This window comes from Emydura macquarii, unplaced genomic scaffold, assembly GCF_026122565.2.
Source record: "Emydura macquarii macquarii isolate MOO-44397 ecotype Brisbane River unplaced genomic scaffold, CSIRO-AGI_Emac_v2 contig_1253, whole genome shotgun sequence".
In the NCBI taxonomy this organism is placed as follows: domain Eukaryota; kingdom Metazoa; phylum Chordata; order Testudines; family Chelidae; genus Emydura; species Emydura macquarii.
Genome location: NW_027131390.1, coordinates 23,220,790 through 23,494,825, shown reverse-complemented (window position 1 = coordinate 23,494,825; position 274,036 = coordinate 23,220,790). Strand labels below are relative to the sequence as shown.

Genomic DNA, 274,036 nt, shown 5'->3' with positions numbered 1-274,036 from the left:
GCTCCAGCCTCATCAGCTGGCCCGTTTTGTTCCCTTTCTTCTCTCCATCCTTCCCTCTGTTCCCTTTCTTCTCACTCCCACTTTCCTTTCTTCTCTTGCACTGACACTTCTTGCTGTCTCTTGTCACTCTAGTGCCCCTTATTCCCTCATATTGAGTCAGCTTCTTATCTTCTCTTGTTCCCCTAGGCGCTATCCAATGCAGTCATATCTCACAGGTGTAACTTTCCTCCAGCCTCTCTTTGTCCCTGCTTTCCTATTTGTACACACATCCGCTCTCATTTGGAGTTTTGGATTGTGTATACGGTGGGATTGTCAAGTTACTTCGTCACCTGCCTATACTACATTTCCTAACTCCCAGGATAAGAGAAAGCAAATGGTGGCACAAGGTACCTCAGCTATTGGCTGCTTCAGCACTCCCACTAATGGCTATCTCCATGCCAGCATGGATGAACAAATTTGGACTAATCAATTTTGCAATATTTCTTCTAAAAAGAAAAAAAAAACTATGTAATTAACATGGAGAAAAGAACGTGTAGCTTCAAGTGAGGTTAAAAGGGAGAGTTGGGTGTGGGATTCAGCAAATGTCACTCTTCTTTGAGTGAACCTGGAACCCACGCCCCTGTGTGCTGCCATTGCACGGTGCAGTGTGGGAGACTTGGGAAGTGGCTTATCTCTTTCTTGTTAGTGATAGACTAATGCCCCTGCACGAAGCTAGGTGGTGCTGTGCTGCAAGCAGTGCTGCAGATGATTCACTACGTGGCGTTGTTGCCTCCAATGATTAGTAAGTCAGCAAGCAGTGTTCCGACTGCTGCTCACAGTGAGATATAAAACTGAAGTCCTGGTTGCTTGTGGTCTTTCAAGATCCGGTGGCACTTTTTACAAGAAGAGGAGCGTTAGCCCTCCTACCCAAATTCCAGTGTGAATACTTATATTCTGCCTGCTTAAAAGCCCCTTTCATTTCACGTACATACAGTGGTTTTCACTAAACTATTGTCAACTGCTGCTGTTTTGACACAGCTTCCACATCCCCACAGAGGTGGGTGCATTTCAGGGAAGAAGAGAAATCGTATAGTCTGATAGGGAAAGTGGGGATGTATAATGGATGAAAAGAGCAATGTAAATGTAAAATAAACATCATTACAAATGGAGCCACCTGCCTCAGGGATTGAGGCAGTATAAATGTCCAAGGCCTTCTGAGCGGTATCAACTACAAAAAGCCACTGCAGCTTGTTCCATGGCCATAATGTAGCCCGCTGGGAAAAGAAAGAAAAAATACCCCAGCTGAGTGGCCGAAGTAGATCTGCTTTTTAGTGGCAGGTAAGTGAGCTCCCCATTACTTGACGGCCCTAAAACTCAGCACCTGTAAAAACTGGGCCTGAATCTTTATACTTAGAAACCAAAACCCAGTGGCCTGATTTCCCGAGGTATTGCATAAACTCCTCCAATGAAAGTCAATGGGAGCTGAGGCTACTCATCAACTTTGAAATCAGGCCCTTTGGCATCTAATGTGAGGTGATGAAATTCAATCAGTTTGGCCTGATACTTTGCCAAGGTCATACAAGATGTCTGTTACTGATCTGCAAATTGAACCCAGGTTGCCTACTACCCAGACTTACACTATAGCCACAAGATCATCTCACACAGTCTCCTTACCGTATAGTAATTCAATGGTCCAACATGTGGTCTTCTAGGAAAAAAGAGACATTCCCAGAGTGTGTACGGTTTCTTTGATGTTCCTGAGGCATGCACCTTACCACAAACACCATTACGGGTCTAAAGGGTCCATCAACTCTTGAGCACTGAATCCAAAAGCGTGAACATATGCAAGCCAGGAATATTTGCTTTCAATTGGGAGGTCTTTGTACTGTTACAGATGTTACATCAAAAGGCATATTCTCTTTCTTATTTTGACCTTTTATTTGAGTCTTCACCTTTGTATTCATCAATATGACAAGTAGTAATACTGTATGCAGTGTAATTATAGCTGTGTCAGTCCCAGGATATTAGAGAAACAGGTAATATCTGTTATAGGACCAACTTCTGTTGGTGAGAGATACAAGCTGTTCTTCAGGAAAGCCTCTCTCACCAACAGAAGTTGGTCCCATAACAGATATTACCTCACCCACCTTGCCTCTCTAATATTCAGGGACTGACACAGCTACAATTAATAGTAAAATTATTATTTGAGTTAACACAGAGAGCGGTTAAAGGAGTAAATTAGACATTGGCAGCAATCTTTACTACACTGAATCATTTTTTTTGCTTAAAGTGTGACTGGACTAGGCCTGATGGCTACAGGAGAGTAGTGGAGGGTATGTATATTAGCCCCAGGATCAACAAATCCCTGTTCCCTGGGTGATCCAGCTGGGGCTACTCCAGGGCAATTAGGCCAATTAGGCCAGCTGAGGCCAATCAAGGAGCTTGCCCCAGCAGTTAAAAGCCTCCCTGCCAGGCAGCTGGAAGGGAGTTAAGAGGGGCAAGGGCAAAGGCAGACACAGTTGCTACACAACCCCACAAGGTACCAGAGACAGGGGGTGCCTGTCCAGGCATGGCCAGGGATCCAAGGCACACAGGCCTGAGGAGAACCTCTCCCCCACCCGGTTCCAGGAAGCAGACCGTGAGCACTGGAGCCAAGGACAGGTGACCCAGGGAAGGAAGTAAGTCATGGACTGAGCAGTTTTGAGACTATTCCACACAGGGACCCTGAGTTGGGGGTCTGAGGCAGAGGATGGGACCGGGACCGGGACCCCCCCCCCCTCACCCAGGCATATTGCCTGCATAGCCGAAGAGGGTGCAGGACCCAAAAAAGGGCAGAACAGGCTGCCCTTGCCACAAAAGATATATATGGACAAGAACTATCAATCCACTCAATAATACTGACCGACTGCCTCCCTGGCCTTTTTCAGTTAGCAATATATCATCAGTAGTGCCAGCCCCAGTATTATCAAAACTCATGAGGTAGGCCCCCACTCCAAAATCATGAGACTGGACTAAAAAATCATGTGGATTTTTTTTTTAAATAGTACATTTTTTGTTCTTTTTGTTTGCCTTCTGATTCCAGAGCTTTTAGGGTGCATTTAGATCACATTTTCAGGCTTTTCGGTGCAATCCTGAGGGCTAGAAACTTAATCTCTTTTTTAATTAAAACTGAGATTCTAATGTAATCCATTTCCTCCAGATGCTGGGGCTTTATGAAAATGTGAAATATCATGAGATTCATGATACAATCACAAGAGTTAGCAACACTGCATCATGGAAGAAGTGGGTCTTGAAGAAGGATTTGAAGGAGAGGTTAGTAGCTTAGAGAGACAAGCTGGGTGAGCTAATATCTATTATTGGACCAACTTCTGTCGGTGAGAAAGACAAGCTTCAAGCTTACAGAGCACTTCTTCAGGTCTGGGAAACTTGAGTGTCACAGCCAACTACAAGGTGGAACACATTGTTTAGCATAAGCACTTAACACCTTGACTTTCAAGGGACTATTCAAGGTGAAGTGGCCCATTAACACCTTAACAGACTAGATATGGGTGTAATTGTACTTCTGCACAGGCTACTCTACACTTAAAACAGAGGCTTTGTGTACACTAGCACTTATGTGGGCAAAACTTCTATCACTCAGGAGTGTGAAAAAGCACACCCTGGAGTGACACATGTTTTGGTGACATAAGTGTTTGTGTAACCATGTTATGTTGACCGGAGAGAGCGCTCCCACCAACATCAAAAAAACACCTAAATGAGTGATGGCAGCAATGTTGGTGGGACATAACTTTGTCCACACAAGCGCTTATGCTGGCAAAATGTATGTCGGTTGGAGGGGTGCAAGGGGTTCACGCCCCTGTGCAACAAAAATTTTGCCAGCATAAGTGCTAATGTAGACCAGGCTTACCTCACAGGGGTGTTGTAATGTTTAGTCAATGCTTACAATTTGCTTTGAGATCCTTGCATGGAAATTGCTGTGTATAGGGAGCCACCCTACCTTTGTGAATACATTTGCTCTAGACCTCAGGCTTACCTGAGGCAACATAAATCAGGCAACCAAGAGAGTCTGTTTAGGGCTCTGCACTCTGCTTTGTTAAATTACATGGCTGTGCTCAAAGAATGGTGGATGGGCATATTCCATCCAGAGAAGAACAATAACTCAATATTACATGATAACAATTGATAAGATGCTTTCAACCAGACTGAGCTCTGAGTTTTACTCTTCCCCCATCTCATGGCTATTGCTCTGGGTCCAGTTACAACTTGGCCAGTCTGTGTATTGGAAGAGTGTAAGATATGGACAGAAAAAAATTAAAAACGTTCTGCCAATCCCAGAGAGAAATTTTTAGATCCTAGTGTCACGGGTTCTCTCTAGTCGCTATTAAAATATCCCAAGAATTGTGGTAGTGGGTGCACAAGTGTCCTATAGCCTGTAGCTAAGTGGGAGAGACTAGTATGGATTCCTTTCTCCCCCATCCTGCTCCATATAGCTCCCCGGAACAAGGCCTATTTTCTTGAAATACAATTTATTTTAGAAAAATAAAAACTCCCAGTGTGAAGTCTTGGGAATTGATTGTGTCCCGTTGATGTTAATGGGAATTTTTCTTTCTCCATAAATGGTGACATGCAAAAATGACCTTTATGTTCATGCAACATTAAGGGTAGGCAGTTTGGCCCACAACAGTAAAGTACGTGCTTAAATGCTCAGTACTTACCATTGCAGGGTTGGTTGTTTTCTTTTTGCATCATTATACAAAATAGAATGAAAGTCTATAGGCTGAACAAATGTACAAAGGGTAAAAATAGACAACATATACAGTGATCATGGCAGCAGTTCTTTGTGTGCTAAGGCAGTGGTTCTTAACCAGCGGTACACGTACCCCTGGGGGTACGCAAAGGTCTTCTGGGGGGTACATCAACTTGTCTAGATATTTGCCTAATTTTACAAACTGCTATGTAAAATGCACTAGTGAAGTTACTACAAACTAAAATTTCATAGACAATTACTTGTTTATACTGCTCTATATACTATACACTGAAATTTAAGTACAATATTTATATTCCAATCCATTTATTTTATAATTATATGGTAAAAATGAGAAAGTAAGCCATTTTTAAGTGATTGTGTGCTAACACTTTTTTGTATTTTATGTCTGATTTTGTAAGCAAGTAGATTTTAAGTGAGGTGAAACTTGGAGTACTCAAGACAAATCGGACTCCAGAAAGGGGTAAACTAGTCTAGAAAGGTTGAGAACCACTGTGCTCAGAGACTGAAAAATGGCATTTCCTAAGAGGGAAAGTATGGCACATTTCTTCCTTCAACAATACAGAGAAATAAATTATGAGTAGCTTCCACGTGTGTGATCAATGGGATTACTCATGTGAGTGTTTTCAGGATCAGCTTCTATTCAGGTGGAGAATCAGTTGTTTAAAACTCTTCATCATGATTGCTAGTGCATGTTTGTGCTGGTTTTCAGAAATGGTCTGAAACAGACACCTGCTGAAAGCCAGGGATTGCAGAGGGGCCTCTGGGCCGGCATGCTGACCACAAACTAGATCTCTGTTTACAAAAATAAAACAATTCATCTTTCTGTTTCTAGGAGAGCAGCACAAATCTTTGTTTCAAATAAAACCAAGCCTTGTCTTCTTTGCACTCCCTTTCAACATCTGCTGAATGTCTGAGTTTCCTCCTAGAAATGCGTCAAGATATCGGGCCAACTTCTGCTCTCAATTACAATCGAGCAACTTTAGTGAGGTTGCATGAGAGAAACAGAGAGCTAATTTGGGCCCTTCGTGTTTATCAGTTCTAGATTTTAAATAGAATGTTTTTGAACATATATTTGACTTAGCATAATTTTTGCATCCCTCAGACAAGTCAGAAGACAGAGAAATTATTTAGGTCCAGATTTTCAAAAGTAACTAGTGATTTTAGATGTCTTCATTTTTTTGATGCTCAACTTGAGACTCAGTTAAAGTTGTGGGATTGCCAAAGGGCGGATGCTCTGATTTTCTGAAAATCAGGTAACTTTAATGTGTCTCTCCAGCTGATCACCCAAAAACTGAACACCTTAAAGTTGCCTGATTTTTCAGAAAGTCCTGATCACCCACCCCTTTAATTGGCACCCAAAATCACTAGTTGCTTTTGAAAATTTTAGTCTTAGTATCTTCTGTGTGTGCATGCATGTGTACACACATTATAGAATTATCTAAAGACCAGTTTAGCTTCTAGTACTTCAGCCTGACATTTCCATCTTGTTTACAAGCCCTCGGTTGATTTGCCTCAGTCCATGAAAACATTTCCTTTTTTAACACTTGTGATATTGTGACACTGTAATGTGAGGCTTTACTACATCTGGTCTTATTGATGCTGAGCCAAATTCCAGTACTCATGCAAGAAAGTCCACAGAGTACTCACAGGATTTCATTATGCTAATTTCATGATGTTTATTTAATGTCTCTACAGTAAAAGCCTTTTATTATATCTGCAGGTCTTGAGAGTAAATATCTTTTTATTTGGCCTACCAAGCAACATACTCCAAGCAATTGTATGATGATGAATGGGCCTGATACTGCACCCACTGAAGTCAATAGCAAATTTCTAGCAGTGCAGAGTCAAGGCCAATGTGCCAAGCATCTCCTACAATGAAGTTAATGGGAGTTGAAGGTGATCAGCACCATGCAGGACTGGGCTCACTGTCTACATGTAATTTTCGTGGTCTTGCAGCAGCTCTCACTGACTTCAGCAGGAGTTCTGCATACAAAGAGGCTGAAGGATCAGGCTCATTAGCAGGAATTACATCCGTGCACCATCCAACTAAATCTTAATTAGCATTATTCCAATTTCTACTGTAGTCTGAAAGCAGGATGGATTTCTGTGCACTTTTCTGTTCTGTTGCCCATTCCAGTACTCTGTTCTCATTCTAATCTACAGCCTGTGCCTAAATCTGCTCAAGCCATTTCTTTGTGCATATTCATTGAGCAGACACAGTATGATATATTATCATTTTAAAACATTGATTGGGCTATTTCAGTTCACTAACAGATAATTACTGGTTCCACTGAAGTCCAGTAACCACCCTTCCGGAATTGGGCAGGACAGTTCTGAAATGCAGAGTTCAAGTCCCAGTCCTAGGCTGAATGACTCCAGGACAGAATTTGTCCTGGATTCCCTGTGGTGCTGCTCCGCACCTGCCCAAGGCTCAGTGGCAGCACCTACCTCTTCCTGGTGTGTGTTTTGGGGGGGGGGGGGGGGAAGGAGGGTGGCTGCGGTGGGCCATAGCTCCCCCTTGCCAAGAGGTCCCGCCCCTTACTCCTCCAGTCTCACCCAAAGCCCTGTCCCTGGCCAGGCCAGGAGCTGGAGCCAGGCAGTAGAGAGAGCTGTCCATGGAGCCAAGGCGGCTGTGGGGAGCCCAGACCCGCCACATGCCCTGGGTGGTGCACCCCACAGGCCAGGGGCTGCTCTTGGGCACCCTCTCCCCCTGCCCATGGCAGGTGGAGGATCCAGGGCTTTCCACAGCAGCCCAGGCTCCCTGGGCAGCTCTTCCCCCAGCCCAGCTCACTGGCCTGGCTGGGCGGGACCTGGGGGGGGGAAGAGGAGGAGCAGGAGGTGGGCCATGGAGGGGGCAGGGCACCTGCACATATCCCACTTTTGCTTTTTGAAAAAGGTGGTCCCCTAAGTGCAACATTCTTAGTCCTGTGAGTTGCCTTGTCATTTCCAGTTTGCCACACAACACATTGAAGATCTGCTATGTAATTAATTTTGGTATAATGCTGCATATTATACAGGAACTTGATAATGATCCTCCATCTTACTTCAGAAGTAATGTCTGAGGCTGATTAGGGAAAGAAATAGCACCTTCTTTATAGTGCTCCACATGGGATAGGTGGGCTTTACATATTAATCATGTAGAAATGAAGTCTCGAAGCCTGAGTCTTGTGTTGCTTGGGAGCATTTTAATATAGCAACATCTGCTAGCAATGTTATAATGAAGGGCCCATCAAACACTCATTTATCATTTACAGCTATGTTCTTTGGGATTAAACTTGGCATTCAAATGCTGTTAGGACATTTTAAATTAAATTCTGCAAACCACTAGTCCATTAAGATGAATGAGTGCATTTGGCTGCTTGAAGTTAAAAATGTAAACCAGTTAAAATATTTCATTCACAAATTTCTTTTTTCCTATAGGTGTGGCATAGCTGTCTCCCTGATATTGGACTGTGTCACTAACAAGGTGGTTCTTAAGATAATTAATACAGTTCCTCCATATAAATATACATAGAACCTCCTGTCCCTTTATTCAGGAAGACTACATGGCCCTTCTACTTTTGTCCTGGTCAATTTAACTTTGTGGTTCTCATTACTGCTGTTTCAGTTTGAGCTGCAGACACTTCAGAGGAAGGTTTCATTGCAACTCCTGCTCTCCATTAACATACCCACTAAAATTGGTGAAGGTGTCCTGAATTCTGCAAGGAGCTTCCAGAGAGCAGAAGGGAAAACAATAGATGCCTTATTTTCAGCTCCTGGAGACAGAAGTTATGAACTGGCCCAAATCTGATCATCTCTTTTCATTGTCCTAGCTGAATGAAAAGTAAAAAGAGAATGAACAGCAAAAATAATGACAAGTAAATCAGATGTTTAAAATCCCATCAGTGTTAGTAATCTAAGATGCTCTTAGCAACACAAAAAAGAAAAATTATACTGGTGGTTTTCTTAATATGTCTCTTTAAAAATAGTTTTGGATGTTGAAGCTAGACGTAGCAGATGGGCAGCTGCTGCCTGCAGTTCCAAAGTTATAAATCCATCTCTTGGCACACACATTTGTAAGTTTTGGAACTGATCTATAGCTCTGTAAAACTATTAATTGTAGCTTTGTGAGTGTCTGCATGTACAAATATTATTCTGAGTATTTGCGAATTTTATTGAGTGCGACATTTCCTCATGTCTGTCAATAAACACACCTTCTTACACTAAAATGAGGCAAGGCTGTCTTCTGAGCAAAGTGATTTTTGTTTGTTTAATGAATTTGTCCCAAATGGAAATTCACCATTTTTTGAAAGGAATGCAACTTTTTCTTCTGAACAGGAACCCAGCTCCCAGGAACATTGCTCTGTATCTCTTCCAAAACTTCTGAAACAAAATATAGTTTGTGTTTTCATTGTACCCTATTGAATATTTCCACTGGTGGTGAAAATGTCTTTACATAACTCCACTCAACACAAGCCTGGATTTTGAAATTTCTGTTTGTCAGCATGTGAAGGTCTGCTTTAATAGCCCGATCCTACAATGAGCTCAGAGAGCAGAAGCCCCATTTTCTTCAATGGAGCTTCACACAGGTGCTGTGGACTGCCCACGCAGAATTTATTGCAGGATCAGGACCTAAGTGAATAAAATGCTGATTTAATCCTTTTCAGTGACATTTCTCCAAAGAGCTGGTTTTACTTTTAGTACATCCAAATAGACTAACATAAACATACTATATATTGTTGGCCTTGGGTCATAACACGCAGCTTCTCCACAAAATTCACAAGAGTGTTTTGTGCAATTCTATTGTCAAGGTGGAAAGCAGAGACTACGGATTTGCCTGCATTTAGTCTTAGCTGGCACTTCTGGAAGTACTCCTACATTATCCTAGGATCAGATCATTCTTTGATTGCACACTGACCTTTCATGACCACCTCAAGGAAGTAGTCTCTAACGTGAAGACTTGGGTCAACGTTATTCAAACATTAGCTGGAACAAGCTGGGGATCAATTGCCCCGGTGCCATGAACATTGGCCTTAATCCTGGTGCACTCAGTTGCAGAGTACTTATACATCACTGTGGACAAGAAGCTGCCATACCCAACTTGTGGATAGGCAGCTAAATCAGCTATGAGAATCATCACTGGAACTTTAAAGTCAACACCTCTACCAAAGCTTTCTGTATTAGCAAACTTCGAACCTCCAGCTATCCATCGAGATATAGCCACAGCACGTGAACTTAAACATGCCAAAGACTACCCAGAACTTCCCATCCAGCAATTACCCCAACAATGCCTGAAATTGTGAAAACACTATGGATCACACGTGACAACTTAGTGTTTCTGAATCTGGCCAGGGAATGGCAAAGTGAACGGACCTCATCTACTCTTCTAAACAAGTCCAAACTAGTACTCACCCAGCAAGCCGCCCTCCCGGTTTTGACCTGCCACGCAGACTTTGGACTGCACTGAACTGCATCCGAACAGCCCATGGAAGATGCCGCTACTTGATGCACATGTGGAAAATCAAAGACTCCCCTTCATGCAACTGTGGTGAGAGCATCCAAACCAGTGAACACCTCATAACAAGGTGCCCCAAATATGGATTCAAAGGTGAATTGGATGATGTCCACAATGTCCCTGAGGAGGCCTTGAAATGGCTTATGGATTCATAGCTGCGTCTATAGGCTGTTGCTCTGCAGATGCCATACATTCAAGAGAGGGAGATTGTATATTGTTCATCAGATGAGAAAATACTATATTAAGCCTGTGCTGTTAGCACTATAAATTGCTAATAATATTTATCTTTTAGGAACAAATATTGCAAAACATGTTTGCATTGTCTGATTCTCCACTGCCTTCTACCTTTGCATAGTCCCTGGCATGGAGCAAAGTAAGTGTAAAACTCTACCAGGACAGAATGGTAGTGTTTCATGCTTTCTCTCCACTAAGTGCTAGGCAGTGAAAATCAGGCCCTACTCATGGGTAATCTTCACTGCTAAAAAGACTGTCAGGTAATATGCTGTCAAATCATAATAAAGGACAATGGTTATCAGAATGCAAGAAGAGCAGATAGCAAATCTTGTCTCGCTTCCTCTCTTTTTCCAGCTGAGGTAGCAGTTGTATCTCTCAGCATACTGCCTTCCAAACGCAGCACTGTCTGAATCGTTAAACAACAAAAACTAGCTACTCCAGTTGCTTCTATTGCTGCCTTTGATGGTCTATTATTACACATATTAACTGTTTTCTTTGTAAAGAGATTCTACCTAAATTCCTTTCCTAGGTCCTGACCCTCCCTAACTTAATTCATACCCCCAGGCTTTTGTATTTTACACAAGCTCAAATAGGCCTGTAAAGTCTATTCTTTTCCAGAGATTTCTGACCTTGTTTCTTTCCTCTTTCTGAACAACTAGGGCTGTGGCTGCACTAGAGAACTTACTTACAGGGGCTCAGCTGCACCACTGTAAGCTCTCTGGTGTAGTCACTCTAAGCCAACGGGAGAGCCAATGAGTGATGGCAGCTATGTCAATGAGAGGAGCTCTTCCACCGACATAGTGATGTCCCCACCAGCATCTAATGTTGGGGAATGGTTTATGAAGTTGTAAATGGGTTTGAACAATCCCCTGTTCACAAATTAGAGGCTAGTAGACCAGACTCCATATTGGATCTTGAATCCAAAATGGAGTCAGACAACAAGGTACCAGGACACTGATGCTTGGCAGAATGCCAGCAAAACAAATCTGCCTGGAGACCGAGCAAAAAGGCGGGAAGCCCATGATTTAGAGTGCCAGGTGCACAAGATTAGTGCCATGTGTACGACCTGGAGAGTGGGAAAGATTCTAGCCACTGATTGACTAAGAAGGAAGTTAGCTGAAGTGATTTAAGGAGGTTAGTGCCACAAATTGGGGCTGTCCATCTGAGTGACAGTGTGGTGAGGGCACATTTGGTTTGCACGGGTATCAAGAATCGAGGATGAGAAGCAGCCGACTGCAGACGAGGTCAAGAAGCCGACGACTGCGGACCTGGAGCCGAAGCAGATGACTAAGACCAGATCATGAAGAGCACTCCTTGGGTGGAGCGAAGAGTAACTGTAAATATTCAAAAACTGAGGGAACCCAGGGTTGTGTTATTGGTTTTGGGCCTGGGGTTCACCCCCATTGTTTTATATTTAACTTCAGTGGTTTGGTGTTTATTTGTCACCACAATAAATTGTCCTTTGATTTAACACCAGCAGTGTGATTTACAGTCTGTCCCCGGTGATAGATCCGGAAGCCAGGGTAAACGAACTTCCCCCTTAACACTAGGTCGGTGTAACTTATGTCACTCGGGGTGGCTTATTCACACCCCTGAGTGACATAAGTTATACTGACACAAGTTGTAATGTAGACCTAGCCTAAATTCTAGTCTACATGTATACTGGTGGAGTTAATAGAGCAAACGTGGTGTACATGAGTGTAGAATCAAGTATTGTGTGTCTGGCCTCTCTGATCTATTGCAGCCCCAAATTGAGGCTTTCCTAGTTGTCCAGTAGTTCTTCTTCCAGAGAAACCAATAAACCCACAATGCACAGAGCTTAAAAAAATGTATCTGTTCTGTTCAGAGTTTCACTTGCACAATGTTAGCGATTATCTTTGAAATGTCTTGGAAGACAGGAGAGATTCCAGAAGACTGGAAAAGGGCAAGTATAGTGTCCATCTACAAAAGGGAAATAAGGACAACCCAGGGAATTACAGACCAGTCAGCTTTACTTCTGTACCTGGAAAGATAATGCAGCAAATAATTAAGCAATCAATTTGCAAACATCTAGAAGATAATAAGGTAATAAGTAACAGTCAGCATGGATTTGTCGAGAACAAATCATGTCAAACCAACCTGATAGCTGTCTTTGATAGGGTAACAACCCTTGTGACTAGGGGGGAGGTGGTAGATGTGGTATATCTTGACTTTAGTAAGGCTTTTGATACTGCCCCACATGACCTTCTCTTAAACAAACTAGGGAAATACAACCTAGATGGAACTATTATAAGGTGGGTACAAAACTGATTTGAAAACTGTTCTGAGACTAGTTATAAATGGTTCTCAGTCATGCTGGAAAGGCATAAAGAGTGGGGTTCCGCAGGGATCAGTTCTGAGTCTGGTTCTGTTCAATATTTTCATCAATGATTTAGATAATGGCATAGAGAATACACTTATTAAATTTGCGGATGATACCAAACTGGGATGGGTTGCAAGTGCTTTGGAGATTAGGATTATAATTCAGAATGATTTGGACAAACTGGAGAATTGGTTTGAGGTAAATAGGATGAAGTTCAATAAGGACAAATGCAAAGTACTCCATTTAGGAAGGAACAATCAGCTGCACACGTACAAAATGGGAAATGACTGCCTAGGAAGAAGTACTGCGGAAAGGAATCTGGGGTCATAGTGGACCACAAACTACAGATGAGTCAACAGTGTAATGCTGTTGCAAAAAACGCTAACGTGATTCTGTGATGTATTAACAGGAGTCTTGTAAGTAAGACACAAGTAGTAATTCTTCTGCTCTACTCCACGCTGATTAGGCCTCAACTGGAGTATTGTGTCCAGTTCTGGGTGCCATATTTCAGGAAAGATGTGGACAAATTGGAGAAAGTCCAGAGAAGAGCAACAAAAATGATTAAAGATCTAGAAAACATGACCTGTGAGGCAAGACTGAAAGAACTGGGTTGTTTAGCCTGGAGAAGAGAAGACTGAGAGGGGACATAACAGCTTTCAAGTACATAAAAGTTACAAGGAGGAGGGAGAAAAAAATTTCTTCTTAACCTCTGCGGACAGGACAAGAAGCAATGGGCTTAAATTGCACCAAGGGAGGTTTAGGTTGAACATTAAGAAAAACTTCCTAACTGTCAGGGTGGTTAATCGCTGGAATAAATTGCCTAAGGAGGTTGTGGCATCTCCATCATTGGAGATTTTTAAAAGCATGTTAGACAAACACTTGTCAGGGATGGTCTAGATATCACTTAGTCCTGCCATGAGTGCAGTGGACTGAACTAGATGACCTCTCATGGTCTCTTCCAGCCCTATGATTCTATGATAATGTTGAGTTAGAACTCAGGAACCTGAGACTTTAAATGAACTCATTCTCCTTCTCAGAATGTGAGTAACACCCACTGATTTCAAAGAAGGTTACTCATATCCTGCTATGGGAGAACAGGGCCCAAGGATGTGAATCTACATACAAACTGGAACCAATGAAAAATGAAGGCCAAAGGCTGTGTGAACTGAAACCATTTTGGTTTACACAGATCTGCATTAACTGGGGTTTAGGCTGTCCTTTGGGGAGCTTGTTTTTCATTCTCAGTTTCTTTCCTCCATTTATATTATATTGTATTCTTTTTCATATTAAAATCAAGCTCACAAAATTTCACTTACTCGCTGTGAGTAATAATTTTGGCCAGTAGATTAAAAAATCATTAGTTTTCTTTATTACCAAACATCACTGCAAGGAAGGGCAAACAGATTTTGTGCTTGGGACAGCACCTTTTCATGACAGTTTGATATACCTTTAAATAATAAAAGAAACAGCTGGTCACAGTGTTTTGGAATCCACTGTGGTTAAAAAGGCCAAACAAAACGTTACATTCTGCTTGTTTCCATTCTGGTGCAGGCACAGATGGATGGGGGTGTTCCAGATAGTAGAGAAGGTCACTGTGCTTTTTGGTTTGAATCTGCAGGCTCTATACTATCAGCTTTCCCACATAAAACAGGGCTGGGCCAGGTCAGATTGGATGTGAGATTAAGAAAATCCTTAGTGCTACAGGAAGTGATGCTGATAATTCAGTAGGTGGCACATTTCCATCTTGAATCTGTTGAGAAGCAAACCCCACCAAAGTGATATGGAATGCTGTCTTTTTGGATGAGATATAAAACCATAGCTCTGACTCCTGTGCTTATTCAAGATCATATCAAACTTTTGTAAAAATAGAGCTGTTGACCCCTGGTGTCATGGGCAAATTCCAATTAATAGGTCTGATCCTGCAGTTGTTGCATTGGGATTTATACACACAGAGTGGCTATATAATCAGATCTATTCTGCCTATCTGAATTCCCCCACATTACTGCTTCAACTGGATACTATATTAATCTTAAACTATTGTGTAGGGTTGCTATATTGTACACTCTTAGGGAGATGTTGTTCATATTGCACTCCAGAGAAAGCTGCATTTAATTGGTGAAGTAAAGTGATCCTCTTATGTCTTTCCTACCTAAAAGGAAGGCTTAATTAGTTAATATTTGTAAAGTGCTTTTAGATTCTGTGATGGAAGGTGTAAAGAAGTATAATGTATTATTAACAATAGAAACTGAAACCCCTTCTCAGTAATACTTTATATCAAGCTGACCAGAATGGAACAAATATGCCAGCTTTGTTTCAAGAGTCCCATATACAATGAAATGTCTTGATTTGTATTTATGTATCTCCTGACGTCTTAAACAACTAAATCCTTAGTAGCAAATATAGGAAATTTAACTAGTGTTAATGGAAAGTTGAGTATGAGAACAAATCAAGTGTTCAAGTTAAGAAAACCCTACAGTTAAAGTTTCAATTCCAGAATTAATGCAATTATATAGAACAGATGTAATATTTTCTATCTCTGGTTTACTTGTTACATTTAAAACTTTACACACTATTAGTTCCTTAATCTAAACCATAAAATGTATGGGGGCTATGCAAAGTGGCTCTGTCAATACAAATCTTACATTTTGGAATTTCCTAGCTTTTAAGTCTTGTAGTTTAATGATAGCACTGCAAAGCAGGGCACTACAACTCCGATCAGTCTCTTCCCCTCTGCACTTCCCTTTTCCCTGGCCAGGAAGTTGTTGGGCTCTGTGGGGGAGTTGTGGCTGCATGGCAAGCCAGGAGCTGTGAGGAAGCTGAAGCAGCAACCACATGGCAAACAGGGAGCAGGAGAAAAGCCCAAGAACCATAAGCAGAGCTGCCTATGGAGTAGGCTGTGATTGCAGGAAATTACAGCTGGGTGCAGGTCTGTGTGGGACTTACAGGGGAGCAGCAGTGGCTGGCAGGAAGCAAGCACAGAGGGGCCGCAATGAGCCTAACTTGGAAACCTGCAGGCTTCTAGTTACTTGAATAGAGACTGGATTGGACAGGGAACGCCAGTCAGTAGGACTGTAAAGCCCTGACTCTTGATTGGATTGCCTCAGGGACCCAACCATTTATTGCTATTGCTCATTTTGAACTGTAACAATTTAAGTTTCTGTACCTACAGTATCTACAACCTTTCCCTTTCCTGATAGGCATAGTAAAATACCCTTTCACTTAACCATGTGTCTGAAGGCATGTCTACACTGCAATGGAAAAATTGTGGCAGCAAATCTCCGAGCCTGGGTCAATTGACCTGGGCTTGCAGGGTTAAAAATAGCAGTGTAGACATTCACACTAGGGCTGGAGCCCAGACTCTAGGACCCACTCCCTTTGCAAGGTTTCAGACCCCAAACTCCAGCCCTAACCCAAATGTCTACACTACAGTTTTTAGCCCCCACAGCTTGAGCCCAGCTAGACCAAGTCACCTGACCGGAGCCAGCTGTGGCCATGCTGTGTGTCTTTTATTACAGTGTAGACCTACCCTACGTGGTTATTGGGACCCACCAAGGTTAGCGCCTACAAGACATAGTTGCTGAAGCATCTAAAGTGCTTGTCTCAGTGTTGCGGTACACTTGGCATGCTGCTGGCCTCTGTTTGTGCATGTTACCTCCATAATTTTGTGGATTTTTTTTCCTTCATTTTTCTTTAAACACAGGTAGTGTTGCCTTTAATACCCTATTTAATGTAAACGTACACAGTTCATGGTCCTTCTGGATGAAGAGTTCTATATTTAAAAAATCACAGGTTTATAGTTCTTTTGCTACAAAATTCTATATATAAATGCAGACTATTTATCCAAGGGCAGTAGGGAGAAGGCAGCTACATTGTATCTGAACAATAGAAGCCAATGTCTGCAAGATATGTTTTCTTTTTCATCCTCTCTGAATACACAAAAGGTCAGTGTTCATTTTCATAACAAGTTCTCCTACTTAGGAATTATGGACATTTTCTCTCTCAGAAGGAGACTTTAAAAATATCTACAGTGTAACCTTTTAATAAAGCCAGGGATTAACGTACCCTGTTGAATGACATTGTGAAAAAAGACCAGACTTTCACATTTTTACCCCTTCCCACCTATCCTATTCTTTGCTAGACAACATATCATCTTAGCCTGATGAGTGACACTGCTATGAGATGTCACAAAGGCAAGTAAAATTCTGACGGAAGAACCCCAGTAACCACAAATAGAGTCGTTGAAAGAGCTACTGTATTAATTTAATGAAACAAAATTCTATATATGTTTTGCAATACACATTCCGTTGGGTTGGTTTGGTTGGTTTTGTTTTTTAGCAGAATGTCTGAAATAAACATTCAGGGCCTGATCCTGTTTCCATTGGGCAATTTTGTCCCTCGCTTCAGTTGGAAGAGGATTAGGAACCAGTCCTACAAATTTTGACACAAGTAACTGTATGCAGGTCATTTATCCCATGGAACTAACTCATGTGTAAATATTTGCAGGATCAGGCCCAGCATTAAAAACGTTATTCAAATTTCACAGCTGCAAAGGACAGGAATCCTAATGGCCCCACAGAATAAACCAGCCCCCTTCTGTCTCTGAAACAGTTTAATTCATATTGCCAACCCCAAATGTTCAAAAATCACGAGTCAAGCTCACCAAAAGTCATGAGATTGTTTTAATAATCATGAGAGTATGTAAAAATAATAGATTTGGTGTTTTTTATTTGCCGTCTGCCTTTTGAGCCTTTAAGGTGTATTGGGGTCACATTTTGAAGCTTTCTCCACAGCCACAAGGGCCAGAAACTTACTTTTTATTTAAGAATGAAGGCTGAAATCATCACTCATGGAAAAAAATCATGAGACTTGACAGCACTGGTAATTGTTTGCAGCTTCCTCCTTTTCTTTTGAAAACAGGACAGCAGCAGGGAAAGGTAGCTATCTCCCTTCTCTTTTCAAACATTGTTATGGCTCAGGTTGGGCCAGGAAGTTGTGCTACTGTGCTATTTACACTGCAGATAAAAACCCCTGGCTGGCCTGTGCCAGCTGACTCAGACTTGCACATCTTAGGCTAAGAGGCTGTTTAATTGCAGTGTAGATGTTGGACCTAGGGCTGGAGCCTGGGTGCTAGGACCCAGCAAGGTGGGAGTGTCCTGGAGTTTGGGCCGCAGCCGGAGCCTGAACAACAGCCCTTAGCCTGAGCCCCGCAAGCCCAAGCAGCTGGCATAGGCCAACCGCAGGTTTTTAACTGCAGTGTAGACATACCCCGACTGTCTTCTGTTTTTCTTCCTCACTCTTTCCATGAGATGAATAATTGATTTGTCCATCTGCACTTCAAGCAATGTTGGGGAATAGATGGCTCAGGGGTTGAGAGCTGGGTATGCAGTCAAGCTTTTAATCACTAGGTTGACAGTTTAAATTTGGCCCCTATTCATCCTGACCAAAATTTGTCACCATTGGATAGCTAGCCAGGGGTGTGCATGAACTGAATTTGGTGTATTTTATTTAAAACGTGCCCATCGCTGTTGTTCTGGGCTGCTAGCATCTAGGGTCTCAAACCAGTTCTCATTGTACATGGTGTCCATATCACAAATCTGACTAGCTGGCTTAGGTACTGGTATGGTCTCCATTCCCGTAGTATCTGAGCGCCTCACAATCTTGAGCGTACTTGTCTTCACAATACCACCTGTGGCATGGAAGTACTATTAGTCCATTATACAGATGGGAAACTGTGACACGAAGGCTAAGGTTCAGAGATTTAAAGTTATTTAAGCGTTGCTGTGCTCAATGTTGCAAAACCTAACTGATTTAGGAGCCTAAATCTCAGTTTCAAAAGGGATTTAGGCACTAAGTTAGGTGTTGCAACGCTGAGCTCAGCAACGCCTAATTATCTTTAAAAATCTGGGCCTAAGTGACTTGCCCAAGGTCGCCCAGAAAGTCTGTGGTGAAGCAAGTAATTGAACCTGGCTCCCAAGTTTTAAGCTAGTCCCCTACACTCCCACAACATCCTTCCTCTCAAAACCACCTTCAGATTGGCACCTTTTTTTTTAGCAGTCTTAGCAGAAGGGCAGGATTGAATGGCTATGGAGAATGAGTACCGCCTCTGGTCAGGGTTGAGGCACATTGGAAAGGCATTGCAGGGAAAGCTTTCACTTGTGCTTCTCAGCCGGCTTTGCTTCACTTTTACTTTTACTGTGCCAGAGCCACAGCTGGTACAAACTGGTGTTACTCCATTGACTTCAATGGAATTACATCAGTTTACATCAGCTGAGGTTCTGGCCCTCGATTTCCAGGACAGTCACTTCAGCCTCTTTCATGAGCACTAAATTCACATGAAAGTCAGATACTTTTTTTTTTTTTTTTTAAACATATTTTCTTGAGAAACTTTATACAGCGTGTATCAAAAACTTCATTTCCAGCAGCAGTAACAGCACTTACAGTGTGCTCACAAGGGACACTAATAGGAAGGCAGCTCAAATGTTTTTATAGCAAAAGAAGATAGGGAAGGCCAGATTCTTCCCCCCCTTTCTTTCCCATACACAAAAGGGTCCTTATTCATGTTAATAACAGGTTCTCTCACATAGCAATCAACTCTATCAGCCAGACGGTGGAGGGAGACTGTGCAGATTCCTCATGCAGAATATCACTGTTTGGACCTTTTCAGCTGTGTTCAAGCATGGTAAGCCAGATTCAGGACAGTCCTCTGTCCCCTGGAGATGATTAGGACTAAACAAATGAGTGGGCTGGTGGTAATGGGTACAGTATATTACTGGACTAAACCATAGCAGCACTCTTGTACATTTCCCCCATACCACAGCAGATCCCAGACATCCCTCCTCCTACTATGGGTTTCCTTCTTTGTATTATTCCTTGTTGTACCTGTTAGCCTGAAAAGCACCCGGATTCTTTATGCTGTGTGGTGCTCTTTAACTGCATCAGAAGGCTTGAGTTACCGTGGCCCTGCATTTTGTGTAGTTTACAACAGTGCAAAGTGGCTGTAAAATGCTACATGCTGATTTCGCTAACCCACTTTGCATCGATGCAAATAATTGCACAAGGTGGAGGGCTATGGTCAGTCAAATCCAAACTTTTTTAATGACACTTCAGGCTGAAAGCAGAGCCCTGATGGAACCCAAACACAGAGAAATGGCCTCCAGGATTAGATCAGTGGAAAGAAAAAGAGATGGGGGCAATGGTGCCGAATGAGGTTGTCCTGGGGGAGACCACTGAGAAGGGACAGTGGGAGACAGCAAAGAAAACACCAAACATGAAAGGACAATTTCCCTGGAAAAGCATTAAAATAGAAAGAGAACTGGAGAGAGGCAGAGGAGGAGAAAGAGGAAACAAAGCACAAGCACAGCAAAGGAAAACTAACATTAAAAACTTGGAGAGATCTGACACAGTTTTTAGGCTGACAGTATTTCACTAATGTGTCCCAGCTTTCTAGGTTTCTGAGGTGTGGGATTGTTGATGGGGTGTAATCTACCTTCTCTGATGATTGGGTAGGTAATTAAGTTAATAGGGCAGCTTAAGGGGTTTTTTAATAGAAATGTCACAGAGGAAGCCGGTTTTTTCCCTACATTTTAAGTGCGGGATGATTCAGAAGACAGGAAGTGGCCACAACAATAGGGGAAACCCGAGTCCCCTGACAAGGTAGAAAACCTGCAGAAACACAGAAAATAGGAAATAAAATAAAAGGAAAACAAAGGGAAGAGCGTCACATTTCTTTTGGCATTAAAATATTTTCATGTATCACTGATGCAATTTCACTGGTAGCTTGCCTAGATTTGAGGCTTAGAGCTGGTTGAAAAAAAGGGACACATTTTACACAAAAATTTTCATTAAAAAATTGATCTTTTTCTTGTCAAATTTCAAATGTTGAATTTTTTTGGCTAGCTCTATTGAGATTATAAATTTGGGTAAGTTTCCCCTTAGCATCTCCTTTCTCCTTCCCCCCTTTCAGAATCAGCTACAGTGCCTTATTCCAGCTCTCCACATGGGTGTTGCAACTGCGTTTCTTGTAAAGCATTTGTGACAGGAAACTAGCTTCAAACCTTGCCTGCCACTGGGCTCTTGTTTATTTTGACTAGACCAAACCTCCTCTTTCAAAATTATCATTATCCAGATTGGAGATACAGTGACCCTAATTTTTCACTACCTTGCAACTTGTGTAATCATATACAACTGTACAAAGTGAATACAAGTGTAAAATATTACCATTCCAGTTTGGTAGCATTTGATTCCCACTTTGCACAGGTATAAATGACTTTACAAGGAGCAAGGCAGTGGTGAATCAGGTTTACAGTTTTCCTTGTTCAAGTCTTTACTTTGATTCCAGAGCAGATCAAAGGTTCTGATTCTGCTTTAAGTCCAAAAGATGGCAATTATGAGTTACGTTCCTCCTGCTCCGTGTCACTCTGGTGGAATAAGCAAAAAGAAGGTGGCTCCCCAGAAATTCCTGGTGTAAGGAGCTTCCCCAGGTGGTATAAAACCAACAGAGCCAGCCCTATGCTACTTCTCACTGCTCCCAGTGCAGGGAAGTGCCTGGAGAGATGTGACATGCAAATATCATGCAAGCCTTGGGGAGAGTAGACTATCATATCTCTGGAAGAAATCTGTGTCTGAAAGAGCCCATTGGAAATGGGCCATTTGTCAATAAAAGTCAGACATCAGGAAAAAGGAAATGGAGTATTGGTGGACACAGGTGAAACGAGTACTCTGAGAAAATAATACTTAATGTCCCTGTGCATATCAGAAACCAGCATCCAAAAGAGAAGGTTTGATGTTGCTGTCAATAAGCAGCCATCACCACTGTTGGGGGAAGGGCTTTATATTTTGGGATTGGAGACTAGACACAGAGGACCAAAGTAGGGGTGATGTAAATGTTAGTTTCACATCAGTAAGTGGGTGCAAGAGAGTCTATATTCATGCAACTTCAAGGGGAAGAGGGTGTAAGTAAGAGTTGCCTGCTTTAATTTTCACCTTCTTACCCTCCCTGTTACTTGCTTTTCCTCCTATCTCACTAACTTCCAGCTGCTCTGCGTCTACATTACACCCACTTTGATTCCCTAAGACTCAGAACTACTGGCCAATGTGTAATTTACACATCACTTGTGAATCTGGTCCACTGAACAAAAGTCACTGCTGGAGTAAGTAAGTGAGAATATACTGATTTCAGTGATATCACACCTCTTTATAACAGTGGTGACTTTGACCCAAGTACTCTGGGCCTGATTCTGAGCTCATTTGAACCCAGTTAAACCAAAATAACTCCACTGACTTTAATGAAATTACTCATGATTTACACCCAGAAAAAGGAAGTGTGATTCTGAGACTGGCATGCTGCAGCTAGCTAGAAAGAGGTCTATGAGGCACTGTTTTACTCTGTGCCAAAAGTACAGTGCCAAGTTAGCCATCTTTCCATAGTCTTTGCCCTACGCCAGTCTGTTTTCATTTGTCTTATATTGTTTTTCTTTGTTGTAAAGTTACCAATAAACACTGGCTGTGTTGGAACTAAGCTATACTGACTCTTATGTGGGACAGTTGCTGGCTGACACTTTGGGAAGCGGTTTCCTGTCCTGTCAAAAATGTTGAGATTTCAAAAATCTTGCAGCCTGAACCAGGCCAAAAATTTGAAATGTCAAACATTTTCACAAACCAAAAGTCTGAAAAAAAAATTTCAGTTTGGGTCAATCAACATTTTTCATTTATTATTTCAAAATGATTCATTTCAATGTCAACCATTTTTATTTTTTTACTATCATTAGATTAAATATAAACAAAAATTACCAGAAAACAGGCATTTTTCATTTTGACAATTTCAAAACTTTTAAAAAGAAATGTTGAAGTCCAGAAATTCATCAAAACCAAGCCTTCCCTGCAAAAAGTTTTGGTTGCAACGAATAAGCATTTTCCAATGAAAAAACATTTAATTGAAAAATTCCCAACCAGTTCTACTTTAGAGTGCACCATTCTATTTGGCCAAAAGCCTGGACAGCTTGTAGCACTTCTCTATTTAAGTATATACACATTTGAGGATCTGCAGAGACAGAAGAACTGATTATTATGAGTTCTCTCACAAACAGCACTTTCCCCTGGATACTGGTAAGTCTTCTCAGATAAAAACAAAAAGAAGTTAATGTTGTAATTATAAGGATTTATTTCTGTAAAAAGTAAGATTTGCTGCTAAATACATGCAGCTGGTCATTCAGATAAATAGCTCCTGCTAGCCAAACGCTCGCAAACATTCAAAAACAAACACTCAATCTTGATCCCACAGGGATCCTTTGTGTTAAGACCGTCGACCCACCTTTCTTCCATCATTTTAAAAGCTGCTATGGTTTAATTAGTTTACTGGGACTGATTGGCAGATCTGTGTCCGAAACTTCAGAGGAAACACTCTGCCTTAAGCATGCTTAGCAAAACTGTCCATCGTTATTAAAAGAGCATATTCCATATGTGAGATAGAAGCTTTGGCAGCTCCAACTTCTGTAGTTACAAAGGTCTGTAACAAAGAGTGACAAGGACAAACTTAGCTTGTGCTTCTCATGCTTCTTTGGGGGAAGGATGGAGCTGCTGCAAAGAGCCAAGGTTTAATTCACCAAATGACTTTCTCAGACAGAGCCTGGATAAAAAAACTATGGCTTTTCAGTGGGACTCATTTAAGATTGATGTTCCAAAATAAAGAACACGGGGGGTGTATTTATGTTTTTAAACTATTTGCAGCATATATATTCAAAGTCTAGTCTATATAATAAACTAGTTAAAGAACAATAAAGCAGATGCTGTGCTATTCCCTTCCTGCTGGCTGCAGAAGGGAGCTGCTGCCTAAGGACTAAGATGGAGCATGTTCCCATGGGTCAGTGCAGGCTCCTTTCTGCAGCCGAGGGGAGATCAGCGTTCCCCTCTCCCTGGCTGTAGCGGGGAGCACGGCAAAGTGCTCTGCCTGGGTCCCTAGGCGCTGTGGTCCCTGCTGGAGCTAGAGGGAGGGGAGCACTGATCTCTTGTTTCCCGGCTGCAGAAGGGAGCCACTGCCTAGGGACCCAGGTGGAGTGCACAGGGCTACAGGACGCATGCAGTTTCCCTGCTGCAGCCAGGGGGAAGGGAAATCAGTGAGGAGGGAGGCAGCCTCCTCGCTGAACTCCTTCTGTCCAGCTGCGGTGGCAGGGCAGGAGGAAGGGTTGCTGGTGGAGACTGGTGGCCCAATATCTGTGGCCCTCGAGCTAAGAAGGTTGGGAACCACTGCTGTATATCATGTCCAAATGTTGAAATTTGTTCTTTTCCATTTATAATAGCCATAAATGTAGGAATGTGTCATGCACATGGTGGCTCCAGCTTTAGTGCGGTTAGAGGTCTTTGAACAAATGGATAAACTGAACAGTATTAACTCACAAGGCCCCGATGGTGTTCATCCAAGAGTTCTGAAGGAACTCAAAAATGAAATTGCAGAACTACTAACTGTAGTATGTAACCTTTTGCTGAAACCAGCCTCTGTACCAGATGACTGGAAGGTAGCTCATGTTACACTGCTTATAAAAAGGACTCCAGAGGCAATCCTGGCAACTGTGGACCAGTGAGCCTAACTTCAGTATCAGACAAATTGGTAGCAACTATAGAAAACAGAATTATCAGACACATAGGTGAACACAATATGTTAGTAAAGAGTGAAGATGGCTTTTGTAAAGGGAAGTCCATGCCTCACCAATCTCTTAGAATTCTTTGAGGGAGTCAGCAAGCATGTGGAGGGTGATCTGGGGGATGTAGTATACTTGGATTTTTAGAAAGCCTTTGACAAGGTCCCTCACCAACAAGACTTAAGGAAACTATGTAGTCATGGGATAACAGGGAAGGACCTCTCATGGATCAGTAAGTGTTTAAAAGATAAGAAACAAGGAATAAATGGTCAATTTTCACAATGGAGAGAGATAAACAGCAGGGTGCCCCAAGGATCTGTACTGGAACTTGTGCTGTTCAACATATTCATTAATAATTTTGAAAAGAGAGTGAACAGTGAAATGGCAAAATTTGCAGATGATACAAAATTAGCCAAGATAGTTATGTCCAAATCTGATTGCAAAGAGTCACAAAACTGGGAGACAGGGCAACAAAATGACAGATGAAATTCAACATTGATAAGGACTAAGTAATGCACACTGGAAAAAAATAATCCCAATTACACATCTATAATGATGGATTCTAAATTAGCTGTTACCATTCAAGAAAAAGAACTTGGAGTCACCTTGGATAGTTCTCTGAAAACTTCAGCTCAACATGCAGTAGCAGTCAAAAAAGCTAACAAAGTTAGGAACTATTAGGAAAGGGACAGAAAATATCATAATACCATTATATAAATCCATTATGTGCCCACACCTTGAATACTATGTCCAGTCCTGTTGCCCCATTTCAAAAAGGATATATATAGTGCAACTGGAAAAGGTTCAGAGAAGGGCAATAACGATGATCAGTTTCCATATGAGGAGAGCCTAAAAAGAATAGGGCTGTTCAGTTTAGAAAAAGGATCACTAAGGGGGATATGATGGAGGACTGAAAAATCATGAATGGTGCGGAAAAGTGAATAGAGAAGTGTTATTTATCCTTTCCCACGACTAGGAATTACCCAATAAAATGAATAGACAGCAGGTATAATACAAACAACAGGAAGTACTTTTTCCATACATTATACATACACAGCGAAATGGAACTTATTGCCATGGGATGTTGTGATGGCCAAAATTATAACAGGGTTCAAAAAAGAATGAGATTAAGTTCATGGAAGATAGGTCTATCAATGGTTATTTTCCAAGATGGTCAGGATCACAACCCCATGCTTAGGGCAACACTAAACCACTGACTGCCAGAAACTGGGAGTGGAAGATGGGAGTGTATCACTCCAACTGCCCTGTTCTATACATTCCCTCTGAAGCTCTGGTTCTGGCTATTGTCAGAGACAGGCTATGGAGCTAAATTGGTTTAACCCAGCATAGCAGTTCTTACGTTCTTATAATTCTGCCTTGAAAGCTTTATTGAATAATGTATTGTTTATTTTCTGTGAGTAGCCGTATACAATAATGGAAGCTAAACTAAGAGAACTTCACATAAAGTCCTGTCATAGAACTTCACACAGGACACTCCTGGGGAAAACACTCCAACAGTTGAGAGAGGGACCAGGATATCCCACAAGCTGAACCTCATGGAGTTTCTGCAAATGTTCCATCAAAGAGAGGCCTTTGGGAGTTCTGGAACTGTGTCTGTAGCCCTCAACGGCTCTGGGGATCAGCAGTGAAAGTAAGCTCTAACCCTTTGGAGGGGCTGCCACTCTTTATTACTCCCTGTGGCCCACTCTACATTGCACCATGAGTCCCTGAAGTGAAGAAACATGCTGCCACTGGCACCTCCCAGTGTGCTAGGTAACAGCAGCAAGAACGAGTTAACACTGCACATCCATTTCCAGGCAGAGTTCTGCTCTGGAGGGTTGGGTCTGCAGGAGATTGTGCTGCAGACAGGCTTCGGTGCACTACCACAGAGGGGCATTCAGGCAGCGGAGCCTCTGCTTCCTCACCCCACACTCCCTGCCACACTTCTGACCCCATTTACACCCTTCTACCCACATTGGTGCTGACAGCCTACATTACTTCTCCTTAGCACTCTTCTCCTTTTTCCTTATCAATAAAATAACTGCCAACCATATCAGGATGTAACATGGCTCTGATGTAACCAACTGAAAGCACAGCTCACAGAGCCAGAAGGGTAGTAAATGGGATAGGCCTGTTCCTGGGCTCAGGCAGAGCACTGTACTTATGTTTAATCTTTTCACTAAAAATTATATTATTGGACAGTGATACACTGACCAACACCTTGCTCCACATTGGCAAGAGAGCTGGAATGATTGCTCTGCTTCTGATGCAGTCACCTCTTTCTCCCTGGATCGTGTTAAACTGTGCAGAGATGACTTACCTCTGGGGGGGATCCCTTAATATGTGAACAGCAAATTGTTTATCTTTGGAATGGATCAGATTGCACTCAAAAATAGGCAAATTTCAAAAATAATTTAGCTGTGAAGGAAGCGCCTAAGCATTCATCAAGGTCATTACCTTTACCTTTACCTACCTTTCAACTTACACACAGTGAGCATCGTTTTTTGTATCAGTAAGCTAGAGCCTCAGCTGATGTAAGCAGATGTTCATTCCCTTGAGGTCAATGGAACAATGGTGATTTATAGCCGCTGATGATCTGACCCACTATATATACCCAGTTTATTTTAAGGATGTACATGTTTCCACAGTGTGGATTAATGTGTGTGTTTGCCAAGTGGTATTGCCACCTGCCTTCTTTTATGGTTTAGGAATGAGTATTTTTGTGGAGGTCAGAAAATAAGTGAATAAATTCCTCACTTCTCACTACTTGTCTTTTTAGCACTGCACACAGTCCTGGTACACAAGTTCTATCACAGACTCAGGAGACGGGAAAGTTTGTTTGAGATCCTTACTAAAATATTGGCATCACCATTACTAAAGATATGCAAGTGTTGAAAAATGTTACTGCCATGTGCCCATTTCCAAGGACTTGAAATTCAAAGTAACTAATGAATTTGTAAGTAACTAATTCATTATTAATTATTTCAACATGCAAAGTCCACCAGAAAAAACAGAATTACAAATAATTCAATTTCAGATGCACAGACCCCCAGTCAGCATGACAAGTGATTTTTTAAAAAATGTGTGCCGTGCAAACCCAGTTAGTTATGCACAAAAATGAATGTAAGTAGTTATTTTTAACCAAGTCCCATCAGCACAATATCTAGTCACGCCTTTCTGTTCTCCCCTCTCTTTCCCAGAAATTTAGAATTGTATCCTGGCTTCTAGGAAAACGCTAAGAAATGTAGAAAGCACCATGAATTACTAATTTACTTTATGCAAAGCTTATCTCACTTTCTTTTTTCCCATATTTTATCCATTTCTTTATTTTATTATCACTCTTTTTCCCCTGCTCTTCTTTCTGTTCTGTTTTTTTTTTTAAATGCACCTTTAATCTTTCATTAAACATTAATACTACTGCTGGTAATATATTTTGAAATTTCAATATTTGCTGATGAAAAAAGGGGATTTCCCCCCCTTTTTTTGAAAACCTTTTTTCCATTTTTGACTGGCTGTAAATAACACCCACATTTCCCACCCCACCCCCATTCCCATTCTTTTACAGGCCCAGCCTCCTGCTTTGTTTTCTTCCTTTTTCTCCCAACCCCTCTTTTCCATTCCCTCTTTGATGTTTTCTCCTTTCTCTCCCCCCCCCCCCCCTTATCTTTGCCAAGTTATGTTTCTCCTCCCACCATCATTGGTCTGATCTTAATTCTGCTCCTTTCAACTTTTCCTCCCATCCACAGATCCACTTCTGGATCTAATATATCCGTTTTAGTGCCCCCTGTGGTTCTGCCTTCATTCTGAAGTACCTGAGAATGCTCTGTGCATCTGAAATACTCCCATGGTGCTTTTGAAGCTTTAGAAACATGCCATGGAAGAATTCCAATTACACTAGGCAACAGAGTATCAGCAAAACTATAAAGGACACAAGAGTCAAATACTGGCACCAGCTTGTGGATGAAGTGAGAGAATTGTGGTCTTTAAGTTGGAGTGGTGGTGCTCAACTCAGATAATAAAGTGATGGGTGTGTCTCCTGCTCCTGTAATTTATGTCTCTGAGCTCAAGTACAGCAAGTCAGTAACCCTCAGATTCTTATGCATACCTTCATCTCCTCTCACCTTGATTAAAGCAGTTTCTTTGGCTATAATTTCCCTAAATTCCAGCTCTTCAGATTCCAGCAAGCATAGACTGGTGTTGCCTGCCTTCTCATGTTCAAAGAAACCTGATCATTGGTCCTGTCCTCACACAAATCGACTGGCTCCCCGTTAATTTAAAAATCCAATTCTCCTTCCTTGTTTTCAAAACCTATATACTTTTCCATCCTATCTTATGATTCTTGTCCCATCTACCTTAATATCTAGCACTAGCCTCCTCTCAATCCTTCTATGCAGACATGCCACTGTTGGTGCCAAACCTTGCTTCCGTGCAGCTCTTGCCATCTGGAACAGACTTCCTGTATGCTTTAGCCTCACTGACTCTCGATATAATTTCCAAACTCTTCTGAAAACTCATCTTTTTCTCCCTTGCCATTACCCCATAATAGTTTGTGTATAAGATGCTAGGCAGCAAATATGCAGTCATTTAATTTCTGCCGCATAGGAATAGCTCTGTTAGTGTTCATACTTGAAGCAATTTGAATCCTAGAGGAAACCTGGAGCTTGTGGAATGTTGGCGGGTTTTTAGCCCTTTCATCCTAAGGCTCACAAGCAAACAGCAGTGATTTTTGTAAGCTTTTCTGTGAGTGATGTTGTTTGCTAGAGTTTGAATTACCAGAGAACACCTTGCTATGCTATAACCCATATAAAATAAATGTAAGGAGGTAAATTAAGACAAAAATGATTTAATCCAACAACAAACAAAAAGGAAAAGGAATTTCCACACCCCTACTAAAAGATAGGTTTATTATCTACAAGAGGATCCTTTTCATAATCACTGTGGAGCTCTGAGACCATGTAGCCTTCTGTGCAAAGAATGTCAAGTATTCACCTCCAAAGAACTTTTGTACTCTGCATATCAGCTCCTCTATGCTCTATGAGGAATAAGACACTACACCAGTACCCATCACTTTTAATGTCAAGCAGGTAATACTTAAAAAGTTGGATCTTGGGGAAATACTTACTGTGAATTCAAAATAAAGTATTGTGAATTCTTCCTTGAAATTGCAAAATTTATTTAAACAGTGCATTTTTCCCATTAATAATCTCAAATTTTAAAATAATACCAATGTACCTTTTTCAGAGAGTCTCCTACAAAATTAAGGAGATATCTTTCACTTAGAAAATAAAATCCTTAGGGCAGCAGATATGCTTCACTGTAGATTAGTTAAAGCCTGTGGAGTAATAAGATTCCTGAGACTGAGAGCTGAAGATTCCAGGAATTCTCTCAAAGGTGAAATGATTAACCAGTCTTTTGTTCGTAGTCAACAAACACATCATGTTAGCAAGGCTGTTTTCACTGGATGCTGTGCTGGACTCCCTCACTATCTTTCTGAAATATATAAAGGGCTTAAATCTGGTATAGATTTATGTCTGCTCTTGTGGATATTAGACTGGCCAGTGAAATAAACAAGTTCTACTTAAGTTACGATTCAACATTTAATAGTAGCTTAACTTTCCCTCCAAATCCTTTTAATTGATATTTTAATCTATTTTAGATAGATATAAATGTATGTACCTTTTAAATGGTATGATAGTGAGAGGTGTTGACTGACAAAAACAGGAACAGCTGGTGCTCAGCACCTCTCAAGATAATGCTATTCATTGAGAGAGAGAGAGAGAGAGAGAGAGAGAGAGCTCGTCAAATCCCTGGAGACAGTGTAAGCGGGAGGAGAGCTCTGTATGGGATTTCTCACACATCGTTTTATCAGGAGGCAAAATTTCCCCCATTTCTTCCCCACCTAGAGTGTGATATGGGTCCAACTACCAAACCCCGTGGGCTTCTTGGCATCCATCAGAGGCCAGGATATCCAGTATCGGTCAGGGCCATTCAGATCTAACCCATGTGGTATACCGGTGCTACAGGACTCTCATTGTTTTTGCTGTATACAGACTAACACGACTACCCCTCTGGAACTTTTCACTGGGAGCTGGGGGTTCTGTAGGTAACCAAGTACTAAGGAACCAGCACCTTAAATTACAACCCAAAATAAACAGGAAGACAAACAAAGATCACAGAGTGTTCCTTGAGTAATGTGTTCCTTGCAAGAATCACACATGCAGGCACCCTCATTCTGCACCAGCTGCAGTTGTTTCTCAAAGCTGTTAAGGAATAAAAAAGAGCACAAATAAATTAAAAGGAAGTCACAAATTCACTCCAAACTTCTGCTGAAGTTTTTCAGTACCTACTTACATATATGCAAACACATACAGAGAGAAAAGGGTACCGCTTTAACAACTTTTCAAATGTGCCACATTGTGCATAAATTTAGAGGAGATTGTACCGATTCTTTCATCACATTATTAACCTTTTTTAAATGCAGTTTTCAGTGGGAAGTTATTAAGTTCAAAAGACCAATATGACTAGAATTATTTGTAATGCTGTTTTTTTCTGATGGACTCTGCATGTTGAATTAATTAATTAATTAGTTACTTACAAATTCAGCAAACTATAAGAGCACCCCAGACCTTCCTTCACCCTGACTGGCTGTTTGAAAGGTGCCTAGCTAGTTAAGGTAGTTTATGTTAGTGTTGATAGCTTAGTACATCAAGCTGATCACTTCAGCCAGCAGTGAGATTCCCTCTGTACAGGGGTTTCTAAAACACAGAAACAATTTCCCTTATTCATTAAAACAGTGATATCTAAGGTCACTATAGTGGAAAACACATGAATTCACTCGTCAAGTGTCACTTATACATAATAGACTTCACAACTATCTATGGATACTCAATTAAGTTACAAGGGAAAAAATCAGGATATGCGGGCAGATATGCATAGAACCTTGTCTCATGTACAACAGTGGAATGACAGACCTAGACAGAATTTCACCTACCTATTTTTATTTTTTGCATAAGCCTCTAATCACTGCTTCACAAAATGTACCTTGAATATCTATGATTTGGAAGTATGAGTTGTCAAGTGGAAGTAGGTAGGAGAGAGCAAAAATCATTGCTGCAATGTTTGTGAAGTAGAGATGAAATGCTGAATATTTTCTGAGGTGCTCCCTTCAACAATGACTCTTTCAGAAGTGAACTTACTTGTGTAAGTTTTCCTTAAGTAACATGACTGGGGACAAATCATTGGAGGTCTTCATCAGAGATCTAACTGACTGAGGATGGAAGTGAGTGTGATTAGAGCATGGGTCTGGAAGTCAGAATGCCTGGGTTCTATTCATAACTTCTTCATTATTATTGTGTGACTTGGGAAAGTTATAGGACTTCTCTTTGCCTCAATTTAACCAATTGTAAAATGAGTGTAATACTAGTTAACCCTTGTAGGTAATAATATTAATACTACTTATTCCTGTTAGGGAGGTTTACAATGTTAAATTCTTTTGACTTTTTTATTGTTATATGTAACCCACCTGTTCACTTAATTGGTGAAGAAGATAAAATATACTAAATTCCATCCCTGTTCATCATTTTGATAATCTGTGATGGGCAGAAAAAAAGGATATGTTCTCTGTCTCTCAGTGGCCAGAGTCTATAATCAGTGCCAGATTATGTATATATTTTATGTCTATCTGAATGTAGGGAATGCTGTCTGGCAGAACAGCATGTGAGATGAGAATTTGACTACCTAACCTTCTCCACCTTCTGGAATTATGTCATTCAACATAGTACCTCCCAGGAAAGTGTGAAATGTCATATCATAGAGTCCTAGCTCCTTTTTTTCTTAGTGTTAACCGGTCCTTATAAAAAGCAGCACATCTCACAAGAGTGGCAAAGAATGAGGAGAACTGTAAATTGGCCTGCCAGGTAAGTGACAAAAAGAAAGTGTTTTCTTTCCTCAAGTGAACAAATTGTCAAAGGGAGGTGGTTAAATTACACGTGGCCAAGGTCAGCTCCAATTTTCATACGCTTCACTTTCTTTCCATTGTACTAGACTAGAAAGCTCCCCTGCCTTAGGAACTGCAGTCTATTCATCTGCTGCTTCCACAGTACACCTACCTAAGCACATCTACAGTAGAGTTCAACAGGACTACTCATAGATTTTAAGGCCAGATTCCCATCTAAGTATTTACAGGTTGGGGCTTTAGGCCACTATGCCCTGAACAATTCCACATGGAAAGACTCCCACTGGGGTCCAATTTTAACCACTCATTGGCCTCCACATGGGCACTCATGCAGAGCAGTTTGCAGAATAGTCTCTGGCACCTGCTTCGTAAATTCTTCCAGGCAAGGACCTTGCCTTCATTTGTCTGAAAACTGCTTACTGCACGGGGTAGCTATACAAATAATTAATAACATGTCAACTGGCTCTTCTTATCGACCCACATTTTCCTCTATCCTTCAATATTTTTATTTTATTATTGCTTTTAGTTTTGCAATAATCTGCCTTTGAATTTATAAGTATGTATACTCAAAATCTCTGATTATCGTCTCATCTACTTTCCCATTATATTCTCAGTTTTTTACTATAATCTCGTGTGAACTATGGGTAACAGAAGTCGTTTTCATTTGGAATGTCCCCCTCCCGAGTCTCTTTTTCCGGCTTGAACGACTCAAGCTGGAGTGCTGGTGTCATTACATTGGTGGTCGCGCCCGGCCGCTCCTTGTCCTGGCTATCGCGCCTGGCGCCGCCTGCAGCAGCTGCGCATGCTCAGTGCCCGCATTCCATCATGGCGGAGCCGTCTGGCGGTGTCTGTGGAGCTTGACAGCGCCAGCGCGGCTGAGGTTGGGCAGTGGCTGCGCCCGCGTCTGACCCGCTGCAGCCCCGCCCCGCCCGGCTCCGCTTCGTGAGTGCCGCTACCCCAGCCCGCCTGCCGGAGGGACTCCCGGCCGGGCGCTTCGTAACCCCGGGCGGCTGGGGCAGAGCTGGAGCTGCCCAGTCACAGCGGTGCGTGTGGTGCCAGGAGCCGGGGGATGGGCGCCATGGGGCCTGCTGGGGAAGGGTGTGCGGGGCGGGGGGCGCTCATTGGGGTAGGGGGTAGGGGAAATAAGGGGCGCCCTGCGGAGGTGGGGGGTAGGGGAAATAAGGGGCGCCCCGCTTAGGAGTGGGGGGCAGAAGGGGGCTGGGGGCGCCCCGCGGGGCAGTGGGGGGGGCAGAAGGGGGATGGGGTAGGGGGCGCCCCGCGGGGGAGGGGGAGGCAGAAGGGGGATGGGATCCCCGCGGGGGATCAGTTACTGACATTTCTCCCGTTGTGGGTACCAGTGTCCTCCCCCTTTTCCGTGGGGTGCTGGAATGAGATCATAGTGAGGTGGGTCCCCCCCGGCTCCTTTGAGGGGGGAGTTTATTCTCACGAGCCCACCTCCTTCTCCTCCTCGATGTGTGCCATACGAAGGCAGCTGGACCATAGTGAGCCTTCCTGTTGTCTCCCCTTCCAGGGGTGGACTATTTCCAGCGTGACCCCCATATTTATGTCCTGCTATTTTCTGTTTGTTTATTTGGGGGGGGGGGGGGTTCAGAATTTGGAGTCTCTCTCTTCCCTCCCCCTTTCCCCGGCAGCCGGCGCTGCTGCCTGTTAATGCCACGTAGCCTTCTACTTGTTCCCCTTGACTGGAGTGATCAGCAAATGAAAGACTCACTCAAACCTCTCTCAGCCTCTTTCTTCGCGGTGGGAGGTGGGTGGGTCAGTTTTGCCATCCGATCTATGGCTAGTGACCATGTTTTATCCCTGCCCTGTCCAAGCCCCCTCCTGCTAGGAGCAGCGTCGAAGGTGGGTATCCTACTGTGACTGCTTTCCAGGGTGATCCTGTTATTGGCGCCTAACAAAAGGCCACTGCTGTTACTTCGATGTGTAGTGGTGATGCTTGGGATTGGGGGGCCTCCAGGGACCCCCGTCCCACAGTATGCAGTATGGCAACTTTTCTTCCTAACTGTTTGAGCAGGCACTTCATGAAGTGTGTATGCTATAATCTCTTCAGCTAGCTCTGGGTGGTACATAGCTGGCAGGTGTATTAGCTCAAACTCTCATATATTTTCTGTTTATAGCTGTTCTTTATCTGCTACCTGCCTTCTTATTCCTGGATGGTTTTAAAACTGAAGATAGGTTCATCTTTTGTTTTTAAACTTGCTGTTGAGGCTCCTATCTCTGAATGATGGAGACATTATATGAAGTCAATGTTTGTTGTATTTTTAATAAGGTCTAGAATTTTCTAGTTTCCAGCCAGTTCTTTGTGCTTTTAAAATCTTTTTTTTTTCTACAGCATTGAGATTTTGCGTATATCAGAAATAATTGCAAGCTTTGCCCAAAGCCTAAGTATTAACAGTGACACAGAAAACAGCTAAATTTGCAGTAGAACTACAGGGTCATGTCTATTTTAGGTACTTATGTAGTCTGCAGTATCAGAGGGCTTCATAATCTTTTAATGTATTTGTCCACAAAACACTCTGTGAGGTAGGGAAGTGCTGTTATCCCTATTTTACAGATGGGGGTGGGAGAGGGGCGAGGCACAGAGACATTTGCTCAAGATCACAGGAAGTCTGTGATGGAGCATGGAATTGAATCCTGCTTTTCTGAATCCCTCATAGTCCCCTAATCATTGGACCATCCTTTCAGTATTTTAAACCAGTAAAATATCTTTGGAGTTATGTATTAAAGTCAACAAAATAGAGGTAGTTTATATGCTGTCCAGTGTCTTTATTTTTTAAAAAAATTCCCTATTCCTGCCTTCCAAACTCCTCAAGTAAAAGGCAGAAAGGAAATGTGTGAAAAGGGATAAATATGAAGAACAGGAAAAATGATTGCATTTCGTGAGACTTAAAATCATAATAATACAGATTTTTGTATGTACTCTTTCCTTCCAAGACTCTGCCTCACTATGTTCCGAGTCTTGTGGTCTGTGGGATTATTGCATTGCCTTGAGATCTCTTGTCATTAGATTGGATCAAATTAATCTGATATTTCATAATACATAGTTGGAAGGTCTCCCACCAGTTCCTTCTTTCCAATATGCTAGGGAAAAATTTAGGGAACTTCTCCCTTTTATTTTAACCTATATTTTTTTTTAATTACAAGATTCTGTGAAAAGATCATTGTATTGACCATCTTAATTTCTTGGAACAAGCTATGACAAGTAGATCACTCACTTGTAGGTTCAGGATTGTTGCTACAAGTTTTTCTTTTTCAAAAACTTGGCCTGGGCTGCAGTTAGGCAGCAACTTGGCAATGAATCTGAATAATTATAACTTCTAGTAGCATATCTGTAGATATGCATATTTCAAGTAGTTTTCATTTTTAAAGTAATATTAGGATAGCTTATATCTTGTAATGCTCAGCAATTAATTGTACAAAAGCATTATACCTACCAACATTTTTAAAGAATGGAATGTTGTAATTGTTTGGAACAGTAACTCATAATATGCACTCTTAGAGAGAATAAAGATAAACTGTGTCTACATAAATGTGTTTCCTGCCACAGTCCTTGATCACACACTATGTCCTTGAGGTTAAGTTGAAACCAACTTTGCAACAAAGTAAAGCAGAATATTTCAGTAGGACATTTTAAAGTGGTTTGGGGTTTTTTTGTTGTTGATTTTGGAGGGGGTAACGTTTTGTATCCTGTTGACTGTGTGTGGGTCTGTCAATACTAATATTAATCTCTTATATTTATTTTTGGAAAACTTATGGTGACACCTTTCAAACCAAAATCCTGTCGGCACTGTGTAGACAGTAAAAATTCCAGTGCACTTTTCATGAGATAGTTTGTCCTGTTGGCCTTGGCAATGCTTTTCTCTTTCCCCACACACAAACTTCCACCAATTTTGTACATTCACTGCATTTCAGTTATACTGTGTGTTCCTAGAGTATATGGTTGTCTGTATGTACGTTATTTAAAATGTATTTTGGGATCCTTCAGGATGAAATGTATTGTGTGTAAATAAAAATATTCATTTTTTAAATTCAGAAAATTGGAACTCTGACCCTAATACAACTATTATTTAGTGACCCTGTGATTCACAAACTTTGAAAACTTCTCAAAGTAAACTACAAAAAATACACTTGTGACTTTAGTATGAAAATACTTTTTTGATATAAAATCTTAATTCCCTGTAATTAAGGGAGACTTAAAAATATGCCTCTGAAATTAGGTGAGTGTCCTCATAGTAATAAGGTTATGATGTAGTCTTAGAAACTTCTGAAGAGAATAATCTTCATTTTAATTACGAGTAGACTTATAATTAAATTTCAAATTATGAATACCAAACGATCAGGTCTTTGAATCAAATTATTGCTACTAGAAATGTATAATGTAATTGGTGCAAAATTCTGAATCCTGTCTAAATAACTTTAGATTTTTCTTTCACCTGCTTTCTAGTGTGTAACATAAAAGGCAAATTCTGATTTAAGTTTGCCCAGGCCAAGATGGTTAGTTTTCAGCTGTTATCTTTACTGCAAGCCAGACTTTAACTGAAAAGTTTTGGATTCCTGAGAGAGGAGCACACACTGAACTCTTTATTACATTCTTGAAGAGCTTATTGTAAAAGCAGCGATAATTTATTCTTTCCGTGGTGCTAACACAATCCTTTCTGTGTATCGACCAGCATAGACAGACCACTGGCTCAGAGCCCTAAGTCTATTTCCAGTTTTAATGTAAATCTACTATTGTTCTTTCTCTCTCAGTTGATACGGAAACTGCCTCAGTTTGCTGAGGATTAATTTTTTCAATATTTAGACCTGGATCTTAATCAGTATATCTGACTAAAATTGGCTTACTTTAAGAGATCATATTAGTAATGGTCTGGTATTTGCAAAGATCTTGAAGTGCTTTGGCTCTTGTCATTTACATAAGGGCAGGGAAGTTTAATCTTTTAACATACATGCTCTTTGGAGGTTGGAACTTGGTGCCGGATCCATCACTTTATTTTATTCCAGGTAAGAAGCAGTTTCTTGTTTTGTAGACTAACCTGAGTTAGATGATAGTTTTAAATTTAAAATGACTTGGTTAGACTTTATTAGATATTTCTGAAAGTGTGCTGTCAACTTTGGTATAGTGCTTAATTTTTGTTTGTAATATTCTGAAGGGAAAAATATTTTTTTCCTTACCAACTGTGTCAATTGACATTCGTTGAATACTCTTCTCCATCTTGAATGTAACATGTCTGCTTTTAACAGCTTCAATGAATGCAGTATCTTCTTCTATTAGAATGCTTTTAATAGAGCAATTTTTGAGTAAGATTTTAGTTTCTAGCACGAAGAACGTGTTTTCTAGGCCACATAAGTAGAGAAATGGTTGATTTTTCTTTACATTTCCTATCAGATAAAATATTGTCAAGGTAATTCAAATTTGGAAAAATTTGCCTAACTTTTTGTAAATTGATTTTTAATCTTTTCCAATTTTTTATAATCAGACAGCATCTTTAATGACTGGGCCTTAATTTCCGAAGAATATATTGTGTACTGGAACCATCTTCTTTGCATTTGAGTTATTTTTCAATACTTACATGATACTGAAACTCTGCTAGCTTCAGAACTGAGCTATTGACATGGACACCATGCTATTACATGAACGGTATATGTTTGTAAAATATATATATAAAAATACACAAGGTTGTAGTGTGTCATTCTGTACACACTAAATATAATTTATATTCCTGAGGGAATTTTGCTCACAATGTTTTAAAATTCTTCGTATTTTATTTGTCAAAATAAGACGTTATGATCAGGCCATTTTCAATTACTTTTGTAATTTATTTCAAAATACCTGTCAGCATTATGTCTGTAACAATACAGATGACAAAAAGATTCAGGAAATGTTTTTTGACAAATAGATTCCTTACTAGACATCTGTATGGCTGCACAGAGTGGATGGCAATACTAACATTTCCATAAAAAAACAAGAGTCCTGTAGCACCTTAAAGACTAACATATTTCTGCAAGCATAGTAGTAATAAACTTATGCCTGCAGAAATTTGTTAGTCTTTAAAGTGCTACAGGACTCTCATTGTTTTTGATGTGTACAGACTAATACGGCTACCCCTCTGGAACTTTAACATTTCCATGTAGACCAGCAAAGAAGACTTTAAGAGTATGTCTACACAGCAAAGAGAAACCCATGACTGGTCTGTGCCAGACAAGTCTGGGCTCAGGCTCTGGGGCTGTTTCATTGCTGTGCAGACTTTTGGGCTCAGACTAGAGCTGAGCTCTGGGACCCTCCTACTCTGCAGGGTCCTAGAGCTCAGACTCCAGCGCATCTCTATACTCTCTGGATGGTGGACAATGGGGCTTGATGGGATGGAGGTCTGGGTGCAGCAGATTGGGGCTTGGTGGGGTGGGACGTAGCTGGTTGGGGCTTGGCGGGGGGTGGAGGTTTGAGTACAGGCTCCTCAGCAGAGGGTGGAGATCTGGATGCAGGGGGTGAAGGTTGACAGGTGAGTCTGTGTGATGGGGGATCTGGATGCAGGGAGTGGGGCTTGTCCAGGGAGGTTGGGTGTGGGGGGACTCCAGATGAATGGGGGTTGGGTAGATAGGGGACAGCTCCCTGCACAGTGACCTCTCCTCCTGAGGTTGGGGAGTGATGGGGACAGGAAGCTGTGTTGGGTGGTGTGGAGCTCCCTGCAGTCAGGGGAGTTTCCTAGGGGTGGGTCTGACCCGGCCCAGAAATGGCCTGTGCAAAGAAAGAGGAAGTCCCACCCTTCCCCAGCCCAACCAAGACTAGCAGCTGGAACCCAGTGCAGGGTAGGAGCCACTGGCTGGGGTATCCCCAGCCCTGCCCCTCCTGGCTCTGGGCACACTGCAATAGCAAGCAAGAGGGACAGTCTCTCCCATGCACACCCAGCCCCGTCCTCTGACGTGGTGATTTACGTCTCCCCTGGCTGCTTTTGATGCACACGCTTGGGACCGCTGGGAGGGGTGCGTGAATTAATTATTCTGTGGGGAAAGAGTAAATTCTGCAGGGGACATTAATTCTGTGCTTGCGCAGTGGTGCAGAATTCCCCCAAGAGTAAATTTAAGACTGCCTGAGTACTGAGAGTTATTCACTGTTTGACCAGCCTTGAAATGTATTTGCTAGTCTTATTGGAGTTGATCATTGGCTGCCTTCTGGTGTCTCTTTCACCTGTTTTATCAAATATATGATATGTTTCATATGCTTTTTTGGTGGCAGGAAGTCTTCAGAGAAAATAGGGCTACTTTCATCTTAATTTTACCTAAGAAAAAACTGAAGTACATTATAGTTGTGAGTTGCCCAAAGTCCCACAGGTGCTGACTGTGCACCATTAAAGATAATAGGAGCAAGATGAAGTCAACAGTAAATAATAGTAATCAGAAACCGAACCCTCCTAGTCTCATGCCCTATTCTGTGAATCTTAGTCTTCCTGATCATATGGAGCTCACAGTTTTCTTTTTCAAGTTGTTTAGTAACATTTTAAAGTGAAAGAACGTAAATGAGTGTCAAAACTTTTAAACTTGGCACTCGAATATTTCTTATTTGGAAGAAACTTGGATGAGTTATAATCCAGAAAGTAAATGGAAAAAACCATAAAATAAAACACTGATAGATGGAGAAGTTGAAATAAGAGGGCATTAAATGTTTCCATGTAAACATTGATTCAGTAGTTAATAATTGAGACTGTTTTAATAGATTTTTTTTTCAATCAGCATTGTGACTGATACAGAATAGATATTCAAGGTTAAATTAGGAGCAGTGCAGACTTATCTTGTTTATGTTGGCGTGAGGTTCACACATTTTTCTTTGCTATGGCGTTATCTTACTGGAGACTTGCATAAGTGGCATTTTGATACAGAAAACAAGTTAAAATATGTAGCAGAATCTATTTACCTGCCTAAAGCAGAAGATGTGCTGATAAACAGCTGGGAAAAATTCAGCCCTAATCAGGCGTAATATATTGATCAAATAACTAACAATGACATTTTAGACTAAAAAAAAATTTCTAAATAGTTTTGGGATTGAAGGTTCCAATCAGGTTTAAAAAGATTATTAATCTGAGTAAATTCAGTTTGATGTCCGGTTTGTTTCTACTATAGCAGGGTTTCTCTAGCTTTCATAGTTTGGACGATCTTTTAATAAAGATTCTCATGGATTGCCTTCTCTCTTATTGATAAAATCCCTGTAGAAACTACAGCAATTGTTTCATGAAAAATCTATTGTATTTGAAAAGTATTTAGAGATTTTTCTTTTTAATGTAATTTAACAGTTTGAAAGAAGGATAAGGTGCATGGGCCAGAGTTTGGGAACCTGTGAGCCAATTTTTTTTTAATGGGTGGAAAATATGTGACTGCAGCATAAGAAGTTTTTGTGAAATATAAAAGAGCTTTCTGATATATACTGTAATTTCTTAACTCTTTGTGGAAAGCTGAAAGGAGTATGTTTTGAATCTGTCATCTAATGCTTGAAAATGAGCTTTAGCTTCAAGATACACTTGCTTTGTTGGTGAGAATCTGAGCCCTAAGAATTTTTGCTCTGAGGTCTGAAACTAATTTTCTGTTGCTCTAATTGTTATAAGCACAAAAGTGGATAATGGGAGAAAAAGACACTTTTAGAAGTGCTGTGCAAATTAACATCCACTAAAAAGCTATACATCTATACTCTTATATATCACCACTTGTAAATACTGTGCTCTTTGATATATTATCAAGCATTTCTATTGGGTACATAGTGTTGGCTGCACACAGCTTACAGTGATGGATTTGATTCTCTTGGCTGGTACAGTTGTATAACTTCCTACTCCTCCCCTAGCCTCAATCACACACTTTTTTCTTGCATACAGTGAATCGACATCTTTCAATAACGTATCACAGCTACTATGTGCTGTTTGTTAAAGTGAAATAAAGGCAAAGAAATTTTCTATTGTGATAGTCAAATTATGGTAGACTTTTTGTTTCATTTTAAGTCTTTGATGTACATTTGTGTTTTTGTTGAGTGAGTAGTATTTCTTGAAACTTGTATTACAGCTACACATCAAAGCCACACTTCATACTTTGTGACATGCCATTACCCCAACCAGTGTCATTTCTTTCATTACCTTCCAAAGCAGTAGAAAGAACTGGGGAAAGAACACAAGTGTGGCTCACGGAGGAAGAGAGTGGTAGGTTGTAGGAAACTGGGAGACTAAATAAAAAGCGAACACCTGGGAAGAGGTATTTCTGTTATGGAGAATAGTTGACTTCCTCCTTAAATGAACTGTTGGTTGTGTAGGGAGAGGGTCTTCTTGAAATACCCACAAAAGAGATTTTGTGTGCTGTAAGAAATCTTTGGCAGCCATGCCTTGGTATACTGTCCTTGGACTAGGTAATTATTACTTTATTTCAGGAGAAAGACATTGTTAAACCAGATGTTAAGCGGACTGTTATAAATAAAGTGACACATTGATTATACATATCTACTGCTTAATGCCCTATAGTAAATATCTTCAACACTGATAACTGTAAAATTAGTTGCTTTATTTGACTCTGCTGTGTGGAGGAGTTAAGTGAAGTCAACTATTTGGTTAATCTCTACTGTAAATGTGTGGCTTTAATTAAGATTACTGAAGGATTGTGATACTATAGTTATTTGAAGGAACAGGAATCAGATAGCGTTTAATATTTACAAATACATAAGGATATAAAGGTATTAAAACTTTTTTTTAACCAGTCAGGGATTCTAAATATTAAGTAGAATGGATAAAAAGAAGTACAGAAGTATTTTTGTTCAAATGTATTTATTTATATGTTGCTAATTCTTTCCTTTCTTCTCATTGATAGTCTTAAATGGTTCCATACTGACATTGTTATCTAAAAGATTTATCCAGCCATGGAAATCGTTAAAACGTGGAACATCTATGAAAATTAGCTTTCTGATATGGGTACAACAGCAAATAGCCATACGTTTGCCATTTGAGGTCCGCGTATGTTAAAATACAAGATTTAAGATTTTAATATCATTAACCTATTAAACATTATGTTCGGAGCAGAGCAACCCCAATTTTTCTGCACAACACTTCAGATGTATAGCACTTAATCTTTACTAACGTGGAAAGAGAAACAAACAAAAATTGGTCATTGTCAAGAACATTTTCTCTCTGTTGATTTTTAGGAGAAGCAGATAAAGAATGGAGATTTCAAGTGGGACATGTTTAGTGGAAATTGGGAATGCTTGCACGTTGATAAATCCTATGTGCTGTTAGATTTAAGGCTTGCCTTCCCACAAAGTTGTACTGGTTTAACTAAAAATATAATTACATGATATAAGAGCATCCACAAACAAAACTGCACCAGTTTATCCAAGTCATTTTAATGTTATACCTTTAGTTAGATTGTGTGTATATAGAGCAAGCTTTAGACTGACTTGCTGAACAGCTAAACTGGGACATGATACCTTTTTGTTAAATCTTTGCAAAAAGATGTGTGTATGTGTTTTCTTTGTGTAGTGTAATACTAAAATTTCTCTTAATTTGTAGCTATGCTTCTAAACGTCTTTATTTTGAAGCATGAAATTAAAGCAAATCATGCTTTTTAAATGAATTCTTATATTGGAAAACTTTGCATCCGTATAATAAATTGACAGTGTACTGTAGATCAAACACATTTCTGATTCCCATAGGCAGACAGACTCAGAGCTAGCGGAAAATGAACCTTTGCTTTTTTAGTGCAGATGGAGGCCTGAAAACCAACTCCTGATTCTATTAAAGCTGTGAAGTCCTGTATTACCATTGTGTTGTTTGGTTGGAAAAGAAGTGACTTGTCTCACCAGTCTCTTAATAGAGAACATTTCCTGGAATGTGATAATTTTTAATGATCTGGATGTTTCCTTGTTCCTTATTAGACTGCTGCGTCTCTTTAGATTAAAAAGTAAACAAAAAGTTTATTGAGTTCACATTTTTGACAGTTTCATCTGAAAGCATTTACAAAATAGTTTCTTGTCCTATAATTTTTAATCCTCAAATAAGGTATCCATATTAATATTGTCCATAAGATAGAGGACAAAAATCAGCCACTTGTTGGGCTTGAATTTGCTACCTTGCCACTTGGGTCTTCAAGTTAACCACTAGTTAATGCAGCGCAAATCTCAGAAGCAATTCCATGTATTTTCTGTACAATGAGCTACTCTGAAGAAAGCTGATGGCTCACTGACTGAGCAGCACTTGGTTCTTCTGAATGTGAATTACTTTAGGATCCAGTTTTACCTGTGTTTCTAATGAAAGGAGTTGCTAATTCATTCTGTTTTTCACATTAAGATCAAATGTTTCAAACATGGGTGCCAAAAATTAGTTATGTAGGTAAATAGCCTAGACTTCAGAAGTTGTGAGCACATGCAGCTACTATTGAGATCTTACAAAGGATCAGCATTGATCCAAACATTTTGCTTTTGCTGCAGAAACCTGTAGCTTCATGCAGAGGTTAAAAACCTGCTGCTATTTTGGTGACTGAATAGGGTTTGTTGTGTTGGTGCTGCTGTTTGTATTATGGTAGTAGTCGTGGACCAGGATCGTCTTGTGCTAGGCACTGTAGAAACACGTGACAAAAAGACTGTCCTTGCCCCAAAGAGCTTACAATCACATTGCCTTGTCTGTCTAGAGATGCTTTAATTTTAGATGCAAAGCAAGCATCCTACCAGTTTCCTAAGAGTTCTCAGCCAATGCTGAGTTTATGATTTCAGATGTAGTAGGAGTCTTTACAAACATTTTCATAATCTTTATGCTCTATTTTCTGGGTTCTTCTTTCTCACCTTGTGTCTCAAACCTTGATCTGTAGCAATGGTTCTGCCTTTGTGATGGGAATCTGCAGTTTTCTAGACCAAGTCATTCATTTACTGATCTTTGGACCCTTTTATCTGTTTTTCTTTTAATTCTTAAGGCTGTTTTTTCAGATTTAGAGATGAGATATAAATGTAGGATTTCAAAGTACAGTGTTAACATACAAATAAAATTACTTCCTTCAGGCCCTAAACATCCAGAGCAATGCTTTGAGATGTAATTCGCATATTTTCAATATGAAATTACCTTTTTGTGTTAGTACATTACATTTAGGTGTTGAAGCTATAAAGCATGATGGAATCTTCAAGACAGCATTAAACTGAACAAATTAGCTGATGCCAAAACACCTTGTATTTCCAGCAAGAGGAAAGAAACAGAGTGTTGTGCACTCATCTGCTTAAACACACACACAAAAACCAACAAAAAACACTTCTAGCTGGAAAACATTTTAATCTCAGTGCTCCTTATAGTTGAATGGAGAATTAAACACTCTTAAGGCCCAATCATGCAAGGAGTTGAGTATCCTAATTCCCATTGACCTAATTGGAAATAGCAAATTTCAGAAGCCACTTGGCTTCTTCACAGTATTGTGCTCTAAGGATGGGATCCACAAAGGTACTTAAGCACCTAAATCCCATTTTTAGGTCACTGCAATCCACAAAACTCCCTCTCAGCTGTCTCCTAACCCTATAAATAACTAAAGTCTCTTCGTGCCTAATTTTTTTCCTCTAGGCACCCAGGCACCTATCTCCTGCCTAAGCCCCAGAGCAATTCACAAACTGGGAAAGATAGGCATTTGGCTGTCTGTCTTGTGTGGAAGCCGGATCCAGTAGGTGGTCTCTGAGCATGCCTAACAGATGGGACCCCTCAGGCAAATTCACACAAAACAGCTGTGTGTGTGGGTTGTGGGGGAGGAGGAGATCCAATTTAATCTTTAGTCTAGTGGACAGGGTACTCTCTCAGGATGTGGGAGACCCCTAGTTCAAGTTCCTCCACCTTCTGAAAGGGAGAAGGGATTTGAACAGGGATAAGCCATCTCTCACGTGAGTGCTCTAATCACTAGGCTATAGTAATTCTAACTCTTTCCCTGGCCAAAATAACATTTAAGTATTCCATTGTTTAATAATGTGGAATAACTTCAACAAAAGAGATTGAGGGACATCCACATCAGAATACTCCATAGCCTAATGGTTAGGGCATTCGCCTAACAGTGGGTAGTTCCATGTTCAAATCCCTTCTTTGCCCTCAGCTGTTTTGTTTTGGGTTCTGTATGCAACTTAGGCAGCCAAGCTCCTGTCTTCCCCAAGTTTGTGGACCACTGGCAGAGCTAGGCACCTCCATGCAGCCTGGACTTTAGCGGCTATCTACAAGAAAGGGGTGGAGCTTAGCATACACCCTTTTGGTCAGCATCTCCCATTGGCTAACTTGGGTGACTCCCTGTCTAACATGCTGCCTTTGAGAATTCCAGTCTAAGGCACTTCTCTCCAAATTCATCTTAACTTTAGCTTTGTGTATCAGTGTTGTTCCTTGATTTTTTTTTCTAGGTGCTGTGACATTCAGCATTGAATGCCTAAGTCCCTTTGTGGATCCCACCCTAAGAAAGCAGAGGGTACTGACACACACATGCTTGGAATGAAGGGGAAATTGGCAGTAAAAAACTTATAAACTATGCATGTCCAAATGCCAATATAATAGATGATTACATTATATAAGTTGTATAAATGAGCCTGATATGAAGTAAATAAACATTTAGTTAAAACATATGGGAGTGAGCCTGATGTGGCAAAGCTTTGGTTAGTCAACTGACAACCTAGATCTAACTAAAAAAATCTAATAAACTTCCAGCATCAGTTTGCATTTGTGCCTCAGTTTCCCCATCTGGTGATATTTACTTGCATTGTAAAACACATTGAGATTTACTGATCAAAAGCAATATTAATATCTAGCTCTTATATATTGTTTACTTCCTCCCTATAAATTGCTTCAGTACCCTTTGAAGCCATATGAATGCAAAGCCACAGTATTCTTATCAGCAAGTTAAAGTAGTATGGGTTGGATGAATGGTCTATAAAATGGATAGAGAACTGACTAGATCATTGGTCCAACAGGTAGTGATCAATGGCTCCATGTCTAGCTGGCAGCTGGTCACAAGTGGAGTGTCCCGGGGTAGGCCTGGGCCCGGTTTTGTTCAACATCTTCATTAATGATCTGGAGGATGGGGTAGATTGCATCCTCATCAAGTTTGCAGATGACACTAAGCTAGGGGGAGTGGTAGATACCCTGGAAGGTAGGGATAGGATACAGAGGGACCTAGACAAATTGGAGGATTGGGCCAAAAGAAATCTGGTGAGGTTCAACAAGGACAAGTGCAGAGTCCTCCACTTAGGATGGAAGAATCCCATGCACAGCTGCAGACTGGGGACCGACGAGCTAGGCAGCAGTTCTGCAGAAAAGGACCTTGGGGTTACAGTGGATAAGAAGCTGGATATGAGTCAGCAGTGTGCCCTGGTTGTCAAGAAGGCTAATAGCATATTGGGCTGCATTAGTAGGAGCATTGCTAGCAGATCGAGGGAAGTGATTATTCCCCTCTATTCGGCATTGGTGAGACTGCATTTGGAGTATTGTGTCCAGTTTTGGGGAGCCCCCCCCCCATTACATAAAGGATGTGGCCAAGTTGGAGAGAGTCCAGCGGAGGCAACAAAAACTATTAGGGGACTGGAGCACAAGACTTATGAGGAGAGGCTGAGGGAACTGGGCTTGTTTAGTCTGCCAAAGAAAAGAATGAGGGGGGATTTGATAGCAGCCTTTAACTATCTGAAAGGGGGTTCCAGGGAGGATGGAGCTAGGCTGTTCTCAGTGGTAATAGATGACAGAACAAGGAGCAATGGTCTCAAGTTGCAGTGCGGGAGGTCTAGGTTGGATATTAGGAAAATTTTTCACTTGGAGGGTGGTGAAGCACTGGAATGGGTCACCTAGGGAGGTGGTGGAATCTCCATCTTTAGAGGTTTTTAAGCTGCGGCTTGACAAAGCCCTGGCTGGGATGATTTAGCTGAGGTTAGTCCTGCTTTGAGCAGAGGGTTGGACTAGATGACCTCCTGAAGTCCCTTCCAACTCTAATATTCTATGATTTTATTAAATTAATTTCCTTGGATTGGAGCTCTCAAAAATGTCAAGGGCATATTCTAATTGCAAAAGAGTCTTTCTAGTACTAAGGCCATTGCTAATATTATCTTTCTCTGCTCCTGTATATACTACAAGGAAATCAAATTAACCAAAACAGGTTTTGAACATAGTTCTTTCCAGAAAGGTGCTAACACTACTCTTATGATGGTACAAAGTCTTGAACATGGCCCATGTAAGGGTTTATAACACGATCAGCCTTCTGTATATTGCCTAAGGAAAATGTTTTGGTACCTTTTTGGAAGAACAATTAAAAAGCAACAACAACATTTTCTCTGTCATGTGGATGAGTTTCTGCATCTCCAGGGACTCACTGCCACTTGTTTAAAAGCCTCCAACAAAAGAACATTTATCATCACTATCTTGGATATGTTTCTGAGCAGTAGCACTTCTTATATGGCTGCAGGCTCAGTAAAACTCTTGAACTATGGCTGGCATATGTTTCATATAGCTTCTAGTACTGTCATGTGGAAAGTAATTCTGCACAGGAGCATTAAATTATGTGGGTTTCTGCTGCTTATTTGGGTATTAAGGGAGGATGAGAACAAGTTAAACAGCAAGGTTCCCCTGTGAGAACGTACTTAATATAAAGCACGTTAGTCTCTTCTGTAAAGAATTTTATATTCTGTCTCTGGAGTTAACTTTATCCTTTTTTCCTAACAGTTTGTCCCCACTGAGGTCTCCCAGCCTGGGAACTGAGTCACACAGGGGCCTAAATTATATGTTTTTTTCCCGGTTGCAAGTATAAAAAATGTTTGACTGCACAAACTTCTTTGGTAAGCCCTAAAGAATATTTTCAGTGTTGATTCAACTTGTGGTGCCTCTTTGGCTAGAAGCCAAACTTTATACAAGACAGGGTGCAGACGGATTCACTTGGTATCATTGGTATCATTCTGACTTATTTCCAAAGATTTAGTAAAAACATATATATGTAGTTTTGAACAGATTAGTGTTATGGAGAGACAGTGGTCTCTTCAGAACTAAAATTGCAACTAGGCTTCTGTTAAAAGCCTGATTTTAACCCCCTCTCTGATTTTGCCATAAATAAACCATTCTGCCTAAAATTTCTCTTGTGGTTTTGTGACACAAGACAAATATTTTAAGATGAGGGGTAATACGACAGAGTGTCTGAGATATTACTGTATGTTTGAAAAACTGGGACTGTATTGCAGTTCGTGAAATGTTTCCTATCTGAAAATGGCCTCCTGTATGGACTCCAAAATTCTTCTTTTGGTCTCACTGAGGACTGATGTTTGACCTTTTTTTTTTTTTTTTTTTTTAAGTTTGGGCTTGTTCCATGGCTTGTGCAGGTATGGAGTTTTTGAATTTATAATCTCCAGAGGTCATAAACTCTGCTGGCAGGTTATCCTAGGTTTACGATGTTCAGAAGTCAGGATGCCTCAGTAGGAATTATCATGGGGTCCTGTGGAATCCAAAGCAATGCAGAAATCCCAGCTCTTTATATGCTTCAAATGTAGCAATATCATCTACATAAAATTTTTACACATCAAAGTTTATAAAAAAAATAAAAATAAAAAGCTCTAACAATCTTTGAATTAGTTATAAATAGATCATTAATTTATATTAGAACATGATAGTTATTGAAAAGGGAGGAAACATTTGAAAATCAGAAATATAAAATATTGTAAGCCAAATTCAAAACAGTATACTCCAAAAAAAATTTAAATTCTAGAAAAGCCTTGAAATATTTATTTGAGGTATCAATACTAAGTATCTCTGTCCCCTTACCAAATTTGGTCATTTGATTTTTCAACCAGATTCCAGCTACTTAAGAAAAACTCTACGTATCTGCATATAAATTGTGGTTTCCCTGCTTTTAATTAAGGACTGCGGAAATTTTCCCCACCATCTGTTACAGCCCAGAGACCGCATCCTGCTTATTCACATCCACACGTGATCCGTGCAAGACCTTGTCTCTGTCCCTCACTGCACAAAGGGCTGGGTAGCTAATTTAGCCTCCCAATAAGTCAGAGTCCCCACAATACAAATACAGATTGGAGTTCAACTTTCTCACAGATATCTGGACATAAAGGTAAAAGTAGGTACTAATTAAGAACCTTGTACCTAGGTTAAGAACCTTAACCTTAAGAACCTAGGTTACTAATTAAGAACCTTGTTACCTGCTGAATTCTTATCTCAGATGTTAAGCTAAAAGTAGATTTTCAAAAGTAGCATGAATGTTCATAAAAATAAGTAAAATTATTTCCATCATCAGGAAAAGTCTGGCTCAAAATACAGCACAGACCCTGATAAAACAGCAGTCAAAAAAACACTACTGCTTTTCTGTAGAGTGTTTTTTACTAGATGTTTTATTAGCTGTCATTTCTTTTAGTGCAAAACTCACTGTACTGCTTTCTTTAGACTATTAAGTTGTGAATATAAATGACTGAATTTTCTCTTTTACAAGTCTGCCTAGAACTTCATAATATCCACGTTTTTTTCCTTAGAGATTTATTTGACTAGAAACTTGTTAATTATTGTAAATTGTTGCGGTACTGTTGGTGTTTTATACCACTTGTGATCTTTTTTATATGTTGAAAACAAATGCAATTTTTTGCATAAAATAAGAGATGTAATATCTTGTCGAGGAAAACTAATAATGACTTCATATCATAGCTTCTTGTTAGAGATGTTATGTTAAAGTTTTGATGACGTTTCCATTATATATTCCCAGGGATAATGTTTTATTAGCTTGGTTGTTAGACTTTCCTACAAGCTGAAACTTGGCAAATGACTCAGTTGATTTTTTTCCTCAATCTTAAACACTGCCTACTAAGCCGAGAAACTGATACCTTCTGTTAATTTAAGTAAAAATCTGATAATTATCACTTCCTATATATTAATATTATATTTACATTTTACATGTTGATTGAAGTAAAATATATTTGAAGAACCTTATTTTTTTATAAATTAAGTGAAGAATTTCAAAGTTGAGGAGCAAATATCTGATGTCACTTCACTGCTACCCATTTCTTGTTATATATGTGGTTGCTACATTTTTCTGTTTATAAAAAAAAACAAACAAAAAAACCCAACCACACACTTTTGGAATCCTTGTTTTCATTTGAAGCACCTCGTGATACTGACCCCAAGTCAATGGGAGTCCTTGGGAATTAGATCAGGTCCATAATGATAGCAGCAATGTGTCAGAGAGTTTTGGGAGCAGAGAAGGAAAGGCTGGTGTTTCAGCCATCAGAGTGTCTGCCTTTTTACTGTGTTTGGAAGTGAGGTCCGTCACAACTACTGTATACAGTATTTGTTTTGTAGGAAATTAATCATAGAGACCTCTCTCTGTTTTTGTTCGAAGACTTTGTAGTAGAGACTTGTTGCTTTCTTTTGTGATTTTTCTTTTTAAATATGATTATCTGAATTATATCATCAGAATATTGAATTACTCAAGTGTACTTTAAATATGAAGCATATTTTATCTACCTATTTTTTACATGATAGTGTGAGATATGAATCTTTATATATTATGCATACAACACACAGGGTATCTAAGCATAGCTGCTTCAGTTCTGTGTTAAAAGTGATCCAGTATTCTAGAATTCAGCTCTTGGGAGATTATGGGAGTATTTTCCTAAATGTTAATTTGGCTGTCAGTCTAAAAAATGCCATTGTTGAAAGGGATTAAAAATTATATTAGAACAAAGCAGTGTAATACAGAAGCAAATATGACCATAAAGTGTTCGTATTACACTGCACTTAATCCAAATAGTTAAATGTACTCCTACACAAGATTGAAACAAGAATGTGAGGCTTGCCAGTGCTTGTTAAAATACAGTATTGTTGAATGCAAATATAATCAAGTTTATTCAGTTGTACGTTCTATAATAAAGTTTACCAAAACCGAAGGTGCTCAGATAGAATAAAATTGAGCAAGGTATACATTCACCGATACAATTAAATTAAATATTCTGTTTTACTATTTTTCACTTTTCAGACAAATTTGCCAAACTAATTTTATATGCGGTTGTCTTCAGATACTGAAGTTTAAAAAGAATATGTACTGAAAATAACTACTTTTAGGAATGGATGATGCATTTTGATGCTATACTAATTATAAGATTGTTACCAAAACCATGCTGTTGATGGCTTGTTTTTGGGAAGCAACTGCAGATTGATAGGGTAAATCAAGACTATGTATTTCTTATGGGTATCAAAATATACAAGCCTTGTTTTTTTATTTAAACAATAGCAGCATGCAGCTTATTCCAGACTTTAATTCATACTCCAACTAAAGAAAGGTTTGGAAATGGATCCTCCAATTAGTACATCATTTGCAAACCTCTGTAGAGAAATGAATCAGGCAAGAATTACATTTGTAAAAAGTCCCAGAAAATGTAGTTACTGCCCTCCTATTAATTAATTCTCAGAATATGCTTGTGACATTCCCAAGGGTACAATCTAGACTGCTGAACAGTTGTCGTCTCAATTCTCCAACATGGGGTGCCTTTTACACTGCTTTACTATGAGTGCAGCCACTTTTGGTATGCTGTCACACAGCCTCTAGCATGTAAATTAGTTCCTGTTGTATTATATGAATCCATTAGCCAGCCACTCCTGAATTATATTACAGAGCAACTGAAATTTTCAGTTTCAGACTTTTCCTTGAAATGTGCATCTTGTACTGCCCAGTACCCTTCTGGACAATACAAGCTTATAGAAAGTCTGTTGTTTTATTAATAGAAAATGATGTGCACAAACCTTGTTATCTCAAATGGAGTTTCCCAAACACTTCAATCCAAATGCACACTGGCTTAGATCAAACAATAAAACAAGATTATTAACAACAGAAAGATAGATTTTAAGTGACTACAAATAATGAGGCCTTAAAGGCTGAATTGGTTACAAAGAGATAAAAGATAAAACGCAAACTAATACCTGACTTAAGCTAAGTAAATTCAAAGTGAAAGTTTTTCTCACCACATGTTCTAGCAGTCTTACTGGCTGAATCTTCCAGCCAGGATTCTTCTCAGCCAGCAATGACCACCGGTGCTGTCTGTACTGCCTTGGGGAAGCTCACATCGTGGTAAGGTGCATTATCTGCCGATTGTTCTCCAGCCATACCTGAAAGGAGTATGAACTTTATGTCCACAGATACCTCAGAGTGAAGGCCAGAAGGCCCCAGTTGGACCCAGGTTAGGAAATCACCCCTCTGTATATCAGCCTGATTTGGCAAGGAGTGTGCCGTGTCTCCTGCTGTGAAATCCAACTCTTGTGCAGGAGAATATACCCCCAGAGACTCCATGGCAGGGTCTTGTTAGGAAGCAGTCTCATAAGCATGAGACTTAGAGCTTGTCTACAGTCATGCTTATGCCGGCAAAAGGTTTGTCACACAGGGATGTGAAAAAAACACCCGCTGAGCAATATAAGTTTTGCCAGTATAAGTGCTAGACTAGCTACGTTATGCTAACACTAAGCGCAACACCTCTTCTCCCTCCCCTCCACCACACCATTTTGGTGTCACCTAGCTGTGTTTTTCAACATCTGGAGCATGAAAACAATGGACAGGTGGGTGCTGAACGTCATCCAGTCAGGCTATATCCCAGTCTCCTCCTCCAGTATCCTCCTCCTTTATCAGTATCAAGCGAGTTTTACTCAACCTACTTTCTGATACCCAAAAAGAAGGGTGGTTGGAGATCAGTCCTCAACCTCTGCCATCTCAACCTCCCCATTCACAAACCCAGATTTTTGATGGTCATGTTGGTAGCAATAATTCCATCTTTAGAAAAGGGCAGGTGGTTCACGGCTTTTGATATGAAGGACGCCTACTTTCATGTAGGCATTCATCCCGCCCACAGATGCTTTCTCAGATTCTTGGTAGGCTTCGATCATTTTCAGTACAGAGTGCTCCTCTTCAGAATAGCAACTGCCTCCAGAGTCTTTACCAAGATATCCTCAGTAGAAGCGGTGCATGTCAGACATCATGGTATTATTGCCTTTCCCTACTTCGACAACTGTCTTCTTGTTGCCAAGTCTCTCTGGGAAGCCTATGTGTCAACTTACATGATGCTACATCTTCACTCCTCGCTGGGAGTCATTGAAAATGCTGAAAAATCTGTTCCCACCCCCACACAATCTCTGGACTTCATCAGGGCAACCTTGAATTTTGTCACTGCAAGAGCTTGCCTACCCAAGGACAATTTCCAAACCATGAACAGTATCACAGCTCACCTCACAAGCAGCCCTCAAGTACTGGTCAAGACATGTCTCTCCTAGGTCATTTGGTCTCATGCACCTATGTTACCTCCTTAGCAAGACTCCACCTTTGTTGGCTTTAAATTTGGTTGTAGTCGGTATAATCCCCAAACCATCATTCCAGGAACCTCATGGTGACAGTTCCGGCCAAGGTAGTGTCTTGCCTGCTGTGGTGGACAAATCCTAGTCAGGTATGCATGGGTAGCCCCTTTCTCACTACCTCTCTGTACAGGACCATTGTTACAGACCACATCCCTATTAGATTGTGGGGCCCACGTGAACAGCTACACAGCTCCAGGTGCCTGGACATCTTGAGAGTACAGGATGCACATCAGTATCCTGGAGTTGCGAGGAGTCCAGAAGGCATGGGTCCTTTCTTCCATTCATCCACACTCACCATGTCCTTGTAATGTCAGACAACATTACAACTGTCTTCTACATCAGCAAGCTGGGGGAATGAGATCTGCCTCCCTGTGTGCAGAAGCAGTCAGTCTCTGGAACTGTATCAGTAATCAAATCACCCTATTGGCAGCTTAAGTTCCATAGAAACAAAAAGCCTGTTCCAGTGCTTAGCTATCCTTATAGTTAAAGATATTGATAAAATCGTACCTAAATCTCCCTTGTTACAAATTAAGGCCATTACTTCTTGTCCTACCTTCAGTGGCCATGGAGAGTAATTGATCAGCGTCCTCTTTATAATTGCTCTTAGCATATTTGAAGACTATGGTGGGGACCTGATAAGTCTTCTCAAGACTCAACATACCCAGTTTTTTAACCTTTCTTCATAGGTTAGTTTTCCTAAATGTTGCTCTCCTGTGAACTCTCCAATTTGTCCATATATTTCTTAAAGCTAAGCACCCAAAACTGGACACAGTACTCCAGCTGAGGCCTCACCACTGCTGAGTAAAGCAGGACCATTACTTCCTGTGTCTTACATAGAACACTTCTGCTAATACACCCCAGAATATTTGCCCTTTCCCTGCTACATCACATTGTGGCTCATATTCAATTTCTGATCTACTCTAACCCCCAGATCCTTTTTTTGCAATATTACTGCCTAGCAATTATTACCCATTTTCTAGTTGTGCATTTGATTTTTTTTTCTTCCTAAGTATAGTATGTTGCACTTGTCTTTGTTGAATTTCATCTTGTTGATTTCAGATCAATTCTCCCAATTTATCAAGGTCCTTTTTGAATTCTAATTCTGGCCATCAAAGTGGTTGCAACCCCTCCCAGTTTAGTGTAATTTGCAGATTTAATAAGTGTACTCTTCAAACCATTATCCAAATCATTAATGTAAATATTCAATAGTACAGATCGTTGTGGGACTCCACTAGATTTGCCCTCCCAGTTTGACAGCAAATCACTGATAACTACTCTTTAGTATGGTCTTTCAACCTGTTGTGCACCCACCTTTTAGTAATTTCATCTACAACATGTTTCCTGTGTTTGCTTATGAGAATGTCATGTAGAACTGTGTCAACAGCCTTACTAAAATCAAGATATATCATGTCTATTACTTCTCCTCTATCCACTAGGTCAATAACCCTGTCAAAGAAGGTAATTAGGTTGGTTTGGCATGATTTGTTCTTGTCCAAACCATGGTGGCTATTCATTAAAACCCTCTTTCCTCCAGATGATTACAAACTGATCATTTAATAATTTGTTCCAGTATCTTCCCACGTATCAAAGTTAAGATGATTGTCTATAATTCCCCAAATGCTCTTTGTTCCCCTTTCTAAAAATAGGTACTATGTCTGCTCTTCTCCAGTCCTTCATGACGTTACCCATCCTCCATGAGTTCTTGAAGATAATTGATAACAATTCTGAGATTGCTTTAGCTGGTTTCTTAAATACTCTATGATAAAGTTCATTAGGCACTGCCCACTTACATACATCTAACTTATTTAAATATATTTTAACCTGTTCTTTTCCTATTCTGGCTTGTTCCTTCCCTAGCATAAGCTTTGTTTCAAACTCCTAATGCAAGAAATGCAAAGTTGCAGCACTTAGGGCCTTAATTATAACTGGTGCCTCTAGACACCACTGTAATATAAGTAATAATAGGGCTATGAATTTGTACTATATACAGTATATAATCCTCAAAACAGATTTGGAACACTACAAGACATAAGTATGAAGCTGAAAACTTGTATTTTACTAGGTTTATTACTTTCATGCTACAATAATGTAGCATTTAAATATTGTTGATGATAGCACACTTCCAACATAAGATTATTCTGAATTAAGGCTCCCACAACGTTTATTTATTTCTGAATTTATTTATAGCTGAATGTATTTATATCTGAAATTTCCTTGAGGTTGTGGTATTTTCAAAAATACATTATTTTATGTTAGAAGTTTGAGACTGGGATAGAAACTTTAAACATTTATTTGAAGTTACCTGTGTTAGGCTAATTTTTAATACATGTTTTCGCAACTTGATGTTTTTAATAGTTAATTATTTGAATGTCTATTTAATATAGTTGCTGTTTCCTAAAGGGTTTTTCCTTAGCTATTAAATGTTTATTTCCATCTTTTGAAATGATTGATTCTTAGATCAAAAATACTAAGATGGTCTTGCAAAATTTTGAACGACTCATATGCTAAATTCATGCTATGGTTAATTTTTGTGGTTTAGCTTTAAATAACTAAAACCATCGCATAAACCATGTGACTTTTTTACTGTTAGCATTGCTGATGACAATATTACAATACCACTATTTTAAGTGGAATAATTATATGCAATCAGATATGAATACATTTAGTTTGCAGTGGATCAAAAATGTCAAAAAGTGATTATTTTATTCAGTTCGCAAGTAACTTGCTAAAATAGGTATGCTTAAAATAAACTTGATAGAAACCTAAACTTCATGGGACAATTTCTGTCCTCACACTGTGTGCAGCCCCATTTGTTCTCTTAAAATTCCTTTGCTAAAAGCAAAGCTAAAAGGTGTTTGGTGTTCAGTGACATTATTTCTTTGTATTGGTGGTGTCTGATATTTCATAATAATACTGTGTTGAGAAGTTATAGTAAACCAAAACGACTACTGTATAATTTATCGTGAGAACTTCCTCTAAGTGAAGGAATTTTTTCAGTAAGATGCTGTATATCTCTTTGACCTTGTCTGCAGCAAAGATTTCAGGGATTTCTCCCACCTTTATTGTAGACCTGCTCTGAAGAGGCTCAGATAGCATGATGACAAAAACTATATCAGTCACATTAGCGCTCCCCCCATTTTTAGCATGGTGTAAATGCGTTGTTAAATATTGGAATATTTTTTTCCCAATGTTGAGTCTGATGCAGCAGACTAAAAGAGAATTTACTATGTTACAGAGATAACTCAGCCTATGCAAGATTGCTAATTTAATAAACTGAAATACTGAAGGCTGCATTGTAATCTTCTGTCTGGACTGTAGAAGACGATGGAGAGGGAGAAACATTTAGCTAATATTTCTAACGTAGCACTTCCTGTATCCTGTTATCGCATGCTTTTCAGGGACATTGAATTACTATCCATTGAAGATGCAGCAACAATTGAATCATATTAAGTATGTCAGGGACATCTTGGTACAGTTCAAATTATAGATGAGCCCATTGTCCTATGCAGCACATTAGACCTGAGAAATATACAGTAGAGACCCCAAACTATGCAGCGCTCCTCTTTCCTTCTATGATGCACAGCCTCTTCCCCTGCCTCCAGTTAGTAGTCTTTCTTCATATTAATTTTTATACTAGCTTTTTAATGTATTTAATTCTGCTACTAAACTTTACATTTTCAATGTGTGGCAGACTTTTGTACTGATAATAAGCAACTGCATTGTAAAAACTGCTAGAGGTTTGTATCACCATGTGAGCTAACCATGAGCTTAGAAACATGATTCTTTTAAATAAGCATTAAAATACAGCAATTTAAAAATAACCCACCATTATGCAGTAATTTACATGGCTGTGTAATTGCATTACACATAGGTTCCTGATTAGTTATCATTTACTTCTGATTTCTCTGTGATAGTGCTGTTTTCAGTTTAGAGATGCATATAATGAATTTCAGGAACTTACTCCCAAAGGGGATTCAGTATAGCACATATCTGTTCCTTAGAATCATACGCAAGAAAATGTTTTGGGTTTTTAGATGTGTCTGTAATATAGTGGGCCTGTATAGACACATAATAAATATTACCCCAGATTCAAAACTGCTAATTATCTTTGAAATTACCATGAATTTGTGCAATTTTTTGAAAGTTGCAGTGTTTTGAAAGGGGCTCTTGTAAATTTTGTAATTTTTTTTGTCTCAAATTGAAATAATTTTAATCTAAAGTCTCTGGGATAATTGCTTTTTCATGGAATAAGAAAGTTTGATTTCATTTTGTTATTGGCCTTTCAAAATATCAGTGAGTTGGTATGAGTGGTATAAGTAAAGGAACCAATTAATAAAAGGAAATCTTTCTTCTGGAGGAGAGAATCTGTGCCATTTTAAAGCTGCTATATATTTTTTTCAACGTTTGTTTAACATATGAAGGGCAAACTTCTTTAAAAGTGAAGCTAGTGAGAAAGGCTGTTTAAAATAAAAATAGCTCCCTGATTTTGATTCTGTATTTTCATTTCAGCAGGTGGCTGATATGCGACATTGTCAATGAATGGTCATTTTAGCCATGATGGCCGACCAGCCGCCTCCGTTAGAAGCCACACCTATAATGAATGAACTGACACTTCTTCCTCATATGGTTAATGGGGACAGCATGCAACAGGCAAGTACATCTGTAAAACTTGAATGCATAATAGTCAGTTCAGGCTGTGCCTACTATGGCATTAAAGGAATTAATTGCCTAAGAAGCTAATTGTAGTGCTTCATATTTTAATAATGCCCATGCTATGTGCTTTATAGAACAAATAGAAAAACTGAGCTTGTACTACTAACCATTCATGTCTGAAAACTCCTCGAAAATTGGGGAATTACCAGGAAATGGGAGGAAAGTAAGTGTACTACTGATACTCAAAGTCAGAAGACTGAGATTTTTCTGTTGCTGTGGTTACTAAAATAATGATACAGCTATGGAGAATGGAAAAAAATCACTTAAGTATCTAGAAGATAATGGAACAATGAAAATAAGCAATAAAGTGTATAAAGAACTAGACCAACTTCATTGCTTTGTTATAGAATTACAAAATCAATGGATCAAAGAAAAGTGTTGTAGACACATGTTTGAATTTAATAAAGCATTTGATAATTCACAAAATCTTTATGCTTATAACAAACTGTCTTGGATAAGAACACCACTATGGATTAGAAATTGGCTGCAGTACCATAAACAAAGAATTATACTGGAGGGAGTTGTAGTAGGACACAGTAAGGACCTGTTTGGTGATATTAAATATCTTCATTAATAATCTACAGAAAGGAGTTCATAGCACACAAATGAAAATTGTTCATGCTAAATTGGAAGGAGATCAGAATATCAGTGAGGACATAGAAATAACACAAGTGCCTAGTGAGATTAGAAATATAAGCAAAATAAATTTATATTCAGCTTGGTAAAGTGTAAACTAGTACATCTGGGGAACATTAAACTAGAAGGGAGTTTGCAATTGGATATGGCATTCTGAAGGTTACAGCATTGTATTAAATATAAAGAGGGATTGTTATGTGACCTGGAGATTATAGTCTCTCTACATTTTTAGTGTGACCGCATTGGGAAATGCTATATTTGGTTCCGGACACCTCATTATTATAAAGATATTGATAAACTAGAAAGTGTTCAGAGAAGAGTTACAAACATGCCAGAAGCCTAGAGGGGATGATAAAAGAAAGATTGCACTAAATATGTATATGTTAGCAGAGATGACAAAAAGGGACAGGGACAAAGAAATATTTGAAAGATGTAAATACAGGATAAAATCCTGCCTCCATTGAAATCAAAGACAAAATCCCATGGACTAAAATGGGGCCAAGATTTCATCTGTGAGGGAATAGGAAATATGAGATATAATTTCACAAGGGATAAAGACATGAATCTATGAAAGGGAAAATGTAGGCTGAAAGAACTTAATGACAGTAAAATCTATTTTTCTATGGAGTAGTCTGCCAAGTAAAGGTGTGGAAGCCCCATTGCTTACCGCAATTAAAAGTAGACTAGATAAAACCTTGCATTCATACAGAGATAGTCATAGGTGATTTAATAGGATTTTCAGTCTCTAGATACCATAAAAGTGACATTTATAGTCATTAGATATCATTTAATTAAAACTTTGCTTTGTTCTAGAATTATTATACTTGTTTTCCTCATTCACTGCTTTAATTATAATCCGTGTTTTACTTTCTCGCCAAAAACTACAGTCTCTCTTTTTTTTTTTAAAAGACTTCTGCTAGTCGAGGAACAAGCAAAGGAGTATGTTATGCTTTGTACTTTTACTAGCAGAATTTAAATAGGGGATGTGGATTTGGGGAAATTTTAAAAGAGATGATGTATCCCAGAATAAACAAAAGCCAAAAAGCATAAGAACTAGCCTCATCTAGCATTTTAGCAAGGTGAAATACCTCTTTCTAGATACTCATAAGCTGAGGGAATAGTCAAATAGCTGATGCTTCATGTTACACCAGGCAAATAGTAAATGGAAATTGGTAACTGATTTGGCAGCTCTGTTTTTGTATGGATTTGTGGGGACATGGATGTTAGGAAGACCATAAAGAAAGGGAAGTTGCAGTAATTGAAGTGAGATGCTGAGGACCTAGATGAGACTTCTTGCTGTCTGAGCAAGGAAGAGTGGAATCTTGGAGGTGCTTAAAGGAATAAATGAAGGTCATGATTTGAACATAGTGTGAATGTGAAAGTCAAAGATAATTACCAAGATGTGGCCTTAAATGACTTGTAGGATGGTGGTTGTTTCAGCAGTAGCAAATGGGAGAGAGTGGGAAAGGTTTTGGAGGAAGAATGACTTGTTCAGTTTGAGCCATGTAAGGTTTTAGCTGACAGTAAGCTATCCAGGAGAAATCTGAGATATAGGATTGGATAGAGGAAAGATAGGTAGATTTGTGAATTGTTGACACAAAGCTGATAGCTGAACTTCTGAGTGGAAGAGATCACCCAAAAAGGGTGACAGCTTGCTTGTCAATTACCCAAAAGGCATCCTAAAACAGCTGTGAAATGACAGAGATACTAACATGGTTGGGGGCAAAGCAGCCCAGTGTCATGTCTTAAATTATGTAAAGATACCTTGGCCAAAAAGAAAGGCAGGGCAGGGTGCTGCAGAGAAACCACTACTCCAATAAAGGCTGCAGTTGTCATCTTCCCTAACTTGTGGCAACCATTTTCCTAAGCCCAGAGTCTTCATGCAGCATCAAGCCATCAGGAAAATAAAGAACTTCAGTAGGGTCAAAAGCTTCATCCAACTGGAATTTTAACCTGATTTTCAGAATTATAAAAAAGATAACCAGATTATTGGAGAACTTCATTGCAGCTTCTCATTGGTTGAGGTACCCATGGTACCTGAAACTAAAGGAAGTTTCATTTCAGCTGCCAATTTTGGAGAACCTGCTGACTGTCTGATTTACTGAGACCTGGCATGCTTTGGACTTATGTCAGAGCCATTATGTGGGCAAACCTCAAGAACAGACTCTCAGACATAGTTACTTCAGCAGTGAAGTATTTCACATATGTATTATGTTGGAATGAGTGGAAAATATTTTTTGGATAATGTCGCAAGACTGTTTAACCGTTCCAGCAGCGACTGACATCTGGCATGCCTTAAACTGGAGTAGACAAGAGGCAGAATGCTAGTACTTAAAAGTCTGGTTTGCAGTGGACCCTGCAGAGAAATGTGTCTTTGTGGGAGCTTCTGCATGGATTATCCCAAGTTCCTGAAAGCACTTGGTATATAGAAACCAGTTTAATTTCATCTTGAATGCTGTCAAGTTCCTCTCTCTGTGTAGGATATCAAAAACTTAATCTGAAGATGCTCCTGGTAGCCACGTGCTTAGAAAAGTGAATGAGAGAACTGAGTGCTGTATCCTGCAAAGGAACCTTATGCTAATATTTCAACATGTTATAGTTGTTCTCTGGATATTATCTTCTTCATTGTCCCATAATAATGCAAACGAGAGCAGATTATACTACTTAGATAGAGCTCCACAGATTTGTATTATAAGTACCTGGGATATTAGAACCCTGATGTTCATTCCCTCTGCATGGAAGGCTTAAGAGGGAATCATCCATCTAAAGAATGTAGAGTTGGAGAAAGTCGCTCATTGGGGAATCTTCTTTTTAACAGTGATAAAGTTCTAAATTCACTTATGCAACTGATTTTGCAGTGGGCTTTCACTGGGGGCAGCAGGGGTGATTGCATCTCTGAAAATCTTGAAGATGATATGCCATTTTATATACCTACGTTCTCTAAATATTACAGAAATAACATACAGTACAATATTGGGCTGCTGCAGTATTTGGCAGCATGATTATTACAGAGGACAGATAGGTATTATTTCCATCAAATGTATATTGAAGTACTATTTTTCAAAGTCCTAAGTGTCTGGATGATGTTGAGAATAAAGAATTTTCTGTAGCTAATTCTATAAATTTGTCGATACTTGTCTCTGCTTCCTCGAATATTAGCATACAATGTTGTAGAGTAATAGTTCTAAGGTTACTGTTTGTTGTTAGTTATTTATTTCAGTTTCAGCTGTGACCTATAAGCCTGCAGTTCCCTTTTTTAATAGGATAATCTCTTCAAAAGAAAACAACCTCGAACTTGAGGTTTAGAGGTAAACTTTGCGGCCCAGGCCTAACTCATTTGGATTGTCGTCATCTGTTAGAAGGTTGAACTACACTTAAACATCTGAACTATTATGCATATGAAACTAGCCACAGTGTAGAAATGATTATTCCCTCTTACATCTAAACAGGCCCTGGATGAAATTGTTTAAATCATTAATATTCAACTAATTAAGATGATGCTTGTTCTGATTAAAAATTAAATTTCCAAATTACTTTCTGCAATGCACCACGAAACCAAAACTATATGTGAGATATATCAATAATATTTTCATTCTCTGGACAGATGACTTCAGTTCCCTCATAGATTTCCACCATAACTTCAGCAACCACCACCATCCATTAAACTCCCTCTGGAACCCTCCCACACTAGCAACAACTTCCTGGACACAATAATCAGCTTCAGCAATGGAACTCTACAGGCAACTATATACAAGAAGCCCATAGATCCACCATTCCTACCTTCATACATCCAATAACTGTGTCTAAGGGTATGATTTTGTCATGAAAGTCATGGATACCCTTGGCTCCGAGCGCCTAGCTGCCTCAGGGGGAGCTCGTGATCCAAGCTGGGACCCTGCAGCTCCTAGCCATCACAGGAGGCAGCGTGAGCCTGGAGTGCCGAGCCGCCACAAGTGGTGGGAGGACCCTTGGGCTCCGAGACGCACAGCTCCCTGTCGGTGGGGGGAGCCCAGAGCTCAGCTGGTCCCTGCAGATCCTAGGTGGAGCCCCACAGCTCCAAGCTACCGCAGGGGCAGGTGACCACACAATGGAGCTCTAAGCCTCCCCAGCAGGGATGCTGGTCCCACCCCCTTTTACTCCTCTCCTGCAGCAGGGCTTGGGCTCTCATCCCCATTAGCCCCATTTTGTCATAGTTATTTTTAGTGAAAGTCAGGGACAGGTGAATTTTCTGTTAAATTTTGTTTACTATCCATGACTTTTACTAAAAATAACCATGACAGAATCTTAACCTTAACATGCCAAACACACCAGGAAATCTGATATCTGTAGCCAGGCACTCAGAAACCACAGAATGTGCTCCACGGAGAAAGTCCAGAATATATACCTTAACACACTCAAAGCCATCTTCACCAAACAAAGACACTCAACCAGAGAAGTAGATCACATCATGGGATGGGCCACCCAAATACCCCGAGAGCCTGCTTCAGTGCAGAAATAAAACCCCCTCCCATTGCATACCCCAATTGTCACCTGCCACCCCACACTGGAACCCATACAGGATATCATCAAACAAATAATACTCATGCTCGATGAGGACCCCAACATGAAAGAAATTGTTCCTGAACCCCCTCTTCTGGCCTTCAGACAATCCCCCAGCCTCTCCAAGCTCATCATTAGAAACAAGCTCCCCACAGACCAAGACATACCAACTCAAGCTGGTATCAGAGCCTGATAGAAAAACAGATGCCAAACCTGCAGACATATGTCCACTGTTACGATGATCAATGCCCCCCAACACACTTTTCAAGATCCAATGGTTCTGCACATGCCTATCACAACATGCAATGAACCTTATCCAGTGCACTAAATGCCCCAATAACTATGTAAGTAAAACCAGACAATCACTAAGCACTTGAATGAATTCACACAGGAAAATTATGAAACACGAAAACATCATATCACCTGTGAGTGAATACTTTTCACAAAGCAATCACTCTATATCTGACCTGTCAGTCCCTGTTCTCAAAGGAAACCTGCACAACAATTTCAGAAGACAAGCCTTGGAGATAATATTAATAACTTTGCTAAATACTAAAAATCATGATCTTAATAAAGACACTGGATTTATAGCTTATTACAACCATCAGTAAACCCATTAACCCCTCTTTTGTCCTGTGACTATAGGGGTGTTAATAGGCCACTTCACCTTGAATGGTCCCTTAGTTTAGCATAAGTAGTTAGCACAAATTCTATGTGTTCGATCTTGTATTTAGTTGTGACACTCTTAGTACCTTTAACAAACCTGAAGAAGAGCTCTGTATATAGCTCAAAAGCTTCTCTCTCACCAGAAGAAGTTGGTCCAACAAAAGATACTATCTCACCCAGTTTGTCTTTCTGTAATTAAAGTTTGTTGGAAGTAAACCAGTTTTTTCTAAGCCCCAGCAGTTAAAATTTCACTCTTTGGTTTAGTGATGAGAAGGCTAAAGCTGAAGAACAAAATTCATTTTTAAAATAATTAAACCTATAAATAAGTAGTATCAAATTCCACAATAACAATATCATGCTATGCAGATATGGAAGTCCTCTGCTGATAAGGTGTTGGGAAAATCTTGAAATTGACAAAGAAGATGTCATATGAATTTCAAGTTTTTTTTTTTATTTGGCAACACTATTTTTGGCAGTTCTGAATGAAAGCTTTATTAATTTATCAGGTGGTCGTCATTAGATGACACTTTTCTCAGTTCGGAAGGAAATTGCCATCCATTAGGAAAAGCCATACTAGATTAGACTCACTGTCCTTCTAGTCTAGTGTCCTTCCTCAGACATTGGCCATCACCAGATGCTTCAAAGGAAGGTGCACGAAATGCTTCAGTAGGTGTACATGTGGGGTAATCTGACCTGCTGCCTCTTCGCTCCGCCTTGGTAGTCTCCTCCTAACTCCTGTTCAAGACTGGTTTAAGCTCTGAAACAAAACTCTTACTTTAGTTTTAGTAGTTTTAATACTGTGTCCACACCTTCTTGGCAACTTCAGACACCAATTCAACATCTGTGGTGCCTTCTTTTGACTGGAAGTTAAACATTCTTTATGGCATCTCTGTATTTAAGGCAAGTATCTATAATGTTGCTCAAACTATTGGCTCCCAAACAGTCTAGGCTTAGATGAAAATGATACATGATAGCCTTATGTTGCAAAGGATGATTATGGCTCTTGAATGGCAAAATATCAGTATTTTTTCTCTCAATTATCAGAAGTTCCAGTGTATGAAAGACTAAAGTATTTGGTGGTTATTCTTCTGCGCACATTTTAGTAGAATGGAATAAATGTATGAAGTGAATGTATTTTGAGCAGGAATCTGGGATGCTATCTTTATTTTCTTTTTGGTGATTCCCTGACTTGTGCAGTGCAGTTATTTGGGAGTGACTGGCACTGTCTTTCTGTAAGTAATGTTGAAGTTATTTTACTGTTATTAGCTTAATTTTGACCCTAATTTAACTTTTTCAAAAGCAAATGAATCTACCTGAAATTTCACATGTGGTTTTTTGCTAGAATAAATTTTTTTCAGGAAAGTTTGAAGTAATTGACATTTGAGTTCTCGGGAGGTAAGTTGTGTGTCAGTGGCTTCCCACAAGAGACACTTAGATGGGTTTCCTGCACTGGTGAGCTGAAACAGTGAAAGGGTGATGAATTATGCTGCAGCACTATAAGAGAAGGCTGTCTTACCAGCATTCTCTGAAGTGGAAATTAGGTATAGAAAGGCTTGAGACACTATTTTGGGAAGCAGTGGGGGTGGCAGTGCCATCAAGGATTCTGAAGCAGTGAAAGAGTTCCTTTTCTTCGGGCTTGAGGTTCCTTAAGATGACAGCTTTTTTCTTGCTATGCAGTTTCTAAGTTTCTGTGCAGCTAGCAGTTCAGCAACAGTTCAAAACAATCCTGCAGGAGTAGAATTTCATTCTTTTGGCTTTAAGAGTGCTAGATGGCATTGCCACTCCCTGGAAACCACTCTCACTCCATCAAGACACTGTTTCAGCCCATTCTGCTCCTCCTACTGCTGCGTAACTGTAGCTAGCTGGGACAGCAGACAGTTCAAAAAGGCTCCCTTCCGCACAACTCATAAGCCCAATTGGAGTTGTTTACCTCTGCTAAATGCAATCATAGATTTGTTATAGAGGGAGGGTAAGCAGCTGCTATCATTTAAAGTTGCATAGGAATTTCTACTCTAACCTGCAGTTTTCAGTCACTCATAATTTTCAGAAACTTTCACCTTTAGAACATAGTTGTTTGCAGTGGTATTATAGCCGTGTTGGTCCCAGAATATGAAAGACAAGGTAGGAGAGGCAATTTTTTTTGTTGGACCTATTTCTGTTGGAGGGTACAAACTTGTACCCACCACCAGTAGAAGTTGATCCAATAAAAAATATTACCCTACCTACCTTGATTCTCAAACAGATTTTCCATGCTTAGTCTCTGCCCAAAAGTGAATACTTTTGAAAGTTTGAGCAAAAATGGTTGTCACTTGTGTCTGAACAAGTGTACTTTCCCAATTATTTATTTAAAAAAAAAATTTTCAACTGCCTTACAACAGAAACAGCTGGAGGTAGAAATTAGAAGTTTGGCAGAACAATACTCCTAAGAGAGAGGGGCTTTTGAGTGTTCCAGTAAATTTATTTTGATTTGACAGGGTTAGAATCTTTGAAAATGGCATTCTGTGTACACACAAGACTTCGGCGGTGTTTTCATGCTAGGCTCAAGGGTTTATTGAAGGAATAATGTAGCATGTGTATGCACGCATTTTGTGAGGTGTATGAGAGTGAGGCAAGGCAAGGGGCTAAGCAGCTGTTGCAAATCTTTGTAAAGTTTGCAGATGTTGAAGCAAGGTGTTCATGGACCTTCTGTATCAGCATCTACTTACCTTATATTTAGACTTGAAAGAATTATGTTTTAATTGATAAATGTCAGCGTTTTAATTTTTTTTTCATACACACAAACCAATGAAAAAAATATTTCTATAGATCTGAATTTGCAGGTAGATTCAAGCAGATTTTTCTTTCTTTAACTTATGAGAGTTTGATTTAAGGATATTGACTTGTGATGTAGACTATTTGTTTGAATGGTTATAAACTTTTATAAAGCTTTAACTTTTTGAATCTTTTAAATAATTAATTTCTCCCTCCCTCCCCCCCATGCTTGCTCCTCCGTAAGTTCCCACAACTGTGAAAATTTACATCAATAAAAATTTAAAAAATGCTTAAAAGCCATAATTTGGCACAACTGTAAAATTTTAAATTGATAAAACTAATTCAAAAATAAACATCGATATTAACCAAAATTGTTTTTAAAATCAAATTCTAACAAGCTTACTTACATTGCACAGCAAGAGAGTAAATCCATGTGCGCCTTTTAAGAAATGAGAGGTTCATGGTTGGTTGCTGCACAATGCGTGAGGTGTGCAGTCGGGAGAGCACTCTAATGCATTCTGCTGTGGATTTTCCACCTACCTAATATGCCTCAGCATTTTCTATCTTCTTAATGTGCCTCATGGCAGACATTAGGGATTTAACTATTTGAACCCTTTTATATAGACAATGATTGGGATCCCTGTAGTTGCAGGCATGGTAAACCCAGCATTCTTTTGTGGTTAGGCTATATATACTCTGGTCTATAACCCATTGAAAATGTAGTTTGAGATGTAGGTTGAATCACAGGCAAAACTTCACTATAATACATGGTTTAAATTGTCTGCCAGCCATTCTGGTTCCTGGGTGAATTGTCAGGGTATCCAGAATGGAACATCAGGTAGATGTGATGCTATTTATTTTAAGGCAAATTATAGCTCATTGATCAGTGTAAAAAATTAGTTAAATGGTGTGAAGAAGTGCTTCCTCTTGTTTGTATTAAGCCTTCTGTGTATTAACTTCATCTGGTGACCTCTGGTTTTTGTGTGGTGGGAAAAGGTAAATAACAGTTTTTTAATTCACTTTATCCACACCATTCGTGATTTTATAGACATCTATCAGATCCCCCCTTAGTTAGCTATTTTCTAAGATGAACAGCTCTAATCTTTGTAGTCTCCCTTCATGGAAGCCGTTTCATACCCTTGATCATCTTTATTGCCCTTCTCGAAACCATTTCCAGTTCCACTATATCCTCCTTAGGATGGGGCAACCAGAACTGGACACAGTATTCAAGGTGTGGGCGTGGATCTATATGGTGGCAGTTATATTTTCTGTCTCATTTTCTATCCCTTTCCTAATAGTTTCTAATGTTGTTGATCTTTACAATGGGATGTAAAAAGGAACCACAAAGTAAAAAATGGCACAAGTAATCCTCAATGAGCTCCCTCAGGTTTTAAATTGAGTGGCCTCCACATACAATTGTAACAAGCCAGGCATCTAAAATTTTGTATGTAGTCCATTAGGCTGTTAATTAGAACAACTTATATCATGACACTTAGCAGCACAGATAGGCAAAAATGTTGCACGTCTTCATTTTAAACTGAATGAAACCATATTAGTTGATCCCTGGTTAAATGTGTTTGTGTCATCCTTTAAGACTTAAAGCATAGATATAAGATACTTAGCTTATTTAATCAACATTGAATTTCCTAGCTTTTGACAGAAACTTAAGTATATTAGGCTTCTAGAGTTTTGTTTTGGAAGTAACAGAGAAGCCTTTTGTGTGAAAGGGAAGGTTTGTATTTCTCTGTATTTACTTTACAGTGGTGGTAGTGTTAACATTTCAGCATTTCCTGTCCCTGTACATGTGTTCAAAAGGTTGTAATGAGCAGTTGTCACGTTGCCACTGTTAGGTTGCATAAATTGCTGTCCCCATCCCTTCTGATGCAGCTCCTCCAAAGAGAAGCTATTACAAACCATACAGCCAAACACACAATTGTAAAAACAAATTTAGAATTAACTTAAAGCTCAAGACAATTTTTAATCTTTTATTTTATTGCTGTACAGTGGCACAAATAATGGATTATAAAAATAGGTTCCATATAAAATATAATACACAAGGATTTTGTTTTCAGAAATAAGACTGAAAAACTACAACCAGAGGCTTTATCTCTTTCAAACAGTCAGATACAAAAGTCGGTACATTAGATCTATTTGTTTATAAAGCAAAATTTAAGCAGGTTAAAAGTACTCAGGAAAATTATAGGCTTCTCATTCTGAAAAAGACAAGTCTATTAGAAACTATTAGTGACCAGAAGAAAAATTAATTGGTCTTTGGAGAACTCATCTTCAAACTATATTTTAATGTATTTTCAGTGAGAAAACTCTTAAGTAAAAAATCCTTGGGTTAAAACATGCTTGATAAATATTCTCTCTAGATACCCACTCTTGTCAATCTTATTCTGAGATTGCTGAGGTGGTATCATAGAGAAGTGTTTATTTCTTAAATCATGTGGTGTTTAAGTTTAAAAAAAAAAAAAAAAGGAACTGGCATGGAAAACCAAGTTGGCAAGGAAAAGTAAAGTATAGCTAACCTTTCAGATGTAACTAGGGAAAAAATGACTGATAGGTATTATTGGAATAATTTTGAATGTTTCAGAATAAAGAATAACTTTATAATTAATTTATTGAGACTGACGGGAATTCAGCCCACATTGTCAGTGTTTCTAAATTTGCCTGCCCTATTTGCTTCTATAAGACATTTTGTAAGATGAGACTAGAAAGTTTTTTTTGTTTTTTTTGTTTTTTTTTTAAATCTCTAAAATATTTAAAATGTTTGTTGAAATTAGAAACTTGTTTTGTTTTGTTTTTCAGGTTATACTTGTGCAGGTAAACCCAGGAGAAACTTTCACAATTAGAGATGAAGATGGACATATCCAGTGTATCCAAGGTAAAAGAAAATTCTACAGAGTTCAACCAAATGTGTTAAACGAGGGGGATGGGGAGGGATGGGATGGGACTTTTTTAAAAGATTCTTCATAAAACTATTGCTATATGATTTCCACTACATAGTCCTAGGTATGTTTACACGTTTTTAGTCAATAGTGAATGAGTCTGTTCAGTCTGTACTGTAAGCATGAATAGAAATCCACAGGAAGATATTCAAAATGTTAAGCTTGAAAAGAGTAAATATCTTGGATATATTACATCTTAACAAACTTTGCTGGCTATTTATAAAATATAGTGCAAGACAATGTGAATCTGATTTTAAACCTTAATTATATAGAACTCTTTTCTTGTTGTAATGATCTTGTCAGGATTTTAATTTACTGAGGTTTTAGCTACACAACTCTAAATACTTTTAAGTATTGTACGAGAAAATCTTGTAGCCTGTTGCTGTTAAGAAGTAGATACTAGTATCCATGTGGTTATGGAGGGGTTCTTCCATAGTAGCAAAGGGAAAATGTGCTTCATATGATTATATTATTTTGCACAATAGATACCTATTTTCACCTCTCAGAATGTTTGCTCATAAAATTTGTCTACTCTCTCTTCATTTCTCTAAGCATTTTATTAATTTTTAGTGAGATCAGCTTTCTGAAAAGTAACTACATCTTCTTAACACATATGGTTGCAACTTTTTGCAAGTGCAGATAGTCACAGTAATGTAAGTAATGTTACTGCTAATCAGGAAGTTAAGAAAACCAGCATTATCCTATACAGATATTTAAATAATATCCAATATGTGAGAGCTTAAAGAGGTTGATTATTTTTTATCAACAATTTTTTTAATAAACCCAAGTAGTATATCCACAAGGAGAACACTTATATAGGGCAGCATAACAGAAAAGTTTCCAAACATGTTAGTGAGACATTAAAATTGTATTCCATGCACTGTTTTTAGTGACAGCGAATCGCTTCTGCTCCTGCTGATAGCAGTGACTTCATAGCCGCTGATGAAAACATATGAAAATGTTTTTAATGGAAAATTACACACTAAGATTTCTTTAAAATTTTCAAGTCCAGTTTTTAAATTCAGTTGTCTGAAGATGGTTGCATAAATATGGATTTGCAGCCGAAGTGACTTAGCCACATTTTTTAAATGAATGAGTGCTTACCTTTAGGCCACCAAAGTAAGTGGGGGGAGGGGGGAGAGAAGGGGGTAAGATTTGTGACTGTATAAAATTTAGAATACCCACTGTAGTAAAAAGTGTTAACATTTTTAAATCTTACACTTTTTCCTTTTTGAGGTCCAGCACATGTTCCTCTGGTGTCATCAAATGGTTCTGTGCCTCCAATATTTGTGCCTCCTGGTTATGTATCTCAGGTAAGCATTAATTTACAGTTGTTTGTGCTTTTGCATCAAAAGTTGCTGCTTATCACATCCCTTATAAGGCAGGGTGGGGATGGAGTGTGGGCGGGGCTGCGGGTTGAAGAGGCAGGACGGGAACTAGCTTCCCCGAGGGGAAGCTTCACCTGCCGCCCGTGGTATCTATCCCATCCGCCTGGGCCCTTTTAAATCGCTGGGCCCCTGGGCAAGTGCCCCCCTTTGCCCCTCCCCCCTGTTGGCAGGCCTACTCCCAACCAACATGATTTTGATCTTGCCCAGATTTAGTTTGAGCCAGCCGTTCTTCATCCAAATTCTTATCTTTTGTAGGCTTTGGGGTGTCTGATATTGGCACCTGTAGAGAATTGTATACAGTTGGATGTCATCAATGTATTGTTGGTAATGAACTCCATGTTGCTACCACATCTCCAGCAGCTCACATATAGGACAAGATAGATCTGGGATTACACAAGTGAGGGCTATGGGAAGCAAGTAGTTTCCCATCAGTTCTCTGGGTCTGGCTGGAAAGGAATGATCAAAGCAGTTGTACCGCTGTACTCACTACTTCAGCTAAGTGATGTAAGAAGGCCAGTAGTACCTTGTGATTGACTGTGATAAAAGCTGCAACTGTGTAGAATGATTGAGGTATGGAATCTCTCTCTAGCTATTAGGTGGTTATCTTTTAGTTCTACTAAGCCTATTTGTCCCTATGCCATGAATCTGCTTCAGTCTTAGTCCTTAAGTGGTAATACATGTCCAGGTGATGTAAACAATCACAATAGGCACTAGACTAGACTACAAAGAATGAAAAGACTTAATGAGCATGCTCTGCTTTTCCTTGAAGTAATTCCTCTGGAATATAGCTGACGCACATTGTTTGCAGCACTGTATTTAAACTTGAGCTACCCATAGTGTGGATAAATAAGACTTCTGTCTGCAATAGTTTTTTTTTTAATACTGGTCTGTGATAATGTAATTCTCTCACCCTCATGTGTTTTTTCCCTGGCCTGTGTAAACACAGTTCCGTAAATATTTTCCTCAAGTCATATTTTCTGCACTTGCATAGTACCTCCCAAAAGGATTTCAAAGTCCTTCTCTTTATCGGTATTTATCCTCTTAACATTTCAGTATGATAGTTAATTTTATTCTTTTTACTAAAGTGTAAGCTGAAACAAGATGCAAGACTATTTGGTAAGAAAATAGCGGGAGTCTTTACTACTTTTCTTCCATTCTGAGCCTTCTATTTTACACTTTTCTATGTTTTTCCTAAACTGTGGAGATCAGAACTGCCTGCAATATTAGAAGTAACACCAGAGCTATTTAAATTAGCACTGTTTTTCCCAAACTAATTAATTTCAAAAATCAATTTTGTTTAAATAGCATGTTAGGAACTTCTTTAAACAGCATTTTTAAGAAAGAAGTGCTTTGGTTTTCTGCTACCAGGGGATGTGTAGAAGGGTTCTCAAGCTTGTTCAGAAGAACCCATCATCCTGCATGGTCAGGTTCCCCCCTCCAATTGTCTCTGTGTGCATACCTGCCTCTAGTGCCTCTTCAGTTTCAGTTTGCTGCTGCTGTTACAGCAAAAGACCCTCTTGTAGGACCTGGGGGGAAAATGTAGTTTTTAGCTCCAGAGATCACTTCAGAAGTGATGTTGATGCATGGGACTAACAGTGCATATTACTACATACAGCACTGGCAAATAAACAGCATGAACAAACTGGGGAAAAAAAGACTTGTTTTCAGTTATAGTAATCTTGGAACAATAGCAAAGAAAAAACTATCAGCTGTAAAGGGGATTCTGTTTGCTGAGATCCAAAACTTTTACTGATTTAAAAAAAAAAAAAAAAGACCTGGTGAATGTTCATTATTCTAAATCTTTCAGAATTAAAACTCCTTATTTAGTGCCTTGAAATTAGTATATTTGGACCAAAAAGTAATATCAGAGTTAAATAGTTCCTAGACCATAGGGAACTCATGCCTTGACTCTAGTGGAATAGGAATATATAAATACATCAGAGGGATAAATACCAGGGAGAGAGAGGAATTATTTGAGTTCAGCGCCAATGTGGACACAAGAACTAATGGATATAAACTGGCCATTAGGAAGTTTAGGCTTGAAATTAGACACAGGTTTCTAACCATCAGAGGAATGAAGTTCTGGAATAGCCTTCCAAGGGAAGCAGTGGGGGCAAAAAACCTAGCTGGCTTTAAAACTGAGCTTGATAAATTTATGGAGGGGATCGTATGATGGGACAGCCTAGTTTGGCAATTGACTGGCCTTTGACTACTGATGGTAGATATGCCAATGGCTGTGAAGGGATGTTAGATAGGGTGGGTTCTGAGTTATTACAGAGAATTCTTTCTTTGATGTCTGGCTAGTGAGTCTTGCCCACATGCTCAGGGTTTAACTGATCGCCATATTTGGGGTTGGGAAGTAATTTTCCACCAGGGCATAATGGCAAAGGCTCTGTGGGGTTTTCGCCTTTCTCTGTAGCATGGGGCACGGCTCACTTGCTGGTGGATTCTCTGTTCCTTAGTCTTTAAACCATGATTTGAGGACTTTAATAACTCAGTCATAGATTAGGGGTTTATTACAGGAGTGGGTGGGTAAGGTTCTGTGGCTTACGTTGTGCAGGAGGTCAGACTAGATTATCATATTGGTCCCTTTTGACCTTAGAGTCTGAGAATCATGTGGAAATGGTATTTAAACACTGTCCAGCAAAGCTGATTTGGAAGGGCTAAATAATGTTAGAAATCAAGTTTAAAAGGGTTTTTAAACCTTTTTCTCAGCCCAGTAAAGATGAGGGCTCAATTTTCAGTTCTCAAAGATGTACAAAAGTAAACAAAAGGTGGTAGTGCTGGCCTCTACTTTAGTAGAACGAAATACAGTACTGGAATAACGGGCCTTGTCTAGGTGGCAATACCAAACTATAAAATTGTAGCTGAAACCCGTGTTGTACTCATTAATCTTCTTTGTCAAATTGAGTGTGTTTTCCTAATTAAGTTCAGTAGATCCATGAAACTTTGCCATGACTTTTAGATTTAGTTAGCTTTAGTGGATATACTTAGTTCATTTGATGTAGAAAATGTATTTCTAGAGAGAAATTCGCTCATATTTTAAAACAGAAATTCAATACTCAAGCAACAGGTTTTTTATTATGTTCTTTTAAATTGAAGACACTAATCTATTCTCTCCCCCCCCCCCAAAAAAAAAAAGTCCTAATAGTCAAATGGCAAGATAATTACAACTGACTTAGAGGTCACATCACAGTAGACCTTTATCATCATCATCCATAAATTGACACATTCTGTTAAGAAAATACTTTCTAGTCAGTTTGCTTTATCTTTTGTTGAGGAGCCTTTCAAAATATTTTTGGCATAAGTGACAAATCTACCGCTGCAATTTCTACTTAGTCAACTAGGATATGCTGATGACTTCTTATAGCCCACTCTTCTATTAGAGGATCTTGGCGGACCTAGCAGGACAAAACATATTCTTTGTGAAACTGCTTTAACTGTGAATTGTATAAGTAATTTTACAGTAATATCGATAATATATTTAATTCCTTCTCAAATCATGCATTGGGTGTTAACAGAAGCAACTTTATTTAATTTTGTGTAGGGCTTAGAATTTGAAATAGGTTCACAAAATAATACATTGATTTGTGTAGGTTAATATGTAATCCGCAAATGTCTGCGTCATATATTTTTAGTAACATGGTTTAGTTAGAAATTACCTTTTAAGAGCAGTGTTAATTTTGTTTGACTTACTTTGAGGATTGTATATAAGAAGCAAATCAGTTAATGTCTCAGTTTTGCCTTTGCCAGTATTGTGTGGGCTTTTCTCCTTGTATCCATTGATAATCAGTACTTGATTATTTTATAGCACTCAGAGGTGTACTAAGCACTTCTGTCTGTGTTGTCATATGAACTTTTTGATGGAGGTGGCAGTCAGTAGAGGGATGAGTAGAGGGATGAGGTTACAGGCAAATCTAATTTTAAACCAATCTAAATCCTCTGCTTTTTCTACTTCTTATGTACCTGTTTTGCCTCTTTCATCAGAACATATATTCTGTCATATAGTGTCTCTTCTATCGTTTCACTCAGCAGCTAGTGAAACTCTTCATGAAGGGGTGGGGAAGAGGGGAAAGGAAGGTAGTTGATTGACTTGAATAGGGTTTCAGAAGATCCACCTCATTATCCCTTTATTAACTTCTGACTAGATGCAATCTTAATTTAGAGTTAGTGGCATCTATATCTTCTGTTTTTGATGGTGGGAAAACAACTTTACTACCAACATAATTCATGTGACAATAATAATCCCAAAGGCCTTTGTACCAACCGGAAGAGTGAGTACTGAAAAATTTAACCCCTTGGATAACATTTCCGTGGAGCCTAAGAGATACTGGATTTACTTACCTTCAGGTACCACAAGAAGGCTACAGATTTCTGCATTCATTATCAGCTAGGATCCTTCTCTGTGGATAAGTCCTGAATTTCAGCCTATGCCTGCCTCTGGCAGATGGCCTAAAGATCTGGCTGGACAGGGCATTGCTTATTGTTTCAGAGTTGGTCCTAGTTGTCTGATGTATTTCTTTGAGTCCTTTCTGTTCCTGCTTAAATACCTTCTCTCCTAAAATGTTTTTCATCCTAAATTCTTGCCTAAATTAGTTTTTTAAAGGTATGTTAACTAGCACATGCACATTTTAAGTCTAGCATAGACAAGGCAGTGTATATACATCAGCATGTGCTAAGCCAGTCGAGTTAGAGCCTAAAGCGAGCCTAAATTTTAACTCAACCAGCCTAGCACATGTTAACAATGTAGACAATGTAGTATATACTTTCGCTTATGTTAGCTTAAGTGCTGTCACATTTTTTTATCCTAGTCTAGACAAGATCTGAGGTAGCTCATGTCAGTTTTGACATAGTTGTTGAGAGAACTAGGGGTGGCACTTATAGCCAGTTCTGGTTTACTTGTAGTCAGGTATTTGTTATGTGTACGTTCTGGGTTACCTACCACTTCTGATCTCTGCCACGCTCAGCTTTTTTAAAAATGGGCACACTCAGAAATTTGGGATTTCTTGCAGTAAAGGCTGAAGAGTTTGAATTTACTGAGGTCCATCACAGTGGGAATTTTTCTCCCAGAGCTGTACACATCAGTATCTGATTATAAAGATAAATGATTTTAAGCTAGAATCTAATCTTAAATTTTAAGGAATGTATAGTAATTTTACAAAATTATTCTTCTACTGACTTCTTCTGTATTTTACATTGTATTACAGGTGGTAGAGGAAAATGGAGTACGTAAGGTGGTGGTGTTACCCCATTCGTCTGAATTCCATCCTTCCATGCATCCCCCTTCACCACATGTGCCACATTACATGCATCCTCACCCTGCTTTGCTTCCCCATCCACCTCATCCAGTGTACTCTCCAGTTCCAGGGACAGGTGAAATACCACCACAGTTCATTCACCAGCCTCCTCCTCCACCACCACCACATGTTTATCAAGAACAAGGTAAGACTTGATAATACTGTGTTTTAGCTGACAAAGGGGTCTCTTGGTTGAAGCACCAGGATTAGGCATCAAGAAACCTGCTTTCTATTTGCCACTCTGTCACAGATTTCCTGTGTGACCTTGGCTAAGTCACTTAGGGGCTAGATCCACAAAGGGACTTAAGCACTTACAGCCCAGATTTAGACACCACTGCAGTTTACAAAACCTCCCTCAGCTGTCACCTAACCCTGTAGGTGCCTAAACTCAGCACCTACACTTTCATTGTAGAAGTTCCCTTGTTGCTCAACTTTTTGCCCCTGGGAAGGCACACTGCTGCCTCAGGCAGGCATTCAGGTGCCTTTCTCATACCCAAGTCCTAGCACAATTCTTAAACCAGGGAGAGATAATGGAGGCCTGTAGGGCCTGATCCAGTAGGTGTGCTCTGAGCACACCTAACTCCACACACAATGGCTGGGGAGAATGGAGGGAGGTTTGAGAGGTTATGGGATATTGTGCTATTAAAGCCATTCCAAATTAATTAAAATAATCAAATATTAATTGGGCCAGATATAGCGAGAGAATCACTCTGTAGTCCAGTGGTTAGGGCACTCACTTGACAAGTGGGAGATCCCTTCTCATCAGGTAGAAGGGGTAATTGAACCAGGGCCTCCCACATCCAAGGTGAATATACCCTAACCACTGGGTTAAAGGTTATTGGGCAGGGAGCTCCCCTTTTAGCCATTTTGTTTTGAGTTAGGCAGGAGCCTAAGCTGTCTAGCTCTAGTACCAGGGTTCCTGGCTGTGGTTTGTAAGGAGAGGTAGGCGCCTCCTTGCAACCCGGGCTTAGGGTGTCAACTCCATGAGAGTGCAGTGCTTAGGAAACACCACTTTTAGTCAGAATTTCTGAATGGCTAGAGCTCTTTGCCTAGCGTGTTGGCTTTTGTGAATCCTATTCTTAGATGCCTGTCTCTTTTTCCCCCTTCATGGTATAGGAAACCTAGGTACCTAACTTTAGCAGGGGGTTGGACTAGATGACCTTCTGAGATCCCTTCCAACCCTAATCTTCTATGCTTCTATGATGCAGGACTTAGTTTCTCTATTTGTACGTAGGGGAAGTATTTGCCTTAGAGGGATGTTGTACACTTAAATTCCTTAAAGTGTTCTGAAATCCTCAAATGAAAGGTGTTATGGATGTGCAGGCTCACAGAGTAAACTTAAATTTCCTTTAATTCTGTCTTTTGGTTGGATAGCAATGTAAAAACTGTACTTACATTAGAAAAATTCTAAGGTCTTATAGATTAGATGTAATACCTTTAAATCTCAGTCTTTACTACTGCAGATTCCATAATGATCCCATTTTAGAAATTGCTTCTGACTTTCTGAAAAATGTTCTGCTGATGTCGAAACTTTGTGGTTGATCTCAGCCCAAAGGTGGATTTTTGGGGAAGTTTGAGGAAATTTTCAACTTCTTTTGTCTTACGGGGAGATTTTATTCAGGTTTTTGTTTCCTAATGAAGTCCAATATGGCCTAAATTAAAAAAAAGAAGAACTTTGGCACACATGTCTGCTCCTCCAAGTTGAGAGTGTTGGGGAGTAGATATACGCCATTGAAAAGCTGCTTGTGAACATACTTCATGTACATTAAAGAGCCTAATGACATAACCTTTTGTCACATAGCAGGTTTACATAATTCTCCTTTTATGAGCAATATTAGATAAGAGGATATTTAACAAGACGATGCTATGCAAGAACACACGCTGTCATACTGCATGGGGAGCTTGATTGATGATGATAGTGGTGTCAACTTTTTTTTTTGGGGGGGGGAGCCTAAATTTTTTAAAAGCCCCTAAATCTCATTTTCCAAAGTGACTTAAAATCCTAAATCCCTTACGATCCTTAGGCAATCTTGAAAATGTTACTTCTGGTGTTTGCACTTCTATGTCATAGGAAGGAGGACTGCTCCAATCAAGAGGCATAGTTTTGGAGGTGGGGGGTATTAGGTAAAGACTAGCAAAAAGGAGAGATTTAACTGTTGGGGACATGAAGGATTAAAAACAAAGAAAATAGGAAAAGTTTAAAAAATTGTTAATGAGAGAGGATCAAAAATAGAAAAGGGATTTGGGTTCAGAACTGTATCTCATGGGCTATGGGTAAAATACAATGAGAAAGGTAAATGAGCATAATTAGCAATAGCATAAAACCAAAATAAACTAAACCTTGGGATGCCTAGCTTTACCACTATCTCTCCATTATTTAGACAACATCCATCTGTAGCGTAACATCCTAAAATATTAAGTGGATTGCCTGCAATCATGGGAAGCGCCTGCCAATCAGCAGCATGAAATTCTTATTAGTTCCACTGTTGCCCACAGGCATCTGAGTAACAGTGTGAAAATTGTCAAGACTTCAGTGTTCGTGTTCACTTGGGTGGAGTTTATCACAGCTATGAGCAGCACCATATCTGTCCACTTACAGACTGTCGGATAGCATTGCACTTTACACTTAATTCAAATTTGCAAGGTTTTTCAATGCCTGGCTGTGTTGCAGTTACATTTTTAACTTCCAGAGTGTTTCTCAATAGCCAGATAAGCAAATTGTATGGAATAATAAAACATACACATTTTGTTGTCTTTTAGAACCTCGTTCCCATGGAAGGACAAATTTTATTCAGCGAGATGAAAGGACTCTCAAAATGCAAGAACATCTGAAGAAAAGACTTAAGGACAGACAAGCTAGCGGGCATACTAATAATAAAATTAACAGCCCTCCTTCACCGCATAAAGTTCACAATTCTTCCAATACAAATGTTCAGAATGGAAATGGAAAGGTACAGCAAGTGGCAGGAGGGCTAATAAAACAAAAACAAACAGGAAAAACGAGAGCAAGCTCACCAGCAGATGCAGAGATGGGAGGTAAGTAGTAGCTGGCCACGTTTGGCATATAGGCTTTTTGATCGAAATAGCTGAAGGATCTTACAAGTCTTACTCCTGGGAGAATTCTGTGCCACTGTGCACACACACACTTCATGACCCTGCAGATTTTTTCTCCTCCCTGCAGAAAATACATTCTGCTGGGAGGGTGCTGCAATTGTACCTTTTGCCCACCAAGGGCTGCTGTGGGTCCAGAAGAGAGGGCAGCTTACTCAGCCAGCTGCGGAGAGGGAGTTAGGGAGGCAGCATTCCTCACAGCACTGTGCCTGTGGGGATGGGTGAGGAGGCAAGGGATATATGGGGGATGGACACAGCGGGGCACATGGAGGCTGCTGCGGGGTCATGCAGATGGGTTCAGAAGGGCTAATAGGGTTGGGGGAGGGGTGGACAGACTGGGGCAGGGGCCCAGGAGCTAATGGGGGACAGCATGAACCAGGGGTTGAATGGGATTGGGGCTGCAGGGACATATGGGGGTGGGGGTTCAGGGAAACAGGAAGGAGAGGTGGCTGAGTTGAGGGTGCAGAGACGCATGTAGACAGAGGAGGGGGGTGTGCAGGGACACACAGGAACGGGCAGATGTGCCTGAATTGGAGAGGCTAGGGGTCAGCCAGGGTCTGCATGGGAGAGGCTCCTCAATTTCAATCCCACTTCCACCCTCCTCCCCCAACCCAGAAGAAAACAAAACAAAAAACCTGTTGCATACTTCTCTTACTGACATCCAGCCTCCAAGTTGATTCACAGGCTCCTTCCCATCAATTACTTTCTCTCCCTCAGCTCTGTTATCCCCAACTCTTCTGTAAGCTTTTGCACTGCTTCTGAGGCATGCAGGAAATATGTTTGTATTGTAGTTTAAATGAATTATTACCCAAAGTTCTGCATTAAAATGCCTAGTAAGGAATATGTTTCTCAAAAAACACTTCCTGAATCTTTTTTATTGTCTGTATTGTTACAGACATACTTGCGACAGGTATTTTGAATAAATTAACAAAATAATTGAAACTGGTGTGATTATCATATTGTTATTTTGACAAATAAAATATGCAGAATTTTGAAATATTGTGTACAGAATTTTTAATTTTTTTGGCACAGAATTTTTATTTTTTTGGTGTGGAATTCCCCAAGGAGTAAGGTCTCTTGCAGCATGTATTTTTTTTAAAAAAATGCAAATTTCTTTGCCTCTTCAGGATTTATAAAGAAAATCAAAAAGGTTTTTAATTGTTTTGGATTTTTTTTTACCTTAGAGATATTGGGAATGTCAAGTCTGATAGTCTCTGATTTTGTTGGATTACCTTTTGGGAGAGTCTGGGAGCATATTTATTATAACCTCAGATGACTTAATTGAATTGGAAGGGTATTGAATCTTCCAGAGATATCCTTTCTCCAAAATGTCATAATCATTGAAATTCAAACTGTATTAAAACCAGTTTACGCCCTTCCGACTAAAATTCTGTTCTCTCAGTTGCTCAGCTTTCAGAGACACTGATGTGATTTCTTCTGTACTCAGTTTTACGTTTGACTTTTCAGAGTCTGACACAGAATCCAAAAAGTTGTACGATCTCCACTTAAGTATTGGTAAACCTGTAGTAAGTATCGTCTTTAAAATATTATATGTAATTCCTTTTTGTATACTTTTTATTGAGAAATAACAAATATTATAAAAAGTGTAAAAGTATTTTCTTCAATGATCTCTTGTTTGAAATGCTTTCATTCTTTTAAATGAAATGCACATCCTTTAGTGGTTGGATCTTGAGGCCAAGAATGAGGAGCTCTGTTCTCCATGTCCAGCTCTGCCACTGACTTGCTGAGACACTTGGAGCAAGTCACTTAACTTCTGTGTGCCTCAGTTTCCCAGTCTGTAAAATGGGGATAGTACCTGCCTTTGAGGTTATTTAATGTTCGTAAATGTTTGAGATCCTGTGATGAAAGTCTCTCTGAGTCTGATGTAATCTGTCCACTGACTGACTGGGTTTTGGACCGAGCTCAGTTGAGTGCAAAGTATTTAAGAATAGAGGTACTTACAAAAAGTAGTGCGTCATTGTCTGTTTTATTTAAAATCAAATTGGAGCATAGATTCGAGTACTGTATTTTCAAACAATTTGGGACCTTGGAATCTTATGGTGATATTTAAATACATTATAAGCTAAAATTGCAATCAGTTACATTCCTTTTGTGTATCAATTGTACAGAATGTAAGCTGCATTCTTTTGCTCCAGCTTTCCTGTCATTCGTTGTGGTAATGTTGCTACACTGCTGCTACTAATATCCTGTGGGTTTAGTGCCAGAAAAAGCTAGGCATGCTTTATTTTGGAGGAAATTTGGAGTGCTGTGAAGAACTAAAACCAAATGGCAAAAAAGCTTTTTAGTACTTGGACCAAATATTTTAGACTTGGGCAGCTAAAATCTGTACTGACAAATCTAAACAAGTGACCAAAAATTTTCAGAGGTGCTGTAGTCAGTAGGAGCTGTGGGCACTCAGCTGGAAAACTGAGCCATTTGCTTGTGCCTAGACACACGTCTGGCTACCTGATTTTAGGTCCCAGATCTGAAAACTTTGGCCTAAGTACTTAATCCAAACACTGCAAGTGTAATAGAAACTTCACTTCACATCCCAAGACCATTTAAATATGCCTGTCTGTTTATATAGTGCCCTTCATATGAGCACTATACTGAGTAATAGTAAAATCCTGACTTAAAAAAATACTCAGCACTTCCACTACTTAAAAGTAAAGAATTCCTCCAGTGAGAAATGTAGTGGGCAAATGAACAAGTACCATGTTAATGACTAATATACCTTTTATTATAGCAAGCAAACCTATTTGCATTATTTATGATTTTAAAAGGTTTCTGATATACAAGCAAGATCAGCTGTTCTGTCCTGGAATCTCCCATTTAGCTCACAGAATGGAGAAAGTTCCAGTCTCACTCCAGCAACATTTATATTTGAAGTAGCAGTATCCAACAGCGGTAAAAATGGAAAATTTAAACCGGTGTATATGTAAGTCTAGTTTCTTAATTTAAGCACAATATATATGTTCAAATACACTGACATAGATCAGCAATGGTTTTATCAGGAGACGTATGTTGTCTTACAGACCTACTTTCTTCACATGCAAATAATTTTTAGTAGTATCAGTAGGCATTATGTACAAAGGAGCTAATGGACACTTTGAAACTAAATGTACAGTATATGGTTTTACTTTGCAATAATCCTTTGTTTTGAAGTACATGGGAAAACTATCACTTTTTGTCCCCACAGAGGAGAAGAAACAACAGTTACCCTTCCTGAACTCAGACCAGCAACGGATTACCATGTCAGGTATGTACTGGGAACTTCCCTAACAGGACTGGAATACCCAATAGTCTTATACATGAGAATTATTAAATGATTTCTCCCTTCTTGAGATGGACGTGATTATGAACTATTTACCAAGGTTCTATGTAAAATATAATTGTGTCCATGCACTGTTGTTGCCACTTGTGTCCAAATATTGTCTTATGTGCAGTGCCTAAATTGACAAATATCCTGCCTTCTGCTTGTTAACATTTTTGCCTGCCCTCGTCCCTCTGCCTGTCTCCTCTGATTTCAACACAAAAGGAGGAGCGAAGTAAATTTCCTGTGCTTACTTCTGTGTTACTGCTCTTAAGGGTAGAGCAGGAATCAGCAAGAGGGAGATTCTTCTAAACTAAGGACAGCAGCAAAGAAAAGAATAATCATCAGCCCTCCTGGACCTTGTTCACATGTCTAGCTCAGAGACTCTTTCTGTTCCCCCTAATCTGTGTTGAGGGAAGGGGAGACTTCCAAACTGCTCACCAGTGAACCTGAGTAGCACTAGAGGAGGGGAAACTGAAGCTAGTTGGAGTAGTGGCGGAGTAGACCCTTCAGTGGCTGAAGAGACAATAGAGTATTTGTGGAGAAAAGGAGAGGCTTGCAAGAATCAGCAGCTGCCATCCAGAGTTTTCAAGGCCCATCAGAGCAAACAAATCCTTGCCCTTCCAGTGCTTACATATGCAGGAAAGGAGACTGGCTGGAGTAGTGAATTTGTGGGCATCCAGAAGCAGAAGGAAGCTCCAATATAAAGCCCTGCACAGGACCAGGATCCCACAAGACCAGGATCCCACAGGTTCCGCAGGACCCACTGCCATAATAGCAGAAGCGGGACTAAAAATAGTCCTGCACAGGGCTCTATTCCAGTATTTGTTGGTTACAGGAGGAGCCAACTCTTAAATCCTAGTGCAAGAGAAATTCCACTCCTATTCTGCAACTTATGTTTCTCTGCGTGCTATGTAATTCAATGCAGTCTTGCTATATAGTTTAGGTCTAATGTGCTGCATAGGTCATGGGGGCCAACTCCAATCTAAGCTATATGAAACATGCATACAGTGTGGCAGATGAGTAGGTATGGTGGGAAGCCTAAGGTGGTTGTCTAGATGGTCTTGATTCTGTATTTACTTAATTTCTCGTCTTGTTCAATATAGCATTATCTTGGAAATCTTTGTCTTTCTGATTTTTTGAAGAGCTATAGTATTCTTGAATGATTTCTTTTGTGGTTCTAAATATAGTGGTTAATTAACCTCAGTTTAAATTAGTAGTTTGTATAGGTGTTTATAATATGAATTTAGCTGGAAGATTTGTACCGGAATAATTTGAAAGTTTCATTTAACCTATTCATTTTCTATATGCTGTAGTCTCAATTTCTCCTAGCATACTTGAATATAAAGTAATCCCCTTCTATTATCTCATCTATCTGGTAACATTCTTTAATATAGTTTTGATCATGAATCCCCATATTTATTTCATTGTTTACTTTGTCACAGAGGTGGTATCCTGGCAGTCTGTCAACTGGGCATACCTTAAATATGCTGCTTGAAAAGGGAATTCATTTGAAAATTGGTTAGCATGAAGTTGTTTACTTTTCTCAAGGGTCTATAACAACCTATTTAAAATGAACTTTTGCTTCTAGCTTGAAGATGAAGCTTGTTAATGCTAAGCTCCAGAAATGCTGAATTATTTCATTCAGAGGAACGTCAGCAGTTAGAATTGATTCTACAGTCATTTTCATATTTAAAAATGTAAATGTAGAACTCAGGAAAGGTGCCAGATTGACAGCCCTCAAGACCGAGCTTCTCCCTACTCCCAAAATGGTTAAATCCAAAGGAACTTCATTGTGAGCCTCTCCATGCTGCTCCTCCAATATGACTTTATCTCCCTGACACTGCCAACAAGAGTGGCATTTGTGATAGTGATTTTTGAGAAATGGATACCAGTTTTCTAGGAACTGAAATAGTATATACTCCCTTCATTAGGCCTCTCTCAGACAATTACAGAACTATCAGTGTGAGCTCTACTTGAATCTGTGGAAGAAAGACTCTGTATTACATTTCTAATACAATAAGCCATCTGCTCTTTTCTCTGCCCTCTGCCTCTGATTAAGTGCGTTTCTCAAACTGGTGCTCCATGTTATAAATTTTAGGATGTTCATGTGATGATATTCATGGGACACTTCATTAATTGTCCTTTGTCATTCAGAGTTTCAGCAACAAGCAGTTCCATAAAAGAATCTGTTTCTGAATTGGTGAGTTTTACTACAGAAAGTTGTGAACCAGACGCTCCAGCTGCACCTAAATTAATCAACAGAACAAAAAACAGCTTGAGTTTACATTGGAAGGTAAGTAACTTGGCATGTTCATATACAGGATGTTTAAATTCTTAACAAAGAAAACGTACTATTTCTTTTTTAAAGTTGGATTTGAAATTGCTCAGTGAAGATTATTACTCTACAATATAGCTGAAGTCATATTACTTCTCCATCTCCAGGTCATGGTCTTTTCTTCTGTTACTTACTCAACATCCTTTGTATGCCATTATATGTGAGCTGGTAGCATGCTTCTGTCAGTATAAAATATGTATTTTTGCACTGACAAGACATGTATGTGACCTAGAATATTTGGAAAAATTCTCTTCTAAAATGATTGAAAGTGAGAGAGGGGAGCATCAACACCTCTAATGCTTAGGGTTCTGGATGGTAAATTAAATAGCATAGAATCTCAAAAATAAGAACTCTGAAGCTGAATTCTATTATTTTAGCTTGTTTTACGCAATGTGGTTCCCTTTGAGTAATCTGAAAGCTAACTCTTGAATATACCATGCAATGTATTCTGTATTGAATTATTACAATACATTGTGTGTTTGTTAGGCTGTTGAGTTTTGTAAGGATATTCCTGTGCATGTATTTGACTGAAAAATGTCTTTGCAGTTACATATGGCTCTCTGATATAGATTCACTCTCAATAAATATACATTGTCAACCTGATTTTCCAAAATACATACAAGTAGGTGCCTAACTCACTTTCAGTTATACATGCTATCATAGCATGAGCAAATGCCCAGTTTGTGAGTACAATTGTGATAACTTGTGTGTAAAGTAGGCAAGTGAAAATCCGAAATCAGTGTCACAACCCTAGATGAGTTGCCTCTCCTAGATGCTCCAAGCTATTATATAAGACCCAAACAGAATCAAGTCCCACATGCTCTTGGCTTGCTAGAGCTGGGCAGAGTTGAGGCACTGTCTCTCTGACTCTGGGCCTCTAGACACACACTCCACGTTCAGACCCAAGGTCAGACCCTTCTGTTCGCATTGAGGACTGCAGACCAATTGCATTAGGACCTATGCTCTCCAAAGCTTCCCCAGTAGCTGCTGTGTAGTTCCAGTGTACAACTAAAGCTATGGACCCTCTGGCTTACTGTTACCGTCTTTGGGAACTACATGATAATGTAACAAAATAACACAGACTGCAAAAGAATTTCTAAACCAACACATACAAGATACACAGATCTATAGAAAAATAACAAACACTTGCATGCAAGACCCTGTCTCCGTTTACTCACCCTTCTGAAAGTCCTTTTGGTCTAAGGCCTGGTCTACACTAGAGTGTGACTTTTGTCGACAAAATACTCCTGGTGTACACACTGCAATGACCCTTTTGTCAACAAAACTGTCCTGTTTTGTTGACAAAATAAAACCACCTAGATGAGAGGCGGAGAGCCTTTCAGCAGCGCTTTTGTGAAAAAGCACGTGTGTGGACACTGCACTTAGATTATATCGCTGCAAATAGCCTCCTGATTATCCCAGCATGCCATCGCAAGTGCCGCTCTGGTAAGCAGTTTGATGTCGGCAGCCGTCCATCTCCGCACCCCCCCTTTCAAAGCCCCAGGAAGTTTTCAGGGTAACTCACCATGGCGAGTCACTCCACGTGCAGCAAACGGCAGTCTTATCCTGCCTGCCCTAAAGTACAGGGGAGGGGTGTAACTCCTGATGTGCTGTGCAGAGCCAGGGAGGGAGGTGTGGGGGCTGTATCCCTTTCTCCGCCCCCTCCAGTGTACCAGACTGTCTCTGCTGAGGGAGGTGGGGAACGGGGGACACCAGCTATGAGCTGTCTGTGTAGCTGCTGCTGTCTGAACTTAGAGACAGGACAAGTGCAGATACACTCACTGTCCCCCAACATGCACTGTCTCTCTCTCTCTCTCTCTCCCTCCCTCCCTCTCCCTCCTTCCCCCCTGCTTCTGTGGGCTTCTGTGTTTGTGTTCAGCATTGTCAGCTTGGCTGACAGGGCAGTTTAAAAGCAGCTGTCAAACTATTAGGATGCCCATGGAATGATGGGATTCAGAAACCTTCATCATGTGACACTGTGCCTGTCCTGTGAGGCATTGCAAACCCTTCCCAAGCACCCTGCCTGCAGTTGCCCAGTGGGATAGCTGCCCCCAGTGCGCTGCTCACTTTGTTGACAAAAGAGCTGATAGTGTGAATACACTCCACTGACAGAAGACACACAACAGCGATTTCATTGCAGCAGTGGCTGTATGCTGGCAAAACTTTTGTCGACAAAACTTTCTAGTGTAGACAATGCCTTAGTGCTTTCCAGGGAGTTAGGGATTCTTCTGCCCCTCTCCTCCTCCTGCCCAGTCTTATCTTCTGGTTTTGATCTCTCTGATTGAGCATGCACAAAAGTCCTCCTGCTTATAAGCACAGTTTTGGTCATGAGTCCCAGCATAGGACCTCATGCCCAGCCCTTGCTACATTCATATACACAGCCCCTTTAACTCAGGGGGAGTGGTAAAGTGATGGGAATCATTAGCAGATTAGTAGTCCTTCCAGGGAGACTCCATTGTCCTGCTAGTGTACATTTCATCTAGTCATGATGGTCCTTAATATCTGTCACATTCATTGGCAGACACCCAAATGCCCATCCCCCTCTCCTTAACGCAAAAGGTATAATACAAGTAGATAGTGCAAGACAACCAAGGGGATATAAACATAGAGTTCATAAATTAAAGTGGAATTCATAAATTCAGATGGACATATTCCCGAACTGTCGCAATCAGGTCTGAAATGATCACTGAAAGTGTGCTTAAATATAAGTTGTATCAGGAGGGAAAGATGGGGTATAGTGTGGACTGTACATTTAAAATGAGTTTACATTCTTCTTACTTAGGTATGTTTAACTAACAGAATTGTAAACTCTGTTAAAATCTTTCAGTTCAACATCCAAGTGTCTGTGTAAACTAAAATTCCACTTTTAAACGTTTGATTTTAACTTTTTTTTGTTTTTCTTTATTGCAGTCTTCAAATGACAATGGTTCCAAAATAACTAACTTCCTTTTAGAATGGGATGAGGTAAGCCCTTTATTTTTATGATTAAAAAGTTGTTTGCAAGTATGAATGCTTTGCAGATATGAGTGAATATGCTTAAATAGATCAACACTTTTTTTGTGGCTAGCCAACTTTAAACAAACAAACAACTTGGACTGGATCTATAGTACTACAGCTATTTCAAACAGATTCCTCTGAGAATACAGTGTTAAGTTGTAAATGGTCTGATTTATTTGATTTTTGCCATTTTAAGTAATTTTCATATTATATCCATTATTAGAGGACAGAGTATGATGGGTCCATTTTATTAAGACCGTCACAAACGTCATTGAAACTTTTTGAAGTTCTTACAAAAAATGTGTTCTGTAGTGACTGGACAAATTTCAAAGGATTAGCATCTTAGTTTGCATTGGTATCCAAGAGAGTCTGGATGCTCATTGCTACCTTAATTAAGTCTCAGATTTTTGAGTAGCCCATCTTGTGATCTTTTGTTATTTCCCTGTGCATTCCAAACCCTTTCACCAGTAGGCCTTGGTCTTTCTAGTTCCAATGACCTTCCTCCACGCCAGTAATTCTGCATGTTGTAGTCCATCTCTCCCCACCCACACCCAGTAGTGGCAGATCCCTGTTTGGTTGGTATCTGGCATTGGAAATGTCAGGTCACTGGCCTTCTGAATTGAAAAGTGGTTCAATATTAAAAATAAAGTTTGGATAAGATCACAACCTGTTCAAATGGGATAACAACCTCCTCACAAGTAATATTTTTAGGTTCAATGCTTTTATTAAAATTTTGAATTAGTGGAGTAATAGAGAAAGGTGGAGAAGGGAGGAGGTTAAATTGAACCTTAAAAATAATCCCTATGTAAAAGTTACTTAAGTGGCTTGTCTATCTTTATTTTATTTGTTTAAAGGGAAAGAATGGAACCTTCAAAGAATGCTACTATGGAAATCTAAAGCAATACAAACTAACCAAACTCTTTCCTTCTACAAAATACTTGTTCAGATTAGCTTCTAAAAATGACATCGGAATGAGGTAAAATGTGTTATATAGTTGTCATTTTAATTTCTCAACAGCTCAATCTTATGTTACTAACCTTTAAATTAACTTTTCAGTGGGTTTAGTGAGACAGTGATATATTATACAGCAGGAATCGTCCCTTCACCACCACTGCCCCCTCAGTTAACTCAAGCAGGAGTAACATGGTTATCGTTAAAATGGAGCCCACCTAATGGCGTGTCTTCAGATGACTCTCTGACTTACACTTTAGATATGGAAGAAGAAGACTCTGTAAGTTTGGGTTTTCTTAATGTTTTGAAAAGTCTGATGAGTAGTCTGCAATTTTAAGTGTAAATGTAACTCGTTGAGATTATCCCAACTGTAATAATATGGAACAGTGCACTACAATTAACAGTTGATAAACACTGTATAATTAATAAAACAACCTTTTTAAAGTGGAAATGCTAAAGAATGTAAAGGCCTTTGCTATCTAATGATAAAAAAATTCAAGCCCAATTGTTGAAGTCATCATACTCTTCTGCTTATGAAGTAATTCACTTTATTAGAGACTCTTTATATAGTATAGAACCATATAGATTTGGTTAGAAGTGTCCCAGGGGATTTCAAGTAGTTTAATACTTAAGAAATTTTAGAAGAGCAATTGTTGCTCTTATTGTTTTACCAAGAGAGTTGTTTGTGACTATGCCTGTTCTTAATTTCTGTGCTTTACAGGGTTATGGTTTTCAGCCGAAATATAACGGAGATGAACTTTCATGCACTTTAAAAAATCTTAGGAGGAGTACTTCTTATAAGTTTAGGGTATGTTCTAAAGTACCTATTTGATTTCCTTTTTTTCCAGACCAATATTGTATTTCTGGGGTTATTTGCTATTCGCACTTGGGAAACAACATATAATAGCAGACGAACCTAGCAGTAGTAATTTTTCAGTAAGATTAGATTTTAATTTTATTATGGTATCAGAGAAATGTTTTTAAAATAATTGCCTTTCTCTTTGATCTTTGTTTGCCTGATATTGTCCATGGTAATCAATCAATATGTTATATTTTGTTCATTCTTAAAACAGCTCTCTGCCTGCAACAGTGAAGGAAAAAGTAACCCTAGTGAAGTAGTAGAATATAGTACAATTCCTGATAAACCTGGACCACCAAGTAAACCAACTGTAAAGGGAAAGCTCCATTCACACGATGTAAAAGTTACATGGGGTAAGTGAACTTGTGTTCATTTTGTCTTCCCCTGCTCCTCAAAATAGAAATGAGCCTATAAGGTATCAGTAAAACAAATATAAAACAGCATCGATAATTGGTCTAAAAATAGACTATAGTCTGTCTCCACATAGTTGTTTTTTCTTCAGAGAAACATTTAGGTTTGTATTTTTAAAAGATTACATTTAGTCTTTCTCCTAATCCCATATCTTTTCAAGATGCATTAATGACCAGTTATTACTTCAGAATATATTTACCAACTCAGATTATTTGTTTACCCTACTCTTAACTTTGATTATGGCTTCCCAGAAAAGTTGTAATTTACACATTAAATCTTAGTCTTCATGTAATATATAAGTAGCAAAAATATTTATTTCCTTTCAAAAAAGAGTACCAGAACTTCAACAGCTGGCCTAATATCTCCTCGTACTCTTACTGTGGAGCCCAACCCACTCTACTGCTGTCTTAAAATATGTATAATATTTCCTAAAACCAGATTCTTATAGAAAGGAGGCTTATGCATATATTTCATACCCTTTCTGAGCATGAAGCTCTGATATTTCATCTTTTATTGCAGTACTATCCCAATTCCAGTTTAACTTCCCATAGGAGTATATTCCACAATGAAAAATACTGTTCTGAACAGTTGATTACAAGATGATACACAAACATCAATGTTTTTTCTAAACTTCCAAAATACACTATAATTAAAATGTGGCTTTCTTTCAGATCCACCAAAAGATAACGGAGGATCAGACATTTCTAAGTATTTTCTAGAAATTTCAGAAACTTTAATTGGTAAGCAATCATTGTAAAGGCCTAATTCAAATCATTATTCACTTCTGTTTGCATATAAGTATGTATTATCATTACTGTAGCTATTAGAATGTTCATTTTGTTGTAGATGGGAGTATTAGGTAATTATGGTGCATGCTGTCTATATGCATAATGGAACCAATCCATGATTCACTTTTCATTCTGTGATTTGTGTGCCTTAAATTAATGTATATGGGAACAAGGTTCAGTATGTTAATGTAACAAAACTTTCCCTATGGATTGTAAATTGATATTCTTTCCTTCTCCCACAGGAACTAAATGGAAAATAGTATATAGTGGTTCCGTGAGAGAACATGTGTGTGATCATCTCAAGCCTGGTACTTCATACAGACTGAGAGTTTCCTGCATCAGTAAAGGAGGTGAAAGCCCGGTGAGCCAAGATGTCACTTGAAAAGAACAAACACATTAGGCCTTTTAAGTAGTTTTATTTCTCCTTTAGTAAAAGAAAGTTCTTCTTTGAGTAGTGTCCCTGTGGGTGCTCCACTCTAGATGTTGGCGCATCCTAGCATCTTTGATCAGAGATTTTGTCAGCAGTGCCGTCCCTGTCTCGCAGCAACCCAACCTCCTCAGTTCCTTCTCAACAGTCCACGGTTCAAGACAGAGCCCTCAGCAGCTCTTCGCAGCCCATTTGAGAAATCTTCAATCTGTTTTTTTCCCGTACAGTTAGTCAGTTTACCTGTAGTTCAGACTAGTTTACCTCTATCCTTCCCTGTCCAAAACAAAAACAAACAAAAAAAATGTTTTTCCCCCTTAGACTTACCCCTTAGTGAATAGAAATATCATGCCGGGCTCTCCCAGCTTCAAACACTGTGCCTCATGCAGGGACACTTCAGATCGGCACTCAGAGTGCATCAGATGCCTAGGTGAAGGGCATATCACCCTGAAATGTGTCCACTGTAAAAACTTGAAATCTAGAGCCAGGTATGACAGGGACCTCCTCCTGAAGCTAATACTTATGGAGAGGTCTCTTGAGCCCTGCCTCAGACCCTGAACAGGGTAACACCTCCTCATAGGGTAAAACTAGAAAGAGGCACTGTACTCCACCGGCAACAGAGCAGACCAAGAGAAGGAGGTCACTAGGAATGAACAAAGGATTTGGTACCAAAGAAGTTCTAGGCTCCTCTGGTACACTGACCTTCACAACAATGAAAGACTCTCACCACTCCACTAAAGAGCTGAGAGATAAAACAACCTTGATCTGAGACGGCACCGTCAAAAGTAACAGTCCGCAAAATGGCGGTAACCACCACAATATTGACACCAACACAGACATCGGTGCCGACAAGTGGCATGGCACCAGCACACAGAGCCGACGGCATCGGCAGCAGTTATGCCTGTGGCACCTACAGCACCGAGAACATCCACAGGGCCAACCACATCAACAGATATGTCCACACCAAAAAAGGCTACGGCGCCGACTTCGTCACAGACCTTAACGTCGGAGCCGACAGTGCCAGCCCCACAAAAGCATGCTGAAAGGTGCAGGCACCATGAGAAGGAGAAAGAATTCTTAACATCTTCCCCACTATCACTACTATATGGGACTGACACACCTCCCCAATGCAGTTCAGTCAGGAGGAGCCCATTTCTCCCATCTCCTTCTCCAGTGATGAGGAGTATGCAAGTGAACAGGCTACTTCCCCCTCCGTCCCGCAACAACCATCACCTGGGGGCATCCAGTTTAACACTGTCCACATTCTAGACGTTCATCATATCCATGGTTTGGACCTCCATGGTTTACTCCACCAGTCCCATATCACATGCACTGGCTTGGATGGGACACCTTTCTACTTATTTGACATTGCACAGTAAGCCATCAACCTCCCAGAGATACAGGGAAAGGTCACCTAACAGACCTACTCTCACAGGACCCGAAAAAACTGGTCTTGTAGAGGAACAGGATGAGAGTGCAGAGCAAGAAATAACTCCACCTGCACACAACTCATCCTCTTCACCCAATGAGGCCATAGTTCCCCCACCTCCGACGACTGCAGACAATTTTAAGCAGTTCCTGGAATTGTTTAAGAGGATGGCTTACAGCTTGGAGATTCCCCTTCAGGAGGTTGCAGTTCACAACATAAATTACTGAGAATACTGCAGACATCAGCTTCTAAAATTGCCCTTCTGATTGGTGATGCTCTTATGGAGCCAGCAAATAATATCTGGCAAATGCCTGCCACCATTCCTCCTACTTGTAAAAGGGCTGATAAAAAGTATTATGTTCCTGCTAAAGATACCGAGTTCCTCTTCACCAGCCCAGATCCTAACTCACTAGTCATGGAAGGTGCTAACCAGAGAAACAAACAACAAGATCACAGATCAATAAAACACGTCAAAGACAAAAGACTGGATTTACTTGGCCGGAAAGTCTACACGTCAGCTACCCTACAATTAAGAGTAGCAAATTATGCTGCATTATTGTCAAATTATGATCACGACAATTACACAAAGATGTCTGAATTTATTGAATACATCTCTGAGGACAGAAAACAATTTCAGTCTCTGATAAAAGGACAATTGGTTGCAAGAACCATGTTGCAGACTTCCCTCAACGTTGCAGACACTGCAGCCAGAACATGCCATCGTCATGCATAGGGGGCATCATGGCTTCACTCTGCAGCCCCTCCAAAACAACTACAGGCAATGATCGAGATCTTCCCTTTGACAAGGTGAAGCTCTTCGCAGATAACACCGATGAAGTAATGCATACTATGAAAGATTCTAGGGCTACGCTCCGCACACTTGGAATTTACACACCTCCAACGAGAAAGAGAACCTTTAGGTACCAGCCATATAACCACAGGTACCAACATTACTCACAAAACAGACGATATGAGCAACCATGCTCCTGACAAAGACCCCTGCGACACTGACAGACAAACCAACAGCCATCAACATCTCAGGCTGCCCCTCCAAAACAACAATTTTGAAGTCTAGGTCGAGGTTCTGTACAACCACCCCCGCCTGCCACAGCCAGAGCCCATAACATCCACCATCTTGTTCAAACATCGTCTACTCCCCTTTTACCAACAGTGGGCAAGCATAACAGACACGTGTACTAGAAATCATTTGATCTGGGTATACTACCCCTTTACCTCCATACCTACAATCCAACCCCTTCCCCGTCCCTCTTCAGGGACCCATCTCATGAGCACCTGTTGCAACAGGAGGTCGAACATTTACTCCAAATAGGTGCCATAGAGCATGTCCCCTCCCAACACAAAGGCAGAGGCTTCTATTCCCATTACTTCCTCACCCAAAAGAAGACGAGAGGTTGGAGACCCATTTTGGACTTGAGAAAACTGAACATATTTATAAGGGTACAAAAATTCAGGATGGTCACTCTGGCTACCATATTACCAGCACTAGAACAGGGGGACTGGTTTGCAGCCCTTGACTTGACCTTCAGGATGCATATTTCCACATTACTATTCACCCAGCCCCCAGAAGTTTCCTAAGATTCAGACTAGGCAACAACCATTATCAATACACGGCATTACCATTTGGCCTTTGTACTCCCTCAGGGGTCTTCTCCAAGATACTTGCCATCGTAGCAGCCCACCTTTGCAGACTAGGGATCACCATATTCCCCTATCTGGACGATTGCCTGATAAGGGCACGCACATACATGGGGGCGGTTCAAGCAATTCAGATGACATGGTCATTATTTCATACACTAGGGCTGATGATAAATGACAAAAAATCCATCCTACAGCCTGTACAATAACTAGAGTTTATAGGCACGCACCTGGATTCTCTCGCTGCCAGGGCGTTCCTACCAAGAATCAGATTCGAGACCATCGTGAATCTGGCATCTGTAATAGAAAATAGTCCAACCTTAACCATCATATGCTGGGTCATATGGCAGCCACCATCTTTGTAGTACAACATGCACGATTGCACATGCGAGCCCTCCAAATGTGGCTCACGGCAGTTTACAAACCACACAGGCAAAACTGTGGTAATGCCAAAAAAGATCAAACAATCATTAAAATGGTGGACAGAGCCCAATAACCTTCACACAGGAATTCCGTTCATACGGGAAACCCCTCTGTCATGATCCCTATGGATGCATCCCTAATTGGATCAACGCACTTACAAGAACACACCGTTCAAGGAAAGTGGTCAATACAGGAACGAAATTGCATATAAATCTACTATAGTTACGTGCTGTCTGCAATGCCTGTCTACATTACCTCTGATAGCAAGAAAAACTGTAAAGCTAATGACAGACAACATTGCATGTATGTTCTACATCAATCAGCAAGGAGGGGCAAGATCCAACTCCCTATGCTCAGAAGCAATAAGGCTATGGAATTGGTGCATATGCCCCAACATCCACATTTCAGCGGCATACTTACCCGGTATTCAGAACACCACCACAGACAATCTGAGCAGACAATTTGGCAACAATCACGAGTGGGAATTACACAACAAGTCCTGGAAAACATATTTCAACCATGGGGGTTATCTCTCAATCGATCTATTTGCAACAACAATGAACTTCAAGTGCCATTACTCCTGTTCAAGAATGGGTCTGGGCAGAGGCTCGATGGGAGACGCATTCCTTATCAAATGGAATACAGGTCTCTTTTATGCATTCCCACCCATCCCCATGATATCCAAAACCGTACACAAAATATGCAAAGACAAAGCAAAGGTGATAATGATAGCACCAGCATGGCCCAGACAAACGTGGTTTACCTACCTGATATAAATGTCGACTCACACACCAATCTCTCTCCCGCTATTTGAAGATCTGTCCCAAGACAAGGGACACATCATCCATCCACATCTGAAGAAATTACATCTCACAGCATGGCTCCTAACTGGTTCCGACAAACTGAATTACAATGTTCGCAACCAGTAAGGCATATTTTACTGAATAGCAGAAAAAAGGAAAACTTACCTTCAAAAATGGCGTAGATTTTCCTTATAGTGTCAACAGAGGCAGATCAATGCAGTAGTAGCGCCAATCCCCATTATATTGGACTATCTCCTGGAAATAAAGAAAGCAGGATTATCAATTAACTCAAAGTACACCTAGCTGCTATTATCACCTTCCATGATCTCATAGATGATATCACAATCTTTGCACACCCAATTGTGAAACATTTAATGACTGGTATACAAAACGTGTATGCAGACATACGTCTGCCCAGAATAGCTTTGGGACCTCAATTTAGTACTAAGGACCATCACTGAGCCACCGTCTGAGCCCTTAGCGACTTGTTTCTTGATGTACATGTCGATTAAGGTATCATTTCTAGTGGCAATCACATCGGCACAATGTTTAAGTGAGCTCAGCACACTTATGTCCCATCCATCATATAGGATATTTCATAAGGATAAGGTGATGCTACGACCTCCAGAATTCCTCCCCAAACCGACATCAGCATTTCACCTTAATCAAAGCATTCATTTACCTACATTTTATCCGAAACCCCACGCTAACGCACGGGATGCAGCCCTCCATATTTTGGACGTCAGGAAATCTCCTAAACTTTTTGTCTATTATAGAATGTTCCAAAGGCAATGCCATATTCACCCAAAGGCTATCAAAGTGGATTTCCAGCTGCATCCACACATGCTACACAGAGTCGGGGGTAACACCACCCCAAAAGGTCAAGACACATTCAACCAGATCAGTCTATACTCCCACACCTTCTTACATAACATACCAATCACTGAAATATGCAAAGTGTCTACCTGGGCTTCGATCCACACTTCCATAAAGCATTACACAATCGATCAGGCATCAAGACATGATGCAGCAATCGGACTTGCAGTACTCTCCTCTATTTAACCTAACTACTCCAAAGTTTCCTCCACCAGCTGAGGGCACTGCTTGAGAGTCACCTGGAGTGGAGCACCTGCAGGGACACTACTCAAAGAAGAAGAGAGGGTTACTCACCTAGTGCAGTAACTGAGGTTCTTCAAGATGTGTGTCCCTCTGAGTGCTCCACTACCCACCCTCCTTCACTCTACTTCAGAGTCAAAGGTTACAGCTGTACGGTAGAGAAGGAATAGAGGGGGTCAGGTTGTGTGCGCCGAAAAAGGCACCGACGGCACCGCGAGACGAGGACAGCGCATGCACGACCCGGACGGGCACTGCTGACAAAATCTCTGATCAAGGATGTGAGGACACACCAACATCTGGAGTGGAGCACACACAGGGGGACACATCTCGGAAAACCTCAGTTACTGCACCAGGTGAGTGACCCTCTCTTGTGCCATGTTTCACAGCTGTAACTTTAAAATAATACATGTATATTTTTGCTAGGTTTCTGATGTTCTGACTGTACAAACATCAGCTGTTCCTCCTGGACCTTGCCCTATGCCATACCTCGCTAGCAAAGCAAAGCCCAGAGAAATAACTCTACAGTGGGGTAAGGACCAGTGTTTCTGTAGTTAGTTTTTGTGTTTAGCGTGGAAAATGTCTATCCTGTGTATCTCAAAACTAAAAGTGAAATATCAGTAGAATCATTCAAATACTTGAAAGCTTATGTAATTAAACTCAGTCAAAAGAAAAAATGTAAAAGCTATAATGCACAGCTCTTCAGTTATACTTTGTTTACAGCTTGTGGGGGCAAGTGGTATATTCCTTATAGAATTTTATGGAGCAGCCTTCACAGAAGCTAGGGACCAGTACATTATGGTTGGTTTTTATCCTTCACCCATTTGTAACTGGTAATTGAAAGCAAAAATAGAAGTTGTTTTTTTATTTTTGGCCCTGTAAAGGGGAGGAACAAGAGATAATGTGCTTAACTCTAGAAAATTTGTCAATAATGCCTGATCAAAAATATTAATATGAATCTTTTACTAACTGAGAGATGTGGTTTTTAAAAGGATTAGAGACTTGTGAATTGTTACAGCTCAAATAGATACTGAAGCAAACATCTGCAAATTTATTTTTAGAATTCCTCTAACTTTTATGGTTTCATACAGACCATCTTGAAACTGTTTGTTAAAATTAGTTGTTTTCTGAAAATAATTACTTGGTTTTGTATTAATGCAAGTTTATATTTCATAGATCCCCCTTCCACAGATGGGGGCTCAGAAGTAACAGAGTATGTTGTGGAGATGGCAAACTCTGAACAAGATGAACACAGACAAGTGTATCAGGGTCTGACATTAGAATGCACAGTGAACAATCTACATCCTGGGAGACTGTATTGCTTCTGGATAAGAGCAGGAAATAAAGCTGGGGTAATCAATCTGTTTATATGATGATTTTTTGTTTTGCAAATAACTATAAAGGTGCTACCACTAATAAGCTAGCTATATATATTAGGATCCTGGTGTTTTTTTGTTTGCAGCATCTCTACAGCTTTCCATATGAGTCCCATTGAAAGACCAGTTTGCAAAAGTCCTTCTGGCAAAGACAAGACAGTAAAATTTATGTGCAAGATCATCAGTGGCTCAAAGAACAGTTAGAAGCCCAAATGTCCTTTATGCCTTTGAAAAGTTTCCCATAATTTTGCAAGTGGGAAATTTTGTCGCAATGATCCCATTTCTGTTATGTCCCACCTAGATTTTGCAGGTCATTTGAAATTTACAGTATGTGATGGATGGGGTGGGGATAGTGGTAGTGTCAGGCAGAGAGAGTACCGCCAAACAATATTGGGTTGGAACAAGGGCTGGGAGCAATGTCTGGGCCCCTCTGAAGCAATGCCACAGGCTTTTGGAAGCAAGATGTGACTGCAAGAAAAGGAAGATTTGGGGGGAGGAACCATATATATGTACAGAGTTGTGGGAGGCTCGCCCCCTATGCAGAACCATATGAGTGGGAGCTTGTAGGAGGTTCTGTGTGCCCAAAAAGCTCCAGTAGGAGTTGTGAAGTTAGCACTGAGACTTTGCATCCCAGTCCCTATCAAGATAAAACGGCATCTTTTATTTTTTCAACATATCACTGAGCATATATGCATTTGCTCTTTTTTTCTGTCATTGCCACACTCTTGTAATTGTATATCCTTACAGTTAGGCCCTCCCTCTGAAAAAGCAGAGATTTCTACAGCTGCAGGACCTCCTGATCAGTGCAGTACACCCCTGCTAACCTGTAAGGCTGCCACCTGTGTAGTGGTCACTTGGGAGGTAGGTTTTTAAAATTTTTCATATTAAAGCTTTAGAATTCCATGCATCATATGTCGTATATAAGTAAATTCACAAAGGGAAGAATTGAGTATATAAATGGAACATTTCAAATGCTTCCCCCATTTTACCAGTACTCCGGAGAAGTCAACTTTGAATAACTTTGTTTTGTAAATGTTCTCAGCTACAGATTTTGTTCTTAAATTGAACAAACTGAGTGATATTTAAGCCCTTCTCATGGTATGGCTGGTTATTTGCTATTAGCACACTTACCTGAAATAGTGTAGACACCACTGTTCTAACTAGATACTGGACAATTATGGGACCAGGTAGGAATTGCAATCTTTGTGAAAAATGTTCCTGTTTCAGTCAAATGGTTAGATGGAGATTTTCTGACAAGCTGTACTGATAGCCATGCTGTTGACTACCTGGAAGGTCTGGGCGTTAATTTATGGAATAGTTTTCAAACTGAAAAACCTCCATTTTGCATGCTAGGCCTGTTCTAGCAATACAAGAGTTCTGACACCATTGTTTACTAGCATAGTTTCAACAGTAGTGCCTTATATGAAAGAATACTACTGACAGTCAGATGTGGTGTAGGGTAGATACTGTGCAAACTTTTCGATGCAGTTCTGTTAAATTACACCTGTTTTATTACTTGTGTTTCCTGGAGCAAGAAGTGTCATTTGTGCAATGGTTTGAGGAGGACAAATATCCTTTTGGGACTAGGTAGAAACCATCCAACTCATTCCACTGATAACTTTAGTGAATCCACACTCTCCTCTGCCCATTCCCCATTGATATAATCTTAAATATATATTTATAATTACAAATCATGAGCTATCTGAAAGCTAATCTTTCGCTGACTTGCATCTCCCAGAGTCCTGCATGCAATGGTGCTGAAATCTCTGAGTACAGGCTGGACTGGGGACAAATGGAAGGATCAATGCGTGTCATATACACTGGCCCTTGTCTGAGCTATGAAGTGAAAGGTCTTACACCTGCAACCACGTATTATTGCAGAGTACAGGTATGAGAGGCTTGCTTTTGTATGTCACTTTAAAAATCAAAACCTAAAGATGATTAGCAAGCATCTGAATAAGTACTTCAGCTAGAGACCGAGTATAAAATTCTGGTCCATCTTGTACAGATGCATTGCACAAGGAAAAGGGTGCGGAGAGAATCTTCTGTCACTTCCACCAAAGTGTATACACCTAGGAATAGGATAGAGCATAGACCTGGTGTTCTATTAAACATAAGACACTGTCACTTACTAATGTCTTCTGCATCTCTCCATAGTCCCAAATGGTTGTGGTCAGCCATCTTGGGAACATGTCCAGGCCCATTATCCCCATATGCCAGATATCCTTATTGGAAGGTGCTCAAGATCAGCAAGCTACTGCTTACGACATTTTAAAGGAACAACAAAAAGCGCTCCAGAACAGATAGATCTCTGAGCTATCATGAAAACAGAATGGTTTAAGGAACTTATATACTGCTGCTATTCTCATTTCTCTCAACCTCCATGTGAGCTTCACTCATTAAAGTGGAATTTTGCCTTTAGTTTGGGACTGATAAGTTTTCATTATGTTTAGGAAAATGCCATCCTCTTGCAAATTTCTTTAACAAAGCACAAAATCAAAGCAGTAGTTTTCTCAAAGACCAGATAGAAAAATGTGGACTCTTTGAACACTATGTAGTCTCTCTTTCAGGCTGTGAATATAGCTGGAGTTGGATTATTTGGAGATACTGGGGTGGTAACAACGCCAGCATCAGTGCCTGCAGCAGTGTCAGGACTACAACAACTTGAAGAAGATCAAATAGAAATTCCTCTTCCCTTGTCAATGTGCCTTGCCATTCAGTGGGAGGAACCATGTTGCCATGGGTCAGATATCATTGGATATAATATAGAATATGGGGGAAAGCAACTTGTAACTGTTGGTAGAGTTACAAGCCATATTCTGGAGAATCTGCAGCCTGACACTTTGTACAGGTGATTATTCCTTATTTTATTCTGAAATCAGTCTTGTAGCTATTTTACTGTGCAATGTTCTGGACTATTTTTTTTCAGGTTTTTTTGGTCTCCTACTCCACATCATTAAGTTGAACATGCTGTAAGCCAGAGTGTGCATTTGTGTAATGGGTTGTCTTCAGTGTGGTTGACTTTTTTTTTTTAGGAAAAAAGCCCCTGAGTTTTGGAGCCCTAAAATATAGCAAATGTTGTAACAGTACATTGCCAAAGTCACAGCAAAATGAAGGTAAACAGGCAAATATATAGATTTTTCTCTGTTTGTCTACAATGTTATTAGTAAACACAAAATGCAGAAGCCTGATAAAAAGTTTGCCTCTGAAGTCAACTCCTTCCTGCGATGGAATCCGCCCTAGTTACTTCCCCTAACGTTCTGAGGAATCCTGTGATTCCGTTCCAACGCACTAGATCAGGATATTGAAGAGGTCACCAGGTCCACTGGTTTTAAGGAAACTAGTGTATAAGTGATTCCCTCTTTTGCACGAAGAGCAGCAGCATCCTGTGTATAGCAGAGCCTTGTAGTTAATTATTTGGGATCTGTTGGAGTAACTCCAAACACCAAATTTGAGTAACTATTTAATTTTTATATCTCTGTCTCTTTAACTACCCTCTTGCCAGCACTAACACCCTCCCTCCTCCACCAACTCACACCCCAATGCCTTCAGAAGTTGTGACAGTACAATCACAAAAAGCAAGAAACTTCACAGGAAATCAGGGAAGGAACAAATGGAACATGATTGTAGGTTGAATCTGACATGCAGATACAGCAGTGAAGCTTAAATTCGTAACTTTGATAGACCCCAATAATCATGGACTGAATAGAGACACTGGATTTATTTCTTATCACAACAATCTATAACCCACTAAATAGCACCCCTCCCCAGCTGCCTTCTCTCCCTTCCTTTCCCCCTCTGCCCCAGTGACTGGAGGGGGTGTTAACAGGCCACTTCACTTTGAATGGTTCCTTAACATATATGTTAACTACTTACGTTGTTCTGTGTAGCTCAGCTATGACACTCTTAAGCCTTGTCTACATTAGAGTTTTCTGGACGCAAGTTATGCCGGCGTATGGCCACCACTGTAATTAAACTGCTGTTGCATGCCCTCACTGGGGTCCTTGTGTCAGTGGAGTGCATTCACACTACCAGTTCTTGCATTGATGCTGGGAGCAGTGCACTGTGGGTAGCCATCCCATTGTGCAACTGCAAGCAAGGTGCTTTGGCAAGAGTATGCAACGCTTCATGGGGCAGGCACAGCATCACGTGGTGAAGGATTCTGAATCCCGTCGTTCTATGGGCATCTTACTAGATTGACAGCTGCATTTCAACTGCCCTAGCAGCCAAACTGACATCACTGAACACAAGCATAAGAAGCCCACAGAAGGGGGGATGAGTGACTGAGACAGTGTGTGTTGAGGAACAGTGTGTCTGCACACTCTCTCTTAAGTTCAGACAGCAGCTGGAAGCAAACAATCCTGAGGCAGAAGCTGGTGCACAGATCACTAGTATCCATCTTTCCTCCGCCCTCCCCCCCCAGCTCAGTGGAGACCTGTACATAGGTGGGGGGAAGGGAACACCCCAACATCAGCCCCACCTCCCTCCCTGGCTCTGCACAGTACATCAGGAGTCTCTCCCTCCTCCGCCCCCAGCAGCAGCCCACGTTGTCTGCATGCCTGCCATAAGAGAGCAGGCTTGATTCCCTCTGAGTTCTCCCACAGCCTCGTCTCCCCCACAGACCCAGGAGAATGATCCACCCCCTCACCTGTAGTCCAGGCAGGAGCCCGTTTGCTGTCGGGAGCCGGCCTACTCAGCTGGGCAGTAGCTGTGTGAGCTCTCCAGGCTGAGCAATTTCAAAACTTCCTGGGGCTTTGAAAGAGGAGGGGCGCTTGCCTGTGTAGCTGGAAAACAGGGCAGTGCAGCAGAGTTCAAAACAGTGATCAGAGCAGTCAGGGTGGGCATTGTGAGATAGCTCCTGGAGCCCGTTACGGCACACAGCATCTACGCTAACACTTTGTTGCTCCAGTTTTGCCACAAAAAGTTTTGTGCTGCTCGTTGAGGTGGTTTTATTTTGTTGCCAAAGCAGGGGAGTTTTGTTGGTGGGGGAAGCATTGTAGTGTGTACACCACTAATGTTTTGTCACCAAAAGCTGACTTTTGTCACCAAAACTCTGTAGTGTAGAGCAGCCCTTAGTATGTTTCCCAGACCTGAAGAGGAGCTCTGGCTAGCTCAAAAGCTTGTCTCACCAACAGAAGTTGGACCGATAAAAGATATTACCTCACCTTCCTTGTCTCTCTAATATCCTGGGACTGACACATCTACAGCAACACTGTATCCGATTGTTCTGTCCTTCCTCTCTATTACCCATATACCAGTTGCAGCTACAGTCAGATGGGTCCTGAGAACTCTTCAGGCTCCTGGGAGGGCAAAAAGTCATCTCTGCTTTTATTGCCACTGTGATTAGCTAGTCAGTGAAGATGGCCTGTGTGCCCAGTTGCCATGGCACCCTCAAGCAGGTAGTGGCAGCCCATTGCCATTGTGGTCCTCTTCCCACAAGATGCACCACCTGCCCCTGGAGCTCTGACAGCTAGTGAGATTGGCCTGCATTCTTATTTGCTGCTACATCCCAGCCATTTCCTCGTTTGGCTGTAGTACTGAGCTGAACTCACACTGAGTGTGGTCTGTTTTTCAGCTTACTGACTTTTTTTTTTCAATCCTTCCAGGACCGAATAACTTAAAAAATATTATGGGACCTACATAAGCATATCAGAGCTGTGATAGTGGGCAGCCTGGTAACATTGTTTTAATTGAACTTCACTGAAGAGAAGTCCCTTTGGCCATTAGCAAGTCATAGATTCTGTTTCGGATACCAGGAAATGTTACCAACTGCAAACTGTACTGTAGGTATTAAAGAAACAGTAGGGATGCTTAATCAGGCTAGTTGTCCACATCTAGTCCTGTGTCTGGTTTGTGACAGCAGCCAGTACCAAACATTACAGAGGAAGGTGCAAGAAACCTAGTGGACAATTATAGAGTAATCTGCCGATGGTGGAGTTTCTTCCTAACTCCGTGAGTTTATTATTTGGCTTATGCCCTAAAGCATCTTTTAAAAAACAAAAAAACAAAAACAAAAAATTTTGAATCCAGCTAAGCACTTTAGCATCCATGATATTTAGTAACAATGAACTTCAAAAGCTAATTGGATTTCCTTTAAATCAGCTTTAAATTTGTTGCCTCTCCTGTTATGAAACAGCGAACAGGAATAACCGGGTGACCTTTATCTATGTGCATCTGTCATGTCCCCTCTTGTCACTTCTAAACAGTACCAAACTGTTCAAGCTGTCTTCATATGAAAATCTTTCCATGCCTCTTAATCCTTTTGTCACCCTTCCAGGAGTTTTATTTCTGCTATCTTTTTGAGGTAGGTGGGTAGAACTAGGACTTCTAAGTGCTATGATAACACAAATAATAGACCTGAAATAATAGACCCAAACAGAGCATTCTAGGTGAAGGCATATCACTGACTTCATAAGGGCATCTCAGTATTGTTATCTAGAGCCCTGCAAATCCACAGATATCCACAGACCATTTTTGCAGATTGCAGATTGGATATGGATACACATTTTGTATCTGCGCAGTGTTCTAGTGTCATTTTTTTGGTCCCTGTATATCCCTTGTTTACTTTTTTGTTGCCATGGGACAAGTGGCAGAGGCTTCATTGAGCAGTCCACATCAGATGGCTTTCATGGGAGGTTGCAGTTAAGAGTCCAGCAAAGTGTACTACTAGTTCAAATTCTTCTTTTCAGCTTAGTTTTTCCTTCTTGGTAAAGAATATTTTGAAATCCACATTAAAACGTTTATTAAGTCCAACTTCAGATACACTGTAAAATGTCATTTATGATTGGCTGTGTAGTTTTCTATTAGTGGTAGTGTTTCCAGAATGCCAGCAATGTGGTAGGTGTTTCTACAACACTGGTCATGGACCTTAGCTTGAAGAGCTTGGACACCTTAAACGTCTGGGTGTTTCCTTTGTTTTGCCTATATAATTATGGACGTTTGTCCTAACAATAAAACAGACAGCACTTTGAATTCTGGGACTGATCTTTTATAACTGTGGCTTTAAGTCATAATATTTGATTTGGGGTTTTTTTGCTGGAAGCTTCACAGAATTCCACAGACCTTTCCAAAGAAATGTCCACATACAAGAAGAAAATCTCTGCCACAAAGCCCTTATCAAAGAAGACAAGCAATGTATCAAGAATAAATCATGCCAAACCAATTTAATTTCCTCCTTTGACAGAATTAGTACCCTCGTGGTGGGGAGGGACAGCAAACATGATAGATATATCTTGATTTTAGTAAGGCTTTTAACACACTCCCCCACGACACTGTCATACACAAATCAGGGAATGGTGGCCTAGATGAAATTACAATAAGATGTGTGCACAGTTGATTGAAAGACCATAGTCAGAGTAGTTATCATTCAGTATTTTCCTTAATTGCTTGGATAATGGAGTGGAGAATATGCTTATTAAATTTGCTTGTGACACCAACAGGAGCTGTTTAAGGACAGGGTTAGAATTCAAAAGGACCCTGACAAATTGAAGAGTTGATCTGAAATCAGTAAGATGAAATTCAGTAGACACACGCAGAGGAAGGAAAAATCAAATGCACAACTACAAAACAGAATAACTGGTTAAGGTAGTAGCACTGCCGAGAAGAATCAGGATTATAATAGATTAAATATGAGCCAACAATGTGATTCATTTGCAAAAAAGTGCGTCCCAGAACATTAGCCTATCAGGAGTGTCATATGTAAGACAGGAGGTTAATTGTTCCATTCTAGTCGGCACTGGTGATGCCTCAGCTGGAGTGCTGTGTCCAGTTCTGGGTGCCTCACTCTAAGACATATGCAGCCAAAGTGGAGAGATTCCACAGGAGAGCAACAAAAATGATAAGGTTTAGGAACCCTGACCTATGGAAGAGGTTAAAAAAACTGGGTATGTTTAGTTTGAGAAAGGAAGAATGAGAGTGGACCTGATGATGGTCCTCAAATGTTAAGGACTGTTATGAATAGAACAGTGATCAATTGTTCTCCATGTCCACTGAATGTAGGACAAGAAGTAATGGGCTTAATCTGCAGCAAGAGAGATTTAAGTTTAATATTTGGGAAATACTTTCTAACTATAAGGATAATTAAATACTGGAATAGGTTTCCAAAGGAGGTTGTGGAATTCCCATCATTAGAGGTTTTTAAGAACAGGTTAGACAAACACTTGTCAGAGAGAGTCCCGGGGACTGGACTTAGAGGATTTCTCAAGTTCCCTTCCAGCCCTACATTTCTGTGATTCTATATGAAGGCTAGAGGAAAGGGATAAAATAAAATTCTATACATTTTTATGTGCATTCATGTAAATGATATTTTTTTGATATTTTTAAATACAAATATATGTAACTGCCCTTCTATCTATTTTTAATTAGGCTAATAAAGGTTAAAATATCCCATCTGTAGGATAACCTGTAAAACTCAAATGGGGGAGGGAAGGGGAGAGAATACCATAATGAAGGCAATCATACTTTCATTAGTCATTACATTGTGCCTGTGTTTTACAGTTTTTGTGCTTTACTAGAGAGGGAAGGGGAATTATCAGATGAGCTGAAATACCCAGTCAAAACAGGGTGAATTAAGGCGAGTTTCCTTGCTTTGTGTTTTAAGATTATACCATAACCTGCTTTAATTCTGAATTCTTAAAAATATTGTAACTTGTATGGTTTACCTTCATGAACGTCTGCAGCTGTGCTTCCATTCTGAGTATTTCTCAGTATTGTTGAGGACTATCCTGTGCAAAATTCCATTGAAAATCTTGTAATATTTGTCTCGCTTGTATTCCAGATATTAGTTCACCTTGACAGAGGAGATTTTAACTCTTAAACTATTTTTTTTTAAACCTCTGAAATTACTAACTGTAGCTTTATAACTATTGTGGTATTTGGTTCTTTGTAACCAAGTTCTTTGCAGATGACAATTGACATTTTGCTTCAGTACAGAATATTGTCAGGGACTTGTATAAAGATTATTTCAGTACATCAGTAAATTTACAATCAATAGAAATAGTGACTTTTAGTAGATTATTTAAACTAGTAGTAAATTAACAACAAACCTTTTTTCCTCTCTCACATGAAGAATTAGAATACAGGCCATAAACAACTTTGGAGTTGGTCCTTTCAGTCATTCCATTAAAGCCAAAACCAAACCACTACCTCCTGACCCGCCTCATCTGGAATGTGTGGTCTTCAGCTATCAGAGCCTTAAACTGAAATGGGGTGAAGGTCCTAGCAGAGCTTTAATTACCAATCCTACACAATTCAACTTGCAGATGGAGGATAGGTTTGGCAGGTGAGATCATTATTTCCTCACTTCTGTTAGTAGATATAATTTACTGGATAACTAAACACGGAAAAATACTTGAGATTAGCAGTGTTAACTTGAAAAATTCAGATGCTTTAGCCCATTTGCTGTCTAGATTGCATTTGTATGTTTCCTTAACTCTCAGGGAGGAATCAGATGTTCAGTTTCATTTTCCAGTGAAAAAGCTAAATTGGGTGTATCTGATTCATTGTATGACATGAGAAATTAATATTTAGCACTTGCATAGCATCTTTTATTCAAGAAAGTTGTGAATTTTTACATTGTAGTAATGAAATACATTAACCTATAAGTACATTGTCAGTTTTCTGTATTTAAAAAGTACAAATACAAAACTGACAAATAGGGTAAACAATTCCTTTTTGATTTAAGATTATAAAAGTGCCTGAACCTTTTTTCAGACGTTCTCTATTCCTCCAAATTAAAAATTAAGATGTTGGGAAAGAGAGTGCATGACTAACTGTGTAGCAACCACCTGTGTAGCATTCCAGCCTAGTGCACATCTAGATTTTAAATGGGGGAAGGGGGGAAGGCATTGGCACTCATTGGTGCTGACAACTGTTGTTGTAAATGACACTAATACACATAATGAGGTGTTCTTGCAATAGAAGAGGTCTGTTTGGTCTAACACCCGTGTAACAAGCTTAAGAAAAAGTCACAATTTTTGTAATAAAATTTTGTAAGAAAATGTCTGTCAACCAATGTTTAAACATTAACATAACAAATTACCTGGTTTGTGTAGTTTTAACCTGTACACATCTGTAAAATTATTTTTTTAGATTCGTTACGGTTTATAGTGGACCTTCTCATACATACAAGGTGCAGCGACTCAATGAATCCACTACATACTATTTTAAAATCCAGGCATACAGTGATGCTGGGGAAGGGAAGTTTTCTGAAGTTCATGCTTTCACTACGGCCAAATCTCCACCAGCATCTCTCAAAGGTGAGCATTCATCATGCAGCATTCTAAGAGCTTTGTAATTCTAGTGAATAAAAATCAACAGTAGCATATTTGATGATAAAAACAGATTCTCTCCCCAACCTGGACCCTTTGTCAAACACAGGCAGTGTAGATGGGCTGAATACTGTGGTTGTATCTGGCCAGCTTAGAATTCCCCAACTGGGATGAAGCATTCTGCAGCTGTAAAACCAGGGTGCCCAGCTCCTGCACCACCATCCTTCTAGCCCTGGCATTGAGGGCATGCTCCACCAGTTCTCAGCTGGTGCAGTCTCCTGGGGACCTTTGCCAGCTGATGTAGGTTAGAGTGGTCCCTCAGCAAGTGAGAAAAGAAAAATATACGCATCAAATATTCTTTACTCTAAATGAGAACTTTAAAGGGCCACATAAAAGCAGCTCAGTCAGGTAATATTCTGACTGTCAGTCTTGTAGGAAAGAACAGAATTAAGTAGGCTTGTTTAGTTATATGTAGTTGCAAACCTGGAGATAAAAGGACCTTACTGCTCCTCCCTAATTACTTGAAGATAATTACTGAACAGTTATCTGACCAGACAGGCATTCATTTTGGAAGCCATCTTTCCAGCATAACAAGCAATTTTGCAGTCCTCCTGAGATCTGTTTACAGAAATATAACCTAAATGAGAAGAGAATATTTGATATAAACGAAGGTCAAGGAAAATAGAATTTTATAACTACTTTGCACATAAAAGTAATGTAGTGTCATTTGATTTAGGGATGGTCTACACTGAAAACTTACATTGGCATAGTTATATCTCTCAGGTGTAAAAAGTATGCCAACCTTACACCCTGGTGTAAACAGTGCTAGGTTGACTGGAAAATTATTCTGTCAATCTAGCTATCACTTCTTGGGGAGGTGGATTAGTTACAGTGATGGGAGAACCCCTCTTGTTGCAGTAGTATCTACACTGAAGCGCTAAGCGGTACCTCTGTAGCATCTTATGCGTAGATATACCCTTAGTGAAATATGAGGCCCTATATCCCCTAGATAGCTTTGACTATCTCTACTGTGACTTTTAAGGGTTTCATGGGAACATTTGAAAAGCCTTCTTAAAGGATACAATTAAACAGTTGTCCAGTCATTTGAATTACAACTGATGCATTTTTAAAATAAACTAAAAGTTAATTCAGCTTTGCTTTTGTGTATGCGGGTTCTTATGTCATCTTGAAGAAAAACAACATAATTGAAATAATAGTTTTCTATTCCCAAGTGCAATGTTTGCCTTTAAAAAACTTTTTTTTAAGTGCTAGTTCTTGGTTCTCCAAAGTCTTGTCCATATAAATATGAGAGAGTTGCAGTGTGACTAAAGGTGTGATTTTTTTTAACTGCTTTGGTTAATCCAAAACAAACTTGTGTGGACACTTATTTCATTGTAAATTAGGCTTATTTGAAATTAGGTTAAATTAGATTAGTTTAAACTAAACCAAAATAAACCACTGTTAGATAAAGTAAGTGTGTCAGCACAGAAGTTCGCAGCAGTTTAAAAGAGTGTTTTAAAAGATCTAAGTCAGATTGGTGCAACTTTCCCATGTAGATAATGCCTAGGATAAAAGTTGTGATGTTAACGAATTAGCGAATACATGTTAACACTCTTGAAAAGTACGCTGCCTTATCTACATTAGACTTTTCAAATGTGTGGGTTGGAGTATTTTTGCTCTAACACAAACTAACGTCACACTTTTAAATGCTGTAGACAAAGCCTTGGAGACAATTTATTTCATCTGGCACATCACCAATGATTAAAGATTCTTCAAGCCAAATTATAGTTTCAGCAGCTCCTTTGTATTCCCATTAAGTCTTGCAAGAGAGTTGCACAGGTGTTGAGAGCATAATTTGGCCTGCAAAACTTAATTAGTGAGATATGCAACATGGAAAAAATCCTGACTCAGGTTCAGTTTTTGGGGCTAGCAGTTTAAAAAAAAACCCAAAACTTTTACTACCAAATTGTAAGCAAGTTGTATGTGGAAAAACTGACACAATGGATATGGAAGCCCATTACGCTGTCTTTACTAAAGTACAGAACTACTTTTTAACAGATCATACCACCTCAAAATTGAATACGCTTTTTCCTGAGCCCGTTAACTGCCCTATTCTGAATCACTTCTTCACTAGTGGGGAGTGAGTTTACTAAAGCCATGTTCTTAGTCATGTAAAAAAAGGAATACAGTGGTTTCAGGTTAACCATGAAAAAATAGGTTTTCTAAACTTTTTTGAAAGCATGTGTGGATTCCCTTTTTTCAGCACCCAAAGTAAATCAGCTGGGAGAAAACATCTGTGAAATTACATGGGATCCTTTACAATCAATGAAAAGAGATTCTATTGTTTACATTCTTCAACTTGCCAGTGGGAGAGAAGTTGATCAGGTAACTTCTAAAATTTCATTTGTTACTCTTTAAAAATTATTGTAAGGATATTTTTTTCTTTAAGAAAATCAAGTCTCTGAATGTTACTAAGGCTGGGTAGATTTAAAGTTAAAATAGTTTTAAAGTTGTTCCAGTACATACTGCTGCTGTTCAGCATTCTTCAAATCAAATGCACTCAAAGTAGTACATTTGAATCCCCTAATCTTGATTCATAAATTTGTAATTAGACCATAAGAGGCACAGAATTAAAGTAGCGTATTAACCTAGGAGGCTAGACAGAAGTGATATGGGTTTTTCCCCATTGACTCTTGGTTTTTAGATTCGCCAAACTTTCTTGTGCCCACTTTCTTGGTCACTAGTAAAACCAGGCTCTATAAACCATCCTTCCTCATGTTTTTTAACCTTGAAAAATCTGGTTGCCCTTTAATTTTAAACAAATTGCCTCAAACTATTGTAAACAGTTGTTACAATTAAAACTGGAGCAGCATGGTTTCAAAAGGATCTTTCATGTAACACTGTCATGCTCAAAGCTTTATGGCAGTACTAATGATACCACTGCAAATATTGAATGTCTTACATCACTGAAAACCTTCAGTGTGTTTTGAACAGAGTAAATTTCAAAAAGCTAGATTTGTTTCTGCTCCATCCCACATGTAAAGAACCTCCTAACAACCAGGGGTGTACCACCATTCACAGGAGCCACCTGAGGATTTAGGGGAGGGTTAATGAGATTCTTTGGCCCTGTTATCTCCTCCCAAAACCCACTTGTACTATGAAATTAGCCAAATAATAAAGGCAAAGTTGGACAGTTGGAGATTTGATGTTTATGTGGGAGGAGAGGGTTAATTGTATGTTTTATCTCTCTACCTATTCCCAGCACTTCATTTGTTGCTTATCTTAAATTGTAAACTCTGGGGCAGGTACTGTCTTACTTTATGGTGGACCTAGCACACAGTAGGCACTACCTATGGCTGTAGGTTTTTTTCAGAGGCCAGGCTTGCAGGGACTGCGAATAACTTGTCACCTTTAGGAGAACATCACTGGCAAAATTTTACTCCTAGTGACCTCTTACATTTTAAAGATTTGCTAGGAAACTCTTTAGAAATAAAAGATTTCTAGGGTCCTCAAATTGGATTCGTGGGGGAGGCTTCACAGACCCTTGCAGGCCTGCTCTGTCTGTACTTGTGGAGTCAAGCACTGCCTATTGTGTCTAATGTTAGGTATTGGGAAAGTGAAATAGATGAATGATTTGTTTCTTCTCTTTATTATTTAGGTATACAAGGGATCAGAGACTTCATTCCGTTTCACAAACTTTCAGACAAACTGTGAATATCGGTTCAGAGTCTGTGCTGGACGCCGGTATCAAGATTCTACTGGATTGCAAGAACTGTATGGACCTTACAGTCCCAGTACAGTATTCTCATCTCAGAAACAAGAGTTGGTTCCGCAGTGTGCTGATTCTATAGCTGAATCTGCAAAGGTTAAAAAGCCAAGTGACGAGCAAATTGCTGCTATTCTTCTTATAGGATTTGCGGTGGTTGCTGTTTTGTTTGCTTCTGTTGTTCAGTACTTTGTAATCAAGTAGACTGTTTAAACCTATTCATTACTTAGCTTTTTGTATGAAAGTTATTCTGGGTATTTATGTTGGTAAAGTCTAATTAAAATCCTAGCTGGAAATGATTGTATAAAAGATACATACGTTTCCATCTTTGCCACTGACCAACATTGAGGCTGGGTTTGCAGAACCTTTCCAAATAATGAACATACACCTGTCATAGAACGGGTAATCCTGGATCTTCTGTAACCAGGGTTAGCTGTTAATAAAACAGCAAAAAACTTCCTTAACACACACACATTCTCTCTTTCCCCCTCGATATTCAATGCCTCGGCCATTTGGCCAATTAGAGAAAAGGCTTTAGATAAAGTCTTTTAAAGTACAACTAGGCAAGTGGTAGTGGATCAGCAACTTTTAATCAAGTATTGTTATAGTTGGTATACATGAAATACAGCAGCAAAAATGCTTGAGCTTAGAACAGTACTGTACTGCAGAACATTGCTAAAGCATACCACATTTAATATACTGTAGAAAGAAAACAAAATATGATTTTGACTTAGTGATATTACTACCATACAGTTATTTTAATGTTTGGGATTCAATAATTAATATTTCAAGTGTTAAAGTAGGGGTGCCAGCATTTTTAGAATTGTAATTAAAAATGCTAGAGGGGTGTAATGGACATACAGAGTGATTGCATTTGTATGTAATATTGCAAATTGGTCCCTTTTTGTACTGTACATTTCTGAATGAAATGCTTTCAGCTGTTGGTAAGCAACTGTTGGCCCAATCCACATTTTCATTCTCAGTGCCTGAGAGAACAGTAATTTTCTGTGCTTCTGATTAAATCTTTTCAGCGTTTTCAGAAAAGGCACAGATTTTGTCTTTAAGGAGAAAAAGTGCATTTATGATAAATGTTTCACTATTGGCTCAAACTGAGCAAATGTTTTTGTACTATTCTTAACCTAAAAATAAAAAGTTCAAACTGATTTTGGATGCTCTTCCATCCTTATCTGAATTAACAAACTGTACATGAAATAATATTTTAGATAACATTTATACAATGTTTTAAATAAATTGCTATCACAATGGTGGCAGTTCACATTCCATTGTGTTGTAGATGAGAATTTTGCTATGAAACTTTTCCAAAATTTGTCATGCTTGTCTGACTATTCTGAGAAATATTTTTTGTGAATACTATGCACTACATATGACTGTTCCTTGTCAAACATTCTGCAGATAGTTGAAGATAAGTCAGACAGCTATTTTCTTTACATGAAATATTTTGAAAGCTGGAAGCCACAAATTTAGACATTTGTTTCAGAATGGGTCTCCCTAATTATTTTGGAGTTTAAAGAACATGCCATAGAATGTTACAGATTTAACATATTCTAATACTACAGCTACACTTTATGGACATGGGGGCACTGCGATTGTATGTGGGATAGTACTGTTGAATACAGGCTAATTCTTTCAAAGAAAAAACATCTTAAGGACGCTTCTCCAGTGGCTGTTAATAAGTTACAGTTTGAGGCATTGTGTTGCATTTCAAATGTGGAAATCCTAAATTATGACATAGTATCAGTTAATATTCTTAAAAGTAGATTTATGGTGCAATTGGAAATTAACCTTTTCAAAAATGTACTCTTCATTTTGTATTCTATTTATTTTGATTAAAAAGTCCTGGAAAATGTATGTTTGAATGTATTGTTCTACTTGTAGCAGAACTTTAAGTTAATCATTTATATCATGGAAATCTCTCTTCAGTGTTGGAAAGAATTTTATACAGATATTAGTGTCTTTAGTTTGCGGAAGAGTTTACAAATATGCCTTCTTTATTTCCTTTCATATTTTACTTTAGAAAACAATAGCCTGCCTTCAGCAAATCTCTTTTGCCAAAGGATCTTTTCTTCAACTCTTAGACAAACAGAGCAAAGCATTTAGTGATTTATTTGGCAATAGCATTTCTGATATATTTTTTAAATAATCAAGTAGGTTTTCAGAATAAATCTTAAATCATGACTTCCTAGAAAATTAAAAATAAAATGCTTCTGAATTGCCACAGAATGTTCATATTTCCAGGAAATATACTGGAAAGTATAGTGTAATGTAGATTTTATATTGACTATTATACATTCCAGATTGGTATACCCTAGTGGCATTAACATATTAGGTATCTTCATTTTTCTTATATTGTAATTTTGAGATATCTCAAACTTATGTTAAAGCTGCCATGCATTGTATTACTAAATTGTAACTATCAAATAGATAATATATTTAAAACAGCCAATAAAAAATAAAAAATTGTTCAAATTTGTATGTGTTTGTGTGTTGAATTTATTAATAAGAAAATAACTTCCTTCTGGGACAATCCTGTCATCTGTGTAGTATGTAGTTTAGGATGAAGGAAACAGCCACATGGTTTTTATAGCCTCAGTGGGCTATATCTTAAACTTGCAGATGGGGAAGGTGCTCAGTAAGTTCAAGTTGAAACTTGTGGTGTTCCAAAGGTGATGTCTCCATGTGGGAGGAGGACTGTGGGTTTGTGGAGGGGATGTAGTTCTCCAACAGCACAGATTTCCCAAGTTCCATAGGCAACTACCAGTACTTCTGTGCTGCTCACCATGCCTCCTCAATCTAGTGCTGTGTTAGGGATTGTGCTGCCATTTGTAGTCCCCCGACCCCCGCAGTGCAGTGGAAAGAGCAGGACTTCAGGAGTTAATTCCAATGGGTTCACCAACTGCAGGGAATCATCTAAAGGAAACTCACTGATATTGCAAGGGGGATGATACTGGGTAGATCAACTGTTCCCCAGCTCTGCCCAGTGACAATATGTCCAGGAAGAGAAGGGATTACTCCAGATTGGCTTCCTTCCCTTCCCTCAAACTATTTTTGGCCCAGTTGCAACGGAATTGCTACTGCTTTGATTTCACATGTCTATCTAGTGGAGAATATGGCCTATTATTCCTTATAGAATTAGGCTCCCTTTCCTATGCAAGGGTAGGGAGGATGCAGTGAGGGCAAAAATTAAACCTTACAATATGCTAATGAAATTAGTGAACTCTGGTGCTGGTCTCTTTGCTACAAGCTGACGGAGACAATCCTGTTGGAACCACTGTGTGCTATTCTTTGTAATTCTTTGTTTCCAGTTATTTAGATGAGAGGAAGCATGTGTAACTGAAAGTGGTGTTATAGTGCAGGCGGTTGAAAATGGCTCATTGAGAGTCAGCTTCTCCAGCACTGAGTGACATAATAGCACTCCTGCGGCGGCGTGTGCATTGTCAAAACAATAGCAAACAACTTGTGAAATGGTGCCAGAGCAACCAAGGCAGGATTACTTGGTAGCTTTGACATAACCTTGATTTCCACCAGGGAATCTGAACCTTGAAATAGACTCTATCTTCTCTGTACCCAACATAGTCCTTTGCCATTAATGCAAGTGCAGTAATACGACTGCCCAAAGAATAGAGTTTCATTAACCCCATTGGGTGATAGAATGGTCTGGGGGGTTAAGGCACTGGGGGCTGGGTTCCATCCCTGTCTCTTAACCTTCTTGTGGAAATTAAGCAAGTAACAGTCTCTGCCATCCCCACCCCCTATCTGTAACTTACTTTCTTGCTTCCCTTTATCAGCCTTTGTAAAGGACATGCGGCTCTCCAAATCATAACTCTAATATTTCTTTCACTTTTCTTTCAGGTTTGCCTGATTAGTAAATACATTAAGATGAAGAGAACAAAGGCAGTTTGATTCAGTCCAGCTTATCTGTTTTGATCAGTTTTCATACATCAAATAAATGCTAAGAACTTGAATGAGGCGGTTGAATGGCTTCTGTATCACCCTAAGCAAAATCCATGATCATGTAGGGCTTAGAACACATTCACTAGCGAATGAGCGCTTTGTGGCTAGTTGGAACTGCGCACGCAGACATTGCAACGCAATTGACTGATGTTATTGGCACTTTGAAGGGTGTTGTGCCACTACTGGCTTCTGAACATAGTTATGGAGATAATTTAGCCAGGATCCTGACTGCTTAAACTGTATAAACAATGCAGGAAATAATTGCATCACCCTGAAGCAGGAGTGACAATGGGTAATGGAGAACTTTGTGCTCACTGACAGAAGCAGCAAAGGTTTTCCATCTAGAGAATGATTAAAAGCCCCACCAGCAGGCAGGCACTAGTGCCAAAGCTTGATATTAATGTATAGGTCACACGTATAGTGAACAGCTAAAATCTAGATGTAGAGGACACTATTTAAGTACACACTTAACAGTTTACATGACAGAACTGACTTCTGTACCTTCAAGAGAAGTCCTTTCACTCCTTGTCAACTTTCTGAATTGCCAGACCCGCCTGTAGTTCAGGATTTTGCTCATTGCTTTTCTGTATTTTTGTGACATGACATTGTAAAGTATAGGATTAATAGATGCTCCAAGGTAAAAGAGAAGCATGGAGATGAGATTGAAGTACTGAGTGATGTCATACAGGATGATTTTGGTCTGGGCAAAGAGGATTCGACCTACGTGGAATGGTAGCCAACACAGCACGAAGGCCAGGACGACTACTGCTAAAGAAGGAAAGGAATATATTTTAGTACAATAATTTTGAAAAATTCTTTGTTCCGTCGCTTTAAACTACATTGTGGCTGAGACCTTAGACTACTACATTTAATACGACATGTACTGGAACCGTGCTACCACATGACGTGTAAGGCCATTTTTCCTTCATGTTTGCAGGTAGACATAAGCATTAGGCTTAAAGTTTGCCTGCTGCAGTGCTGTGTCCAGGGTTCACATAAAAGACCTTTTATGTGTCTGTAGTACAGTGATGAGAAAGGAACATGATCAGGCTAGGTTACAGCGACATTGGTACTTCAGCTATATGTCTTGCTGTTAGTGTTATCCAGAAATCTGCCTCAGGCGTCAGTGAAATATTGCCCAGGAGAGGGGCAGGGTTGCAGATTGGGAAGAGTATGGGATAAGAAGAGGAACAAAGAATCTGGGCAGCCCCCAGAACATAAAGTGATGGAAAAGGGGAGAGAAAGAAAGCTGGGCAATGAATGGAAGAATAAAAAAGAGGCAGGGGAAGAAGTGGGGCGAGGGAAAGTTGGGGAAGGAAGCCACTGAGACAGAGGAGAGACATTTTTAGAAGATGTAATAAACAGGGAAATTGAACAAACAGTTGGAGAAAATAAGTTGAGGGAAAGAAAAGGCACAGCCTTAAAGTTAGTAGTTCAACGTCATGTATCCATGTTCCTGCATTTCACTGTTTTTCCTGCAGAACGTGGGGAAGCTGAAAAGAGGCAAGAGTCCACTTTGAGCTTTGGGAGGGGGCAATCTTTGAGTCATTCACAGCCACTGAGGGCAAAATAGAGGCACTGCAAGCAGACTGAACCCAGGCCATCAATGCTTTTGCCTCCACTGCGAGCACGGGGAGTTGGTACTTGAACTCTCAATTTTGCTGCTAGCCACAAGCAGTGGGTATTTTGCTCATCTGAGATGAGTGAACAATCTGAGTAAGGCCTTACATGTTATGTTAACCCAAATAAATCATTTTGTTTTATCAAATTGTGATGATGGCTATCTTAGTTGTGACTAGGGATTACCCAGTGACCTTCAAAGCTAAAAGGATGAGTCACTACAGTACTAAATGCTGGCAGAGGTTTAGATTCTTACCCTCTGTCCCTGCACCACAGAGGATAACACCTCACAGATTGACCAGCAGGTTCTGTAATGAGGCTACTAAAATGTTAGTTATAATTTCAGAGGAAAGAAGCCAATGTTTAAATAGGTCTGGACACATAATTTTGTTCAGATTGTGGACCAAAGCAAACGCTAACCATGTTAAATTTTTCCTGGGGGAAGTGAGAGTGGCTGACTTGAAGAACTAGCTGTCAAACCATGACACACACAAAAAATCAAGGTTGCTCAGATTTGTTTGACAAAAAAAGGGTCACAGCAAGTTTCTTCTTTGCTGCTGGTCTAACTTTGCATCAGTCCAGCGCTACCTAAGCGTTCAATTGACCAACAGACACAATTCAAATTGGAGGGGGCTCTATGTCTCAGTAAAACCCAGGAACATGAGTCACTGAAGTAAAAAATGTACTAACCTTAAATCTGTATGGGCCCATCCTTGCCAGCTCCACCCTCTAACCTAGTGTGATTTAAAAAACTGCAGCAATTTAGATTGCGCTCAAACCAGATCCTTACCTAACATTTTGACAGTTTGTTTGTGGTACTTGTCACGGCTTGCAGCCTGGAGTCCTCTCAACTTGTGCCTGGTTCGCCAAAGCTTTCCACAGATGAGTCCATAAAGCAGAGTCAGGCAGAGCATTGGAAGGAAAAAATAAATGGTGGAGACCCAAGTCATTGTTTCTAAAAGCCCTGTGCGGGCTGAGTGCGCTATGGAATTGCACTCCTTGGCATCATCCGGCAGGCTTCCATTGCGGTGTTCCACACCAAACAGGAACAGAACTGGACCAGCAGTCAGGAGAGCCCACACCCACAAAGAAAGGATGACCCCTTTCACCCGGCCTTTAGTGATGGTTGTTTTGGCTTTCAAAGGAAAGCAAATAGCAAAATACCGCTCTACACTCAAAGTGGTGATGTGCAAGATGGTGCAGTATGTGCAGGTTTCACTAAGGTAAAATAAAAATTTGCAGAGAAAATCCCCAAAGACATATGGTTTGTATTTCCAAATCCTGTACAAATCAGAAGGCAGACCAAGGAAAATCAGAATGTCTGACAGCGCCATGCTAGATAAATACATGTTAACTGTAGTTCTCATTTCCTTGTATCTTTTGAAAATTAATATTGTGATCACATTCCCCGTGATACCCAAGAAAAACAGGATGATGGAAATTATAGTCACAGGCACAAGTACATGAATATCAAATAAAGAAAAAGACTGCTCTTCAGAGTAGTCTGTGTCATTCTGGAAATAGCTGTAATGTGAGACGGAATCCATTTCTGGTCCCAAAATAAATGGTAGTGGTGGCTTCTTATCACTTGATTTAAAAAAAAAAATTCTTATCCTGATTGTGATATCAGATTCATCTTCATTGCCTTTAAAGCTCAACTTTAAAACAAAAAAAATAATGTTCATAAAAATATTAGTTGACTGTAACTAAATATGGAAATAGCCACTGTTCTGTTTCAAGAGAGAGAGAGAATATTAATTATTATACCCAACGTTTTGGAATTTAGAAAAAAAATTGAAAATTTACTGTTTGCTTTATTCACACTGCTTCAAAATAGCATTTGTAGCTTGAAAATTCCACCAAAGGTATTTCTTGAAAGACGAATATGGAGCCAATGTAGCTACAATCCATATTAAAAACGCAGCGCACCATGGACCAATAAAATCATTGTTTAACCTCGCCAAACGTTTGCTAGATCTTTAGCATGTGCAAAAGTTCAGATCCTTTTTGGCAGAGATGATTCCCTCTCTAAAGAATCCTCCAAACAGCAGTTGGAGTTATAGGTGGTCTTTGTCCGTGGCAAAGAGAAGGTACATATCATTTGCAACATGGAAAATATTTTTCACCTTTAATTACTCAGAACCTGAGCAAAACATGCGCTTTGTACGAGCAGGTCCGCAGCCAAGCGTAGACTCCTAAAATGTGCCACAATTTCTGAGGAAAGCATTTGGGGGTACTTTGAGCTTTTCGTGTAGTTCCCGTGGAGCACGGAGATTATAGTAATCCATCTTCCTCCTCTTCCACCTACCTACAGTTAATGACACATCATTAAATACTTAGGGAGAACAGTCCAATGAAGCCTAACTTGTGGACAGTATGCTCAGTTGCCAGGGAGGTTAAAGAGCTCTTTGATATTGGAACCTTAATTAGACCACTCAGGACAATTATGTAATTTTCCATTGACCTGTAGATAGAAATGCTGTGTTTATTTAGGGCTTTTTCCCCTACATCTCCTCCACAACATATGCTGCAGTGTGAGAAGTCTGGCCTGAACATGGCTTAATAAGATAATCAAGTTAAGTGGGAAAATGTTTGTTTGGACATCAATTTTAAAAACGAGACAGTGTTGCTTTGTCTTTGATTTACTTTTCACTTTAGAAAAGCTCAGTAATTATTTATTAAATGATCTGGGTGTGTGTTTGGTACTGTACAAAACATAAAGGCAACATTAGCTGCTGACAGCGAGACTTTTTAAAAGGTTTCATTCTTCACCGCTGGAAGAAAGCTATTATGCTAAATAGCAGAGCTATAGCACTCTCCATAAGAAAACAGGGTATGACACGAAGCAATCCTAGGGAACTCCTGTATTCCCTGCAAACTCAAGATTTGGAAGCCAGGAAACAAGAATCCCCGAAGAAAATAAGTCTGTTATGTTCATTGTCTTCAGCGTTTTATTGTTTTTTATTTGTTCATGTCCTAAAGCCTATTAAAGTGTGCTATTGAAATGTACTGCACACTGTTTCAATGCCCAGCATAGCTAACTCCTTAAAACTGCAGCGCTGTGGGTTTGCTCACAGGAAGCGTTCCATTATGAAGTCAGCGAGAGTAGGCACAAAGAGTAAAATTGTTAAAGGCATTTAGATGCCTAAAGATGCATACAGGCACCTACTGGGATTTTCAAAAGTGCTCAGAGCCCAGATCCTCAAATGGATTTAAGCGTCTAACTCCCACTGTGAGTCAAAGGCCTAAATAGCTTTGAAGATCTGGGTCTAGGCTCTAAATGGCCTTTTAAATCAATGGGAGTTAGGCACCCAGGCACTATTGAAAAACCTTACTAGGTTTTCTGCATCTTTAAGCATTTAAATGCCTTTAAAAATCTGTTCCCAAAGCCCGCACTTCTTATGCTGCACCTACTACACTCACACGAATAGGATTTCTAAAAACAAACCACCCTAAAGACTGAGCAAAGCCTGATCATTAGCAACACTGCTGAGAGCATCTTACTGATTTTCCAAGCTGCCAAGCAGTGATATTTTGACTGTAGCTATGTGCTGAATGGAAAGTCTTCACTATCTGATCAGCTCTGCAGATAGGGTACTTTCCACATTTTTTCCTCACCAGTTGGCAACCAGTTGCCTTTGGTGAATGTCCCAGTTCACTGGTGCCAGAATTAGCTGTGAGCCGTGCAGCCCCTCTCTATGTAGCAAGACCCTGGCTCCTGTTTTGTAATTATGAATGAAACCAGTGTCTAGAATAACATGCACTGTGAAGCTTCTTTTCATCTTCCAATACTTACAGTACCGCCACGTTAGGCAAATACATTCACTGATAGAACTATCAGGCGGAGCGGATGGGTAATGGCTATTCTCCACCTTTCCTGTCCAGGTAATCAGCCTGAATCCAGCTCAAGCTTTAGGAATCAAAAGATATAATTCGAGGGATGTTTGGTTGCTTATGTAGAAGAAGTTTGTGGTCTTTGTACCAGTAAACCGATAGCTACATTGTGAAAAATATTCCCAAACTCTGTCCACTGTTGTTAGTCTCCACGGAGAGAAGCAGGTCTGATTGAAAAGTGAACAGCTTGTTCATGCTTAAAAATGGTCTTTCCAGAACAGGCTTGGCCTCCCATGGTCAGAGGGCTTCGGGTTCCAGGGTTGTTAATGTAGCCCCTTTCACCAATACAAGATACATGCTATCAATTCTTTCTCATAATCTGTCAGCAATGCATTCCTGTCTTTTACAATATGTCAGGAATGAATGGCACCAATGGCAGATGGCCTGATTGTGTCTGCTTTTGATATAATCCATTGTCTGCGGCCCTGTGAAAACACTGCTCAGGTTTTTGGTGGCGTAGATCCCTCTTTCCTGAGAGACATGTGCTGGTTTAGCTCAGTGTCTGGAATTAACCTTCAGACTCATAGAATCATAGGGTTAGAAAGGACTGCAAGGGTCATCTATTTTAACCCCCCTGCCAAGATGCAGGATTTGTTGTGTCTAAACCACCCAAGACAGATGGCTATCAAGCCTCCTTTCAAAAACCTCCAGTGAAGGAGCTTCCACAATCTCCCGAGGCGTCTGTTCCATTGTCCTACTCAGGGGCAGCAGTATAATAGGCCAAGGGAGGCTAAGCCTCCCCAGCGCAGCTGCCACCAGACTCCTGGGCCATAGTGGTTCCACCTCTTCCCCGAGACCCCACCTGCCTGCTGCTGCCTGGCTGCTCCACTCCACCCTCCCTCTCCGGAGGTCCCCCCCACTCACCATGTGCATCCTTCCTCATCCCTCCACCCCCACAAGACCCCCCCATCCGCCTGCTGGTCGCATCCCTCTGACAGTGAGGGGCAAGCGGAGGAAGGGTTGGGGCCTGGGGCAGAGCAGGGATGGCGTGTGGGCGGGCCATGGGTGGAAGAGGTGGGACAGGGAGCTAGACTTCCCCAGGGGAAGCTCACCCACTGCCCATGGTCCTACTCTTCTTACAGTCAGGAAGTTTTTCCTGAGATTTAATCTAAATCTGCTATGCTATAGTTTGAACCCATTGACTCTAGTCCTGCCCTCTGTGGCAAGAGAGAATAACTTTTCTGCAGCTTTTTTTCTGGCAGCCTTTCAAGTATTTGAAGACCATGATCATGTCCCCCCCAATCTCCTCTTTTCCAGACTAAACATACCCAGTTCCTTCAGCCTTTGCTCATAACTGGCATTCCATCCCTTTGGTCATCTGTGTCACTTGCTTCTGGAACCTTCCCGGTTTCTCCACATTCTTTCTATACATTGGTGACCAAAATTGGACACATTACTCCATGGTACTAACCAATGCCAAATAGAGCAGTACTATCACCTCCCAGGACTTGCATGCTATGCATCTTAATGCAACCTAAAATTGCATTTGCTTTTTTTGCAACAGCACTGCATAGCTGTCTCTTATGGAGGTTGTGATCCACCACAACTCCCAGATCCTTTCCAGCAATGCTGCTGCCAAGCCAGTTATCCCCGTTCTGTATTTGTGCATTTGGATTTTCTTTCCTAAGTGTAGCACCTTACATTTGTCTTTGTTGAATGTCATTTTGTTGTCTATAGCCTTTGTTGTCTTTCATCCCATCCAAGGAGGATGTTTTTCTGCAATATACTATGACTCATGAAATACAAATTTCTTGGACTACGATATAATGCATCAACTCAAAGAATCTCAGCAAATGCATTCTCCTTTGTTTGTTCATCCAGAACTATTGCTGGCTTATACTGAATACAGGGCTGGCCCTGGAGCTTCTTGTGCCCCAAATGAGACTAGACTGCAGTGCCGTTGCCCCTGTGGAACAAGCAGAAGATAGATATTGACAGACATTTTCACTGACAAACTTAAAACAACAGCTCCCAGTTGTATCACCACCCACTCTGATTTCCATGAAGAAACTTGGGCTTAGAGCACCCCTAGCTGCTCTCTCTGCTTGGCTCTCCAGTGGAGGAGTCTCTGTATGGGGTCAAGGCAGTGATGGGAGAGAATAGATGCTGTATGAGAACCAGATGGATAGCAGAACTGAACTTGCATGGATTCTTATCAGGTTGTTGTTTCCATGCTTTGAAAGTCACACATCATTTGAGATGAGAACATTCATTTTGCATTGAAATTAAAATGATGGCCACATCTGAGTGTTTTGACTCTTGGTGACAACTTAAAGTCCTTCCTTCCTTCCTTCCAAGGATTTCCACAGCAATGCACACATTCTCTGCAGTTTAGTTCCTTTCTTTAACTTAGTTTTCAATGTCAAGAATATGTTCCAGAGCAAAAAACTGTCAAGACAGAACATTGTAAGTGTATGGGTGCCAATGTGCTTTCACCTATTGCAGGGGATGAAATGAGATCAGTGCAGGACACAGGGATCTGACTGTGCAGAATGGTTTGTAAGATCAGGATATACGGGTTTAATCTTGCTTTCACTGAAATAATTGGGAGTTTTTACATTGACTTGGGAGTTGATGGTTTCAAACACTGACTGGGAGGGGAAAAAGATGAGGGTAACAGCAATAAGATCATGATGCAGCTCATGCTCATGTCATGATCGTATGAACACAAAACCGTAAAGTAATGCCTTAAGTACAGTTGCATTTGTTTAAAACGAACAAACAAAAAACCAACCCAAGATTAATGTCACCATTTATAGCTGTCACCAGTACTAGTAATGAAATATCATGTACTACTTTAACATACAGCAGACCAGTGGTCCTGTGGTTAACCTGCTAGCCTGGAACTTTAGAGACCTTTGTTCAAGTCCTTGCTTGGCCACAGACTAGCCTGTGTGATCTTAGGCCAGTTAATTAGTCTCCCTGTGCCTCAGTCCTCTCTGTAAGAATCGTAGGGATGGTTAGAGGTCATTTAATCTAGCCCCCAGTGCTGAGACACAAGTAAACTCATCACATGGATTCCACAACCTCCCTTGGAAGCCTATTCCGGTACTTAACTTTCCTTATAGTTAGAAAGCTTTCCTTAATATCTAATCTAAATCTCCTTTGCTGCAGGATTAAGATGATTACTTTTTGTCCTGCATGAGTGCTGTGGAGAACAATTGATCACTGGCTTTTTTCAACAGCCTTTAATATAGGGGAAGACTGTTAACAGATCCATCCTCACTCTTCTTTCCTTAAGACTAAACATACTCAGTTTTTTAAAAAAATCTTTTCTCACACATCAGGTTTTCTGAATCTTTTATCACTTTTGTAGCTCTCCCTTGGACTCTCTCCAATTTGGCCACATCTTTCCTAAAGTGTGATGCCTAAAATTGAATACAATATTTCAGCTGAGGCCTCATCAAGGCTGAACAGACTTGGACAATTATGCCTTATATACCACACACTTGTTTATACAGCCCAAAATACTAGCTTTTGTCACAGCTGCATCACATGGTTGCCACATATTCAATTTGTGATCTACTCTAACCCCTATCCTTTACTGCAGTATTACGGCTTAGCCAGTTATTCCTCAAATATGGGGATACTAGTTCTTCCCTACCGTATAGGGATATTGTGGGGTGCTCAGATGCTACAGTAATGGGGTCAAATAAGTATCTAAGATAGTCCAGAAATGAGACATCCAGCCATTTGTCTAATAGGAAAATGTCTTCCTCAAAGTAAAGAAAAAAGCAAGATGAAAAGCATATCTAAAGAGAGAAGGGGCTGAGCTATGGAGGAAATTGATAACGCATTCCATTTAGGGGAAATATGTCCCCAACCCATCTTCCTGTTCAGAATCATTTTCTATGCTTTCCAGGAGACTGCAGCTCCAATTTGTACTTTGGGCCACTAAATTTCATATGGTTGTTTGCTTTAGAATATAAATGAACAGACAGCAATAACTGCATTATACAATAGACATGCTGTCTCCAGGATACTGCCTCTCTTCTTCATACCAATCACATCATTTTCCACTGCTCGTACATAATGTAAGCAGTAAAGGTGACTTTCATGGAAAATTATAAGATAATTACCACAGTTTTGGCTCATTTCTTCCATGGTGGTTCTTTCTTTCTTTCCTGTTAAATTAATACATGAGAAATTAATTAATTAATGTAATGAGGCATCTGCAAATTCTATGAGAGAGGTGGCCCTGTGCAGAGCTCCACAATGATGTGCATGGCATCCCTCATCTTTAATATAGAGCTACCTGCTCTGCCTAAATCCACTAGGCTAATGATGGAACCCTGCATGGTAGGATTTATCATCTCCACAGACTCAGCATGAGGACAGTGGTTGCAGTCTTTCCTATTGCCTACATATTAGGTGTGGGTCTTGGGTTCCTCGTCAGGCTGCCAACTAGGAAAAGTTTGGAGCCGCCAGTCATGTTTTTGTAGGGAAATATTGTTACCCCTTTTGATCTGGGCAGTTAGCCAAAATTAGGGTCTACTGGGTTGTTTCCATTAGGAGAAATTGATGATTGCATCAGGTATTTTGCTGATGTCATCCTGTTTCCCTGACCACAGTAGACATCAAATGGCAGGAGACAGTTTATTTGCTCATAGTTCCAAGCCTCTTTCCAACCAGCCCTATACCCAAAATCTCCTGCTCTAGGCTTTTCTCAGGGTCACACTATGAGGGCTTCTCTGATTTAGTCTGGGGCTTCTTTGCTACTTCTCGGCATGCTCCAGTGGTATTTCTGCTTTCTTACACACACACACATACGCAGCTGCCATCAAAGCAGTCCCCTAACCTGTATTTACATTCAGCCCACAGTGAAACACCGCTGCCCACATAGTGCAGATTCCTGAACGGCCTTAAATGCAGCCTGTGCTTTGGGCAATGGCAACTATTGTTTCAACTACAGGATCTCTAAATTAAAGGGAATGTAATTGTTCCCACCACAGTGACCACATCCCCCTAAATTGTCCTGGGGTAGCCCATCTCCACACCACCTTGAATGTGTGGCTCCATAAAAGCTCAGCCTGATCATGGACCATGCTTACTCCAACTTGATTCACCAATAGATGGTCCTGACCCAAACTGTTGACAGTGACTTGGAGGAGCAGCATCCCCAGGTCACTTCCCCTCTGAGCCACAGACAGTGATTTTCCCCTTCCCTCATTCCTTCAATGGTAATGTGGAGAAGGGAGAGCAAAGTCTACATGGTCCCATTCTTCCTCCATGCCCCCGGAGAGGCTCTGAGGGGCATTGGTAACCCTCTTAAGATGGTGGTGAAACTTGGTCCATAATTCCTGCTGAATCAGGCACAAAAGCAAAAATATGAAAGTGCCCCATATATTCAGTGTGGTGCTTCAAGTTTCAGAGGACATGGGAAGCTCCTCACAATGTGCCCACCTACTCACTTGCAACCTTTGTTTGAAGTAGGTTACATAAATCCAATTCAGACCGCCAGTCTGGTGGGTGTTATACAAACACATAAACTTCAGTCCCAATCCTGAGGGGCCTTGGATCCTGCAAACCTATGGATCCTGCAAAAATATGGTAGGCGTCCAGCTTGGCTTAACAGAGATGTCCTTGGCGAACTTAAACGCAAAAAAGAAGCTTACAAGAAGTGGAAGCTTGGTCAGATGACTAGGGAGGAGTACATAAACACTGCTCAAACGTGCAGGAATGAAATCAGGAAGGCCAAAGCACAATTGGAGTTGCAGCTAGCAAGGGAAGTGAAGGGGAACAAGAAGGGTTTCTACAGGCATGTGGCCAACAAGATGAAGGTTCGGGAAAGTGTGGGCCCCTTAGAGAATGAGGGAGGCGACCTAGTGACGGAGGATGTGGAGAAAGCTGAGGTACTCAATGCCTTTTTTGCCTCTGTCTTCACAGACAAGATCAGCTCCCAGACTGCTGTACTGGGTGGCACAGAATGGGAAGGAGGCGAACATTCCGCAGTGCTGAAGGAACGGGTTCAAGACTATTTAGAAGGATTGGACATTCACAAGTCCATGGGGCCGGATGCAATGCACCCGAGGGTGCTGAGGGAGTTGGCTGAGGTGATTTCAGGGCCATTGGCTATTATCTTTGAAAGCTCGTGGCAACAGGGGAGGTCCCTGAGGACTGGAAAAAAGCAAATATAGTGCCCATCTTCAAAAAAGGGAGGAAAGAGGATCCGGGGAACTACAGACCGGTCAGCCTCACCTCAACCCTGGAAAAATCATGGAGCAGGTCCTTAAGGAATCCATTTTAAGGCACTTGGAAGAGAGGAAGGTGATCAGGAACAGTCAACACGGATTCACCAAGGGAAAGTCATGCCTGACCAACCTGATTGCTTTCTATGATGAGGTGACTGGCTCTGTGGATGTAGGGAAGGCGGTGGACGTGATATACCTTGACTTTAGCAAAGCTTTTGATACTGTCTCTCACAGTATTCTTACCAGCAAGTTAAAGAAGTATGGGTTGGATGAATGGACTATAAAATGGATAGAGAACTGGCTAGAGCATAGGGCTCAACGAGTAGTGATCAATGGCTCCATGTCTAGCTGGCAACCGGTCACAAGCGGAGTTCCCCAGGGGTCAGTCCTGGGGCCGGTTTTGTTCAACATCTTTATTAATGATCTGGAGGATGGGGTAGATTGCACCCTCAGCAAGTTTGTGGACAACACTAAGCTGGGGGGAGTGGTAGATACCCTGCAAGGTAGGGATAGGATACAGAGTGACCTAAACAAACTGGAGGATTGGGCCAAAAGAAATCTAATGAGGTTCAACAAAGATAAGTGCAGAGTCCTCCATTTAGGAAGGAAGAATCCCATGCACAGCTATAGACTGGGGACCAATGAACTAGGCAGCAGCTCTGCAGAAAGGGACCTGGGGGTAATGGTGGATAAAAAGCTGGATATGAGTCAGCAGTGTGCCCTGGTTGTCAAGAAGGCTAATGGCATATTGGGCTGCATTAGGAGGGGCATTGCCAGCAGGTCACGGGAAGTGATTATTCCCCTCTATTCGGCATTGGTGAGGCCGCATTTAGAATATTGTGTCCAGTTTTGGGCCCCCCACTACAAAAAGGATGTGGACAAGTTGGAGAGAGTGCAGCGGAGGGCAACAAAAATGATTAGGGGGCTGGAGCACAGGACTTATGAGGAGAGGCTGAGGGAACTGGGCTTGTTTAGTCTGCAAAAGAGAAGAGTGAGGGGGGATTTGATAGCGGCCTTTAACTACCTGAAAGGGGGTTCCAGGGAGGATGGAGCTAGGCTGTTCTCGGTGGTGGCAGATGACAGAACAAGGAGCAACGGTCTCAAGCTGCAGGGCGGGAGGTCTAGGTTGGACATTAGGAAAAAGTTTTTTACTAGGAGGGTGGTGAAGCACTGGAACAGGTTACCTAGGGAGGTGGTGGAATCTCCATCCTTAGAGGTTTTTAAGCTGAGGCTTGACAAAGCCCTGGTTGGGATGATATAGCTGAGGTTAGTCCTGCTTTGAGCAGGGGGTTGGACTAGATGACCTCCTGAGGTCCCTTCCAACTCTAATATTCTATGATTCTATGCTTAACTTTGCATGTGTGAGTAGTTCCACTGAACTCAAGACTATTCATGTGCATGAATTATGCATATGTATAAGTATTTGGTGGATCAGTACCTAAGGTAAGTGAATCTACACAAACCTATGCACATCTAGTTGCAAGATTTGGACCTATAAAGAGAAAGCCAAAAAGCAACAGGCAGAAATACATCATAAACACAAACCAATCAGCGTTGTGGCAGACATGTCACGTTACCTCTCGATTGTTCTTTTGTTTACATTTTCTGTACAATGGCCCTTGCTGATATGAATTTTTTAAAATCACTTTTGCCTATTTTCTCATTTTTCAAGTGAATGGTATGCAGTAAATGTCCTTAGCTGGTCCATATTTAACATTTGTCCAATTCCTCTTTCAGAATTTCATTAATCACTGTTGTCTGTTCCATTTGGTAATACCTTTGCCTATTTTCTAGCATATCAATGTATTTTATTCACCACCCTTGCCCGTTGCATGCCTGGGAATGAGGAAGGCAGGTATTTATTTGTGTTATTTATTTATTTTTCCAGCCCTCAGCCTAGATTTAATTTCTCCCCTAACAGTCTGCACAATCTCCTCACTGCATTTCACTGGGTGGTAAGAATCCTGCCCCTGGTCTGGCCGCCCCACACTCATGTTCTCTGGCAGGGCCAACTCTTGCGCTGGGATCGTAAATCTCATGGTGTCCGGCGTATCTCCGAAAGCCCCAGCTCCTGGAAGCATGGGACTGGCTGAGAATCCCGACGTCCCTGTGGAGGGAAAAGGAAGGTTCGAGTCCTCCTGGCTGTGGCAAACAACTGGAAAACGGGACACAGCCGGGCAGCGCCGCCCAGGGGCCAGGCTACATGAAGCCCGTTTGCTCGTTTTAAAATATCGGCGTTTGCGGGCCCGGCTCGTTATGTCAGAGGCTCGCGGCGGCCCACGCACTAGTGCCAGCCGCAGCGCGGGCAACAGCCCCGACTCGGGCGCCCGAAAGCAGGAGCCTGGCTGTAACTAACGCACGCGGGGCTCCGCGCCTGAGCCTTCACAGCCCGGCCCGGCTCGGCCGCCCTCCGCGCCACGAGGCTGCACAGCCGCCGAAGGTCCCGCGCCCCCGCAGCTCCCCGGGAGCGGGGTCCGCCAAAGCTCCCGGCCGCGTCACGTCAGGCGGGACGGGGCTGCCCCGGGACCAGGACCCGCCCCCGCCGCGCACCGAGACACACGCGCGCGACCCCCAGCTAAGCTGCCCGCGCGCCTCGCAGAAGCAGAAGCAGCCGCAGGAGAGGGGGCGCAAGGCCCCCCCGCCCCGACTAGTCACGTGGCAGGGCTCCAGCTCCGCTGCGCATGCTCCACGGGAAGCGGGCGGGCAGAGTGTCGCTCGCACATGCTCAGTAGCTCACGTGGGGGGGGGCTCCTCCTCACATGGCAGCCCCGGAAATGAGCCGCTCTCAGCTGACCGGAAGCAATGGAGCAAAGCAAGATGGCGTCTCCCAAGAGCGCGCCTAAGGATGCTCAGGTAGCGGGGGGCGTCTCCTGGCTGTTCCCGCTGCAGCCGGCCCGGGGGCTGGGCTCGGCTCGGCTGCTGCTCACGGGACGGGGGCTGCTGAGAGGGCGGGGGCGTTAGCCCTAGAGCAGTGTGCGCCCGGTGGGGGGCGTGGCAGGCGTGCTAGGTGTGCTGGCCGGGGGTGGAAGTGCAGGACGCCTCAGACTCACGCTGGTTTCTCTTCTCCCAACGCAGGTTATGGCCCAGATCCTGAAGGACATGGGGATTACCGAGTACGAGCCCCGGGTCATCAATCAGATGCTGGAATTCGCCTACAGTAAGTTGTGGAAGTGCTAAATACAGAAGATACGAAAGGGCCATTATAGGTTTGGCCTCACCTAGGATACGGTGTGTGGTCCTGGGCACCTCCTCCCCCCGCAAACAGGTTATTGCAGAAGTGGAGGGGCTTCAGAGAAGGTCGGTGAGGATGATCAGAGGTCTGGGAAAAGGAGACCAGTAAGAGGGAACGGGCTGGAAGTAGATACAGTTATGGATGGTATAGAGAAGGCAGATCAGGAGTTTCTGCCTGACTTATAATAGAACAAGTGGATGTTCAATTAAATTGAAAAATGGAAAATTCAAAACCAGTACAAGAAAATATTTCGCACACAATTTGTGATTAAATTGTGGAATTAATTGCCATGGGAGACCATTGAGGTCAAGAACTTACCAAGGTTCAGAAGGATATTTATATGGGTAGAAAGCATATTCGGAGTTCTCACTGACAGTATAAATGTAGGAAACAAAGCTAAATCAGGGCTTAAACCAATTTCTTATTAGCAGAGATCAGGATGTGACGTGTGAGGTTCTTATGCCATTGTTTGAACCATCTGGTTCTGGACACTTGTAGACAAAATGCTGGACTAGATGGACTGCTGGTCTGATTCAGTATGGCAGTTTCTGTGTTCCTAACTCTCCACCGTATGGCACAGAAAAATACTTGGAAGTTTAGAAGGTTTGTGGCACAGTGTTTTATTGCTGTAGATTTTCACTTGTGAAATTTTTGGCTATAATCTTAACATGAGAACAAAAATAAAAATGAGTCCATTCCTATTTTCTTATACTTACATTAAAAACTCATCACATTTGGTGCAGTTTGCAGCTTTTGCTGATGACATGCCCTGGACTGTGGCAAAAGTGAGAAGGATATTGCATGCCAGGCTTGATATACATAAACAAATGCTTGATAGAAAAACTTGTACAAGTCATTGCTATTAGCTTTTCAATAAGCATGATTGTTTTAAAAATATTTTGGAGGAAAAGGGGAACTCTTGGAAATAAAACTAGATGGGTATTTAGGGATTTATTTTTATCATACCTAATAAATGTATCAGTAGTTTAATGCTGTGACAATACAGATGATTGATCTTTTGTTCACGAAATGTGGATCAGGAAATAATTTTCTTGCATAACTTCCAGAAAATGTGTAGGGTACATGACCGCTTACTAAAATTTTTGTGAAAAGAGGTTTTTTTGGTTTTTTTTTTACCCATGTTCAATGGGAGATATTCTGTTTCATTCTTCAAAGGGTATGTGACTACTATATTGGAAGATGCAAAAATGTACTCAGCTCATGCTAAGAAGTCCAGTGTTGATGCAGATGATGTGAGACTAGCAATTCAGTGTCGAACAGACCAGTCATTTACCTCTCCTCCCCCAAGAGATGTAAGTAATGCTTATTCAGAGAATCATAATATAACAAAAGAACACGAGTATTGACATAACTATTTCCCCTTCCTTTAGTTTTTGCTAGATATTGCAAGACAAAAGAATCAGACCCCATTGCCACTGATAAAGCCGTATTCTGGACCTAGACTCCCACCTGATAGATACTGTTTAACAGCTCCAAATTACAGACTTAAATCCTTGCAAAAAAAGGTAAGAGCTTTATGAGCTAAATGGGATTTTTGTTTGATAATGACATTTTATTAAACATGATGCTAAACCTATTCAGTTTTTCTCAAGGTACAACAGTAGATGCGCACACTAGTAGAGATATACTAGAGTATACTGAAATTAATTCTGGCAATTGCCTCAAATTATCTGGTGCCTGCAAATATTCTTTCCACCAATTATCTTTGAATATAGTGTGTGAAAGAGGCAATGTTACCTAATGGTTAGCACAGAGGACTTCAGGTTAGGTGTGTCCTCGTGGACTATTCAGTCAGCTCATCTGGAGTATTGGGCGAAAGGCAAAAATGCGTTAAAAATCAGACACAGAATCTGAACAAAGTTTCCTGGGTAAACACATGCTAAAGTGAAGACTTATTCTTTGGTTGGATTCTTTTTGCATTGGCCAGAGTAATGGTTTACTAAACTGAAAGAGCAAATCAAAACAAATTGTATTGCTGCTTATTAATGGAATAGTGTTATTGGTTGGTCACATATATGCAGTGAATAGTACAATAATTTTCAAGATTCCTCGAAACTAATGCAATCATTTATACTAAAATTGCATTGCTAATGACGATATTAAAATTTGTTAGTGCTACCACAATATTAACACTGCTACAACTGAAGATATGGCAGCACTTCTCTTGTAAATGCAAGAGTTTGTAACCCAGCTAACAAATTTCATGCTGAGCCAAAAGAAAGTTTAGAAGGCCTTTAGTCTGTAAGTGGTGTGTTTAAAATTAAATCTTCGATGTAATTTTTAGAGGCTTCTCCTACACTTGTATAACTCAAACAGCTTCAGTTTTTAAAAGATACTTTTTAAATTACTTTTGGTAGTGTTTGAAATGGTTAGGAATCTGTTCTTTGTGCATAAACATGGCGGATTAGTAGTTCCACAAAGCTTTCTGCTGAGACGTAGATCACAGTGAAGAGTTTGAGAACCTCTGTCCCAGTAGATAAATTCTGTGACAGTGTTGCATTGCAATAGGTTGTGCATGATCACATGTTGTTACCCTTCCATGTTGAAGGAAGGTACTATGCTATCAAAGAAATAATCAATGATTACTACTAAAATGGTAGTTCTAATCTGAATGCCTGTTCTCTCTCTACAGGTCTCTTCCTCTGCAGGAAGAATAACAGTACCCCGACTGAGTGTTGGTGCTGTAAGTAGTAGACCTAGCACTCCTACTTTAGGTAAGAGAGAGCTCAATTATGGTTTGTCATATTGAACTTGTTTAGAAAAAAACTTGAAACCTACGGAACAGTTCTGAAGTTTGAATACTCACATGTTATATCTTGGAGTAGATAACATCCAAACTCACCATTTCAATTAAGTTTGATATCCTAAGAACCTTTTAGAAAAATACAGTGGACATTAAATGAAAATAAATTACAAAAGCTAGACCATTTTTATTTAGTATCTAGGTATGATGATACCCTTCCATATTACCGCTGTTGTATTTCTGAACTGTTCTACAAAATGGAAAGTAACACTTTTTCAGGAGACAACTATGAACTAGTTGAATGATTTTTTATTTTTTTTTGGATTTTTTTTTTTAAATACAAACTACATTCTGAGTAGGGCTTACACCTGAACTATGGATTGAAATAGATTTTATTGACTGCTATTTTGAATCAAAATTTAAGTTGGGCATGTACAATTATATGCATGCAAGTGTGTATGTTAGTATCTCTGTGTGTGTGCGCTTATGGCTAGCCTGGAGTTTCACTGGTTGTGTTCATACACAAATGTATTCATGCTGTTGCACACAGCTTACTCTGTATAGCTGCCCATTCTTAGGATCTGGATCAAACCTAGCTGTGAAGTATCAATGTATATTATTATTTAATAATAAAGACAAATTCTCTTTTCTATATGAAAGCAGCAAGCTCATTTTATAAAGACATTTTATGTAATATAAAGAGTTGTGTATTTACCTGCCCTGAGTCCTCTAATTAAATGATTGTGTATTTCAGGTACTCCTTCAGCACAAACAGTATCTGTTTCAACAAAAGTTGGCACTCCAGTATCACTGACTGGTCAAAGGTTCACTGTACAGATCCCATCCTCTCAGACAACAGTCAAATCAGGTATAACATGAGTTATAAAACACTGATGTCTTGGAGCCCTAAAAACCACTTCTTTAAAAGACCACATATGTTGGTTGTTTTGATTTCTTTTGTTGTTGTAAGTGTAAGTTTTGTCAGTGTGGGAGAATTCCATCTGACTAGTTAACCATGAATTTTTACTTTCTCAGTCTTTGTAAGGAAGATCTAAATGTTGGCAAACTTTGCAACTGAAAAAGAGAACATTAATATAAAATTTCAAAAATATTACCGAAAAAAGTGAAACCAGAATACAGTTTTAACTAGTCAAATCAAATTCTTAATTTTAATTCAAAATAGAAGCACAGTTACAGCAAACATTAATCTAAAAAACAGACATTTGCATTTCTACAAGAAATTTCTGGGCAACAAGCCCAGATTCTTTCACCTAGAAGGAAAGTGCAGCAGGCAGTCATAAACAGGTGTCCAGGAAATTTAACTTCAGTAAAAAAAATAAGTTTTAGGAATCTTTTCATCCAAAATTGGGATGAAACTCAAATTTTGGAGGAACTGAAATCCCATATATCTTGTATTGGAAACACTGAAACATAGTGTTTCTGAAACGAAATATGCTCCCCGTCTGCCTGTCTGGTAGGCTGCATCAGAACTAAGCACCCTGAAAGCCCTGGCAAAGGTCTGATCAGGCTTTGTTGCCATTATCCAGTGGTGAACATCAATAAAACTGACAAGAAACATCAGTTTTGGTCCACAGCTTCCTGGGTCCCCGGCTCTGCTGCAGCCCCCCAGGCAGGTTGCTGGAGAGCCTGAAAGCCTGGGAAGCTCTCGATCCTCATTAACCTGGCAGTTGGGCTGACTGAGAAGCTAGAAGCCCTAAGAGCACCAGCTTTGCTACATTTCACCAGGTGGGGTGCCAAGGTGCTGGTTCCTTGGGAGCCAGGGCTTTCATCGCTCTCACCCAGGTCATCTGGCTCCCAGGCTGGCTGAATCGTGGGACAGATAGTTCCCCCAGAAGCCCTCAGTTCCCTGACTCACAGGCAGTTGGCTACCCCAGAGCAGGTCCTGTAAGCCTGGGCTACAAGGGTATCCTGCAAAGTATCCAAGTGTGTGAGCTGGCAGGAAGCCAGTCAGGATTTCATTGGAAAGTCATCGAAATCTAACCATTTCTACAAAACATTTTGATTGCTGTACGTTCAGATATTTTTCAGCAGTATTTTTCTCACCGGCTAAAATCATAACTTGCATATGGGCACTAGATGGTGCAATTGAGACAAAATGGGCTTATTTGGAACAGGAAAAAAATCATGTTTGACGTCTAGGTATGTTGTCCAAGTTTAGCTTTTCTAATTTCAATCTCTTACAAAATCTAAGACCAATAGAAATTTGTTTATTTTAAAAAAATAGCATTTAAAAATAAGTGTTTGCAACCCAAATGTTGTAGTATTGTATAAATGGATGAAAAGGTGAAATTCATTTGAAAATTACTATTGGAAAGAAGTGAAACTCTCATATTGTCTTTGTCCAGGCTGAAAGAAGTGCAAAAAGTAAACATTACATTTTTTTTAATTATTATGTTTAAGAGTTACTAACAAGGATTAATAAAATATTTTTAAAGTGCTCTTTTAAAAACATGAATGTAGGCCCACATTTTCAAGCCTGCGTGCCTAAAGTTAGACTTCTAAATCCATATTTATAGACTCAAATTAATATTTAGCTATAGCTTTAGGCATCTGGGTTTGAAAATTCTGGCCATGATGTTTTCCATAATGGGTAAGAGCTCAATATAGGTATGTTTAAAAGTGTATTTAGAAAAAAAAAAAACACACTTATTTAAAAATATTTGAAAACCTTTTTCTTGTGGTTAAAAACTCTCAACATTGCAGTAACATTTAAGATACAGCTTTGGAACATAAATGTTAACAGTTGTTTATACTAATGTGGGTGTGGCTGGTAGACTGCCTATTACAGTTGCCCAACACTTCTTGTTGTAAGAGCCTCTTTTTATTATAACTTGGCCAAACTTTAACTGTTCATGCTAAAGTTTTCTATGCAGGGTGTCTACCTCAGGCTGAATTATTTTTGAAAAATTTCTGCTTAAATTATTCAGCCATTTCAGAGAACAAAATGAGGGGGAAAATGTTATTTTGCCTGTGTTTAGAAAAAACAAAAATTTCTGGTGCCTTTTCTTTGGAGCAGGGACTTGAAGTCTGACAGAGGAGAGGCCTTTGTGTCAGAGATGTACCTTGTGCAATCCTCATGAAAACTTCTCCAAATTTAGGCAAGTTACAAGCCTCTGAAAAATTGCAGTTTACACATGCTCTGTAGAGGCTTCTTAGATTTTTAGCAGATAGAATCTCAGGAAATGTATCTGCTCTAGGCATGCCCCAGTCTGCTAGAAAGCAGGACTCTTCCTGAAATGGCTGCTCTGGGCCATGCTGAAGTTGTATTGTTGTGTGGGGTCATCTGCTGTTCTGTACACACAATGGCAGCTAATGAAAGCTTTCTTTTTTTTCCTTTAAATACAGCAACTCCTACTACACCTACGGTTCAAAATGTTCTGATTAATCCTTCATTAATTGGATCAAAAAACATTCTTATTACCACAAATATGGTATCATCACAGAACGCAGCCAGTGAGGCAAATCCATTGAAAAGGAAGCATGAGGATGATGATGATTATGATAATTTGTAATGGGACATAGTCCATTCTTCCTAATTTTTCAGAGGTGTGATTCATATTGAGTCTGATGCCGAGTTGGAACTTGCCAAAATGTTGTTCACAAAGTGTGACAGAAAACATGTAAATATTCAGTTAATGGAATCAGGAGAATGATATGCTAGCATAACAACACTGCAGTAAGAGCTGTTTTTAACCTTTTCTATGATCCAAAATAGCATTGTGAGTGAGCGGCAAAAGATAAGTGTTCATTATTGTTCAGGATTTGTTTTGTACCACAGTTGTGTACATCTTTCCAAAATATTGTTTCCCCCTCCTTGACTGTCTCTTGTAATTTAAATAAATACTTTCAGCTTAGAAGAGTGCAGTTTCTGCCAGGTGCTTTTCTTAAGATACTGTCTATTAAGAGATTTTTTGTTTTTAAAGACTTCAGAGGTAGGTGTAGAATTTGAAATGACAACTTTTTTTTGTTTTACTAGGTTTGAAGTCAGTTTTTAAATAACCACTACCAGAAAAAGCCTGGGTTTAATGATCATTGGCCAGTTCCTGAGAACTTTTTTTGCTCCTGATCTGCCCCTTCTAATATGTCTCCTTTAAAGTAAATATATATCTCTGCAGCTGAAGTATGTTCATGCCACCCCAAATCTGGAATACCATAATTTACTGTATGGCATAATTGTTTTCTTTATGTAGCCTCTCATTCAAGTGCAGCTGCATATTAAGGTTGTCTGCAGTGGCACCTAGGTTCTCCAGTTGCTGAATTGATTCAATCCATTTAGAACATCATGGGGCAGGAAGTACATATATAATGTCAGTGGCTTTGATTACCTACCTTGCTGCTGTTCACAGGATCCTAAAGTATGTTGGGATAAGAGCCTAACAAACTTAGCCTCTACTTTAAAACAGATGAGCAACTAGTTTGTTTTATTGTCAGTATTAACTTTCTTTGAAAAATAGTCACTGTTGTGTTGTACTGTTATGCACATTGAAGGTAGTTTCAGCTAAATTAGCCCCCATTTTTCCTGGAAAAATAGCCCAGCCTTTGTTGCTGTGGAACTGCTTACTCTTAAGCTATATGTAGTGTGGTATTATAACTGTGTTGGTTCTCAGGATGGTGGAGAGAGAAGGTGGATGGGTAATACCTTGTATTAGTCCAACTTCTGTTTGAGCAAGCTTTTGAGCTACCTACAGCTCTTATCTCTTTCACCAGAAATTGGTCCACTTAAAGATACTACCTCACCTACCTTGTTACTTTTAAGCTAGGTTAGTAGAGTAGATTTGTTTGACGACTATGAATGTGCAACTTGTTCTGTTTACCAATAAAGGTGGTGAGAATTAGGATAGCAATACTGTGATGGGGCATATGAAAATTTCCAAAAGAAGAATGTGCTACATGCCACCCGTGATTGGACTGGGCTGCTTTCAAAAGGGGCATTTGAGCTTTTATAAAATAGATTGCTGGTAATGTCATTTTTAAAGTGATCATGGCTTGAAAGAAAAGGGGTTGAGCAAGTTTTTTCCTCTAGCTTTTTTAAATATTTGACAGTCTAATAAACTCTAACAACTTATCCTGCATCTTCGGTTGTGTATTTTTGGGCTGATACTCAGTGGGAGGGATGTTTGGTTTACTACACTACCTGTTTTGGAGCAAGACACTCCATATAAAGTGGAGAATCTCAGCATAGGAGCAATTAGCAGGTAGAGGCACAAGCTGGCAGTTAACAGTGTTGATGCAAGAAGCTTCTCTGCCAGTAGCATAGCTGCAGCACTGGGAAATGCTGGCAGCTCATTCAAGTTGCTTTATTTAATCTTATGTCAGATCCTGAGCCTGTTGTAACAGTAACTACACAGCATCCCACATGTCACTGTGCTGTAAACTAACCACCCCCCAGGGTGTAGCTTCTGGATGGTGGTTTTAATACTATAAAGCCAGCTGAAAATTCAGGTCAACACAAGGAGCTGTTCTAAAGAGGAAGAGTAAGGATGAAATGCTCAGCTTAGCACCCCCCTTCAAGTGGCAAAAACCCTACCTTTTCAAAGGTATGAATGGTGGGAAGTTATGCTGCTGACAAGAAAATTGAAACTTTTTTAAACGTGGTGGGGATGGTGACATTTCCATATCTCAAGGATAAGTAGAGAAAAGCAGACTCAGCTGTCAGAAAAGCAACATATACTTTGATCAAATTATGTGGAGAGATGAAATAGTGGAGGACCATCAGTGAATGGATGGTGCACTGCAAATCAGTGGAACATCAGCTGCTGTATGTTCAAAGTTAGAAGGCTTTTAAAAATTCTGTTATGTGGATTTACTAACTTCAGGTGAAAGTTCAGAATCAGACTTGAGCTGTAACTCCTTGCATCACTGTTTAGAAGTCTTGAATGCTGCTATTCCAGTCAAGACATGCCCTCAGCTCTAACCCTCACCTCCTCTTTGCTATTCAGTTCAGATCTTACTCACCTGATGCTACAGGGATGAGTGCAGTATAGAAATAAAACAAAAAAGGGGAAAGGGGTTATTGCTCATGTTTTCCACTCTTCTACAGCCTTATGCTTTTGAGATATAATATTCTCTTTCCAACGATAGCTGTGCTGATCTGAGTCCATGCAGTCATCCAGCATAAGAACTGCATGTGCAATAGATTAGCTAGCGCATACTGTACTGCCAGAGCCTCATAGGACCCTGTAGTTTAGTTGTTCCTGGCATGGACAGTATGAGAACCCTTCATGTGCTGTAGTAAATAGGGAAAAATATAGGTGGCAGTACTTTTTCCTTGTACATTGAGAGGAAGACTTACACAATGGCATTGGTGTTTCCTGTTCTTTCAAAGTAAAGCTATTGAACACAATGCAACCTAACAGCAAGCCTTGGAGGCTGTGCTTGGTTGGTGCTATTGCTGAACATTTTACTAACTATCCATTGCAGTACAATTGGGCATGTAGTCAGAAGAACTTTGATAGCTGCAGTTATCCCACTGGCATCATCAAACCCCATCATCTAATCAGATCAACCTGGGTTACAAAATTACTGAGGCTCTGTAGAGCAGGTTAGAATCACTCAGGACAAAGCACTGGAGAACTTATGCTTTTTTAGCATTTCCTTTATTAAAGCTACAAAAATTAAAAAGTTAAAATTACTATATTCACAAACATGAGTCATTTCATTGAGACCAGAGGCCTAGAGGGTGCACACCCACCAACAAATTTACTAGGCTAGCTAATTTTAAGACTACAAAACAGTGCCTCCCCACTGAGATTCAGCACCATGAGGACTCACATGGTAACATGGGCAGGAATTCCTTGTGCTGAATTTGAAGGAAGGGCCCAGTGACTAGTGCAATGAACTTCTAAAAGCAATGCAAGTAAAAGTTATTCACAGTTCAGGAATGCAGGGGCTAGGTGAGTCTACTCTGCTCACTAAATATCCCAAAGAGAAAGTAGCTCTTCCCTCCCTTCGTTCTGGGATAGCCAACATCTGCTTTGGCAGATCTAGACACAGCCCAAGGGGAGCTACTGTCCCAGCATACCCATATCATTGCCAGCAGCTGAGGCTTCTTTCTTCTGAGGATTTATTTTGTAGCAATAGATCCTGTTAATCATTTAAGAGTTAGTGTCGGAGGTGGGAAAGGAAGTGCAGCATCGTAGAATTAAGTCAGATGTAGAGGTTATCCTCCTCTTTGATGGGGGTACAGCCTGAGAAGAAGCTGGTGTTACTACTCAAAATTCGCTTTTTCTTCTTTAGTGGCAGTTGGTTCTCCTGGGACGCTACATCTCCAATGATTAAGAGTGCAGCAGTATTGGGCTTCTTAAACACAGCCTGCTCAGTGATCTCTTTTAGGACCTGGTAGGAAAAACGAAGCTATTAGCTTGAGTTGCCAAAACAAACAAACACACACACACGACCCAGCTATAATGGTAATCCACACAAGCTACTCCAATTTTCCTTATGTTAAAACCCTAAGGAGATTTACAAAATGTGCAAGCAAGAGAAGTTGGGAAAAAGCAGAGTCCATTGTACTTAGTTGACATAAGAAAACTGGGAAGCAGTTACAGTGAGACAAACATCTATGCTGCCAGCCAGGTGAAGAGCCAAAATGTCAATGGCTTATTCAAGAGCAAACAAAGTGTAACAATGGTGTTTTGCTTCCCCACCCCAGATGGAAAGGTACCCATTGTGTTTCACTACCAGATGGGGGCATGTCTACAGTGGCCCCAGTATAGCTTCCCTTCCCCCAGGCTGCTCAGAAGGTTGGGGATAAGCAGGAGGCAGTGAAATTCTCAGTGAATTTTCTCCTGCTTTAGTGTCCAGTGCTAGCCACGAACAAGACAAGGCAGCCAGTGGCTGGAAATAATCAATTCCACCCAGGCTCCCCCCATCTCTGATTTGTACCTTCTTGGTTGGAGTGATACATATTGGCTCGAAGAATGTCTCCCCAGCAGTCACTTCAGTGGGATCTTCCAGTTTGAAGGATCCTTCAGAATCCCTTGTTTGGTCCTCACTGATCAGACCATCCTGAGCAACAGACATGCATTCTAGCTTATTCCAATGCTGCTCCATCATTAAATCTTATTCAAGAAATACTTATGGATCCTAGTACTGTACTTCCCCTAGCTGTGGAACAGCAGCTCTGGAGAAAGTGGTATGGACATTAAGAGGCTTGTGTTCTAAGGCAACTGGTTCTTCAAGGTGTTAAGGGATTAAAATCAGCTAATTTTGCTTCTAGGTGACCAGGGTGGGAGGTTTGGAGCAGAGGCCTTGCAATACCAGAATGCTAGTCAAAAGTCAAATGCAAAGAGCAGACGGGATACTATTCCAGTGAGTGTTTCTGGGATCATAAATGATCAGAGGTCCTGTCAGGTAGCTAAAACCAGCTATGTTCCTCTTCGGATGTTTTTAAAAAGCCATGAATAAATTGAGTGGAGTAAGCTTTTTGCACAGTTTGGACCAAAGGCACAAGTTCATATCAGGTACCAGGCAGAATGGATTGCCATTATCTGTCCTCTGACAAGCATGTGGCAGGTTGCACCAAGTTAACCCAAAAGACTGGAGACCAGTAGGAAGACTCCCACATTCATCTTTAACCCTGCAAGCTGGCAAAGCAGATGGAGGACTACTGACAGTTAACATGGCAAGAGGCACCAGCTGAATGATACTCAGACATTTATAGTTGTTTTTAATGTAGGGAGTTGCCAACGTGTGTGCATAGGCACCACTAGTTTGAGGATGCCTATGTTTATCTTTCTAAATTTGATTATATGAAGTTATCAGGTAGCTGCTGTGTGCATCCAGCACCGATGCTCAAGAGCCAAATGCAGTAGTACTCACCAGCATGCCAGAATCACGATTTCTACATTTTGTTGCATCACAGTTGCAGCCTACAGTACAGCCTAGCTTCTGCTTCCTGCAGCCACACTGCCTGTTTCCACATCGGCCCCTACAGGAACACTTGTAAGAGAAGAGAGCTCGGTATAACAACAGTTCCACTGCTGCTGGGCAGTGTCTAAGATAGCCACAGCAGTCAGAGGGTCTCAACCACTGGTGCTAGTACCGGACACCATCTTGCATAAGCTACCACGACCCTCATCTGACTACCACCTCTATCCCCAGAAAAGAGATGGAAATCATCATGTGACCCACAGGGCCATCTCCTGGAGTAAATGTGCATTCTGAATATTGGTGTTTCAGTACCATCAGAATAACTCACCATCTCGCCAGGCCAAATTCAAGCTTGAGACCTCTCCATATCCCCATTACACATGCCAGCGACAACCAGTCTCACTCAGAGGTCTCAGTGCATGAAACTAGTTTCTCCCAGATAAAACGAATGCACATCCCAGTTCAGGAGCAAGAGGGCTCCATTGGTTTTGTGGTACAGAGTTTCAAATGCTAAGTGTGAAGTACAGTCATTCACTCTCACCCCTGCAATGGAAGTTCTGAAAATGCACGGTTTTTAAATGGGGTTTGAGCACAGCAATTGAGTTACAAACTCCTTTTAATGCCAAGCAGCAATTGCAATGCAATGTCCCCCACCCTTTATGTCAGTTAAGGGGCCTGCATGTAGCTTCAGATGTGTCTGAGTATGGATTTTACACAAGTGTATCTGTAAAAAAGAGATTGAGAAGGCAGTTAGCCTTCACAAGGGATTAGAGCTCTGGCTTTGGGGGAGTTCAAACTTAGAATGGCCCATTGGTTCTTATGGACTTATGTGTTCAGCACATGCAAGTTCTTTCCACACTGCCTCTTCCTCAAAAATCTTAGTGAATAAATGTCTGGTATCACTATGGGAACCAGAGAGGAAGGGGAAGTTTAACGCATCTCTCTACTTCCCAAATGCCATTCCTTAGTTGGATGCATGTGTTTCATTTGGTACTCACCACTGCTCGTGGAGAAAGCTGTATGGTACCAGTGTCACCATTATTTTTGCCTCTTTATCCTCTCCCACTCTACCTCATCCATCTTCTATTCCATCCCGCTTAGCATTCCACACCCTTCTACTGCTCACAGGGTCAGCAGCGCTATACACATGGAAGCTGACTACTCAGCATCCTATGCATCACACTACAGTTGAGATTGCAAGTCCCCAGGCAGACAATCCTAGCCAGTTTCCCTCTGGAATAGCCACATGCCCAAGCACGACAGTTCAGAGAGTTACAAACTACTTTTGACATGCAAGAAGTACAGCTGCTTTGGAGCACTTGCTACTATCTGAAGTGTTCATATGGGTGGCAGACAAACTATCCAAAGCACTATTGGCCACAACTAAATACCTTCCAGTGCTATTGGAGTAAGCTGCTTTTGCTTCAGAATGCCAATGCAAACCCCACAGTTCAGCTGTGTTTCATTCTGCATGTGCCTGGCAGCATCATGACACATGTAAGTAGTCCCCTCCGTCACAGCTAGTAACCCAAGCCAGAGGCAGAGAAAAAATAACTGGATCATACCCCTGATATACTTTTCTTGGATCCTTTGGCTACTTTTATCGGCACCCACTCTTCATCTTCCATCTCTCCTCCAGACTCCCCTGATTCAGAGAACAGCTCTTCCACATCCATTTCTGGCACCTGTGTATGGGGTTTTGCGGTTGTCTGACGTCGAGCCTTTGGCTACAGACAGAAATTGAATGTTTTGAGACCTCCGAAGGCCAGATAATGAGTGTGTCAGAATTTGGATTGCTTCAGAGTCCCAGCAGCATATCCCACCCAGCTTACTTGAACAGCCAAGAGAACTGCAGGACCAGGAAGGTGTCAAGTCATCAGATTGAACTGTTAAGAATCCTTGCCAAAGTAGCAGCTAGTTTAGCCTGTTCTCTTTAAACACTCTGCAGAACTTTGGTGTGCTGGCCATGCTACACAGCTATGGCAAGTGATCCTAGACTACCACATTATTCCTCCCAATGGCTAGTGGTTAGCACATTGGCAAGCCATAGGCTGGTTATACTGAATTTCTGGTTTCTTGCTCCCTAACTCAGCAAATGTTGGCAGTGTTGCAGAGGAAGCAGCCTGCTCGCTAGGGTGGGGACAAGATAAACTCCATCAACATACAAGGTGTGACAGCTTGCTTTAGACAGAAGAGGAGCAGCAGTGCCAACCAGTTCCAAAAGGATTCTAGTTCTTCGCTAAAAAGGAGGGGCGGGGAATCCTTGGGGACTGCCTAGGGTGGATGATGTATCTACATCAGTCTTCAGAGCAAAGGTGCTTAATAAAGCAACTCTGGTGTAAGAGGGAAGTCGGAGAGGTTTGTTAGCCAGTCTCTTTATCCATACAGAGGCCCACCAACCACAGAGAAGTCTGGCAATTAGCACACAGCAGCTGTTTACCTTGGGTGGAATATAATCAAAGGGAGAGTCTGGGGACTGAGCCGGCATTTGCTGAATGTGTCGGAGCTTCTGTCCACTGGCAATTTGGTGGAGTATTAATTTCTGATAGAAAAATCATAAGTGCATCATTAGTAGCCAAGCCAACAAATCCTGCCACCAATAAGTCCCCATGTGGCTGAGCAGACTCCCCCTTCTCTACCTGTTTGAGGGACTCATTCTCTTGGAGAAGCTCTTGGTTCTTCTCACAAAGCTCCCTCATTTTCTCAAGCTCTTCATCCTGTTTACAGAAAAGGATGAAATCTGTAGGTTATTTAGGGTCTGAGAGGTAGAAACTGCTGCCAACAGATTGCTCAGGTCAAGAGGAGGTCTTGCTCAATGCCGAGGAGTGTTCTGCTCCTCCACATCCACAGAGGTGGCCTCGTCTCTGTTTTCCAACATGAGACTGGACCTTCACTTCTGAGGTCAGGAGGAATAAAAGCCTCACCTGTCAGTAACTTCCTCTGTCCCACCAAACAGGCCAACAGTTCCTTCTCCTATGTTACAATCTCCCAACTTTTAACACCATCCCTACCTTCACAGACAATCTCTGAGCCAGGCTAGAAGAGGTCTGCTTCAGTAGCATGGCCAACTGTCTCCTTCCCTAGCAATTTGCTATACTAAGCTCTCCTAGCTTTGAGGGAGAGGGTAGTATCCCACTGCTGTTTGCTACTGCAGGGCCCATCCTGGAGCTGGTGTTTTCAACATTCCCACTCGGGATTTCACCCACCCACCCCAAAGGCAAACTGATGCTGCACTCAGCATGGAGCTAACAGTATTCTTTTGGCTGGCCTGACTCAAACGTTTTGAGCATGCAGAATCTGGACTGGTCTTCAAGGCAAGTTTTTTGTCACTTAGTTTGCTTCTTTGGTAGGAGCATTTACATATGCAGACTAGATGCCCAATATTCCAGCCAGCTGCTAGCTAGCAACTATCCCCAAAAGCAGGTGAACCAAGCAGTCTGATCTATAGACAGAGAGCAGCATGAACAATTTCCATGGTTACTCAGCCTTTCTGAAGCCCCACTTCCAAGGCAAGGAGCTGGCATTGCTATAGCGGGGCAGTGGGCTGACACACATATGCAAAATGCACCTGCACCAGGGAAGCCCTTCCTGAAGAGCAAACCTGCCATGACTGATTCCACCACCAGCCACTCTACCTGGAACTTGAGCCGCTCAAGTAGTTGTTGCTCATGTTCGGTTAGAGAGTGCTCCAACTTCTTCTCTGCTGCTTCTTTCTGCTGCAGTTGACTAAGCAGGTACAGAACCTACAGGCAAATTAACACAGCATAGATGAAAAGGATGCAGACAGTGACAGAACATAAATCCGTAAAGCATGCAAGGCAGTCTTGACATTCTCAGTGGATTTGAAGGTTTTGGAGGAGATGAAGAAGTGGTGTGGTGGGCAGTGTCCAGTAGGTAGACAGATTGCAGAGACCAGTAAGCTAGTTCTTTGCCAACTGCAGCATGAAAGTAGTTTGGGTCCACTTGAAAACAGCACCTTGTGTTCAGATGCAGCAAAACTGTGCCTTTGAGTGCAGCTGAATAAAATGGTTCTGTTTTCACTTCAGAGAGACCAGTTAGCACCATTAAAACTGCTGTAACTTTAGAAACAGATCAGAAGATGGATGAGGGAGACTTCCTAGGGCTAATTATGTGACCTCTGGCAGGAGACCAATAAAGCCTCATGAAAATAAGTTTGAGGTTTTGTTTATGTTATTTTTAAGACAAGTTGCAAATTGGTTTTAATTTAATTTAACCTCTTTTCTCCTAAGGAAAGAGGCACTTGGATCTAGGATCATGCCCTTAACTCTTCTCCCTGGGCAGACCTTTGGGAAACTTGCTGCAGAGCAGCTCCAAGGCATTTGTTTAACTCCACAGGAGCCATGCAGTGGTTTTCATGGTACCTCTTTGCCCCTGGGTTTTACCTTTTCCTGATGTTGCTGCTCTTGCATCACCAACTGACTTTGGAGCTCAGTCTCTATCTCTGCCACCTGGTTTCGCTCTTCAAGTAGCATTTTCTGCATATCTGCACAGTTAGCTTTGCTCTGTTCCAGGCTGCTTTGAAGTTTGCTTTCTTCCACTTTGGAGGAAACCAGCTGAAAGACATCAGTAAGGAGACTACTGGGGAAAATGGGTGCCATCCCCCGCAGCCTGTGAGTGGGACTGGACATCAGCAACAAGGGAGTTGAAGTCAAATTTAGAGCTAGACACACTTGAAAGCCATCATCAGGCACTTGCCTCACACACTTTACTATGGAAACAGACAATATAGGCAGCACTGACAAAAGTTCCTAGAATGATCCCATCATTGTCAATTATCTTTGTTTCTGCATTTCAGTATGCCATTGTCTCCTCCAGTGCTCAGATATCTCTTGATTCCACCTACCTCATTTGTCTCCAGGCTTCTTGGACTTCCAATCTACTTCTGCTACGCTGGGTCTCTAACCTTCCCCTTGATCCTCTAGATCAGCGGTTCTCAACCTTTTTTTCCCCCGAGTACCACTCGGGCCAGGTACAGTCAGGTCAAGTACCACTTGACCCGACTGTACGCGACCCGAGTACCACTCGGGAAAAAAAAGGGAGGGGACTTGCGGCGGGGTTTCGCGGCGGCGGCGGGAGGGATTTCCAGCGGGGTTTCGCAGCGGCGGGGAGAGACGGGCAGCGGGGTTTCCCCAATTTTCGGCGGCAGAGTTTCGCAGGGGCCGGTGGGAGGGCCCGTCCGGCAGCGGCGGATTCAGCGCCGCATGTACCACCCAGCCCTCTGGTAAGTAGAACCCCTGCTCTAGAGGTCTGGTTTTCTCCTCCTCCACTCCATCTAGGCTTCCTTTACTAGTGGCCTTTTTTTGGCTATGTCTCTAGGTCTCTTCTGTTGTCCCTCAAAGTTACCCAAGTCATATGGAGTCATTGACTCCCTATCACCACCTTTATAGACTGCTTCCCATTGCTGATTACTTCAGGGATTCTTTTTATGCTGTTTTCCCCTCCTCCCTCTCACTCAGAGTACCTCCAGAGGTCTGTCCTCTGCCCTCACTGCCCCTGGACAAGCTCATCTGATCACAAAGATCTGATTAATGTCTCCAGATCAGTGCCTCCAAGATTTACTTCTGTCCAGTTATTTTTGTTTATTTTTTTTAATACCTTTTTGCCTGGGTGTCCTTGTGCCAACTCAAGGCAGACCATCTTGTCAGAGACTGAATGAGTTATCTTTCCTCCTAAATCTTCTCTATCACCAAACCATAAACATTGCTAGTAATGTCCTATTTCTCCACAAGCCATCCTTCCAGTTATTAGAAGTCTCAATCAGCCTTTGACTATATCAGACCTTTACTTATGCAACCTGCTCCTTTCTGGCCTTCCTTATACACTTCATCCCCCACTCCCAACCTTCCAAAACTCTGCTACAGAAAGTCACATACCTCACTTGTAGCTATGACCATGATCAGCTCTTCCCTGAACACCATCATTGGTTCCCCCATACCTCCTGTGTCAGATTCAAGTTCCTCCTTTTCAAGAATGGTGTCTTCCCAGCTTTTGTCTCTCTCCCCTCCCAAACCACCTGTCAGCATGCATCCTGTGTGTCTTTTCCCCCACGCTTGCCTCCATGCAGGTTCCCAGGCCAGGAATCTCATTCTGACTCCATCCAGCATGCCTCTTCCCTCTCAAGACCACCTATGTAACCCACTTCAAGGAGAACAACTATTGTTTTACTATTAAAACTACCACCTATGTAACCTTCAAAATGAATGCACTACTCCCCGATCAGCTACATGATTTTTTTATGACCCTTGCCACAACTCCTTCCTGTCATGTATCACCACTTTTGTCACTTCCTTCTATTCTTGTCTGAGATTATGAGCTCTTTGAGCAGAGCTGTCTATGGTTATAGGTAATAAATACAGTGCAACAATCCCAATCAAATGGTTGTGCCACAATGCAGAAAGAATTTACCTCTCCAATCAGGTATTTCAGGGCACACTTTGCCTCTAGAATGGTTGCAATAGTTTCCCAGCGTTGCTTCACCCGGTCTCCATTATCAGCATCCAAGAGCTTCTGCTGCAGATCTGCTATCTGGGCACTCCTTTGGAAAGAAACACTTTTGAGCTCTCCACAAGGAAAGAATTTGGAGTAGTTCTTGGATAACACTAGTGTCATATCCCCACTTTGGAAAGCAGCTCCAGTTAAAACTTGATTGTTTGCATGGTGGAGGGGTCTGCAAAGCTGCATTGGTGGCTCAACAAGAAATTAATTCTCCTGATTCCATACCAAGCCACTGTGCCAGCATCATGCAAGTAGGTGTTGTGCTGCCATCTCTCAGATGAGCAAAACTGACATAAGATGTCTCTTACATGAGTAGTGTTTCCTAACCCCAGTATCTTGGGAAATTCTCACTTGATAGCTACGATCTGTCTGAAACTACCCAAAACAAGACAGTGGTATTTGCTACGCTTCACTTCTCCCATGCCTAACAGAAGGGTTTCAATGGTAGAAGTGCAGAGTATCTTGGGATGATGATGCTATGGAAATGAGGGCTAGTTCTGCCTGTTAAAAGCTTCATGACACTCCCTTACCTGAGCTCCATCTCTGTTTCCAGGCTTTCTATCTGCTTTGTGATGGAATGGTCTATTTCTGAAGCCTGCACTTCTGCGATCGAGTATGTACGTCTCTGAAAAGAATTGCAGCAACAGACAATATGAAATGATTGGAGGTTGGGGAGACAGGAGGGAATGAGAACATCCTAATGCTGGACTCTGAGCTTTAGTTTAGAGACTCTCCAAACATCTTAAAATAGGGGTTGCATTACCAGGAAAGAGGTCTACACGTAGTTCTCAGATGAAACCCCACCCTCCTTCCCAATTGAACAAGGATTGTACATGCAACCTTTGACTGGGGCTAAGGCCCACTCTGATGACAGTGATGCAGACTAATTACTTTGGAGAATAGAACCATGAAGATCCAGATCCCCACTACCTCTTGTGCAACCAACTCTTCACTGCTATTCCTTTCGTCAGCCCGGGCTGGTGGGGAGTGGGGGAGAGAGGGAAGGAAGGGAGTTTATGGAAATGTTCATCTACTCTTCAGATGAGTTCACTAACCTCCATATATCATTCCCAGGCCCAAAAAAGGGAGAGCACAAGTGCAGTAGTAACAGAGTAAGTGTAGCTCTCAGCTGTCTCCCCCTGTGTGTCACTCACCCGGAGTTTTGGAGGTGGAATCTCCCCAGTTTCCCTCTTTTCTTTAAGCTGCAGGAGCTCCTGGGCCAAGAGCTTTCTGTCTTCCAGAAGGTCAGAGAGGTGGCGCCGGGCCTCTTCAGTACTAACCAGAACCTCCACTTCATTTGCAAGCCAGCTCTGGAGGAAGACAGGACAGAGATGATAAACTCCACTGGACATCGCAACAGTGGGACTCCTTTGGAAACTTTCCTCTTCCCCTTCCCCTTCTGAACTTTCCTCCATATCTAGGGGAAATAAGCTATGTTGCCTTTGTTTACTCCTGTACAGGACAGGAAATTCTGTGGCCCTTCCCTGCTCTCCACCTATCAATCCCGACCTCCATCAGTGAGCTTCCAGGCAACCTTTGTGCTAGCTCATTATTCAAAGGGGTGCATAAGGCAGTGCACCACCATACTATTACCCACCTTTACTCGAGCAGCAGTTCCTTCCATTCCTCGGTTTAGGCTCTCTTTCCGTTTATCCTCTACTTCACGCTGTTTCTGTAGAGCATTCTTCAGGCGCTTGTTAGCAGCTGCTGCCTTTAAAAAAAAAAAAAAGATTTAAACGCACACACAATCCCTAGCACCTTGGAAATTATTGGGCTGCTTAGCTTAGTTTGATTCACAGCTCTGGATGCAGGACTCCATGCCGCTGAAAGGCAGTCAGGAGAGGCCTGCACAATGGCACGCCAACAGAAAATATTGCTGCTTTTAGCTGTGGAGTAGCATACCTATGTTTATAAGAATCCGTTCTTCCTTCACTGAGCACTTATAGAGGCTGATATAGATGGGATGTCACTGCATGTAGGGCAGTGTTAAGAATGAAGGGAACAGGTAACTGATCTGCTTTTGATATTTATGTCAATAGCAGCTGGAGGAGAAAACCCCTTAATTAGGGTCTTAGTCAGATTACAAGCCTCTTGGTTCCCATTTACAATGCACTTTTACTATTGAGTCCATATGCTGGGTATGCTATTTCCTGTGATTCTGCAGCCAAGTTGTCCCCAGAATACACCTACTGAAGTTGTGCACCAGAACTGAAGCTCTCATTTTAAAAGCATTTTTGTGTCAAAGCATTTCTGTTTCTAGACCTTATGGTTGAAGAAAATCTTCAAGAAGTGGATCTAGAATAAATTGATGCAGTGCGGTCTTCTCATCTGCAAACAGCCTGAGACAAGCTCTGAACAGTGTTAACTGCCCCCACTCATGTCAATGAGAAGTCAAGCTTAATGTCAACACTTTGAATGTTAATGATCTCATTGATGATCATTTTAGCAGATCCAGCTAGTGTGCTTATCCATCATTATTGGAACAGGTGGTGAATACTGGGGCAGGCAGTGCTACTAAGAGTTACTGGGTTTTGGAAGGACACACAGTGAGAATTAAGAGGAAGAGTCCCAGAAATTTTCAAGGAGAGAAAGACATAATGCAGCCCCTCTGAACTGACATCCTCAGTTCATCTCCAACCCCCCAAATTGTTTCCTTTAGTATCAAGAGTTCCATCTGTCCCCTGCCAAAACTCCAGTTACATCTTCCAGACTTTGGGGGATTGATCAAGATTCCCTAGCAGATGCTGGCTCCTTACCTCTTCTGTTTTGCGCCTGATGATATTGGCCTGCTTCTGGAAGTCTCGTTCTAGCTTAAGTAGCTCATACTGCCTCTTACGATCCTGAAGGGAAACAAACTAGGCAGGTCAAAAAGTTGCAGGTCACAAAGACATGTTTTACAGTGCAATTTTTAGTCCAGGTGAAGCATGCAATACACATCCTATGTGCTCTATGACAGAAACATTGATCACTAAGCTTGAGCTGACTTCAAATTAAAGTAGCTCTTATTGCGCTAGAATATGGTCTCCTACATCCTTTCAAGGCTAGAACCATTCTGCTCACAACACCCTAAGATGAAGACTCAAGAGGCACAGAGGCCCTATTAGGCCTGAATGCCACAACCTGATTTGATTATGTTAACTACTGTAATAGTAATAGCTTTAACAATTTGCTCACATGGTGTGTTCTCAATACACCCTTGAAAGGGCAGATGCCTCCTACTTCTATTTTTTGCTAAAGATCCCCTTAGCTACTAAAAGCAGTGGTATTTTTTTCCTTCTGCTTTAGATCTGAGTAGTGATAACTCTGCTGGCAGGCCTAGGAATCTCAGATATAAGCAAATCGTCAATCTGCCCATGATTTGTAACTAGTGAAAGGTGACAGCCTACCATTCCAACATATATGGAACAAGAGGCTTTTTGACCTATTGGTTTGTTATTTTCAAGGCATTGTAGAGAGATGTTATGTTTTCAGATCTTTATTTGTAAGTAGAGCAGAGTTTTGCAGCCAACTCCTTATGTATGTTACCTGATAGGCCAGCAGTGGCTGTTCAGGCGATTAATGGCTCACTTACCCGTTCTTTCAACTGGATCACTTCCTTGTCCTTCTGCTGCTTCCACTGTCTAAATTTCTCAGCATCCTCTTTCATTTGGCGCATCAGTTGTACCCGCTGATTTTTCATTTCCTGTAGGAAGTGGTTACTCCAATACATACACTTTGGATAGTTTTCCAAAGTACTCTCAACAAAAGGACATATTACAATACTTTGCCCGCCCGCAGCACCAGGCTTTTGAGGATCTCAGTGCTTGAGACTAATGATTTCATCCCCTTAACCCCCACTTAAGGGGGTAGGCAACCATCTCTATTCTACAGATGCAGAAAGTAAGGTACAACAAAGTCAAGTGACTTGCCCCAGGCATGGAGTGAATGAGTAGTATAGCCAGATTTGACTCTCAGGCCTGTGTTTATACCATAAGAGCCTCCTACCCACTCCATCATTAGCAGTGCTAGTCACATAGCTACAATTACACGAGTCTTGTAATAATCAGGATGATGCCAACCCAATAAAACTGAAGCTTTCACTATCTTCTGGCTGGATGTTGCTCTGGCTCCATTAGGTGGAGCCCAGAGGCTGCAAATGGCAGTGTTACTTACCCGGATCTCCTGGTTCAGTTTGGAGACTGTGCGCTCTGTAGATTCTTTCAGCTTCAAGAGCTTTGACTGTTCATTCAATTTCTTCTTTAAGTCATTCATTTGCCCTTCCAATTCCTGGAGTCTTTTCCTGCGGCGCTCACTCAGCCTGCAAAGAATCACCCTATAAATATAGGCCTAGTAGTGCTATTCTTCAGGAATAGTCTCCCCTTCTCCTTACTACGAAAATAGATCCAGGACCTGACCATTGTGTAAAGCAGAGTTTAGACACTCCCACTGTGCTTCTCAGCAACTCATTCAATCCAAAGGGCAGGTTAGAGGGGAGATGCACACTAGAAATCTATTTCCCAGGGTATAAGTAGAATGGTCCTTGTAGGATTCTGGGCAAGCTAAGAGATTAGCTCCCTTAAGATGAAAAAGCTGATTGCAGTGCAGACATACCTTAAAATTCCCAGAGCGACCAGCAGCAGCAAGCCTCAGAGCCTGGGTTAAAGTGACTGGAGCTCACAGGGCTCATGCTACAGTGCTAAAAATAACATTGAGACCATCCGGGGTTGGGCTGGAGCCCAGGATTTGAGACCCTCCCTCTGGAGCCCAAGCTCTGAAAATGGGTGAGGAGAGGGTCTCAGAGCCTGGGCTCCAGTCCAAGCCTGGATGGTCTCACTGTTGTTTTTAGCGATGTAGGGCAAACCTCATTCATTGGATCCAGGCTCTGAGTCTTGCTGCTGCAGTGTTTTTTGGGTTTTTTTGCAGAGTAAACATACCCTTAAAGTCTAGAACTACAATACAGTATGCTCCCACTTAACTAGAATTTTCAGATAAAGGGAATTTGGTTATTTGAATCCACAGCACATCCCCCATGTAGTCCACTAGTAACGTCTCAGTTAGCTTAGTGTTAAGAGGCTAATATATAGCAGTGTGTATAATTCATGCTACACCAGTGCAACAATATATCCACTCACATTGTGGTTCCTTGGCTGCAGCATTGTGCCATTCAAAAATGCAGCCTGTAACTAGTTGTATCCACAGCAGCATCTCTAGTCAGCACTCTTCTCCCATCATGGAGCCCTGCAGCCCTGGAAACAGCCCCTCCCAGTGACCAGCAGTGTAGGAATGTCACTGACACTGGAATCATTACTGAGGGGCTGTGTCTAGCCACAGCCCAGGGTAGGCAATGTGTACAGCAGAGGGGCTGACACAGGGCTCATAGCAGAGGCAATAGCAGCCAACTGGGTAAAGCAGCTCCCCAGAGTGACTTCAGCCTGCAACTCCCACCTGAATCCAGACCTTTGTCTCCCAGCCTGAATGTAGAACCCAGATCAAAATAGTACTTCTGTTTATCTGAATATCTGGTTATCCAAAAGTTTCAGCTGTCCCCCAAGAAATTTGGATAAACAGAAGTATACGCTAGTTCTATTCTTATCTCTAGCCTCTTCAAATCAGCAAAGTGCTTTAAAGATAATCAAGTCTCAAGTCCTTCCCAGCAAATCAAATCAAGTACAGTAGAACCTCAGAGTTATGAACACCAGAATTACGAACTGACCGATCAACCACACACTTCATCTGGAACCAGAAGTACACGATCAGACAGCAGCAAAGAAAAAAAGAAAAAGAGCAAATACAGGACAGTAGTGGTTTAAACCTAAACTACCAAAAAAAAATATAGTGAAAGCAGAATTTTTCTTCTGCATAGTAAAGTTTCAAAGTTGTATTAAATCAATGTTCAGTTGTAAACTTTTGATAAAACAAGAATGTTTTGTTCAGAGTTACGAAATTCAGAGTTATGAACAACCTAAATTCCCAAGGTGTTTGTAACTCTGAAGTTCTACTGTGGGCATTATCCTCATTTTATTGATGGGAAACAGAGACACAGAGAAGGGAGAGAACTGTCCACGGTCACAGTCTGTAGCAGGGCTGGGCCTTAAGTCTCAAGGACCTCCCTCCTTCCTCATTTCAACTCCTAGCAGGGTGCACTACGTCAGAATAGATTCCCTACAAGAGAAACTGAAAATGTACTTGTTCATTCAGAGTATTTCCCCTCACATTTTATGCCAATCTGTAAGGTAAAAACCTGATACAGTGGGCCCCTTCCCAGTGCCAAACATGAACTCTTCCATAGCCTCAAAACAGTCTTGTTAAACCCTAACTTCTTCACTGAGAGGACTGGCACAGGCATGAATGCAGTTCCCTAGCTTGGTTCATTGTGTCATATAGTGATAAACTACACCCAGCCACTGAAATGTGCTGAGTTAGCAGATTTACCACCTGAGACATCAGTCATGAAGCATACAAGTCCATTCATTGCAACACAGTTTGAAATTTAGGATTTGATGTTTTATTCCAGTGGTAAGTATGGGCAACAATGGCCAGTAGGGCTTCACTTGCCAGGCCAAATGCCACTGATTAGAGAAATGAGCACCTACTGGAACCAATCTACTTGGCCTGTCTAGCCAGCCTTACTTTGCTTGGTTAACATCTTTCTTTGCAGTGTGAAGTGCAATGATCAGCTCTTCCTTCTCTTTTTGCAGGCTGCTGACCTCCAACTCCAGGCCCTTGATATTAGTCTAGAAAGGGGACAAGAGCAGAGAGTTTCAGTTTACAAGTCTTGAAATCCTAACTAGGGATAAGGCTAGATAGGGCCTTGAGGAGCCATGTAGGTTGGGGTCCAAAAGGTTGAGGACACTTGCGCTGATTACTTCACTGTTGTCAAACGGATCAAAAGACCTCCCCATGCAGCAGCTGCAGGAGCCAAATCAAAATATACACCAGTGATTAGCCTTTTAGTCTAGCAGTCACGTTCCAACTAATAGGTCAGGTGGGTTCAAAGATGATGGGATTCCAGCAGTTATGGGAAAGAGGAAGCAAATTCTGTGGCAGCACAATAGAGGTTAAGTGCAAGACTTGCACCATGGCCAGTGGTGATGGAGTTCCATGGAGGCTAAGTAGCACCACATCAGAAGTGCAACTCTCAGGAGTGGGGAGACTGGGACTACATGAAACATTTAATGGCCAGTGTCCTGTTCAGAAGAAGCAAGGATTGTCTGCTTAGTACAACCATGTGCAGAAATTTAGGCACAGTAGTACTGCCACCTATGGGCTCCTGCATCTAGATGACCACCACTCCAGAGATAGCGTCTGTGGCAGGACTCAGCCCCCTCAGTGCCACACCTCAAGGTAAATATGGAGTTCTTACTATGAGAACCAACATGGGAATGCTGGTGTTCTGATGAATCCCTTCCCCCGCCAGCTTTACAAAACATGCACATGTGGCATGAAGGAGAGGACGACACTGGACAGATACTTCCATGGGACTTCATGGAAAGGAGCATTTACCTGGTATTGGGACTGAATGGGCTCCAGCTGGCTGTCATTCTGGGTCATTTTCTTGGCCAGGGCCTCTTTCAGAGCCAGGGCTTTATTTAATTCTATCAACTCTTTGGACATCTGTGCCTGGCGGAGTGCGTGCTGAGTGCTGAAAGCATCTGGGGATCTCTTGCTCTCCTGGCTGGTTTCTGCTTGCTGGAATATAGACAACTATTAGCCAAAGGAAGCCAATTCCAAGGAGCTCTTCAGCTCTTGCGTTGGCAGTTTGAACATGGAGTTAGCAGAACAGCTGAATTCTACTGAAGAGCATATAAAATATTGGTTTGAAACTTTTTACACATTTTCTCCATCTTAAAATTATAAAATTAACAGGAAAAGGTACAGTAAAGAAGAAAGGAAGGATGACAGGAAACAACTATAAGTGTTGGACACATGGAAGTAGGAAATGGGAAGAAAAAAGAAGATACTAGCAAAAGGTAATTACTAAGTGAATGAGAATATTTATATAGTCAAGATCTGTAGCATGTCAGACTCCCACTACTTACAGCGTCATCCTCCTGCTCAGAGTTTGCCATCTTGGCAGCAGCTTCCATGGATGCCGCCACACAAGCAGCACTTTCATTCTGTGTAAGGTAAACAGAAAACTTTAAGGAAGAGCAGAACCCTAGGAAACAAACTGCAGTTAACAAGGGTTCCTTGCTGTCCACTTAGAGCAGCAACAACTTCTCTAGATCCTCTCCACTGACCTGAAAAAACTCTATTCTCTGGGAAGAGAAGGCCACTGGCATCTCATTTTAACAGCGGCAGCTAATGTCTCTTCTGGACTAAGTTTCAATTGACTAGGGAAAGTTACTCCCTACAAAACACTTCATGCACTGCACAGAATTGGCAGGCAGTTCCTTATAGGGTGGGTGGAACTCTGAGGGAAATCTAGGAAGGGCAATATGGGAGAGTCGTACACAAAATGTGGCTTTTAAGTTTCAGCAGGAAGTCTATATTAAAAGTAACTTGCCAAGAACCATTTAACAACCACACTCCTGAGCAGAGGGCTTATTTAGCAGGGCTATGAAGAAAACACTGCCTAGCAGAGCGGCAGCATATCACTGAGTTCCTCTCAGTAGGAAGTTCATTTGGCACATGGATCGTCCCATTCCCAAGATCAGTTCTTACCTGCAACTGGACTATCACTTGCTGCAGATTACGAATCACTTCTATGTTCTCTTTGAGCTCCTGATCCTCCAGAGTCTCTACCAGCTTCTGCAGATCAAGTTTGCACCTGAAAAATTCAGACATGCAATTGAATCCACAGGTGTTACTTGGCAATTGTATGTCAGACTGCTCAATAGATAAAAGTATTGCCAACATACTGTTCCAAAATCCATCTGTCTGCAGGGATGGTGATTAAATGCAGAGCCAATCAATGAAATGAACAGTGTATGAAACTGGATGGGACTTACGCAGCATGCTGCCAGAGTTCCTCTAGTTTGGTATTCATCTTTTCATTTTCTTGTTCTGTCTAAGAAAAGTCAATTAGATACTGAATGTTAGAAGGGAAGGCAGGAAACAGTTACCGTCTTTGTAGCAATAGCTGCTTCATCATTCTGTACTGAGTCACAATATGAGTCACTTTAACAGGTTTCTGCATAATCAGGGGAAGGTTTATTCCCTTGAAGTGCAAGGAAGTCATAAGTCTGGACTTTTCTCCAAAGCCAACAAAAGAGGTTTTGGCAAAAGTGGTCATGCAAGGCACATTTTGACTTATTTAACCTTTAAATCCCAAAGTTTGGTAACACAACCATTGCAGGCAAATGGACTCAAAATGGACAAGCCATACAGAGCCACAATGACTGATGGGAGAATTTGGAAGAGATAGAAAAGTTGGTATTCAGTATTGTATTCCTGTGGGTAACACATTTTCAAAGCAAAGTGAGACATTCCAATCCTAGTGCATTTGAGTCAAAGCCTGTAGGCTTCAGAACCAGATGCACCTTGTAGCCAAATGTCATATTGTTACTAGATATTTAACATGCTCCCTTCAAATTCAACTTTAGTCCTCCAGAGCCAGGTGTTTCTGAATACCATTAGAATGCTGTTAGTAGTCCGTGTCGAACAGGTAGGAAAGAGTCATATGTAACAAAGTTCTTCATATAGAATTTTGAGCCTTACCAGAATGATTCTCTCCAACATCTGGGCTGTTTGACCAGCTGCCTCACTCAGACCTCTGCTCAGCTTTTCATTTTCCTCCATAAGGGACTGGTTCTTCTCCATGAGGGACTGCAGATTCTCAGATGGCTCCGTACTAATTTAGACAAGTATTTATTATTTTAATGCCAATGAGGTATTTACTGTGAAAGACTAACAATATCCTGAATGAACTTTATTGAATTAGGGTTAATACCTTTGGGAAACATTGTATTGGAAATGCAAATGTTTGTGTACTATTATGAGATTGTATGGAACTTCTTTAGCAGAAAGACAAGATTACTGCAATCTCTGGAAGATATGAGGAAATTCAAAGGTCTTGGAAAAACACATTTGAAGTGGATTTCCTTAGGAAGTGCCTTGAGGTGAAAGGAATGCAAGTTCTGCTCCTCTAAAGCCAACTTTTTGAAGACACACCCTGGGGAGAGACATCCATTGTATACTAATTACCTGCTTCTGGAAATTCCAAATCAAAGACCCATGGATCTTATAAAGGAGTGGCCTAAACTTGTTATAAGGATGCTTGCTCTGAGCTGAAACAGTGATGAACTAGTAACTACAAGGAAGTACCGAGGACAGGGTGTTGGAAGACTGCTCTTGCCAGAATCCAGTTAGGCTAGTCTACACTACACAAGTAGGTCGATGGAAGTTTACATTGACCTAGTTGTGCACATGCCTACACTTTAAAAAAAAAAAAAAAAAAAAAAAAAAAGTTTCACAGTGTTGTAAACACCCTGTTATGCTGACATAGTAACACCACTTCCCCAAATGGCATAGAGCCACAGTCTATGTGCTTAGGTCAATGCAGTGCAAGTGTAGACAGTGAGTTACTTACGTTGACCCTGACTGTCCTCCAGCAGCTGTCCCACAATGCTCCATGCTGACCACTCTGGTCACCAGTATGAACTCCTCTGCCCACTAGTCACTGAGACCTAGGAGCCCCCCTTCTTCAAAGCCCCACAAATTCCTTTTCCTGACCACTTGGGTTGGCGAGCACATTTATCCTCAACAGTGCAGAGCTGTTAACTGCTCAGCTGACCATGCCAGCTGCTTGCTTCAGACACCCTCCTACCTAGTAGACAGGAGACATTGGATCTCCTGGGCCTGTGAGGAGAAGAGGCTGTGTAGGCATTGCTACGGACAAGCCATAGAAATATCGACATCCACAAGCAAAGTACTCAGGGGTTCAGAAGGAGTATGACAGGAACCAGCAGCAATGCTGAATGACAGCCAAGAAGCTGTGGCAGGCATAGCAGAAGGCCAGGAAGACCAATAATCAACCCAGTGCCAAGCCACAGACCTGCTGCTTTTATGAAAAGCTGCATGACATACTCAGCAGAGATCACACCACTACTTCCAGCAGCACTGTGGATACCTCTAAGAAGCCCAATTCACAGGCCTCTATTGTGAACAGTGAGGAGGTGGTGACGGTGGAGGATGAGGAAGAGGAGGAGTACAGGGGACAGGCGACCAGGGGAAATCAAGCTACGCAGCAAGCCAGGACTGCTTTTTGATTCCACCACAGTCCAGCCAGTCGACCATGAGTGAACCTGATACAGGGGAAGGAACCTCAGGTAAGCATGTAGATAAACGGTCAATTACAAGGCATCCCCTTCAGAGTGATGGCATCCTTAAGAAGCAAGACACATATTTTGTCTTTTCATTAATATACTTGTGATAGAAGCAGTAGTGATACAACCAAAAAAGACAGTTGCTATCTGTTGTTCATTCCCCTCTAGAGTTAGACGGGGAACCACGTAGAGCAGTTTATGTACACAAGGATGGCCCTTGAATCCTCCTGGGAGATCCTCATTAAGTATTCGGTCAAATGTTTCCAGGGAAGGCTGCCTTATCTCTTCCTCCACAGTAGGACATTTTCCCATGCACTCAGCGATAACTTCAGCAGACACTATTACAGTACAGAGGCTTGCAGCATACGGACCTGGGTGGCTTCGAGACACAAGTACCTGTGTTCTCTGCCTTTGCTACCCTCAGGTGTGAGATGACAGCTAAAATCACCACTGCCTGTGGAAAACGGTGCCAGTGTTCAGTGCCATTGTTTTATACTACTAGAATAACTCAATGGAGAAATTCCCTTCTCATTTCCCCACCCTCCAGTAGGCCATACTCACCATGGCTGGTGCTACGGCTGGCACCATGCACAAGCAATCTCAGGCAGAAGTGAGAATGTAGTCCTTAAAACTTTAGGGGAAAAAGGGGACTGAGCATCTGAAGTTTCGCTTTTTGTAGCGAATATGCTGATAATAGTACCTCTGTGGCAGGCTTCAAGGTGTCCTCCTCCTTGTGGAATGCTTGAGCCAGATAAGGAGGAGAAAGGAGGATTTGGGATGACATGTTCAATGAGATCCCGCAAGCCAGTACTGCATCATCAGACTAGGCGCACAGGGCCTGAGGGGTTGAACATTGTGGGCATTCCGGAGAAGGAAAGAGTGAAGAGGAGAAAGATCCCAGGATCCAAACAGGAAAAGGAGAAGTTGATGCTCCAGGACATACTGGGGTTTCTCAGACAGCAAAACATAAATGTTGCAGATTCTGTTGGACCTGCAGGTTTGACAATCCCATGCTCTCCTCCCTCTGCAGCCCATTAAGAACTCAATATTGGGTCCTCATTATGCACTACTGCCCCCAACACTCCATGTTGCATCAGGGGCTGCTGCTCTGTCCGCTCCATGCAAGGGAACATTAATGACAATCACAGCTTCACATACACTGACCTGTGAAAGCCACAGCTGGTGCATGTGTAGCTGAATGAACATGTTTTTTTCCCTTCAGACATTCTGTTCTCTCTTTAATGTATTTGTTTTAAAAGTGCACAATATTTTTTGCACTGATTTTCTTACATAATAAAATTATTTAGAACATAATTAATCTTTATTAGTTCACAGCATATGCTGCCGAGTGCTCAGCCATTCTGAAAACAGCGTCGCACAACTCATAGGATCATTGACAAACAAAATTAATATGTACCTTGACCATGTTATATTCTTACATGTACAGCAACCACCATGCAATTCTTAGCATGCCTCAAAAGAACAGTGTAGAGCATACTACAACACCACATGCTACTCTGGCTCTCTGTTAAAAATGGTCTTTCAAAACATCCCTAAGCCGTATAGCTTTGCACTGAGCTCTTCTAATAGCCCATGCATCCGGCTGTTCAAATTCAGCCGACAGCCGCTCCACCTTTTACCTCCATCCTGGTGGAAACTTTTCCCACTTTGCTTCACATATTATGCAGGACACAGCAGGCAGCTATAACCAGTAGGATACTTTTCTCACTGAGGTCCAATCCAGCGACCCTTCAAACAATCCAAAGCACATGCAGCTGTCATTCTGCACCTGCTGACCTGGTAGATGAATCATTCCTTGGTGCTGTCAAGCTAGCCAGGGAACAGCTTCATGAGCCAGGGAAGCAATGGGTACCCTGGACCCACAGGATCACGATTGGCATTTGAACAGTCCCAATGGTAGCCCATCAGTCGGGAAAGAAAGTCCCTGCTTGTAGCTTTCTGAACAGTACTGTGTACTTAATGCAAACATCATGCACCTTCCCTGACCAGCATACAAGGATGTCAGTGAAGCATCCCTGGTGATCTGCCATCGCTTGCTTAACCATAGAAAAGTAGCCCTTTCTGTTGATGAACTCGGTGTCAAGGTGGTCTGTTGCCAAAATAGGAATGTTTGTCCCATCTATTGCTCCACTGCAGTTTGGGAAGCTTATTGCTGCAAATCCATACACTATGTCCTGCACATAGCCCAGAATCACAATCCTGCATAGCAGGAGGCAATTAATGGCTCTGCACACTTGCATTACAACGGCACCTGCAATGGATTTCCCCAACTCCAAATTGATTCCTGACTGACTGGTAGCAGTCCGGCATAGCAAGTTTCCCTAATGTGATTGCCACTAACTTCTCCAAAGTCAGCAAAGTTCATTTTGGTATCCCTGTGCTGGAGGACTGGGGTGAACTCAGTGCACAGATCCAGGAATGGGGCCTTGTACATCTGAAAAATCAGCAGCCACTGCTGGTCATCTCAAACCCACATTACAATGTGATCCCACCAGGCAGTGCTTTTTCCCTAGACCCAGAAACAGCGCTCCACCAGCTGCAGCTGCTCCATGACCACTACCAACAACCTTGAACTGGTTCTCACTATGTCACACAGCAATCTATCCTCCAAGGAATTGTCACATTCCCATTCATTTGGTTCTTCTTATGGCTCTGCAAATACTTCAGAATCACATACCCTATGCTTGCAACACTCAGGACAATAGTGCAGAGTAGTGCAGGCTCCATGCTTTTGTCAGAAACGGCAGACAGTGAGGAGGGTTATGCAGATTTTTGACAAAAGTCACCACAATTATGGGATACAGATAGTATTATTGGAGACAATTGCAAACTGGGAAGTTGACCCTATGCTCCCAGTCACTCCTGCGGGACTTGTTATAGCCACATCATGCATTGCCAAAACTTTCCAAAAGACAGCATGCTGGATGATGGCGAGTTGCACAATGGGTTACCTACCAAAGAGCACTGCACTCTGCATCAATACAAGCACTCGTGAGTATGCACACTGCCAACACAAGGAGCCAAGTATGCACGCACATATGCGATCTAGTAACTGTGGCAGCTGTATGCCAACATAACTTGAGTCAACGTAAGTTTATAGCACAGACATGGCCTTAGGGCTTTTGGAAAGCTTATTAACATATGTGTAGATTCTTTTATTGTTTTTAATAGGTTTTCTTTGTAATGCTTTTTATCTTAAGAATAAAGTAGGCTTGCTTAGAAAAAACTGTATAATGACATATCTGCAGCAATCATTCTGTTATCAGTCTCTGAAGAGAAAGCAAACAGATCTGTTTAGGCAGACTGTCTTTGCTGGGAAATAAAGAATGAAGGCAGGGAACTGTAAAACCTGGAAATACCCTGTTCAGAAGGAAAAGACACACGTCTCCACCCGAGAGAGGCAACCGAGAGAGCAGCGCTCTCTCTCTCTGGGGAGCTGGACACTAGAGGGTGGAAGCCCTTGCTGAAACTGAGGGAAGATACAGTGCAGTTGCTCTGAATTGTGACAAGAGGGAGAAAGAGCCGTCAGCCAGCGGGGGGACCGGCAGCTCCCTGCCCCTGCGGGCGGGGGATAAAGGGGACCTGGAGCTCCCTGCCACCATGGGCGGCCAAGGCTCCCAGCTAGAAGAGGTCACGGCTTCCATGCATTTTTGTTTGTTGCCTGTGACCTCTCCCCCCTTTTTTTTTTTTTTTTTTTTAAACTAAAAATAACCATGACAAAATTTTAACCTTAACTATAGTGCACAAGACCAATTACGCTCAAAGTTAAACACTTACTAAATCACAAAGGTAAGTGAATACTGTTTAGATAGCATCACTATGGCTGGTGTTAAATCCAGAAATGGCAGTCATTCAGTAGGTGCACCTTCCAGAATAGACCCATACACATATCATTTCCACTCTGGATTTGCTAGTGTTTGCTTTTTAAGCTAGAGAGGAAACAAAGTCAGTTGATCACAGTGTTTGTTAGCAGCCTCTTGGAAGGCTTCTATTTAACTACTAAAATGTTACCAATGTTGACCAAGTTCCTCCCTCTGCCTCTACTATAGCTAGACTATTGCATTCTTACAGAGGGTACTGCTGCACATGGAAATGAAACATTGGTGCAATTAAATTTAGTGAGTGTGACAAAGGAGTGAAAAAGAGGACTTGCCAGATACTTGAGTGGCAAGTTATTTCCTCACTTAGCACCAAGTGCAGTCTAGTGCCTCAGTACAACAGGAGATCTAGTCTCAGCCGAGAGGAAAAGAAAAATCAAGGCCACTAGTCACATTAAGAGTTATCAGTCTACAGTTCTCACCTGATAGACACCGGGAGCGTCCCTCCATGGGCCTGCAACAATAAGACCTTCAGCTGTTGTACCTAGAGGGAAACAAACAGTTACCCAACTTTGAATCTAACTCCTCTATAGTAAACAGCCCAGCACACACTGATCTCTAAGAAAAAGCTGAAGCTGCAGAAATTAACATTAATGACTAAGAGGGAGCTCTTCTCCCTCTCAGTCAATGCTGCACCAATGCTCTAGTGTTATCTGATGGTACAGTCTGCCTTTCATATGATACACAAAATAGAGCTATCATGAGCACATCATTGAGGAGCTACTGGCGTTCTTGTAGGGGCAATAGGGTGCAGCATTAGCTTTTATGTCTTAGCCAAACTAGAATTTGATTAACTAGATTTGTCTGCAACTGATTGCATGTGGACCTTCTTCACTTCCCATCCTAAGTTTGTGCAGCATAGCTGTATAGTGTTAGCTAGATGTCCTGTTTCACTCCAGAGATGTCACTCCCACCAAAGCACAGCCATTTCTTATTGTGTGTCCAGTGCACAACTCATGTGAAATGTAAATTGTGATTGACATCAACCCATGACCATGACTGGAACGTGAGCTTTAATGCCCACCTGAAAGTGGGAGAAAAGAAATGTTCCAATTCCAGCACACTTACAGTGGAGAATGTCAAATAGCATGTGGCATTAAAGAAGAGGCCACTGCATACAGACAAAAACATTTAAGGATTTTCTTTAACATGACCCATAGCTAAGTGAGTTCAGGGTCTATTTCTCTTTGCTGCAATGAGAATTTTCTCACTTTTGCTATGCACAACAATGCCTTCCAGCCCCCAATTAAAGGAGAGAAGTGTCCAGTACCTGCTGCTTTAGATGATTTAGCTCAGCTGCCTGAGGATCAATGTTGATTATCGGTTTGTTTTTTATTTTTCTCGCCCTGTCAGCATAGCGCAAAGTGTTTAGAGTTTCTTCTAGGTTGGAATCTGCTGGGCTCACACAGGCAATCATGAGAGTGTGGCTATTACCACCCAAGGAATCTAAATAGAAGCAGAATGGGACAGGGCATTAATGCTTTGAGACCGTGAAAATGACCTAGTGGGTTAGTGATGGGAAATAGATGTTAGAGCACATTATGCCCGTAAAACACAATAGCCAACACAGACAAGAGAGTTGGATTGATATGCTATTGATGTAGTACCCAATAGCTGATTTCTCCCATTACAGGCAACACTGGTAAGAAAAGCAATTTTCCATGTTACAACTAGTAAGAGCCCTGCTGAAATCAGTCACCCCTGTCTACTTTCTTCCTGTTCCCCGAGAAGCGAAAAACACTTTTCACATTTCAAACCTGCTATTTTGCCTCCTGTTTCTGCTCCAAATGCTAGTGGTTTGGCATCACAAGCCCCTGACGAGATTCTCATGTCAAGCATTTACACAATTCCCTGTATCAATTTGTCAGGTACACTTACTTCTGCTCACACCAGTTTCCCTGGAAGCAGAAATTTCATGGATATTCTTGATAGCCCAACATCAGATCAGACTTCATTCTCCTTCAATTTGAAGAAATATTTGATGATCTGAACAAATGTACTTTCCCTTAGCACTGAACTGCCCACCATGGCTTATTACCTTTGCACCCAGAGCATGTATTATCCAGCTTTGTGCCATAAGTCTCCTGAGACAGGCACCAATGGCCCTACTCAACCCAGCTGGGTTTCTTACTAAGAATATATGGCACCTTATAGTCCATGTTTTGAAAGATATAAAATACCATGGGAAAAAATGGGTATATATAGCAGGTTATTGCACTGTGAAAAGGAAGACTGAAAAACTAAATTCAGTAAGTTGAGCTATTTCTTTTTCATTCCCAGACTAAAGTGTCAGTAAAATTAAGTTAAGACTAAGATTCCATATCAGTACTTTTCGGTAAATGACAACATTCCTGTAATGAGTTTATGCCAAAAACAAGAATTATAAACTCAGAAAATTCAGAGTTAGGGTTAAACTTAAGAAATTCAAAACACACGAAGGTATAAATGTTCTGTTAAGGGGGACACAATCTTTTAGCGCTGCCCTGTACCAACGGTGCAGTAACCAGTCAGTTATGATTCTTTAATACTAGTGATTGTATCTCAGATTAGAGTAATGTATTTTTAAAAGGCAGTTTCTCATGTTTTTTCCCTTCTGATGTCACTACAGGGCAGAGTTAGCGTTGTTTGCCTCCCTAATCCCAAAGCAATTGCACTTGAAGTTAAGGCAACAAAAATACAGAGAAGGCTTAAAGGTCATGCATATGAAGAACAAAGTACAAACAATACATTTATATCTGGTCAGTAGGAACAGAACACACTTAGACCAAGGATTACACAGCTTGACATATTTTGTTATATATTTATTTTTGACTAGAGACTAGAACTGCTATGGGTCTGTCTCTTACCTTGCAACAGCCGTGTTAACTTGGAGTCTCTGTAAGGGACAAAACCGCTCTTTTTATTTTCATCACCAAGAGCACTGATTACATTCCCCAGGCATAGGAGGCCTCTGTTAATGTTGATTCCTACACACAAACAAACCCCAAAGTGAGTAAGAGCTAAACCAAACAGAAGTTTGATTTACTATTGTTTATGTCCTATACTTGCCAACGAAGACCACAAAATGTAGAAAATGAAGGAAGATTTAGTCCTTGTAGAAAAGCCCCAATCCCCAGAAGGAAATCCCTGAACCCTATGCCTTCTTCCCACAGGTTTGCATAAGAGGTTTAATGCAGAAGGATATGATCATGGTTACAGTACAGATATGCTGTGTGGAGCTATATGAAGCATAGCAGGTTAATAACCTTCAGTGTTATTCTAGCGAGGGTGGCAGAGGAACTCTTCTTTAAAGACCTGCTCTTTGCTCCAACTGCAAACGCAAGCCAAAACAGGGTAAGAACAGGTTAAAGATTATTTAGATAAGTTAGATGTATTCAAGTCAGCAAGGCCTAACGAAAGTCATCCTAGGGTTTTTAAGGGTACTAACGCAATCTCTAAACCATTAGCAATCATCTTTGGCAATTCTTGGAGGATGGGTGAGATGCCAGCGGACTGAAGAAGGGCAAACATAGTACCTATCTTTCAAGAAGGAACCAAAAGAGACCCAGGGAATTATAGACCAGTCAGCCAAAACATGATACCTGGAAAGATACTGGAACAAATTATTAAACAATCAAATTGGAAGCATCTACAGGGTAACAAGAAATAGCCAGCAAGGATTTGTAAAGAACAAATCATGCCAAACCAACTTGATTTCCTTCTTTGACAGAGTTACTGGCTTAGGAGATTGGGGGGCGAGAGGGAGGAATGTGGCAGGGTAGATGCAATGTTCCTTTATTTTAGTCTGGCTTTTTGACAGTCCCACATGACATTCTCATAAGCAAACTGGGGAAATGGGGTCTAGATGAAGTTACCATAGGATGGGTGCACAACTGGTTAGAAGACTGTACTCAGAGTAGTTCTCATTGATTTGCTATCACAGGGGGAGGACATATCTAGTGGGATCTTGTAGGTGTCAGTTCTGGATTTGGTACTGCTCAGTATTTTCATTAATAACTTGGGTAATGGAGTAGAGATCATGTTTATTAAGTTTGCACATGACAGGTTGGTAGGGATGCAAGCACTTTGGAGAACAGGATTAGAATTTGAAGTGACCTCGACAAATTGCAGAATTGATCTGAAAATCAACAAGATGAAATTCAATAAAGACAAGTGGAAAATACTACACTTAGGAAGGGGGAAAAAAAACCACAGCTACAAAAGGGGGAATAACTGACTAAGCAATAGCATTGCAGAGAAGCATCTTAAGGCTATAGAGGATCACAAACTGAATATGAGCCAACAATGTGACGCAGTTGCAAAAAAAAAAAAAAAAAACACACAACCACCCCAATATCATTCTGAAGTGTATCAATAGGTGCGTCATGGGAGGTAGTTGTTCTGCTCTCCTCAGCACTGGTGAGGAGTCAGTTGGAGTACTGTGTCCAATTCTGGATGCCACACTTTATGAAAGATGTGGACAATCTGGAGAGAGTCCAGAGGAGAGAAAAAGGGATATAAGGTTTAGGAAATCTGACTATGAGGAAAGGTTAAAAAAACAGTTATATTTAGTCTTGAAAAAAGAAAACTAAGGAGAGACCTGATAACAGTCTTCAGATACATTAAAGACTGTGATAAAATGGATGGTGATCAATTGTTCTCCATGTCCACTGAAGGTAGGGCAAGAAGTAATGGGCTTAATCTGCAGCAAGGGAGATTTAGGTCAGATATTAGGAAACTGACTACACAGGATACTTAAATTCTGGAATAGGCTTCCAAAGGAAGTTGTGGAATCCTCCTCAATAGAGGTTAAGAACAGTTTGGACAAACACCTGTCAAGGATGGTCTAGATTTAGTCTAAATGCAGGGGACAGGACTTGATGACACACTGAAGTCTCTTCCAGCCCTATATTTCTAATTCAATGAACATCAGAGTCTCATCCTATTAGATTTGGGTATTTTTAAAAAAAAACTAGAGCCAAGGATGAACAGTATCTGCCCTTCTCACTTCCTACCCCATTATCAGAGTGCAGCAGATGTCTTATTTTAGGACAGTCAAAGGTTCGTAAAGAGCGTAGCAGGCAGTGATGTTTTAGCATATTGGACTGCTACCTTTGTATCTTAAATCCATTCTGTCCATGCTCATCAAGAGTCAATGCTCACATCAGCTACAGTGTGATGACTAAAGTGAAGACAAGGCACATTTTCCTTCCCCACATTTTGCTCCTTGAGCACAGGAATGTGGTAACTGACAATGTGCCTCAGACAAACGGCCCATCTAGTCCAGTACCCATCTCCGATGGCGGTCAGCAGCAGCAGCTTCAGCCGAAGAACCCTGTAGTGGGTAGTTATGGAATAACTTGCTCCCAGAGAAAGTTTCAGACTAAACTGTCACTAAAAAGAGGCTCATTTGGGCTCATGCCCAAAGATTGAGGGTTTATATTTCTTCCATATTTCTTGTTTATTTTTTAACGTTTACTATTATAATTCAAGATATTTTGTTATCCAAGTAAATGTCTAACCCTTTTTGGAATCCTGCTAAGCTAATGGCCTCAGCAATATCTTGTGGCAGCAATATCTCCTGCATTGTGTAAAAAGCTATGTATGAGTTTTGAATTGGCTGCCTTTGAATCTCATTAAAATGTCCTTTTGATTAAAGGGGAATTGAAGTTCCAAATCTACCTAGAAACCCAACTCCTCTTCAGTTCTAGCATGAATTCCTCCCAAGTTTCCCCTTCTGCTGCACCAACCCTAGGAATCTTGTTCAGATTTTAAAAAGTGGCTGCAAAAAAAGAACTGGTTGAATCCTCTAATGAATAAAAAGGAGAAAAAAAATGTTAAATGTGGTGCAGGGAGATGAGGGAGTAGGAGAGAAGAGAACAGAAAATATAGTTGTCTGTTTTTGCTGGATTCCTCGGAGAATTGCAATGGGAGATCAGACCTCAGCTGAAGGTATATGAATCCTTCAGAGAGCTTTTCTCCCAAAGCATTTTGTGCACTTGAGCTAAATAACTGGATAATACAGTGTTTGATAATCAGACCAAAATTCCCACCCCACCAATTGCATGTTTCAGTCACTTAGAATGCCATGATCCACCTAGTTCTTCAATCCTCAAAGTTCAGAAGACAAAGCCTGATATACTCCTGATATAAAAAAAGTCAAATAGAAAGCTTTACTAGAGACTGTTCAAGCTCTCCTTATACCTCATAACCCAGCAAAAACCCCAAGTATTTTTCCCTTTTATATGTCACCTTTAAAGGTCGGGATTTCAGAATGGTGTGCTATATTTTGTCCTTTCCAAGAATGTCAGATGTGAAGAGCACAAGTTTGCACTATTGAAGCAGTTTGAAGTTCTTGTGCTTACTTACCTTCCTTTAGTCTGTCTCCCTCGGCCTTGGTTTTCTTTTGCCTTTCAGAGCCAGCAAGATCTACAAGGTGTAGCTTGGAGCGAAAGCTGTTGTTCCTGCAGCAGACAGAAAAGTTACATTCCTGAACCACAATATGGTTAGAATGGGAGCAGCAGGCAGATTGAAAGGAAAGTCACATCAGAGCTGATCCAATGGGTTTAAGAGTGCATTTCACAACCAGTAATGGTTAAAAATGTTACCTTTTGATATACTTATGTATATTTCATAAGTATGAAATCCCAGACTGACAAGAGACAGGGTTGAATTAGAACTGTTACCTAAAGAGTTCTTTCTTTCTTACTTGTCACTTTTCTTTCTCTGTTCGATTGAAATGGTGAAGATTGCATGGGACCGTGAGGACTGAGAGTTCATAGCTGTAGAAGCCACGGTTCTGGAATTGTTTCCCTGCTCCAGACAGAGAACAGTATCTTGGGCGCAGACCACATCCCGTTCTGTTAATCCTACAATCTACACCAAAATGAAGAATCTCGTTTCATTTTCTTTCCCTGGCTCCCAATATTCAGAATTCAGTTACTACATCACAGATATGTTGTCTCACGCCAAGTCCCTACTTATATGCCTGTGTGACCACAACTAGCAAAGCAAAGAAATCAAAGAGAAACACTCATTTGCACTCTGTTGTAGTCTAACAGACTTTACAGAAAGATTAATTCTCAACAAGGGAACCAAACTTGGGCCAACTAAGAACTGTATTAACAGCTTAATTATAGTAGCTGCAGTAAAGTGTTAGTTACCTAATATTCACTCAAACCCTGATTTTATTTAATCAGTGCACTAAGAGCTTTAGCTAGCTGGGGTCTGAAATCTAGAACCTATCGAAGTTACCGTAGAGCAGGTTTGAGAATCACCAGACAATTTAGAAAAGAGTCAGCGTGCTTTTGTATCAGTGACTAGCATGAAGCATAGGAGAGTCAAACTGCAAGATCATGAACTGTGAAAGCTGGCGAGTCTGGATTTGACTAAAACATTTGATTCTGATCTGTGTCCATCTCTGTGGGAACACCACACCTTTATGCCTTCTTTGGGGTCCTCCCGAATGCTGATTTGCGAAGATCTTTCTCTAGATGGGGACAGCAGGTCTAGAATATCCTCATTGTAGATCTGAAGGTATTTGAACAGAAACTCAGAACAAATGATTCAGGCAGAAGTGGGCATGCAGCATGAGGAACAATACAGGGTTAGGCTGACACCATGCTAACTTTGCAACAGATTGCACACATCTTATTCACTAAGACGTGCGGACTTAACTTGGCCCCATTTCTGTGAGTTGGAGTTATGTTATCATTAGAGTTTATTTCCACATATTTGTCCCCTCTCTATCCCCCATGGTCTCCTCAATGACAGGAGTTCCACAAACCTGAGCACCCCAACTCCTGAAAGAGAAGAGTTTGGTCCTAGAGATGCTCCTTGATCTCTCTAGGATAAAGTCCAGGAGTCCTATCTCCATTATAGATTCTAGGAGCTGTGGTTCCTGGTAGCATGCATATAAGGTTAGCCTTAACAGCCAGATCTGCACACACATGAGGAAAGGATGCAATCCCATCTGCTACATTGGCTTTCCTTCATGGAAAGTTATAGGTCCTTTCTCAAGTCCTTTAGATTTCCCTTTATACCAGCTCTCCTGGTTTAGCTGCTACAACCCTACTCACTGGAGTGTGACAAAAGAAAAAAGAACAAGACTATTTAAACAACCACAAGGAGGAAGCTTTATGATTAGAAAATAAAAAAGACTGGGAGCCTACTGGAATTTGGTTCCAGTCTCAGTCAAACCTCCAATATAATGTGCGACTTGAGGCTTGGATTTTAATAAGCCTGACTGCCTGAAGAATTTGACCTATTTAAGCCTCACTTTATTACAAAGCTTGCTTTTCATTACAGTTTCAAAATACCTAGAAATAGCTTTTACCTCCAAATAAGAGACTTTCAGAGTGAATTCCCATTCCCGTCTCTGTTCTTTTTCCTGAAAGAGCAGTTTGATAACACGAGGAATGACCCCAACAGTAGGTTCATGCTCTTGGTCAGCAGTGTAAGTCCCTCCCATAGAATACGTTTTTCCAGAGCCTGTTTGTCCATACGCCAAGACAGTAGCATTATACCCTGAAGAAGCAGAGAATGCCTGGAATCAGGAGGAGGATGGGATCATCTGAGAAGAGACCTTGTCAGATTGGAGTATCCTCATATGCCTCTCTGAGAAGTGTCCTCAGAAGCCACACATCTCCAATTCAGAGGAGCACTGCCAATTACCCTCTCAATTTATACAGCATTAATGCACAATTCATAGTTGGCTGAACCAAAAAGAACCAAAAGCTGAACAGAACCAGGTGCCTTATCTGGACTATGAAATATGAGGTAAGACTTATTAATTAAAACCAATTTTATGTCTCTGATTTAAGATACCAGAAACAGTTTTAAACTGCTGACATCCTTCTCCTCCCCACCAACATCTTAAGTAACAGATCTCAATGTTGAAGTGTATAACATTCAAATGTCAGACTGCAGTTCAAGCAACCATATGGTTCTTAACATAGCCCCGGTATTTTAAGTCAGTCCATTTTTGCTTTACTTGAAGCTCAGGGAGACCAAACAAGTCATCTTGCAGTAAATAGGCAGGATTTAGCACTCTCCACTGCAACCTGGGATTGGTTTCTAATCAGAGAAGCATTTTGCTTACATGGAGAGGTGGGAGGGTTATCCACTGTGATCAAGTGATCTTTCCTGGCTGCTTTTGCTGTTTCTCTTGACTTTGGGATGCCACCGTGACCCCAACTGATAGAGTTGACACTATCTTTAAAAGGAGTCTTCCCTTAGTTACAATGACCAACCCAACAGGCTTGCTCACCTTTGAAGATGCCTCGTATCAGAGGGGCAACACACGTGTTGAAGACTTCCTCCTGCTCAGCAGATGGGTCAAACACAAAATCATATGTGAAGGATTTGTCATTGCCTACAGTCACCTGTGGGAAAGGTGAGAGAGCAAGTAGTGACATACACATTGTGGTTTATGGGTTCATTTACTTGATACTAAATTCAACTCATTTACAATGGTGCAAGTCTACAAAAACACCACTGATGTCAATGGAATGATTCTGGTGTAAGTGAAAGATTTTGACCCTTCTGAGTCAAGACGTCATTTACTTACCTGTGGCTCCTCAGGCACAAAGGAGAGACACATCTGGCACCCCTCACTGATCTCTTTAGGGACCAAGGGGCGGCAGCGGAGTGCCACACGCACGGGAATCACTTTCTCATCTTCTTTCATCATTTTAGATTAAGATAGCTTCCCTAAAAAAATCCCAAAGAGACATAAAATTAAGTGTCTCTCACTGGAAATATCATCAGCTGGATATCCTTTATCAGGCTTGACAGCTGCTCTAGGCATTAAGACATATTCAGCTTCCACCCTGTCTGCATTGGTGTTTGTTTATAACTGGCACAAGTTGGAAAAGTCTGTGGTTCCATTATATCACACTCAAAATGCAAAGAAAGTTTCTCGCTATAAAGTGAGAAGCTCTAAACTATCAGTTTCACACACACACACACACACACACACACAAAAAAGTTTTAGGATACAGAGTTGTGAATAAAACCTGCTGTATGGGGACTTGAAGCAGTATCATCTACCCAAGCACAGAAACATACCTCCAGGGCCTCTGCTGCTGTTGCTGCTCAAAGCTTCCCGAAGGAGCAGAGTAACTAATGACAGCTTGATTGGTTTTATAACAGCCATTTAAAATTTCATGGCTAGCCTTGAAACTAACCAGAATCAGGTCATTTCACTTTGACAATGCTGGGGAAAAGAATGAACAGTAACAGAAAGAGCTATACATTCGAAAGGAAGATCAAAAACACTAAGGCTAGGACAACAAGAGTTCTGTGGCACTTTAAAGACTAACAAATTTAATATTTGTAGACATAAGCTTTCGAGAGACTTCAGCTCTCTTCTTCAGATGCAGCAATACAGAAAATAGGTAATCTTATAAGATGCCTCTGTGTTACCTATTTTCTGTATTACTGCATCTGAAGAAGAGAGCTGAAGTCTCTCGAAAGCTTATGTCTACAAATATTAAATTTGTTAGTCTTTAAAGTGCCACAGAACTCTTGTTGTTTTTGCTGTATACAGACTAACACGGCTACCCCTCTGGAACTAAGGCTAGGGAACATGTGGAGTAGTGAAGACCCCTCTCCCTCCTCAGCAGCAGCTGGTGGCTAGGCTTCTGGCTAAGGGATTGGCCTAGGCGTTGCAGCAATCTCTCGCCACTATTCTGCTAGTAGGTGTCTGCAACAGATGCAGTTTTTCTGTCTGAGAGGAAAATAGCACATCTGATAAAAATATCAGTTTTAACAGGAGGAAAGAAGCATTTTATTTTACTTGAGGCTTCGAAAAGATATAAGCAGCTTTTTAGTCTCCCTAGTCCCAAAGTGATACCGACGGGCTGGGCAACCTTCACTTCGAGCCTCAGGTTCTTGTACCCGTTCAGTGTCCAGCCGTGACAAACCGACCGTAGAGCAAAGCTCAGCCACACACATAAAACGCTCCTTGGAGGAAAACTAACAAAATCCAGCTTGGGGCTAACTCGGGCAGCGCAAACGCCTGCGGGGAGGCCAGAAGGCTGCACTCCCAGACCCGATGCGTCGCCAGCCGTGTGGCGAGGGACAAGGACGAGACGCCAGTGCATCGCTGGGAGGGGACGGCGAACCACCGGGGCCGGGGCTCGCAGCAGCCCAGAGACGGCACCGCGGCTGGAGCGGGACGCAGCAGGCAGCTCGCTCCTTGTCTACCGCAGACGGGGGGAGGGGCGGGCGGCACCGGCGCCGCTTGGCCGAGCCGGGGAGGCGGACGCTGCTCCTAGCTGCGCCCCCGTGTCTCTAACCCCGAGGGGAACACGCCCGAGCTCTGGCCCGGGAGCCCTACCCAGCTCTGCCAGCCTCCGCGCTCCGAGGATCACGGGGGCGCCAACGGGCGGCCCAGGCCCCGAGACATCCCCCGGCGGGGAAAACGGGGGGGGGCGGGTCGGACGCCGCCACTCGCGAGCCTGAGCGGCTCCGGAAACAAGCCGAGCCTGGGCCCACCGGGTCGCAAAGCCCGGGGCAGCGCGGGGGAGAGATACCTGCTTTCGCGGGCGCCCCGCCCCCCGGACCTCGAACAGGCGCCCGAATCAGCAGGACCGCGGGAAGCTCGTGCGTGCGGGAAGGAACCGTCGCCCGCGTGAGCTTCCCCCCAGCCACCGGCGCTTAGCCTAATTCTCCCCTTGTCCCGGCCAGACTCTCCCCCCTGCCAGAGCTTTAACCGCCAACATTCAAACCCGCCTCGTCTTCCTCCCCTACCAATTGCAGCGCAGGGGCACGACGTGATACGTCACCGCGTAGGGAGGAAACGACGTAGTGGCCCCCTACACGTAATCGGGACAGCGGCACCTACGAACGGCGTTCGCACGCTTTGTGTCACGTGATTGTGGTCCGTCTCGGACCCGATCACATGATCGTGCTGTGGGCGCGGCGCGAAGACCTTCGGTTGGGACGGACGGTGAGGGGGGTGGTATTGGGAGTAGACGGGGTCCGCTGTCCGACTCCGGGCTACGGAGTTACCGACTTGGGGCCGCGCCGTGGGGCTCCGTGGTCGATCTAGGAGCGGGCTTCTCCGCCGTCGGTTTGGCGGGGCCGGGCCCCATCAGCGGAGACCGCGGCCTGATCTCCCGGCGGGCTGGATTTAGTAACGCCTAAGAGCCCTAGTCGGAGCAGGGTTCCGGAGCTCTGGTCCCCCACAGCGTATGCCAGGATCAGGGGGCGGGGTACTCTGCTCCACACCTTCTCTCCTCCGTGTGAACGGAGTTAAGTGGGGGAGAGACCGAGACCGAGCCCTCGGGGGGGTCTGAGGTCTCTCGCTGCCCTCTCTTCTCTGTAGCATCTGAATGCAGAGGGCTGGCCCTGGGGTGGGGAGGGGACGGTTTGGGGCTCATGGGAGGCCACGTTTTCTCCCTGCAGAGCCGCTCCCCGGGATGGACAGTAGGATCCCCTATGACGATTACCCTGTCGTCTTCCTGCCGGCCTATGAGAACCCGCCGGCCTGGATCCCTCCCCACGAGGTCAGTAATGTCTCCGCGCTCTGAAAAAATGGGGTGCTGGGCCCTGGGGAAACAGCGATACCATATTTCTGCTAGGCTTGAGCTGGAAGGATGGTTCCTCTGAGAGAGAGCTGGGGACTGGTGAGCTGCCTTGGCTTAGCCTGGTGGCATTAGGGACCCTCTTCAGAAATCCCTTAAGCTTTTACAGCTGTAACTGGTGCTAGTGATTCTCTTAAAGTGAGCTAAGCATTTACCTTTATCAGGGTGGGTAGACTGAGTTGCAGAGTGGATGGAAAATAGCTATTAGAATTGTCTGGATTTTTTTTTATGTAAGCATCTTAACTTTTTGTGTTAAATATTTTATTAACTCATTTTAGACCAGCAGCTTACTCTGCCTTACAGACCAGTGCTTTGCCCAAGGCGCATGCAATCTAAGGTCCTCATCCTACAACAGGCAGCTGGACTTCTGCACATAACTTAAAAATAATGGGGGTTCATATAAGTACAGAGGTACACCCACACTCATTGCAGGACTGGGACCTAAATAAGAGCTAACCCTTAGATAAATCAGAAAGCTTAACTAGAACTTACCTTATAAGCCAAAACTTGATATTGTTAGAAATTCCCATGAAATCAAATATTTAGTGAAAGTCATGTTTTGTTTTAAAGCTTGTTCTGCCGTGTTCACAGTATTGGGCTAGTGCAGGAGAACTCAAAAATGAAATTCATTATAACCACAAACTGCGTACTCAGATCTCTCCATCTAAATAGCAAAAAGTACAAAAAGTAAACAAGATGATAAAGTTTGGCTGTGCTAGTCATCTCAGGCATAGTGACAGAAAAAATCTGTTTTAAAAGGAAACATTTTAACTCTTCCAGTAATCCTTTGAAACTTGCCCATCTGTATGCGTAGTCCTGGTCTCTTCCCTTCTGTTTTAATGGAGTGGTGGGAATGCCCCTTTATTACCAGGGTAGCAACTGCTGGGGATTGTTTGAGTTGATTTGCTCAGATTTCTGACCTACTCTGGGCCTGGCTATCAGAAGCATCTCTTGAGTAAGAATGGCAGTCCTCCGCCTTGCCTGGGGCTACCACACCCAGCCTCCCTTACTAATGCGAAGAACCTGTTCCAGCCACAGTCATTTCTTCCAAACTGGGCCAAAGCTTTTCCTGACTACTGGGCAAAGGAACCAAATGTTTCAGCCTGTAGGAAGTGTTCCTGTGTCAGTGTGTTATAGGTGAAAAAGAAACCACGTGTCATACTGTCTTCCCAGGTCACCCATCTAAACTAGTCACTGTATTTTTCTATGGCAATTATTGGGCCATATCCAGATACAGTTTGTTGTGCCCATGAAAGGAGATGCTGAGTTTACAACTTTACATGGTTTTGGCCCACTGAGCTAGACACCTGGGTCTTTAGGTTTCTTGGGTGGACCAGGAAGCCTAATGTTTGGGATAGGGATGGTGCCTTTTGTGAGGAACTGGCTGAGAAGATATGTGATCTGCTTAGGGGCAGTCAAAGCCCTGCAGGGTAAGGGTATAACCCCCCTGATTCAACACATGCTTTAATACTGAAATATAGTGGTTTATTGTGATGCATGCCAGGTTGATGCTGACTTGTGGCTGGAACTGCCCTCCCCTCACAGCCTGCATCCTCAGGCAGAGATTCTTGCTTGTCCCAGATGGAATAAGTCACACTATTTGTAGTGTGGTAGCATTCACATGCTCAGTCAGGATCAATTCTCCATTGTGTTGGATGCTGTACAAAAACATAGGAAGAAATAGACTCTGCCCAGAAGAGCTTACTTAATAACACAAATGAGAGTAACAAGCAAATGGTGGTGTGTGTTTTGGGGAGGAAGGGAAGGGTGAGGGAAACTGTGAGGGGATCACATGGTAATGTAGCCTTGGCTTGTGCAAGTTGGCTTTGGGATGGCTATCTTGTATAGCTGGACAGAAGCACTTAATCAATGATGTGAGAAATCCCTGCTGGTCCCTAGCCTGGCCCCTTTTACTTGGCAGCATACCATAGGTGTGTCACAGTATATCTTGAGCTGCTATAGTGTGGAAATCGTGTCTAGGGTGGCTCATTTAGGGGATTATGTTCCCTGATGCTTTCATGTCTCTTACAGTTACTTGCATTTTGCAGAGAGTTTACCACCCTGACTACAACAATGAGTTGACCCAGTTCCTGCCTCGCACCATTGTGCTGAAGAAGCCTCCAGGGGCTCAGGTGAGAACTCCTAGGGCATGGCACAGCACTAGCCTCTCATACTGGCCCAGGTTGAGGCCTGGCATCAGTGTCTGCAATCTCTGCTACCGGACTGGGCTTGAGAGAAGCTTGGAGTGAATTCCAATCTGTGCCACTGACCTCTGCCTCCATTCCCCAGCTATAAAATGAGGATGATGCTTCACAGAGGTGTGCAAGGAGTTCATGTTATGGTGATGGTTGCTATAAAGGTACCTAAAGAGACTCTGAATGCTTCAGGGTGTCTGCTGACCCCATGGGTAACAGCTAGAGGCTCTGAAGGCCCTTTCTCTGCTGCCACTGGAGCAGAAGTCCCAGTAGCTGGCAGGATCCCCCACCCAAAGGAATGTGAACTACACTTAACTGCTAATTCTATTTTCTTCTCACAGCTGGGCTTCAACATTCGAGGAGGAAAGGCCTCCCAGCTGGGGATCTTCATTTCCAAGGTGTGTCAGTCTTTCTGCCATTCTCTGACAGTTTGTCTAGCTGTCGCTAGTGCTTTTTGGACAAGACAAGTCAGCAGAATTTACCCATGTGGATTTGACTCAGATGCTGCATGCAGCTCCAGAATCCATTGTCATGAACTACTGACTGGCGAAGGATCAGCAGTTGGGGACCACCTTGCCCATAGTACCCCTTTGATTTCAACACTGCACTCTTTCCCACCCCCATACCTTAGTTCTGACCCTAACCTTGCTATTTCCTGAGTGGAACGGAGGTGGACACCACAAAGGGAAGGTACTACAGCTCTATGAATATCTGACTTGACTTGTCTGTGGGACGGAACAGGGCACTGCTGGTTCTGCGTACAGTCTGAGATGTTGGTTTGACTGGCTTTGCCATGTCTTCTCTTTCATTCTTAGGTGATCCCTGATTCAGATGCACACAGAGCAGGGCTGCAGGAAGGAGACCAGGTCCTGGCAGTTAATGATGTAGATTTCCAGGACATTGAGCACAGCAAGGTGAGAGCTCTCTCAACTGCTGCAGTGAAGGATTTTATGCTGCTTGTGTGTATTAGAAATGCAGGAGAGGGAAGTAAGTGCAGTGAGAAGAGCTGACACTGCCCTCTCACAGCATCACCCCAGGCTGGACACACCTGCAGTATTGTGTTTACTTGAGACAGCTTTGTCCACTGGCTAGAGCATGTCTAGGAGGCACACACCTGGGTTCTATTTCTGATGACTCGGTTTGTTCCCATCTCCACACTTACAAAATAGGAGAATGATCTTTGTCTGTCAGATTCTTAAGTAAGCAACCCTACATGGGAAAGAGCACAGGATTGATAATCACAAGCCTGATGCAGGATGGGAAGGGGAGAAGCCCACTATTCCTTCCTTAGTGTGTTAGGGTTCAGGCCTGACCCATAGGAGTTGATTGCATGCTGATGCACTGCATTTAACTTGCAGTGGGGTTGGAACCTCCAGCTGAATTTAGGGGGTGGCACTGGGTCAGGCCCTTAGAATTAAGCTCTGTCCAGCCCAATCTGCTAATGTAGTGACTCCCTTGCTGCTGCTTGTAGGCGGTGGAGATCCTGAAGACAGCTCGTGAGATCATCATGCGAGTCCGTTACTTTCCCTACAGTAAGTGCCTGTTAGTTCCCTCTCTAGTGACTAAGTTACTTCTGGTCTCAAGAACCCTGATTTGCTATAATGCAAAGCATCAGGCTCCACAGAGACTGCTGACTCCAGCTAAGCAAATATCACAAATCTAGAGTCAAATGTAGGGTTATAGTAGCAGGCTGCCCATCAGAAACAATTGCTTCTTTGGTCTCTCTCAAGCCTATGCACTAAAGTCAAACAACAGTAAAAATAAGTGACCAAGCACCTGCATATAAACTGATCATTCGCTAGCAGGACAAGGTTTAAACAAACAACTGAATAACTTAAACAGGTTCTTGGAATGTTAGTTTTAACTCAAAAATTGGTTCAGTAGGTATAATTGAATAACTTTGTAATAGCGGACACAACTGTTAAATGTTCTCAAGGGAGGAAAGGTACCAATTAGTGGTAGCTCTTTAGAATGGAGATGCTTTCTTAAAAAGGAAGCTAGCCAACATGAGCCAATTTTAAAGCCTTAGGACTCTGCTTGCTAAGCAACCATAAGGTGCAAAGATGCAAGAAAAAACCCAAGTGGTAAAATGACAAGTTGAGGAGGTTGTTTGAGCCAAACTAGTATCCTTCAGAAAATGGAAATCCAACCCTAATGAGGCCAACAAAAAGGAGCATAAACTATGGCAAGCAAATTGGATGGAAACTAGGATAATTAAGAGGGAATTTGAAGAGCAAATAGCCAAAGACAAAACTGGTAAGACATTCCTCAAATCTGAGAAGTAGAATGCTTGAGAGAATTGGCAGGTCTAATAGACTATCGGGAAATAAAGGGAGTAGCTAAAGAGAATAAGGAAACTGAAGTGAAGCTAAGTAATTTCTTTGCATCAGTCTTTACTAGGAAGGTGGTGTTGGATAGTGCCTCATCTTAGCTAAGATCAGGTATCTGGACCGGAATGTCACAGGAAGTGCTAGAACAAGTTGACAAATCAGAGCACCAAATCCTCAGATTTAGATCTACTTCAAGACTCCTGGAGGAACTTAGGAATGAAGTGTCCAAGCTGTTAAACATCCCATCTCATTAAAATCAACTGCTGTAGAGGCGGCTGAGTGTTTGTATCCAGGCTGATCCTGTACTTTAGATCTGTCACCCCTATTGTAGTAGCATCAGATAGTTTCCTCACTACCATTGACAGGGCATTTTTCCATACAGAGCAAGGACTTTGATGCACTCAAATAGCAACACCTGAGCCCAGTCCCTCCTGCCTGCCTTACCCTGTCAGCCTTACTGATGCCTGCTTTTCCATTCCAGACTACCAGAGGCAGAAGGAGAGAACTGTTCACTAGCAGACCAGTCCCTGATGGGGTCCTCTCCCGTAATGGCTGCTCTGCCCCAAGATTCGTTGGGTCACAGCAAGAAGTCTCCACTAACTCTGCTCTCCTCAGCATTGGGGAGAGTGACACTAAACTAGATTTTCCTTCAAGTTTCAGCTTTGGGCAGAGGTGCAATTGTCCTGCTACACCCATGGGCCTCAGCTCCCACAAAATCCGAGCTCTGCTCCCTGTACTGATGGACGCAACCTCTTCTTGCTGTTTGCACATGGAGTCAAGGATGTGGTAGGACAGGGAGCTGGGCTCTAATCTGCAGTTTCTGGCTCAGGCACTGAGTTGAAGAGATTGATGGAGAAGTGGGTATGGAGAATGCTGGGGAATGAAGGGTGGCTTTTCTGGGCAGATCTGTACCCATGGAGTGAGTGTCTGTTCCAGTATGTGATTGCTTATGGGGTGTTGCTCTTGCCTTTCTTACTAATGAGGTGAGGCCAAAGAGGGTGGGTCTGTATAAACACACAGCACACCAAATCTGGTTTAGTGCACAAGATGATGGGGGTGTGGTGCTGAGTTTAAACCAAGCATTTTTCCTTCCAAGTTGGTCTTGAATGTCTTTTGCCATATCCAGCATACACTGTGCTTCAAAATTCTACAACCCTAATGAAACAGCTCGTTTGCTATGTTGGAGGGAGACCGTAGCTGGCAGAACCTAGCATGAGGCACATCCAAATGACTGTCTGCCATTGTCATGGTCTGTGTCCCTTTGCACATGATTCACTGTCCACTGAAGTATCCTTTAAAAGTAGGCCCTGTACTTTGTTCGCAGCATGGTAGCCCTGAGGAGGTAAGAGGAGCAAATGTTCTGTAGTAAAAGAATGGGTGGGGCCAGTCACTGCATAGGAGATGGACTCTGCCTCATGCTCTGTCTGTTGGCCACTCTTCCCAAATTTTAGAGGGTAAACAATCTGTTCAGTCCCTTTTGTGGCTGTGGCTATGGCTAGAAATCGTCCCCATCATCTCCCCTGGCTGCTCCTTTCTAGGGCAATGGAGTTGGTTAGGATCCAGGGAAAAGAGGTGGTAACTCTAGTGAAGTGTATGTGTCTGCCTGGATTGTAAGAGATGGGCATATTATTGTATCCCCTCATGACTTAACACCCCCAACACGGGAGTAATAATCTTGATTTGTTTCCAAATCATGCTTGTGGTGGTCTAGCATCCCTCACTTCCGCCTTCCCCCCCCAACACACACAGTTGCTTTGCTAGGCTCATTGTGTGGCTGTGCTGCTATCATTGTTAAACATTTCCCACTGCTGCCATGGTAGATATTATCTACTGAAGGCATGTCCTTCATTCTGCACTATCACGCCATTTCTCCCCTTTACAACTCTTCCTTTAAGATTCCCTGACAGTTGTGCAGGGGAGGTACCTGCACACATCCTTCATGCTACATGTTCCATCCCAGTAGGCAAGTCATACAGCTGCTACTGATTTAACTGGATGTTGGCTGTTTATGAATGGAAAGAGAACCCACCCTGCCGCCCTGTGCAGCAGTTTATTCCAGTTCCTTTCAACAGCAGACTTCTTGGTAGGAAGCACAGCAGTGAGATGGTGTCATTATCCTCAAAGCTTTTTTGCTTCTACCAAACAGAAGCTAGCTCTGTCTTGCAGGGCTGGGATTTGTTCTATCACTTTGTAGACACTTAACTGTGTGAATAAATTTACTTTTGAAGTGTGGTTCCTGTGCCATGTTTTAATTCCCTCCCATCTCAGGGAAGGAGGAAGTACAGTGAGCACAGCTCAGTTGAAGTCAGCATTGGAGGCTGTAGTGATGCATAAGACGGTCCTTAACAGCTTCTGCAATGGCAGGCACTGAAAGGAATGCTGGGCACACATGGAGACACTTTCTAACAAGTGCCCACCATTGTTATGGTTCAGTTCCAGAGGTGGGAACCCTAGTTTAAGCCATGCCAAACACTGAGTCAGTTTGATTTTCTTTGACAAACTGTGATGTGCCTCTTAACACCAACAGCCACAGAAGGGCTGTCTTGCCTCCACTGGAAGTTCTAGTAAACACTGCTGTTAGCAACACAGGGACTGTGTCTTCAAAAGTATAGACAAGGTCAAACTGCAAGACGAGCAGCTCTCGGCCCAGCTCTCACACCTATAGGCCAGGGTTAGCCAGTCATCACCCCTCCACTGCTTTGGACCCAACCCAGGGAATAAGGGGGAGAAAACTGAGGACAGGACTAAAGCAATAATTTGTTCTCAGCAATAATCTTCTACTAGAAGAATCTAACAAGAGCTGGCAGCTGCACTGCTACAGGCCAACTGCTGCAAATAGGAATAGGGCCCTGAGGTCAAGAAAGTAATGGCACAGCCGACACAGGTGAAAGTAGTGTGCAGGGCCCATGCCCTTTCCTAATACTGGCCTGCTTTTAAAGTACACACATGGACACAGTTCCACTGGCTTAGAGAAGGCATACATTGTTATAATTACAAGCTAACCTCAGACCCTATAAATCCAACAACTGCCTGCAAATTTGTTGTACCTTTATCTTCATTTGTGTCACATGCTTGAGAAGGGCAAACATCCTGGGGGAAGGTTCAGTAAACAGCTACACACCCAGTCTCTCAGAGCCAACACCTACCATGTGCAGCAAAAAGAAGAGTGCAATGAGCAAATAGGCTTTGCAGGATTAAGCAGTGCTCTCAGGACAGAGACAAGTGTATTTAAGTAGAGCCTTTTAACAAGCAACTCCATGAAGGGTCTATGGGCTGGTCCCATAGGTGATTACAAACACAAGCCCAAAGACAAACCCTAAAAATTCTCTCATCATTCAAGCAGCTCATCCTATTGGTTAAGAGCAAGACCCTCAAATGCAGTGCTAGCTCTATCCATTTCTCAGCTCCAGGACTCAGTCAGCCGTATCATGCTCTGGGTGTCCCACAACCTCTGACTGTCTAGTCCCACCTCCTAGCAACGGGATAGATCACTCAATAAATTGCCTTGTGCTGTTCATTCCTTCTGAAGCATCCAGCACCAGTCGCTGTCAGAAGACAGCATACTGAGCTAGATGGACCACGGGTCTGACTCAGTATGGCCACTCATGTTCTCACCATTCCAAGGTCATTTCCTGTCATCTGGGCAACAATCTGCATTTGTCTCTTTCCAGCTTCACTGCTGCTACAGCTACCTCTCACATCACCCCATCCAATACAAGCGTGCTTTGCTAGGGTCAAGTTCAGTCCTAGGGTAACAGGGCAACATCCCTGAGTTACAACGGGGATAAACTTGGGTCAGTCTTCAAGGTCTTTCTGGGGCACATTCCTTCTGCCTGCATTGGAGTTGGATTCCTCAACTCTGAAAGGGATCACATGAACTCTGGGATACTAATGTGAATAGGCAAACATGTTTACCCTCCCCAAAAGGTGGGGATGTCCATCCATCCCAAACTCACTTCTGCTGTTGCCCATTTCTGCAGGAGGGTACTGAGTCTAATGTCCGATTCTTAATGGCATACAGAATACACAGGCAAAAACTCTCAGCCAGGGGCAGCGTTAACACAAGGAGGATTCTCCCACTCAGAGGCAGCATGGCACAGTGGGCCAGGTACCTTATGGGTATCTTTACCTTCCTAGGAAGCAACAGATTTTGGCCACAGAACAGGAAGGATCTTTGAGTGGAACCAGAAGAAATTTATACCATCCTATCAGGTGTTTGACAATTCCCTGAGATTTACCCTGATCACTGAAATGGCTATGTCAGCACAATGGGCCCCTGGTGCTCCAAGCACCCCACTCAGCCAGTCTTCTGTTCCCATCATGATGGGAAGAGACACTCCTCTGTGCTTGAGGCCTCCACATGGTCACTTGCCTCATGACAGGAAGAACTATAAACCCTGGTCATAAAAAATACATTTCCCCCTTTAATGTAAAACACCAGAGTCCAAAAACAGTCTAGTGCAGCGTTCCTCCTCGAAGAGAGCCAAGCAGCATCAGTTCTCAGAGCCACTGTGCTCTCTCTCATCCTTCACCTCTGACAGGCTGCTCTCATCAATGTTCTCCAGAGATGCAGCGTGCTGGAGCGCCAGGTCTGACAGCACCATGGTGGGGAGTTTGTTCTGCTTAGGGTATAACCAGGGCTTCACACTGACATTGTGCTGCTGTTTCCAGGAGGGGTATTTCAAACAGGCCTTGTACATCTTCTTCAGTATCTGACAAAAGCAGAAGAGGAGGGCAAGAAAATGGAAGTAGCCTAGAATTTGACCACTATCAGACCTGCATTTTCTTACGGACTTAATGCTTTGGAAAAGGGTGGGGGCTAAGCAGTAACCTGAGCCTGGTACAAGGGGGCAGACCTGAGCACACAGATGGACAGACTAATACTATACACTTCCATATAGGAGCATTTTCCATTTGCTTGGATAAGCGATCAGCATCGTCAATAGATCTAAGGATCTCAGTGTGCTTCAACTCCATCTTCTCTAGAAGGCAGACAGCTATTATCCCCATTTTACAGATGGAGAAATGGAAAAGACTCATTGTGTCACCTAGGTCAAGTCAATGACAATGCTGGGGACAGAATCCAGGATGCTGACCCATGCCTCAGTCCTGTGTTTCAACTACACCTCATGCCAAACACGTCCCCCCTCCCCACTAGTTATGCCCTGCAATCCTGACTTGTGCCTTCCCCACTATTCCAAGAGCTCAGAGGCGGCTGAACCTCAGAATGCAGAGTCAGTGGGTCACAAGCTGGGGACCCCAAGACAAAGCATTGTGCACAGGTTTTTCCATCTCTCTGATGTATTAGAGGTCAGTCATTGTCAGATGTTGGACTAACTGAGTCAGCACATTTTAGTATCAAAGCCAAGGATAGTTAGGATGCCCCTTCCCTCACTGCTCAGGTCTGTGCTGGGAAGTTAGAGGAGCTGGAAGTCTAAGGACAAGTTAGTAGATCTCCACTGACTGCCAGCCCTATCCTCTAACTATGAATGATGTTGATCCTTATTACCCCACTACTCAGGAGTGACTTCACTCACCCGTGGTGCCAGGTACTGAGAAGCTTTATTCACAACCCACTTTGGCAGTGATCCTAATGCATAAGGGAAAGAAAGTGGAGAAATAGAACCATTAGTGAACCATGGCAGAAAAATGCTGCATTTGTGCCATGGTGCTGCTCCAAGCAATGCTCCTGTCCATCACTAGGGTACAATTACCAGGCTGCAAGATTACCTCCATGGCAAGTTGCAAAGTGATCCTAGGTGGATACCAAGGAGGGAATTGTGTGGAAAGAAAGCAATACAATTTATGCCCTGTGTAAGGGAGCAGAATTTCTGTTCACCTGACCCAGAACTTGCCTCACCCTCTTGTACACCCACAAGGGAGGCAGAGCGAGACTTACCTTTGGGATCCACCTGAGCCAGGTAAGTCAAGGTGCAGCTGTCTGGTCCAGTTGACTGCACCAAGTATCCCGCCAAGATAGAAACAGCCCTTACCAGGTCCTTGCGGGGAGGATATTGCTGTATGGTGAAATCAGAAACTCAGACCCTGTCACATTCCCTGGACTCTCTCAGTCCTGGTGCTATACACACAGGGCAATGGGACTAAACTAGAGGCTCAGACATAGTACCTGGTTTGCAAGGAGTTAGCTGTATAGTCCATATCCCACAACAATAAAGGTCCCTGCAACCCAAAGGCACATAGGGTCTGGCTACATATACACTAAGATGTCAGTAAGGAGGTGGCAGGTAAACAAGTGCAGCTCAGGTTAATGACAGCCAGGGTCATATTCTGCTCGACAGAGCATCCTTAACTGTAACCCAGAAAAACCCACCCAGCTCATGACGGGGGCTGTGGGGTGGAGTCATTCATCAAGAAGGCATCTGAGCAGGCACCATGGAGACTCCCATGGGAGGATGGGTCCATGTAATTAAATTCTCCCTGCCCCCTCACTCACCAGGTGTTTGACAGAGAAGTTGATGATCATGTAAGATTTATCCACAACCTGCCAGGATCGCAGTGTCACCACATCTCTGTTCTTTAAGGGCTTTGGACACTTCCCTAGCCAAGAAGGAACCAAAGTCACTTCAATTCACCCAGTGATAAGAGCTACAGGAAGTGCAGTCACCCTAGGGGCTTTGAACCTTTCCTGCACCTGCCTTTCGGGTGAGGTTAGTGATCTCTCTCTACTCTGCCACCAATGCCTCCCCTCATCTCCTATGAGCCCAGCTGACCCTTTCATTAGCAGCCTCAACAGAGGTTCCAAGGATGAAATGTGCTTGGGGGAGTGAACTCCCTTCTGTTAGAAAGCCCAGTGGGTTGAGGCATGTTGGTGTGTGGGAAGCTTGCTCTGCTACTGACTAGACTATGTCTATTCAAAGTGGGTTTAATCTTTGCTCCTTCCTATTCAATAGGACTGGATGGGCCCTCCCCACTTGTTTAACTCAGGATTTCAATTCTCTGGGGTTAATTGCACTACTGCCATGCTCAGCCAATCAAAGCAGCCCCCAAGCCATCACTCACAGGCATAGTAGCCCACATCAGCATTGTCAGTAAGCCGGGCAATGTCATGTGTGTCAATGACGCTCATGTCCCACTTCCTGCGATATTCAATGTCATGCAGCACATCATATACCGTCTCCGCTGGCACATCTTGGATATCAATGCGGCACTGCAAGCAGGAGCAGGACCACAGTCAGAAACCGGCTGGCTGCACATACCCCTCTACCCTGCAGACCTCCCAACTGGAGCAGCTGGCTTGGTCCATATGTAGGGAAGAACTCTTTATTCCCAGCTGGGCTCCCACCTGTGGGGAAGTGTGTCAGCCAGGCTACCACCACCCCTTTATCATTCGCTGGAACCCTCCATCCCCAACATTTCAAAACACTTTGTAAATATCAACCCACTTGGGCAGAAATGATGCAGAGAGGGAAGCAATTCACCTAAGATCATAAATGTGGATGAAGACTGAGAATCCATTCCAAAGTAATAATGCTGAATGATTCAAGGGCAGTAAGTAGAGACTAGAGCTCAAACATATTAGCAATTAACAGCCCCATCCCATAGACAGACAAACCCAGTCCACACAGTGACCAGCATCATGAGCAAGAAGCAAATGAGACAGACTTCCATAGGTAAGGTACTATCACACTTGCCGGGACAGATGAAAGGAGGGGGAAACTATCCTAGGGAGCAGAATGAGTCAGAGTTGGACACTAAGTTCCAATCTCCAGATAGAAGCAACCAGGCAGACAGTGGAGGTGTCCAATCTTAGACAGATAACACTAGCCTGCAGATGAACAGTATGCCCCCTCAACAACTTGTGGCAATGACCAGAATACATAGGGCAGATTAGTAGGTCTGAGAGATCCCAGAAAGAATGGCCTTCCTGTTACCGGATCAGAGAAGCTGCACTTCTAGCTCTGATCCCATCATCATCTATCCAACTTCAATAGGTGTTTGTGAATACGAGTCAATGATTTACAAGGAAAGCATAACTCAGACTGCACTCTCAAAGCTGGTGCAACTCTGCCACCACTCACTATGTTGCTCTACACCATGAGGGTAGAGAAGACTCCTGTGGGGAAGGAAAGCTGTTACAGGGCAGATTATTGGATATGAAGGATAATTAATGCATCTCACTGGCCACTTCCTTGGGAAGGTCACAGATCAGATACCTGGCCCTAGGACACTGGCACGACAAGTGCCTCTGGGTCACAGATGTGTCACATGGCAAAACTGAGGGCCATGTAAATCGCACACCAGGGAAAAGGGACTCCAGGCCGGTGTCAGACCGGATGGGGCTCCACTGCACATTTTAATCATGTGCTCTGACCCCAACCCAGGCAGGCACATTCCCGGGCAAGAGCCCAGTGACTCCACTGGTGCCCAGGTCCCGCCCAGATTCCCGACCCCCTCCCCTTGGGGTCCAGGCCCAGGGTACATTGAACCTCAGTTTGCCATGGGGAGCCAGGGCTATAAATAGCAAACTCCGGGTGGGTGTGTGTGTGGGGGGGTGGGGGGGGAGGAGAAGACGCTGCTTGCGGTGCCAGGGCTGGGCACGAGACCAACCAACAGCTCCCACAGCGGAGCCCCAACTCCCAGGGGAGCCGCCAGGCTGCTGCGCGTGCCCTGCCCTGCCCCCCGCACCCTGCCGCGCCGTGCCGTGCCCGCCGCTCACCTTGACCCTGTGCACGGCGGGGCCGGCAGGCGGTGGCGGCTGCACCCAGACCCCGACGCCCTCCCGGCTGTAATTGCTCTGCCAGCCCTGCTCCGCCTCGCACTGAGCCTGGAAGGCCCGGAAGGCGTCGGCATCGGGCACCTGCACGGGCTCCATGGGCGGCGGGCCGGCGGCGGAAGCGGCCGGAGGCGGAGGCGGACGGGTGAACACAACTAGCCAGACACAGGTGCCGGGCAAGGCCCCGCCCCCTCCCGGCCCCACACGCAGTTGGCGTAACAGCTCCACTCCCCGCGTGCCGGTCCCGCCCCACTGCATCCCCGGGCAACCCCGGCTCCGCCTCTTCGAACCAGCCGCCAATCAGCGAACGAAGCCGGCCAGGTGCGTCCGCCTGCCCCGCCCTACCTGCTGATTGGCCGCGATGTCCGCGGCCTCTTTTCCTGATTGGACTGCCCCTACATAGACCGCGCCTGCCGCCTCGCGAGTGGTGTATTTTAAAAAACAATGGCGGGTTCGAACAATGCGTGCAACGTGAAACCAGCCGCGCTCCACGTGGCTAAGAGCTGGGAGGAGGCTGAGAGTGGGATTGGGTATTGACCCGGGCTACTGGGCTAGCTGGCTGGGGAGTCGGGCTCCAAGCTTGGGAAAAGCCTGGGAGCCTGTGCAAGGAGCAGGGCCCTCCCGCCCAGGCCCTCTGGATCTTGTTATCTGTCTGTGTCCCAGGACCCCACCTTCCCTCTCAGCTGGCCCCTCCACACACACCAAGCCAGAGCTGCAGCTGGTTTGTTTGTGAACCTGTCCAGGGGCACATTTGTACGTACTTGTACGCCAGACTCACTATTTCCTCACCCTGCTGTCCCGGCCTGCCACTGAGTGGCAGGATGTTTTGCCACCTGGCGAGGGTGAGGAACCCCTAGGGACCAGTCCATCTTGGGCCCAGGGCCCACAGGGATATCAGCTGGCAGCTCCTGCAGGGAGCCACAAGCACTGGCCTGTACCTGGCATGGGTCACCCCTTTCCCTGACACCTGCCCGTTCTGCACCATGAGGGAGACCCTGGTGCACATCTGTACCAGGTTGCAGCCCCTTTTCTGGCTCCTCCAGAATCTTCTCCTGAGGTTCTGACTGCACTTTTTCTCCACACCCCATGATGTTTGCACACCCCATCCGTGGCCCCACAAAGTCACAGGACCTCCTCGTCAACCTCCTCCTAGCACTGGCCAAGGTGGCTATTTACAATACCAAGGAGAGGAGGATGGCTGAAGGGGTGCTCTGCCACTGTGGGGCCTATTTCCGTTCCTCTGTCCGATCATGCATCTGGCCAGAGTTCCTCTGGGCCCTGTCCACTGGCTCCTTAGACACCTTTGAGAAGGAGCAGGCACTATCCAGCGTTGTCTGCTTGGTATCCCCTTCACATTCCCTACTTTTGACCCTTTGAGCTCCATGCCTGTTCCTATTTTTTTGTTTTTTGTTTTTCATTTGTTGCCCCCTGAACTAGTTGAGTCCAGGCTCAGTAACTCCTCCCCTTAGGCTGGTACCTAATAAAACTGCATGGCCTGTCTGTCTGCACAGCGGGCGGGGGTGCTCAGCTGCTGGGCAGAGCTGATCGCAAGGAGCCCACCTGCCCTTGCATGACGACTCAGCACTCCTGGGTTCTCTGCATGACCTGCTGGGTGCTCACCCTGAGCTTGTTTCTTCGCTTTCCTGTGTCCTACAGTAAACCAGGACACGGGGCTGTCCCACAAGGCTACAGTACCTGGTGCCAGTACCTGCAGACACTCTAGCAATGAGGGAATTAGGCACCTGGTTGGAGCAAGGTGTTGTGTTGTAACTCTTCATATGGGGGGTGGGCACTCAGCAGTAGGGAAGGTGCCCTAGACAGAGCTAAGAAAACTGAATAGTAATAGAAATAAACAGGACGCACTCCAGGCAGGATTGAAATGCAGCTGCCTCCGGGGCAAAGGCCAGTGGCTAGGCATTGGCACACAATCAGCCTGCCACTACCCCTCACCCCTTGCCAGTGAGACTTCCCACCACTGGGGGAAGAGGGGAGGAATCCAGTTCAAGTTGAAAATCCTTTTTGATACAACAAGCTGTGTTGATGTCACGAAAGTTAAGATACAGACAACAGGCTAATTCTTACCCTGAGTTACATTTCCATCTAACCTCACTGAAAGCATTGGGGCTTGGCTTCAGAGCATGTAAGTCAGAACAAGATAGGTTCATCTCAGGTACATTTACACCAGAAGCTCTCCCGCCAACATAGCACTATCTACACCAGTGCTTAAGCCATTATAATTTACGTCACTTGGGTGTGGATTACTCATACCCCTGAACGATGTAAATTATACCAAAGTAAGTTCTAGTGTGGACAAGCTCTAGCGCAGAGCTCTATGAAAGTACTTGTTATTTTATCCCAGGAGCCCATGTGAGTTTATTGTCCATTTTTTCCATATCTGACTCAGTCACAGGCTGCCTTCTCTCCCACCCTTCTTTCACTTCTCCTAAGGTTAAGCACACTTTTTCTTCTTCCTCTTTAAAAGGAGAACCGCTTATGCTTTGAAAAAAATTCTTACTCATGCTTGTTCCTGGTGTAGAGACACAAAAAAGTATGTTTCAGTTTTTGTCTCTCCTCTGTGTGAGAGCAGGCATGGAGAACTAATAATTAATAATTAGTTCATAAGAACTAATGATTTGTAATTATAAAAACAAAACAAAAAACAAAGAACACACCCAAAACACATTAAAAGAATATTTTGAAGATTGCAAAGTCAGAAAATGCCAAAATTAAGATTACCTGTGCAACCCAGCAGCCCTCCCCATGTGGGAGTGGCGGGCCACTTTGAAAGCCCCCACAGGCCAAAAGTGGCCCACAGGTCATAGGTTGGGAACCACTGCTTTGTATGTTCTAAGCACAGCTCCCATTGATCTCAGCTGGAGCTATGAGTGCTCAGCAAATCAGGTATCAAGTCAGGCACTAGACAATTAAGAACACAATTAGTGAGTGACAGCTTGAGAAAGGTTTGGTTTAAGTGACTTGCCAGTGTGCTGAGAAATTTACAGCCTGGTTCGTTGCCCTGCATAGATAAGAAACCCACATAGGAATCCCGGACAGTCTCCAAAAGTTTATTCTGCAGAAGGTCAGTCACATAGCCACAGGTGGCCAGTGAACAAAAAGACCCTGAAAAATAATTGTTACTACATTTTATACAAGCATAAAACAGAAGACACCCATGCGCAGTAGCTTAACTTACATAAGCATACTTGGCAACCTACAAGGCTACAAGAAGAAGATAAGACTATTTTGCACGAGGTGATTGGTCCCTGTACTAGTTCATTGTTTTAATTTTGCTGATACTTTACTTTGCCTGCTAACTGGAAGTATCCAGATCTGGCAGGGCAGTTCTTCTTTAGCTGATAACAGGGGTTTTCTACAATCCTGGGTTACTTGTGGACAGTTAGACAAAATGGAGTTACTTAGACTAACTGAAAAATCATTGCTTACACCAGCAACACACAAGAACTCTGCAACAGAGAGAGGGATAGAGTCCATTTCCCCAGGACAGCATTCAACTGCAACACCATTCTTCCTCTTCTTACAATTCCCCATCTCATTCCTTGCACTGCTGTCACTCTGTGGTGGTGCTTGCCATTGCTGTTGCTAGAGGAGGAGGATGCTACTGAGGTACCCCTTCTACTTTAAGGCTGTTGTTGCTGCTGCAGGGGGAGGAAGATCGGTTTGGTGTCCTCCCCCCATTACTCTACCACTGCTCTTAAAGACCATCTACCTGCATGCCTGCCTGCATCTGCCCACCCTGAGATTGTTGCTGCAGAGACTAATTTTGCAAGTACAAATTCCCTCTCGGACTTCCCTCCCCACCTTTCTTCCCCTGTTTGCAGTGGGCTGGTGGGCCTCCTCCCCCTGCCTGCCCACCAGCCCTCCCTCTCCTGGTTTGCAACCCCCCCAGCCCTGCATCTCACAAGGCCCCATTGTTCACTGCTGCCCACCTCGTGTGGTATGCAGTTGTAGCCAGATCCATGCCTTCTGCCTTCAGAGACTCAGTGGTAATACAGGTAGTCTGGCATGGAGTGTGCTGGCACACGTCTTATTCCTCCATCTCTGACAACCAGCAACTCTTTTGTCTCCACTGAGACCTCTCTGAGCTGCCTGTCTGTTACCTAGCAGCTCTGTGTTCTTGGGGAACCAGGGCGCAAAACCCCAACTCTCTCTCTCTGTCTCATCTGAATTACCCCTCCCACCAGCCCATGCTTGAACCAGAAACCAAAGGCATTTCAATATGAAAAGGCAGGAGACACAACTGAAACCCTCCCATCAAGGGTGAGACAACTCCCCATGCCTCATAAGCATCTCAGTTAGCACATGAATGGAGAACAGAAGCCTCATCTACATCGAAGATGGAACATGCACTGAACTCTGGGATTGCTGAAGCAGGGAAGCACTGCATGTTGGGAAATCCCTGCTCTTGATGTAAATGAACTAACACCTGCACACATCCAGCTCCACAGTTATCAGACCATTCTAGTTATTGATATGTAAAACACTGAAACCTGGTTGCATTGTGAGCCCTCTCTCAAGAAAAGACGCCCTTCCAGGAAGGATCAGCTCCTTATGGATAAACAATGTCTGGACAAAAACAAACCTGGCATCTACAAATCCCCTATCAAAGCTCAAACCTCTGTTCTGATGCTTGAATCCAACTTCTGCATCAGTTCCACTGTAACCTGTCTTCTCTTCCTGACTGATCGTGCTGGGGGCTCTGCCAGACTCAAAGCCCTCCAGACCCCAAGATGACAAACCTGTTCCTGGAAACCTCTGAACTGCATGGAGTGGTGAGATCAACCCCACCCTTCTTCCCCCAGCACACCTTTTCTCTCCCCCCCCCCCCCCTCTTATTTCAGGTATAACTTTCTACTTTTGTAATCAAACCTGGGCTAGCTTTCTCCAATACCCCAACTGTAATTGTGTAGTATTGCAAACATTTGATTGTTTTTCTCTCCTTGTATGGTATTACTATTAGTATCATAAGTTTTATACACCTAGCAATAAAATAACTGTTATAATCAAGCTGGTTGCCACTTTCTCTCTCCAAACTTTATTTTGTTTCCTTGGTCCCTATCATGCTCTGTAGCAACGCTTTTCTTATCTAAGCCAAAGAGCACTGGAGTGCCCAAAAATCCTATGGGGTTTGCTCATCAAGGGGTTACTGCTAGAACAATTGTGGTGTAAAGGGGCATATGAAGGGGACAGCCAGGAAGTGCTACTCTGCCTAGCCTCTGGGATCCAGGGGCAACTAAGGATGCAGCTCAAGTGCTGTTTGAACCAGTCTGATTGAGTCCAGGGGCAGATAGATGGGAGTAGACAAAAAGTGCTGTTTAGACCCAGCCTGCTCAAGAAGTGTGCTCTATTCTGGTATGTGGCAAAGGGGCATATAAGAGTAGCCACTGAAAGTGTGGTGTCACCCAGCCTGCTGAGTTCAGGGACAAATAAGGGGTCAGTTGACAGTGCTGATAGCCCGGTCTGCTCAGATGCACTCAGTTAATCTGAAGTATGTGTGTGTATCTGTGGGGGGTTTATTTGAATCTGGTGCTGGAGGAACCCAGCCCTGAAAACCTTAGGTCCTGCAGGATAGCTCCATTGGGAGGGGGCTTGTAGCCCTATGAACACACAAGTAACACAAGCAGTACAGTATTAGAACCACACCCCTAGAATCACACCCCCCTTCCAGGAAGGTAACCCTAATAAATGAGCATACCCCAAGATGAAGGGCAAATCTGGTAACACGTCCTTTATCAAGACCACTTCAAGACCTGGAAGCTAATTTCAAGGGCCAGGTCCATAGTAGCTGTCAAGTGGGAGGATCTCCTCATAAACACCGTGCTACACAACCTCCATCTCTGCCTGCAGGTGGTGGAGTCCCCATGGATGCACTGGAGGTTGGTCCTGGCTGGTGCCACCAGAATTGAAGACCTCCCCCAGGGTTACGATCGGAGGGATTGAGTAGACCCTGTAGTGCTCAGTCAGTGCATGAGCTGCCTCCCCCTTCCTCCCCTGCAAGTTCCCCACCACGAACCCAGGAGGTAAAGCCAGCCTTGCCTCTTGTTTCTCTCATTTTTCTTGAGCGGGTCCTCTCTGCTCACCCCTGGCCCTCCAGAACTCACCGGGATCCTGTCCCATAAACCATCCTACCTCCTTCCTCCCCCAATGCCACCTAACTTGGCTGAAGTTTGTCCAGCTGGTCTGTCTCCAAACTGTGCCCAGAAAACATGTGTAGACGCTCCTGCTTCACACCATCCACTTCCTTGCCCTTATGTCCCACCCAAACACTAAGTGCGGGGGAGGGTCTGCTGCCAGCTGAGGAGGGCAATGAACCTTGGTGGGCTAGTACTCCACTCTAGTTCCACAGACTGCTGGGGATAGTAGTTAACAGCTCTTCCCTGAAGCCATCAGCAGGGTGTATACCTGGCCCAGTTCACAAATTCACAACCCGTCTTTTCTGCAGTGATGACACCCTGGTGCACATCCACGTAGGGTGTGTCAGATTGCACCCCCTCTTCTAGCTCCTCTAGAACCTCTGACTGGTTGCACTTCTTCCCACACGTCCTCATTGATGCACACCCTATCCATGGCACCAAAAAGTTGTGAGACATCCTCATCAGTAAGAATGCCTAGACCAGTGGCTCTCAACCTGCAGCCCACGGGCCACTTGCAACCCAATCAACATGTAGCTGTGGCCTATGTGACATCCTCAGGGCCATATAGATAGTATTGGATGCAGCCCACAATGGTAAATGAGTGGGACTAGGCCAGCAGTTCTCAACCTAAGTCTGCAGCAGCCCAGATCTGCAATTGCAAGGAAAGTCCCACTGAACCTCAGGTTGAAGCATACCTAGTGCAGCTGCAGTTTTAACTGCTAAAAATACATGTGTACCAAGCATGTGCAAACTGCAATTTTTCACAGGTTCATAATTTGATCAAATTAGGATAGATTTTCATGGAGACAGCAAAAGGCACATCAGTGACCTAAAGGTCACTCTGTCAAATTTCCAGTCCGTACTACACAGCTTTTAAGAGTCACCAGAATATATTTTTTAATAGGGCAAAACATTTTTTTAGCCTAATTCTTGGAAACAGCTGAACTATTTTGGCTGAAATTTTCCAAAATAATTGAAAAATAATTCTGCCTGATAGACACCGAACATGGAAAATTTCAGTCCAAATGATTAGTTTGGCAAAGTTATAAAGGAACTGAAAACAGAGTCTTATAATGGGAAGTATCAGGCAACCTTATTAACAGGAGGTGCTATCAGCCCCACCTATAATGCTAGCCCACTTACGCATCTGACACAGGCCCCTGAAGTGCCATCAACATCCTTCTTCAGGAAGTGGATTTACAAACACAGTGATGTATCCTGGTTGTATATAATGCAGACTATTCCATGTCCACCAGAAAAGCCCTGTTTCTCATGTTCATGATGATAATGTAATGACAGGCAACTCCAGAGCTGGCAATTCACTGGTAGGACCTGACATATGGCTGAAAAGGATGACTGGTTGACACACAAAGTTTGATTTCTGCTGTTCAGAGAGGTATTTCCCTCACTGTGTGGGTGATATTGAAATGCATTCTCCAATGCTCCCCATCACTCACTAAACTTCAAGTCTTGTAAAAACAGAGTAAAGGAGCTTCTCAGAATACGTTAAATCTGTTCAACTGTAACTTCCCCACGGGAGCAGCATCCCTCAGCTAGGCGTGGAAATACCAGTGAAAGTATCGCATATTCAACAGTAAGCAACCTTGCAGCAATCCCTTCTTCTATGTGAGTTTCGCTCATTGCAAGTACACAATTGACCCCATAGGGACCTAGCTGTTTACATGGGCTCTGGTAAGTACTTTAAAAAATTCCTGTTTGTTTTCATTCTTCATGGACTTAATCGACCTCAGGGCACGATGGAAGACACTAGACTAGATCAGCAGGCTTCTTACAGTGCCAGCAGCAGCAGCACCTGTTACTGCATGTGGGCAGCACCCCTCTACTCTGAATATCGTGGGTCACTTGGAAATGAGCAAACCACAGTTCTGTCCCTCCTTACTTTGTCCTTTGGCAACTGGCACAGATGAATTTTCTTCCCTAAAATGTGTAACATACTGGTTAGAGCAAGAGACAATCAGTGTTGTGGCTGGGAGTCAGGACTCCTGAGTCCTAACCCCAAACCTACCACCAACTCACCATCGTTTTAGGGCACTGTATTTTTCTCTCAGAGCCTTGGCTTCCCCTGTAAAGTACACAATACTTTCTGTTCATAATTGGTTTGTAAAGTGCTTTAAAGCTGTATAACTTCTAGGCATTCTTTGGGAGTTCACAAAAAAAGTGGATGAAACTGCTTCATTTACTTTTTGGATGCACGTCATCAGTATGAGCAGAGTTATAGGACTTAAGCACATTACTGACTGTACAACTTCCAGGTAAAAACAGTGATTAAAAAATCCAAAGGCCAAAGAGGTAGGTTCCTTGTGAGATACATTAAGAATCCAGAAGACATTTCCCAGACACAACCCCTAAACATGACAGAGCATCTATAGCTGAGGAATGTATGTATTTAGATGGGACAACCTGTTTCCTATTTCTTCCACAGATAAATTGGTGTTGGCCTTTGAGGGGCCTCAGGGGATCTGAGTAAAGTGAACGGTGGCGGCAGCAGTCCCCACCCCAAAACAAACATAGAAAAGGTGTTGGTGAAATAACTTTATTTAGTGTGATACACGGCTGTGGTCAGACAGTCGCTATTCATATTAATAGTCACACTTGGCTAACAGCTAGGAGACAGCAGGGCCAGAGACACACACTTACTATTATGCACATTTATAGGGAAGGCAGTGGGAAGTGAACTATTGTATACCTTCCCAATTACTTATCCTCCCCTTCCTACTTCCTTCCCCCCGGAAAGAAAGTCCAGTGACTTGAGAAAACAATACAACACAGTGGCAAGGTTTATCTGCCAGTAAGAAGGGGAGAGCAAAACCTGTTCTATTGCAGACACAGACACACTGACAGAACATCAGCAATTCCCACACAACAAGGAGTATATACAGGATATGGGACAGAACTTTATCCTGGGGGTCTAAAGGTTCAGACTAGGCCATTGAGGGCTCTGGATAGGAAAAAGGGGACACTCCAGAATAAGAAGGAGAAAAAACAAAACATCCCGGCTTCTCCCTGCAGGTCAGCTCACATGGAGAGGAAGGGACAATGCTGACCAGGTACCAAATGTGTGCTATCTTAACAACCACAGCTGAGAGCATAGCAGGGTGCTCCATGGCCATTAAGTGAACACAACCAGAAGAGCCAGCCCTGGCATCATAAGTTGGGTGCTTCCCAAAAGGGAAATCCCAGCTACAGGGTTAAAAAGTTAGTTCATCAAGATAACAGTGACAGTTCTTTCCTCTCCCTGGATAGGGCCACAGGATTCATGCAAAGCGCACACAGCTGAAGTGGTGACCAACAAGGCATTATTTTACCAGGGGAAATACAACTTATGCTATCCCATGCTGCCGCACCCCTTCCAAGCCCCTTTTCTACTGCACTGTCTCTCCCCTCCCTTTCAGATGTACCCTGACACCACTACACAGACCAGGTGGTCAAATGGATGATCTAACAGGACTTCTCCATCTCTTCCTTTTACACTCCTCTCAGCCAATGGACAAGCCTGATCACAGCAGAGTTGTGGGTGGGGACAGACAGACAAAGGCAAAAATCACTTTTAAAAAAAGTCCCCTTTAAAACAAGCATAAGAGTCACTAAGAGACGTTCCCTCAACCCAGGCTGGAGGAACTGAAGCAGCCACAGAAAGCAACATCTCCCCTCATTTAACAGCATCCTGTTCTAATCCCATCTTCCCCTCCTTTGAATGTGGGAACAAATCCATTTTACTGCTTGTGTCAATGTTGGGGATGTTATGGCCTAGCATCTTCTCCACATACTGGATTGGGGAGGTTTTCCAGCAAAGGCAGCTGCAAGGTTGAGGGTAGTCATGTTCTAGTTCATAGGCAACACACTAGATAGCTAACAGAGTAAAACTGCTGTCACCCACATTCAATCTAGTGGAACATGAGATATCCAGCTGCCCTTCCACCACATTGGTTGGAGCTGCAGGCGCTGGACTTCGGCAGTGCAAGCCCCATTTCCGCATAACTAGTAAATTGTAGCTTGTATCCTATGTCTGGCTAGCAGACACAGTAGGCTGTGCATGTTCCACAGAAAAAGGAGATTCCCAGCATGTCTGCAGGTGAAGAGAACCAGAATGGGACCTGGGATCCCCAGTCCTAATGCTGCCACATCCTAGTGATAAATTCTAGATTCCATTTGCAGCCTGCAGATAGAGCTCAGGTCATCAACAGATGAAGCCAGGCAGGCTCCCCAACAGAAACTCAATGCTGCAGCAAGCCTGTCTACCCTCCTCCCCTGCAGCTGACAGCATTCCCTGGGTAAAGGCTCCAACTGAAACCAGTGATCCTAGGGAATTCTACCCACCACAGGACAAAGGAAGCAAACAAGATCAGTGGCTTGTGTTAGAGCAGACTGGGGAGTAGAATGTCCAGTGCTCAGATATCACACTGATGGGTGAAGTGAGGACCAGGAAGTTCTTCCACCCAAACCTCAAAAGAGAAGATGCAGGAATTGGCTAAAATCAGCCACAGGAGGGAGGGACTGGGAAGCTGGTACTGTGCACCCCCTGCAGGAAGCAAGACACGGAGAACAGATCACCCCTAACTGTCAAAACCAAGTCAAATTGTGACTAGTTTTAAAGGAGAAGTCTGGAGGGGTGGGGAGGGAGGAAGTGGGGACATGGGAGAGAAAACATTACTGGAGTGGAAGGAAAACTGGTTCAGATGCAAGGCAATTGGGGAGGGGAGAACCCATCCCCAGCTTTATTTTTGTTTTTCCCTAACTTGGCAGCTTTTCTGTTGCATTCACAGGAAAATACACCTGAGCAGATAGGCGCAAAGTGTGGGATGGAGTAAAGGGCACCATGGCACCAAAGTGCAACTAAAAGAAGACAAGACATTCATTCTGCACTCAGGGCTCATACCATGCAATAGGAGGGGCAGCAAGGGCTGCTCCTACCAGCTAACAGTGAGCTCGCTCGCTTAGTAGATTGATTAGTTATTTCTTCAGTTCACAAAAAGTAGGTTTGCCTAGCCAATGAGAAGTGATGCTCTTCAGTGAGACTGGCCTATCAGGGAAAGTGTTGCTATACAATGAGCTCTTCAGCAGGAGCAGCTGCTCTCCGTTACTGGCTGCTCAGGAGGTTTCTCTAGCTTGATGTCGATCACTGGAGAAGACAAGTTAAGGAAGCCACCTGGCCAGGGTCATCGGCAAAACATCACAATACAACTCAAGCCCAGTAGAGCACACAGGACAAAGCACAGACCTTACCTAACACAGGAGTAAAGTTGTGGGTTTCCACAGTCAAGAGCTGGGTAACAAGTGCAGCCTCCTAGGTGGCTTGGTACATAGGCATCAAGGCCAGGAACTATGAGGTTTGTTTTTTGAAGCAGATTATCTCCAGAACTCACAGCTGGCTGAACGCACTGGTAGGGAGCTGCTGCCTGTGTGAAAGCTGAGGCTGAGAAGTAATACTGAAGTGGCAGCAAGAGATCTTACATCTCACAAACTAGGCTGCTGCTGCTATTACACAGTGGAACCGGTATGCACTGCCCAGGACAGCATCTACTCTCCCCGATAGAGGCCAGCACTTTGGTTACAGCACATTAGCAACTACCTGTAATTTTAAACTGGTGTAACCTGGGATTTGAGGCATTTTTTTCTATAAATCTGAACTGGCCTTTCTCCATAAACAGCTTATGGCAACCCACTAGCCCCACAAAGCCTGCTTCTCAAGGACAGCTGACCATCTCCACCCCACACTGTATTACCAGGTTTGTGCATGTATGGAGTCACCAGTTGCTGTTAGAGCATTAGCTGGATACACAGGCAATTAGTTTTTTCTGTGGACTGTTGCTTTGGCAGAGGCTATGTTCCTATCCCTCAGTCTGAGCAATTCATTTAAGGGGCGAGTTTGATGGGCTCTTGCTAAGCCTCACTTGGCAGTTCTCTCTCCTGTAATTCTGAATAGCCTTAGTCACCCTTCCGGAGAAGGGAAGATGCATTAGCAGAGCCTGTACACTGAACAGCAGACATGATATGCAACAACAGTTGGGGGGACTGGCTTCACCCAACACTTTGAGGGGACAGACCGATCAGAAGGATGCCCCAGGCCATCTTGCATGCAAAGCACAGAATCAGAAAAGATTAGATCATACTGAAACATTACAAATCCAAATACATTTCACCCCAAGCCTACATAGCAAAAGCTCAGTACTGGCCCCAGGGGGCCAAGTGGCCAAGACACTTGGCTGCAGATCCTCAATTTACACATGCAGGTGAGCACCATACTATAAAGGCTACTTATGGTTTGCAGAGATGAACTGAATCAAGGTCCATGCCTGTCCTCAATCTGTCAAGGACAGCAAGCCAGACCTGGCAACAAGGAAACCTGGCTAACTCTTGCAAAAAGAAAGCTACTGAATAGCAGGTAAGGATACTGTCTTCTTTGCTCTTTTCAGGTGTACTATCCATCCCAGGTAAGGCAGCAGCCACACGGCGGAAAAGCTGAAAGGCAGCGACAAAAGCAACAGGTTAATGCAGAGCTTGCCAAAAGCAGTAAATGATTAAAAACTAAAATTTCTCTCTCTGCAGCTGCTGTTGGAAAGTCAAGGTTTTGCCAAGAGTTATATATGCATTTTAGCCAGCACTGCAGTAATTAACACAGTCCTCATGAGAATATCTCTAAGGACTTTATTCAATCCCAGTCCAGAGTTTAGAAGCTACTAAATATCTACAAAGCACACCTCTGATGCAAAATTTTGCTTTAGCTGTTTTTTACTTCTTTAAATGTACCATACCATTGCTCCACATACACCACAGAATGCCAGGATGTTAAGAGCAGGCTGGCTAATAATTCCATCCTACACTTAACAGAGATGTAAGTCAAAGGCAGCAATTTACCTTTCCAACCTTCATTGCTTCTGTACATAGCTGTTTTTGTTATTGGACAGTGTTACCCACCACTAGATTGATCTACTTTGTTCCAGAATGAGCTAGGGAATGACATGGTGTGTAAAAATCTAACCTTCAAGTTATGGGACTTCATGTGGGAAAATAAAGGGACAATGGGGGTAGGGAGAAAATGTCGGAAGGAAATTCCTTAACACTCCATTGCAAAAAAAAAATTACAGGGCCCATGGTTAGTATATGATTCTCTGAAATCATTGTTTGGAACTCCTGCTGGCAATGATGCAGCAGTAAACATTCCTGCCAGCAATACTAGTGCACAATCAATCAAGTGAATGCAGCAGAATCAAAGCGACTTTTGCTCCTGTCAGAACATAAGCTGTAAGGGGAGGGAAAATGTTCAAGTTTGGCACATGGGAAGTATCAGCATCCAGCTTTACAAACATTACAAGCTATTAGAACTGGATGGTTGTCCTTTTAGTTCTCTTTGGCAACTGGTGAGGGCAGTGTGCTCTGGGTCCAATGCAAGGGTGGAGACCTTTCCTCATCCCACTGAATTGAAAAGCAGCAGCATAAGATAAATTATTCAGGGGAAACGCAGGTACTATGTAAATACAGCACAAGTAGTCCCCCCTGGGAAGCCTGCCACACAAGGAGTTTGAGCCAGATAAGGGAACATTGACTGGCAAGCTTCTTATCAAACAGGGACACTTTACCCAAACAATATGAAATTCAACTACAGGGAAAGACAGGTGAGAGCATCCATAACCTATGAATAAGTGAAGAGGAGAGGAAGATGAAGCTTACAAAACAAAAACACAAACACCAAGAAACCCATCGCTATCACACCAGGCAGTCAAAGATTTCAGCAATGAGTTATCCCTCCATGGGAAGGATGAAGTGAGAGGGGTATCTGGATGGATTGAGAGATGGGGAGAAGAGAAATTCTTGAAGGCTCAAACAGAACTTTTGAAAGCTCTGAGATTCAGATGTCATTTTACTTTGGGACTCAATGGGATAAACTTCAGGACACTTGGATGCTATAGTAATGAAGACCAAATAGAGGGAAGGAAGAAAGATCACCAGAAACCAGAGGCAGTTTTTAAAGTGATTTAAAAAATAATCTGAGATAATTTTGCCTCCTCCATCCCTAGATTAAAAACCTGTGTCATCCCATCCACTTCAACAGCCCACTATTCTGGGAGGACAAGGCTGATGGAATACCCACCACAGCAGTGCTGACAGCTTTTTCCCCTCAGTCTCTTTGCTATCAGTCCATGTTCTTCCTTCCCTATCTTTGGCAATGACAAATAGTGCCTCAGGCACAAGATGGCAATTGTGCCAAGAATTCACAAAGCTCAGTTACCTTGCAGCAATGGAGAATCACAGAAATTCATGCATTACAAATTTCTGCTAAGCAAATAAAGCAATACTATCAAGTAGATTAGGTCCAGAATTTTACACTAGTGCAGAGTGATCTAGTTAAAGACTAAAATGAGAAGTCCTCAAACCCAAGTGTGGGGTCCTCCACCAAACCTATTGCTCTGCAGCACGTTGTGACTAATGCAAGTCAGAGATGAGGAGTTTCCTGAAAGCAATGATGTTGGATGTACTTAAAATAAATATGGAACAAGGTTAAATTTTGTCCCAGCAGAAACCACCATCTGGCGAGGAAATTCCAGAGGACACTAATTAGCTGTGATTTGAAGGGAATACAGGTGGCTTTGTTTCTAAAGCTCTGACATGCTTTGGCATATCAGTATATGCAAACAACATTGTTGGTGTCACAGGTCTGGCAGCTGTTGACAAGGTCCCTTATTCCATCTGTATGAGCCACCTTTGGCTTGGGAGGAGAGGGAGACTCCTCTACTTCAAGGACACATTGACTGCCTAAAGGGAAGAATTTCAGAGGCTGGGAACACAGAGGCAGGGGGCGAAGTGGGAAGTGAAAAGTGCAGAATTTGCATCCTGAGCATGCAGTGCTGCTCTACCTGTTTCACATTGTATCCAGTCTTCGCACTTGTCTCAATAAACATCACATTCAGTTCTTTGGCTCTCTGCTCACCTTCTTCTGTAGTGATTTGCCTGGACAGACAGATGCAAACAGAAAAGAACGAGAGCAAGAGAAGGAAGAATAGACAGGAGAGAGAGAAGGCATGAGTTAGAGACTTCTGTGACTGAAACGCTCTTCATTGAAGAGTTTTAATAGTAGAGCCTTGTCCAAGAAGGGAGACAGAAAGGCTTCTCAGCCTTTAAGCCCCGCCCTCCCTTTACTTCCTCCTTATGCTCCAGCTAAGAAGGGAATAACCCAAATAAGCAGCTCAGAGAATACATAGATTATAATAACCAACAAGGATGAGTCTGCACAGGGTGAATTTCATGTAACAACACACTTAAGTCTCATTCATAACCTTCTTATGGAAGAAGGAAGGGTCCCCTTCAGCTGTACCTAATGCAACAGAATCAGTGTGCAGCCATGCAAAAAGCAAGTCCCCAAATCAACAGAAGGAAACTCCTTAAGGTGATAGGAAGGTCTCAGAAAGGCTCCAGCAGGAAGTGAAATTCAACAGCAAATATTGAGCTGCTGCTTGGGAGCTAAGCACCTGAAAGAGCATCTCTGACCAACGCCCTATACATACCTGTTTCATATTATATCCTGCTTTAGCACTGGTTTCAATATACATCACATTCAGTTCGTGGGCCTTTCTCTCGCCCTCCTCTATAGAAACCTGTCTACAGCAATGAGAACAAATCATAGAAAAGAAACCAAAACAAAGGAAAACTAGACAGAAATGATAGTAGAAATTAAAAGAAAACCCCAAAGGAACTGACCAGCAACTGAAACAACATTAGCAGGGAAGGAAAACATATAGGCCACACAAAATAAAATGACAAATTAAGTAATGGTTCAACTCTTCAAATACATTTGACATGACAGCTTAAAGGACAGCATCTGGTTCTTCTCAAAGGGCTAACAGTTTCCTAAGGGCTTTATCAAGACACAGAAGTCATAGCCAGGCTCAGACTGATACTAGGGTTTTGTCTAGACTAGGATTAGAGATGCAGTATTTTAACTAGTCAACATGATTTAAACACCTTCTAAGACTCTAGACATGACAAGGCAGGTTCTTGTTTTGACCAGCATTTTAGGTGTTAAATTGATCTGAACTTGATCATTTTGATCTAGCTAACTTGACAAAGCATCTGGTACAACCTCGATTACACCCTTGGGTGGGAATTTCTAATGCCATGTGCACTTCTACTAAGCTATACTGCAAGCATGGCATAGTCTCTGACTTTTTTGTTAAGGATAATACAAATGATGAGCTGCTATACACAGGGTGCCTTGCACTTCTGTCCCATCAGAAAATATTATTCTGGGCAAGGTGACAGGTGAGGTACCTACTGTATTTTCCAGTGCTGGAAAAAGGCAAGAGTGACAGCTTCCACAAGTTTGACAAATATTAGAAAGTCCAAAATCTGAGAGCCAGATGAGTGATGTATGAGGCCAGAGTTATTTCCAGCACCGAGGAAGGACCTAAGATACTAATTGCTCAGACCATGGTGTTATTGTGGATAGAGAATGGCTCTCATGTTTTATCTAGTCACTTTCCCTGGCCGATTCAGAGTGAGGCAGCTTGGAATCCTTGTCAGCCAGATATCTTAGTCCAGATCATTTGATGTATGCTTATTACAACCTAGTTTAAACTGTTGCTGGGTGGGAAGAGTTTTCAATGTTTCTGAAACATGTGGTAAGACCCCATTTACAGTGGTGTTCACTGAAGCTGCGAATCTGTAAAGTAACCTTAGTAGAAAGGAACTTTGAAAACAGAAATGAATTATAGCAGCTACAGGGGAATGAATTAGCATTGCTGGCATGAAGTAAACACTACAATGGTTCTGGTTCAGTAGAGTAGACAGAGCATCAATGTCGGCAGCCCAAGTAGTAAAGTGGCATAGTGAGTAGGAGCCTAGCCTCCGTTTGAGAGTCACTCACTGCTAGATGGTTTAACACAACTGCATATGCTCTTTCCAGTGGGTCTGGAAAGCTGAACACAGCAGCATGGCATGCTCTCCCTTAGTGAAGGGGAACTGATAAAGGTAGACAAGAGTCAAAGAAAAAATGAGACTCTTCTGGCAGCAATATGCACATACAATGTTTGAGTATCATGTCACATGAGCAGTTGAGTAACAGCAACACAACAGGGGATGCAGAGAATGCATGCTGTAAACTCTAATGTGATTTTTATACTTCATGGAAATGGTAAAATAAAAAGCAGATTTAAGTTTTAAAATATTTTTAAAAATACTCCTTTCAGAGAGATCCATGTTGGCAGTTGAACAGTCAGACATCTTGTTGAGCCTCATGTCAAAGCAGAGGAAATTAACAGCCAATTGACACTGTTTGGCTGAATGTTTACAAGTGCTTCTAGCATGGCTACCACACCAGTGAAAGAATATGTTTGACAAAGCATTTCTGTTTAAATTCCTCTTATGGCTTGAAAAAATCACCCACTTGACGGAAGTATCTTGTGTGCAGCCTGGGGTGAATTGTTTTAATTTGGTAAGACTGCATTTGGCCATGAGAGTTCCAAGTGTTTTCTTCAGTTCAGCAACTTAGATTTTTTTTTACTGTACACTAATAACTTAAATAGCTTAGCCTGAAGCATTCAAATTTTCCATGGACTAGAACTCAGTAAAGTTAGTGCTTTTGACATTATTAATTTCAAAATGGATACCTTCAATTGAGTTAAAAAATACTGTGCAGTCTAATTTTCCCCTCATTAACAATGTGCTGAGGTGCCTAACATTTAATATACATGAGCAGACATACTTAGGAGGTTATACACAATGAAATAAAGGCACAGTAGTCATTTGTGTCTATAGTATTTCTATCGTGCCCATCACAATGGTACATATGTGACATTTTGAATCTCAATGCACTTTATCCTTTATAGAAAGTAAATTTCAATCAATGCAATAAGCTTTAATCAATATTAAGGATGAGAATCTGAAGTTAAAAGATTCAGGAATGCTAACCTCTGGTCCCCTAGGATGCTAACTACAAACTGCACGTTTTGAAGTAGCACTGTCACATTAAAACTGTTTTTTGAAAACTGAACAACTGTCTTCCTTAACATACTAGTAGCACTTTGAATTAGTAAACCTGAATGAGTGTGAAGAGTCAAGTTTATTTTTCACATCTTATTTTGGACTGCTCAGATAGACCAGATTCACTTTTGTTAATTGTTTCATTTGCTGGTTCCAAACACTGCAATGCTGTGCTACTGCAGAGAATTACGTTTTGTAGGAAGCCTCTCTGTTGATCTCAGATTTGGTAAAATTTGTTTTCACATACCTGCATCTGGTGCCAAATTAGACTTGACAAGGGCCTCTTACATTTGCCAGGCACAAGGAACCCACTTAACGTTGCTGTGGGAACCAGAATTTCCTGATTTTTGCAAAGTTACTTTTTCAATCTTATCTTCCTATTAGCAAAGTGTTTGGTACCAAACAGTGAGGGGGAGGCTGTGTAGAGTGGGTGCTTGTTTTTGGTAGACTGAGCAGCTTTTTCAGTTTGTTCTAACCATGATTATTTGTATATTCTATAACAAAAGAAAACACCTTGGGCATTTTGTTACCAGATGTTATGGAACAAACACCAAGGAGAGTGGAAATTTCACTCATCATGGGCCAGTCAAGCCCCAAAGGGCCATTGTAGTCTGGCTTCAAAACATTTAGTCCACTTAAAAAGCAAACCAGCCAGTTTCCCAGCACCTGCTGGTCAAACTGGCAATGACACCAATTCCCCTCCATTACCTCTTATCTGCCAAGTCAGTTTTATTCCCCACCAACATGATGATGACATCACTTCCTCTCTCTGTTCGCACATCATCAATCCACTTGGAGGTTTGCTGGAATGAATTCAGATCTGTGTGAAGAGGGGAAGATTGAGCATGTTGACAAGCTCTTTCAAACAAGGGGATAATCAAACATTTCCAAAAGGGCCTCTTCTGAGACTAACTGTGTCTTTACCCCTGTGCTTTGCAAAGTCCCCCAACACTGCACAGATCACATCCTCAGACAGCTTATTATCCACTCAGAAGGGAAGAGACAGTTATGTTTCTAATATTATCTTCCAGTAATAACTCATGACTATACACATACTAGCTGTTTTCTCAAGCGTAGCATTTCGAACACAATGAGACATCAAAGCACCACTCACTTGTAATGTCATAGACTACCACAGCAATGGTGGAGTCGCGGATGTAGCTGGGAATGAGGCTGCGGAAACGCTCCTGGCCTGCTGTGTCCCAAAGTTGTAGCCGAACCTGCTGGTACCAGGCCAGGGAGAGCAGAAAGAGCAAAGAGAGAAAGAAGAAAGGAGGAAATTGTCCTTTAGAGAAAAGGCTATTTGCTAGAACTAAGTGTTTATGTCTCTCAGTCTAGGAGCTAGACACTTGTGCCTTGCTGACCAGCCCCCAGAACACACAAAGGCAGTGAACCTAGGTGTGCTATCTATTTCAGACTGTAAGAAGGACTATTTTAATTACTCTCTGTTTGCCTGGGAGTCCCATGAAGTTCACACTCTCCCGATCCCCATCCCAATAGGCCCTACATTGAGGTTATTGACATTCCAACCAAAAAGAACTCCCTTTGGCACCCAGTGCTATTTAACACTGTGACAGATGGCTAATAAGTAACCTACCACGTTGGCCTTCCCCTCCAAGGGAGGAGCATGCTGCCTCCACACTACATTTAGCCTAGAGAGCCAGAATCTCAGATCTGAGCTCGTTGTACAATGCTTACACTTATTCTCAATGCAAAGACACAGGGCAACCTCTTCAGGAGAGTCATACAAGGTAGCGAAATAGCAGCCACATTCTCCTCAGCATCAAGCATCCAAAAGAGGGTAATGGGGGTTTTCATATAAGCAAGAGGTTTCAGCAAGAAAAAAGCATGTGCAGCAAACCCCAGCCCACAAATGGCATTCGATGCTCCCTTGCAGGAAAACACGAAAAGCAGAAGAGGGCAGTTTGGTCTCTAGCACAGCAACCACATTAGCTTAGTCAGAATATCCAAAGCACAAAAAGAGCTACAGGAGACACCAGAATTTAAAATGTTATTTCTCCCTCCCCCACTCACTCCACTTTCACATCCACAGGAGGTTTTTGGGAGGTCAGAAAGAAGTAGTGATTATGCCCGGTTGAAGGTGTGTCCTACCTACATGAAGTGTCAGGGCTCAAAAAAAGGCCCCCATATACTGCAACAGTGAGTGAACAAATGCTGAATAAAAACATATCAAGTAGCTTCACCTCAAATTTCCCATTCCCCCTCCCTAAAAGATGCCAACTGTAATCCCGTTAGCAGCACTGCTCTGCTAAACAGTCTGAAAAGGCAAGAAAAGGCTGCGTCTGTCATTCCCAGTGATCTCGTTTAGTGTGAGCTGGAGGAAAGGACCCAGTAGAACTATCTGAGCAGGCTAGACCAGCTCACAGAGGCTAATTGTTCAGCAGTTTGGGACAATGGCTATTCTATGCCTGAAGGAGGATGTTAGTTGTAAGAGCTTGCAGGTGCCTTATACTAGCTACAAGATGAAGGCGGCAGTTTTGTGAAGGAAGGAAGGAGGGCAGACTACCAAATTCTGTTTAGGAAGAGATTTGTCTTGGACCACACCTCTCCAAATGTCCTACCACAGCAGGTCCAAACCCCTATGGCACCACCACTCCATTGCCCTGTGGCTTCAGGAGCGTTAGGGTGTAACCTTAAGTGTTCACCTCCTCGGTGCCGTCCGCTCTCCTGTAAAGGGCATTACTTTGTGCTAGTGTCCCCCAGTCCCACAGGAAATCCAGGATAGTGAATCCCAGCCACTACGTTACACTGCATACCAGCACGCATGATACAAATTTGAGACTTGTATCCTAGGCCCATTTCTTAGCTTCATAATACAGCTGCATGGTGGGACCCACATCACTGTTGCTGCTGCCCATCTCCCATTCACCCATGCAGGCTCTAAACAAGATGGAGTTTAAGATGCTCCCAACTTCAGCCTCGTGATTGTAAGCATAGCCAAAGGATACATCACTGAATGGAAGGTGGAAAGCATTAGATGGCACAGTCAAGATCTCATTCCAGTAAAGCAGCACTGCTGTTTGAACAACGTGCCGATGGGGAAACCACTGAACGAGCAAGCAGTTTGTGTTTGACCAAGCACAAAAATTCATCAACATCGAGCCAAGGTCTGACACTACAAAGGCTCTTGAGACTGCTTCACAACCTTGAGGTGATGGAATAAGAGGGGGATGGGGGAGAACCCAAACAATTTATCTGCAATACCCTATTAGCCTGGCTCCCAGAAGTCAAAACTTCCACTCAGCCAGTCTCTGGGGACAAGTAGTACCACAAAACCCCAAGCAGTACTGTGCCACAGAGAGAGAAGACCTTTCCCTACTCGAGAAGAAAGGGAGGTCTTCAGATATTTCTTTCATCCAGTTTAGCATCCTGGTATGCACAAGTTGTCTGGTCTTCTTACAGTACAAGGTAACAGACTTCAGAAGGAACATCACACTGTTATGGAGGAAATGGACCTGCCTGAATGCACAAAAGCCCCAAACCCGGCAGTTCTTCACTTACCTAGGAACATGAGTGGTAGCCAGTGTATCTGGAAGGTGGTACTGAGAGGTTCAAGCACTCATTCTGGATTTATTTCTCACCACTCCCCCAGGGCCAGATGAGCTCCTGCTCTGCCAGCTTATCTCAGCAGGCACCCAAATACATCATATGGGGCTGCCACTGCTGCTAGACTGTTTTGACTTACTGGAGGCTTTCTAAGGTGTTTGGAGAAGCTGAAGTTGCTATTGGGACAGACTGCATATATCTATTTTTGTGGGGGGGGGGAGGGTGTGGGGGGGCGGGGGGGAATTAGGGAAACAATTATAATGCCCAACCTATCCACAACCATCACTGTTTTGTTTGTGGCCGGGACAATCTTTTACTCCAAGTCCAAACAGAATTGCAAGCTGCCCATAGCCTGCAATTCAGCCTGGTCTGCAGCACATGAAGGTTAATAGCATATTATGCGCCCCGCACAGAATCCATCCCTGGAAGAAGGGGAGAGGGAGAGATGTCACGCCAGACTTGCAGAGCGGGCATCCTGCCTCTCAAACTCCAACCTCAGGTAGGCCTATTCCCAATGTATATCAAAGCATGTCCACATCTGTGTGCAGAAGGCAGACTTGTCTTCATTTTTCCCTCAAATTCCTGTATGGCGCCCTATAGCACATTAAATTTGTATGTTCTGCTACCCCAGAAGCCTTTCCCTGAATGACGTTTCAGACAAACATTCCCAAAGAGAAGTAAGCTTGGAAATTACAGAGACATTAATTGCTTTTCATGGGGGAAATTTAAACAGAAAAGCAATCTTACTTGTATACGTGCAGCACATTACAAGGCGAAAGTAAAGGCAGTTCCCACCCATAAATCCTTAAAAGTTAGACTACTGTATCCTAAACTCTAGATTAAACATACCCAGCAAAGAAAAAACTGCTGGAGCTGTGGTTTTGGGTTTTTTTATACTTAGGTCTCATCTATACCATATAGCTATACCGGTATAACCCTACATGTGGACACTTACTCAGATATGACTTTTTGGCTTCCTAAGTGATAAACTAAAGCAAAAAAGGAACTCTAATACTGGAATAAGTGTCTACCAAGGGGTTATATCAGTACGACTGTATCAGTTTAAATTTACCCCTTAGTTTATACCAAAACCCCTGCCATATAGACCAGACCTTCCTTTTGATTTAGAGAAGGTTAGAATGATAGGTGTTTTCCCTTCAAAGTTGTTTACTCGTTAGAAATGCCAGGACTATTAAGTCTTGCCTTTCTCTTTTTGTTGGAAGGTGCTTTGAACACCTCAGATGTGTATTGTACAGTGTTTTAAGTAGGTGTTATCCAGCTTCAGACAGTTTGGGGGGAAAAAATTACTCCCCCAGTCAGGTTTCACTTCTTTGGTATCTTTGTCATATTCCTACTAGTTCTCTACTTGTCCAGAGAAAACCTATAGTTCTAGTGTTAAAAAAAAGTAGACAAAAAGGTTTTTCCGAAGCTTTTAAGGCCTTTTTTAACACCACATAGGAATATAAAAAGGCATAAATCCAATTCAAAACATGTACTCACCCTTTGCAGGTCACCTTTAAGGTTGGAGATTTGAGTAAATAGAGATCAATGATTTCCCAATTCCCCAAGCAGATGGAATTACTTTTGGAAGTGGGAGAAAAGGAGACTTTGGCTACCTCCAAGAGGCAGCAGATCCATCCACAAGACACCTGCAGGCCTCTGGCTATGAGCCTAACCACACCCCATATGGAAACGAGACCCATCCACAAGCAGAGCTGTCTCCTCCACTTAGAGGGCACCTATTAAAAGCAAGGCCCCTGCAGGAGCTCAGGCTTAGTACCTACTTGTAATGTCAAAGACAACGATAGCTGCAGCAGAGTCACGGATGTAGCTGGGAATGAGGCTGCGGAACCTCTCCTGGCCGGCTGTGTCCCACAGCTGCAGCCTGATCTGGGAAATGGAAAAATGTGGGGGGAGAGGAAGGGGAAAAGCAGGAAAAATGGAAACAAAATAAAACCAAAACCTAAGTGAAATAAAAAGAAAACTAATTTGCAAGGCAAAAAATAATGCAAACAAACATCCAAAGGAAAGTTAAAATGGAACAAAAATGCAGTGAAGAACAGTGAAGAGTGCTGAATGTACCTCTCCATCTCTTTCATGTAATGGCTGCAGCTAATACGGCAGAGCAATCATTCAGCCTCCATGTCCACACCAACCCGCTGACCTGTCAGACACACCCCATTTTGGTGAAAAACCAAAACATCCCTCAAATCAAACAGCATCCACTAGAGATGAATCAAGAACGTGCACCTACCTCATTGCATCCTGGCAGTCAGACAGGACAGGGCTATCCACAATGCTTGCTGCTTAATACGGCTGTACGTAGTCACAGCCTAACACACAGGGACTAAATCACCCTGAAGCCTGCCATAGATTAGCTCATTATGGAGCCTAGAGGGACTTTGCTTAATCTTATTATAAGGTCTAAAGTGAAAAGGTAGGATAATGCCTGAGGCCCCAGCCACTTCAACTGGAGCATCTCATAACACTACCAGGAGAGCAAACATCCTCCAAACTAGCTTGCTGTTTTCCCATTCTCAGAACAGAGGATCCCACAGTGGAAAGATGGAATACAAACAACAGATGACACTGGAAGCCATTACATCACAGCCTAAGAAGCAGGACCACCTGCAACCCCTCTGTGCTCACTCAGATGTCACACGTTCCCAAGATTATTTAGTAACAGATGACATTGCTGCCAGAGAAAAGGGTTCTTCCTTACCTCCTGATGAAGGTCGAGCCATCTGGGACCAGTTTTCATAAGAAAATCCCAGCCCTAAAAAACTCTAGAAAAACCAACCAGTCATGCTGACTTGGGAGCTGCACCCAGACACTGTGATGGCTGAGGGCAAGTGGAGCTTCAGCTCAGGCCAAATCTCTCCACACCCGAGCAGCCTATTCCTCTCTTCTGTTCCAGGATCAGACAAGATTCATAGTACGATGAAGAATAAAGCCCCAAAGCTTTGAACTTGTACTTGAGAATTCAGCTTGTTAGGGAGCAATACTGGGAGATGAAGTTCCATCCAGTCCTCCTAGCCTGAAGTTAGAGCTGTGACATGGAGCTCTGTCTGACAGTTATAGGTACTTATTAAGGTAAAGGTAAATGAGATTCCTAACACTCCATTTAGTTTGGTGCATCTCCCCCACGCCACAAGCAAAGAGCTGTTAGCAGCATGTGTGTGTTCTATCTCCCACAGTCAATGCCTGGGGTGTATTTATTTGGCAATTTACTTAGGGTACATCTACACTGACGGCAGCAAAGTTGCCATCATCAGATCGACCTATCTGGATCGATTGAACGGTCAGTGAAGGCCTGCTCAATTGATCCAGAAGTTGCCAGAAGTTGACTCAGTAAAACCACCCCCTAAAGTGGCACAGAGCAGTGAAGACGCCGCACAGAAAGGAAGCACAGCAATCAACGGGAATTACACAAGCTACTCTACGTGGCTTGCGTAACTCCCGTCGACTGCCACCGAATCGCCAGGTAAGTGTAGACCAGGCCTTAGGGTTGATTTTGAGAATGAAAAGTTCATGCACTAGGGGCTACAGAGTTGTTTCTTCTATTCGCTGTACAGGCAATGCAGGACAGATTTACAGTTCAAGAATCTGGCACAAGAGTAGCTCTGAGGGTAGGATACATCAAACATGCCAAACCAAAATGTTAATTAGGCCAGAGTGCAAGCATGGCAGCCAGAATCTTGTCTCAGACATGGTTAGCCCTGGATTTTACAAGGCCCTGTAAGAAGAGACATGCAAACAACCTGAGAGCAAGTATTTTTGCCCCTGGCTGTCTCATCCTCCTCTTGCCATCTTTGCCCCCATTTAACAGACTTTATGGCCTCTGGTGGTTCACCTACATCACTCAGAAAGCTAACAGTGGAGATAATGTGAGAGGAAGGCAGTTAGGAAATTCATTATCTGCCACAGCAAACCAGGGAGAGGGATGGTGCTCTGGTTTGAAGATCAGGTGCAGAGGCAGCATGCCCAGTGCTACCCAGCTGGAAGGGTTAGCATCACACCACTCAGGAGCAGCAGTAATTGGCTTCAAAGGAAGGCCATTTTCACCTGCTCAACCAGTGATGAGTAGTCATTTGGGATTCAACAGGTAGATATACTAAGAGGAATAGGAGAGGACACACAGGCACAGAGGACCTCATAAAGCCTACACACAACTGTACTGCTTCACTGAACCTATTCCTTCCTTCACTGACTTGATTCAGATATGTTTCCGTTATCCCAGTGTTGTAGGTTAGAATTATGTTACTGACTTATCCAGCCATCTGCCCTGTGAGAATTGGCCTTGTTATCCTCAGAAATCTTCAGTGACTTCACAGAACAGAATAATCTCTAATCTACTTAGATCCATTTATACTGACAGTCCCATAGGCAGCGTTGCAGTCACTTATGAGAATGAGTAAATTATGCTGGTGATATAGCAGCAACAAGTACAACACAGAGACAGCCATTTTCTCCAAGCATCTGAATTTGTCAGCTTAACCCAATTTTGCATAATGCTTTTTTGACCTTCCTCTGAAGCACCAAGTATTATCGCAAGTACCAGAAACAGGACCAATGATTTGAGCCAGTACAACAGGAAACAGGTAAGACATGCAAGACAGATTACTAGCCTGACCAGGTCTGGCAACTCCTGTTAAACACTGTCCCATGGAACGCTGCTGTGGGGTTTGGAGGAATGGCCATTGCACGAAGAACCATGCAGACACGTCATGTATGTGGGCAACTGTGGCTCCTGTGACTGCATTTGCTAGGTTTATTACAGAATCCACACTCACCGTGCGGTCTTCTAGATACATTGTCTTTGACAGGAAATCAATTCCAATGGTTGCCTAAAAAGAAAAAAAAGCCTTTGTAACCTGCAATTTATTCCCTAACACTGGTTTGTAAAGCGTTATATTTATTATTCTCAAAAATCTTCATGAACTTCCAATTAAGGCTGTTCACGAGCATTTACTATCACCTCAATCCATCGACGAAAGTGTGTCTTACAAAGTGCGACAGATATGGCAGTTTTCTGCAATATCTTTGTGAGATCTTATTGAATTAAGTTTAAGTAGCTTTGGAGTCCATTGTATTATAAATGCAAACCTTATGCCTTATTGTGGGATTGTATAACTTCTTTAGGGAGGAGATATGACCAATGTAAACCTGAGAAGCATTCTGAGCTTCAAAGGACTATTTTAAACATAGTACCAGACAAGAAAGAACTTCTGGGACAAACAAAGATAAGTGGGTTTGCCTAGGAATTGCTTAGGAGGAAGTGAACGCAAATTCCCACCTCCTGATCCAAACTTTTGAAGCTATACCCTGAGGAGAAACCCTTTGTCTGCAAATTTCAGGAATCGGTAATCTGATCAAAGCCTTGAGCTACTGATTTATGAGAGTGCTTGTTCTGAGCTAACAGCTGTTATGAACTGGTAACCAGAGAAAACCCTTGGTGGGGTTTGAAGAACAGATCACCTGCCAGACCCCTTGTGGGAGTTGAGGAGTTCTCTCTGGTAAACGTATTAGCATGTGTGTAGGCTCTTATTGTTTTTAATACATTTTCTCTGTAATGCTTTCACCTTAAGAATAAGTGTGTTTGCTTAGAAAGGGCTGTGTGGAAACACACAACTGTGGGCAATTATGCTGTTTATAGCTTCTAAGGAGAAAGCAAAATGCAGATGCTAACCTGTTTAAGCAATTTGATTTGCTGTGGAACTCACAATGTAGGCAGAGAACTGTAGCCTCTGTCAGAAGGGAGAGTTATGCAGCAGGTTCCACACCTTACTTATCTCCATATGGCACTAAGATGACAACACCCATCTATATGAAATGTCATGCATCTAGCTTCATATAAACACAAGAACCAGGGGGCAGCCAATACATTTAATAGGCAGCAGGTTTAAAAACAAACATAAGGAAATAGTACTTCACACAACACAGTGTCAACCTGAGGATCTCATTGCGAAGGGATGTTCTGAAGACCAAAAGTGTAACTGGGTTCAAACAGAATTAGATACGGTCATGGAGGATAGGTCCAGTCACGGCTATTAGCCAAGCTGGTCAGGGATGCAACCCCAGGCTTATGTAGCTTCTACCAGTTCTTGAAAGGTCAATTCTGCCCAAACAATTTAGGAATTTGATGTCCTTTGATAAAACAAACATTTACTGGGCTCCCACTCACCTGATAAGTATTGTCAAAACTGTCATACATAAACCTGGTGATCAGAGAAGTCTTCCCAACTGGAGGAAGAGAAGAAAAGAAACAATTACTTTCAAGTAGCAAAAAAGGAACAAGGATGCCACCAGAATGCCATTCCCAAAGTACAATTTATTCAAATGATAAAGCTTACAATCTCATAGTTAGTTGTTCTTCCTGCTACAATCTTCTTTGGCCTGTAAGGATTGCCTATACTACAAAACATCTATATAAATAACCTAGTCACAACATGGTTAAAATATAGTGTTGAACAGACCTAACCAGGTCATGTGATATTTTCAAGGTTTTACTAGTGAAGTACTCAGTATACTATAACTTGATTCTCAACTTAGTTCTACCTGAAAAGTAGATGGGATCTAAACATTACTCATTTTGTTCACCCAAAACAATGCCAAATCTGCGTAAGTTATTTGTATTGTAACACTTAAGAGCCCCAGTCACAGACCAGGATACCATCGTACAAGGCACTGCACAAACAGAACAATTAAATCATTTGTAAGCTATTTGGGGCAGGGACGAAGTCAGAGACAAGTGGATCCAGACAGAGGGGGGAGTACAAGGAAACGGTGTGACAGTATTGGACAGCATGATAGGCAGTTGCTTCAACACACTAGCAGACTAACCATTTTTGTAGGCATCTTAGAAAAGGAATTTTTTAAGGAGGGATTCAAAGGTGGATGATGAGGTAGCTTTGTCGATGTTTATGTCAACTCCTCAAGCATGCGAGGTAGCATGCGAGAAAGCATGAAGCTGCTTTTTGGAAAATTTAACAAGTGAGGCTGGCATCATCGCGATCAGAGGCAGGAGCTGATATCTCAATAGCGAATGAGGGATGATAGGTAGAAGAGGGATAGGCCGTGAAGGGTCTTGAAAATGAAGACAAATAGCTCATGTGTGATGCAATAGGGAAATGGGAGCCAGTGGAGGGGTGCAAAGAGAGGAGTGATATGGTCGAAGTGATGGGCTAGTGAAGTGATCTTTGCAGCAATATTTTGAATGGATATGAGTGAGGCAAGTCTGTGTGGAGAAGATCTAATAGGGAACTGCAGGAAGTCACTGAAGAATGAAAAATAGTAAATGTAGTGAAATCTCAATGGTTTCCATGGGCAGGATGGTTAGGATAATGGAAGACAAACAAGCAAAGCATCCCCAGGAAGGTCATCCTTATGATATACAATGGCATGACTGACCCAAGAAGATGAAGGGATAATATTGAGCAGCCTAAGAACTCTTACTGGGACTTACCATCAATGGGAAAAATATGCCCTGAACAGAAAGAGGTGGGGCTAAATTCTGAGCTTAGCTAAGGACCATTCTGCGGTCTATAGAAACAGGGAGTGAAGTAAAAGTTTGCATCTGTCAAGGCCAGAGAAAAACATATTGCAATAATCAGGATGCAAGATGAGAGCCTGGATGATACTTTTAGCTGTTTGGATGGATAGGAAAGGCCATATCTTAGAGATATTAACAGAAGCAATCAGTAACATTTAGTCATATTCTGCATATGAAGACCTAGAGAGAGGTCACAGTCAAAGATGATGCACACATTATGGGCCTGCGAGACACGCAGAATGGTGCTTTTGTTCACAGTGATCGAAAAATGAGGTATTGGGGAGGGAAGATCAAGAATTCTGTTTTAGCCATGTTGAGCTTATGGCTAGACAACCAGAATGAGATGTCAGAGAGAGGCTGAGATGTTAGTTTGGAGACAGGTCTGGAGAAGAAGTAGATCTCCAAATTGTAAGCATGGAGATGGCAGCTGAATTTATGTTTGCAGATGAGATAAACTAGAGATGGAGAAGAGGACCAAGAACAAAGCCTAGTGGAACCCGCACAAATAAGCTGAAAGGGGGAGGATGAGGAGAATCCTCTGAAGAACATGCTGAAGGAGCACTGAGAGGCAGGAGGAGAACCAGGAGAAGAGTGTGTCACTGAAGTTAAGGGAGGACGTAATTTTAAGAATAGCATGGTCTATGATGTCAAAGGTGGCTGATAGGACAATGAGGATGGAGTACTGGTTCAGAACTTTGACTAGGAATAAGTCATTAAAGACTTTCACAAAAGCAGTTTCAGTGGAAAGTAAGGGGAAGAAAGCCAGACTGTAAAGGAACTCTAGACAACAATTGACTGCTTTGTTTACAATGAGCTTAGAGACAAAAGGGAGAAGGGGTGGTAGCTGCAGAGGCAACTGGGGTCAAGGGCTTTTTAAGATGGGAGGGACTGACACATGCTTTTATTGTGAGGGGAAAAGCCAGAAGTGAAAGATGTTAAGGAGATCAGCAAGGGAGATGACAGTGGGCTATGTAAGTTACACTATTATACCACTTATTTGTTTTCTGACTATTTAATACCCATGTGCAACTTGTATCCCATTTACATCATTATGGAGTTTGACCTAGAGATGTGTATGGCAACTGCATCTGCTTATACCAGGTATGAAATCAGGCCCTATGTTTCTTCACCTATATCTACTTTTCTCAGTTGCTCCACAGCTTCTGTGTACCCTCTCTTTCTGCACATCCCTTCCTTTTTCTTCACAGGAAGAGGACGTACTTTTCTGACAGGAGCTACCAAATGGTTTCATAATGGGGTCCATGTTTTAATATGGATCCCTTCCCATCCATTCGTAATTGCTTAACATACCTGTGGAAACTACAGCCACTGCCAGCATAGATAGTAACATTAGGAAAACAATATATATTTTAGCTTTCCTTAAGCACTGGATGGAATGGAGAAGGAGCCAACACTATGTGACTAATCAGCTCTCCATGGACAACCAGGCACTCCTCAGACCACTGGGAAATTTGCCTTATGGGATCATTCAATGTTTTCACATTCTCCTTTACCAACACCCGCACCCCACTATGTCAAGGCCACACACTGCAGTGACCCTCGCTCTACTGCCTTCCCAAGCTAGGCCATGCTCCCTCATGGAGCTTCTTAACGCTGCATTTTCAAGCCTAGTTTATGCTGAAAAATAATTGCTTAAACACATTTGGGGATAACCATATTTTGCAATTGTGTTATACCACGCTGGACAGAAGTCACTATTAAGTGCTTTTACCATATTTTGGTGTAGATATCTAACAAACCAGGTTTAGTTACAGGTCAACACTACTTACACAAAATGGTCATTTCTGTCCACACAAATCTAAAACAGCAACATTATAGCACTTGGATCATAATTAGGCCTGATATAATTCCATTTTTATTATTTTAAAATTGAAATGACCACTCCAAAGACCTGGAAAGACATTGTTGTGAAAAGGCATGGCCACACATGGAGAAGCAAGGCCCGGATAAGTGAAGAATGGAAGACATGTTGTGATCAGTGCAATCTATAGGAGGGCTGAAGGACCAATCAATCAAGGTGATCATTTTTATAATTTGACTGGCAATATCAAAGTTTAATAAACAATTTTTTCTATTTTATCAACTTCAGTTTTCAGAGTTGTGGGAAATCAGGGAGGGTGGTCAGAATCTTTAAATATTTATCCTTGCAACGCTTCTGTGAGGTAGAGAAGTACTATTATTCTTATTTCACACAAGGCACAGAGAGAGACTAAATGACTTCCCAAAGGTCACACAGGAAGCCTGAGTTGGGGCAGGAACTTGAAACAGTCTCCTGAGCCTCATGTTAGTGCCATAACCACTGGACCATCCTTCTTCATAAATGTGAGCTTTCAGCAGAGAAACAGTAAAAGCCCTTTCTGACTGCTTGCACCTGGGCATGGTGCTCCCCCAGTGGGTCTAGGCTGAGCAGTGGAAATCCATCAAGATCATGCAATTCCTCCAGAAGTGCAGAGAGTGATTCCTGAAATCTCTTTACCCTACTCAGTAACACCTGCCGCATGCAGTTTACAGAAATTCAGCATTACACTCCATCCAGTAGCTTTCAGTCTGGGGGGGAGGGAGAGACAGATTTCTCACTAAAAACAACAGCAATCTCAGTGCTCTATATATACATGCACATTTGTTATTGCAACTTTAAACATGTTATGGAAGTTAGCCAGCCAAGGCACACAAGTTTGCTTGCATGCCCTATGATAAAGAAAGGGAGCTTTTTAAAAAATTCATCTGCCCAACAGTGAGTGAGCAGAATTTCACAAAGCTGGATAATGCCAACAGCAAGCACAGTGGACAAATGAACTGGTGGGACAGAACCACCATTAGTATAAAAAGTTCAGTGTACCTACGCTACCCACACAATCATATTTTGAACCAATGCACTCTTGTCCCCCATTCACAGTAGGCCATTTCTAAAGCCATTTCAATTGCACTACTCTCTAGCTGTCCATCCCACAGAGTTCTTGACACAGCTGCCAGAAATCATGGATTTGGGGAGATCACAACCGGTGCACTGCAGAAGACTAAAATGGAAGAACTATTCACAACAGTCGTACTGTAACACCAAACACCTCCATCCACACTGGCACCAAAATGGCAGAGCCTGAACTGTGTTTGGGCCAAGTAGGTTGTGGAGGCATGTGATGATCTGACTGGAGCACTTGTGCCTGGTCACCCGGCCTGATTCAATATGCTGATGGCAGCATGTCATTGTCAGAACAGCAGATCTGCTCAGTGCAGACAAGGTCTTATCCCTGACTAAGGACTGGAGAGCTGATGGCCTGGCTGAACACCCCACGCACCAGCCCAGGGCAGCAATGGCGGGGACACAGCCAGCCACCACCAGGAACAGTGAACAGGGCTCGGATTTGTCTGGCCTTGTGCGAAGAGCATCAAGACAGCGGCACCCCACCCAACGGAGAGACTAACACTCAAGGAAGGAATGACTGCAGCTCCGCCGATACCCACGGGTGGCAGACGGTGACCTGGCCACACCCCGGGACCCTGCCCTGATGCAGCCACCGACTCCGTTTCTTCCACTTGGCCACCTCCCACCCCATCCCGGGTCTGCCCCGCCTCAGACATGGACCCCCCCTGCCTCCAGATCCGCCCTATCTCCGGGTCCGTCCCCTAGCCCTGGCACGGACCCGCCCCTCCCCGCCCCCGGGTTTACCTCACCCCAGGCACAGACCTCCCTCGCTCCACCCTGCCCTGGGTCCCCCACGCCGCAGCCATGGACCCGGCCCGGCCCGGCCCGGCCCCGCTCACCGCTCTGCTCGCCCAGGAACACCAGCTTGAACTTGCGCAGCGGGTTCCCGAACTCGCCGCCGCTGGCGGGCGCGGACATGGCGGAGCGGGGAGGCCGAGCCCGAGCCGGGACTGGGGAACGGAAAAGAAGGACTCTCGGTCTCCGAGACACTGCCCGGCTCTGCTCCACCCGACCTCCGGGGTCCACCCACCGCCACCGCGTCGCCGTCGGGCGTCACTTCCGCAGGCGCAGGGAAAACGTCATCCTCCCGGCGCCGGGGACGAGGGGGGCTCATCCAGGCGGGCGCGTGAAGCGAGCGACGTCCCCACCACGTGACCTACCGGCCTGTCAGTTGTTGCCGCGTAACGATACCGGTCACGCGCTGGTGCTGATTTCGGGCGCGAGGGCGGGGATTCATGTCCCAACAAAGTAACGCCTGAGACGCACCAATGGGACACCTTCCCCCAGGCTGTTAGCTCGCCCCTCCGGCGGGATCCCCCGTGAACCTGTAACAGGAGCCCCCAGCAGATGGGTAACGGGGAACCCAAGGAACCCTGTAACAGAATTTAGATCTTGTTTGCCACAGACCACTAGACATCGACTGTAATGCTGTCATGGGGTTTTGGTCAACTCTTGTCATAATCACAGTTAAAGGTTGGTGGCAAATATGATCATGCTGGTTCCATCCTCTTCTGCAATTAGTGCCAAATGGTCTGGCTGAAATGCAGTCAGCACATAATTACCTAAAATCTCACTTTTATGTTCTAGGTCCTGTGAGATCCATCTGTGTCTCATCAGCTGCCAGCGACTGCAGGTTCTTTAGCAGGTGCAGTAAATACAATTTCCTTATGTCGGTCTGCATAAGCAATATGATGCAGGCTGGGAATTTGGGATGAGAGGAGAGCACCCAACCCCCCTGGGATCACCTGATTCCAGAGCAAGCAAACTAATCTTATTGGACTGTGGCAAGTTGAAAGGGTTTTGTGTGTAAATCATAGACTCATCGACTTTTAAGGCCAAAAGGGACCCTCATGATCATCTAGTCTGACCTCCTCCACATCGCAGGTTACAGAATCTCACCCACCTACTCCTGCAATAGGCTTGTAATTTCTGGCTGAATTACCGAAGTCCCCAAATCTTGATTTAAAGATTTCAAGAGACTCCACCATTTACTCTAATTCAAACTAGCGAGTGACCTGTGCCCCACACTGCAGTGGAAGGTGAAAACCCCCAGGGTCTCTGCCAATCTGACATGGGGGAAAATCCCTTCCTGACCCCATATATGGTAATCAGTCAGACCCTAAGCGAGACTCACCAGACAGACACCTGGGAAAGAATTATCTGTAGTAACTCCGCATCTAGGGTCCCATCTCTCACTATTGGAGATATTTGCTAATAGCAGTCACAGGTGGGCCATATGCCATTGTAGGCAACCTCAACCCACCATCCCTTCCATAAACTTATCAAGCTCAGTCTTGAAACAAGTTAGGTTCTTTTGGTTCCACTCCTCCTCTTGGAAGGCTCTTCCAGATCTGAATCGGTTACAAGAATAGTATATACAACATATGCTGAACCCCTTTTCACTTAATAACTTATTTATAAAAACCCTTTTGTGTGGACTTGACAATTCCCTGTGGGGTAGATTCCACCCAGTTGGTGCTGTTGTGAAAGAGACACAGGGATTTGTGCATCAACTTTGCCTCTAATTTGTAGGCTCTTCCATGACTTGTGATCATATTAAAACCAAAACCAAAATAAATTGATTCTAGCACATTTGTTTATATAGTTTTATTTATAAAGAAATTGCAGAATGTTGCAGAATTCAGAGAAGTGGCATAAACAGAATGTAACATATTTCCTTGACAGCATTCCAACACTTACAATTGCTAACAAATGGTGATTGTAACTGCCCACTTCACCCTGGGACTTTCTGACATTATCCTTCAACTGCCCTGTGCTGTACATGTCAGCTATGACTCAGATCACACCCAGACTCTCCTATAGTCATATTTCTCTGTCACTCCTTCCAGGCAGTAATGCTTCTGGCTAAACCCAGCTCATTTGCCTAAAGAGGTAGGAGCAAGGTATGTGTTATGTACTATGCTTACTCAATCCTGGAGTGGCGTTCATTTATGTGTGTTTGACACTGCTATCTTCATTTTGTTGTACACGGGTAGGCTCTTACATTCCCACCTCCAGATATTTCTAACAAGAGTATTTTTTAAAGAATAAGTCTTTACATTTGAAAAACAAAGGCAAAAAAAAAGGAGTTTGCACCAATCAGTTGGCTGAAAGCTGACATCCCGTTCATCTCCTGTTCCAATGCAGAGATCTTAACGAATCTTTCTGGGAGAAAAGTGCTGCCTTTCACTAGTGGTAACTGTTTATGAAAACAAGCTCAGGCATAATTAAGAGCTATTGTTCCATGTAGAATGTGATCCTGCTGCAGTAGCAAGGACCAGAAGACAAATGGATACTGTCCAATGACCAGCTGTCAAGAGCCAGTCCTCATTTCTTATAGGAAGCAGGCAGCTCCCTCCACCCCAACAGAGCTCTGTGACCTTCTAATTTTCCATTTAGGGAGCCATTGGTCTTTGTCTGCTATTATGAAAAATTGAGAAAGAGGAAATATTCTCCATCTGATGCTATCTTCCAAAATATAAGGGGGAGAGGAAGAGAGGGACATGGCTGTAACAGATTTGGAAAGCTAGTAGTTAGAAGATGCAGAGGTACTGTTATCAGTAACCTCGTGAAAGCAAATCTCCTGCTCTGGCAATGAGGAGGTGGCTGGGCCTGATGCTCCACTAGATGACACTACATCCCCTTCAACAAATAAGTTACCAGACTGGAGCCTCAGCGTTCAGATGGGCCTTCCTTCAGCCTGGCCCTGGAGAAAGACCAAATTTAGCCAGAGACCACCATGTTGTATGTTATCACTATTTTTCACATTAGTTTCCAACTTGTTCAAGTTACAGTTTGCCTGAGGGAGGGAGGAAAAAAGAGAAGGGGAGTAGGAGCCCTGAGAAGATAAATGTAGCATTCCATTTCTGAATGAATTTTGCAGCAGCTGGTGAGATGGGAATGTCTGAGGCTCCCATTCTAGTAAGATTTGGTGATTTCACACATGCAATGTTAACATTATCACCAGTAAATATATAGTTGTTTTTTGCCATTGGAATCACGACAGTGAGTCAGTGCAAGGATTAGTTTTTGGTGGGGAGGTGGGAGTGGATTTACAATAATTTATCACACCACAAATATAAGACTGGTACATCAGAGATTGCTCTACAAAAATCTATGTCTCAAACTCTGATGCATTGGGGTGGTCACTACCGTATGTTTTGGCTGGGGTGGGCTGGGCAGCAGATTAGCTTTCTTCTTTGTCGGCTTCCTCCTTCTCATCTTCGTCATCTTTTTCCCCCTGGAGTTTTTGGCGAGCAAATTCCTCAATCACAATGTCCTCCTCACTAGAGAGAAGAAGACAGCATTGTGAGGTCTCAGAACAGGGACTTTAGTGACCATACATATCATCTGCCTGGGAGGAAGGAGGGTCACAGTGTGAAAGTCCCAAAAAGGTGAAATCCCTGCTTAAATCAGCAGGACCATGGAGACAATGTTCACTTTCTGTTGACACCCCAGCCTCACAGGACCCCTCAGTGCACATGCTCTGCTGAGAAGCAGTGCTTTACCTTCTCTGCATATTTCAGCCCTGCCCCAGCGGGCTCTGAGTGCTAACTGGTAAGGATGGTGCAGTGGGGGACATTTACTGAAGGAAATACATAGGATGTGCTGATGAATAGCAAATAGCTGCTCAAGTGGCTGAGACTTTTACCAGCAGCAGCAATGCGATTCTGCCCAGGACAGTTGGGTGTGTGTATGGAGAGGGGAAACCTGCATCTAAAGAGATTTCTGAAAACAAAGTTTTACACAGTGACAAAAAAAATGGAGACAGAGAGACATAAAGAGGGTTAGTTACCTCCTTGCAAGAGGGAAACGCAAATGACACCAAGAAACAGAAAGAGCCACAAGAAGGAAAAGAAGGAAAAAAAGAAGAAAATTCAGCTAAACAGGTTCCAAAATTTCAAGAATACAAAGTGCATGTATCTATGGAACCAAGTCACTGACAGCAACTCCTTCCAGAAAATAATGAAGTAACATTAAAATAGGCAACACAGTTACATACAGAGGCCAGGGTGATTTCACCAAGGGGAAGCCATAAAATAAACATAACTAAGCAGCCAAACGTGCCTCTCCCCCAGCTTTGGTTTCTCCTCCCCCTATGACAACACTCATTTTAGTGGTGACATAACATTGTAATGTCATATTGTTTGTTGTGATGTAGAGAGCACAAGTTTGTGGGGCTTGAATCTTTTGGTCCAAGACACCCACAGGAGGCTCCATAATTGCATTTTGAAATGGAAGCAGGTTTCTTAGTATTGCATCTATCTCCGATGAGTTTATATAACATGTATCATACAGAAAGTGTTGATGTAGTCTGAGAAACCTTTTCCTTACCTTGGCTTGTCTATAGTCCATTTGTAAACATGTCATGGGGAGGCAGAGAAAGATTGAGAGATACACACAGAGGTTAGTCTGAAACAATCATTTCAACAAGAACATGGTCTTACTACTGGGATATTTCTATTGGAAAGACAAATTCTGGGGCAAATAACTGAAAGGAATTGTGCATCTGACGAAGTGGGTTGTAGCCCACAAAAGCTTATGCTTGCAGAAATTTGTTAGTCTTTAAGGTACCACAGAACTCTCATTGTTTTTGCTGTATACAGACTAACATGGCTACCCCTCTGAAAGGAATTGTGCATTTTATCTGCATAATTACTGTGGAAGGTCAGTACTAGATATGTGGCTAAGACACCATGCAACCTTGTGAATATATCTCACTCTAGATCTCAAGACAAAGTCAAACCCTCCCTCTCTTAACACATGAGACTCTTTTGAGTGAGGTTTACGGTACGGGGATTATTAATGGTTGTTTGGCCATTACACACATGGAGTTTTGTGTTTATTATAGAAGTGACTAAATAAGCATCAAACACAATTCACAGCTCTCTCTTATGTGTGTTGAGTTTAGTGGCTCAGACCTGCAATTGCAAAATGGGATCTTTGCTCCAGCAGAGCATTAGCCTCAAGTCTTGGCTGGGTGTGAGATCACCACCCTTAAAAAGTTGTCCTCCACTATAAACCCATGACATCATGAAGTTGTGATGTTTGTGCCAGCACAATGCAGCATACTGGTGTGATGATGTAGTTGCATGTTCTGCAAGAGAAGTTTGCTGGAAACGAGATGGTCCTGTCAAGATCTGGACAGGTGGCAAACTTATGAGAGACCTCCCCTGAAACATTTTATTGTGTGTCTGGTCTGCAGCACAGTAGGTATGCATGGCACGTCATAGACAGAACATGGCTAAAATGAAAGTGTGACCAGCTCTTACTGACTCAGAATCAATCAATGGACTCTGTAAAGCACACCCAGTGCCTTTTTCACGTTGTTGTTGGTATCATTGGCATATTGTACAGGACATTATGGGAACCCACTCAGAAAGTGTGGAAGCTCAGTTTGGAGAGAGAATAATACAAGCCTCTCTCTCTCTCTTTCTCTCTCTCAGGGTGCATTGGAGCTTCCAGGCCTGGCCATGTCAGAAGGTATAAAGCCACAAGGAAAAGGGCAAATGAACTGATCTCACCCCAGAAATGCCCTGCAGTTTGTTTCCATCTGAGTCGGGTCTTCTCTGAGCTGAATTACTTCACTTGGCCTTAGGGATAACCAATGTCACTAGTGTTTCTGGCACCTTTATGAATATGAATGCGTTTCCTCCCTGTTGCTTCCCTAGTGAACATTGTATCCCAGTGTGATCACTTACCATCAGTGGGCTTTGGGTGCATCAGAACAAGAGGCAGCTCAACACCAACGTCGCTGGAAGGAAAAGCACACATCTCTTAAAGGGGAGAATTACATAAAGACAGTTGTGAGAGAAGAGCAAATAGGGTGTTAAATCCCGCTCAACCACCAGACTTCGCAATGGGCATGAGTTCAGGTCTGGCTCTCTCTGCTTAGGTTTGCTTATAGCATCCTGGCAGTCATGGAAACATCCCACAATGCTTTGCAACAATCAGATAATGAAAATGATAATTAATACTGATATGTGTTAAAATGTAACCTTAACTTTTGTGAGCCAAGGACAGGGTGGGGAGCAGCTGTGTGTTCTGCATAAGGAATACACCATCCAGCTATTTGAGTTCCAGTACAAAATACAGCTCAGAGAGTGGACTGGAGAGAGGTCAGGCTGCATATTGTGGTTTGGGCCAGAAAAGGCCTTGGATCTTCTACTTGATCCATTCCTTCCTCAACTTTGAGTTAAGTTCTCTTAGCACAAGTCATCTGTTGGGTAATTGCACTAACAGCTGAGCAGGGAATCAGAGAGTCCAGAGAAGAGGAGCCACACACTTGCAGGACACAGGAAAGTGTCACACCGGCTGCATGGGGTTTGACAATCACATCTTAATGCAAGATGTCTGAAAGTGTGAGTGCACGTGCGTGTGTTTGGAGGTACGAAGGTGAGGAGGTTGCTTGACATTCATCCGCGTTCAACCACAGCAGGTTTCATTGTCTCTGGGCCTCATGCACTATCCTATTGCAAAGCTCCATAAAGAGGGACACCATTCCTGATAGACACCTGCCAATTGACTCATTCTTTACCTTGAAGTGAGATCTCCCAGAATGCTGTGGGGAGGAAAGAAAGAACACAGAATTCAGCTAAAAAACAATAAAACAAATACAAATATAATGAATGCGTGGGAAATGTTCCCTTATGGATAGTGAGGTTTTCTTTCGTGTCACTGTTATTTGGGTTAGGTGCGTGACACCCTTCACAGGTCCCTACTGTCATGGCACCCAGTTGTCCTGTGGTGATGTGTCAAGAGTCCCAGCTGCTGGGATAACCACCAGGAGGTGTGGCAGGGTTACTGGAGATTCAAGTGTAGGGCTAGAGTTGGTCCTTTTTTTCCAGGCTGACAGAGGTTGAGTGTGCCTTGGAAGAGACTCTCTCGGGCTGTGGGCTACAGTGATGGCTGACATTTCTACAAGCTCCCTGCTGATGCATGGAGTGTCATGGGTATCTGCCTCAGAGGAGGCTTTTGACCAGCTTTCCTGCTTTGAGGAAGAATCATAGAATTATAGAAAAGTGGAGCTGGAAGGAACCTGCGCTGAGCCAGAGCCAAGTGAACCAAGACCATCCCTGGCAGGTGTTTGTCTAACCTGTTCTTAAAAACCAACAATGATGGGGATTCCACAGCCTTCCTTGGAAGCATATTCCAGAGCTTGACAGGAGTTGAAAAGTTTTTCCTAATATCTAACCTAGATCTCCCTTGCTGCAGATTAAGCCAATTACTTCCTGTCCTACCTTCAGTGGACATGGTGAACAAGTGATCCCTGTCCCCTTTGTAACAGCTCTTAACATATTTGAAGACTGTTATCAGGTTCCCCCTCAGTCTTCTTTTCTCAGGACTAAACATGCCCAGTTTTTTAACCTTTCCTCACAGGTCAGATTTTTAAACCTTTTATCTTTTTTGTTGCTCTCCTGTCAACTCTCTCCAATTTGTCCACATCTTTTTTAAAGTGTGGTGTCCAGAATTGGACACAGTATTCCAGATGAGGCCTCAGTACCAAGTAGAGCAGGAAATTTACCCCTTGTGTCTTACATACGACAGTCTTATTGAAATACCCTAGAACAATATTAGCCTTTTTTGCAGCTGCATAACATTGTTGATTCATATTCAATTTGTGATCCTGTGTAACTTCCGGATCCTTTTCAGCAACACTGCCACTCAGCAAGTTATTCCTCGTTTGGTACTTGTGCCTTTGATTTTTGCTTTCTACGTGTAATACTTTGCATTTGTCTTTATTGATTTTTATCTTGATTTCAGACTAATTCTCCAATTTGTCAAGGTCCTTTTGAATTCTAATCCTGTCCTCCAAAATGCTTACAATCCCTCCCAGTTTGGTGTAATCCACAAATTTTATAAGCATACTCGTCATTCCATTACCCAAATCATTAATGAAAACACTGACCTGGGACTGGACCTGGGACTGACTCCTATGGCACTGGACATGCCCTCCCAATTTGACAATGATCCATTGAGTACCATCTTTCAACTAGTTATGCACCCTCCTTACAGGAATTTCATCTAGACCACAAAAACAATGAGAGTTCTGTAGCACTTTAAAGACTAACAAATTTATTTTCTGCAGGCATAAGCTTTACAACCCATCTGACGAAGTGGGTTACAGCCCACGAAAGCTTATGCCTGCAGAAAATAAATTTGTGCACTTCAAAGTGCTACAGAACTCTCATTGTTTTTGCTGTATACAGACTAACATGGCTACCCCACTGGAACTCTTCATCTAGACCACATTTCCCTGGTTTGCTTATGAGAATGTGGGGCATTAGAGAATGTTCGATAATAAAAGTGAGGTGCAGGGGTATAAATGGGGATGTGATCCGTGAGTGAAGGGTGAGAATCATTGAGAATTCAAGGCTCACATCTGGAATGGATGCCATCAGGATGACTCAATGCCTGGATGCCTTGAGGTGTTTGTAGGGTACAGCGAGGGTCTCAAAAGCAAACTAAGAAATCCAGTTATTGAGCTATTTCCCTTACCCTCTGTTTCGTTATCATCTACATGCTGGTATTATAATTATTAGCTGTAGTAGTATTGTGGCAGTGCCTAGGAGCACAAGTCATGGATTAGGACCCTGTTGTGCTAGGTGCTGTTCAAACACACAACCATAAGATGGCTCCTACCCCAAAGAGCTTACACTCTATGTATCAGAGAGATGCTCACCCTCCTCTGGATACCACCAGGTTCACCTTCACTTTGTAGGACACCAGGATCCCCAATACCTCTTTGTCCATCCCAGGTCTCAATCTACAAGAAAAAGCATAGAAAAGAGGTCAGAAGATGACCTGGGAAGAGATACGCCATGTGATCAAAGTGGACCGAGTTTGTCGCCTGATGATCAGGATGACAGCAGTTGAGATAGGGTTAAGCCACCACAACAATGCCATAAAAATCTTATAATCTGTGACTGCCACAGGGCTCCGTCTTGTGCTGAGGGAAGTAGCTGTTTAACTGCACAGCAACACAGCACAACAGTAAGGGAAGGGAAGAATAATTTAGCTGAAACTATGGAGGAATTTCTGAGGGTAGATGTAATTAACTGAGCTGGAATTTAATCAGGACAGAAGGGCTGATGCACCTGCTCTTGAAAAAAGTGCTATGGGATCTTTTAAAGATCACGGTCAGGACCATGGGTTTACCTCTTACCTGCAAGAAGGATAAGTGGGTGTGTATCTTCATCACAGACTCACCAAACTATTCAGCATGATGAACAGTCTCTGCTCAGGAGGATCTTAGAACCAGAGCTGCAGGGAGTGAGGCAGGTCAGGATTGAGGTATATCAGCAGTGTGTAGGGGCCCAGGACAGGATTAGCGGGAGTGGAGGCTGCAGCTCAAGGTTTGGGTGCATAGATATTGGCAGAGCAGCACTGGACTGTACAAAGAGGGGAGGGTGTGGGGAATAGTTGTCTGACAGACTGATAAGAGATCAGCTGGAGAGCAGTGTTGGTAGGGAATTGGCCTTTCTCTTACATGGTGGTGGAGGCCAGGTTGGTGTCCTCATGCTTGAGTTTGCCATCAAGTGCCAGGCCACGCTTCTCACGGTTGGTTGATAGGCTGGGGGTCACTGAGTAGGTTTTGGAGAAGGTGGAATTGGCAGCCACGGTCTCACTGAAACGGATGCAGAGAGGAAAGCTCAGAACAGCCACCAGAGTCCCAACGGAGAACAGAGTAGTGACAATTGCATATAACCCACTGGAAAGGTAGGATCCTGAGCCGCCTGGGAACGGCTTGTGATTATGGACCCAGAGCAGATGCGTCTGGGCAGAGCAAGGCCACAGCACCCTATCTGATCCCTTCCCCACATCCTGCTGTCTGTATGTCCCAGCAAGAGGAGAATCTCTATCTCCCCCACACATACGCTCCTGCTGTCTGTATCCCTTGGCTTCTCTGTCTCCTTTTCTCACACTCTCCTTCTCCTTTCTATTCCTCCTCCCTCTTTCTTTCTCCCTTTTCCTTTACACAGGAACACAGAATTGCCAGATTGGATCTGATTTCTGACCCATCTAGTCCAGTATCCTGTCTCTGACAGTGGCCAGTACCAGACGCTCCGGAGAAAGGTGCAAGAACCCTGCTGTGGGCAGTTGTGTGATAATCTGTCTCCAGGGAAGTTTCCTCCTAGCCCCCAATAGTGAGACGTTGGCTTATGCCCTGATGCATGGGGATTTCTATCTCTTCCAAAGCTCTGTTGCTCTTTTCCTATTTACTATTATAACTCTAGATATTCTTGTTGTGTATTGAACCATCATCTTTCCTGTCTCCTCTCTTTCCCCATCATTCTCTTCCAACTCCTTCTCTGTTCTAGCTCTCTCCATCACTCTACTGGCCAGCAAAGCCCAGTGGTATATGGTCTGCTACCTCCTCTAACTTACTTTATCTCCTCTGTACACACGATCTTTGTATATTTGTCCAGCGAATAGAGAACCACGTCCGTGATCTGCTCGACTGATCAGAGAGAAAGGGAACACAATTCTATCATGGCAATGACATGGGTATCGCATAGGATATTACACACGTATGAATGCCCACACACTGTCCTTGGCTCTCTAGCATCTGAAGAAGTAGTCCCTTAAACTAGTGGGACAGGAGGGACCAGGTATTTTCCTAGCCATCCCTCCACTGAATTTACAGGTTAGATAAAGTTGGAGCATAACACATGTAGAACAGGCTTCTGGTCTCTCGGTTGTTTTACATCACATCCATCCCCCAACAGCCTGAGCTCTGTGATGGCTAAGGAAACTATTGTGTCTCTAAACTGCAGTCCAAAACCATACAGAGAACCTGGTTCTTCCCTCCCATGCAGTGGTTTAAATGCGGAATAACCCCACTGAAGTCAGTGGAGGTACATTGGTGTAGAACTGGTGCAAGTGAGAGGAGAAGCAGGCACAGGGATTTACTCTTTGGGCCTGGGAGAGCTGGGAAGAGAAGAGGGGCGGCGTTGAGCCTTGTGCCCAACCAGCACTGCTCACCTATTGGGGAAGTGAGGTTCACGGCCCTTGTGCACACTTCTTTATAAAATCTGAATCTCACAAAGGTGTTTTAAGAGTCCTGTGCACCTTGTCCAGGGTGTGAGGCATGAGCAAAGTGGTAAAAGGAAGAATGTGGGGCACAGGAGGGCAGAATGAAACTGAGGCCTGGGGGTGAGCATCACGCTCTCTCTCACCTGATATTTTAATCTTCTTCACAATCTTGTTGGTGGTGTTGTTGATATTAATATTGACAGCGATTGGGTCTCCGTGGTAATAGATCTGCAATCACAATGGATCTGGTTACACTGGACGCTAACTGGAGTTAAGGAAGTAGCCAGATACTATGGTAACAGGCACCGAAGGGAGGACCAAAACCGATAGGTAGACATTGATGGCACCATGGAAAGAGAGACCTGCAAAAGCTAGGATACACAGAGACCCAAGGGAATGCATTCACAGTGTGCACCAGGACCTCTCCTCTCCAAGGAGAAGGAGACAGCTCAGGTCTGAGAGGGAGTGGTGCCCTCCCAGAAAGTCTTTTGTCTTCTTGGGCCTGTGAAGAGAGACTGTTTCCAAGCAGTAGAAATACAGGCAGAGAAGAGAAATCCTGTGAATTTTCAAAGTGTTTTAACCTTTGTTCCAGTCTAACTAAGCTCCTGAGGATTCAGCCCAAGGTAAAGCATGTCTGACAAGGTACAGGCTGGGATGAAGCCCCCAGATTTGTTGGCAAATGAATGATGGATGCTGAAAGGCCAAGAGGCACAAACTGCAGAGATCACTAATATCTCTGAGAGACCTAGGAGGAATCCTGTCTTTGTAAAAGCAGTGGCTGTGACCAGAGCCCTGCAGCTGCTAAGGCCCAGAGGTGGGACTCTGGCACCCCAGAACATGAGACACCAGGAGCACAATAGGTCAGGAGGCTGGAGAGGGTGTGAGAGACTCTTCTGGAGCCTCAGTTTCACAGATGAGCATTTCTGCTGTAATCAGTCTCCAGCTGCACAGGGAGAGAACAGCATGTACCAGTCTGGGTGGGACAGGCCCTGCTTGCCGGAGCACAGGGGAGAGGCTCCATACAGGGGTACAGACCTCCTTATCCATTGAGGCCTCAAGGTGCAGGGGCTTGTCAGACATCATGAATTGCCTGGTGGTCTCTGACTTTGGTGCTGGACCCGTATTCACTGGGGCAAACTGAACCTTTCGGATCACCAGCCGTACTGAATTCCTGCAGGGATGAGAAATGGGCAGGCCTGTAAGCACAGAGACACTGGGTCTGTCCTAGGAGTTCCCACCCATAACCCACCCTTTCCCCCCCCCAGCTAGATCTAAAAGAATGAAGGAAAACATCTGTTTGCTTAAGCAGATGGACACCTTTATTCTCCCACCCCAGGGTGCCTGGGCAAACCAGAGTCTGTTCTTAAGAAGCATCAGAAATGGGAACAGGGGCTGGTACCCTTAAATCTAAAAGCATGAGGCAGGGCTGATGGAGGCTGAAGCCTGGGGCCTCCGTTAGAAGTATAAACCCAGGGATGCCCCGCTGCAGGGATTTGGCCTGGGGGAGAAACTTGGTTCTTTTGCTTTAGGAGGATGGGGAAAGAAAGGGATACACTGGAATTACCGCTTGTGAATTTTCTCCTCCAGATTTTCAGCACAAAATCCTTTGACTTCAAAGTCCACACCACAAGCCTGAGGGAAACAAAGATGGTTACAAGGCTACTGTGATAGGCCTCAAGGTGCAACAGAGCCCTTAACTTCTGTCAGGGATAATAAGTGCTGACAGTTACATTTATTCACCACCCTTCCTCATCACATCAGTGTGTATCATCCACCTCTTTGGAAAACCTGTCTGCAAGAAGTGGTTGTGCAAGCTCCCTCCAACAGCTGCCCCCCAGCTGGCTGTACCATTCTGTTTCACACCACAATGGAAGCAACTGTGATTTTTGGAGCCCTAGAGTTGGGAGAGGTTGTCGGAGACAGATTCTTAATTCATCCGTCCATCCCTGTGTCTTTCTTTCAGGCCAACAACAGATGTGAAACACGGAATCCAAATTCACCTTTCCGAGATCATCTGCTCCTGGCTGGAGAGTGACTGAACAGGGCAAGTTGGTCGCCATCTGGGGGAGACAGGAAATCTTTACTAAGAACACCAAACCCAACCCAGCAGAACAGAACAATTTGAGCTCAGGTTCCCCCTCACTCACTGTAATGTCTGACTCCTGGCTGGTAATCTCTGGCACCGGGGTTGGGAGAAGGGATGTCAGGATGGGAAAATCCCTAGCTGAAATCCCCTGAGGCTTGGGGTTTATGGTGGGATAGATGTGTCCCTGGCAGATATTTTGGTAGCTGCTCAGAGTTCTGCAGGTAAGTTTCCTCTTCCATTATAGCTATAGGCTCAAATAAGGATCAAGGAACTTCATCCAAACACACGTCCAATGCACACCCATACAGCACACAAAGGTAGCACCTCATTCTGGGCTCCATAGTCTCTTCATACCTTCTTATACAACTGTCTATGACATGGGCTTTATGTCTGTCCATAGCTTCTGTTCAAGCTGATGCTAGTGCTGGTTCTGCCCCAATCCCTTCTCTCCTACCCAAAGGGACAAAATCCCAAGGCTGCTCCCCCAGCAATATGGCAGTCGGGCTGATGTAGCTGAGACGGATACTGCCATAAGTTAACTCCTTGACATAGTTGCTTCTGATCCTGGATCATTTGTTGGGCAGCATGACAAGTGGCCAGTGCTTCACAGCTCTAGAGCGTCTGTGCATAGCAAGAGATAGTGGAGTCTGTGAATGGAAAGAGCCATGTGTGTTGAGGCGTTCCTACCTCGAAAGTGAAGGGATAAGCATGGTCACCCAGCTTCTTCAACAGCTTTTCCTGCAAAGGACTGAGAGAAGTTGGTTTCTGTTCTGGCACAGGAGGATAAATCTGAGTGGTCAGGACATAGAGGTCCTTCCTGAAGGTCAAGCCAATGACATCCAGGTCATCTCGGCCATAGCGGAATGCACAGGTCAGGATCACATACACTGGGGCCAGGGCAGGACAGATGGAAATTGAAAGAGAGAAAAGGAGACAAGCAAAAGGAAGGAATGGAAATGAGGGACGGACAGGTGGAGGAGGGGGATTGAGATAAAAGAAGAAACCATATTAATGACTCTTCAAAATTAAAAGCAGTTTCTTTATGTATGCAAAAACCTGACCCAGTTATCTAGGGCTGTGTCTCTAAAGCCCAGTGCAAAGATTGGAAGATCCATGAAATCCTTCGTCAAGCCCCTGGTAGCTTCAGAATCAGTCCCCAAGACAGAGAAGAAGAGCAGAAAACAGAGAAACAGAGACAGTTTTTCGTCTCTGGCTCAGGAAGGGTTGCTTTGAATAGGGAGACTCCCTGGTTGATCACTAGGCACTTTCACCTAACTACAATCACAAGTTACAAACAATGGCTCATTGCACCAGTTTTCAGATCCGCATCATAGCCTCAACGTTTGCATCTTATTGCTGTAGAGACTTACCTTTTCTATCCTTCAGGTACTCTGGATCAATTAAGACGACACCATCTGCAAATAAGCACAAGAGGTGCAGGTGAGCTCAGCCTTCACAGCAGGTGGTGTTGCAAATGGTGGGAATGTTCTTTTAAAAATGCACTTTATCCATAACATTTAGTCAACGAAAGAAGCTCCTTTCTCAAGCTGCAGGGACATTAGCCCCATCCCATAAGGAAATTGCATCTTGAAGAGCTGGGTATGTACTCAGACTAGCTGCTTGTGCTGTCCTGGCCACACTGCTATTTTAGTGTACTAGATAGTCCGTGTCAGTCTACCTGCCCCTAGAGGCTAGATTTTCTACCTCTCCCACCTTTGCTTTTTATTACCGATATTTGCAGGCAAACAGAATTTTTGCTTCTCACAGGTTTCGCTTGCTTGTGCTACCTATTCCCACTGAAAATCATCGACCACTGAAACATATGGAGCAAAGCCATTTTACACCAGCTGAGGATCTGGGCCCACAAAACCGCTGCCTGTAAAGTGACAGCCAGCTACACAGCAATCAGCTGTAGTGTCACATGCAGACGATACTGGCTTGCAGAATGGGATGGGGAAGATAATGATACTCACCTACAGGTTCCACAGAATCTACATGGTCCACAAAATCTCTCTTCCCCAGGTAGATGGATAACTGGAGGCAGCATGAGGGGGAAGAAAAGAAACAAGAACAGCAAAGAAACAGGTTGTGGTTCTTCATTTGATCAGTGGAAGTTTCAAGTTTGTAGCCATGGCTGGGATCATGGAATGGAGATCTCTCAATATTATGATTATTCTAGTTATCAGAACAGCCATCATTACTTAAGGGACTTCATTATATTTTAAAAAAAGTTTCTTCCTGAAAAGCACCATGATAGCTCTGTGCCAGGTGCATCAGAAATAGAGCAAGAGAGAGCTCAAAGGGAGAGGGAATCCCCACAATGCACCCTGGTGGGGTAGGAACCCTACTACTATGAAGTCTCTGACACACATGTACTGGCAGGACTCACATAGTAGTGCCTGGATAAATCAAATACAATTTAGTTCAACAGGTAAAGCATCTTGGGAAACAAAGATGCATGTGTCTGTGTTCTGCAGCCCCCCAGCCTTGCCCAAGCTCAGCTTGTATTTACCTTCCCATTGGGGCTGGTCTTCTTAAAAACCCTGCAGAGGAAACAAAGACAAAGGGGTTAGGTAGGTCTGGGAAAAGACTGCAAGTCCCTACAGGCTGGCCTCTGCCAAAGTGCTGTGTTCGGAGAAAGGGAGCAGAAGGGGAGTCGGTTCACCAAGTAGTTAGGAGGAATCGGGGAATAAGGCTGAGTCTGTAGTCAGAACTCATTAGTTTCATAACTCTTGGCTAAGGAGGAGTGGGCATGTGAATTCAGGATCTTTGGGGGTTCAGTCCCTTTCATAGTCAGACCCCATACTGACCCCTGGCCTCTTTTTGCCTGGTGCAGACTCCAATGGCTGGGGGGAAGGGAGATATCATATGCCCTGATCTGTCTGTGCCGTGGATTTCTCTCCCAACATCATGGGGAGAATATTCCTGGTGGGAAGGGGTGGAGGACATGCTGTTGCCACAGACCATATTTTAGAGGCTGGGGAGAAAAGCACAGAACTGCCATGTGAGAGTGTTAGCTAGTGAACCGCTCCCTGGGCTAAGGGAGGCTGGTGTGTATTTCTCCTTTCCCTGTAGAATATGGACAGCCAGGAACTGGTCCTGCTCCTGTCTCAGGTTCCTCAAGTATGGCTGCTGCATTTCCCCAATTCTCTCTAGCTGCTGGTGCTGGGGAATGTGGATCATTCTGCAGGATGGGGAGCTGTAGGCCTGGTCTACACTTAAAAAGTAGGTTGACATAGCTACGGCATGCGCAACATAGGTTGTGTCTACACTATGGGGTAATGCCAGCAGTAGCTCTGGTGCTATAGTTTCCATAATGTAGACATGGCCTTAGTAATTCTGAACTCTGATGCCTCGGTGAAGCATATGCTGAGGGCAAGTTCTTATCCTCTTTAGACATTATCTGCAGTTTCCTGGCATGAACTGGTCACCCAGTGGTGAGGAGAGAATCCCCAGCTGTTACACATGAACACTGCATCACATGATGCATCATGCCAGGAAACAGGAACATTGGGAACCCATGTAACCTTTTACCTTGACTGCAGCATACAGACACAGCTCTCACCAACATAACTGAACTTGGGACTTGCAGCAACAAAGCCAAACTGCTTGATCTATGAGATAGGTGTGGGCTGCATAGTCATTGGGCCCAGCCACTATACATGAACACCGCATCACGTGTGACCTCCCACAAGGGTCAAGTTTTTGTGATGGTGGCTCCTCCTCCTTTGAAGTGTCAAGAACAGGCCACTGCTTGGGACAGGACACTGGACTTGGTGGACCATTGGACTGGTCTGATTTTGGCAGGAGCTGGGACACTTGACCAGGATGGCCAGTGGTTTTAGCTGGGCTGGAATTTCTTCTGATCCTATTCATCCAGTTCATCTGGCTCCTGGCCCAGACACTGGAGGGTTAAAGTTGCCTTGGACATCCTTGTCAGCTGGAGGCTGATGCTAAGGAACTGAAAGTGACTTCCGTGTCAATTCCCATTACCACAACTCCATGTTCCCTTTGCATTCAAGCTTAATATTAAGCACCCAGCTTCCCTCAGGTGCAAGCTTTGCTCTGGGCTGGAAACAGAGGGAGAGCTTGCATAATGCCAGTAGATGGCAATGCATATGCATGACAGAGAGACGGATGGACCACCAAAGCCAGGCAAAGTCGCTGTCACTCACTCCTAAACACACGAGTATGAAAGACATGGAGGGAGAGCAAAAGGTGACTTGGGCCAGTGGCAGGACTGTCCCAGGTGGGGGCTGAGGCCTTCAAAACAATGGGAATTTACCCCACTCCATCCAATCTCTGTAGGGCAGAGGTTGCCTCCACTAGGGCTGGGGTGAACTAACCCAGTGTGTTTGGGGGTCCCTTTTTCCCTGTGAAGGGTGCTGCATGTTGGCACTTTGCACTGCCCCAATCCCATGTATAGTGGGAGAAGGAAGAGGAAGACACATACTTGGATCCGTCTGACATTTTCAATCAGTTGCTGCACAGCAGGGTTTCTGCAAAAGGAAGCAAAGGAAAACAGACAACTGCAGGGGGTTCAGAGAGCCATTTAAAGTGGGGGGGGGCATAGATTTGCACTCCCCACACCTGACCCTTCTCTTCCCCTCTCAGGTGCCTCCCTCCCGTCAGCAGCCTGATCCCCTGGCCCAAGAACCCCTACACCCTCCCGCTCCAAATCTGAGCGAGTGGCATTGCGACCTGGCGCATGGAGTCACAGTACCACTCAGGTTTGGCCCAGGCAAAAAGCGTTCAAGTCATGCCCAGATGGCCCCCCCTGGTTCCATAGACTGGGTCAGCAGAGTGAGATTCTAGGAGTCCTAGTTCTCACAATGACAGGTCCAACATTTGAAGGGACATTTATATTATATTATGATAGGCCAGGGTCTTCCTTCAGCCTCGGGTCTCAGACTATGGCCCCAGTGGTTGTTTCAGATGTCTCAGGACAGCAGAGGAGCAGGCTCAGAGCGGGGTTATGGTATTCTGTTTCCCAGCCCAGGTTTGCTCCTGTTTCCCTAAGGACTTTGTATCCTTGGCTAGGAGCATGCAGCACTGAGGCAAGTTTAACTGTGATTCTAGGACAAATCCATAATCCAGATGGGAACAGACCTATCACCCAACTCCTCCTCTATTACACTGGAAGGCAGCAAAAAAAATGAGGGTCAGAAAATGTCAGAGTGATGAGTGGGGTGGGACAAACATTAGAAGGTGTCAGAAGAACCACTTAGGACCATCCTGATGGCAAGTGACTGTTGAGTGAGTGTCTGCGAGCCTGGGAGAGGAGGATGAATGAGTGAAGCTACTAGAGGAGCTGTCATCTTATGTAAGTCCTTATCTGCAAGAAATTTGCTGTAATGATTTATTAGGAGGAAGCTGCTGGTTGCTACTGTCAGCCCTCTATGAAGGGAGCTAGGGAACCAAGCTTAGAGCAGTCAAGACCAATGCGTATTCAAGCCACTAATTCCATACAACCTCACAGGAAGGGTCTTTGAACAAGGACAAAGAGCTGGGTTTCCCCTATGGGAAGTCCCTTCCTGAGGTCCTGTTCTCTTCGAACAAGATACAAGGAGCTCCCATTGGAGTCGATGGGAGCTGTGGGCGCTCAGCACCACTGAACATTAGATCCTGCATGTCTCAGACAGGATGCCCAAAAACTGAGGCACCCAGACTTCCTTGAAATTGTTGGCCTTACACGCTCTGCACCATGGTTTCCTCAGCAGCTTGTCCCTTGTAAAATGAGGATAATAAACTGATCCTACTTTGTACATGTTTTGAGATCTGCGGATGGAAAGTGCTATTTAAAGGCTAAGTATTATTAATTATTACTACTCCGAGAAGGCACAAAAATAGGGCAGGTGAGATCCATCTCATGCTGCTGCTTAGGGGAACTCATTTCTCCTGACTCTACCCCCACATCAACGTAATGTGAGTGCACATTACCATTTTCATTGCTGATTGTGCACATTGTACACATACCCAGAAGGACACAGTCCCTGCCCCAAAAAGCTTACAATCTGCTTTCCTATAAATCAGCCTATGGGAAATGAAAATAACATTCTGTGTGGAACCTTTCCATATTTAACCCACTTCTCCCTCTACCTCTGACCCTCGCCATCCATGCATCCATCATATCTCCTTCACTCTTTACATAGCTACCAAGAGGACTGCTTCCGCTCTTACTGAAATCCATGAAAACTCCCATGGCTTTAGTGGTACAGGGCCAGCGTCCCAAAGTCCATTCCAGGGGAGTGCAAAACCCAGGTTTGGTTCATCTCTTCCCAGAGTCAATTCCCAGGAACCACAGAAATCCAGTTCCGGTTCCTTCCCCCTTCCCCAGTGAATGATCTGAGAGCAGAGACTGCCTTAGTGATCATCAGAGACAATTTCAGTTAAACCCTGCACAGTAGTTTTATGCCCACCTGGAGTGGATTCTGGTTTTGCCTGCACTGAGTTGCCTGCTCAAGCCCATGGCAGACATCCAGTCATCTGGATGAGTTTTATTTGATCAGTCTTTGCATCCAGAATTAAACTAGTAAATATCTCAGTTGTAATCAGCTGCTTTGCAGGGAGCTTAGCAGGGATGAGCTCAGCATCTTAAACTTGGATAGTCCTCGTGCAATGACCTCAGGAGGGCTTAAACCAGGTGGGCTATGAACCCAGCCAGAACTTCTAAGTCCGGTAGCACATGGGCAGAGTTTCCTTTAATGTAATTGAAATGAAACCCAGGAGAAAAAAGAAATCAGAACTGTGGGGGAAAGAGGGATAAGCTGTCCTCTTCCCCATTGGGAGACAGGTGATTAATTCTAAGAGCAGGCTGTGCCTCTAATGCCCTGTGGAAAAGCTCCTGGATTCTGAAACCCTGGGCATCTGCCCTAGCTAGAAAAGAGGAAGGGTCTGTTGGACTGTAGGAGCAATGGTGGGACCATTAACCCTGAGTCCAGAGAAACAGGGAGCAGGGGAGAATATTGAGGGCCTCCTCCATTCCCTAGATGGAGACAAGGCAGGGCTGTGCCAGGATGTTGGTAGTGGGGTGTGGTGGGAATTAAAGAAAAAAGTGGAAGGAGGAAGCCTGGAGAAGAAAAGAGCTGAATCCCCCACTACTTCTCCCATGGCCATGGAGAGGAAGGGTTCACTAGGGATTTGGAGACTTGTTATGGCTTGGTTGGGATGGGGGTGTCTCCTGCTCTAATATATTAACACTTATGTTCTCTGCTTTCCAGCTCAACCGCATGCAGGCTCCTGGGTTCCCTCCTCCAGCAGCAATGGGGTCTGCAAAGTCCTTCAGTGTTGCAGGCAGGCAGCCCTTTTTTAGTCCCCCTGCTGGCCAGAAGGCACTGCTCACCTAACTAGCAACTATTCATTATTAACATTACTGGTTCTTAGCACTTCACAAGACCCAGTGAGCTCACAGTGTAACCAACCAGCGTGACTGACCTTCCCTCAGAGTCCTGGATGGGAGGAGTAGAATCAACCCCTCCTTCTCCTAGTCTGAGAAAAAGGGAGGTAGTGGGCTTACCTGTGAGATGAGTGAACAGAGCCCAGCTCCTCTTCCAGTCCCTTCTTCTGTAGCCAAGTTACTAGGAGGCTTCTGCTCTCTGTTCGTAGGCTTCTTATAGCTCCTAGCTAGTCCCTCCCCTGGTGGCTGTTCTTGCCAGCGGGGCTTTGATTGGAGATGTGATTTGTGTGTGTGTATTGTAGGGGGAGTATTTTCTGGCTCGAATCCTATTAGTTTATTAGCTGGGGGACTCTTAGTAAGTAAGAGTGGGCTATAAATAATAATTCTGCTGGAGCCCTGAGAAAGCAGATTAGAGAGATTGGCAGAGCAGGCTTAAGGCCCAAGGTGATGGTAATTAGGATGGATGCCTTGCTCTTGGACATTGGACACAATGCTGAGAGTCTGTTTCCACAATCACTGCAATGCTGCAAAATCATAGCAGGTCATTAGGAGACTTTGCTTGAGAAGCCAGCAAAGAGAGGTGTAGTGAGGAACCCTGGGAGGGTCTGAGAGGGAGCTGACATAAGGATGGAGAAGGAGGTCACACAGGGGAAGCTTTGTGGTCCTTCTTTCTTCCTGGCACCCTTCAGTCACAGAATCATAAAATGTAGGACCTCGAGAAGTCAAGTCCAGCCCCCTGCACTGTGATAGGACCAAGCAAAACTAGCCCATCACTGATTACTGTTTGTCCAACCTGTTTTTAAAAAACTCTAATGATGGAGATTTCACAACCTCCCAATGGAAGCCTATTCCACATCTTAATGATCCTTATAGTTAGAAAGTTCTTCCTAATATCTAACTTAAATCTCCCTTGCTGCAAATTAAGCCCATTACTTCTTGTCCTACCTTCAGCAGATATGGCGAACAAGTGACCATCATCCTCTTTGTAACAGTCCTTAGCATGTTTGAAGACAGTTATCAGGACCCTTCTCAGTCTTCTATTCTCAAGATCAAGCATGCCCAGTTTTTTTTACCCTTTCCTCAGAGGTCAGGTTTTTAAGCCTTTTATAATTTTTGTTACTCTCCTCTTGACTCTCTCCAATTTGGCCACATCTTTCCTAAAGTGTGGCAGTCAGAACTGGGCACAGCACTCCAGCTAAGGCCTCATGAGTGCCAAGTAAAGCAGGACAATTACCTCCTACGTCTTACCTATAACGCTCCTGCTACTGCACTCCAGAATGATGATTAACTTTTTTGCAGCTGCATCACATTATTGACGCATTCATATTCAGTTTGTGATCCACTGTAACCCCTACTCCTTTTCTGCAGTACTACCACCTAATGAATTATTCCCCATTTTGTAGTTGTCCCTTTGATTTTTCCTTCCTACATGTAGTTCTTTGCACTTGTCGTTATTGAATTTCATCTTGTTTGATTTCAGACCAGTTCTCAATTTTTCAAGATGTTTTCATCTTCTGAAGCAGCAGGTACTGTCCACTGCTGGAGGTGGGATATCAGGGTAGCTGGCCAATTGTCTCTTCTGGTATGGCAGGAGGTGGGACACAGGACAAGCTGGGCCAATGATCTCTTCCATATGGCAGTGCCAGCATGCGCCTATAAGAATGTGGCTCACATGTCCCTACGTGGTTTCATAACAACGTGTGCTGGCCTCAGCTGACCCTATTACGACATCTTTAATCAATGGTTTCCTGCTGTGAATGGAAAACTCTTGAAAGTAAAGGGGGCTTTGTTTTATGAGACAAAATAGCCACCACCCCCACTTCCTTCTGCCTTCACACTGGGCTAATTAGCAGAAAATTTCCCAGCCTCTCTCAGCCCGTCTGGCCTTGTGTCATCATGAGCCTGTGTACTCCCAAAAGAGAGAAGGAGACAAGCCAACAGACAGGGAGTGCCCCCTTCCAGATTGGAGATGTGATGAAAGGATGTTTAGGGCCTACGTAAGCCCCTCTGGCACCCTCATGTGCTGGTTGTTGCAAGGCAGCCCCCCTTCATTACTGCAACTCCAGGCGCCCCCCTCTGATTTCTCTTCTCCCCATTACTGCAAGGGTAAGGGGACACTTCCCTGATGGGAAGCGTCTCAGGCGGGATGACTCCTCCATGGCTACTCAGTGCTTGGCTGTCCTATACTCTTCCCAACGTGATGGACTCATGCACAGGAGGCCAAAAGGAGGAGAGCACCAGGCAGCCCAGAAGGAAGGTGGGAGGCAGGCAGCTCCCTGAGGAAGTGGGAAGCTCAGGAGAATGTGGATGATCATGTGTGAGATCAGGGCCAAGTTCAGTGCTAATCGTATCCATCACCCTCAGCCCCACTTGTGAGAATGCCCTATCAATCTGCTGGAAGCTGCTTTGCATTTAGTGTGAGACACTCATCACACTCTATAGCCTCCCCTTGAGGTTGCCTCTCCAATGTGTGTGTCTGGAAGTGATGATAGATTCGTAGAGTCCAAGGCCAGAGGGGACCATTGTGATCATCTAGTCTGACCTCCTGTATTGCAGGCCAGAGAACCGCCCCAAAATAATTCCTAGAGCAGATCTTTTAGGAAAACATCTGACCGTGACTGAAAAATTGCCAGTGATGAAGAATCCTCCACAACCCTTGGCAAATTGTTCCAAAGGCTAATTACGCTCATTGTTAAAAATGTATGCCTTCTTTCCAGTCTGAATTTGTCTACTTCAATGTCCAGCCGTTGGATCGTGCTATATTAATAGCAGCACATAATCTGATTTACCAGTCAATCTGAGGGGAATGCCAGGCCTCTGGGAGCAGCAGGATCAGGCGCCACTAGAGCACATTCACAAGAAATATTCTGCTGCACTCTCTGGCTATCACATGGCACAGTTCCAGAGTATCAGAGCTGTCAAATTGGGCACCATATTTTGCCTACCCCAGCCAAAGGGAGAGGGAGGAAGAGAGACAGGTATTGCTAAAGCACTAAGTGAAGCCTGGTCTCTTTGGCCTCTGGTTAAGTGTGAGTTCAGCGTCACAAAAGCCCCTCATCACAACTAAAACCAAAGAAAAGAAATTCAACAACAAAGTCTCCTTCCCTCCTTCAGCAATTAAACCCTACTGCAATGAGTTTTCTTCTGGGGAAAAATGTGGTGATTTCTGTCTATTTGCAGTATTTGCTGATAGTTCTGCATTCTGAGAATGGGCCAAAGTCTCCTCCCACTAGGAGAGGTCTCTTGGCTTTGGTGAGCTTGCACCAGACAGCAGGATGAGTTACTGCAACTCAGGGCAACAGCAGACTGGGTGCTTTTACACTGAGGGGTTCTGGTCCCAGAATGAAGCTTAAATCCCCAGGACTAGGATCAGAACCCAGCCAGACGTGTTCATTATGGGGCAGCCATTATGGAGCAGTTTAGCATTTATAAAACCCAAATACAAGCAAAAATCCCACAGGGTGAATGTAAACCCTGCACATTCCACCTGCTAAGGAGTGGATGTGGGTTGAGCCTTTCTGTTTATCTGATCAAATAGCAAATCTGGGGATGTGTGAAGAATTTGGATGCAGCAAAGAACATTGTGCCTGGCAATGTTGGTGCTGCTATTGAGATATGAGAAAAGAAACCTCCCAGCCATCAACATCTGTACCAGAAGCAGCTCTCTTGTGTACAGTCCCACGTGGTGGGATTGCACACGGTCAGATGTTCAGCAGAGCAAGCCTGATACCTGAATTCCTAGGGCTCATGTGTATTATTTGCTAAGCATTATACTGAACACGACTCAGCTGTAGGGTCAATAACTACCGTATTGTCCAGCAGACTGAAAAATGACAACAATGGGGTCTAATGCCAATGCTACAGGCCAAGGGCTTTATTGCCACTTCAATTCAGGGTGCAATCCTCATCCTGTGTTGTAGAATGTGACCTGTGTTTGTGCTTGTGCAGCTTCGCAGGCACCACTGAAAGAGGTGCAGGGGCAAATGCCTCTGCAAGCACAAATCAAGCACAGACTGAGCATCCGGGTGGTTTGTACACGGACATGCTGCTGTCATTTGTGCCTGCAAGGTACAGTGCATGAAGGAGCTCAGCAGGGATTGTGCTCATCCCTAGGCTGCTTTATTAGACCTTTATATTCCTTTGCCTTAAGTATGCTTTTATTTCTGTTTCAGCTCCTAGGCCCTGCTACCCTGTTCCAACAGCCCTGCAGGGCTCCAGCATTAATGTAGGTAGAGAAGGCTCAGGTTCCTGTGAGCATTTGTATTTATTTTTATTGCTTTGCCATTTGTGCTTCAGCTTACCCATGGCTGGTGCATTCACAATGCAGCTGACTCCAAACGCAGCAGGATCTCAGGGAAGGGGCCCGAGTGCGGAGGGAGAGTAGAATACTGAACTGTAAAGATCTCTGATTCTGGGTCTCACTGCTGCAGCAGCACAGATCCCCCCTACTCTTCAGGTACAGGATCAGCTGACCCTGTTTCAGACAGTGGCCAGCTAGGCAATTGTTTGGATTTCTCTGCCCACAGATTTGCCTCTGGGACCCCTCCATGCCCATCTCCCGGGGCTGAGTCAGTGACCTCTCGTGCTCATGAACTCTGTCTCCAGCCATTAACCACCTGTGTACCCCCCTCACTCTTAGCCCACTTGTGCCCTCATGACGCTGTAAGCTGAAAAGAAGCATCTCTGTCAGGCCAGCCTCAGCTGGGAGGGTTTTAACTGTCAGAACATGTTGCTCATCGCTGGGGTTTGTGATCCTGTGAATTGTACACAGGAGAGCTGCTTAGTCTGTAGATTAGCATTGGCTATTTCCATCAAGGTCAGGAGGACACATGAACTGTGATCTTTCTAGTGATAGACTGGCAGGGAATGGGCTGCACTCCCTTTAGAGACCTGTTCTGCACAGATGTAGTGGGTGGAGGTACAGCCACAGGAGTGGGCAGGCCTGTGTTCTTTGTGGTAGTTATACAGGCCCTTCTGAGGAGTGGGGGTGGAGAACCCTCAGCATGTGTCAAACCTGCCTCATCTCAAGCTTTTTTTGGCCTGAGACTCAAGCTCACGATGACCCTTAAAATCTGCTTTCTTTCAGTAGTGCAGTGGCCACGAACACTACAGAAAATGAAGGTGAAGCCAGCAATGGGAATATCATCCAGGCAGGATGCAAGGAATACAGTTCAGTTCTGTTTATTTCCCATTGTCTGGATTCAGTGGAGTACTTATTTTCCTGAATAAAACAAATGAAATGTATTCAATGGCTCTTTTTTTAAATTACAGATTCAGGGTGGAGGATAGGTCAGCTGCGAGAAACATCTCAGGCTTTTCACTGGCCCACTGGAGTCAGGTACAGGATGGTGTGTTTGCTAGTGTATGCAAGCACACGTATTAGTGCAGAGATGCACACACCTGATTTTGCCTTTCCAGTCTGAATGTCCGTTGTCACCCTCGGAGATAATAGCTTTCAGCCGAATCTTTGTGGGCTTGTTTTGAGTTGAGCACACCTTTTCTGGTCACTCCGATCCATGCCAGTGTGTGAACTCTATCCCACCACATTTCAACCCAGCCTGCTTAGTTGACATTCCTTTAGCTGTCCTTAGCATTTCTCTCTAATTAGCATTTACATTTTGTCTAAGCAGTTATGATTCTTTGTTAGTTCTTTGTATTTTGTTAGTATCCAAAGGCCTTGGCCGGGATTGGGTTCCTATTGTCCTGGGTGCTGAATAAACATAGAGGAAGAGACTATCAATAGACAAGGATCTTATCATCTGACAAGACAAAATTTCAGCCATGTTAACCAATCAGACGGACCCCTTTGGGAGCTCATAGCAGAAAGGCAGTGTTTGGAGTGGGAGCGTAGAAGAGGTGCATTTCCATGAAGAGCTCCACCTTCCCCCCCTCTTATTATAATTATCATTTGTATGATTCTAGTGCTTAGAAGCCCATAAGGGACTAGGACGCCATGGTGACAGGAACTGTACAAACACAGAACAAAAAGAGAGTCACTGTCCCAAAGAGTTTACAATACACCATAGGTGCTATAACGGCATAGCTACAGTGTTGTGGCTATACCATTGTGACCTTGAACCATAGATGCAGACTCCAGAGACAGGAGGGGTTTTTCTGCCTCTGTAGGCATTCCACCTCCCTGCTGGTTCCTTTGACCCAGCCGATCTCACAGGGAATTGGGTTGACATAGCTACGGCACTCAAGGGCGTGAATTTTCACACCCATGAGTGCCATAGCTATGTCAATCTATGTTTTAAGCATAGACGAGGCCTAAGTAGCGGCTTTGGGTGCATCCCTCCCACTTCTACCCCTTCTCCCAAATTCAAGCTCTGTTTAAAGTAAAGATCGGAACTGGATCCTCAAATCTGATCCCTTAAGAGCTTCCCCAAATCCAAACCCACCTCTCCCATTTGGGATCTGGGTTGGATCAAACCCAGAAGAAGTCTATTTTCTGTTTCCAGTTCAGATGCAGGGAAATCTCTTGAGAATAACTGCTGTCATTTCTGTGCCATGGAATCTGGACTTGGACCCTGATGCATCCTCAAACCCTGTCCTAAATCTGGTCTGGGTGCAGATACAAAGACCTCCTTGACCCATTTCACTTAAGGGACTGAAGGGATTGAACAGGTGACTGCAGCTCTGTCAGGCCTGTGTTAGAGAGTGAGTGTGTGCAGACATAAATGAGTGCATCAGGCCATTTCACTGAGCAGACCTGATAGTGCAGAGGGCTGGCTTGGACAAGCTGGGCATAGGTGCTGGTGTTAAGGACAGACTCGACAGGACACTGTATATTTCCTAGCTGCACACAGGGCATTCATTTTTATTTCTGACTTGAGGACAGTGACACCTGCTGGTAGTAAGGACTAATGACACGTTAGATCCTCCCAGCAGTAGTCTTGGGGGCAGTTCATCCCAGCTGGTTTCAATATCTGGTCCCTTCTCAGACAGCAGGGAGTCTCTCCATTTGCTGGTGAGTAGGGCCCTGTGCAAATCATGGTTTCATGGAGCGCACGGAAATCGTGAAAATGCCCCCAACCTGTGATCTTTGAAATATGTTTTTAAAAAAAGGAAAATGTATACAATGTAGTCTTTAATACAGTCCTTGAAACTGACTATGGGTGTGTGTGTAAAATTCATTTCATCCCTAAAATTGACTACATTTAGTTGTAAAATTAATTAATGGAAATGCTGTAAAATTCAATACTTTGCCCTTGGCACTGTCATGGATTTTCTAAAACAAACAAATAAATAAATAAAATTGTGATTTACACAGGGCCTTCCCCATGAGGCTGGGGTTCCAGTTTCCAGACGTGCCCCTGACAGGCAGTGCCTGAGAAAAGCCTTGTGTTATGTCAGACAACAGCACATATTTCTAAAAGGGTTTGTACTTATGCTGAGTTGTGTAACTATGAACGTACTTCCATTATGCTTTGCAACTCGTGCTAAGCTTATAGTAGAAATGCATGAATAAGTAAACTGTGTATGACACCTGTTCCTTGTACATATAGGAGCTAGCAAAACAAGATGTATGCTCTGTTAAGGCTTGCCAAATATGAGCAGTGCTAGTTATCTGTTTTAGGGATAATTGGTATAAGATGCCTTCCGATGTCTTTGTGACCTGCAAAATAATTAGAAACTAGATCAGAACAGGTGTGTAAAAGCTTTAATTAATAAAGTGGAATCTGTAGAATTTTCTATCTGTTGTAAATAAGTGGGGTATAAAAACAGGTAGTTGTAATCAGTTTGGAACAGTGAAGATGTAAGCTGCAAGCCTGTTCTCCAGATAGGAGATAGTATTTAACCATTTCTGTATTGTGCTGATTTATCTCTGCTCAATAAACTGACTGAGCTGCGTTATCTGATGTATTATCTTAAAGAATTGAATCCATTGGTATCAACACTTAGGTCCCATCTAGTGCAAGATTGTTGCCTACAGTGGATTTTCCAGGGCATTGCCAGTCCAGTTGTAAATGTCTCTGGGTCTGCATCTCCCATCCCTTCTTTTGGGGAATGATTCCACAGCCTGATCAATCTCACAGGCTGGCAATGCTTTCTGATTGCCTCTGAGACTTTCTTTTGGATTTTCCATTCCATTCCTTCCCTTAGTAAACACTCCCTCTCCTTGGCGTTTGCACCCATCAGTCCCTGTCCTGGAGAGCTTACAATCAAGACAAGACAGACAAGGGGTGGAGAAAAAGGATGCAACATAGGAGCAGAAATTGATTCTGGTTGCCAAATAGCTAGCTGGAGCATTGGGGGTCTCCATGGGACAAGGGTCTCTGCAGTGACAGTTCTGTTCAGGTTGGCAGGTGCACTCAATGAAAGCAGCAATCCATAGTGGGGCTGGAAGGACAAAGGTTGGGCTGTACAGCAAATAAAAATAGTGAAAACTCTTCAATATTCCTTTGGTCCAGGGGCTGCCTGTGCCCCCCAAACTACCCTAGCTCCCTCTGGTAGGGTCAGGATTAAGGGTTTGACTTGCATCCAGGGGTTGGCCCCATTTACTCTTCCAAGTTTGTCTTTCTGTCCTTATTAACAGGAGGTGAAATGTGTATGAGGAATCTCCATTTCAACCCCATTAACAGAGTCTGGCGTGTATGGGGGATCCATACCCCAACCCCATAGTGTCTGAACTGCATATTAGGGGATTCCTCCCCTAATTTTGTTAACAGGCTCTGAAGTGTGTTGGAAGGACCCATGCCCCAACCCCATTAACATAATGTGAAGTATGTGTATGTGTGTGTAGGGGGAGTTCAGCCCCTAAGCCCATGAAGAGAATGTGCAGTGCGTGAGGGTAGGGGGATTCAATCCCCCATTGATGAGAAAGCAGAATTACCAAGACAGAAACTATCGGTCGTGCCTTTCTCTGAGCCTCTTACTCTAGATTGTGCGTGCTGGTCCTGCACATGGCCCCTGCAGTAGTACTGTGCCATCACCTCAGGGCACTTGACTGCACTGAGCGGGGGATGTATGACAGGGCTCTGAGGATGCCCTGTTCTGCCTTCTCATCCCAGCTCGCACCCTCTGTGCACAATTCCCACAGGGAGGAGCTGTAACTCTGGGTGTGCGAGGTCCACACAAGCTGAGATGCAGACAAGTGGATGAAGTGCTACCGGGGTTGGGTGGGGCAGTGGGTACAAGGACTCAGGGGACACATCTGATCCTTTGGCTCTGATAAAAGCCAAATGAGGCTAACGGAAGAGTGCAGGAACATATAAAGAGAGTCCACTTGCCACACTGACTCACAGAGCAGAGGGAACCATTGTGCCACCTAGAGCAATAGCATTGCAACGAACAACCACAAGGCACCACCAGGATGATAGTCTGAGGTAGACTGAGACTTGTTGCAGGGAGTGCAACTCCCATGTGAATGCAGAGCTAAGCAGGGGACTTTCCAAGTTCTGCAGAGTCAACTCTGTATCACAGCCACCCCAATAGTAAGGAGTATAACCAACTTGTCATAACTCACTCTGCAAGTCTCCTGCTTTCCTCTGCATTCAAATGGAGGCTTGCCCTTGCTGAACCCTATTCTCCATCCTCCCCATGGACAGAAAGCAGCATCTCTTGCTGAGAGAGACACCAGTGCCTTTCAGAGTTATGGAGAGCAACACAGTGGCTCTGGAAGCTTCCTGGAAAACTCACACTTTAACATATTAATTCAGGGGTCAAGTTAGGTGGGGGTTAGGGGCTGGTACTCTTCCAAGCCCTGCCCACAAAATAAGTTCCACCTATATGAGGCATCACCCACAGCAGACTGAGCAGATGTTTGGAATATGACTGTGGATGCTTGCTTGGCGCCATTGGACCCCTTGAGCATGACTCCCCCTTTGAGGGCTGCAATGCCTTCCTGAACTCTGCTAGGCTCCTGGGGCTTTGCTCCTTGACTGGGAGAGAAAGCAAGGCTACGTCTACACTACACTTTTGTGGGTATAATTTATGTTGCTCAACAGTGTGAGCCTCCCGCCCTCCAAGCAACATAAGTTGCACCGGCAGAAGCGCCGGTGTGGACAGCGCTGTGTTGGCAGGAGAAGCTTTCCTGCCGACATAGCTACTGCCGCTCATTGGGGGTGGTTTAATTATGTTGACAGGAGTGCTCTCTCCCGTCGGCACAGAGCGGCTACATGAGAGATCTGCCAGAGGCGCAGCTGCATCGATACAACTGTGCCGCTGTAAGCTCACTAGTGTAAACATGGCCCAAGTGTTGGTAGGTATTTGCCAAATGCCATCCACCACGGTGCCAAGATGAGATGCCACTCCCAGATGATTGTGGGGATTTGTGACTTTCTTCCCCTCCACTCCCCCAACCCTCCACTTCCCGCATACTTTAATGAGCAATGGAATAGTTACAATGCTAGCTTTCAAATAATCTTCACTGGGCATCAGAGTTACCCTCTCACTGAGATGCATGGGCCAGTTCGCACCGCTCAGAGCTATTGTTGCAGACGGAGGCAGAAATCATTACAACCTTACACTCCATTCACACGGTTTTGTTAGTGTGCCTGCCCTCCCACCACTTACAAGGCCAGCCCAGCCCAGCTCTGAATGTTGAGCTTGCCTTGTTATTCTCCTCAATACACTTTCACTTTGAGGTGGCCACTCAGTCCATCCACATTGTGTGCCACATAGAGACTTCCTGTAATGCACCGGTGGGTGTGTGATCATGTATCCTATGGTTCCATGGGAGCTCTCCCTTAACTCAAGTGGTAAAGGCCTGTACCCCTGGTGCTGAAAGCCCAAAGTATGATCCCCGCTGACAGCCATGGTGTCTGTACGTGCATGCATCAGACATCATTACATAAACACTACAGAGATCCTGTACTGGAGCCACTGCCTGGTTCAGACTTTCATAATTTCCCAAAGTCCCTCAAAGCTTCAGACTGTCTTTCCTTCTCTGGTCTGGATTAAAGCATGTGAGTGGCATTAATCACCAAGCTCTGCACCCAGATCTGGGCATCCTCTTAGGTCTGAGAAATTAGTGCAATGCTGTTAGGTAACCCCTGCTTGTCTAAAAGGGGAGTTAAGCACCCCACTAGCCAAATCTGTATTGGAGAGAGTCTCTGGGAGGAAGGCAGCTTCCACTGTGACTCTCTGGAAAGAGCCCCTAAGCAGCTAGTCCCCTGGCTGTCAATTGATTGCTATTTCTGATCCGGCTGGTTGTGTAACTGATGAGCAGCCCGTCCCGCTTACACACATTATATCACCAGAGGAATTAGCACTGCCCTTTAGCGTCTCTCTCCCCCACCATTGCCCTGAAAGGGTCAGAGACACAAACACAGCAGAGCTGCTCACAACCCAGGGAACCACAACTGAAAACAAAGCAGGCAGCAAAGATTCTCTTACACCTTCCAGCAGCCCAGCCCACAGACCCTCCCACTGATGTCAAAGGCCACATGTGGCACCAGCCAAAGTGCACAGGAAGCAGCACTGATGCTGCCACCCTTGGAAAGGGGCTTTGGCCACTTCCGATCCTGCAGTTTTACGTAAATGATTGTAGAATCCTGATTTTCCTCCAGGTTCTTCCTGTTGGGAATAGCCCTGGAGTAAAAGGGACTGCCCAGTGGATATAGGGCCAGTGGAATTGCTTTGCATGGGCCCCGATTCAGGGGTAAGTCCAGAACGAGCAGGAGGTACATTGGAGAAGGAGTGGGTGTGGCTGCTGTGAGCTGTTGGATGGTTCCTTGGGGACTGTTGCAGGCTGGGTCTGGTCAAGCTTACAGCAGAGAATGAACCTCTCCCCGGAAGATCCAGGAGCTGTGAAGGGGGGTACAGCCATCTTTGCCCATCCTCCATTCTGAGCTGCACCAGCTGCAGCTAAGATTCAGGGTCTCAATCCCTAGCTTCCTTCACTTCTGGGCTTTTCAAGGTCCTCTAACAAGAGGTCCGCCCTGACCTCTTCATGCACACTCCCAACCCTGTCATGGGGGGACCAGGACATTCACTCATACTCCTCATTCGGCCCTAAGAACCTCTGCCTTGCTCCCTGCAGAAAACTGAGCAGATGAACACTGTCCAAACCATCAGCCCTGTGGTTCCCGCAGTGCCGGTAAAACAAAGCGTAGGAGGCACTGTCGTCCTGAGTTGAAGGCATATCTGCAAAAGGGCTGAGTAGGGGGGTCTAAAGAGGCTCAGAGGCAGAACTGACCCTTATGATTTGCTGGGCCCCATGTTGCTGGAGGGGCATAAGCCTTGGTTCTAAGGCAGAGGGGCACCTCCCTGACCTGGGGCCTGGGCCCCTCCTCCTGCCAGGCATTGGCTGTCACCCAACATCCTCTCTCTTTGCCCTTCCGGTCTCACCCTCCCACAGCCTCCCCAGTAACAGATGGTGGCTGTTGCTCATCTGTAATTAATTGAACTCTGTGTTGATAATCATCCTAACATAACCCTAATTAGCTTCTCTCTCAGGAGCCAGTGGTCACACAGCACAGTACCTCCCCCCTCCCCCCCCGGCATCACACGCACGCACATTTACTGAGTCCCTCTAACAACCTATTTAGCGCCGCGCTGATTGAAGCTTTTGGATTTCTGGCTGGGAAAAACCTATGAAGCTCTCGTGGTATTTGTCGCTGTGCCCTGCCCTACTCCGCAGGCTCCCATGAACTCCGCTCTCCATTCCCACCCAAATTCCAGAAGGACCCCAAAGCCCTTTATTCACGTCTTCCCTCCACACTCCCGGAGGATGGGGATGTGATGCCATCATAAGTGTGATTACAATTGATGCCAAGAAGCCAGACGCCCTGAGGATTCCTCTTCCCACGTGGACGGCCTCCCTTGGCACATGTCCCAAGGTCAGAGGGTCACAGAGCAGTCCTGGTGGGAAGCTTGGCCCACTGAGTAGGCCCTACTGTATGGGATCCTGGGAGCTCAGTCAGCAGAGCACATCTCTGCCCTCTGGTTTGTTTCTGCCATTTGTTCCAGGCAGAGCTTGGTGGGGATCTCCATTCCTTTCAGTGAAATCTGTGTGATGGGGAGGGAGGACCATTCTCTATCTTCCTCTTTATTTCCCTGTCTCCCTTGAAAGCCCCATGTTGGGCAGATTCAGCCTTCTGGCTGGGAGGTGATCCCCTCGAGATGCCCTTGTGAGTGGCTGAACCAGGCTCTTCTGATGCTGGAAATTGAACACAGAGCAGGTTTTAACCATGGTTTTGTTCTGCTCTATATTTGCAGTGAAACCGTGCTAGCTAGCGCCCATTCAGCTGAACGTTTTGCTGACACCTGGCAACAGCAACAGGTACATTTCCTACTGTGAACAAGAGAGGGTGATGGTGAATGCTCTAAAATAGTGTCTGGGAATATGTACTTGAATTTTTCATGAACTAAGGCTAAGCTTATGTGCCCTCTTTATTTGAGCAAGTGAGTTTTACTGGCCTGGATGTTCATAGAAAGCAGATGGCCAAGTCACAGGCGTGTGTATTCACATCAGAAGTTCTCTTATGCTTATCTAATCAGGGATCTGAAATAATACCACATGAAGGCCCTGGCAATCACAACAAACCAAGACACTGGAATCACAAATACTGAGTACTGCATGCTGCAATCAATCCACAGAGGAGAAGTATTCACCAAGTAAATGTGAATAATGAATCCAAAAGAGGAAAGTGCACTTTGCTCACAGATAGCTACTGTTCCACTAGTGGAAAAGGAAGCTCCAGTCAGCAGCTACCACAGTGGCCGAAATATGATGCTCACAATCTCTGAGTACGTGAAGAGCATCAAAACCCAGGAAGGAATGTCATTATTTAGGGTGGTGCCGGGGGGTAGAATGAGGAGAAATGGGATGAAACAAAAGCCTGATCTATATTTAAAGTTTAGGCAAACATAGCTACAGCATTCAGGGGGGTGAAAAAATCCATGCCGGTGAGCGCTGTAGCTGTGCTCACCTAACCCCCGTGTAGATGCAGCTAGAATGATGGGAGAATGCTTCTGTCGACCTAGTTACCGCTGCTTGAGAAGGTAGTGTTCCTATGGTGATGTAAAAACCCCGGCCATTGCTGTCGGCTGTGTCTATGCTACGGATTTTGCTGGCATAGCCACAGTGCCGTAGCTATGCCACTATAGTCCCCTTCGTATAGTAGACATGGCCAAAGAAAAGTGTAGACTGGCTGTGGGGAAACATTTCAAGACAGCAAGCTGTGGCAGGCTGTGGAATGATCTCCCCAAGGGATGGGCTGGATGCCTCAGTGCCTGACACCTTTTGAGCTACACTGGAGAAAGCATTCGACAATGTACAACGGGAAACAATCCTGCCCTGGCTCCTGGAAGAGGAGTCGGATGTCCCAATGGGCCATTGCTATCGCTAACCCCTGGGGTTCTGTGAAGCAAAGACTACGGCACTGGCCAGGGCTCAGCAGTGGGCCCCACGTGGGGCTCTCTGGCTGCCTCTCCCCACAGAGCTGGGTGTTGGGATTGCCTTGCAAGCAGGGCTGCCTCCTGAACCACTGACGCTGCGAGAATGGAGGCAGTCTGTGAGTGCTGCACCCACATGACTAATATTGGCTTCCTCTAGCAGAGCGGGCTGCTGCTGCTGCGCCTGCTGCAGCGTGAGACTGAACCTGGGGGAGGGGGAGCGAGGAGGCTGGTCCTGACAGCCACGGAGGAGAGGAAAGTGGTGAGAAGAAGGAAGAGGAGCGTGAGCGCCAGACTGTGCAGAGAGGAGCCAGGCCCAGTTGTAGCCAGGTGGAGGACGGAGGAACCATCTGGGAGGCTTCCCTTCCCCGTGCCCTAGCCAGGCCGGGTGATGCTGCCTTTCCTGCTCCCCAGGACATTGGTAAAGAGCCACCGGAGAAAGTTTTTCTGGGCCTGCCTGCTCCTGAGGGGAGGAGCGCAAGGGTCTGGGCTCAGTGTCCAAGCTTAGCCTGGGAGGTGGCTGGCCTTGGAGCAGCAGCTGGGGGTCTGGAGGGCGCGGCCCCAGGCTGGGCTCAGTGCCTGGTGCAGTCAGGAGGCAGGGGCTGGGGGAAAGGAGCAGCACAGGAGGAAAGTGAAATCATCAAGTGGACACTGATCACTCAGCGCAGCTAACGCTAGACGGGAGCTGCAGCCCAGGAGCTGGGGCTCCATCCGCTTTCCGGGACGCATGGAGCTAAGGTTCCCCAGGGAGTGACCGAGAGCGCCGCAGCACAAAGCGTGTGCGTTGTGTGCTCTAGAGCAATGGCCTGAACTCCGCATGGGACACCTGTCTGGAGAGGGCAGAGATCTCTGGGTGGAGTCTGCCTGGATGTGCTCTGGCTAATGACGTGAATGGGCCCTGTCCTTGTCTTGGGCTGCTCCTCGGACAGACCCCGGGTAATCCCAGCACGAAGGAGACCCTTTGCCATGGGAACAGTCAGTGTGAGGGAACTCCATCCCCTTCTGACTGTAGGACAGATCCTGTCAGAGAACACTGCTCCCCGGGCAGCCCCAGGGAACCCCAGGCGGGAACTCAGCTCCCCCTTCTAACCACCCCTATTAAAGGGAGGTTGCTTTTATTGGACTCCCATACAGAGTGGGTCCCTTCTTTGTCATCCTGTGGTAGGGTCACGTTCACTGCTGCAGATTGTTCGGGCCCCCAAGTGAAGGCCAGGGAGGGGGTCTGGCAGCTCCCTGGGATAGACAGTCACTGGAAGTCACTGCAGCAGGAGTGCGGTTGCTGACCTGCCCCTTTGTCTTTACCTTCCCCAGCTGTCCCCTCTCCCATCCGGCAGGCTCATTGGAGTGATCTGAGATGAAGAGTGTACCAGCGTTCTGGACCACTAACCCTCCTCAGCAAACGTCAGCCCCAGTCAGCTCAGCATGGATCAAGTTACATATTCGGGGGCTTCCTGCCCTGCACCAGCTTGGTTCACGCCGGTCATGCAAATCTAAGGCAGTGTCCCCTAATGAACGGAACAGATGAATCAGAGACCACATGCCGGACAGACAGTTCTGAAGCTGACACAGCTGTGTTCTGATCTTCAGCCCCTAATGTATCCAAGGGCTGGGGGTCCTTCTCACCTCAACAACTCTCCCTTCCTCTGTATTGAACTCTCTGGCCTGGACCCCATTAGTCTGGCCTGATTGCTGACAGCAGCTGCTGATCCCAGAGCTTCTGTGGCAGCAGGGACCCTATTGTGGACTTGCCTTTGGGGACAACTTGCAGTCCATGTCCGACTGGCTCAGAGAATGACAGCAGCAAGTTGGTATCACCGGGATATCAGCCGTGTTGTGGCTGAGGATTTGCTCGCCAAAGCTGGGAAGGATGGATGCTTCCTGGTGCGAGACAGCGAGTCCGTGTCTGGGGCGTACGCCCTTTGCCTTCTGTAAGTTGCCCATCTCACTTCTCATCTTTGTCTCTGTCACTTTTCCTTTTTCATGTTCTCACTCTTGTCACTTACAAACCTGCTTGTCCGGCTGAAGGCTCTGAGCCTGAAGCCCAAATCCCCAGTGCCCAGACCCTCGGTGAGACGCAGGCTGAACCTGGATGAATAGTTCCTGGAAATATCTCTCTGCCCCTTAGGCTGGTGCCAGCCTTTTTAAATCCCTTTAGCCCCTGGTGGTGTAGTAAGACTCCATGGTTCATTGCTGGAGATGACAATAGGGAATAATGACAAAGAGACACCCTTTTCTAGCTATGGGCCACCTGATCCTATGGTGTAAGCCAGCTGTGCACACAAGCTCAAACATTGCTGTGAGAATCTGACTATGGTGTCTCCAGGCTACCTCTACACCATGGGAGTGACTAATAATATTACTGAGCATCAATAGCCTTCAAAGCCCTGAGTGGACATTAACCAAGTGGTTAAGGATTGTATCCCCATATTTCAGATGGGAAAACTGGGTCACAGAGAGGTGAAGTGACATGGCCAAGGGCACAAAGTGTAACAGTGGCTGAGTTGGGTTTGGACTCCTGGAGTCCCTGTTTCCTAACCTATGCTCCAACCTTTAGATCACAGTGCAGCTATGTGAATGAAATGATCGTGAGTCTTTTTAGTGGAATAACTACACAGCCTGACTGCAAGACAGTCCTGGCTACTCCAGGAGCTATGTAGCCTGGGAATCCTCTTTCTGAGAAGTGGCCAAATGAGATAAACCCATCAACCCTCCCCACGCAGTGGAAAATCCTGTTTCTAAGCTGGCCTGGAGTGCAAGTGGCTTTGTCTGGTTTGTGAGCCAGCATCCCTGCTCAGGGAACAGGATCTGTGAAGTGTGGCTGCAGAAGCAGTGACTCTGTGGTCTGATTCTCCATTCACACCATGTTCTCTTCGTCGGTGTAAGGGGGAGCAGAATCAGGTCTTTAGACTCTAGAGAGCTGCCCCAACTGTGTTCCCACCTGTCCTAGCAGCGTCCACCTCTGATGTGGGTAGACAGTGGAGGAAATATGCACTGTGTGAGGCTGCAGGACCCTGCTAGCGCTGTGAGTGAATCACCCAAGTGGGTGGGTGCAATACACCCTATGTAAAAACAAAGTCCCCTCAAAACTCAGCAGCATCCAGACCACAAAGCACACAGTTAACTCTTTAGATTTCAGGGCACAAAGACCCTGGCATGGGAATGTGTTTGCAGAGTCCTCACCCATGTGTGGCAATGCACAAAAAGGACAGGTCCCTGCTGAGTATGTGCAGGGAATCAGAGTGGAGTTTTGATGAGGGCAGCCTATTCCCCCATTCCTGCCATGTCCCACGTATTAATCATCTTTCTAAAAATTCTCTCTGAGCTTGGTGGTGACTGGTACCCAGACCCTACTGGTGCCCTGAAGTCTCAAGTGGCATTCTGCTCTAAAAATGCCTGTGTACAAATGGCAATATGGAGTCCTGTGTTCATTGTGTCTTAACTCCACATCAAACTAGCTCAATTTAGAAGTGAAAAGCTGTTGTCTTTTTTTTTTCTAGCAGCCAGCACTGCGAACTCCCCTGGGATCGAAGAATTGAGCTGGGCTCTTTCTGGTTTATCAGCAATGAGGTTCTAGCAATTGGCTAGTTAGTTAAGAATTGTGTGGGTGATGCATGAGCTACCACTGAGCCAGCTCCCTCTCCTCTAGCTGCATTGGCTCCTGTAGGATTTACAGGAGTAGAAGGCCATGAAAACCAATTTGTCACTGAAGTCAGCATATCTGGCTTTGATGTGCATGGGGTTCAGATCTGGTGAGTAAGGAGGAGCCATTTTTGTACAGTCAAACTTCTGATAGTAACCACAATTTAAAATTTGCATTAGCAGCCAGAGCAATCTGTGCATCTGTGCAAGGACTGGATTAGCAGAGACTCTGTAGCTCAGGGCTGAGTGCATTGGCAGAACTGTGTGGGAGCTCAGGGCTGGACTAGAGAGGGAGGCTGCAGCTCTGGATCAGGATGTAGTGGCAGGGCTCTGCACTGTGTTTGGCTAGCCGGTGCTGTCCAATGTCTCGTATTCATGTAGACGATATTCTATCGGATTTACCTAAACATGGTTTAAAGCCTTTGGCTGAAGGATGATTCCTGGGTGTGAGCTGAGCGGGCAGGTGTTCCTTTGTGTGGTCAGTGATCGAGCTGCCACATCTATCCCACCTTCCAACTAAGCGACACGTCTGCATAACTCACTGAAAGCTCTGCTAGTCATCAGGGTGCTGCAGGAACAACATGCTGTTTCTTTAAGAATCTTGGAAGGATGCCGCCCCATTTCCCATGATTTTCCTGGCCCAGAGCATGATACAAATTACAAACACATGGTCCTGAGGAATGTGGGAGGCGCAGTGCATGCTGAGGATTTAACCAGTGAGCTGCCCAGACCCCCAGAACTTGCAGTGGTTTAGATTCTGTTAAGCACTTTTTCTTTCCAAAGCCCTTGCCCTGGCTCTGAGTGGCTGTGCGGGAGTTTGGGCCCACAGACAAGAATGGCCTCTCGCTAACCCATGCCTATGCTGTGCTTTCGTGGGCTGTTTAATTCACATTTGAACAGGGATAGCCATATGAGCTGCTGGAAGTCTGGCAATCTAGCACCACCCTATGGTTTGGTGTCTGCTGGCTCTCCTGGCCTGGCTGTCATGGGGTGCCTAGCCATGCCCCAGACATACCCAGAACCACATTTTCAACAATAGCAGCTAATTTTAGGGGGCTCAGGTTTTGGATTCCCAATTTGAGACACCTTGTGCATGAGCATCTGTAGCTTCTACTGATGCCAAATGGAGTTGCAGGGACTCAACACCTCTGAAAAACCAGGTCTCAGATAAAGACCCAGAATTGGAAGCCTCTGTAATCAGTGGCCTCTCTTGAAAACTTTTCCCATAAAGTCCTTTTGTGCTTGGCCTGTCACTTGAGAAGGAGGGAAGGAAATGTGTGACTCAGACTCTTCTCCCCTCAATCACCCCACCAGGGGTTGAAGGTTCCAGTCAGAACCAGTATCCAGCTACAGTGGCTTTGTGTGCGGTTCTTTGGCCAAACAAAGATGTCTATCCATGTGACAAGGTTGACAGTTAGCTTCAGGGTCCAATGGGGGCGGGGAGTATGTCCATCAATGGGGCCCCGTGTTGTGTGGCTTGAGTTGGGGGCAGCTACTGGAGCTTAAAGCCTACGTTGATATTTTTATTTCCAGGGTTAGAAGCTTAATTTCTCTGCCCCCTTTGCCCCAGGTACTAATTACAGGTAATGCTCTGAGAGCCAATTGAGCCATGTATCACAGTGCTTGGGATCACTGACTGCTGCTCCCAAATGGAGACGTATTTGTATTGTGTTGTATTGTGGCAACACCGACGGGGCTCGGGACTGCACATACACATGGTGAGAGACAGTTCCTGCCGCAGAGAGATCACAAGATACCCAGACAAGACAGAAGCTGGGAGAATGGGAGTATTATTGTACCTCATTTCCCTGAGAACAACTGGTTCATATATAGCTGAACGCATGGGTGCTGCCTGCCTTCTGAATGGGCTAAGGACTCTTCCCACTGTCACAGGCCTTACCTGATCGTTAGACCCACAAGGGAAGATGGGAAATGTGGTGTTGATACCTAGGTCTGTTTCTTCCTAGGTTCCAGAGACATGTGCACACCTACCGGATCCTGCCCGATGAAGAGGGGCTGCTATCTGTGCAGGTGGGTGGAGTGGGGTCCACCGGCTGCGGGTGGGAAGGAGGCAGCTCTGGCAGAGATGGCGCAATCCCTAGTATTGCTCTCCTGTGAATCGCTCTCCTTTGGGTATGTCTAAGGCACCTCCCTCCAAGGTGTCTAGGCGTGGAGATCCCCGGCTTGTTAGTCCTGCTGGCTGCGTGATTTGGGGTTTGCACAGGAAGCAGATATGAAAGAGTCTTGCCGCCACCCTCTACTCTACAGATGCAAACAGGAGGGGCACAGCACCAGCAGCATCTGGAGATGGGGTTAGGTGGAGTATGTGCCTCCCTCCCTGGTGGGAGCCACAAGTTAGCACTGTGGTTTCCTTTCTGCGTAAAACACATGCAGTGCTCAGAGCCCAAAGGATGTGTTTCCTTTGCACAGACACAGTGTGTCACAACCTCAGACTGATCTCTGGTACACCCTTGCACTCAGCTACAGCCTGGAAACACAGCTTGCTCCGGCCGCTCCATGCTGATGTTGCATGCCTGCATTAGACGTTACTGTCATACCTGGGGTGACTCTAGAGAAACATCGCCCCCTCCCACTTTTCCTTTGTGATCCACCTGCAGTTTCAGCTGGATCCAGGATTCTTCTTCACGTCCTGTCCCAAACTGCTATGTGTGATTGGGGTGCAGATCTCATAAAGCAGTGACCACATCCCGTCCCAGAGATGGCTCCCTTTCACCGCCCTGCGCAGCTCCACCCTCACCTCAGATCAGGCCTTGGCTCTTTGCATGTCTCCACTTCTCCCCCTACTTGTGCCTCAATGCCCCTTTGGGGCTTTCTCCCGTTCCCGTCTTTCTGATGGCTGCCAGGTTGTCCCCTCGTGTGTGAAATGATCTCCCTGTCCCAGGGCCCCCATCCTCTCTTCACTCAAATCTCTCCTAAAGTCACCTCTTTTGGCAATGCCCATGAACAATGACTCACGTTAGGCAAACTCCCTCCCTGCCCAGCATGATGTAAGGCCAGAGGAGAGAAATCTCGGACTGTTTAATGTCCTAAGTGAGCGCCCTCCCCGGCTCCCCTGGCTCCTTGGGATGGGAACAACCTTCCATTGCAGCCTGAGCAGAGTCAGGCTCATCACCTTAACCTAACAGAGAGATTAAACATTCCTAATCCTTCCTGGGCTGGGAGCAGGATGCCGGGTGTATCCAGAGTCTGTGATGGGCCTTTGATGTGCCAGAGCAACCACCATTCTTCTTCCTCCCTTAGACCATCCAGGGTATCCAGGCTAAATGCTTCCGCACCCTGGCTGATCTGATAAGTGCCTACCAGCAGCCCAACAATGGCCTGGTGACCCCACTGCTCTACCCTGTGAGCAGAGCAAAAGAGCCAGTGGACGAGGACTCCGGTGAGTCTGGCGGGGGTGGGGGGTGCGTGTGTGGTGAGGGGGCATTGTGGGGATGGATGAAGTAGTGCATTGAAGAGGGAAGTGAAATGGGTGTATGTGAATGGGCAGATCGGATATTCAGCTCCCCAAGACGAGAGAGTGAATATAGTTCTCCCTCCAGCATCCCATTGTGCCTGAGGGCCATGGCTTAAATGGGGTGTAAGATGCCACTCACCCCACACCATCTGCCCCAACGAGGATGCAGGACACAATGGGGAGATCAGGGGTGGGCTTGAGGTCTGGAGGAGGGGAAAACTGGTTGCATGCCTCTCTGAGATGTTGTGCCTTTGTGTTTGCAGATGGTGAAGATGGCAGAGCCAGCCATCCTCCGAGCCTGGTGCCTCACAGTGGGTGGGTTAGCGCTCAGCCAAGCAAGGCCCCGATATCTCAGCAACTGCAGCTGAGACTGCAGGAGCAAGTTCACAGAAGGTACTGCCTGGCACTGCCACATCCATCCCAGAGCAGTTAGCGAGCGTTATGTTTTCTAATGTCCAGAGGCTGCTGGAGTGAGTTAACACGTATATGTGTGGGGAGAGCTAGGGAGTCCCTTCCCTTCCTGCTATGGAGAGTGGAAATTGTCCCATTGTGAATGGCGAGGCTGCAGCAGCGATGGGGGGAGTTGGAAATATCTAGACCAGTGTTTCTCAGTTGGTGTTGGAACACTATTAGGGTTCCGCGAGAAAGTGACATTGTGCTGCCGAGAGCAGCTGTTCTCCGCGCCGCCGAAAAAGGGAAGATGTCCCGGATTTTTCGGCGGAGGGTATCGAGTATGAGTGTAATTTAATTGAGAAACGCTGGTATATAATTTGCTTATTTCGACATTTTTTTTGGCCCCATATGTAAAAATACTGTTAAGGGTTTGGGGGGTTCCGCAATTATTTATCGAGTTCAAAAGGGTTCCATGGCCAAATTTAATTGAGAAACACTGATCTAGACAGCTCAATTAAAGGGTACAGTGGAGGCTGGATATCCAGCACCCACCTTTGCCCACCAGTGGCACTAGAACACACCCTCTCACCCGACCCCACATTGTGAGAATGAGGCTGTGGAGCCCAAGGTGACTGCAACCAGCCCTGTCTTTGGTCTAAGGTCTGCAATATCCGCTGACTTGCCCCATTGTGGTGGTGCAGGAAGTGCGCGCACCAGCCCAACGGGGGGCAGGCAGGACTGTCAGTAAGAAATGCATTCACGCTCTCACACGTCCCCACCTGTTACAGCCCGGCCAGTGATTTCATGGGCTTCATGGCCGAGTATCTCAACAGCCACTTGCAGCTTGACCTAGAGGCCCTGAGGAATGGGAACCTGCAGCTGCGACACTTGAGCACAGCCTTAGTGACTGCCTGCCGTGGGCTGCACAGGTGAGCAGTGGAGGGACAGGGACAGGGCTGGGGATAGACCCATTCTAATCAGAGGCAGAAAAACCCCAAAAGGTCCCAAGGCTGAGTTGTTCTTTCCTGACCATTCTCTAAGGACAGGAGATCTCATTTCAATGTCTCATACCAGGCCCTCTCAGTCCTTCCTCTGAGCATCTCATTTCTGCTGGGTACAGGCTCTGTCTGCTACTTTAAACACCTTCCCAGGGGAGGCTGTTCTCTGCTGGGTAAAATCGACATCTGCTGCTTTAAATGCCTTCTCCTGGGAGTCTCGTACGCCCTGAGTACAGACCGCACCTGCCACTTTGCCCTTTTAGTTCATCTCCGTGTCCTGCAGCTGACTGAGGCAGAAGAAGGTCTCCCTAAAGAAGGCAGCTTGCACAAGGCCTCTGCTGGGAAGCTGGGCCAGTCACTGCATCCAGAGCTCCTGGAAGCCACTGGCCTCCATAAAGCTTTATGTTAAGCCCCTGTGTGAATTTCTTCTTCTGTGAATGCTGGGGATGTGCAGTTCCCTGAGCTCATCCACAGGCTGAGTAACCCCCAGACCTGGAAGATCTTGTGCTGTTCCCTCCCTTTACTTGTCTCTGCCCTTACCCCTAATTATAGCCCCTTGTTCCCCCGAACTCTAATTATCCCTTTCCTTCAGTGGCTGCATCTTTCAAATTCAAGTGCTAAGCAGCAGCTGTATTAGCAAGTCACTGTGAGGTGCACCACATTGCAGAGCTGAGTCCCCCTGCAATAAAAGTCTTTAAATCCAGAGGTCCTGGAGAGATGCCTCAACCAGGCCTCAGCCACCACCAGAGATTGGAAGGCTCGGGGCAGCAGGGGTCCCAGCTCAGACAATACCAACCCGAGGCAGCTAAACTAGCCACCCTCACTGCTTCCCTGATTCCTGCAAACCAGGAAATGGCACGTCTCCTCCTCCTTTTGAGTGTATCTGCAGTGCACTGTGATGGGGCCTCTTGGGCAGTTACTGTCCCTGCTGGGACTTGAGGAGCACCAAGCCCAGCCCTGCTTAGACTCCTCTGGCACTGAAAGCGGGTCCCTGGTTTGCTGCACTCTCTTGTTGGGACCGACCTGCTCCTGGCACTGCGCTCTGATGGCGGTGCCCACCAGTAAAACAGAGGGACCTGATGTGGGATTGCTGCCCCCAGCCCAGCTTCTCTGAATGGGTGTGACCAGTGGGTTGCCAGGAACTGGGACAGGGCCAGCTGGGCTGTCCTAGTGACTGGCTTCTTGGACCACACAGAGCTTCCCCATTTGGTACTTTTCTCTCTGCAGTGAGATTGACTTCACGCTGTCTGGTTTAGAGACTCTGGCCAAAGTGTTTGACCCTCCAGCTTCCCCCCGGAGCCCTGTAAGAGAGCAGGTGAGTCTTTCCCTTCCCCAAAGCACTGGCCCAGGGAGCCTCATGCTAGGTGTCAGCACACCTCTGTCTCAGAGAATGGAGGGGGGAGTTGGTCCATGGGGGATTTCATTGCTTCAGTGTGGTTTTCATGCATAGCTGCACACATAGAGGGCACCACGCGACCTTCCTGGAGGGAGGCCCAACCAGCTGCCTATGCTCATGAACCTGGTGCTAGAGCACAAACCCAGAGGGAGTTCAGATACAGCAGGCTAGATGCTATAGTGAAGGTTGGAAATTGCAGTGGAGGGACCTGGCGGAGGAACAATGCTTCAGTTGGGGTGGGACACCTCAGCTGGACTGAACCAGAGCATCTGCTTGGGAGTGGAGACCTATGTCCTGATCCAAAGCCCCCATGCAGTTCCAGCCCGAGGCCCACCCCCATTGCTCTGCCAGTGCAGTCCTGCTCCACAGCTCCCTCCACTGACCTCCTCCACAGAGATGCTAATTGTGCTAAACTGTATGTGTGTGCTTGGTTCCATAGAGAAATCTCTTCAGTCTGTCCCAGCTCTTTGCTAGTGACCCAAAGCATAGTTAATAACTATTAGTGCCTTTTTAAGTAAATAGCAACTGCTCTGAAAAATGCATTCAGAGATTCAGGTTGAATTCAGCAAATAGTTTAGGCTGAGAATACCTAAAAACAAAAGTTTCAGAAATGTCAAAATGACTTTAAAAAAAAAAAAATCTCAGTTCACCTCAACATACAAAATGTTTCATTTGACCTCAGCAACATGTGTTTGTGTTTCATTAAGAAAAAAAAAAGATCAGTTTTGATTCAAAACACATTTTTCCAGATTTTTCAATTTGGCTACCAAACTTGGAGTGGGGGGGGCCCAGTTATTTGTGCAGCTCTAATCTCCTTATGTACCAAAGTGACCCTGGGAACTGGCCAAGTTTTCTGGACATGTCCACTACAGTTCGATCAGTCATTGTTGCTTTAAAAGTACCAGGTATCAGAATTTATCTTTCTCTTCAGGAGCTCCTGGCCAGCGATCCAGACCTTGAATTGCTTCTCAGCAAGATCTCCGCTGTCAACCACCTGCTCTCCTCTCTAGAGAAAAAGGTGCCTAGTGAATTTCTAATCTCAGCACACATTGCCAGGACTTGGGAAGGTTACTCTGCAAAGAAGCCCAGGGTAACAAGTTTGCCACACTGCAACCATGGCACATGAATAGGGGGTTTGTCACAGATTAAGCTACAAAAAGAAGGCAAGGAGAGCAGAAATTGGGATTCCATTAAATATAGGAAGATTTTAAATTTAAGATCCAAGAGGAAGTAAACTTAAATTATAAGAATTCTAACAACCACCTCTGAAGAAATACTCTTACCGTTCATGGGGGCATTTATAAAGAAGAGCTACTAATTACACCCTTTAGTAAATGTCCCCTAGCTCTCCAGACTAGAACAAGCTCCTTAAACTGGAGCAAAGTTCTGGGTTAAATTAAAACTCCGAGATACAGCAAGTTCCTACAAGAGTGAGCTCCTAGGCATTGGAGACCACTTCAGGAAGGAACAGGCTTCTCATTAGACTAGAGGAAATGCTTACAACTTGGAGCATGCTTTATAGTTCCTTAGCCCCATCCCTAAATGGTTCTAGCCAATCAGCTCCCTCCACCTTACTCACAGCACACTTAACCAATTTAACCCTTTCACAAACCACCCTCTGTCTCTGGGCCTTCATGCTCTTTGTCACCCAGTTCCCAGTCCTTGCACACTTTCACTGAGATAGACACCTCAGTGATTTGCTGTATCACAAAGAGTGTGACACTGCTACTGCTGTGGGACAGCCAGGAGGGACAGATCCTGGCTCACAAATCCCTCGTCACCTCCTTCCCACGGCAGGGCATTGTGATGTGTAGCCAAACAATTGCTCTGGATGCCTCCATGGGGAAGATGACAGAGTCTGGGTCTTCCAAACATGAGCTGTTCCGCTTGTCCCATCCCTGGCTGAGAGGAGCTCTGGGAGGGAGGAAGCACATTCTGCTGACTGTTGCCTGGGTTCTTCACCCTGATGGCTGCAGCGCTGCGCAGTCAAGACCTGCCAGATAGTGCCAATAGCTGAGAGGTGTATTCAGGCACCAAAAGAGGAGGTGACTGATTGCAAGCCACTCAGCAAGTCAGTAGGAGAGCCAGGAACAGAACCAAGGGTGCCCATCTCTCTCTCTGACAAGTAAGTGGTGTTGCCCTCACTTTATCTGTGCACACCCACAGCAAGTGGTACCTCATTAGGACCCAATTCCAACATCCCCACTGCCACACTGAGCAGGACGGCACAGCCTTGCCCTACAGCCAGCATCATGTTAGAATCTCCTGCACCCACCAGCCCCCAATTCACCTGCAGGCACGGCAATCGGATTTGAACCCTCTCCCTTGAGCAGCCTGGCCCTCTGAGTCGCTCACCATCTGCCTGCCTGTCTCTGATGCTCTCTCTGCAGGTGCTGAAGACATTGCAGGAGACAGTGACCAAGCACAAACTGGCACTTCCCAGTGTGGCCGTGGTGCACCCACCTGCCACCAAGCCCATGGCTGTCCAGAGCTTCGAGGTGAGAGAGGCTCCTAGGTGTGGCGAGCTCTGCTGCTCTGCTCATTATCAGGGGCTTTGATGGGGCCTTTCCCAGCACAGGCAGAGACTAGGGTGGGCGTGACCAGCTTGGGGCCTGCATAATGTGGGGCCTGCAGCGTGTGGGCCAGTGGGCAGTGGGATCATAGGACAGGCAACTTGGGGGTGTGATTTTCCCTTCAGGCAGATGAGAAGGCCAATCTGGGGGGAGGGGCTGCCCTTCACGTATTCCCCAATGGGTTCAGACACAGGGGTGGAGGAAGCCAGCTTCAAAGCAGCTACACCAGCTGGATGCCATGGGCACAGTACCCCTCCAGGAGAGGGGAAGCCCCCTTCTTCCCCCCGGGTCCATCTGTACACTCCAGGGAGATACAGAGATAAAGGGGCACACATGCCCTGCCGCTGCCCTTGCTTCCACTCAGCCTAGGGCAGGGGACCTGCCGCAATAACCTAGCTCCGTGTGCTGCAGGTGAAAGTGGGCAAATCGCAGAGGGCCTCCCTGATGGTGGACGTGGAGTCTGGGACAATGGCCATCACAAAGAGGGGCTGCAGCTCTCCAGAGGAGACCATCTCTCAGGATAAAAGTAGGGGAAACCCCTTCACTCCATTGACTTGGCTTAGGTTGTTGGATAATTGGCTCATTTCCAGGAGTGGACCCCTGGGGAAAGCAGCAATGAGAGGCCAAGAATACGCTGTGATACACAGATGGGACATGTCCATCTCCAGGCTGTCTGTCTGAAGCCAGGTGATGGGCTCCTTCCCCCAGGGTAATCTGCTCAAAGCCTGCTGGATACACACAGGAGCGCAGCTTGGTGAGCTCAGTGCCGGCTGCCTTCCTGCAGTGTGACATCCTGGGGTATCCACACACCTTTGTGCCTGGCTCCCTCTCCCTCCTGCACAGTGCCCTTCCTTACGGGTGTATTGGCCGCGGTTTGGGGGGTTGTGCCGTTCCATGTCTCACTGTCACTGGTTTGGCTGTCTTCAGTCTTGCAGCTGATTAAATACCAGAGTGTGCAGAGCAAAGTGAGGCTGGTGTATGACAGAGACCAGCACAGAAGCCTGACCAGAGACTTCATCTTCCAGAACGCACGGGTAAGTGGGCCTCCCCAGGCCTGGTCTGCCCGCCAGCTACACTGCAGCAAAAGACTAGGGCCAGGCCTCAGACCATGAGACAGTATTTGCCCCGGTGTGGACTAGCCCTGCTTGTGGGCTGGCATCCAGGCAGAGTCCTGGCCTCTGAGAATTGACTGCTGGGAAAGCCATATAAGTGGGCAACGAGGGGTGGCAGCGCAGGGCCTGAGAGCAAGCTCTCTGAGTGACACACGGATGCAGGGTACTCTGTTCCCCCCAAAGGGATCATTCAGAAGATGCGTGACAGCTTCCCCTCAGCACCCAGGAGGGGGAACATCACCATGAAACCAGGGAAGGAGACAAGGCACTTCATCTCTGCACTGACCTTCGGAGCCAGGAGTTCTAGTGGTTGTGCAGCACTGCCCTCTGCTGGTGTGTGAGAGACCTCTCTGGCACCACTGCTTTCTATCTCCCCTGGTGTGAGACGGTAGAGCTGCCCCGTAGGTTATTAGTACCCAGGAGAGAGGGGCTGTATCCTGAATCCCTATCTGTTTGCTTTGCCCTCTGTGTTTACAGGTGGCTGAAGACCATGCATTTATATGTATCACCTAGATGCTATGCTGGGAGGTGCACTGAAGAGAGAGACTCACAGACTAACCCTAGACTCTGAACTGTTCAGCAAGGAGGCTTGGCCCATGAGGCTGCGATGTGTTCCATTGCTTTCTGCTGGAGCATGGGGCCTCCTCTTCCTCTACTCCTTAGCTGGCATAAGCCTGTATATTTGCGGTCTCTGAGGCTTAGTATTTTTTTGTGGTCCTGAACCCTGCTATACTAGGCACTGTACAAACACTACATGAAAAGATAGTCCCTGCCCTAAAGAGCTTACATTGTTAAGACGAGGGATGACAGGTGGATGCAAACAGACAGATGGGGGAGCACAAGGAAACACTGAGACAACATTGGTCAGCACGACTGACAGTCGTCTCATCACACCATCAGCCCAACCATTGTCAAGTTTTACTCTCATTGCCTCTTTCCATGATGCCCATGTGGGCTTGACTGTGGTCCTGGAGGCCCTTCCTCCTGTGCTTTTCTGTTAAGAAGTGGGTCGTAGGACAGTTACATCCATTGACTAGGCAGCTAAGAGCAGGATTGTCCACCACTATGAGGCTTTAGGCAAACACTGGAGCTATACAGAAGAGCCCTAGACTGAAGACCACTAGTTAATATTGGCCACCACCAGTCTGCAGCTCTGTTAGGACAGGCCTGTGGCTTAGCCTGGGCACCATGTTCTCTGGAACTCTGCCTTCCGTGTGAGGACCCAAGCAAACAATCGTGTTCTTCCCTTACAGAAGCGAGAGGCCTTCTGCCAACTGCTGCAGCTTATGAAGATCCAGCATTCCAACCTGGATGAGCCTGACCTCATCTCTGTGTACGTTGGGACGTGGAACATGGGTAAGGCATAGGGACCGCTCAGACAGCTCCAGCGTGACCACAGGTTTTCGTCATGAATCCAGTGGTAGTTGTGGAGTTGAAATCCCTGCAGATTTCCATAGGGAGCCATGCCCAGGAGTTCTGAGATCATTGCTGAGTCTTGGTGGGGTGAGGAGGTTGGAGAAACTCTCACCCGCTGGGCTTGTCTGCACTATGGTGGGTCAATATCATCATGCACCTGACACAGCTTGTATTTTTGCTGAGTAAATAGAGC

At 43.4% G+C, this 274,036-nt stretch overlaps 9 protein-coding genes and 3 long non-coding RNA genes across 25 annotated transcripts in view; 6 read left to right on the top strand and 6 right to left on the bottom strand.

Moving 5' to 3' along the window:
- Positions 1 to 2,506: 2,506 nt before the first annotated feature.
- On the top strand, positions 2,507 to 8,947 carry LOC137153964 (uncharacterized). Of its 2 annotated transcripts, XR_010919982.1 has the most exons (4): positions 2,507 to 2,657; positions 3,179 to 3,291; positions 8,168 to 8,213; positions 8,355 to 8,947. It is a non-coding gene; the product is annotated as an uncharacterized lncRNA (long non-coding RNA). The 2 variants fall into 2 exon arrangements; XR_010919981.1 differs by lacking the exon at positions 8,168 to 8,213.
- Positions 8,948 to 58,276: 49,329 nt separating this feature from the next.
- Positions 58,277 to 115,173, top strand: LOC137153219 (fibronectin type-III domain-containing protein 3A-like). Its single transcript, XM_067548355.1, has 25 exons — positions 58,277 to 58,400; positions 69,867 to 69,942; positions 71,243 to 71,319; positions 76,602 to 76,836; positions 79,452 to 79,727; positions 81,270 to 81,328; positions 82,586 to 82,740; positions 83,002 to 83,061; positions 85,273 to 85,411; positions 88,364 to 88,417; positions 89,305 to 89,426; positions 89,507 to 89,681; positions 90,123 to 90,209; positions 90,475 to 90,613; positions 91,343 to 91,411; positions 91,702 to 91,820; positions 97,734 to 97,839; positions 98,484 to 98,659; positions 99,431 to 99,544; positions 100,422 to 100,571; positions 101,254 to 101,534; positions 107,751 to 107,963; positions 108,773 to 108,939; positions 111,215 to 111,336; positions 112,610 to 115,173. Exons 1-25 carry the CDS (start codon positions 58,290 to 58,292, stop codon positions 112,919 to 112,921), a joined length of 3,594 nt encoding a protein of 1,197 aa, XP_067404456.1. The 5' UTR covers positions 58,277 to 58,289; the 3' UTR covers positions 112,922 to 115,173.
- A 1,991-nt stretch (positions 115,174 to 117,164) lies between these two features.
- Positions 117,165 to 119,856, bottom strand: LOC137153864 (growth hormone secretagogue receptor type 1-like). The gene is made up of 2 exons (XM_067549680.1): positions 119,100 to 119,856; positions 117,165 to 117,457 (listed from the first exon to the last, which is right to left on the bottom strand). Exons 1-2 carry the CDS (start codon positions 119,854 to 119,856, stop codon positions 117,165 to 117,167), a joined length of 1,050 nt encoding a protein of 349 aa, XP_067405781.1.
- Positions 119,857 to 130,252: 10,396 nt separating this feature from the next.
- Positions 130,253 to 130,968, bottom strand: LOC137153218 (uncharacterized). The gene is made up of 2 exons (XR_010919723.1): positions 130,755 to 130,968; positions 130,253 to 130,501 (listed from the first exon to the last, which is right to left on the bottom strand). It is a non-coding gene; the product is annotated as an uncharacterized lncRNA (long non-coding RNA).
- Positions 130,969 to 131,196: 228 nt separating this feature from the next.
- On the top strand, positions 131,197 to 139,096 carry TAF9B (TATA-box binding protein associated factor 9b). The gene is made up of 7 exons (XM_067548354.1): positions 131,197 to 131,247; positions 131,470 to 131,551; positions 132,803 to 132,939; positions 133,018 to 133,152; positions 134,280 to 134,361; positions 135,145 to 135,258; positions 137,757 to 139,096. The coding sequence occupies exons 1-7, from the start codon at positions 131,197 to 131,199 to the stop codon at positions 137,921 to 137,923; spliced, it is 768 nt and encodes a 255-aa protein (XP_067404455.1). The 3' UTR covers positions 137,924 to 139,096.
- A 1,242-nt stretch (positions 139,097 to 140,338) lies between these two features.
- On the bottom strand, positions 140,339 to 176,692 carry KIF4A (kinesin family member 4A). Of its 4 annotated transcripts, XM_067548351.1 has the most exons (32): positions 176,460 to 176,660; positions 174,991 to 175,138; positions 174,491 to 174,633; positions 174,191 to 174,305; positions 173,258 to 173,448; positions 172,360 to 172,452; positions 171,632 to 171,798; positions 171,292 to 171,386; positions 167,790 to 167,909; positions 166,214 to 166,389; positions 165,366 to 165,427; positions 159,438 to 159,570; positions 158,729 to 158,787; positions 158,442 to 158,547; positions 157,817 to 157,894; positions 157,281 to 157,466; positions 156,408 to 156,511; positions 153,951 to 154,095; positions 153,370 to 153,480; positions 152,555 to 152,638; positions 151,396 to 151,509; positions 150,953 to 151,108; positions 150,329 to 150,423; positions 149,709 to 149,838; positions 147,686 to 147,856; positions 146,918 to 147,025; positions 145,922 to 145,999; positions 145,723 to 145,824; positions 144,848 to 145,009; positions 143,232 to 143,351; positions 142,296 to 142,418; positions 140,339 to 141,746 (listed from the first exon to the last, which is right to left on the bottom strand). In XM_067548351.1, exons 3-32 carry the CDS (start codon positions 174,611 to 174,613, stop codon positions 141,558 to 141,560), a joined length of 3,696 nt encoding a protein of 1,231 aa, XP_067404452.1. In that variant the 5' UTR covers positions 174,614 to 174,633; positions 174,991 to 175,138; positions 176,460 to 176,660; the 3' UTR covers positions 140,339 to 141,557. The 4 variants fall into 4 exon arrangements, with proteins under 4 accessions (XP_067404452.1, XP_067404454.1, XP_067404450.1 ...); XM_067548353.1 differs by lacking the exons at positions 174,991 to 175,138; positions 176,460 to 176,660 and adding an exon at positions 176,677 to 176,692; XM_067548349.1 differs by lacking the exon at positions 174,991 to 175,138.
- Positions 176,693 to 176,736: 44 nt separating this feature from the next.
- PDZD11 (PDZ domain containing 11) lies at positions 176,737 to 182,704 on the top strand. 2 transcript variants are annotated; one of them, XM_067548348.1, is made up of 7 exons: positions 176,737 to 176,875; positions 177,334 to 177,434; positions 179,561 to 179,644; positions 180,049 to 180,105; positions 180,523 to 180,621; positions 181,179 to 181,239; positions 182,519 to 182,704. In XM_067548348.1, exons 2-7 carry the CDS (start codon positions 177,348 to 177,350, stop codon positions 182,551 to 182,553), a joined length of 423 nt encoding a protein of 140 aa, XP_067404449.1. In that variant the 5' UTR covers positions 176,737 to 176,875; positions 177,334 to 177,347; the 3' UTR covers positions 182,554 to 182,704. The 2 variants fall into 2 exon arrangements, with proteins under 2 accessions (XP_067404449.1, XP_067404448.1); XM_067548347.1 differs by lacking the exon at positions 182,519 to 182,704 and adding an exon at positions 182,098 to 182,362.
- A 3,744-nt stretch (positions 182,705 to 186,448) lies between these two features.
- LOC137153213 (START domain-containing protein 10-like) lies at positions 186,449 to 191,050 on the bottom strand. The gene is made up of 6 exons (XM_067548346.1): positions 190,715 to 191,050; positions 189,058 to 189,205; positions 188,492 to 188,595; positions 187,937 to 188,054; positions 187,575 to 187,627; positions 186,449 to 186,749 (listed from the first exon to the last, which is right to left on the bottom strand). The coding sequence occupies exons 1-6, from the start codon at positions 191,027 to 191,029 to the stop codon at positions 186,531 to 186,533; spliced, it is 957 nt and encodes a 318-aa protein (XP_067404447.1). The 5' UTR covers positions 191,030 to 191,050; the 3' UTR covers positions 186,449 to 186,530.
- Positions 191,051 to 199,461: 8,411 nt separating this feature from the next.
- Positions 199,462 to 224,166, bottom strand: RAB41 (RAB41, member RAS oncogene family). Of its 8 annotated transcripts, none has more exons than XM_067548342.1 (8): positions 223,820 to 224,119; positions 218,669 to 218,727; positions 217,278 to 217,331; positions 214,269 to 214,374; positions 209,626 to 209,737; positions 206,445 to 206,538; positions 203,337 to 203,403; positions 199,462 to 202,063 (listed from the first exon to the last, which is right to left on the bottom strand). In XM_067548342.1, exons 1-8 carry the CDS (start codon positions 223,896 to 223,898, stop codon positions 201,999 to 202,001), a joined length of 636 nt encoding a protein of 211 aa, XP_067404443.1. In that variant the 5' UTR covers positions 223,899 to 224,119; the 3' UTR covers positions 199,462 to 201,998. The 8 variants fall into 8 exon arrangements, with proteins under 8 accessions (XP_067404443.1, XP_067404441.1, XP_067404439.1 ...); XM_067548340.1 differs by lacking the exon at positions 206,445 to 206,538 and adding an exon at positions 205,797 to 205,890; XM_067548338.1 differs by lacking the exons at positions 206,445 to 206,538; positions 214,269 to 214,374 and adding exons at positions 205,797 to 205,890; positions 210,032 to 210,140.
- A 51-nt stretch (positions 224,167 to 224,217) lies between these two features.
- LOC137153212 (uncharacterized) lies at positions 224,218 to 230,605 on the top strand. The gene is made up of 3 exons (XR_010919722.1): positions 224,218 to 224,453; positions 224,568 to 224,625; positions 229,427 to 230,605. It is a non-coding gene; the product is annotated as an uncharacterized lncRNA (long non-coding RNA).
- Positions 227,167 to 241,572, bottom strand: ARR3 (arrestin 3). The gene is made up of 17 exons (XM_067548337.1): positions 241,556 to 241,572; positions 239,615 to 239,645; positions 239,076 to 239,136; positions 238,473 to 238,517; positions 237,790 to 237,989; positions 237,017 to 237,076; positions 236,581 to 236,648; positions 236,052 to 236,187; positions 235,160 to 235,244; positions 234,369 to 234,441; positions 233,470 to 233,607; positions 232,663 to 232,746; positions 230,518 to 230,541; positions 229,682 to 229,734; positions 228,315 to 228,324; positions 227,776 to 227,778; positions 227,167 to 227,266 (listed from the first exon to the last, which is right to left on the bottom strand). Exons 1-17 carry the CDS (start codon positions 241,570 to 241,572, stop codon positions 227,167 to 227,169), a joined length of 1,188 nt encoding a protein of 395 aa, XP_067404438.1.
- Positions 241,573 to 260,632: 19,060 nt separating this feature from the next.
- The window catches only part of LOC137153963 (phosphatidylinositol 3,4,5-trisphosphate 5-phosphatase 2-like), a 24,585-nt gene continuing 11,181 nt past the window's right edge, over positions 260,633 to 274,036 (top strand). For both annotated transcript variants that reach the window (XM_067549738.1, XM_067549737.1), the window contains exons 1-11: positions 260,633 to 260,769; positions 264,448 to 264,511; positions 265,742 to 265,880; positions 266,219 to 266,348; positions 267,137 to 267,277; positions 268,574 to 268,661; positions 269,674 to 269,760; positions 271,133 to 271,240; positions 271,727 to 271,841; positions 272,243 to 272,349; positions 273,681 to 273,783. In XM_067549738.1, coding sequence (XP_067405839.1) covers positions 260,633 to 260,769; positions 264,448 to 264,511; positions 265,742 to 265,880; positions 266,219 to 266,348; positions 267,137 to 267,277; positions 268,574 to 268,661; positions 269,674 to 269,760; positions 271,133 to 271,240; positions 271,727 to 271,841; positions 272,243 to 272,349; positions 273,681 to 273,783 — 1,219 coding nt within the window. The remainder of the gene's footprint in view (positions 260,770 to 264,447; positions 264,512 to 265,741; positions 265,881 to 266,218; positions 266,349 to 267,136; positions 267,278 to 268,573; positions 268,662 to 269,673; positions 269,761 to 271,132; positions 271,241 to 271,726; positions 271,842 to 272,242; positions 272,350 to 273,680; positions 273,784 to 274,036) is intronic.

Excerpts from the sequence above, each read along its gene's own strand:
- LOC137153864 (XM_067549680.1), bottom strand. The coding sequence starts at position 119,856 with ATGGATTCCGTCTCACATTACAGCTATTTCCAGAATGACACAGACTAC. Across the intron at positions 117,458-119,099 it reads ACAAACTGTCAAAATGTTAG|CAGTAGTCGTCCTGGCCTTC; the intron begins GTAAGGATCTGG and ends TTCCTTCTTTAG.
- PDZD11 (XM_067548347.1), top strand. The coding sequence starts at position 177,348 with ATGGACAGTAGGATCCCCTATGACGATTACCCTGTCGTCTTCCTGCCG. Across the intron at positions 179,645-180,048 it reads AGAAGCCTCCAGGGGCTCAG|CTGGGCTTCAACATTCGAGG; the intron begins GTGAGAACTCCT and ends TTCTTCTCACAG. Across the intron at positions 180,106-180,522 it reads TGGGGATCTTCATTTCCAAG|GTGATCCCTGATTCAGATGC; the intron begins GTGTGTCAGTCT and ends TTTCATTCTTAG.
- LOC137153219 (XM_067548355.1), top strand. The coding sequence starts at position 58,290 with ATGGTCATTTTAGCCATGATGGCCGACCAGCCGCCTCCGTTAGAAGCC. Across the intron at positions 81,329-82,585 it reads TAAGTATTGGTAAACCTGTA|GTTTCTGATATACAAGCAAG; the intron begins GTAAGTATCGTC and ends TGATTTTAAAAG. Across the intron at positions 83,062-85,272 it reads GCAACGGATTACCATGTCAG|AGTTTCAGCAACAAGCAGTT; the intron begins GTATGTACTGGG and ends TTTGTCATTCAG.
- LOC137153213 (XM_067548346.1), bottom strand. The coding sequence starts at position 191,029 with ATGCAGTGGGGCGGGACCGGCACGCGGGGAGTGGAGCTGTTACGCCAA. Across the intron at positions 188,596-189,057 it reads TGATGTGGGCTACTATGCCT|GGAAGTGTCCAAAGCCCTTA; the intron begins GTGAGTGATGGC and ends CTTCTTGGCTAG. Across the intron at positions 187,628-187,936 it reads GGCTCAGGTGGATCCCAAAG|GATCACTGCCAAAGTGGGTT; the intron begins GTAAGTCTCGCT and ends CTTATGCATTAG.
- ARR3 (XM_067548337.1), bottom strand. Across the intron at positions 239,137-239,614 it reads AGACCAGCCCCAATGGGAAG|TTATCCATCTACCTGGGGAA; the intron begins GTAAATACAAGC and ends TGCTGCCTCCAG. Across the intron at positions 236,188-236,580 it reads GAGGAGAAAATTCACAAGCG|GAATTCAGTACGGCTGGTGA; the intron begins GTAATTCCAGTG and ends TCATCCCTGCAG.
- RAB41 (XM_067548338.1), bottom strand. The coding sequence starts at position 223,898 with ATGTCCGCGCCCGCCAGCGGCGGCGAGTTCGGGAACCCGCTGCGCAAG. Across the intron at positions 218,728-223,819 it reads GTTCCTGGGCGAGCAGAGCG|TTGGGAAGACTTCTCTGATC; the intron begins GTGAGCGGGGCC and ends CTCTTCCTCCAG. Across the intron at positions 209,738-210,031 it reads GGTAGTCTATGACATTACAA|ATCTGAATTCATTCCAGCAA; the intron begins GTGAGTGGTGCT and ends CTCTTCACACAG.
- KIF4A (XM_067548353.1), bottom strand. The coding sequence starts at position 174,613 with ATGATGAAAGAAGATGAGAAAGTGATTCCCGTGCGTGTGGCACTCCGC. Across the intron at positions 147,026-147,685 it reads AGCAGCAACATCAGGAAAAG|GTTCTGTACCTGCTTAGTCA; the intron begins GTAAAACCCAGG and ends ATTTGCCTGTAG. Across the intron at positions 146,000-146,917 it reads TTGAGCGGCTCAAGTTCCAG|GATGAAGAGCTTGAGAAAAT; the intron begins GTAGAGTGGCTG and ends TTCTGTAAACAG.
- TAF9B (XM_067548354.1), top strand. The coding sequence starts at position 131,197 with ATGGAGCAAAGCAAGATGGCGTCTCCCAAGAGCGCGCCTAAGGATGCT. Across the intron at positions 131,248-131,469 it reads GCGCGCCTAAGGATGCTCAG|GTTATGGCCCAGATCCTGAA; the intron begins GTAGCGGGGGGC and ends CTCCCAACGCAG. Across the intron at positions 134,362-135,144 it reads ACCTAGCACTCCTACTTTAG|GTACTCCTTCAGCACAAACA; the intron begins GTAAGAGAGAGC and ends TGTGTATTTCAG.